The sequence below is a fragment of the Chrysemys picta genome, chromosome 8 (assembly GCF_011386835.1).
Source record: "Chrysemys picta bellii isolate R12L10 chromosome 8, ASM1138683v2, whole genome shotgun sequence".
Taxonomy (NCBI): domain Eukaryota; kingdom Metazoa; phylum Chordata; order Testudines; family Emydidae; genus Chrysemys; species Chrysemys picta.
The window spans coordinates 109877136-110144702 of NC_088798.1; the positions used below are offsets into that span (position 1 = coordinate 109877136).

At 56.2% G+C, this 267567-nt stretch overlaps 8 protein-coding genes across 44 annotated transcripts; 6 read left to right on the plus strand and 2 right to left on the minus strand.

Moving 5' to 3' along the window:
- Positions 1-11439: 11439 nt before the first annotated feature.
- Positions 11440-117666, plus strand: NSD1 (nuclear receptor binding SET domain protein 1). 12 transcript variants are annotated; one of them, XR_010589964.1, is made up of 25 exons: positions 12096-12202; positions 12390-13108; positions 43101-43236; positions 54756-54928; positions 57207-59787; positions 76886-77007; positions 77159-77477; positions 82893-83002; positions 85228-85303; positions 86721-86839; positions 92911-93054; positions 93571-93694; positions 93936-94136; positions 95333-95512; positions 96234-96390; positions 96749-96954; positions 97792-97904; positions 99094-99363; positions 100967-101083; positions 101445-101629; positions 104378-104536; positions 104950-105091; positions 106056-106162; positions 109770-109974; positions 113926-115756. XR_010589964.1 is itself a non-coding variant. In XM_065555223.1 (23 exons), the coding sequence occupies exons 2-23, from the start codon at positions 12410-12412 to the stop codon at positions 115509-115511; spliced, it is 7887 nt and encodes a 2628-aa protein (XP_065411295.1). In that variant the 5' UTR covers positions 11440-11554; positions 12390-12409; the 3' UTR covers positions 115512-117666. The 12 variants fall into 12 exon arrangements, 8 of the variants coding, with proteins under 8 accessions (XP_065411295.1, XP_065411299.1, XP_065411293.1 ...); XR_010589966.1 differs by lacking the exon at positions 104378-104536 and having other exon boundaries at positions 101388-101629; XR_010589963.1 differs by lacking the exon at positions 104378-104536.
- A 10945-nt stretch (positions 117667-128611) lies between these two features.
- Positions 128612-136111, minus strand: RAB24 (RAB24, member RAS oncogene family). Of its 4 annotated transcripts, none has more exons than XM_065555235.1 (9): positions 135977-136111; positions 134502-134766; positions 133889-133957; positions 133501-133579; positions 132947-133014; positions 131593-131692; positions 130873-130923; positions 130209-130271; positions 128612-129106 (listed from the first exon to the last, which is right to left on the minus strand). In XM_065555235.1, exons 2-9 carry the CDS (start codon positions 134616-134618, stop codon positions 129042-129044), a joined length of 612 nt encoding a protein of 203 aa, XP_065411307.1. In that variant the 5' UTR covers positions 134619-134766; positions 135977-136111; the 3' UTR covers positions 128612-129041. The 4 variants fall into 4 exon arrangements, with proteins under 4 accessions (XP_065411307.1, XP_065411308.1, XP_065411306.1 ...); XM_065555233.1 differs by lacking the exon at positions 128612-129106 and adding an exon at positions 129203-129987; XM_065555236.1 differs by lacking the exon at positions 133889-133957.
- A 3-nt stretch (positions 136112-136114) lies between these two features.
- On the plus strand, positions 136115-140748 carry PRELID1 (PRELI domain containing 1). Its single transcript, XM_065555237.1, is given in 6 exon segments — positions 136115-136324; positions 136327-136349; positions 138945-139170; positions 139305-139418; positions 139638-139716; positions 140438-140748. Coding segments are annotated over 6 exon segments (651 nt in total). The 5' UTR covers positions 136115-136255; the 3' UTR covers positions 140578-140748.
- A 14994-nt stretch (positions 140749-155742) lies between these two features.
- On the minus strand, positions 155743-171353 carry LOC101931050 (lateral signaling target protein 2 homolog). 3 transcript variants are annotated; one of them, XM_065555232.1, is made up of 13 exons: positions 171250-171353; positions 165928-166068; positions 165583-165720; positions 164956-165158; positions 164491-164580; positions 163868-163957; positions 163294-163395; positions 161980-162690; positions 161559-161695; positions 159981-160094; positions 159067-159156; positions 157783-157895; positions 155743-157449 (listed from the first exon to the last, which is right to left on the minus strand). In XM_065555232.1, exons 2-13 carry the CDS (start codon positions 166003-166005, stop codon positions 157318-157320), a joined length of 1998 nt encoding a protein of 665 aa, XP_065411304.1. In that variant the 5' UTR covers positions 166006-166068; positions 171250-171353; the 3' UTR covers positions 155743-157317. The 3 variants fall into 3 exon arrangements, with proteins under 3 accessions (XP_065411304.1, XP_005282348.3, XP_042700238.2); XM_005282291.4 differs by lacking the exon at positions 171250-171353 and adding an exon at positions 170283-170460; XM_042844304.2 differs by lacking the exons at positions 159067-159156; positions 171250-171353 and adding an exon at positions 170283-170460.
- Positions 171354-173270: 1917 nt separating this feature from the next.
- On the plus strand, positions 173271-207206 carry FAM193B (family with sequence similarity 193 member B). 3 transcript variants are annotated; one of them, XM_065555230.1, is made up of 10 exons: positions 173271-173327; positions 194145-194384; positions 195827-196052; positions 196397-196606; positions 198141-198510; positions 199334-199529; positions 199949-200185; positions 200839-201856; positions 202248-202323; positions 206695-207206. In XM_065555230.1, the coding sequence occupies exons 1-10, from the start codon at positions 173286-173288 to the stop codon at positions 206789-206791; spliced, it is 2712 nt and encodes a 903-aa protein (XP_065411302.1). In that variant the 5' UTR covers positions 173271-173285; the 3' UTR covers positions 206792-207206. The 3 variants fall into 3 exon arrangements, with proteins under 3 accessions (XP_065411302.1, XP_065411303.1, XP_065411301.1); XM_065555229.1 differs by lacking the exon at positions 173271-173327 and adding an exon at positions 183704-183986; XM_065555231.1 differs by lacking the exons at positions 173271-173327; positions 196397-196606 and adding an exon at positions 183703-183986.
- A 6021-nt stretch (positions 207207-213227) lies between these two features.
- On the plus strand, positions 213228-225326 carry DDX41 (DEAD-box helicase 41). Its single transcript, XM_065555209.1, has 17 exons — positions 213228-213392; positions 213478-213576; positions 214248-214407; positions 214506-214580; positions 214973-215033; positions 217215-217351; positions 217597-217669; positions 217883-218036; positions 218160-218296; positions 218646-218808; positions 219337-219468; positions 219656-219727; positions 220020-220116; positions 221769-221918; positions 223005-223076; positions 223524-223634; positions 224014-225326. Exons 1-17 carry the CDS (start codon positions 213369-213371, stop codon positions 224148-224150), a joined length of 1854 nt encoding a protein of 617 aa, XP_065411281.1. The 5' UTR covers positions 213228-213368; the 3' UTR covers positions 224151-225326.
- Positions 224877-232114, plus strand: DOK3 (docking protein 3). Its single transcript, XM_008174283.4, has 5 exons — positions 224877-225010; positions 228133-228426; positions 229023-229116; positions 229747-229919; positions 230103-232114. Exons 1-5 carry the CDS (start codon positions 224954-224956, stop codon positions 230955-230957), a joined length of 1473 nt encoding a protein of 490 aa, XP_008172505.3. The 5' UTR covers positions 224877-224953; the 3' UTR covers positions 230958-232114.
- A 6874-nt stretch (positions 232115-238988) lies between these two features.
- Positions 238989-261416, plus strand: PDLIM7 (PDZ and LIM domain 7). 19 transcript variants are annotated; one of them, XM_008174265.4, is made up of 15 exons: positions 238989-239137; positions 241678-241784; positions 249955-250106; positions 250387-250417; positions 251382-251548; positions 252730-252750; positions 253484-253561; positions 253876-254030; positions 254539-254575; positions 257182-257240; positions 257471-257711; positions 257881-258061; positions 258444-258564; positions 259770-259885; positions 260187-261416. In XM_008174265.4, the coding sequence occupies exons 2-15, from the start codon at positions 241680-241682 to the stop codon at positions 260271-260273; spliced, it is 1551 nt and encodes a 516-aa protein (XP_008172487.2). In that variant the 5' UTR covers positions 238989-239137; positions 241678-241679; the 3' UTR covers positions 260274-261416. The 19 variants fall into 19 exon arrangements, 16 of the variants coding, with proteins under 16 accessions (XP_008172487.2, XP_065411282.1, XP_065411283.1 ...); XR_010589961.1 differs by having other exon boundaries at positions 239013-239137; positions 254918-257240; XM_008174261.4 differs by lacking the exon at positions 238989-239137 and adding an exon at positions 240246-240488.
- The last annotated feature ends 6151 nt before the right edge of the window (positions 261417-267567 follow it).

Consider the following 267567-nt stretch of genomic DNA (forward strand, 5'->3'; position numbering starts at 1 on the left):
GGCATATTGTCAGCCTGCTCCGGCCCGGCCTTCGCCGCTTGTCCCACGAGGAGCCATCCTTTCTCCGGCTTCTCAATGGCCAGGCTGGGCTATTGTCTGCAATCTAGAGTCATGGCAAGGTGATGCCAGTGATCTGTCCCTCTGAAGTCATGTGAGGCCATAGGGACTGTTGTGGGGGGCTGGGTGCTTGAACATGGGCTGGGGCTGGCTGCACTGGGGTCCGGGTGAGCGAATGCCGGGGCCGGGGCCTGTTGCGCGCAGATCTCTCTGTGTGGGGTTGCCGTGTTTTTTTCAGCCTCGTTGCGCTGTTCTTGGTGAAGCTGTGAGCTTGCATTCTGCCAAGCGGTTTCGGCTGCCCCACCACCGCAGAAATGTCTTTCCTGACTCATTCTCCTGCCAGGGATGGGCAGGGTGACAGCCCATGATGGCTTCACCCTTGGTAACATCCCAACGGCACCAGAAATAAACCCAAGCTGTGAACTTGGTGCCTGGGATCAGGGCTGCAAACAATCACTTCCTGCTCCCAGCACACAGCCAGGGAAGGGTCCCGCCAGCACACAGACTGGGAACTGAGCCTTTGTGTCTGTCTCTGCACGGGCCCGGGCCCTGTTCCCCCCACCCCTTTGGAGCACAGCCCCTCCCCCCTTCATCTGACCGGGACACCACTGTTAGATCTGTCTCCAGCTGGCTACTGAGAATTCCTGCTGTGTCTCAGGTGCTGCCCCAAGCCAAGGACGCCTAGAGCTGCCCAGCCCCCAGTGTCTGCACAGATGATCCCAGCGTGGGCGATGGGCCCTGCTCTGGGCAGCCCAAACAATCACCCCGGGGGAGCTGCTCACGGGCTGACTTTGCCAGAGCTCCCCGGGATAAGGCGCAGCACGCACCAGACGCCGGCTGGGGCCCTCTCCCTCCCCACCCGCTCCTGTCACTCCAGACTGTGAACCAAGGCCCTGAACTTGTCTTGCCTCTATTTCCGTGCAGAGCCGCCCAAGCTGTCGGCTGGAGTCACCACACAAACCGCTCTGCTTTGCGGCATAGGGGGCAAAACTCTGGCTGAGCCAGCAAAAGCGCCTCCCAGCGAGGGTCACTGGTTAGCAAGACACTTCCCACACTGACAGAGCACACAGGGCCTGGCTGCACCAAGAGGGGAAGCCCTACAGGGGCTCACGGACATGGAGTAGCTGGTCCCTTCCCTTGCCCTTGTGGAGCTCCATAGAGTCCCATAGTAGTGGTGTGTGACGAAGTGGGGGGGGTTTCTTGTTTTCTGTGGAGTTTCAATGGTTTGCATACGGAGGGGGTGGGACTCAGTTTCCCTGGGTGTTACTGGTTTAACGAGGTGAGGGGAGGGGGAGTGTGTTTTGCAGAGGACCGGAGAGAGGACTTGGGGACCCAGCCGATGGCCGGGAGGATGGTACCCCAATGACCGGTGACCTGGCGACCTGGTGACCCGGAGGCCCAGCTGAGGAGATGCAGCCAGTTCTGGCCAGTGGGCGGACAATGGGCTGCAGAGTGAGGACCCAGTGACCTAACCAGCTGGTTCCAGCCAGAGGACAGAAGTGAGGAAAGGAAGCCCCGGTTTACGACCCTGTTTACCTGGAGAGAAGACAATGGACAGAGGCAGGGCCTGGGGCCGGGGATCTCAGAGGCCCAGCTGGGAGCAGGGGGGCTCTGGGCTGGAGAGGGGGAGCAGGCAGAGCCCACCTGGATGCAGGGAGACTGGGGTGTGCTGGGCTGAGGGAGGCCAGACCTGAGGCCCTGAGAGTTTCCTGTGCTGTGTTCAACTCTTCATAAACCCTCCTGTTTTATGCTGGCTGAGAGTCACTCCGGTCTAGAGAACAGGGTGGCATCAACCCTTTTGGGGGTGGAGGCCATGGGGGCCCAGAGTGAGGGGACTCCCTGAGGGGGCCCACGGCAGAGACAGACGTGCTAAGGCTCAGAGAGGTGCGGCTCCAGGAGGTGGAGAGGCCTGACCCCGAGAGAGAGTGGACCCCCGAGAAGGGTTGTCTCACTGAAAGGGGCACCCCCCACAGACCGCACGGGGCCAAGGGTGGGCACGATCTGTGAGTCCGTGACATGGTGTCTCTAAAAGAACCTTTGGGGTATGTCCTTGTATCACATCCCCAGTCCTCAGCAGGGTTTGGATCCAGAGCCTTCAGCACCCCAGCACTGGAGCCAGAGAAGTAACTCAGATAGCTGGTAGCAGTCGTAGGCTGTTATCCTCTAGTGCAGTGGATCTCAAACTTTTTTACTGGCGACCCCTTTCACATCGCAAGCTTCTGAGTGTGACCCACACAATAAATTGAACACACTTTTAATATATTTAACACCATTATAAATGCTGGAGGCAAAGCGGGCTTGGGGTGGAGGTTGACAGCTCGCGAACCCCCATGTAATGACCTTGCAACCCCCTGAGGGGTCCCGACCCCCAGTTTGAGAACCCCTGGACTAGTGGATGAGCTACCAGCACCATAACACTCAGCACTGGGCTTTCAGGTCCCTTCCACAGTAACTGCTTCACCCGCTCCTGCGGTGAAGGACTCTGAGTTCCCGGAATTCCCCAGACCCAGGGGTGTTTTCGCCAGGGGCCACCCCCAGCCCTTTGTGCAGGAGAATGGAAGTGTGGGAGGGTCCAGAGGCAGGTGGATTTGTGAGGAGACCGGATGGTGGGATTGATTTCACGAGAGAGAGACGTACTTGCACCCTGGGGAGCCCTTGCCCCAGGCGTCTGCAGCACAGCTGTGGAGTGCCTGGCCCTGATGGATTAGAAAACCAGGCCCGTTCTCCTCCCATTGCAGGATGGGAAAACCACTGCAGAGGAGCCCACCTGGTGTGGGCTGCAGGCGGGGCCAGGGTGGGCTGGGAGAGAGGCCATGGGAGGCGCCCACAGGAATCCTGGGAGTGCCCTACTCTGGGGCTGGGAATCCAGGTCGGGGCACTCTGTGGACTGATGGGTCTAGTCCATAGCCACTGTGCTCATTCGCTGCTCGGCCTGTGCAGAGCGCATGGGGCTGTACCTGCTGTGCTGTGATACCCTAACCCTAGGCCTGCTTCCCAGAGGCTGCAGGAGGCTCCCCCTGAGAGCGTCCCCCCCCGGCACACATCTCCCCAGGCCCTGCCATGGCTGAGGGGCCTGCGACTTGCTTTCTGGTCAGTTTAGGGGCCAGGACCCACCTAGGGAGAAGCCCCTGGAGCCAGCCCTGCCTCATCCCACTGCGAACGAAAGCCTCAGGCCAGGGCTTCCCAGGCGCCAGTGCAAGTCTCAGGCTCAGGAAACCAAGGGGAGGACAGGGCAACATCTCAGAGTCCACGGGCTGGAGGCAGAGGCTCCCCTAAGAAGCCAAGAATTGGTCAAATCAAATCTCAGAGAGACCCCCCCCAGGCAGGGCTGGCTGAGGGTAGCTGGGGCTCCAGCCCTGTTCCCCACCACAGCACAGGAGAGCTCTGCGGGAGTGGCGGGGTACCTGCCCCTCTTGCTGAGCTCCCCGTTTGACAAGGCAATAGCAGCACTGACAGGCTGGGGGCACTTTCTCCGTGGCCCAGAAGTGGCACGACACTAGGCTGCTGTGGTGAGGAAGCCCTGGGCCCAAAGAGGGGGAATCGCACAGCCCCTGCGGCAGCAGGATGCCCTGGAGGGGGCCAATCTGGCAGCGGCTGGAGCAGCTAGTTACATGCTGGGTGTTTACGCTGGTTGTAGGACCGGGCGGGGAAGAGACCTGGATTTGAGCTAAACCCTCCATGTCTTTGCAAGCTGCAGGGAGCAGGGCAGACCAGCTCAGCTAAGGGGGGGCAGTTCCTGGGAACACGCAGCAGCTGTTTCTGAAGCTATGCGGGAAGTTTCTCTCAAGGCCCAGGACAAGGCAGGTCCCATACGCTGACCATCAGCGAGCCGAGCCAATCGCAGCTTGGGGGAGGGGCAGATGGAGACTGGGCGATGGTGCGTGTGAGTGTGAGCGAGGCTGTGTGTGTCTGGCCCAGCACCCTCCGGGGCCGGCTGGCGGGAGCCCCCGTGGATCCCTGCCTCGGCGCTTGGTTGAGGACGCCATTCAGAAACGTTCCCCTGCTGCTCGCCAGCGTGGGTGGAGGAAACCTCTGGTCACCAGAAATTGTCTGGCTCCTGGAGGCCGACTGGCAGCTGCTGTTAGCACCTGCAGCTGGGTGCCAGCTGCCTGCTCTGGGGGTTAGTGTGAGGTGGTGGCAGTGCGTGACCAGACAGAGCTCTGGCCTGAGCTGGAGCAGGTGGGAGGCCAAGGAGCAGACGCACCAGGACTATGACTGCCCCACAGCTACGGTGACCAGATGTCCCGATATTTAACCCTTTGTCCTGCGTCCCGATCAACGTACGCTCGGGACACCATTTGTCCCGATATTCAGGTAAGGAGGCCAGCAGGAGGGAGGCGCTGACCCCATGGGTGCTCCAGGGTTGGAGCACCCATGGGGAAAAATTGCAGCCAAGCTCCCCCCGCCTTGCCTCCTTCTCCCCCCTGCGCGCCTCGTCCCCGCTCCACCCCCCTCCAGTGCTTCCCGCCACCAAACAGCTGTTTGGCAGCACTTAGCGCTTTCCAGGAGGGAGGAGCGGGGATGCAGCACACTCAGGGGAGGAGGCAGAGAAGAGGCAGGGCAGGGGTGGAGACTTGGGGGAAGGGGGTGGAATGGGGGCGGAGCGAGGGCGGTGCAGGGGTGGAAAGAGGTGAGGGGTGGGCGAGCACCCACCTGGAGGGGGAAGTCGGCACCGTAGGGGTGCGTGGCGGGCGGGGAGGTGAGTGGTGGGTGGGGGACTGAGGAGGGACGCATCAAGCCAGTGGCAGGCCAGGGGATGAGGAAGGGCGTGGTTGGGGGGCTGAGTGGGGAGGGGGCTGGACCTGGGGCAGAGTGGGGTCGGAGCCTGGGAGAAGCAGGGTGGTGGTGGACTATGGGCGGGGCCAATGTGTCCCGATATTTGAGCGTGGTGATCTGGTCACCGTACCCACAGCCCCTCACCTCAGCCCCGCAGCCTGTGCCACGGCATAGATCTGCAGCGGCCTGGAGGTTAGCCTGGCCCAGCCCACTCGTTTCCACAGAACTGCTTTGGCTTGTTCTGCCCAGGACTGTAGGGGTGGGGGGAACAGAATGACATGACAGTCTAGATGCGGGAAAACCCCCACAGGATGGAGCTAGGGCCCAGTGGGGCGAGGGGGCTGCAGGCTGGGACTGAGAAGTGGGGTGCAGCAGCCCATCTGAAGGTTACAATCACAGGCTGGAGTCTTTAGGATCCTCCGCTGCAGGTCAGGGAAGGCGGCCTGGGTCCCCTGCAGCTTGTTGTTCCTGATGGCAGGTGTGGGCAGGGTCTTGTGCTCTCTCCACACAGGTCACCCTGAGGAGGAGACTGGCTGCACCTGGCCACATGGCAAACTCGACCCCTGCCAGGGAGCAGCTGGGCATGAGACAGGCCTGCCTTGGCTGGGGGCAGGAGTGGCTGGTCGGAACCCCAGGGTGGCCAGTGCACTTCATGGAGAGTTGCCTGGAGCAGCCCAGTGTCACCTGCAATGTGGCCCACCATTGCTCCAAGGGCTTCCTGCTTTCCAAGCGGGTTCTGGCACATGGGTAGCTGCAGCTAGGATGATTTCCCCCAGAGGCCTCACTTGAGTTATTCCAGCCTGACCTGCGTTTGTCATTGATCTGGCTGGTCCTGCCGTGTGCATTAGAACACTGCTCACTGATCTTTGTGACACCCCCCCCCAGTTTGGCCATTAACAGCCTACTTACCCCTGCCCAGCTCGTTAATGAACAGGGTGAGCAAGGCCAGGCTTAACACCCAACTGGCTGCTGCCAGATGGATGATGGCCTTCGTTACCCTGGATTTGAGCAGCTGGCTCGAGTGTATCTGTCACATCAAGAGGACATTATTTTGTACTGGAAACACAATGCTGGCTTGAACCCAACACCCTTCTCTGCCAGCTTCCAGACAGCCCTGCATTCATGGCTTAACACAAGCCATTTCAGCAAGTGAAACCCACTGCCCCTCTCCCTGCGCCCTGCCCCTCGCTGCACACACAGGACAGGTCCTGCCTGCGCCAGAGGGAATGGCTGGGGAGGGTCTAGCCCAACACACAGATTAGCTGCATTGCAGGGGACAAGGCACCAGAGGGAGACATCCCCGGCTCAGCCTGCCCTTGGAATGGAGACACGCTATTAACCTCGTCCCTACCCGGCGTTCAGGGCCCGAGTCCATGTGGCGGCTGCACCTGCCAGCGCTCTTACGCATGGACACACAGCCAGGGGCAGGGGTCTTGGAGGAGGCCAAGAGAAGCCGTGTGGGTGCTAAAGAGACTCGTGGGGAGGAAAAGCTTTACAAATCGTTCAGAGACCCGTGCTCCCGGCAAGGACAAATCTCACAAGCCCCAGTGAGTGACACTCCCTGCCCGGAGAGCAGCCGCTCGAGAGACCAGACAGAGGCCCATAGTCCCCCTCGGCGCGGGGAGCCCAGTCCTGCTCCTCTGGGGTCTCCCCCAATGCAGCGTCGGTGCAGAGCAGGGAGCAGCACTGCTAATAACCCCCACGATCGGTGAGGAGGCAGCCGGGCCAGCAGGAGCGCTGACCACGCACTTGTGGGGGACGCTGGAGATGGTCCAAAGGCTACGCGCTGGGCACGGACTTTCTCAGGGCCATCTCGGCAACGGGGGGCAGACAAAATGCATCTGACACGTCCGACCAACCCCCCCATTAGGTTACGGCCTGAACGCTGTTTAACCTTTCGACGTCTGGGGCCCATAGAGGCCAAGCAGGTTGGCCCCATTAGCCTGGTGCGGCGTGTCCGTCCCTGCCCACAGAGCACCAGTCTAAGCAGGCTGTGGGGGGCTGTGACTGACACAGCGATGTAGGTGGTGACTAGGAAGGCGTCGCTATGGCAAGCAAGGAGCCGCTTGTTCACTTGTGGTTGTCAGGCAGCTGTCGGACAGGCCGCCAGAGGGCTCCAACATCAGGGATTGGGAGGGAGCGGTAGCCAGGGAGTAGCAAACTGTGATTAGCAATGAAAACACAGAGCAGGGGGGTCACAGGAGATGCGGCTGCGGCTGCCAAGAACTGGAGCATGAGTCACGGCTATGTGCAGTGGCAGCTTTTAAACCAGGTTTCAGCCCAGGCTGACTCCTGAATCCCAGGAAATAGAGGGGGATTTCAGGGGTCACCCGATGAAAATAACAGGCAGCAGGTTTAAAAGACACATAGGGAAGCACTGCTTCACATGTCGCAGTCAGCCTGTGGAACTCATGGCCAGGGGATGTTGTGAAGGCCAAAACTAGAATTGGGTTAAAAAAAGAATGAGGTAAGTTCATTGAGGATAGTGGCCAATGGCTATTAGCCAAGATGGTCAGAGACACAATCCCATATGGGAGTCCCTAAACCTCTGACTGCCAGCAACTGGGCCGGGCCGGCAGGGGATGGATCACTCGATAACTGCCCTGTTCTAGTCATCTCCTCTGAAGCACCTGGCACTGGCCACTGTCAGAAGACAGGATCCTGGGCTAGAAGGAGCATTGGTCTGACCCACTATGGCTGTTCTTAAGTTCTTCCAGCGAGAACTACAAAGGGAATGAAGGAAATGCAATTCTAAAGACCAGAGACTCTAGTCTGCCCTGCTAAACTTTACACCATAGGCCCTGTCCTGCAAACACATATGGACATGCTCCACTTTCAACAGGCGAGTAACCCCATTGACTGCAAGCAGCACTGGGGGTGAGTGTGTTTGCAGGACCGGGGCCTTGGGTGGTGAGCGAATTGTCGTGGTGACCAGGCCTGAAATGCTTCAATGTAGGCACCTAAATAAAAGCAGCCTCGCTGTCAGACAAGCTGAGCACATGCTGCCATCAGGAGCTGGGGGTGCCCTGCATCTCTCAGAATCACTTCCTTTAGCTGGCTAAAGCTGGACGTAGGGAGGTAACTTTGAAAATGTTGGGCCGCATCTCTGCTCTGTTCGAGCACACAGCTGAGCGATGTCCGTGCTTAATAAACAGGCAGCAGGTTAAAAACAAGCTGCGAATACCCCGATGCGAATATATTTAGTCGGGGGCTTTTCGTGGCTGTAGTGAATGAAGCTGGGAGTGCTTTGTTAGAAACTTACCGGTTTTTTGGTTTTTGTTGTCTTTATTTTGCTGTGTTATTTCTTCAACAAAAGTATTACAGAAGGAAAGAGGAAAACCACGATTCTCCACCAGTGCATTGGTTTTGTACAGAGCCCTGAGTGCCTTTTGGGGTGTTTACAAATACAATTTTTAGCTTTATCATGGGAATAAGTTTTCAGAAATGCATGTGACAGATCACCCAAAAAAGCCAAGAGAAAAGTCAGCTCCAAGCTCAAGCATAGCAGAAAACGAAGTGGTAGCAGGACTGGCGTATGTGTCCTTTGAGTCTGCGCCCCGGTCTACCCTCCCAACTTATGTCAGCATACGCCCCTCAGCAACGTAGTGAGACTGACCTAACCCCCAATGTAAACAGCGGGATGTCAGGAGGGCTTCTCCCATCGCCATAGCTACCGCCCCCCAGGGAGCTGGAGTACCTATGTGAGGAAAGCAGCTCTCTCATCAGCACAGGTAGCGTCTTCACTAAGCGCAACAGCGTGGTACATGTAGCATCAGTGCTGAGACCAGTAAAGCTGGAGCGGTCACAAGAGGAGGAGAAGATGGACTGTAAGCAGATCAGAGTGCTACATTCTGACAACCAGGGTCCATGCTGGAGCTAGAATCCTCAAAGAGAGTAAGAAGATGAGAGAAACTGTGGTGAGTAGTTGTGGGACTATGCAATCCATTGTCGTATACCTGTTGTTGTAGCCATGTCAGTCCCAGGATACTAGCGAGATAAGGTGGGTGAGGTAGTATGTTTTATTGGGCCAACTTCTGTTGGTGAGAGGGACAAGCTTTTGAGCCACACAGACCTCTTCTTCAGGTCTGGAAAAGGTGCTCCCAGGGTCACTAAATGCTGCTAAATGCAAGGTGGAACAGATTGTTTAATGGAAGTTGTTAGCACATATTGTAAGAAACCATTCAGGGTAGAGTGGCGTACCTCATCCAGTGCACTAAATGCTCCAATAACTATGTGGGTGCAGACAATCACTACACTAAGCTTTAATGAACTCATACAGGAAAATGATAAATGACAAACATCCCATCACCTGTGGGTGAACACATTTCACAAATCAGAGGGGTAGCTGTGTTAGTCTGAATCTGTAAAAAGCAACAGAGGGTCCTGTGGCTTAAAGGTGCCACAGGACCCTCTGTTGCTTTTTACATTTCACAAAGTGATCACTCCATGTCTGACCTCTCAGTCCTCGTCCTCTAAGGAAACCTGCACAATACCTTCAAAAGACAAGCCTGGGAGCTTAAATTGAGAATTTTGCTAGACACTAAAACTCATGGACCGAACAGACACTGGATTTATGGCTTCTTACAACAATCTATAACCAAATAACGCCCTCTTTTTGTCCTATGACTGCAGAGCTGTTAATGGGCCACTACCTTGAATGGTCCCTTACATATGTGCTAACTAACTCCTCATGCTAAATAACCTGTTCCACCTTGCGTTTTGCTGCGACACGGGGAGTATGGTCCCATGTGAAGAAGAGCTCTGATAAGCTCGAAAGCGTGTCTCTCTCACCAACAGAAGCTGGTCCAATGAAAGATACTACCTCCCTCACCTTGTTTCTCCATGCAAACCACGACAGAGATGTGGATGTTAGCAGAAGTAAGTAGTAATGTGTGTGTCAGAGGCACTACCTGGTGAACAAAGGGTTAACCTCTGCTTGTACAGGAGAGGGACAATACATGGTCTTCTCCCAGTGTCCATGGGAAGGTTGGGCCTCACCCCTAGAGTTGTGGGCCGTGGCTGACTCCCAAGTTGGGAACTCTTGAGGAAAAGCCCTCGCGGACTGCAGCACATGCCTTCTGCCAAGTCATCCGACCCCCTGCTTTAAGCAGTGCGAGGCAGAAGCCATGTGAATAGAACCAGTGAGGTGGTTTCCCCTGCTCCCGAGAGAGAAAAAGCCATCCACTTTGGTGGTGGGGCAGCAGGACACTTCTCCAGTCCTCCGCTGTTCAGCACGTTCCAGCTGATGCTCCTTTAAGAGAAGGGGTGCACCACAGGGGCCTATAGAGTCCATGGCCCAGTGTGTAGTGACAGCAGTCCCCCTCTCCCCCCAGCAGAGACAGGGACCTGGCAGTAAGGAACTGGCTGACATGCCAGAGCCAGGAGTGGGGAGAATAAAGGAGAGACCTGTGAGTTATGGAGCCTGTGAGGGGAGCATGAACAGAGATCCCCTGGCAGCAAAGGGGCTGAAGGCCTTGGTGCCATACGGAAACCACACAGAGCTGGCAATGAGGCCCAGGAATGGTGGGGCAAGCTCCCAATTCCCCAGCCCCTACACCGAACTCCAGCCTGCTCTACCCCTTGCAGAAGCCAAGGATCCAACTAGGCATAAGCTCTAGTAAGGACGGAGACACATGAACTTCCAGGGTTTAAATCAGGACCACCAAACATCTGGCCTGCTGGCCAGATCCTGCCCACATTATGTATTTCTCAGACTCATATGTGGCATGTTCAGATGCTCTAAAATCTCAACTTTAAATTTACAAAAGAGCAAGTCCCTAGCCTTCCTGGCTGCAGGGCCACAACCAGTGATGTCTGCCTGAGTGTGCACAGAGCCTGCAACCGTGACTCAGCGCAAAAGGCAAGTCTGCTGTCTAACTGGACTATCAGTTTTAAAGGCCAGTGATGACACTTCTGTGTCAACATTAAGTATTTAATCACTGATGGTTTGAGTGGCAGAGGGGGATGGGAATTTGGAGTAGCTGCAGGGAAGGACATGCAGAGAAAAGAACAGACACACACACACTGGGAAGAGGGAGAGAGAGAGAGAGAGAGAGAAACAGAGACGGGCAGCTGGGGAAGGAAGAGAAACAAAGGGCAGAGACAGCCTTGGGCAAAGATTTTTCACTGAGTGATGACTGTGACAATAGGCACTGAAGGTATAACCAGAGTCAGGTTTAATTCAAAGGTGATATTCGCCCCTTGATCTCTGTGCTGACCTGGTTCCAGCTGCCGCTCCCCTGTGCCCCGAAGGGACAATGCTCCTGAAATGGCTCCCGGCCCATAAATGATAATTACACCTCGAATTCAGCCCGTTCCTCCAAGGGAGTCGGACACCCCTGGTCTAAATGCTTAGAGGAGGGAGGCTGGACATACACCCCCAGTCCTGGAGAATATCCCATCTCTCCCTGCAGAGGTACCGGCAGCCCTTGGGAACACAATCACACCTCCGAAAAGGGGGCACCCTGCTGCCAGACTCATTGTAGCAAGAGGCGAGCGAGCACCACCTTGGCCATCCGCCGGGCGGGCTGAACCCCACCCTCCGCGCGTCCCTGGCTGTGACCCCCTCCCCAGGCCGGGACTCGTGCGGGGTGAGCGCCTGGCAGCCAGCGGAGCCGCCTGCACGGGAGCACCAGGGCCTGGGGCCCCGCGCACGGCTGGGGCGGGCGAGCGAGCCCGAGGCCGAGGCCGAGGCGGTCCCGGAGCAGCGGCCCCGCTCCAGGCAAGGATCGCGGGGAGCCGCCCGACCCCGGGGCGCGCTGGGGCCCGGCCGCGCTCATGGCCGCTCCGCTGGGCGGGCAGCACCAGGCCGGAGCGCCCCGCGCAGCCAAGTGCGGACACGGGCCGGGGACGGGCAGGGGCCGGGGCCGGGCAGGCCGCAGCGGCCCGGCCGGGACCCCGAGGCGGCGGGAGGGGCCGGGCGCTCCCCGCACCTGGGCCCGGCCGCAGCCTCCATTTTGTTGGCGCCGCTCGGCAGCCGCGTGCGGGCCGGGCCGGGCCGGGGGTGAGGCGGGCTGGGGCCCCGGGGCCTGTGCAGGGGGCGGCGAGGCCAGGCCAGGCCAGGCCGGGCCGGGCCGGGGGAGCGGCCGGGGGCAGGGCAGGGCCGGGCCGGGCTCGGCTCCGGAGCCGCCGCGGGGAGGCAGCAGCGGGCCCCGGCCTGGGGCCCCGGGCACGAGGCTCCGGAGGGGCCGCGCGGCGCTGATTGGCCGGCGCTGAACCCCAAGAGTCAGTGAGGGAGGGGCGGGCGCGCGCGTGCGGGATGGCGGCGGGCGGGCGCGCGCGCGAGGGCGGGGGAGGGAGGCAGGCGGCGGGGCCGGGCCGGGCCTGCAGGTTCTGTGCCCGCGCGGGGGCCGGGCGCGGGAGGGGGCAGGTAGGGGCCGGGCGCGCGGGCGCGCGCGCGGGGGCTGAGGGGCGCGCGGCTGGGCGGCGGGCGCCCGGCGCTGAGGGAGGCCGCGGAGCGCGGCGGTCCGGCCGCCCGGCGGGGCGGGGGGAGGGGCGCAGGCTGCCATTTTGGAGCGCAGGCCCGGCCTGACCATTGTGCTGTGCTCGCTCCGCAGGTCGATGCCCGCGGCGCGGGATGGAGCCGGCCTGCGACGTGAGCCGGAGGGGCTGCCTGGCCCCCTTCGCCGGCCCGCGGGCCCTGGCCGCGCCCGAGAGCCCTGAGCCGCCCAATGGCTGCACGGGGCCGCTCCCCGCCAAGGCGGCCTACGGCCAGGACCCGGCCTCCTGCTACATCCCGCTGCGCCGGCTGCAGGACCTCGCCTCCATGATCAGCGCCGAGTATCTCAACGGCGCCGCCGACGGGCCCGGCGACTCCCGGCCCGGCTCCCCGCGCCCGCCGGCCCCGGGCAGCCCGCCGCAGCCCGCCGCCGGGGGCCGGGACTCGCCGGGCGAAGGGGCGGCCGCCGGGAGCCCCGCGGCCCAGGCCGAGCTGGGCGGGAGCAGCCTCGCGAGAGCCACCTGCTGCGAGCCGCCGGGGGCCGAGCCGGGCAGGGCCGGGGCCGAGCGCGGACACAACGAGCCCATCGCGGCCGTCCTGTGCTCGCCCTCGCCGCCGGGCGCGATGCAGGGCCAGGCCTGCCGGGACGCCGGCGCGGGGGAAAGGACGGAGCGGGTAGAGCTGCGCCCGGTGCCCGGGCCTGTGGGGCAGACACGTGGGACAGCGGAGCAGCCCTTCAGCGCCACCGACGGGTCCGACAAGGACGATCCCGATCCGAGGCCCGGCGCCCTGCGGAGCGCCCTGGAAACACCTGAGCCACCAGCGGGAATACAGTTTGTAAGCAGCCCTTGGGACCGGCTCAGCGCTTTAGGGGAGAGCTGTGCACGCCTTGTCACTGGCGGGGCGGGGGGGTGGCGCTAACAGGATGTCAGGTGCATGTAAACATGCCGGTTCCTAGTGTTTACTGCTCTGCACAAAACCAAGTGGGGGGACCGAGGTCGGGGCCTGTACAGGTAACACAAACCTGCTGCCATCTTGCCTGGCACAGAGTGATGGAGGTTGGCAAAGGAGAACCCCTCGGCTCACCTTAGAAACTGGACGAGGTTTATACTTTTGATAGTAGCTGACATCTCCGAGCTGCCCGGTAGCATTGGCAGTCACTTTGCTTAAATTAAAAACATTGGCAAGTGTGGTTTTATTCTGGAAAGTTTTTATTTAAAGATGGCACCTTCTTACATGCAAAACCTGTCCCTGTATGTAGTCATTGTCCTTATGCTTACTTTACTAGCTGACCCAGTCTTTACTCCTGGGAGTGCTGCTGACCAGTACCGTTATGGTGGAGCTGTGTTTTCTACCTGTTTATGTATCATCAGCAGAGTTTTTAACTAAGGCCTCTGCAGAATATTTATTGTCTGTGACCTGTGAGGAAAGAAGAGCCCAGTTGGCTTCTTAGGGCTTAGGCTTAGTTTGCAGGTCCTGACGGTTAGAAAAAAGATTGTTTTACTTGTAAACTGAGTGGATTTGATCTGGCAGTCATGGAGATGATAGATACTGGAACCGGGTGGTGCCATTTTTAGTCTCTCTTCAGTGTGGAACATTTCTTAAAACATTCACGTTTTTTGAGATGTTAAACCAGTATAAAAGCAGGATTGATATAGTTGCTGGCCTCTGGGGTTGTTTCACCCTATATGATGATGTTTTAAAGATTGGAAATGCCATTTGCAATTATAAACTTTATTTTCAGATACAATTTTTTGACATTGCAGGTAGAGTTATCTCTTTAAAACTTTAGAAGCTGGAGATGGAAAAGAGCGATTGGACCCGCTAGTCCACCCCTTACAAGTGCAAAATTGTTCCCTACAGTACATTTTCTAGTGCTTTGTCCAGTCTAGTTTTAAATAACCCAAGCCATTGGATTTTCCTACTTCATGGCTTAATAGCGCTCACTGTCAGGAAGTCTCTAGCTAGTCAGGCTACATTTTTCCTTTCTAATTTCATAGACTCCAAGGCCAGAAGTGACCATTGTGATCGTTTAGTCTGATGTTCTGTATAACACAGGCCAGAGAACTTCTTCCAAAATAATTCCGAGAGCAGAAAAAAATCCCATTACTTTTGATTATATCTCCTTGATTTATCACCCTGTCAATTTTCAGAACTCCCTAGAAGCAACAGAGAGTCCTGTGGCACCTTTAAGACTAACAGATGTATTGGAGCATAAGCTTTCGTGGGTGAATGCCCACTTTGTCAGAGCAAAAGAAGCAAAATTGCTTTAAACCTTCCTTTTGAGTTACACACATCCAACTACTTATGGAACTGTTGCTGTGTTGTATTTTACATGTGCCACCTATCATTTGTAGGTCACTTTCCTTCATTTCTAAGTGCGTGTTTTATAAACAATTGCTGCAGCACTGAAATATATTATTCAAATTGCACCTGCCACTCGTTTTTTAAAGAGAATTTGGCTAAAACTTCCCCTTGCTTTAAGCATGTCTTGTGTCTGAGTTTTAAATATTTTCTGACGCTTGTGCTGGGGAAATTACTTAATACGACAACATCCACCCCCTGAAGACTTTTTTCATTTAATTATAGGTACTATAGTGTGACATGCTATGCATGTGTACAGTACTCTTGAAAATTGATTCATGTTTAGGTCTGTGTTCTTTGCTGTAGGAAGTGGAGCTATAAATTGAGAAACCTGCAGAGGGTTCTCCTAAGATGTGTTCAGAGGTGGGGGAGTAGGCTTTTGAAAGGTCTCTGTGCCCATAGAAAGGGATGATCTTGGAAAATTGGGAATGTCAGTTTAAACTATTTATGCTGCTGTTTTAGGCCCAAACCTTGCAATGAGCTTTGGGTGAACAAAGCTTTCAGGGAAGGTAGCGCATGGGACCACTATCCTTCTAGGTCTTTGGGGAAATCCTGTTGCTGCTCTGTCTCTTTTCTATTTCCTGCAACTTTCTTTGTTTTGAAAATCAAAGGAGTTACCTACAGCAGATGTGTTCAGTGATGCAGCAATGGGAGGGGTCTCACTTTGTAAACAGAAGCTGTGTAGAGGAGTTTTCACAGCAGCACTTGGCACTGGGGCACTCAAGTGGAGATCAGTAATTACATAGGCAGTGCAGAATTTGGAAAGGTGCAGAAATCAAATCAATTAATTTTTGTATTGGATTTGTAATGCTTTTTCATGTACAAACAGGAGGCTCAAAGGCTTGGCTTTCTACTAAAATACAATCCTCTTTGCTGTATTCTGGCTGAATCCTTAAAATAATTCAGTGCAGTTAAAGAGTAGTTTGTATTTGGAAAAAATATTTTTTTTTTTTAAAAAAGCACCTTTTAACCAACCGATCATCTTCCTCTGTGCATCGTGGAGGTCTTATCTGCTTTCTTTATTGGCAAAAGTAAATTCTTGTGCGTTTACATTTTCTAGTCCTGCAGTTCTGGGAGAGGAAGCTAGATTTTAGTCTGCATTGCATTCCCAACAGAATAGTTTACTGCAGCCCAACTGTAGAATCTTTTACTACAGATGATCGTAGATAGAAATAACCAAGCTTGATTCTCAGATTCCAAACTGAGTTGGTGGTGCTAGCATTTAACTCCTTACTCCACCTATTTACCTGTAAATTGAGCCAATTTTCTTTGGAGTTGCTGAAAGATTTAAAAATCAGGAGCTCACATTACTATTTTTAGAGCTGCTTTTCAGAGAGAGACTACTCTGTAAGCCCTTTCAACCCTGCCCCCAAGGACGGAGCTCCACCTTATACAGAACTTGCAGGGAGCTTTTGTTCATGATGGTAACTGCTTTGAGCATGCCCACAGCTTCTCAGACTTCCTGTTTTGTTAAGAATAAAGCCTGTTTGAAGATAGGACCTCTTGTTTGTGCCTGTGTTCAGCTGTTTTTTAAATGAAGCTTTGGGCACTCACTTTCAAAGGGATGACAGTTTCTAAGATGACAGTAGCTCCCCCAATGGCATTGATGGGAAAAGATGTGGATTTTTTGGTTGGCGACAAAAAGTCACATTTAAAAATAGGCACTTTGGTGCATGGTAAATTCCTTTATTATATAGGTGAGATTAGAAAGCATGTACCATTTTGCCTGATGATGTGTTAATAGTTCTCTGATCTCTTTGCACACTGTCCATGTCACATGGGCGAGAGGTTTCTTCCTTAGAGTTAAGGTATATGCAGAGATGTGCACCTTTCTTCATGTCTTTTACATGTTAAGTGAAGGTTAGTATAGGAGTTTATCCATCGGCGTTACTGCAGGTGCTGTAAGGGTACCAAGTGTAGTAACACCATCTCAAACCTGTTGGCACAGTAAAGTCAGCTCAACATAGTGGCTGCTGCTGTGGTCCCCCTGCCACATATGTTACTTATACTGGACTACAGCTTATTGTTTAACTTTCAGATGAGTAGCCGTGTCTGGTTCTTCTGCTGAGGTTTTGTCATTTTAATATGTGATAGTTACTCGTTTCAGAAATTCTAAACACAGTTGTTCTGGTCTTTGCAAGTTGAGTAAATCTGGTGAGAGCATGGTGGGAATTACATAGCCAGGACAGCCCTGATCCTGGAAGGCGTTGTGCATGGTGGACCCCTGCAAGCCTCGGAGCCTCATTGACTTCCACGGGGCTCTGTGTAGATGCTGGGCCAGGTCTGTGTGAAGAGCATTGCAGGGCCAGTACATTTGTTCTCATAAAAACCCTTCGTTTACATTTTGTTTTGATTTATATGCATTTTGTTAGATTATTTTCCCTTCACTTCAATGTTTTGTTAAAGTTAATTATAGTAAGTACACTAAACTCTTAAAAGAAAATTATTTGGATTGCCATATTAAGTGTTTAGGAAATGCTGAATTTAAGGTTGCCCGTGCAACCATAGTGTACGTTCATTGATACTGCCTTTCATTACATGATCACATGATATATTTTCCACATGACTCGGCTGGGGTCAGGGTACAGGATGCCCAGTGCTCAGGGAATGAGGCATCTGTTCAGTGTTCCTTATCATTTAATGTGTGGCCTTATGTCTTCTTTTCTGCACGTCATCCAAACCCTGCACTAAATACAGAATTATTGATTTCCTCATAGGCTCTTCTGTGGGTCTCGTTACTGTAATATCTGGTCCTCACAAACGTTAATGAATGTATTGTCACACTCCTCAGTGAAAGACGATAGTAGTATTCCCGTTTTACTGATGAGGAGCTAATGTATTGGGCCAAATGTTTAAGTCACCACTAACTGTGAGTTATTCAGTGATTATACTCCACTTGAGACATCTAGGGTGCATATGCAGTGCTAGTGGAACGAAGGGGGGAGGGGGGTTGTGTTGCCAGAAAATAGCTATGTTGTGTGAAACATGGACAAGCAATGGCAGTTTTCAGCTGCTTGTAACTTGGCCAAATTTGAAAGGATTTTCATGAGGCCAGCAAAAAGCACTTCTGACCTCCAGAACTAATCCCTGCTAAACTTCAAAATCCCACTGCAAACCGTGGAGGAGTGAGAACTCTTCTGAAAAAAATAACAATAGTTTTTATAATAAAAAGTGTTAGGCACCCTAAATATAGGAGTTGCTGCTGCTGCTATATAATGAATGGCTTCTGTGATTCCCCCCCCCCCCCCCTTCTTTTTAATGCCTTTATTCTATACTAGTATCTTGTTAAGTATACTGCTGTTGGAGAGATCTCTAGAAGAATCTTCTAGTATAAACCCCTCATTATAGGATGAACAATTAAGATTACATGTTGATTTAAATTTTAAATGATTATGATAGTACACTGTCCCTTAGGTGCAAGTGTTTGTTTGTATTCAGAGTATAAGTTCCTTCTGTCAGCCCTGATTTTCCCCTGGTGCAGTAATCAGATCGGTTTGTCTTTCCATATTGAAAACAGGCAACATGCTCCATGTGCATATACCCTCTGAAAAGAAGAGTCTATCCACCAGGCACTATCCTTCTTCTGTCTCTTTCAATGGCCTCTTTTTAACACTGAAACTTGTCTGGATTGGAAGATCTGGCTCTTTCTTGGGAAGTGCTGGATCTTATGCTTACTGTGAAGTAGAATGCCATGGAAGTTGCCAGGGTACCACACTTGTGAAGTGACTACACTGTACCTATTAATGTACACATGAATGTTTTAAACGCTGTTTACATTTTATGCAAAAATCTTCAAATGTGATGATTGTACAGAAGGAAGGGTGGTCTAGTCGTTAGAACGTTAGCCTGGGCCTTGGGAGAGCCAGGTTCAGTTCCTGCTCCACCACAAACATCCTGCGTGACCCTAGGCAAGTTACTTAGCATCTCTGTCTCTCAGTTCCCATCTGTACAATGGGGATAATAGCAGTGCTTTACCTTGTAAGGATAGACACCTTGTAAGGCTTTTGTGAGGATAAATACATTGAAGATTGTAAGGCACATAGGGCTGGTCTACACTGGGGGGGGGAGGGGGGGGTCGATCTAAGATACATCGACTTCAGCTATGCTATTCTTGTAGCTGAAGTTGTGTATCTTAGATTGATTTACCTCGCGTCCTCACGGCGTGGGATCGACGGCCACGGCTCCCCCGTCGACTCCGCTTCCGCCTCTCGCTCTGGTGGAGTTCCGGAGTCGACGGGGAGCGCGTTCGGGGATTGACTTATTGTGTCTAGACGAGACGCGATAAATAGATCCCTGATAGATCGATTACTACCTGCCGATCCGGTGGGTAGTGAAGGCGTACCCATAGATACTGTGTGTGGGGCAGATAAGTACAATAGGTAGAGGCTGCTGTAATGGTACAATTTTATTTTCAGTCTCTGCGGGCTTGTGAATAGTTATTCAGGAAGTAGAGATTTCCATTGCAGTGGATTGGATCTTGGCAATATTGCACTCTTTAGCAGTAATCTTCTTTATTCCAGTTTCACCTCTACTTGTTTCCACCTGATACTTGTGGTGATCAGGAAATTAGGTGTCAACTACTTTCCTTTGCCTTGTGGCTATAAACAATGTGTTATCACTTGGTATGTACATTTATATCACACATAATGCACCTCAAAATGTGTTTGATTTGTGATCTTCTGGTCATACAGGGTCATGCAACTGTTTGAAGCTGAACAGATGCTACAGCTGTGAATAGCAAAACCTCAGGTGTTGTCTTGCAAGTTGCTAGAAATGGGTCACAAAAGCCATTGGCATTAAGTTCTTCAGAGTTCTGAAAGTGATGTGTGTTTCTGTCTCAGAACTTTATTTTGAAGTCATATTTAATGTCAAAACCGTCACACACATTTCTGTTTACTGTATTTCCTCTTACTTTAATATTTGTTTGAGTAGCAGAAACTTTGTTTAAACAAAAAACTTTGTCTATTCTTCCCACTTGTAGCTCATTCTTAACCATGTGTTTGGACTCAGCTTCTTTTAGTACTATGTTTATTATTTAGCTATTTGATTTTTCTTCTAGAAAATCTCTTCCAAAACTGTGCCTTTTACAAATTTATATAACTGAACATGACTGTAGTTCTGTTCTTATTAACTCATATAAATTTAAGCCAAGGGTTGAGATTAATGTTTCAGTTTGATTATGGAACAGTAATCTCAAAGACATAGTGCAAAAAAACCCAAATATTTTGATCCAAAAAAGTCACACAGTAGCAAGAAATTAGCAAATTCATGTAAGAGCTGCCTTTGAAACCCTTTGTGGACTATTTCCAGAGGTAGGTTAGAACTTGTGGTTTTCTTTTAAGACAGTTGATTGTATGAGCAGGAGTTCTGTGATCTCTTGTTTTTCTTACTTCCGCTGTATAAACTGGACAGTCTTTAAAGTACGAATAAAGCAAATACAATCAGAAATACACACAGATCTGTAGGGTCAATGGAGAGATGTAGACTTTTGGTTTGTTTTATACCTAATGAGTTCTGAATTTTAACTAATGAATTGAGGCACAAGAAGAACCCAAGTGGAATTTTCTTGAAGTAACTGTAAGTAGTTCATAGTGTTTCTTAAAGGGACACCATCAACTTAGAAATCAGACTTCTGCATTGTTATAAATCAGTGGTTCTCCACCAGGGGTCTGTGGACCAGTTTCTGGTTTTGTGGGCTCTGCTGCTGAAGCCCCAAGTCCCTGCACCCCTTTGGGGTTGAAGCCCAGAGCTCCGAGCCTTGGAACCCCCACCCTTGAGCCCCAGTGCCCCCCAGGGGGCTGGAGCCCTGAGCCCCTACCCTCTGGGGCTAAAGTTGGGAGCCTTGAGCCACAAGCCCCGGCACCCTGCGGGGCAGAAGCCCTGAGCCCTGGGGGCTAAAGCCAAGAGCCCCCTCCCCCTGTGGCTGAACCCAGGAGCTCTGAGGGCTCATTCCCCCCCCGCCCCCCCCGCCCCGGAGTTTTTATATTGTGTTGAGGGAGCCTCAGAAAGAAAAAGGTTGAGAACCTCTGTTATAAATAACATTGAAGATTACTATTACTGAAAGATTAGAAGAAAAAATCTTGTTACTTGATGCATTTGATAGCACTTTGTATACAATAAGTTTCATTGTTTCTCTTGAATAGTCCTTCAGTAAATTCTTCCTGTTCTTTGTGTGGGTCATTAACAACACAGGAATGAGGCGCTGATTTAAAAAAAATATGATTGTAAAACCACAAAAAGGGCAGAAGGGTTCAGAGATGGTGTGGGACCTGGAACTATTTTAAACTCATTTAAAAAAAAATGGAATATTGATGATGTCACTTTAATACTGGAAAGGTGATTTGTGTTTGGTCCTGTCTATACAGTCTTGGCTAGGGAAGATGCAGGTTAAGTCGTTTGACAGTGGGGAAGTAGCACTACCATCATTAAGGTTATGTTAGGATTCCCATTTTAATAAAAAAGTCTGTCTTGAGTTAGCGGATCAGTTGCAAATACTTGTAGTTTCTGAACTGCTAGAATTTCCTGTAGTAGTTTGTAGTGAATAAAATGTTAATTGTAACTTTTAAAAAGTGCCACGTAACTAAAATGTTTCTAGTGTTGGACATTTTCTTTGGATCCCTTTTGAAGATATACTAGAGCAGCCAGTAATGCAATTAAATGTGTGATTCTTTGCTAAGTGACATGTTTTGATTAATTATTTAAGGTTTAAAAAGTTACTTCTTTGAACATTGACATTGATACAATATAAGGCTCATGTCTGACATTCTTACTGATGACTCCAGGTGGAGGACAGCATAGGAGTTACTCCGCGCAAGGACAGAGAGCTTAAGATGACACAATGTCTCAGACATATTGCTCCCTGCCAGGCAGCAGGATTTGAGGAGATGGCAGCTGTAATCCACCCTAGCCCAGCGGGACTGTTTGTCCTCCTGTGGAGGCTGGACCGCAGATAATGGTTTGAATTGGATACTGACTCTATTCTGATCCTTTATTAGCTCAAGCAGCAGAGCCCTTGTGCTTTTCAATCCAGCTGTCCTAGGTTCAGTCCCCACAGATGTGTCTGGGGGGTTACACTGCTATGTACTCCTGCCGCTCAGACAGTCTTCCCCCGTCAGGGGAGTGTGACCTATGCTAACAATGTGGCTCTGTCGCCCTCTAGAGGCTAGATGATGTGTAATGATGCCCCCGTTGGGTCACTTATTGGGGAATGAACCCTGTACTTCTGGTTTTGAACTGGTGCTGTTTTGAGCTAAAGGACCAGTGCTCCTGCCTTTGACGTAGAGCTGACTCCGAAACCTCAGTATGTGTGTGTAGCCACTACAGAGAGAGACAGCCCCATGCTGTGTTGGAATGGGACGCAGACTGCTTCCAGGAAAAGAGGAGGTTTGGGGCATTTTGAAATAACCATTGCCTCTTGCGGTCAGTATATTAAACATCCGAAGAAGTGGGCTGTAGCCCACGAAAGCTTATGCTCTAATAAATTTGTTAGGCTCTAAGGTGCCACAAGTCCTGCTGTTCTTTTTATATTAAACATTGATGATCATGTATTAGTGTCATCTCTGTGGTTGTCACTCCTGGCTCTGGCTGTCAGGTGACAGGGAGGTGAGGGGCTCAGTCACTCCTGTGGGAGCCCCTCCATGTGTCGTCGCCCCCCCCCCTCCCCGATGACTCTTCCACCAAACGCCAATTCTGACCCCTTTCAGCTGACTCCTGCTTCCTTTTGCAGACTGGCGAACCTCACTGAGCTGGCAAAATGTGCTGGTGACCTGGATGTTATCAGAAGTATTGTGTTTGGGGTGGGGAGGGTCGGGAGGTGTCAGTCAGAACTTCCACAAGGTACAATCATGTTATTTCCACACGCAGAGCTGGCAAGGCCAAAAGGAAAGTGTGTTGTAACATTTCAGGAGTTTGACACACTGAAAGTTGGTATCACAGTGGCAGGTTGGAAGGGGGAGAACTCTGCTTTATGCTGGCTGAGAGAGGGAGTCTGGGGTGTGTGTGGAGTAGATAGCGAGTTGTTGGATGAAGTTGGGGTACATATTGTTTTTTGGTATGCACTGGAGACAGAAGTGAATGCCTCTTGGAACATGTTATCCACAACGCTATAGGCACTAGAAAGGTGGCAAGGGATGTTTGAGCCTTTTTCCTTGTCGTTTTGCATCCTTTCAGGGTTTTGGGTGGGTGAAATGTGTCTTGACGTGATCTCTGCTGTTGCAAAAGAAAATTGTGGGGTTTTGTTTTTTGTTAATTCATAATAGTATAATAACCCTTTCTGGTGGCTTTAAAAGAGCATGATGCTGGACACTTACGGGCTCCATTTGAGATTGGGCATTGACATTATTTTGATGGGATTTCAGTAACATAACTTAAAAAACGTCAGGAACTTTCCTGCACTTGGTAGTGATGGCTGTAATTAACATATAAAAGTAGCTTCCATTGCATCTGAAGAAGTGAGGTTTTTACCCACGAAAGCTGATGCCCAAATCAATCTGTTAGTCTTTAAGGTGCCACCAGACTCCTTGTTGTTTTTGTAGATACAGACTAACACGGCCACCCCCCGATACTTAGCTTCCATTAGTAACTCTCCCCTAGTCTCATAGGCTCATAATTTTCCAAAATACTGATTTGGGGGCTTAAATTTTCCATTTTCTGATTTTTTTGCATGTGTAAGTTTTGAGTTGTGTGAGAAGGGGGAAGTAGCACTTTAAAATGTTACCACTTCGTAGCCAGAGTTTGATACAAAAGACTGGAATGGGGAACTCCTGCTCATTCTGGCCTTCAGCAGTGTTCTGATGAAAAATCTTGCAGCAGTTCGAGGCTAGCTAGATTCAGGTTGTAGGATATCTAGCAGGGTGCTGTCCTTGGGCCCTGCATGGAGCTTCCATCGTTTACATTCAGGGCTCTGCTCCACTCTGGCTGTTAGAAGGAAGAAGGAAACTTGTCTGCTCTCTGTAGCAGCAGGAGGTCAGGGAGGGCCTCTGCTAGTCTGCTTCTGCCCCAGAGCCTCCTAGCTGCTGCAGAAAGGGGCAGGGAAGGATTTTTATGATGTTACTGGTCTTCCTTCTCTGTCGATAATTAATGCCTGCCCTTGCCCCTGACCCTGTTTCTTGTTTTCCTAGGCAGCTGCTTGAACTTTACATTATTCTGGATGAGTGTCTCAGCTGTCCACAGATTTCTGAATAGCAGTAGTGAAAGAGACTAGAGTCTTGTTAATTTCACCCTGCTGTCCTTCTACTCTGCAGCAGCACCAGAGTTGTCTGTACATTCATGAAGTTACCTTCACAACCATAAGGCCTAGGAGATTCATCTTTTTTAAATTAAATCTTAAATTTGTAGAAACTGATGGCTGTGGCCCTGTTATTCTCCAGGGCACATTACTTACTGATCTGTTCTAGAAGTAAACCAACCGGGGTGAGTTTGTACGGGTCATATAAAGAATTCGGACTTCACTTCTTTGGGATACAACAGAAGTAGCTGAAGTTTTAAACTTAAAATTTGGCATGAACATAATCCTCATTAAGGACTAATGCCTTTGCTTGGATTGGAAAAAAGCTTGATTTCACAAATATAAGACTTTTTGACAATGTCATGCTACACATGCACATTGAAAACCTTTCTGAAATCTAGAGGTGCACACTTAACTTCCTAGGTTGCATTTTTCATGCCAAAAGCTGCAATAATGTAATTGCACACTCCAATCATTCAGTCATGGAATGCAGAAGTCAAGGTTTCAGCAGCAGTGCTTGCTTGACTACATTGTACATATGTTTTCTATTCCTGTTTTTCTGGTTAAATCTGTAGCTTAATAATGTTACTGTTTAGGTCATAAAATTTGTCCTGTACGTGTGTGATACTTGCAGGAAGTGCAACACAGCCAAGTTAATCTTGCTATCTGAATGTTTTCCATTTCCTGACTTTTCACACTTAACTGTGCAACCTTAATGTTGGATCTATGCAGATTTTTGCTTTAAAAAAATGTGCATTTTTCTTAACATCAGGGAAGATGGAAGAAAAACTTAGAGCTTAATGTGCTCAAATCAGGAGACTGGATAATTTCCACCCCAGAATATTGAAAGAACTGGCACATGAGATTGCTTGTCCAGTAGCAAGGATTTGTAATAAAACTATCTATTTGGGGGTAGTATCTTAAGACGGAACCATAGAATATCAGGGTTGGAAGGGACCTCAGGAGGTCATCTAGTCCAACCCCCTGCTCAAAGCAGGACCAATCCCCAGACAGATTTTTGCCCCAGATCCCTAAATGGCTCCCTCAAGGATTGAGCTCCCAACCCTGGGTTTAGCAGGCCAATGCTCAAACCACTGAGCTATCCCTCCCCTGACTAGAGAATAGCTAATGTCATGTTTATGTGTAGGAATGGGAAAGAAAGTGATCTGGGCAATTACTGACCTGCTAGTCTGACCTCAGCAGTATGCAAGGCTTTAGAACAGATTATGAAAGAGAGAATAATTAAATTCATGGGGGTAAATGGTAAAAGGGATGTAATGCAACATGGGTTTAACAAAGGTAGATCATGCCAGTCTAACCTGATTAGTTTCTTTGAGAAAGTAACTGATTTTTTTAGACTAAGGGAAGTACAGTAGACCTAATCTACTTTGATTTCAGTAACACGGTACCACATGGGAAATTAATCGCTGAATTGGGGAAGATGGGGATCAGTACAAGCAAAGTAAAGTGGATAAGGTGACTAAAGGGGAGAAGGCAACGGGTTGTGTTGAAGGGTGGATTATTGGACTGGAGGGAGGTTACTAGTGGAGTTCCTCAAGGATTGATTTAGGGACAAATCTTATTTGATATTTTTATTAAGACCTTGGCATGAAAATTAGGATGTGCCAATGAAACTGGCTGATGATACATATGTAGGAGGCATCGTCAATACAGAGAAGGATCGGAATGTAATACAGGAAGAGCTGGATGATCTTGAAGGCTGGAGTAATAGAAATGGGATGAAATTCTATAGCACAAAGTGCAAGATCATGCACTTAGGGTCAGATAATAAGAATTTCTGCTATAAGCTGGGGACTTATCAGTTGAAAGTGACAGAGAAGGAAAAAGAGATCGAGGTATGTGGGTTGATCACTGGACGACTATGAGCCACCAGTGTGATGGGGATGTGAAAAAGGCCAATGTGGTCCTAGGATTTATTAGGCAAGACGCTTCCAGTAGAGACAGAGAAGTATTAATGCCATTATATAAGACATAGGTGAGACCTCATCTGTAATACTGTGTACAGTTCTAGTCACCCATATTTAAGAAAGATGAATTTGAACAGGTGCAGAGAAGAGCTACTAGGGTGATCAGGGAAATTGAGCTTGTTTTGGTCTAGCAAAAAGAAGGCTGAGAGGGGATCTGATTGCTCTCTATAAATACATTGGGAGCGTAAACACCAGGGAGGGTGAAGGGCAGTGACCTAGGGGATTTTTCCCTTTCCCCTGCAGCATGAGTGCAGATCACTTGCCAGGATTATTTGGGTATAGCTCACTTAATAATTTCACTGGTTGATCTGGTGGTCCCTTCTGGGCTTCAACTCTGACTATAACTCTGTGAATAAAGGGAAGGGGGAAGTTGAGCAGGACTGTGACCTATTTTTTATGAGTTCTCTAATATTGGAACATGTGTTTAGTGAAAAGACTCTTCCGTAAGGCATTTATTCATAATGCAGGAAATGTTGTATGCTGTTTCTCTATTTTTGAAGTAATTTATTTGTAATAAAGGTGCTAGAGCAGGAAAGTGAAGTTTTCTTTACCCTGAAAACATACAGTTTCAGCAAAAAGCAAGTGTAAGCATCCCCACATTCATCCACTGCTACTCTCTTATCTCTAACCTGGAGGGACTACATCGGGGTGGGCAAACTACGGCCGGGGGCCGCATCCGTCCCTTCAGGCGTTTTAATTCGGCCCTTGAGCTCCTGCCGGGGAGTGGGGTCGGGGGCTTGCTCTGAGCGGCTCCCGGAAGCAGCGTCACATCCCCCCTTCAGCTCCTATATGTCAGGGCAGCCAGGGGGCTCCCCACGCTGCCCCTGCCCCAAGCGCCACCCCTGCAGCTCCCAATGGCCAGCAAATGGGGCCAATGGGAGTTGCAAGGGCAGCACCTGTGGATGGGGCAGTGCACAGAGCCGCCTGGCCATGCCTCCACGTAGGAGCCAGAGGGGGGGACATGCCGCTGCTTCCGGGAACTGCTTGAGGTAAGCACTGCCCGGAGCCTGCACTCCAACCCCCTCTGGGCCCCAACCCCTTGCTCCAGCTCTGGTCCCGTTCTCCGAAGCCCTCGGTCCCACCTACCTGCACCCTAGAGCCCACATCCCCAGCCAGAGCCCTCATACCCCCCACCTGCACCCCTACCCAGCCTGGAGCCCCCTAATGCACCCTGAACTCCTCATTTCTGGCCCCAGCCAGAGCCCTCACCCCCTCCTGCACCCCAACCCCCAATTTCATGAGCGTTCATGGGTCACCATACAATTTCCATACCCAGATGTGGCCCTCGGGCCAAAAAGTCTTCCTGTACATTCAGTTCTTGGCTTTGCCTCTGAGGCTGCTCATAAAAGTGCCACTTGAGGAGTCCTTTTTGTGGTGTGGACTTTCGTCCACTAGGAAACTGGACTGAGAACCTCCAACTCCTGCAGTTGTTGCATGGTGTCAGTTGGATTTCTGGTTACTATGGTGATGTTGAGGTGCAAACTTCAGTATCGCATTGGTAATACTTGATCCAGAATATGTAAGTACACTTAAAATCACCACTGGTAAAATAGTAATGCAATTAACCCAAACCCCTTTATGTCAGAGAACTCGTATCTGTTAGCATCTCCTTCATAACTAAATCAGAATCTTTTTACTCTAGAATTTTGAAGCTCCCTTGGAACATATCATTTCAAGTTATTATAAATAACCCAGTCAGCTGGTTTGTTTGTCATTTTCAATTTATACACACACACACACTCTCTCTTTGCCCCTTGGTGTCTGGGTGCTGCCCACTAATTAAAACATATATACCAAAAATACTAAAAATAGGCCTCAGATAAAAGAATAAATATAAGATTATAATATGAATAAAATCTAGGTATGTCATTTATTGTGCTCTTTGTTTTGTCTCAGAACTGTGTGAACTATGCAGGGTTTGATCCCACTTGTGCTATAGGTTTTCAGACATTAATGTAAAGCAGTTGCATGTTAACTTTTTACTGCTGCAGTTACCACCAAGCTGAACAGAGATTAATGCAGGATGCTTGGCTTTTATAGAAGAGTGAAAACCCTCAGCCATCCAATCTGCCATGATGGGTAGAACAGGCAAACTCCTGTCCAGTTGTTGGTGCACATTTGGGTTCTTTAGCTTAGAACTTCAGACCATCAGTCACTGAGGGCCTCATTCTGACATGCTGGGCAGCTCTGAACTCCCAGAGCCCAAGCTAATGGCAAAAATCCCATTGATTTTAGTTCTCCAGGATCAGGCCCTGAGGCTAGAGAAGTGAGTCTATTTAAGGTTCTGTGGGCTTCTGTAATGTCTGTGTTTTGTTCTAGGTATGCGCTACACACCGTTTTCATACCTGTATAACTATTTTGATTAGGGGGGTTGAGAGATTTTTTTTTTTTTTTTTAAATAGTAGAAATACTTATAGCGGTATAACTGGTGTAGTGTGGTTGCAGTTATACCTATACAAAAGTGCTTATACTGGTATAGCTTACTCCTCTTCTGCTGTGGTAATAAGCTGTAGTGTTATGAGCACTTTTATATTGGTGTAATTGTGAGCACACTAGGGCGGTTGTATCACTTTATCTGTACTGGTATATTAAAACAATACAAATTGTGCGTCTAGTCAAGGCCTTAGTATTAATGTGCTTTGTGTTACTTCATGTGCAGAAACTTCAATAGATGGGCTCTTTTTGCTTGGATTCAAACATTTCTTTACCTGTATTGTAATAATTTACTTTTCTTCCCTTTACATGTGTTTTGGCTAGTAGATTCAATTTGATTGAAAGAGATTTCAGAATGCTTATTTAAAACAGAAAATTCACTAAAGAAAAAGCAAGTCATACCAAACAAACATTTTCACAATCCTGCCTTTTTTTTCTTCTCTGTTCTATTGTTTCTCCATACTGAAAGAAATAATGATCCATGGAATCACATCATCTTTTGTACTCCAAGAGAGGTGATTAGCATCGTTCAGATAACCAAGTCCAGGTTAGTGAGCTACGGTAGAACCTCAGAGTTACGAACACCTTGGGAATGGAGGTGGTTCAGAACTCTGAAATGTTCATAATGCTGAACAAAATGGTAGGGTTGTTCTTTCCAAAGTTTACGACTGAACATTGACTTAATACAGCTTTGAAACTTTACTATGCAGAAGAAAAATGCTGCTTTCCCTTTATTTATTTTAAATAGTTCACATTTAACACTGTACTGTATTTGCTTTTTTTTTGGTCTCTGCTACTGCCTGATTGTATGCGTCCAGTTCCAAATGAGGCATGTGGTTGACTGGTCAGTTTGTAACTCTGGCGTTCCTAACTCTGAGGTTCTATTGTCGTGGGTAGCTTCAGGAGGAGCTTGGAGTAAGACTGAGATGCCACCAGCAAATGATCAATTCGAGCACTGATTTACGTTGTGGTCCATAGTTTGAGAGTGATGTCCATGGTCATGTTGTGGATTGTGTTTCATCTTCCAAGGTTGTAAGAGATGACAGCATCTGCCATGCAATGTTCTAACTGTTCACTGTGTGCCATTTTTTCTGGGGTTTGTTGAGGCATGGAAGTTCTTTAATGGAGCCAGCAATTTGTTTGTTTGGGACATTAGCATTGTCCCAGACTTCTTTCCAATGTGCCTCAGGATTGAATGAGGATCCCTTAAGAGCTTCAGCCTGCTCCCAAAGAAGCTTGAATGATTTCAGCCATGTCTTTGAAAGGTTCTGGGAGTCCTCGTGAATTGGTAACTTCAGGTTGGCCATGGTTCAATTGTACTCATGAGCTTTGTGTCTCTCTCTGGATTTTAGGTGGGGGTATGTGTGCCACCTACATGGGGCAGCCATTTTTCATGTAAATGAAAGCTGCTGGTTTTGCTGAGCCTAGCAGTCTGAGCTCCTGTGAGCCTTTACTACATTAGGGCTTTTTTTGCAGAAGTTACCTGCCGCAGCAAGTGCCTCTTTGTCTTTGCTAGCTCTAGCAACACTGGACCCCAAGTTGGATAGGCAGCTGACATTATATGACACATGTAGCTACTAAGTTTAGACATTTCAAAGTCAGCTAGTCCAGATAACCTGCATCCAAGAGACTTAAAAGAGTTAGGTAACAAATATTTAATAATGGACTCTTCAGTCTTGCAGAGAAAGGTGTAACATGAATACACAATCATATACATTTGAAATGAAGTAGTGGAAGCTTTCAGCCTAGTGCTAATAGTGGCTACCTTTCTGAACCCATGACACTTATTTATGTATTGGCCTTACAGGGCTACATTAAGTGGCATGTATTAGTCTGTTGACTAAGCTTACTAGCCAGATGGAGATACCTATTCCACTACGGCCTCCTGCAACCTCTTCTTGTGGTTTAAAGAAATAAACAGTTGTGTACTGTTTGTTGCCTATTCATTGGAAACATGCTTTCAATCACCTTTCTATTCAGTACACATTTCTGTGTAGCTTTTATAGCTTCTAAGGCCAGAAGGGACCATGGTAATCATCTCGTCCCCTGCAGAACATATGCCATAGGATTTCCCCCAAATAATTCCTGTCCTTTGCTTTTTACCTTTCCCCTCCTGTCTTTATTCCACTTTTTATTTTCATTCCTACAGTAGATCAGAGCTGTATCTTTTCCTGCATTAGTCTGTGTCTATGGTTTCCTTTTTCTCTGCCTTTAGACTCTGTTTTTGATCCCTGCATCATTTTATCTTCCTCCTCTGCCTGTTACCGTTTGTCTGTTCTACTTGCTCCTTCCTCCCCCAAATTTCTCAATACCCTGCTTCTCTTTTCAATTTAACCCACCAGTGCCACTGTCTCTTCCTCACATGCATCCACACACTAACACATTCCTTCATCCCATCAGCACCTTCACACAAAGGACTTGAAAAATTAATCAAACATCTAATAGCCAGAGGAGTAAATACCCAACATGAGGGGTAGCACCCAAATAAGAAGTCACAGCCCCTGTAAATTGATGCTTGGATGCCTATGTGGCTGTTCTCTCTGCGTCTCATTCAGGGTGTAACCTTACCACCACTGGGTAGGCGCTGGTTTTCAAGGCTCTCAACCACACTGTCTGATGGAAGGAAGGAGCATTCTTTGTTCTCCCCTCTGGCCCCAGAACATCCTGGCTGCAGCAAGGCAGTGGTGGAGCTGTTTGCTGATCTGTACCTTCCTGATCCTGAGTGCCTTGTGTTTATATAATTCCAGTTCCCCAGTGAATAACTCCTGGGTTTGTCACTGCCTGTAATTTTTCTGGACACCAGTAGCCTGCCTGATGCTTGACCGTTTCCCTGCTACCTGGCTGGTTCTAAATAGCCACTGTAAAGCCAACCCGTCTTGTTAGCTTCACTCCACTGCTGTGGAATAGACATTGGAAATAGTCTGACTGTTTGCAGACTTAGGAAGGTGCTGTTGCATCAGTTTACACTCAGGACTAGTCTTCACTAAGGAGAGATCCATGCTGCTGCAATTGATGCAGCAGGGATCAATTGAACGGGTCTAGTGAAGAGTGCGAAATCGATGGCAGAGCACTCTCCAGTCGACCCCCGTACTCTAGCTCTCCAAGAATTGTAAGGTAAGTCAACCAGGGAGCGTCTCCCATCGACCAGCACAGTGAACATACCAAGGTAAGTCGACCTAAGCTACGTTGACTTCAGCTACATTATTTACATAGCTGGAGTAGCGTAACTTAGGTCGACTTACCCCAGTAGTGAAGACAAGCCCTCAGTTCATGTTTGGATGGTTATCGGCACCAACGTGAGGGTGAGAATCTTACTTTTTTTAAACTGAAAGATTAAAATCTGCAGAAGTTGATGGTGCCTGTGTAGGAAACAGTCATGCTTGCCCTGCATGAGTAGAATTTTGTTTTCAGATCCTGTTTATATAGCACCTTTTACAAGCATCAAGATGCTCTTCAGAGTTGCAAACAATCCATACAGGGATCACTTGACTTTCCACTATATTGGAGTTAACTCTCATGTGGGAATCAGCAAAACTTGTCCAGGAAGTGAAGATGCCACTGGGAAATTTAGGTAGGCAGAATGGTACTGTTGATCCGGAGCACAACATAAGTGTGTTTCCCTCCTATATTTAATACAAGTTTACAATAGTCACAAATGTTAACGTATAGATAAACTATTTTAGAGCATTGTAGCCATCCCAGTTCTCTCAGTTTTTCCTCATAAGTCATGTGCTCCAGCCCCCTAATAATTTTTGTTGCCCTCTGCTGGTCTCTTTCCACATCCTTCTTGTAGTGTGGGGCCCAAAACTGGACACTACTCCAGATGAGGCCTCACCAATGTCGAATAGAGGGGAATGATCATGTCCCTCCATCTGCTGGCAGTGTTCCTACTTATACAGCCCAAAATGCCATTGTCCTTCTTGGCAACAAGGACACACTATTGACTCATATCCAGCTTTTTGTCCACTGTAATCCCTAAATCCTTTTCTGCAGAACTGCTGCCTAGCCACTCGGTCCCTAGTCTGTAGCAGTGCATGGGATTCTTCCGTCCTAAGTGCAGGACTCTGCACTTGTCCTTATTGAACTTCATTAGATTTCTTTTGGCCCAATCCTCTAAATTATCTAGGTCCCTCTGTATCCTATCCCTACCCTCCAGCGCAAGGGTAGGCAACCTATGGCACACGTGCCAAAGGTGGCACGTAACCTGATTTTCAGTGGCACTCACACTGCCCGGGTCCTGGCCACTGGTCTGGGGGTCTCTGCATTTTAATTTAATTTTAAATTAAGCTTCTTCAACATTTTAAAAACCTTATTTACTTTACATACAACAATAGTTTAGTTATATATTATAGACTTATAGAAAGAGACCTTCTATAAACGTTAATATCTATTACTAGCACACGAAACCTTAGAGTGAATAAATGAAGACTCGGCACACCACTTCTGAAAGGTTGCCGACCCCTGCTCCAGCATATCTACCACTCCTCCCAGTTTAGTGTCATCTGCAAACTTGTTGAGAGTGCAGTCCACGCCATCCTCCAGATCATTAATGAAGATATTGAACAAAACCGTCCCCGGGACCGACCCTTGGGGCACTCCGCTTGATACCGGCTGCCAGCTAGACATGGAGCCGGTATCAGGCGGAAGTGCCTGTCACTTTAACTGGAGCTGCTTGGTGCTCAGCACTTTGGAAAATCAGGTGACTTGTTCACGAACCTAAGTAAGGATTTAGGAGGCTAACTATAGTGCCCAGGTTTGGAAAATCTTGGCCTGTTGCCTTATGTTCAGCTGCCACTTGGCCTGCAGTCTTTCATTGTTGTGTCTTTAGTAAGAGGGTCATTGCCTGTAATAGGCTGAAAAAAGCCAATACAATGCTAGGGATATCTGATCTTGCCATGCTGTGTTAATGATCTGAGCACACTGCAGTTGTCAGACTGAGAGGGGAATGGCTGCAGAAATGACGCACCCGATAGCTATCAGCATGTGCATTAGTTTGTGTGGATTTGTGGTTTATCCTCCTTCTAGCAAGACTAATAGAGATGAACAGCAATTCACAGTGATGTTATGAAGGGTGGTTATGGGACATGCACAGTAGTTACCACTGCTTAATAAGTTGTCTCTTTTAAAAGGAAGATTAGCAAGACTCATGGAATTTTCCTGTGTTTGTGTCATTCTGATAAAATCCTTTAGATGTATGAAGTTTCTTTGCTCACTATTTATTTCACACCTGATTTATGGGAACTGCAGGTCTGGGGAGTTACCTAGTTCACACACATTTATATAACATTATTGCTATAGTGTCTGTAAGAGCCTCCTCAGAACGTTATAGTGATGTCCTACAGTGATACTCAATGAATTACAACAGCTCTTTCGTCTCCCAAAACACTAGTGCGAGGAGATTACATTTGTTCAGGGTGGAAGCATACACACGTCCTGCAAGGCTGTGCTTCTGGGACAGTGACCCTCTCTCCGCAGTTGAGGTTTGGGTCTGTGCTTTGACAGATGTAGACCACTTAAAGCCACCAAAAAGTCATTCTTGCTTCATCCAAAAATAGTCTGAAAAAATTACTTGTAATTTTACATATAATCCAGGATTTATGCCCAGCCTCAACACAAATCAATGTAATATGTTCCAAATGATTGAATATACAGCAGGCAGTGTTAATCCAACTTGAAAGAGAATGTCAGACTTAATAGACAATGTTCCTTCTGATGTTTTTCAAAGAGAGCTAGGTAATATAATTTCCCTCCCCATGTACTCTGTTTTCAATCACTGAGTGACTTCTGTCCATCACTGCCAGAGATAAAATGTATGATCTACCTTGTATGGGGCAAGTCATCAGCTTTATTATTTAAAATTCCATGTTCTCTCCCATGCTAATAGGTGGTAGAATGGGGTTCATTTCTAGATTACCAGGAATGGAAATTATGCCTAGAAGTTCAGTGTTTTGGGATCCCCTATGTCCCTTAAAAAAAATCAATTTAACTGGCATTTAAAAAAAATATTGGCCCTCTCTGAAGTCTTGCCGTTCCAGGCACAAGTATATTCTGTCAGTTTTAACCTAAAACTGTATGTTGTAATTATATTGCACTACGAATAAACTTAGGGCAGTCTGACCCAGAAAAATGTGTACTTTTGGGGACCATAAGTATGGCTTTATATGGCACAATTTAACAGAAGAGCCGCCTCTGTTTCTGTAAGTGCCTAATCACTGCTATTTAATTTCCAACATTAATTCTTTGTCATTAATATTCTGGACATTGTCTCACAGGAAATATGTTTTTTGAAAATGTAGAGGAGTCTTATTGCTGCTTCTTTGTCTTGGCTTTGTGGGAATTGGCGGGAAAGAGACAGTGCCTAGAGGCAGCCGGTGTCAGGACAGCTGGCTCTGTTGCTTGTCATGAAGGCACTGTCCCAGTTTGCACTAGCTCAATTTCCCTTCATGAGGGCATTGATGGAGCCTTGACGATGCTTAATTATAAGACCAACATCTGACTCCTGGTGCTGAAAAAATAAAGTAAATTGGTGAAGAATGACAATAATTGTGGAGTGGACTGAAGGTTGCTGAAAGGCTTCTAGAGTGTAATGAAACAGGGTTAACTATTTCATAGCTGCCTAAAACCTGGATAATTTCTTGCAGGGTGTTTTCACTAGAGAAGTTAGAACATGCCTTTGAGGAATTGTACTAAGCCCTGTCTCTAGGAGGGATTTTGGCCCTGGCGTAGGCACATTTTGATGTAGCTACACTGCTGCAGTTCACCCTGCCCAGCCCAAAGCTGTGAGCCTTGTGTGGATAGATTATACATGTACTCTGTGCATTGAAAGTAGTTTTGTAAATACTGCATCTATGGCTGCACTCTTGAGAGAGAAATCTCACTTGGCCATAACAAAAGTTTGCTCATCTGAGATTAATCGCTTATAGAATTTCATTTTTATTTAAACAACCTGAAGTACTTAAAATAAGGTGGTAACGTGTACAGTCAGATGAATGTGTTTTTGTATCTGTACAAACATTCATTTATATTGTGGGCCTCTAGAGGCTACCATAAGGGTGGGACCCCATCCTGGTGGGTGCTGCGCAAACGCACACAGACACACACAGATCCAGTGAGAGGCCGGCCCTGCTCCAAAGAATTCACAGTACAACAGACAAGACAAACACAGGAGAGGAAGTGACTGCCCTGCGAGGGGAAGGGATTTGCCCAAGATCACACAACAGGCCAGTGGCAGATCTCCTGTCTCCCAGTCCAGTGTTCTGTCCACTAGGCTGTGCTGCCTCTCTGGATGAGTAACTATGCTCGTTATTGTGGTATCTGGGTGGCTGAGTTATAAGGTTCTGAGCAATGTGGTCTGTACAGTAACTCCTCACTTAAAGTCGTCCCAGTTAATGTTTCGTTGCTGATAAATTAGGGAACATGCTCATTTAAAGTTGTGTAATGCTCCCTTCTAACGTCGTTTGGGAGCCGCCTGCTTTGTCTACTGCTTGCAGGAAGAGCAGCCCGTTGCAGCTAGCTGGTGGGGGCTTGGAACCAGGGTGGACCGGCAGCCCCCCTTCAGTGCCCCCCATCAGCTCCCCGCTCCCCTAAGTTCCCTGTGCAGCAGCTGTCCAGCAGGCTAGCAATTGCTGGCAGTTCAGCTGTCCCTCTCCCCACTGTCATGTGCTGCTCCTGCCCTCTGCCTTGGAGCTGCTCCCCAAGACTCCTGCTTGCTGTACGGGGGGGAGGGAGGAGAGGAAAAGGGGGGCTAATATCAGGGTGTCCCCCTGCTCCTGCACCCCGCTTACCCCATCTTCCGTAGAGCAGGGGGACACACCAGGGCTCAGGATGGAGGGAGCTTGCAGCAGCTGCAGTCTCAGCAAGCTGATCTAATTAACAAGGTAGTGTACTTAAAGGGGAATGCGCATCTCTCTCTCTAACACATACCCTCCATTCCTGCTGCCTTGTGGAGTGAGAGAGTTAACCCTTGAGGGCTCAGCCGAGTGCTAGTTCATCATTTAGCAGTAAGGGAAATATCCCACCCTCTGACTCCTCCACCTCAACCAAGCTTCACAATCATCATCACTGTGTACCAGTATTAAATTGTTATACACACACTTATACTGTGTGTGTGTGTGTATATATATTATGTTATATATAACATAATCTTTTGTCTGGTGAAAAAAAATTTCCCTGGAACCTAACCTCCTCATTTACATTAATTCTTATGGGGAAATTGGATTCGCTTACTGTCATTTTGCTTAAAGTCGCATGTTTCAGGAACAGAACTACAATGTTAAGTGAGGAGTTACTGTAATGTAATTACTGGTGGAACTTTCCCTACAGCTGTAACATGCAAAAAGCCTTTCTGCTTTGAATTCTGTTCTTTAACAATTGCAAATGAAACCTGGACAGTTCTTTCCAAAAGTATAATGCATTTTCTTCAATTCGAGACAGAGAACTAACGTTTTAGTCAGTAAAATCTTGACCTATAAATAGTTGGAACTGTCCATATTCAAGCCCAAACAGTTGTCATCTTACTGTTGAATGAACAATTTAGTTGCAGGACTTAAAAGTGCAAAGGGAGAGGCTTAGCATAGGACCCTCTGCATCTGTGTTCTGCCTGGAACCCCAGGGCAACTCCATTGGAAGCCACTCTCTGTGTGTTGCTGTTGCAGCCCTAGAGGTGCATGTGTAGTGTGTCACATCTGGAACGTTTCAGAGCAGTTGGACTGCTGAAGTGACATGAGGCAGGTCACTGGTGAGGCCTGTAGGCAGGGGCAAATAGCTAGCACATTGGGGCTAATGGTTACACCTGTATTATGTGAAAGCCTGTTGTACCCACCTTTGCCTAGGGCATGTCTACACTTAAACTGTTACAGCGGCACCGCTGCTGTACTGCAGCCGCACCATTGTAGCACTGGGAGGGAGTTTGGGTGCAGGGTGTGGGCTCTGGGCTGGGGCAGGGGGTTGAGGTATGGGGGGGGTGCGGGCTCCGGCCGTGTGGCGCTTACCTCGGGTGGCTCCCGAAAGTGACCGGCACATCTCTCTGGCAGTGGCTCCTAAGTGGGTGGGGCCAGGGGGTCTCCGTGTGCTGCCCCTGCCCACAGGCGCCTCCACAGCTCCCATTGGCCGCAGTTCCTGGCCAATGGGAGCTGTGGAGCCGGCGCTGGGGGCGGAGGCACTGCATGGAGACCCTTCTGCCCCTCCCACCCCCGGGGCCGCTGGGTTGTGCTGGTCACTTCCGGGATCAGCATGGGGCCAGTGCAGGCAGGGAGCCTGCGTTAACCCCACTGCGCTGATGGACTTTTAGCACCTAAAATCTCCTGGTTTGGCTTCAGTAGCCTCCGGGAGATAGAGAGAGGGGGAGGAGTTGATCAGTGGGGCCTGGGGACCCGTTTCAGAAACACTGGTGTAACCAGGGGTTCTCCCATCAGCATAGTAATTCACCTCCCCAAGTGGTGGGAGGTAGGTCAATCGACAGATGCATTTTAGCACTGTCTACCCTGGGGGTTAGGTCGTTTTAACTACATTGCTGTGAGGGGTGGATGTTTCACATCCCCTGAATGACATAGTTGGTCAACCTAATTTTTTAGTGTAGACCAGGCCTAACTCTAACACCATTTAATACCATTACTACTTCACGGTAAGAGAGCAGAGGGAAGATTAGATTTGCTAGAAACATACACTTCCTTCAGATGAATTCAATTAGCCACAGTGTCATTGGCACATGTTGGTCAGAATTCCAGATTCCAGAGAGTCTAGGGGCTGGTCTACACCGAAAACTTCCCTCTGCATAGCTCTGTCGCTCGGATGTAGTTAAGCAGACCTAGCCCTGATGTAGACAGTGCAGGGGGACAGAAGAATTCTGTCAATCTAGCTACCCCCTCTGAGGGAGGTGGGTTCCCTATGCTGACAGGAGGAACCTTCCCGTTGGATGTGTCACTGCAGTGTTCCGTGTGTAGACAAGCCCTCTGGGTACATCTGTGGTACAGCAGCACAGCTGCTGCAGCGCTGTGGTGTCCACGCTGTCTACGTTAACGTTGGGGGGTTTCCGTCCATGTAATCTCGGTGCAGCCGGTTATTCTGGGCTTGTCTACATTTACAGCACTGTAGTGGCGCAGACGCTACCTGTGCCGAGAGGAGAAGCTCTCCCATTGGCGTAGTGCTCCACCTCCCCGAGAGGCAGTAGCTGTGTCAACGGGAGAAGCCCTCCCATCAACACCAGGAGTTGGATGGTTCAATATAACTGTGTTGCTCAGGGTGGTGGATTTTTCCATACCCCAGGCGACAGTTATACCAACATACGTTTCTAGTATAGACCAGGGCTCAGAAGGTGCTGCAAGTGTTTTGAAAAGAAAATAAGCTACACATGCAATTGCTGATTGGGGGGGGGAGGGTGATTAGAGGTGGAAGAGTAGTTGGGAGTGGGGGACAGGTGTTGGGGGATCAGGTGATGGGGACTAGGTGCAGTGGCAGGAAGGGAAGAGGGACATAAAGTGAATGACAGGGAGGCTGAGGGAAAGTAAGAGCAGGGGTGCCTGTCAGTCCCATATACTCCTCCCACATGTGTGCTGTGCCCGGGGATGAGATTCCCCTCATGTGAGCCAGGTTCTTGGGAGGGGAGGGGCTTCCTTTCTCTCCCTATGTGAGTTAGGATTTGGGGGTCCCTACCCGCCCCCAATGGGGCCTGAGCCCTGGTCTCTGCCCCCTTGTATGCACCAGGCTCTGGGGGGCTCCTGCCCATCCATTGGGGTCTGACCCCTCCTTTCCCTCTCCCCTTCATGTGAGCCAGGTTCTGGAGGTGGCTTGCTTTTCCAGGAGTATCTGAGCCCTCTCCCTCAGCCCCTATGTGAGCTGGGGAAGCCCTGCCTCTCTGGGGAGCTGAGAACAGGCATACTCAGAGCGTGCACCAAGAACATACTGCTGAGACTGGGGTGAGGAGCTGAAAACAGGTATGCTTGACGCATGTCGGAATGGGCGGGGGAGGGGGAGAGGGAGAGGAAGAGATGGGCACACCCACTGACATGAGTGGAACAATCCACATGTCTCATAGCTATTGTTTCAGGCTGTAGTCATCTCCATCAGGTGCTCTCCTTCAGCTGAAAACATCTCATTGAGATGAATGGGCCACTTAACACTTCTCTGAGTCTGCAGCTCTGAACCCATCCTGGGAGGAAATCTGAGAATGAGCTCAAGTATCGGGGGTGGCCGTGTTAATCTGTATCTACAAAAACAACAAGGAGTCTGGTGGCACCTTAAAGACTTAAGCTTTCGTGGGTAAAAACCTCACTTCTTCATCAGAAAGCTTATGCCCAAATAAATCCGCTAGTCTTTAAGGTGCCACCAGACTCCTTGTTGTTTTTGAGAATGAACTGTACACATGTGGGAAAAATCTGCCTTTGTCAAATTCGATTTATTTATTTAGGAGAAATTTAATCTGAGCACAGACAAATATTCAGAAGGCGCTGAAACTATTTTTGAAAAGCAAATAATTTCCACATGTGAATTCTCACTGGGGAGGGGTGATTGGGGAGCAAGAGTGGGTGAGGATTTAGGTGTACAGTGCGGGGTGGGGGTAATATGAAGAGGGGTATAAATGGGAATGGGTGGTCGGGGAGCTTAGGTTATGGGGCAAGGGGGAGGGATTGGGGGAAAACAGGAGGCGTTGGAGAATCAGGGCTAGCCAAGGAAGTTGGGGGGCTATGAGTGGGGAATGTCGGTCCTGAATTCTCACCTTCATGTGCATGTGGGATGTCCGGTAGCTCAACCCCCCTGAAAGGGTCTGAGCTCCTCCTCCTGCCCCTCCATGTGAGCCTGGATCTCATGGGGGACAGGACCTTAGGTAACAGATTTAAACATTTGAAATCCAAAAAGTGAGTAGTTAAGAGATCCCCCTTTGTGTGGTGGGTGGCTTGGAGGAGGGGTGGACCGGGTGGGTCTGGGGCATGGCGGAAGCCTGGCTGACCACTTGGGATGGGGAGTGGGAATGAGGGGCTGGGCCCAGTGTGGAGCTCTGGCTAGCGGACGGAGCATGTGTGCAGCAGCACAGGGCAAGAGACAGCAAGGAGCACTGTCTTACATGTGATTGGCTTCTGCGGTGCAGCTAGTGGCTCAGGGGAGGGGGAGCTGGAGATGTTGGCAGGGTGGCGTGATCAATGTTCAGGAGAATGGTGGGTAGGGGTGGAGAGAGACATCAGTTTTCTCATGTGCTTAACGTTACTCTAACAGCCATGTGATAAAACTGGCAAGATTTTGGGACCGAGACCAGGGGTGAGGTTTCTCTCCCTGGCTCTGACCCACCATTGTCCCCATTGCACTCTAACAAAATGTACCGGGGTGGGGGCGAAGGAGACTATGGAATCACACAGCAGCTGTATGGCCAAGTGGAAAGACCACTGAACTGGGACTATTCCTAGCTCTGCCACAGCCTGGGTAAGTCATGTCACTTCTGTGACTCAGTTTCCCATTTGTAAAGTGGAAAGTTCTTTGAAATCTGCTTCTGAAAAGCACTGTGTGAAAGCCAGGTACTTAGGCTCCTGTGGTAGGTAATGTCCTGCAAATCTGGGTGAGAACTGAAACGGTCTCAAAGACTACTAACTCCTGCCAACAGACATTTATTTGTTTAACAAAACCTAAGAAATTAAATGGCCAAAACACTGACAGAGTTAAGGCTGCCCGGTATGAGCTCGTGCCCTTCTAGAATATCGAGTTCACCAGATCTCAGACTTCTAAAACCAGGACATACAGACTTCAGGTAAAAGTCCACACAACCTTAATTTTGCCCTCTTGGAGTGATGCCCCAACACGTCCATAACACCTGGACTCCCACTCTGCCATGTCTCTGTAATGAACGGGCGCTACCTTCACTTGCCCTGTGCTCAAACACTGTGCCTGCTCCCCCCACCGAATTACCACATGTGTCACTTTTAATAACTGTTTTTGCACCTTTTATGGTCCCTTCACACAGCAGACCAGCTAAACCTATACTTTCCCCTACCCATTGTTAAATCTGGCCTGCTCTCCTATCCCACTTCACTACTGACAGTACCCATGGCAAGAGTGCCCCGGTGCCCTGCTGCTGACACAACCCATGCAATTTGATTGACATGATGCAGACTGGAACCTCAAGGTACAGATCCACCTCCTTCTTTGATTCAGATCCAGATCTCCTCATATCACAGTCACAGCTCTTCCAAGCTACTCCAACATATTCCTCCACCATTCAGTACAGCTGTCCTTAACAGACTGAGTGTAGTTGGAGAGCATGCAAGTAATTCCCAGTGGCTGTTGTGAGCTCGGGGACGGGGGTGGGGGGGGAGGCGGGGGCAGAGTTAAGGTTGCACGGGCTTTTACTGTAACTCTATTTCCTGGTTTTCAGGCGTTTGAGTTTTGCTGAACTCAGTGTTCCAGAAGGGCACAGGATACCACAGGGCTACCTTAGCTCAGCATTAATGCAAGTGTTTTGCTATTTCATTTGATCAAAGACTGAACAGACAGGCAAGCAAGTCGTCATCCCCAGTGTTCTAATGGGCAGGGGGCGAATTAATATTAGTCTGTTTTCCCCACCTGAGTCCATCCGTCTCCTTCGTCCAGGCTGTTCACCAGTAAGGCCCCCTTGACCTGGGACCCTCTTCTGGAGTCAGGCTCCTGCCATCACCTAGGGAAGGGTTCTTTCTCTGGACTCAGGGCCCTGCAGAGGTCAAACTGCTGCAGCTCTTCTCTGGAGCGGTACATAGTTCCCCAGCGATTTGGACTTCTGCTGGGACCAGGCCTCCCTAGGGCTTTGCCCCTCGTAGCACTTTTGGATCCTGCTCCCTTCAGGAGCCTCTTTCCTAGGTCCCCTTTTCTGGTGCGCTCTCTAACACAGCTCCCCTGAGAAGCCCCTTTCCTCAGGACCTGCCTTTGTGTGTTCTGGGGTCCCCCTGCCTGAGCTCTTAGAACCTTTCTAAGGCCTGGGTGTTCCTTAATTACTTACCTGCTACCAAGCCACATTGGTAATTAACAACTGGCAGGTGGATCTGGGTTGGCTCATTTTCCTTAGTGGAGCTTGTCCCAAGTAGGCTGGTCTCTGACTCCCCTGAAATAGCCTGCCCGCCCATGTGTAGACTTCTGCTACCATGTGGATTTGGGCATTCCATTTCCTAACAAGTAACAGAAATTCAGGTGTGGCGCCTGTCTTACTGCCTCTCCCTGGGAGCCATGTCTCAGCCAGTTGCACTCGCGTTTTATAGTTTGGTTCCTTTCATAAAGGCGACAGACTGACAATGCAGACTTGCCTGCTCTCTCACTCTCTCTTGTGGGGTTTTTTGGGGAGCAGTAGTGGCTCTGCATGCATAAACCAAACTGCGGGAGAAATGGTAAAGCTATCATGGCCAGACGTGCATTCAGTGTCGTGTGAAGTGTCTTATCAGCAAACTCCATTTCCTGCATTTAGTATTAGCTTGTATGTGCCAAGCACTTTTCCTTTACTAATAGTGGCAGATACTGTGCATCCGTTGTTCTGATCACCACCTTCCAGACAGAAATATCTCAAGATATTCTGCTTCCTTGTCTGTGAACTAGGACATCTGACTGAGCTGGATAGTAATCAGTGTTGGCTGTGAGCTGAAACCTTTTACTGCTGAACGGTGTGATGTCTGGCTACAGTGGATTGGGAAGGAGTGGGTGGGAGGAAATGGTTGGTGTCCCGTGAAAGATGTCGGAGCAAGAAATATTAGCTTTTTAAAAATAGAATTGCCACCACTGGTGATTGTCCGATGATGTTCCAACGAGATGTGAGACTCTCCTCAAAGGTGTCTGTCGCTTACTTGATTCCTCGTGTTCTGATTTCTGTCCAAAGAATCGAGCCAAGAAGAAACCTGCTCCAGTGAAGTATGAAGTTGGAGATCTAGTCTGGGCTAAGTTCAACAGACGACCGTGGTGGCCCTGCACAATCTGTCATGATCCAGTGCTCGACTGTCACTCAAAAATGAAAGGTACTGTACCCACTTGTACGACACAGTTAAGGACACTGAGTGCCACAGTTGCTGCAGTGTTCTTTGTTACTAATAAGCATTTGGGCAACCCTTTAACCGCAGGGCAGGGCATAGAGGTTAAAAAAGATGGCCCCTGCCATGAGAACCCCACAGTGTAGATTAGACAAATACTGATCTGAAGATAGCAAAGAAAGTATAGGGATGGGGAGATGAAGGTTAACACACATGAGAATGGTGGGGGTCAGATAGCGGTTGGATCTTGTAGGTTGTGTCTTTTTAAAATGAACATTGATGTAGGACGAAGTGGGGAGTCGATTGTACCACTGACCTCCATTCTTGTGCTAAGCAAGAAATGCACGTTCTGAGGAGTAGAGCAGTGGTGCCTGGCGCAGACCAAGAGGGATGGCATTGCAGGCATAGGGAGCAGCATGAAAAGGGGCACAAAGGACAAGGTGGGAGGAGAGAGGGTGGAGTAAGATGAGAGGGTTGGGCAGAGTGCCAGGAAGAACTGCGGGAGTTAGGAGTGGGATGGGGCCAGGCACAGCTGTACAGAGCCTGACAAGTGAGGGTGAGGAATTTGAACTATACGTGGAAAGAAACAGGGAGGCAGTGAATGGACTCGAGGAAGTTGGTGGTGGGAAGAGGAACAGAGCAGTGGGACAGGGAGATTGTTTTAGCGGCTGGATGTGAGGGAGAGGCCTACGGAGCAGTAGATAAGTATTCCTGGTACAAAGGCTTGGGAGAAAGATGAGAAGCGTAGTTTTTGCCTCGTTTAGTATAAGGAAGTGAAGGGACATCTGTGGGGAATTATCCAAGAGGCCTCGTGAGAGCTGGAGATTGTGTGGTAGATCTGAGGGACGTTGGACCCCAGGGGTAATGGACCAGGGGAGCAGAGAAGGGGTGAGTGTGGAGGAGGAGAATGAAGGGGACCAAGGACAGATCCCTGGGGCACATGCACTGGGGGAAGGAAACGGGAAGAGGATTCTCCTTGGGTAATGGTCAGAAAGAGGAGACGGCCAGGAAAGGACAGAGTCCTGTGAGCCCAAGACAGAGGGAGTATCAAGGTGAGTGATCAGTGGTGACAGAGTTAGCAGAGAGGCCAGGTGAACAGAGAAGAGACCCTTTGATTTGGAAACCTTGCACTTCACTCAGATGTATTTAAGCTGCTGTCCATGTAAAGTTAGCTACAGCAGGGGACTATTTTATTCCAGCATATCATGAATGGGGGGACCTGTATATTTCTGAGTATTTCTTTCTCCTTGTTTTCCTTCCAGCCTCTCTCTCTCTCCACATTCCCTTGGTAACTGAACATCTTTGAAATGTCAGTCCGTCTGGGGTAGTGCTCTATACGCAGGACAGGCTGCTGTTTTTCATGTTGCTTTTGCAACTTTTGTGGTCCTCACCAGTCTGAAAGGCTAGACTCTGAGAGCATGCAGTGTTAGTGACTATCAGCTCAGACTGTTAAAATCTCCATCTGAAACTCAAAAAGGAGTCCTACAAAAAGTGGAAACTAGGTCAAATGACAAAGGATGCATATAAACAAATAACAGAAGTATGTAGGGACATATTACAAAAGCCAAGGCACAAAACAAGATCAAACTAGCTAGAGACATAAGGGGTAACAAGAAAACATTTTAGAAATACATTAGAAGCAAGAGGAAGACCAAGGACAGAGTAGACCCCTTACTCAATAAGGGGTGGGGGAGACGGACAATAACAGAAAATGTGGAAATGGCAGAAGTGCTAAATGGTCTTTTTTTTGTTTTGGTTTTCACCAAAAAGGTTAGTAGTGATTGGACGCCTAACATAGTGAATGATGTAGAACCAGAGGCTAAAATAGGGAAAGAACACGTTAAAGATTACTTAAACAAGTTAGATGTCTTCCAGTCCCCAGGGCCTGATGAAATGCATCCTAGAATACTCAAGGAGCTGACTGAGGAGATATCCGAGCCATTAGCAGTTATCTTTGAAAAGTCATGGAAGACAGGAGAGATTCCAGACAACTGGAAAAGGGCAAATATAGTGTCAATCTATAAAAAGGGAAATAAGGACAATCCGTGGAATTACAGACCAGTCAGTTTAACTTCATTACCTGGAAAGATAATGGAACAAATAATCAAACAATCAATTTGCAAATACCTAGAAGATACTAAGGTGCTAAGTAATAGTCAACATGGATTTGTCAAGAACAAATCATGCCAAACCAACCTAATAGCTTTCTTTGACAGGGTAACAAGTCTTGTGGATAGGGGGGAAGGGGTAGATGTGGTATATCTTGACTTTAGTAGGGCTTTTGATACTGTCTTGCATGACCTTCTCATAAGCAAACTAGGGAAATACAACCTAGATGATGAGTGCAAAACTGGATGGAAAAATGTTTCCAGAGAGTAGTTATCAGTTGTTCACAATCAAGCTGGAGGGCATAACGAGTGAGGTCCCCCAGGGATCAGTTCAGAGTCCGGTTCTGTTCAATATCTTCATCAGTGTGCCAGGTAATGGCATAGAGAGTACACTGATAAAGTTTGTGGACGATACCAAGCTGGGAGGGGTTGCAAGTGCTTTGGAGGACAGGATTAAAATTCAAATGATCTGGATAAACTGGAGAGATGGTCTGAAGTAAATAGGATGAAATTCAATAAGGACAAATGCAAAGTCCTCCACTTAGGAAGGAACAATCAGTTGCACACATACAAAATGGGCAACTACTGCGTAGGAAGGAGTACTGCAGAAAGGGATCTGGGGGTCATAGTGGATCACAACCTAAATATGTGTGAAAAGTATAACACTGTTGCAAAAAAAGCGAACATCATTCTGGGGTGCATTAGCAGGAGTGTTGTAAGCAAGACATGAGAAGTAATTCTTCTGCTCTACTCCACGCTGATTGGGCCTCAACTGGAGTATTGTGTCCAGTTCTGGGTGCCACATTTCAGGAAAGATGTGGACAAATTGGAGAGAGTCCAGAGAAGAGCAACAAAAATGATTAAAAGTCTAGAAAACATGATCTACAAGGAAAGATTGAAAAAATGCGATTTGTTTAGTCTTGAGAAGACTGAGAGGGGACATAACAGTTTTCAAGTACATAAAAGTTTGTTACAAGAGGAGGGAGGTAAATTGTTCTCCTTAAAAAACAACAAGGAGTCTGGTGGCACCTTGAAGACTAACAGATTTATTTGGGCATAAGCTTTCGTGAGTAAAAACCTCACTTCTTCGGATGCATCCGAAGAAGTGAGGTTTTTACTCACGAAAGCTTATGCCCAAATAAATCTGTTAGTCTTCAAGGTGCCACCAGACTCCTTGTTGTTTTTGTAGATACAGACTAACACGGCTACCCCCTGATACTGTTCTCCTTAACCTCTTGAGGATAGGACAAGAAGCAATGGGCTTAAATTGCAGCAAGGGAGGTTTAGGTTGGTGATTAGGAAAAACTTTCTAACTGTCAGGGTGGTTAAGCACTGGAATAAATTGCCCAGGGAGGTTGTGGAATCTCCATCACTGGAGATATTTAAGAGCAGGTTGGACAAACACCTGTCAGGGATGGTATAGATAATTCTTAGTCCTGCCAGGAGTGCAGGGGACTGGACTAGATGACCTCTCACGGTCCCTTCCAGTCCTATGATTCTGTGATACATAATTCCATAGACCGCATATTACATTCCCCCCAGGTTCAGCAGCTTCACCACATTCTCATTTTCTGTCTCTCGAACTCCCTTTCCCTCCCCTAAATCCCTTCACCCTAGTGTTGGATAATATCTGAACATACAGTTTAAATATGCAGCAATTTAAGCAGCTCAGGGCCCTGAGGGACTGAGTACAGGCTCTTGAGACTAGAGTGGCTGAAGGGGAGGAGACAGAGACGAGACTTTCTGGGACACTGTAGTGCAGTTGCATCCCCAGGTTGACAACCTCTGTGCTGTTGAGGAGGATGAAAGTTTCAGGGAAGAACATAAAACTGGATCAGAAGGAAACAATCCCATAGCTGGGACCTTTCTTCAGGTATTGTCTCACACTCAGGATACCCCTCCAGGGGAGGGAACCCCTGTTATTAGGAAGAGACAGGTAACAGTAATGGGGGATTCGATCATTAGAAATATAGCTAGTTGGGTTTGTGATGACCGGGAGAACCATCTGGTGAATTACCTGCCAGGTGTGAAGGTTGCAAATCTCTCGAATCATCTAGACGGACTTATGTGCAGTGCTGGGGAGGAGCCGGTGGTCGTGGTACAGGTAGGTACCAATGACCTAGGGAAAGCTAGAAGAGAGGCTGCTAAGTAAGAGGAGGGGTTTAGGGTTGTTAGGAACTGGGGAACCCTTTGGGAAAGGAGGAGCCTATCCAGGAGAAATGGGCTCAGCCTGAACCAAAATGGAACCAGATTGCTGCATGTGAAATTGAAAAGGTGGTAGAGGAGTTTTGAAACTAATGGCTGTGAGAAGCTGACAGGTACGGAGGAGCACATGGTTCGGACAGAGACATCCCTTAGGGGAGGATCTCTTCACAGGGATTCTCTTCCCTAGTAAAGGGGAGAGGATAGAAGTTGATAAATTGCAGGTAGGAACTGAAAAGAAACAGTCAAATGAAAGAGTTCCGTTCAGTTACCTCACATGAAGGCCGACAACTAAATAGTGACAAATTTTAGAAGTGCTTGTATACAACTGCTAAAAGTGCAAATAGTGAGCTGGGTGCACTCGAGTGCTTGGTATTGAATGAGGATATTGATATAGTCGGCATCACAGAAATTGGTGGAATGATGATAATCAGTGGGGCACGGGGACACCAGGGTAGGAACTAGATAGGAATGACAGAGCCGATCGCACTGGTGGGGGACATGACACTGTATGTGAAAGAAAGCATAGAGTCAAATATAGTACAAATCTTAAATGAATCAAACTGTACCATAGAATCTCTCTGGATAGAAATTCTATGCTTGAATAATAGGAGTATAGCAGTATGGATGTACTACCGATCGCCTGACCAGGGTGGTGCTGGTGATTGTGAAATGCCCTGGGAGAGTAGAGAGACTATAAAAATAGAAAACTCAATGATGATAATAATAGGGGATTTCAACTATCTCCATATTGGCTGGGTACATGTCACCTCTGCACAGGATGCAGAGATAGCATTTCTAGACACTATTAATGACTGTGTCTTGAAGCTGGTAGTCCTGGATCTCACAAGAAGGGAGGCAGTTTTTGATCGTGCATTGGCCTGCTAAACCCAGGGTTGGGAGTTCAATCCTTGAGGGGACCACTTAGGGATCTGGGGCAAAAATCTGTCTGGGGATTGGTCCTGTTTTGAGCAGGGGGTTGGACTAGATGACCTCCTGAAGTCCCTTCCACCCCTGATATTCTGTGATTCTGTGTGGAGCACAGGATATGGTAATAGTGACCATAATGTAATTAAATTTAACATCCTTGTAGGGGGGAAATACCAAAGAAGCCCATCGCAGTAGCATTTAACTTTAAGAAAGAGAGCTACACAAAAAGAAGGAAGCGAGTTAAATGGAAATTAAAAGGAACAGTCACAAGAGTGAAATGCCTGCTAGCTGCATGGGAACTTTTTATAAAACCATAACAGAGGCTCAAACTCAATATATATTCCAAATTAAAAAAAAAAATTGTTAGAGGACCAAAAAAATGCCACCATGGCTAAACAGAATAAAAGAGATGGTTAGAGGCAAAAAAGGCGTCATTTTAAAATTGGAAGTCAGGTCCTACTGAGGAAAATGGAAAGGAGCATAAACTCTGGCAAGTCAATGTACAAATACAATTAGCCAGGCTAAAAAAGAATTTGAAGAGCAACCAGCAAAAGACTCAAAAACTAACAGCAAAATTTATTTAAGTCCATCAGAAACAGAAACAGCCTGGTGAAAAATTAGTGGGGCCACTGGACAAACAAAGTGCTAAAGGGGCACTCCGGGAAGACCCAAGGCCATTGTGGAGAAGCTAAATGAATTCTTTGGCTCAGTCTTCGCGGCAAAGGATGTGAGGGAGATTCTCACAGCTGAGCCATTCTTTTTAGGCGACAAATCTAAGGAGCTGTCCCAGATTGAGGTATCAATAAAGGAGGTTTTGGAACAAATTGATAAATTAAATAGTAATAAGTCCTCAGGACCACATGGTATCACCCAAGTATTCTGAAGGAATTCAGATATGAAATTGCAGAACTACTAACTGTGGTATGTAACCTATCATTTAAATCAGCTTCTCTATTGGGTCACTAGAGGATAGCTAACATGACGCCAATATTTTAAAAAGGCTACAGAGGCAATCCTGGGAATTACAGGCTCGTAAGCCTAACTCTTCTACCAGGCAAATTAATTGAAACTATAGTAAAGAACAGAATTATCAGACACAGAGATGAACACAGTATGTTGGGGAAGAGTCAACAGGGCTTTTTGTAAAGGGAAATCATACCTCACCAATCTATTAGAATTCTTTGAGGGGGTCAACAAGGAGGATCCATTGGATATAGTGTACTTGGACTTTCAGAAAGCCTTTGACAAGGTCCCTCACCAAAGACTCTTAAGCAAAATAATCAGTCATGGGATAGGAGGGAAGGTCCTCTCATGGATCAGTAACTGGTTGAAAGATAAGAAACAAAGGGTAGAAATAAATGGTCAGTTTTCAGAATGGGGACACGTGGAACATGGGGTTGCATCCCTTATTATCCTGGCTCATAACCATTGAGGAACCTGTTATCCATGAATTTATGAATATGTTGAACAGTATAGGTCCCCCAGGGATCGCTACTGAAACCTGTACTGTTCAACATATTCATAAATCATCTGAAACATGGGGTAAACAGAGACATGACAAAGTTTGCAGACTATACAAAATTACTGAAGATAGTTAAGTCCAAAGCTGACTGGGAAGAGTTACAAAGGGATCTCACAAAACGTGATGACTGGGCAATGAAATGGCAGATGAAATTCAGTGTTGATAAATACAAAAATACTGCCATGAGGGCAGGGGACTGGACTTGATGACCTCTTGAGGTCCCTTCCAGTCCTATGATTTTATGAAAGTAATGCACATTGGAATGCATCCCATCTATACATGGGGTTGAAGAAAGAGATCTTGGAGTCGTGGATAGTTCTCTGAAAACATCCGCTCAGTGTGCAGCGGCAGTCAAAAAAACGAAGAGAATGTTAGGACCCATTAGGAAAGAGAGAGATAAGAAGACAATAAATAGAATAATGCCACTTTATAAATCCATGGTATACCCACACCTTGAATACTGTGTGAGTTCTCTTTGCCCCAACTCAAAAATATATTGTAAAATTGGAAATAATATAAAGAAGGGCAACAAAAATGATTAGGGGCATGGAACAGCTTCCACACGAGGAGAGATTAAAAAGACTGGGACTGTTCAACTTGGAAAACAGATGATTAATGGGGGAGATGATAGAGGTCTATAAATCATGAACCACTTGGAAAAAGTGACTAAGGAAGTGTCACTTGCCCCTTCCGATAACGCAAGACCCTGGGGTCACCCAATGAAGTGAGTAGGCAACAGGTTTGAGGGAAACAGAAGGAAGTACTTCTTCATACAATGCGCAGTCAGCCTGTGGAACTCATGGCCAGGAGATGTTGTGAAGGCCAAAAGCATAAATGGGCTCCAAAAAGAATTCGATAAGTTCATGGAGGATAGGTTTATCAATCGCTATTAGCCAGGGTGCTCAGGGTGTCCCTAAGCCTCTGACTTCCTGATGCTGGGAGTGGATGACGGGATGGATCGCTCGATGATTGCCAATTCTGTTCATTCCCTCTGGGTGTCTGGCACTGGCCACTGTTGGAAGACAGGATACTGGGCTGGATGGACCATTGGTCTGCCCAGTGTGGCCATTATGTTCTTTTTTAAATGTCCAAACTCCTGCTATTGTGACACCTCCTGAGAGCATGTAATGGGCGTTTTCCATTATTGGCTGGATCTAGTGTGAATGGTTGTCTGACAATCCTCTTACAGCTGTGTGCCATTATTTCTAAAATGGGAATTTGAAATTGAGGTAACATGCTGGTTAAGAGGGTCCAACTGATGTGCTTGTCCTAGATAATCTCAGACCACAGCCCTCCCCACACATGCTGCTCCTGCTCAGATCAGAACAGGTGTGGGAGCAATCTCTTTCCCTGATTTTTGTTTTGTTTTTGTTTTGTCCCCAATTGTGCTCTCCCGTCTCCTCCCCTAATTAACAGGTCATGACTTGAGGCACCAATTGAACCTTAGATCTTTGGTGCTATTGGGCAAATGGAATTTCCAGCATTCTCCACCTACTTCTGAAATGTACAAGTTCTCCCACCCGGCTGCTGCTCCCTGTGCTTGTTGTTATGGAAACAAACACTGGGTTGTTCAAACCCATCCCTTACCCAGAGAGCTTGTCTCCTGTCACGCTGTGATTTGTTTAAAGCCATTTCCCTCTGCTCAATAAGACTGGCTGGTTCAGGGATTGGGAATAGGATACGTGCAGTCTTTTGCCTCTGTCTTTGGCCTGACACTAGCTCAGGTCAGTATTTGCCAGAAGTCTTTATGCTGTACCATGCTCCGAGTGCTGTACTGTGTCCTATCAGGTAAGTGAGTGGGTGGTCTCAGTCTAATCCCTGATGCCCATATCTCTATAACACCGTTGGGGCTGGCACTACTGTTGGCAATCTCAGCAGAGAAGCCAAGCACTGCCCTGCCCTGTCACCGTTAGAGGTGGTCCCTGCAGAACAGGGTGGGGCAGCGTGGGGAAGAAGCCTGTAATGTTTGTTCTATTGTCCTCAGTCCAGGACCTTTCACAAGCACTCAGCATTTCCTTTCAGCATGCCATGTAGCCCAGTGTTACAATGCCTCTCATTCCTTCACCATGCTGAGCTCATTGAATGCCCTTATCAAGAAAACACCTTTTAAGTAGTCACATGCTTCCAGATCCGTGCTTGTAATAGAGTCCTGCCTTTGCCTTGCACTCCCAGTGCCCCCCAGAGCATGCAGGTGTCTAGTATTACTGCGCAGCGTCTCAGATATTGCCTGCGGGCTCCGAGTAAGGACTAGCTGGAACAGCTTTATATTCTGCTCCTTAGATTCCTACACCTGCTGCCACCAACATTCTGAGTCCAGGATAGATGTTCAGTGTCAGGCAATGATCTGCTGAACAAGCTGGAAATTAAGGGCTAGGACAGGGGTGGGCAAACTTTTTGGCCCAAGGGCCACATCTGGGTATGGATATTGTATGGTGGGCCATGAATGCTCATGAAATTGGGGGTTGGGGAGTGGGACGGGGTGAGGGCTCCAGCTGGGGGTGCGGGCTCTGAGATGGGGCCAGAAATGAGTTCAGGGTGCAGGAGGGGGCTCTGGGCTGGGGTTGGGGTGAAGGCTTCTGCTGGGGATGCAGGCTCTGGTGTGCAGGAGGGTGGGACCAAGGGGTTCGGAGAGCGGGAGGGGGATCAGGGCTGGGGCAGGGGGTCAGCAGTGCTGGCCAATGGGAGCTGCGGGGGCGGTGCTTGGGGAGGGGGACGTGCGGAGCCCCCAGGCTGCCCCTACACATAGGAGGCGGAGGGGGGACGTGCTGCTGCTTCCACGAGCCGTGCAGCGCCAGGGTACACGTGGAGCGGGGCTGGATGCGGCCCCTGGGCCGTAGTTTGCCCACCCCTGGCCTAGGATGATGTTTGAGGGCTTCCTCTCCCAAATTCCAGCACAGAGACAGAAGGGCTCATCTCTCGGGGGGGGGGGGGGGGGGAGGGGTTGGGAGATGGAGGTAATATATGAATGACTCCGAAGTATCTACTTTCTACATATCTCCATCCCACCTGCCTGCAGTTTTCACAACCATCTAGAGCAGGGTTTCTCAAACTGGGGCCCGCAAGGGTACACCAGGGGGTCTGCAGGCCCCACTGAACAAGTCCTGCCCCTCCCTCCCTCAACTCCTCCCCCCTCCCTCCCAGCGCATCCTGCACATCGGGGAACAGCGACCAATGGGAGCTGCGGGGGCGGTGCCTGTGGCCACAAGGGCAGCACGTGGAACCTCCCTGGCTGCCCATGTGCCATAGGGCTGGACATGGCCGCTTCTGAGAGTAGCGTGGAGCCAGGGCGCAGGTAGGGAGCCTGCCTTAGCTCCGCTGTGCCAGTGACTGGGAGCCGCCTACGATAAGCGCTGCCTGGTCGAAACCTGCACCCTGAACCCCCTGCCAGACCCTGCACCTAACCCCCTACCCCAGGTCGGAACCCCCTCCCCCAGGTCGAAACTCCCTCCCAGACCCCCAACCCCCTGCCCCAGGTCAGAATCCCTTCGCAGACCCCGCACTCAACCCCCTGCCCCAGGTTGGAACCCCCTCCCGCACCCAAACTCCCTCCCAGACCTCGCACCCCAACGCCCTACCCCAGGTCGGAACCCCCTTCCAGACCCCACACCCCAACCCCCTGCCCCAGGTCAGAATCCCTTCCCAGACCCTGCACTCAACCCCCTGCCCCAGGTTGGAACCCCCTCCTGCACCCAAACTCCCTCCCAGACCCCGCACCCCTACCCCAGGTCGGAACCCCCTTCCGCACTCCAACCCCTCCCACACCTCGCACTCAACCCCCTGCCCCAGGTCGGAACCCCCTCCCGCACCCAAACTCCCTCCCAGACCTAGGGTGACCAGATGTCCCGATTTTATAGGGACAGTCCCGATTTGTGGGTCTTTTTTCTTATATAGGCTCCTATTACCCCCCACCAGCTGCCCCGATTTTTCACACTTGTTGTCTGGTCACCCTACCCAGACCCCACACCCCAATCTCCTACCCCAGCCCTGAGCCCCCTCCCACATTCCAAACTCCTCGGCCCAAGCCCGGAGCCGCCTCCTGCACCCAAACCCTTCATCCCTGGCCTCACCCCAGAGCCTGTGCCCCAAGCTGTAGCTAGCACCCCCTCCCGCATCTCAAACCCCTGCACCAGCCCTGAGCCCACTTCTGCGCTCCAAACCCCTTGGTCCCAGCCTGGAGCCTTGAGGAAGGGGCGGGGCAAGGATGTTTGGTATTTGTGCAATTAGAAAGTTAGCAACCCTAGCGGGGCCTGGGGCTGAGCAGGGGGCTTGGGGGTCCGTGAACATTTTAAAATCAAAATGGGTGGTCCTTGGGTTGCTAAAGTTTGAGAACCGCTGATCTAGAGGACTAGACAGTTTGATCGTTAAGGGGATTAAAATGAAGTATGTTGCACTTTACATTCATTTCCTGTCACAGAGGGAGATGATTGACTAGTTTTCACCAAACTCCAAGTCTTTGCTCCCGTGAGGAAGAGTCCCCGAAGCCTGACTATCAACTATTTAACAGCAAACTCTGCTCCAAGATGCAAAATATCAACCAAAAGCAAGGAAAACTAAGACAAAAGCATGCCCACCAACCCTCTGACTAGGCGTTCTCCTAGCTGGCATTTGTTTAGGAGTTTAGGAAGATGTTAGGAGAATGTGTGGAGAATCTACTAATAAACCTCCTGTCACTTTCTGTGCTTTCTTTCCCACACTAGTATACTGTTTTAAGCAAGACAATAATCCTGTTTAATTTCTTTAAATAGTTTCCAATCGGAGACCATATCGAGAGTACTACGTAGATGCCTTAGGAGACCCTTCTGAGAAAGCCTGGGTTGCAGGAAAAGCTATTGTACTTTTTGAAGGCAGATATCAGTTTGAAGAGCTACCTGTCCTTCGGAGAAGAGGGAAGCAAAAAGAAAAAGGCTACAAGCACAAGGTAAAGCTTCTGTTCTTGATAGCTTGGTTTGCTCACTCTTTTCTGAGATTAAAAAGTAGCTTGCGTTTGCACAGTCGAATTGTTCTTGTATGTCTGGAAACGCACCCTAAAAATGTTTTTGTGGAGTGATAATTGTGAGGGCACAGCTGGTAAATGGATTTGCAAAATTCCTGTGATAATCAGAGGTTTTTAAGCCACAAGGAGTTTCCAGACTTGCTCTTATTTAAGGGCATGGTCTGTAGTTTGTAAGTTACCATAGAGAGTATTCGGAGTGGTGGAGAAGTTGTCACAGTTTGACATACTCACTATCTGTTTTATTCAATAGTACAGTTCTATTGATGTGAAATATCAGTTATGATCATTAAAAGTGTGCATTTGGAAGTAACTTGCTTTGCTCTCCAGTGACCTCTCCTGGCTGACTCTGGAACAGACCATGCTTCCATTCTGTATTAGACCACTACATAAAATACAATAACCGTGTTTTGAACCCTGCTTCTGTAATAGGTTGTATAAGCATTTAGAGTTCCTCCTGATTTGACTTAGAAAGTGCCTCACCGATCATACTTTGGGAGGGAGTTGCATAGTCAAGCACATCATCTGCTCGTGAAGCAGCCTCTATTTCAAAGGTACAACCCTGGAGCAGACATGCCTTTGTACAACATAATATAATACAAGCTTCCTGCCCTGCAACCTTATAAAGATGACTGAAGAAATTCACCAGTTCAGCATTATTAAAGTGAAGGAATACAGAAGGCCACTGGATGGTTGCAAGTGAGCAGCCAGAGAGAAGCAGTTGTATCTTATACTGATGGTTTAACTGCTGACAGTAGTGGCTGCTTTGTTAGTGGGACAGATGTAATTGTCTCAGTGTAAGTGATTGGGTGATTGTAGTAAAAAGCACCAGAGGATTCACTACTCTTACGCTTTCCCTTCTCCTCGTTCCTTTTGTGTGGGGGATATTCCTCACCTCTTCATTCAGCATTTGCAGTTCTCGCCCTTTGTTCCCAGCCTCGTGTCTGTTAGCTCTGTGCCCAAGACGCAGGAGGTCCATGGCTTGAGTCCAGTTCTGTGAATTGCTGGGGTGTAGTGCTGGCATGGCTGCACCTTTGTAAACCAAACACATTGCCTACTTGATATTCTGGGTTTGTATCAGCAAGGGGGTTGCCCGCCAGGGTCTCCCGCAAAGCTGCAAAGGATCTGGCTGCCTTGTGCCACTGGGTTACTTGCCATTCTTTAGTCCGCTGAGATTCTCTAGATCACCCTTTAAAAGAAAAGTGGTGGGAATTCAGACTGCTCCCGTGACCTGGGGTTCATTTTGGTTCAGGAGTAGTAATGAAAAACCTACAGTTTGTCGTTGCTCAGCTAAGAGCAACAAACCCTGATTGAAAGCCAGGCTTCTTTAAAACGACTGGTGTTCAGTCAGGCACCTACAGGATGCGCCTGTCCAATGCCCTGGGCACCTTTTTTTGTGTTAAGGGTATAAAACTCAATATGGATCCTGGGAGCCTTTTAAGCAGAAAGAACAGGATTAGGCACATCCCTGTGGAAGTGGCGGGTTTGTACGTGGGGTGGCAGAGAAGGGGGATGCTGTGGGGAGAACAAGTTGAGATGCAGTGTGAAATAAATGGAAGCAAGAAGGGTCAGGACAGAGCAAACCAGCGCGTTCTTTATGGCATGTTTTAGAGAGATGCATGCTGAGGCCCCTCTGATGGCCCAGTGGTTGGTGCTCTGCCCTGCCATGCAGGGGGCCCGTGTCGGATTCTCCTTCCTGTTGGCTGCTGTGCAGGTTGCTGCATTAGATGCATGCTGGGAGGCCAGTGCTGTCAGGCACCCCTTTTGTCAGTAGGGACAGGTTGGGGGGGAATTGCACCCCTCTCTCCTTTGCTGGAAGAAGGATGTTGGACATGATTCAGGCTTGAGAGTGTTGGTGCCACATTAGAGAACACTGTAGGGCTGCTATTGGAGAAGCTTCGATAGCACTAGGAAAGCACGCAGGACATTAATGTACTAGTATTGTGATCCAAACAGTTCTGCAGCTGGGAGTTCCTGGGGGATTTCAGTTGGGTTCAGTTGGAGTCCTGGGCATTTGTGCTCCATGGATGTGCTGTCCAGGAGCCATGTTAGCCAGGAGGTGCTGGACTCCTGTCCTGGAGACTGCTGCTGCATTTTGCATACACTAGAGCAGGGTAGTGTCATCTCTTACGTGTTGTTTCACTTTATGGTTCTGCTGAATGTTTATTGGATGGTAACCTCGCTCTGTTTCCTCTCAAACATTCAGGTTCCTCAGAGGTTTATGGCGAAATGGGAAGTCAGTGTTGGACATGCGGAAGAATTCCTTCTCAAGGGGACTGAGGATCAAAAGTGTAGTCAGAATCCCAGCAAGCTGAACAGTGAGGATGTGCTGTTGGAATCCTGCACTAATGGCCCTGTAATGGAACTGGACAGGCAGCTGAACGGCTGTTTTAAATCATTGGCGTTTGACTCCAAACACTTAGCCAGGGAGAAGGGAAGGTCATGCACTAAATCACAAGCGAAAAAGAGCTCAGACAGCAGGAAAAGGACTAGAGTAAAAAAGAGCAGCACCAGACTGGAAGCATCTAGGAGAGAAATTGGAGGAAAGGCACCAGAGAACATAATTAGAAACAGGGTTGCTGGGGACCTGCCGGATAAACATGCATCACATGAACTTTGCCGGATAGCAAACAGCCTAACAGCATCCAATGGTGCCGTGGAAAACTACTTGCTCTCTTCTTTTGGAGAAAGACGTTTTGAAAAGACAACCTTGAAACAGGAGTATCAGGCTCCTCATGGTGACTCCCTACGGGACACACTGAAAGTGGATTTGCTTTCTAGCAGCTCTACAGAGAAAGAGAAAAGCCCCGTAGGCATTCTTTGCAGTTCCAAATTACAGGTACACTATTCTACAGCTGACACTTCTATTGAGAAAAAGCAAACGGAGTCCGATTCGCTGACTTCCTTCTCAGATGATGGGACTAGTGATCTAGATACCGGGGACCAAAGTTCTGAGGCAGCCTGCAGTGCCCTGGAGATTAGTGACTCTGCAGATAAAGAAGAAAAGGAATTCTTTCCAGGGATGAGGGGAAGCAGTAAATGTTCCATGTATCTCTCACAGAACAGCAACAGAAGAGCTAGGAAAAGGTCATCTAGAGATCACAGAACTCCAGCAGGCCCTATAGGTGGCAGAAGTGATGCTGAATCTGTGGATGGGGAGCTCCAAGGAGCAGTCTCGGACACTGAGATGCCTGTTATTGCTCTGGAGTGTACTTCAGCTATGAGAAATGACCATCTTTCCCTTGCAGATAAGCACCCTACACCCCAGAATGTTTGCCGGGAGAGCTCCCACACTGGGATTACAAATCAACTGAATTTACACCTGAAAAACATCAAAGTGCCCCGGCTCATAAGTATAAGAAGCAAACACAAGGAGAGTGCTGCTGGGACAGAACCCCCTCTGCTAGAAGAGGAATGTGGTGTGAATTGCTGCTCTTCTGACACCAAAGGTTTCACTGGTCCACCTGCCAAGAGCGGGAAAGTTGATAGTCAGGAACCATTAAATAATGTGCATGAGAGAGCCAGGGATTCTGCTGAAATAGAGACCGCTGTGGTGAAGCATGTCCTCTCAGAGCTGAAGGAACTGTCCTTTAGGTCCCTTGGTGATGAAGCTAGTGACTATGGGGCACCTAAGACCACAGCACCCTTACTCTTCTCTTCTGCCTCTGGGCAGAGTCGTTTGCCCATTGAGCCAGACTACAAATTCAGCACCTTGCTAATGATGTTGAAAGATATGCATGATAGTAAGACAAAAGAGCAGCAGCTGATGTCAGCTCAGAATATGGTCCCGTATCGAAATGCTGGCATGAGCAGCTCCTCTGGAAGTAATTCTGCAAGTGGCTTGAAGGCTTTGGGTACAAAAGGACCCGCTTATAAATTAGAAAAAAATGGGGATTGCGTTCTGGAAGCAACATGTCAGAACCCCAGTGCGAGTGAATCCTCTTTTTCGTGCAGCACTACAGCCAAGATAACTGGGCGGAGTACTAACAAAAGGGAGCCCACAGATCCTGCTCTTTCTGGTACGAATGGCACAAACTGCATCTCAAGACACAACTGTTCACAATCTAAGCAGTCATCCAAGCTAGTAGATAATGCAACATCAGTCAGAAAGGATTTAAAGCTAGAAGGGCTGAGCAAGCCTCTAAATCAGGTCTCCAGTAATATAGCGGAGAAAGCATCCCTCCCACGCAGGGTTAGGCAGGGATTGGTTCCTAGTCTTGTTTATAATGAAATAGAAGAAACTGCAAGGAAAGAGTCTCTTGAGTTAATGGAGCACTCCACTGATGAAGACTCTGCATGTTCATCTGATGACAATTTAGATCATATCAGGAAGAGGACTGAACCTGATAAAAATACTGAGAGTTGCACTTCTGCTGAAAATGGTGAGGGCCTAGAGTTGGATTCAGAAGTGAATAGCGAAAGCTCCCTGGGGGATGAGTCTAATGATGTAAACCATGTAGCACCCAAGAAGCGATGGCAGCGTTTTAACCAAAGCAGTGCTAGAACCAGTCGGCACGTCCATAGATCTAGGGACGAAGAGAGCTCCAGGGGCGCCTTTGGGGGCCTGAATTCTAGTGACTTTTCACTAAAGGGAAAGGAGTGCCTGGAGCACAGGCCTCCCACCCTTTCCCCGGGGCTTGAGGGAGACCTGACAGACCAGGACTGGGAGAATCACTTAGACTTAGTTGTGAAAAGTTTGAATGTATGTGATAAGCCAAACAATGATGTGATGCATTCAGAATCAGAGCTTTGCCGTTTTGCTTCCCAGTCTGAGTTCTCTTCACAAGGTAAGGAGTTCGATTTACACCTAAGAGAGAGAGAGAGTGAGTGAGTGTGTGTGTGTGTGTGTGTGGGGGGGGCATGCATGTGTGCATTCTGTAATCCTGTACTTTACAAATGTAAAACATCATGTTATTGACTGGTCTAAACGGAACGTTGAGGGCAGCTAGCTGCACGCAGGGTCTGATGTCGTGTTCTTAGACATCTCCCAATAAAGTGTGGAGTAGAGAGGAGGTTGTTTGATTACATGATGATTTATTTGACCTATTGGTCTAAAAGCTGAAATATATTGTGGGGAGAGATTATCTTCTCCATAGTGAAGGGAGAAGTGAGTGTCTCTTATAAGCTGGTTTTCACCTCCACCCTCTCCCTGAAAGGTTACAACTTGCTCTTACACTGAGTAGGTCGGTTCCAGAAAGTCTGGAGGAAAACAGGTTCTGCTCTTTGAACAGTTTGTTTTTGGCTCATTTTCTCTCACACAGTTGAGCCTAGTGACCACATTTGCTTTGTTCTGTTGGTCTCAAGAAGGGCTGATGCCCCTACTGTGTTTTAGGGTGGGAGTTAATTAACTATTACAAGAGGTTAATTAAAAGCTTGTGGAGTTCCTAACCCATGGGCTATTTTGGAATGGATGTTGCTGTGTTGACATTCATATTGTCCGTGAGGCGAGGAGCAGGAAGGAGAGAACCACGTGGGAGGCAGGGGCTGAATTAGATCTGGAAGAGAGGGTAGATGGACGCTTCAGCTCAGGTGAGGTGGTCTGGGAAGCAGGAGGGAGGTATCTGCAGAGGGATGGAATGTAGAGGAGCTCATGAGGTCTGCAGGGGCTCCCATCATCCAATAGTTCTGAAAAGTTTGACAACGCTGAGAAAATTCAGTGGAGTTGCTCAGATGTAGCGGAGGTAGAGTTTTGTCTGCAGACTCAGATTTCCATTGGTGATGCATGAACCAGAAAGAACCCAGCTTGGCTTTCAGATCCCAGAGTGAGCTGTAAGGCATTGGATTTGGTACCATATGACATTTTGATTAAAGAACTAGAAAAATATAAAGTGAACGTATAGTGCATGTTAAATGACTTAAAAGCTGGCTAACTGATAGGTCTCAAAATGTAATTGTAAATGGGGAAATATCAGTGAATGGGTGTGTTTCTAGCGGCATCCAGTTCTTGTCCCTACGCTATTTAACATTTGTATTAATGACCTGGAAGGAAACAAAATCATCACCAATAAAGTTTGCAGATGACACACAAATTGGGGGAGTGGAAAATAATGAAGAGGACAGGTCACTAGATCTCTTGGTAAGCTGGGTGCAGGAAAACAATAGACATTTTAATATGGTTAGAAATGTGTATCTAGGAACAAAGAACCTAGATCATTCTTACATATGGGGGACTCTCTCCTGGGAAGCAGTGACTGACAAGGATCTAGGGGCCATGGTGGATAAATAGCTGAACATGAGCTCCCAGTGCGACACTGTGGCCAAAAGGGCTAATGTGATCCTGGGATGCATAAACGGGAATCTCGAATAGGAGTGGAGAGGTTATTTTATTTTCGTATTTGGAACTGGTGAGACCACTGTTTTACTACTGTGTCTAGTACTGATGTCAAGAAGGATGTTGATAAATTGGAGAGGGTTCAGAGGAGAGCCACAAGAATGAGTAATCAATTAGAAGACATACCTTATAGTGACAGACTCAAGGAGCTCAATTTATTGATCTTAACAAAGAGAAGGTTAAGGGATGAGTTGTTTACAGTCTAGAAGTATCGACATAGGGAACAGGAATTTAATAATGGGCTCTTCAGTCTAGCAGAGAGAGGGATAACATGATCCAGTGGCTGGAAGCTGAAGCTAGACAAATTCAGACTGGAAATAAGGGGCAAATGTTTGACTATGAGCGTAATCCCCCATTGGAACAATTTCCCAAGGGTTATGGTGGATTCTCCATCATTAGCACTTTTAAATCAAGTCTGGATGTTTTTTCTAGGAATTATTTTGGGAAAGTTCTCTGGTCTCTGTTCTACTGGAGGTCCACACAATTGTGCCTTCTGGCCTTGGAATCTATGGGTCTTGCAGTTTTGGCCATTAGGAAAGCAGCATTAATCTCAGCAAATTTAATAGAGAGTCCTTGAGACACAATGAGCATGGAACCTCCACGAGGCCAATTTTACATAGTCCCTTCTCAGAGCAAAAGAGAGCTTTACGGTAGCCTGGATGGGAAGCTCTGGTCTGGTTAGTGTGTGGAGTGGACGGCCGAATGCTTAGATCAAAGGGAATGGTAACTACAACTTTAACAAGGGATAGCATCTCCAGTGCTAATGCAGAGACAAGGGCAGAGGAACCCCTGTGGTTTTGTTGTGTTTATCACCTACAGTTCAGTACAATACTAGATTTTTAATTCCTGTATGTAAAGATTTTACAGTACCTTTTGTTTCAAGCCTGATTCAGTTTTCCTTTTCTATTTTTCTATATGTGTATTTAGCCCATTTCTAGCGTTAGCCTCTAAATAAAATGTCTGTTTTCTCCCCCACCTTGTGCAGACAGCTTTATTTGAAATCAGAGTAGTAATAAACCAGGGGACTGAGGGGGCAAATAGGGTCCAACACAACTGTCTTCATCGTCCAGAGAGCAACTGTAAATTAAAACACCTTCAAATAAAGGTTATTTGGTGGCAGTGAAAATAAAATCTTACTTATTTTGTCCTCCCTTGAAACGACCTGATCCACCAATCTGCGTTGTGGGGCAGAAGTCCGATCCAGCAGCCAGTGTTACAAAACCACCATCAATTATTATAACCGCAAGAATTCTAGAATTTGAGTTTACTTTCCACTAATTTTGCCGTGTGTTTATTGTTCATGTCAGTTTACTCTTCCACTTGCCCTTTTTATATTAGTCGTTATTTCCTGATTCCCATCTGTGCGTGCCACAGCACAAAACAGACAGGCAGCTGCTGCCCCATTGGGCATCTGTAGATAGGCACAACAGGTGTATAATACACTGGTGACCAGGTGACGGTCCTGTCTCAAAATGGTGACATCTTAAGTAATTCATTGAATCCTCTGTTTGTTGTTGCATAGTTTCTGAGCACCCAGCAGTGTGTTGGTGTTTCACAAAAACAAAGGTGTAATCTCCACCCCAAGGCGGTGCCATGTAAATTATCAATGACACAGAAAACAGTCACAAACCAGCAAAGGGAGAGACGTGAGTGCGAAGGTCTCGAGGTTGCTTGAGGGGCATCCATGTCCTGATGATTTGGTGATCCTTTCATAACGTGAACGTGAACCCCTCATATTGTTAAGGTGAAATGGTAGGAGGGACTGGAACAAAGTGAGGGAGGGGGCTCGGCAAAGAGGCTGGAGGGCCCTTGCAGATAACTAGGGCTTTGTGTCAGTCCTGGAGGGTGCGGAAGTCATGGATTCCGTGATTTTCCACGACCTCTGTGACTTCTGCAGAGGCCAGTGTGGCTGACTCCAGGGCCGCCCAAGTAGCTGTCCCCGGGACCTGCCATTGCTGGAGCAGCTCTGCAGCTAGCCACTTGGGCGGCCCCAGGGCCAGCCACACCAGCCTCTGCTCTGGGCAGCTGGCACCAGTACTGCCGAGCAGCGGCTCCGGGATGGATGGAGCAGCCACTGCTGGTGGTCCCCAAGGTGGCTGGAGCAGCTGATGTTCCAGTGGCCCCCGGCAGCTGGTGCCACTGACAGCCCCCCCACCCCCCGGTTTAGTCAGGGGTATTTATAGTATAAGTCATGGACAGGTCACGGGGCTGTGAATTTTTGTTTATTGCCCGTGACCGGCCCATGACTTTTACTAAAAATACCCTTGACTAAATCGTAGCCTAACATGGAGGTGTTCATGAGCAAGGGAGGCAGAAAGGAGGGCGGGCGGGGGAGGCCTCCATGGACATTGGCTGAGAGCTGCTTTGGGTAGGAGAACTCTAGCTGCAGGGACAGGTGTGTTGATGATAAGTTACAAATTAGAGCGATGTCCACAGTGAAGCCTAACCCCAGCCTAGCCTTTCCCCACCGCTCACCTACCTGCCTATAACCTCACCCCTGGGGAAATGCATAGGCTTTGCAGCATGCCCTGAAGGACATAGGTTCTGCCTCTCTCAGACCCAGGGGCTGAAGATTCGTTGTATATAGCGGAGCACAGAGAATGCTGTGAGATCACCCGTGTAGTGTTGGTGCTCAGTAAACGTGTCATGTTGTGAACAATACACACATGGAAGCTATGCTGCCTTCCATGGTATTGGACAAAGGTTGGCTGTTAGGAAGGCTGAGAGAATGGTACGTGCTATGACCTTTCCCCAGTCCATAACCACGCAGGGGGTTGGCAAAGAATGGTTGGTGGCTTATGAACGAGACTAGTTTTCCTCATAGTAGCTGCGCTTTGAGAGAGTACCGCTAAACCTTGTCTGCAGCAGCCAGTGTAAGGCCTTCTCTACGCATAGAATCATAGAATATCAGGGTGGAAGGGACCTCAGGAGGTCATCTAGTCCAACCCCCTGCTCAAAGCAGGACCAACACCAACTAAATCATCCCAGCCAGGGCTCTGTCAAGCCTGACCTTAAAAACCTCTAAGGAAGGAGATTCCACCACCTCCCTAGGTAACCCATTCCAGTGCTTCACCACCCTCCTAGTGAAATAGTTTTTCCTAATATCCAACCTAGACCTCCCCCATTGCAACTTGAGACCATTGCTCCTTGTTCTGTCATCTACCACCACTGAGAACAGTCGAGCTCCATCCTCTTTGGAACCCCCCTTCAGGTAGTTGAAAGCAGCTATCAAATCCCCCCCTCATTCTTCTCTTCTGGAGACTAAACAATCCCAGTTCCCTCAGCCTCTCCTCATAAGTCATGTGCTCCAGACCCCTAATCATTTTTGTTGCCCTCCGCTGGACTCTTAAATTTTTCCACATCCTTCTTGTAGTGTGGGGCCCAAAACTGGACACAGTACTCCAGATGAGGCCTCACCAATGTCGAATAGAGGCGAACGATCACGTCCCTCGATCTGCTGGCAGTGCCCCTACTTATACAGCCCAAAATGCCGTTAGCCTTCTTGGCAACAAGAGCACACTGTTGACTCATATCCAGCTTCTCGTCCACTGTGACCCCTAGGTCCTTTTCTGCAGAACTGCTACCTAGCCATTCGGTCCCTAGTCTGTAGCAGTGCATGGGATTCTTCCATCCTAAGTGCAGGACTCTGCACTTGTCCTTGTTGAACCTCATCAGGTTTCTTTTGGCCCAATCCTCTAATTTGTCTAGGTCCCTCTGTATCCGATCCCTACCCTCTAGTGTATCTACCACGCCTCCTAGTTTAGTGTCATCTGCAAACTTGCTGAGAGTGCAGTCCACACCATCCTCCAGAGCATTAATAAAGACATTAAACAAAACCGACCCCTGGGGCACTCCGCTCGAAACCGGCTGCCAACTAGACATGGAGCCATTGATCACTACCCGTTGAGCCTGATGATCTAGCCAGCTTTCTATCCACCTTACAGTCCATTCATCCAGCCCATACTTCTTTAACTTGCTGGCAAGAATACTGTGGGAGACCGTTTCAAAAGCTTTGCTAAAGTCAAGGAATAACACATCCACTACTTTCCCCTCATCCACAGAGCCACTTATCTCCTCATAGAAGGCAATTAGGTTAGTCAGGCATGACTTGCCCTTGGTGAATCCATGCTGACCGTTCCTGATCACTTTCCTCTCTTCTAAGTGTTTCATAATTGATTCCTTGAATGCTCCATGATTTTTCCAGGGACTGAGGTGAGGCCGACTGGCCTGTAGTTCTCCGGATCCTCCTCCTTCCCTTTTTTAAAGATGGGCACTACATTAGCCTTTTTCCAGTCATCCGGGACCTCCCCCGATCGCCATGAGTTTTCAAAGATAATGGCCAATGGCTCTGCAGTCTCATCCGCCAACTCCTTTAGCACCCTCGGATGCAGCGCATCCGGCCCCATGGATTTGTGCACGTCCAGTTTTTCTAAATAGTCCCGAACCACTTCTTTCTCCACAGAGGGCTGGTCACCTTCTCCCCATACTGTGCTGCCCAGTGCAGCAGTCTGGGAGCTGACCTTGTTCGTGAAGACAGAGGCAAAAAAAGCATTGAGTACGTTAGTTTTTTCCACATCCTCAGTAATTAGGTTGCCTCCCTCATTCAGTAAGGGGCCCACACTTTCCTTGACTTTCTTCTTGTTGCTAACATACCTGAAGAAACCCTTCTTGTTACTCTTAACATCTCTTGCTAGCTGCAACTCCAAGTGTGATTGGGCCTTCCTGATTTCACTCCTGCATGCCTGAGCAATATTTTTATACTCCTCCCTGGTCATTTGTCCAATCTTCCTCTTCTTGTAAGCTTATTTTTTGCGTTTAAGATCAGCAAGGATTTCACTGTTTAGCCAAGCTGGTCGCCTGCCATATTTACTATTCTTTCAACACATCGGGATGGTTTGTTCCTGCAACCGCAATAAGGATTCTTTAAAATACAGCCAGCTCTCCTGGACCCCTTTGCCCCTCATGTTATTGTCCCAGGGGATCCTGCCCATCTGTTCCCTGAGGGAGTCAGTCTGCTTTTGTGAAGTCCAGCTTCACAGGCTTTACTGATACAGCCGTGCCAGCAGAGCCCTAGTGTAGATGCAGCGTATGCCAACAGGTGTTTTTCTGTCAGCATAGTATAGTCAGCATAGTTTTTCTGTCACCACTTCCCCGAACAACCCAGGCAACCTTAGCTCTGCCCTTTTCCAGCAGTGCTGCAGTACGCCCTGTTCACACACCCCTTTTCGCTGACAACCACACAATTGCTGAAATGTACAAGCTTTTCATCTCCTTTTACAGCCCAGTCACACTCCCCCATGGGATTCCATCCCACACTATTAAAGGGAAAAAGGAAAGAAAAAGGGTGGCCTGCGCCCCCTTACCTCTATGCACTGGAGCTGACACTAGCACAGGTGTGCAAAGGTGGGACTAGAAACATCAGTGGTGGGCTGTGTTAGGGGGCTTATTCCTTTACCCTCTCACTTCCCTGGTCCTTCTCGCATGAACAGAGAACAAATAGATATTTAGGCCTGTTTGCAAAGGCCTGTACTTTAAGAATTTAGGTGTATTTTTATTACTTAGCTAGTTATAGAGGTATAAAAGAAAATTAAAATTACTGTTTGCTCGTGTAAGGGCTTTTTTTTACTGAGACGGATTGAGGCCCTGTTCTTAGGCTAAGTAAGGCCTTTGGCTAAGCAGCCGAGGCAGCCGTAAGCTGAGAAGTGAACGGTCACATGGAAATAAGGTGCTATTGGGCTGTTAGGAATACAATTTTGTTCTGATAATTTTTATTACCTTTAGAGAAAGGGAAGAGCCTAGAAGATGTAAAAGGAAACTTAGTTTGATTGGATCCTGTCTGGCAAGAACCCACTTACCAATAGCTGGGATGTGAAATTTTTATTTTTGTATTGTTTTATTACTGTAGCTTTTACTTTTTTATTGTTTGTATAATTTTTGTGTGGGTCTGTGATTGTTTTTGTTTGCTGTATAATTAATTTTGTTGGGTGTAAACCAATTAAGGTGGTGGGATATAATTGGTTAAATAACTCAAACAGCTTAATGGGACCAAATGGGAGGGCCTAGATAATCTCCATCCAAGAATATGAAAGGAACTGGCACATGGAAATTGCAAGCCCAATAGCAAGGATTTTTCATGAATCTGTAAACTTTGGGGTCGTACGCCATGACTGGAAACTTGCTAATATAGTTCCTATTTTTAAGAAAGGGAAGAAAAGTGATCTGGAAAACTACAGGCCTGTTAGTTTGACCTCAAGTGAAAGAGAAAATAGTTAAGGACATAGCGGTAAACAGTAACTGGGATAAAATACAACATGGTTTTACAAAAGGTAGATTATGCCAGACCAATCTGATCTTTCTTTGAGAAGACAACTGATTTTTTTTAGGTCAAGGAAATGCAGTAGATTCAATCTACCTGGATTTCAATAAGGCATTTGATCAGTTCCACATGGGAAATTATTAGTTAAATTGGAGAAAATGGGGATTAATGTGAGAATTGAAAGGTGGATAAGGAACTGGTTAAAGGGGAGACTATAACGAGCATACGGAGAGGTGAACTGTCAGGCTGGAGGGAGGTTACTAGAGGAGCTCCTCAGGGATCAGTCTTGGGACCAATCTTATTTAATATTTTCATTAATGATGTTGGCACAAAAAGTGGGAGTGTGCTAATAAAATGGAGGATGACAGCCAGTTGGGAGGTATTGCCAGTACGGAGGAGGACTGGAATACCATACAAGAAGATCTGGACGACCTTGAAAACTGGAGTAATAGAAATGGGGATGATATTTAATAGTGCAAAGTGAAAGGCCATGCACTTAGGGACTAACAACAAGAATTTTTGCTATAAGATGGGGGCGTATCAGCTGGAAGCGACAGAGGAGGAGAAAGATCTGGATAAAAGAAGAACAGGAGTACTCCTGTTCTTCTTTTTGCGGATACAGACTAACACGGCTGCTACTCTGAAAAAAGATCTGGATGTATTAGTTGATCACAGGAAGACTATGAGCTGCCAATGTGATACGGCCGTGAAAAAGGCAAATGAAGTCCTAGGATGCATCAGGCGAGGTATTTAAAGTAGAGACAGGGAAGTGCTAGTACCATTATACAAGGCACTGGTGAGACCTCATAAGAAAGATGAATTCAAACGGGAACAGGTGCAGAGAAGGGCTACTAGGATGATGTGAGGAATGGAAAACCTGCCTTCTGAGAGGAGACTCAGAGAGCTTGGCTTGTTTAGCCTAACAGAATGAAGGCTTGGGGGAGATATGATTGCTGAGGGGAGATATGATTGCTGTCTGTAAATACACCAGAGGGATAAATACCAGGGAGGGTGAGGAGTTATTTAAAGTAAGCACCAATGTGGACACAAGATCAAATGGATATAAACTGGTCAACAACAAGTTTAGGCTTGAAATTAGGTGAAGGTTTCTAACCATCAGAGGAGTGAAGTTCTGAAACAGCCTCCCAAGAGGAGCAGTGGAGAAAAAAACCTAACTGGCTTCCAGACTGACTTTGATACGTTTATGAAGGGGATGGTGTGATGAGACTGCCTACAGTGGCATGTGGCCTACCTGCGACTGCTAGCAGCAAATATCTCCAAAAGTTGGTGATGGGACACTAGATGGGGAGGGCTTTGAGTTATTACAGAGAATTCTTTCCCAGGTGTCTGGCTGGTAGGTCTTGCTCACATGCTCCGGGTCTAACTGATCACCATATTTGGAGTTGGGAAGGAATTTCCCCCCAGGTCAGATTGGCAGAGACCCTGGGGGGTTTTCACCTTCCTCTGCAGCATGGGGCACAGATCACTTGCAGCTTTGAAATAGTGTAAATGGTGGATTCTCTGTAACTTGAAGTCTTTAAATCATGACTTGAGGACTTCAGTAACTCAGCCGGAGGTTATGGGTCTATTACAGGACTGGGTGGCTGAGATTCTGTGGTGTGCAATGTGCAGGAAGTCAGACTAGATGATCATGATGTTCCCTTCTGTCTTTAATGTCTATGAGACTGCTTAATTTGCTTAATTGCCTTTGGTGAGGGACCTTGTCAAAGGCTTTCTGAAAATCTAAATACACTAGATCAACTGGATCACTCTTGTCCACATGTTTGTTGACCCCCCCCCTCAAAGAATTGGCAAGGCATGATTTCCCTTTATATAAAGCCCTGTTGACTCTTCACCAAGAGTCATGTTCATCCATGTATCTGATAATTCTGTTCTTTACTGTAATTTCAACCAATTTGCCTAGTACTGAAGTTAGGCTTACCGGCCTGTTATGGCCAGGATCACCTCTGGAGTCTTGTTAAAAAATCTGTTACATTAATTATCCTCCTGTCATCTAGTACAGAGGCTGATTTAAGCTATAGGTTACATACCACAGTTAGTAGTTCTGCAATTTCATATTTGAGTTTCTTCGGAACTCTTGGGTGAAGAACATCTGGTCCTGATGACTTACTACTATTAAATTTATCAATTTATTCCAAAACCACCTCTATTGACACCTCAATCTGGGACAGTTCCTCAGATTTGTCACCTAAAAGGAATGGCTCCGGTTTGGGAATCTCCCTCACATCCTCAGTCGTGAAGACTGATGTAAATAATTCATTTAGCTTCTCTACAATGGCCTTGTCTCCTCTAGTGCTCCTTGAGCTCCTCAATTGTCCTGTGGCCCCACTGATTGTTTGGCAGGCTTCCTACTTCTGATGGATGGACTTACATTTTTTTCTTCTGTTTATCTTTTGCTAGTTGCTCTTCAAATTCTTTTTTGGCCTGATTAATTATACTTTTACACTTGACTTGCCAGAATTTATGCTTCTTTCAAAAGAAATCTGATGAGGTTCAACAAGGACAAGTGTAGAGTCCTGCCCTTAGGATGGAAGAATCCCATGCACTACTACAGACTACGGACCGAATGGCTAGGCAGCAGTTCTGCAGAAAAGGACCTAGGGGTTACAGTGGACGAGAAGCTGGATATGAGTCAATAGTGTGCCCTTGTTGCCAATAGGCTAATGGCATTTTGGGCTGTATAAGTAGGAACACTGCCAGCAGATGGAGGGACATGATCATTCCGCTCTATTCGGCATTGGTGAGGCCTCATCTGGAGTACTGTGTCCAGTTTTAGGCCCCACACTACAAGAAGGATGTGGAAAAATTGGAAAGAGTCCAGCAGAGGGCAACAAAAATGATTAGGGGTCTGGAGCACATGATTTATGAGGCGAGGCTGAGGGAACTGGGATTGTTTAGTCTGCAGAAGAGAAGAATGAGGGAGGATTTGATAGCTGCTTTCAACAACCTGAAAGGGGTTTCCAAAGAGGATGGAGCTTGGCTGTTCTCAGTGGTGGCAGATGACCGAACAAGGAGCAATGGTCTCAAGTTGCAGTGGGGGAAGTTTAGGTTGAATATTAGGAAAAACTATTTCACTAGGAGGGTGGTGAAGCACTGGAATGGGTTACCTAGGGAGGTGGTGGAATCTCCTTCCTTAGACGTTTTTAAGGTCAGGCTTGACAGAGCCCTGGCTGGGATGATTTAGTTGGGATTGGTCCTGCTTTGAGCAGGGGGTTGGACTAGATGACCTCCTGAGGTACTTTCCAACCCTGATATTCTATGATTCTATGATTTTCTTCAGTAGGATTTGTCTTCCGAGCAGTCAAAAAGGCTAACAATGTTAAGAAAGGGATCAGACGATAAAACAGAAAATATCATAATGTCACTATATAAATCCCTGGTGCGCCCACACCTTGCATACTGTATGCAATTCTGGGCACCCCATCTCAAAAAATATATATTAGAATTGGGAAAGGTACAGAGAAGGGCAACAAAAATTATCGGGTGTGGAGCAGCTTCTATATGTTGAGAGATTAAAAAGACTGGGACTGTTCAGTTTGGAAAAGATGATGGGGGTAGAGGGGATGTGATAGAAGCCATAAAATCATGACTGGTGCGGAGAAAGTGACTAAGGAAGTGTTGTTTACTCCTTCACTGCCCCCAAAACAGCCCACATAATAATCGTCAAGCAAGCAAGCAAATGACAAACAAATAGACAAATAAATTAGCAGACAACCCCCCCTTCCCCAATCTGTAGCTGGTCCTCCTTCATCTGGAGAACTCCCTCACAAACCTCCCCTTTGCGCTCCTGCTCGCTAACTCCTGTCTGACCGAAAATCTGGTTTTCCCCTTTGCTGGGACCATTCCTTAGACACAGACTTTAGGGACGTATTTCCAGTATATTTATGTAACTCCTCACACAACCATCCATCCATCCATCCATTTCGCCATAATATTGACCCCGGCTTTCGTTTGAGATCTCGCCCGACGTTCTTTGAACTAGGGTGCACATGTCAGACTCAGGAGATTCCTGTAACCGCTTGGCAGCCTCTTAGTACCCCATGCCAGTTGGCACAGGGGTTCTTGGGTCACAGGCAGAGCTGGTGGTGCAGGGAGCCAGGGTGCATTGGCAGAGCTGTTGGGATGCCATGGCTCCCCCACCTGTGCCCCCAACCCCTTTTGCCTCCCCTACCCTCCATCCCCATTTATCCCCTGCCCCAGAATCTCCCTCCCCTCGCTGCAGGCCCAAATCCCTCTCCCCCGCTCCCCCACTTCTTCATCCCCTACTACTCCTCCCCATCCCAGGAAGCAAACACGTGTCTAATTTCCCCCCCAAATATTGTGATTACTTTTCCCCCAAAATGAAATTGCTACCCACGACTCTCAAATTGCAGCCACTCACTTCAAAATGTTTTTGTCTTTGGAGCCGGCTTCTGGTTGATTTACCCCTAGATATGTCTGTGGAAGGGTGAGTTCATAGCCATCAATCTCAAGGAGGCCTGTGATTCATGCAGTCATTTGTACTGCTCAGTTTAACACTATAAGGCAGCAGAAGGGAACTATTTTTGGGGGAGAGTCTGTAACTTGGGAATCTCTCAGTTAATGATCTCAAATTTGGATCACTAATGCTGTGCTAAACCCCTGTGAAGCACCCCAAATTTCAAAGCACTTCAATTAATCATTTGGATTTTAGAGCACTTACAAGAGTTGAGCTTTAAAGCATATAAAATGGCAGGAGTAGAAACCCTCTAGCTATGTGTCTGTTATGGACTGTGTCAAAATGTCCATTTTCTTAAATACACTTCACAAGTTAGGTCCCCAGAGATTCAGGGGGTGCCATGCACTACCTTGGGTAATACTCCGCTGAGACCGTTCTGACCTGCATCACATCAGTAGTTCGATTTCTAGGCAAAGACATGCCACTTAGACAGGTTGTTTTTTAATGGCTGTTTTATTGCTGGGGCTTAAATCTCTGGAACCCTTGGCTCATATGACTCCAAATTTGGGTCACTAATCCTACCCTGCGCTCTCCTGAGGCACACCTAATTTCAAATAAATCTAACTAAGCATGTTGATTTCAGAGGACTTAGAATGGTCCACTTTTAATCAGATGTCATGATGCAACCTTAACTATAGTAGTGCTCCCATATAACTATAATTACAGGCTGTATCCTGAGCTGCGGAAGTTCTCAGCTACAGTATTATTTGCCCTCTCAATTCAAATGGAATATTCGACATATTTCTGGTACCAGTGTAATTGCTACACCAAATGAGCAAAAAGGGAGGACGATTGGAAGTTGCTAACGGCTGGTATTTTTAAGAAAGTAATCTGGCTGGCGAATGAGGTGGTCTGACTGTTCAATTGAGTCTCTTCATACAGATCAATCCTGTGAGCTAAAATATTAAATAACCATTTGATAGTGCAGTGCTACATGCTGTGTGCAGGGTGGTGGTGGTGGCATAGAACGTGCTTGGCTTCCAGGCCAGCTATGCACCAGGGCCTGCACCTCACCCTGACAGCACCCTACATGGTGCATTGCTGCCTGCTGGAGAGAGCTGTTGTAAGCGAACAGGGTTTGTCGCTTCACTTGTGGCGCAGGTAGATTTTTTTTGTCCTTATGTAAGCATGAAGCCTCAATAAGGCATGGAGATTCTGCCCTGCCTCCCACTGTTCCCACTTTGTTATGAAGTGCCTCAGTTAAAAAATAAATAGAATAGCCCCTCCTACGCACACATGGAGGTGCACAAAAAGCGCATGAAGGAGGAAGATATTTTTGGCTCGTTCCTAAGATTCTGAGCTCTGGAGAGACTGAAGTGATCAGATTTTAAACGTTCCGTGACTAATGGGAATCTCCTGAGAAGGTTGTTTAATGATTCAACGAGGAAAGATGGAAAGTCAGTAGAACAGCATTGCTCAAAAACCAGTGGTGGCGTGTCTCAAAGAGCAAAGGGGGAAGTAAGTGTTGTGGCGTCCTGCTCCAATAGCCTATTACGTAGAAAGGGGGTCGAGCTGAAGCTATTCATTGCCGCTTACAAGGTTTAGGTGTGTTGCACGGCAACACAGCACAGGCTATTAGGAGTCTTGTCAGAGGTTTAGCTAAGAGTTTAAAAGAGCTGGCTGAGGAACTCGCTGGACGATCAGTGTCGATGGTCAGTAAGGCTTGGAGCACTGGAGAAGTTCCACAAAACTAATGTGCCAATATTTAAAACTACTAAATGGAATGACTGGGGTAGTTATAGGCCTGGAACCCTGACACACATACCTGCAAGACAATGGAGTAGCTGGTATGGGACTCATTAGTAAAGAATTTAACAGGGCAAGTGTAATTAATGCAGATCAACATGGGTTTATGGAAAATAGATCCTGTCGAACTAACTTGCTATCTTTTTTGATAAGATTACAGGTTTTGTTGATAAAGGTAGTAGTGTTGATGTAATAGACTTCTGTAAGGTGTTTGAGTTGGTATCACAGAACATTTTGATTAAAAATTAGAATGACATAAAATGTATATGACACACATTAAACTGATTAAAAACTGACTAATAGGTCTCAAAATGTAATAGTAAACGGGGAATTCTCCATCAAGTGGGTGTCTTCCTAGAGGAGTCCAGCAGGGAATGGTTCTTGGCCCTACGCTATTGATAATTTTTATCAATGACCAGGAAGAAACAAAAATCTTGACTGATAAAGGTTGCAGATGACACACTAATTGCAGAGTGGAAAATAATGAAGAGTATGGGTTGCTGATACAGAGCGACAGGGATCTCTTTGTGAACTGGGGCCAAGCAAACTATGCATTTTAATACGCTTAAATGTAAATGATAGATCTAGGAACCAAGACTGTAGGCCATACTTACACAATAAGGGACTCTATCTTGGGAGACAGCGACGGAAAAATGTTTGGGGGGTCGTGATGGATAATCAGCTGAGCATGAGCTCCCAGTGAGATGCTGCGGTCAAAAGGGCTAAGGTGATCCTTGGATGCATAAACGGGGTAATCTCAAGTAGAAATAGGGAGGTTATTTACTTCTGGGAAAAGTCTGCGCCCCTGCAGCGCAGCAGAAAAATGCCTGTCCTCCACCCCGCAGATTCCCTCTGCTTCCTTGCAGATCAAATGGTTTCTGTGGGGAAGCAAAGAGAAGCTGCACTAGTACTCGCTCACCCCTCCTTGGTAGCTCAGGGAGGGAGAGGTAAATCAATCGGGGCGAGGGGTCTGGGGATTCCCTGGCCACCCAGGAATGTTCGTCTCCATCCTCCTTCTCTCCCCCACCCCCCCCCCCGCCTGGGACGGAGTTCCCCCTCCCCCTTCCCTGCATGGAGCAGTCCGGGCTGGGTCAGATCAAGCCCCAGAAACTTCCCCTTGCTGCAGGAAGCTCTGCACCGTGGGATGTATGTGTGTGTGTCTGGCTGCGCCGGGGGGGGGGGGGGGTATCTGGATGCATAGGGGTTGGGTGGATGTGGAGCAGCTCCCTGTACACTGACCCCTTGTTGCACCCGGAACCCCTCCCCACTGAGCCCCCTCCGCATCAGGATCCCCCTGCACCCAGAACTCCACCACCGAGCCCCCCAAACCTCCACCCTGCCGAGCCTCACCCCCTGCATCAGGAGCCTCCCACACCCAGAACCCCATCCCAATGAGTCCCAACCAGCTGCACCCTGAACCCCAGTTCCCCTCCCCCCCCACTGAGCTCTAACCACCTTCACCTGGACTCCCCGGCAGAGTCCCATTCCCCCTGCACCCAGACCCCCCCACCGAGCTGTCTGCCTCCAGATTGCGCCACACACAACCGTGGTACTCTTCAGGGAATTCTGCACTGAAAAATTAAATTTTACTAAGTTCTGCATATTTTAATTGTCAAAATAACACAGAAACACAACAATATAATCACACCGTTTTCAATTCTTTTGGTAATTTATTTCAAAATACTTGTCAGCAAATAATTGAAAATGGTGTGATTATATTGTGTTAGTTTGACAAATAAAATACACAGATTTTAAAATATTGTGTGCAGAATATTTATTTTTTTGGCGCAGAATTCCCTCAGGATTCGTTTTTTTTACCTCCGTATTTGGCACTGGTGTGGCCACTGCTGGAATCCTGTGCCCAGTTCTGGTGTCCACAGTTCAGTAAGAATGTTGATAAATTGGGGAGGGTTCAGAGTAGATCCACAAGAATGATGAAAGGATTAGAAAACCTGCCTCAGAGTGACAGACTCAGAGAGTTCAATCTGTTCAGTTTAACAAAGAGAAGGTTAAGGGGTGACGTGATTACGGTCTAGAAGTATCTACATGAGGAACAAATATTTAATAATTTGCTCTTCAGTCTAGCAGAGAGAGCTCTAACATGATCCAGTGGCTGGAAATTGAAGCTAGACAAATTCAGATGGGAAATAAGGCATATGTTTTTTTTAACAAGAAGGGTGACTAACCACTGGAACAATTTACTGAGGGTTGTGGTGGATTCTCCATCACTGGCAATTTTTAAATCAAGGCTGGATGTTGTTCTAACAGTACTGCTCTAGCAGTTATTGTGGGGCAGGTCTCTGGCCTGGGCTATGCAGGAGGTCACAGTAGATGACCACAATGGTTCCTTCTTGCTTTGGAATCTATGAGTGGAAGCGTTTTTATCATTTATTTTTCTGTAATACTACAATGCTTTGCAAACTATGGAAGGCAGGTCTGTGCCCTGAGGAACATGCAGTGTGTAGGATCTGCTGGTGAGCTCTCTCTGATGCCAGTGAGAGTTCAGGGTGCCTGGCTCTCTTGGGCACTTTTGAAAATCTCATCCACTGTGCCAAGAAAGGGTTAATAAGTTAGGAACTAGAATCTACACTGCAGTGAAAGACCCACAGTTGGCCGGGATCAGCCGACTCGGGCTTGGGCTGTGGGATATAAAATTGCAGTGTAGACTCAGGGCTCTGAGGCCCTGGGAGGGGCAGGGTCCCAGAACCAGGCTCCAGCCCAAGCCTGAATGTCTACACTGCATTTTTATAGCCCAGCGAGACAGTCAGCTGTCACAAGGCTTCTGTCACAGTGCAGACAGGCCTTAAAGATAACTATTTGTCCAAGAGAATCAAGTGAAGGACTTTTCTCCTCTGGATTACACTGCCCTTTCTTCACGGCGCTTCCGGAAACCAGTGCTGGAGCAACCTCTACGGACAGGGTAGATGGGGAGTTCATGCCAGCCTTTTGCTCTTCTCAGACACTTCATCCTGAAGCTGTTTTCTTTTTTCATAGCACATTCAGAAAAGAAACGCCTTAGGAAGCCGAGCAAACGGCTTTTGGAATATGCAGAAGAATATGATCAGATATTTGCACCTAAGAAAAAGTCAAAGAAGGGCCAGGAGCAATTGCAAAGGGTAGGTGAGAGCGTTGTGCTGCTAACTCCCGTTCTGTGGTTTTGCTCTCGGGCTCTGGTTTGTATCCCCGCAGTATGTTGTTTGTGTTCTCGCTGTGCATAGCAAGGGGCAGGTTAAACCCACTTCCATATGTATCTCTTGCTGCTGCTAGGTGAGTTCCCGGGAGAGGTCTGAGCTCAAGGGAGAGGAAAGGCTTCCAGCACGATGCAGTCGTGGAAGTGATCTCCGGAATGTGCAGCTGGAGCAGAACCCTCTGGTGTCAACTCCATCTTCCTCTTCAACCAAAGATGCTCCTCCAGTCCTTGAAGCAGAACATTTGCTGTTAGAAGAGCCAGTATCCCATTCCTCTGAGCCCACTGACCTACTCATAGATGGACATTCAGACTTGCCGGAGCTGATGTTATCTTCCCCTGATGTGTCTGAAGTTTCTGCTTGTTCTCTGGAGGCAGAGGAACGTTTCCTGAAATCAGGTAAGCGATATGCAACATGCCTCCCTTCTGAAACGCTTGAGTCCGCTTTGCATCTAGCGGCAGGAATTCTGACTCAGAGCTGGGTTGGAAAGCTGAGGAACTGCTCTCTGATTTATTTTGTTGAACTCAGTAATGTGGCTGTAAGCGAGCAAGCACAAATTATAAACTTGGTAGCCAAATGAATCAGCTGCTCACTTCACGTTTCCTAGCATTGTCCATAACGTGATGTGCTCTCTGCATACTACGTGTTTATCCAAACCTGGGTATTCAGAACTCCCTCTTCTTCGTCAAGTGCTTGTTTCATGTCCATTCCAATCAAGTGTGTGCATGCCGCATGCACTACAGCCGGAAGATTTTCCCCCTAGCAGCATCTGTAGGGTCGGCCTGGGCGCTCCCTGGAGTCGCGCCTTCATGGTGCCCAATATAGGGCCCTGCCAACCGGCCAGCCCCTGAGTTCCTTCTTCTAGTCAGTGACGGCTAGCTGGAACTTTCCTCGCTCCTGCTTCTGCAAGCGCCTTTAGCAGTGTCCTTCCTCCGTGTGCAGTAACCAGTGCCGACAGCGCGCGAGTCGGCTCCTAGAAAGGAGACTAAGGGCTCCCGGCACCAACACAGCACTGAACATTAGACTTCTGGTAGGTGCTGATCTGTATCCCCGGTGCCCCAGAAGAAAAAGAGGCAGGAGAGAGGGCGCTCTCCCCCTCCTAAGCCTAAGGAGCCAACGGCACGGGGGCTTCAGCCCTTCCAGCCTACTTTGGGCCCGGCAGCTCCCAGGGGCTCATCAACTCCTGGCCCACAAGGAGTCCAGTCGAGTCCGGCCTATTACCGTTCTCCGGACTGTCAAGGATGGGACATTCAACTCTCCTCCACTCCGGAGACTTTTTTGAGGCAGCGCAGGACCTTGTTTGCCTGACGGCTCCGCCTTCCCCAAGGAAGAGCAAGGCACCAGTATCAGCCAGGCTGCCTATCCCTCTAGGGGCAAGCCGGTGATGATGTCATGCTGCTCCCCATTTCCAGCACGCTACTCCCCAGCGCCGACCACCCGCAGGGCGGAAAACGGCATCAGTTCCCAGAGGTTTGGCACCGCTCTTCGGCACCAGCCAGTACCACTCCTCTGTGGTCATCTTTTTCAGAGTCCTATCGTTCGGATAGGTCCAGCAGCAGGAGGTCTAGATCTTGGCGACACCATGCAGGCATTTCAGGCCGCAACGTCCGCGGTTTTACCAGCAAAATGGACAGGACAGTTCCTGGAGGAGGAATAGGAGAGGTGGGAAGAGGCCACACCCATCCTCAGGCCAGAGCCCTGGCCAGACCAAGTCTTCTGCAGGCCAGAATCAGGCCTTTTGAAGGCGCGCATGAGGACGACTTACCAGATCGAGAACTGGATCTACCCCACCTTACCTTCTTGTCCTGACTATCCTCTTTCTACCGTGCATGGTCCTCGGACCGCTGGGTGCTCCGCACGGTAGAGAGGGGATACTCCATCCAATTCTGTGCCCTCTTGCCTTTCCACCCCCCTTCCCTGTCCCTCTTTAGGGAGCCCTCTCACGAGCAACTCCTTACACAGGAGATGCACTCGCTCCTTTCGCTAGGGGCAATGGAAGAGGTTCCTCAGGAGCAGAAGGGCGAGGGCTTCTATTCCCGGTACTTCCTAATACCGAAAGCCAAAGGAGGGCTCAGGCCTGTCCTAGATCTGCGAGAACTCAACAAGTTTGTGAAGAAACTCAAATTCCACATGGTATCTTTGGCCTCCATCATCTGCTCACTGGATCAAGGAGACTGGTATGCCGCCCTTGACTTGAAGGACGCGTACTTTCACATAGCGATAACTCCGTCCCACAGAAAATACCTCAGGTTTGTGGTGAACAACACCCACTACCAGTTCACAGTCCTCCCGTTTGGCCTGTCAGCGGCACCCCGAGTATTCACCAAGTGCGCGCAGGCGACGGGTACAGGTGTTCCCGTACCTCGATGACTGGCTGATCAAGGGCCACTCCAGGACTCAGATAGAGAAGCAAGTCGCCTTCATAAGAATGACATTTGACGAACTGGGCCCCCTACTGAACAAGAGAAAATCAAAGCTGTCCCCGGTTCAGAGGATAGGGTTTGTAGGGGCGGTGCTGGACTCAACACAGGCAAGGGCGTTCCTTTCTGAAGTGAGATTTCGAGTCCTCAGCGACATCATTCGAGGTCTCAGGCAGTTCCCCATCACCACAGCAAATAATTGCCCGAAACTTCTAGGACACAGGGCTGCGTGTAGCTATGTAGTACAGCATGCCAGACTTGACTTCGACCTCTTCAGTCATGGCTAGCGTCAATGTATCGGCCAGCCCAGGACAGTTTGGACAGGATCGTAACCCTGCCTTGCCTGGTACTCGACTCCCTCCTGTGGTGGTTCGACCCGCAGGTAGTATGTGCAGGGGGGTCCCCTTCACCAGCCCCCAGCCATCCCTCTTGCTAGTGACAGACATATCAGACTTTGGGCTTGGGGGCACATCTGGGAGAGCTCAGGACACAAGGCCTCTGGTCTCAGGCGGCTCTCGCTCTACACATCAATGTCAGGGAGCTGAGAGCGGCGTGCCTGGCATGCCCGACTTTCAGAGCCCACCTAGCAGGGAGATGTATATCACTCAGAACAGACAACGCCATGGCAATGTTTTATATCCACAAACGGGGGTGCACACTCCTCTCTCCTGTGCCAGGAAGCCCTCATGCTGTGGGACTTCTGTGTAGAGCGCTCAATACACCTGCAATCATTGTACCTCCCTGGAATACAGAATGAGCTGGCGGACAGCCTCAGCAGGTTGTTCCACGGCCACGAGTGGTCCCTTCGCCCGGATGTTGTTAATTCAATCTTCCATCAGTGGGGCTTCCCCAAATAGATCTGTTCGCCACGCGACGCAGCAGGAGGTGTCAGCAATTCTGCTCCTTCCTGAGTCACTGCCCAGGCTCCATTGCAGATGTGTTTCTCTTCCCATTGGGAGACCGTCTCCTATACACTTTCCCGCCCGTCCCTCTCGTTCACGAGGTGCTCCTCAAGATTCGCAGGGACCGAGCTCTGGTGATATTGATAGCTCCAGCGTGGCCCCGCCAGCACTGGTACACATCACTCCTGGACATGTCCGTGGAAACCCCAGTCACCCTGCCACTCTTCCCGGACCTAATAATGCAGGATCACGGCCGCTCCAACATCCGAACCTCAAGTCGCTCCACCTCACCACGTGGAAGCTCCATGGCTGAACGCAGGGGAGCTCTCCTGCCCTGATCAAGTCAGACAAGTTCTCCTTGGCAGCAGGAAACCCTCCACGAGAGCCACCTACCTTGCCAAGTGGAAGAGATTTTCAGTCTGGTTGGAGCAGAACCTCCCGTCCCCGACGCTCACCTCAGTGCCACTTACACTGGACTATCTTCTCCCTCTCAAGCAGCAGGGGCTGTCAGTGTCGTCAGTAAGGGTTCACTTGGCCTCCATCTCCACCTTCCACCCAGGTGCAGAGGGCTGCTCGGTCTTTGCCAACCCATTGGTCAGCTGTTTCCGTAAAGGTCTCGACAGGCTATACCCACAGGTCCGACAGCCTATCCCGGCTTGGAACCTCAATCTGGTCCTTTCCAGGCTTACGGGATCGCCATTCGAGCCCTTGGTGGCGTGCTCCCTGCGCGCGCTCTCTCTCTCTCTCTCTCTCTCATACAAGGTGGCGTTTCTGGTAGCGATAACCTTAGCCAGGAGGTGTCTGAGCTCGGCCCTAACATCAGAGCCCCCTTACTCTATGTTCCATAAGGACAAGGTTCAGCTCAGTTCTCACCTGGCTTTTCTCCCAAAGGTTGTCTCCCAGTTTCACCTCAACCAGGACATCTTCCTCCTTGTATTCGACGCTAAGCCGCACTCCAGCGCCAGGGAGCAGAGGCTTCACTCGTATGTCCACAGATCACCAGCCTTTTACATCGAGAGAACGAAGCCGTTCTGAAGGTCCGTCCAGTTATTCGTGGCGGTGGCGGACAAAATGAAAAGTCTTCCTGTCTCCTCTCAGCGTATCTCGTCATGGATCACGTCCTGCATTTGGGAGTGCTACGACTTGGCAAAGGTGCCTGCTTCTTCAAGCACCGTGCACTCCACCAGGGCTCAGGCCTCCTTAGCGGCATTCTTGGCACAGGTTCCCACCCAGGAAATCTGCAGAGCAGCGACGTGGTCCTCCATACACTCTTTCGCCACGCACTATGCAATCACCCAGCAGGCCAGAGATGAGCCGTGCTCCACTCAGTTGAAGACTCCGACCCCACCTCCTGAACTTAGGCTTGTGAGTCACTTGATTGGAATTGACATGAACAAGCACTCAAAGAAAAAACTCACCTTCTCGTAACTGTTCTTCGAGATGTGGTGTTCATGTCCATTCCAATACCCACCCTCCTACCCCTCTGTCGGAGCAGCTGGCAAGAAGGAACTGAGGGGGCAGTGGGTTGGCAGAGCTCTATATTGGACACCATGAAGGTGCGACTCCAGGGGGTGCCCAGGCCAACCCGATGGATGCTGCTAGCGGAAAAATCTTCCGGCTGGCGTGCACGCAGCGCGCACACACCTGATTGGAATGGACATGAACAACACCTCTCGAAGAACAACAGTTATGAGAAGATAAACGTTTTTTCTGATCATGTTTATCTCTGCATGGATGCTGCTTGCAACAGTTATATTCCTGTTAGTCTGAAAGTTTTTTGATGTCCCCAAAACATTTTGGATAAACAGGATCATAGTGTAGTTGCTGCATCTGTACGAAGCAGGTGCTTGAGTTAGACTTGATCTGTCCCCGTGATTGCAAGACCAGAACCACTGTAGCTATGGTCTGAAGAAACTGCCCCAAACACTTATACCAGCAACTGGACCCTCACTCACCTAAATGCACCAATACAGAATCAAATATAGAAGTACATAAAATGTAATTTTTGAAGCCATACCAACCTGATGGTAATATGTGAACACATAACAGTACAGACAGCTGGTGTTCCGGATGGAGGTGGAGATACGTGGGTGGTGGAAGGGAACTCGCTGAGGTGGAGAAGGGGACTGGTGAGGGGTGGTCAGTGGGCTGTTGAATGATGTAGCTGTTGATTGCCTGGCTGTCTCTAAGTTGCGTTGCTGGCGTGTGCTGTCTGACCTGACAGCTCCAATTTTTCTGTGAGTTTGATGTTGTTTAAACATCAGTATTGTGGTAAAACCTAAAGAGCACAGCCAGGTTGAGGTGTGTAACGCTGGGTGCTCCACACATGTAAAATACCTAATAGTCACTGCCTCAGAGAGCCTACAGTCTGAGACACAAGGGGTAGCAGGCAGATGAGGTTTTAAATGTCAGTTGGTATCTGATAATGGATTTTGTTAGTCTGAATCCAGTTAAAGAAATTGTATTTTTCCTAACTAGAACTTTATTGCAGGGAACTTGAAGAGGAAGCGTCAGAGGAAGCCAACTAAGAAGCTCTTGGAATCCAATGATTTGGATGCTGTGTTTATGCCAAAGAAGGAGGGGTGGACTCCTCCAAAGAAGGTACATTCCTTCCAGTGGACCCTGAATGCTAGCTGGCAATTAAATACCAGACACCAGATTGTGTCTCTAGCTGGCTGCAGATATGAACTATGATGTAATAATGTGGATCTCAGGCTCTTGGGGTAGCAGTATGTCCTCGGCTACAGTGACAGCTCATGATTTTTAGGAAATGCTCAGTGCAAATCGATTCAGAACATGTTATACAAAATCTCCTTATAAATTCATCCCAACTAGCATCGCTTCCCGACAGTACTAACAAAAACCTGCCAGCACCAGGTCATATGAGCCCTGTGCTGAGTCGCCAGATTTTGGTCTGCGTATTACGGTGAATAAAACAATTGAAGTTAGATAAGGAGGGAAACAACTTTGCTTCTTATGGGGACTGGATAGTTTCTGCTGTGAAACATCCCTCTCCTTTAATTTGCATTGGCAAAGGAAATTCCAGGAGCTCAGCAGGACACCCAGGTGGAAGTGCTCTACAGTAGACTTCCGGTTGGAGAGCAGGGAGTCTCCATGCATTCTATTCTGTTGCTGCTTGATCTTGATCCTGAGGTCCTTGCCCCAAAATTTTCATATACCAAATTTTCTCTGAAGTGAGGATGACATTTCTCTCATTACCCTCCTCTGTGAGCTGGTGAACATCAGACTGTGTCTGAGCTGGGTCTCCTCAAACCTGTACTTTAAATTGATGGGGTTTCCCATGGTATGAAATATTCAAATTGCTCTCTCTGGCATTGGATTCTGATGTTTAAAGGAGAATCACCCATTGGTCTCTAATGTTCACCAGGCAACATGATTTCAAAAACTGAGATAAAAAGACTCCGACTTTAAGGGCAGAAGGGACCATCATGATCATCTAGTCTGACCTCCTGCACATGGCAGACCACCGAACCTCCCCACCCACTCCTGTAATAAACCCCTCAACTGTGGCTGAGTTACTGACGTCCTCAAATCATGATTTAAAGACTTCAAGTGACAGAGAATCCACCGAAACCGGCGAGTGACCCATGCCCCATGCTGCAGCGGAAGGCGAAAAACCTCCCATGGTCTCTGCCAATCTGACCTGGTGCAAAATTCCTTCTCAACCCAAAATATGGTGATCAGTGGGGTAGAACCACCAGCCTGACACTTGGGAAGGAATTGTGTGTAGTAACTCAGAGCCTTCCTCTTCTAGTGCCCCAACTCCGGCCTTTGGAGATGTTCACTAATAGCGGTCATGGATGAGCCATATGGCCTTACAGGCAACCCCAACATAGCACCCCTTCTATAGCAAGCTCAATCTGGAAGCCTGTTAGTTTTTTTTGTCCCCACTGCTCCCCTGGGAAGGCTGTTCCAGAACTTCTCTCCTCTGATGGTTAAAAACCTTTATCTAATTTCAAGCCTAAATTTGTTGATGGCCAGTTTATATCCATTTGTTCTTGTGCCAGCAGTGGCCCTTAACTTAAATAACTCCTCTTCCTCCCTGGTGTTTATCCCTCTGATATATGTATCGAGAGGCACCAGATCTCCCCTAGACCTTCATTTGGTTAGGCTAAACAAGCCAAGCTCTGTGAGTCTCCTCTCATAAGGATCATTCTAGTAGCCCCTCTCTGCACCTGTTCCAGTTTGAATTCATCTTTCTTACACACAGGAGACCAGAATTGTGCATGCATTTTAGGTTTTGTGCCTACCCAAGAGCCCTTGCCAATTTTGGTGGGTTTATAATTACATTTTCCTGTTTCGAAAGATGTTTCTCTCTCCCTTGTTGCTGCGTGAAGTCCCCCAGACAATGGGATTGTTAATGTTAGTGGTGCGGTAGCACCATGAGATCAGTGCCCCATTGTCCTAACCCCTGTACGAATGTATGGCAAAGAGACAGGCTCTGTCCCAGTGAGCTCGCTGACTAAGTGTACGATGAGAGACAACAGGTGGATTCAACAAACAGACGGGGAGCATAAGGAACCAGTGAGATGACACTGGTCAGCATGATCAGCAGCAGCGAGAGCACTCCAGCTGCCCAGCCAGTGTTGACTTGCTATATGCAACGATTTGTCCGACACAAAGCAAATGAATTGAAAGTTGACAGGGTCCTGTTTTCTCTGATCTCTTTCGGGTCGTTGGAATCTGAGATATTACTTGTAACAGCAGTTCATAAAAATGTTCAGCTTGAGTTGCTCAGGAAAACACATCTCCTTGCTCGTATCTGAATGCAATTGGTAAATTGTTTCAATCTTGTTTATTCCCAGTGTTTTGATGCTGGCCCTCTGGAGAGTGACCTTTCTGAATTTTATGCCACACCCCAGTTTTTGGATCTCGGAGAAGGTAGGAAACACTAGGCATCTGCAATGAAGCAAGGAGCTCCGGGTGCCATTCCTGGGGTGGTGTGTGCCAGGGCTCTTGGCAAACCACGTTCGTTAGTGCCTGTGGCAGAAGAGCATGTGTGTGTGTAGCGCCCAGTCAGGGTCTACAGAGGGCATTTACCTCTCAGGAGAACTGAATGATTTGTTCAGAGTTGTGCCCCCCTCCCTCCAACCCCCCGCCTCCGTAAGCTCTGTAAAGTGTGAAATTGGTGAAGAGAGCACGGTACAGCTGTGAGTGGCACTCCGTATGCAGAGTACTGGCCTGGGTGGGGCTGGGGTTAGGTGGGTGCTTTCGGCTTGTTCAGATAGTGGTTTCTCAGTGCAGTTTTTTTCCTGAGGTCCTGCCAAGTTGTTACTGATGATGAGTTTTTTTGGGTACTGAAATTTAGGGATTTCTGTCTCTCCTGAAAGCCAGTTTTGAAAGCCCTGTATTCGGGAAGGGAGGAGGCAGTGGGAATTTCCATGCCCCCCCTAAAGACGGTGGCCTGTGGCACCAGATTGGCTTATTCTCTAGCACCTGTCACCATGCAGGTGCCAAGCCAGCACGTTACACACTGCTGTGACTGAATACGGACTGTGGATATTGTGCGCTCAGTAATCGCTCTCACGCTGCCTGGGCAGCGACCGAAGGAGTAATGCCCTGGACTCCCAATTTGATTGCTTTCATTTATCAAAAGATGGCAGTGCATCTTCCCTTTCCTGTGGGCGGTGGAGACACAGAACACAAACACCTTTCATGGAAGGCAGCGTCTCTACTGCTCAGTGCCCTTGCAGGCCAAGGCCCAGTGTGGGATTCACACCCCTAGCCATTGGCCCAAAGTGAGGGTGTTACTGAGTGCGTCTCTTGTGGCTGTTGTGGGGGCCTTGTGCCACAGGGAGCCCTGCACCAGGCTCAGCGGGGGCCGGTCTGCCAGCAGAGAATTTTGCAGTTGTATTGCACTTTTTCCCTCCCTTGAGCCAAAGTCAAGGAAGTTTGAGTTGCAACACTTGGGGAAGAGGGACAATTGATCAGCATTTGGATTAATAACTTCAAAATCTCTAAACCTCTTGCAGTGCTTCCCTGCTGGGGTCTCAGCGAGAGCAGGAATGGCTTTGTTTGGTTTTGGCATGGCAGCAGAAAAACTCAATCTGAATCCCCATTTCCCAGGTCCGTGCCCCTGTGAGGGGCTGCAGGAACAAGTGGTGTCACCAGTACAGCCATTTGGGAATTGCATTCCAAGGCATTGCCTGCAGGCTTGTACTGGGCCTGGCCTCATTATCTGTTCGTGCAGTGGGACGAGTTCGGAGCTTCCCAGCCTGAGCTGCAGGATTCACTGCACTGCTCATGGCCAGGAGAACCGTTATTTCTCCATTGTCTTGACACGTGTCTCTCCCATCAGCTCCTGACAGACTCCCTGAGAAGCCGAGAAAGCGCAAGAGACAGCGATACTCCCCAGCCACAGCGCATTACAAGAAAGGAAGGAGTGACGATGCACTGGGGGAAGCTCCTGGTTCTGAGGTACTGCCAGTCCTCCTAGGTGTTGCAAACTTAATCAAGGAACCCTTTAACCTCCTCTCTCCTTCCTCAAAGTGTCGTCTGAAAAACAAACTCTGCAGCTTTGATTGGCTAGCTGGGAGAGAAGAGCGTTGCTCGGAGTTTAAACGGAATGTATCACTTCGAATTAGCAGTTGTTTTTTAAGGACCACTGAAGCTTGGGCTTAATTTGGGGGCTATTGCTCAGCTAATCTCACCGTGAGCGACAGTTCTAAGCAATGACAGCAGAATTTCATCGGTAGTTTTGCTTTGCCAGTTTGGAAGGATTTTCATTCAAATGAAAGGCCTTGGCTGCTGCCTCTGGGAATGCTGCCTTCTTGCTTATTGATAAGCCGTACGAACTTATCATACATTGCATTCGCCTTTCATCTGCGTTCTGCACTCCAGCATTAGCTGCAGAGTTGTGGAAGAGCGTCCTGAGAGCCATTTGCGAGGTCAGGGCTCTTGGTTGCTTTCTGGCAACCCCTTGTTATAATTCTGCCCCCAATCCAGAGGTCAGAGTTGGGGTGTTTCCCCTGCCCCCAGTGGGTCACTCCCTCTTTGAAAGCACCCTGCCAGAGACCGCTCATAACAGTATCTCTGACAGCCACATTTTGCCTTTTAGGAATGAGCCAGGTCTCACCAAGACGTGACCTGGGAGAGGAGGGACACCTCTGGGCCTCCCACTTCAAATGGCACAACGTGAACAGCACCCAGTGCTCTCGGGATGTATGTCAGGAGCCAGTTGTCGGCATTTCTTATCACTCTGTTGCTGTAATGGCTCCCAGTGGTTCATAGCTGTTCACCCGAGCCAGGCTAACCACGTGGCAGTCCCCCCTGTGCAGTGCTAGTGGAGCTGGCAAGCACAGGTGTGCAGGTAGCCTTCCCACCTCTTCCTCGCCGGGCCCCAGTCATGGTAGCGGTGGCCTTTCTGCAGTAGTTTCTGCTGGCCTGGGAACAAGTTTTCTGAGGCCCTGTACAGCTCATTGGGCGCCGTTTCCTGCCAGCTTCCACTTGGTTGTGATTGCTGTGTGTTCTAGCACGCCAGTTTCAGAGCAGGTCTCCTAGCAGCCATGGTGCCATCTGGCCTCAGAGAGATGTCTGGACACTTGCGAGTATCTAGGGTGACAAGGAGATCCCATCACAGCTGAACTCTGTAATTCAGAGTGCCCTGGACTGTGAGTGGGTGTCCAGATGGCTTGCCAGCAGGGTAGCCCTCACTTGGGTGCACAGTGTGGGGAGACGGATGCACCTGAAGGTCCAGTACAGCAAAGTGTGGAAGAATAACAGCTGCTCTGGGGCAGAGAAAACCTGCCCCTTTCGTGCAAGACTGTATTTTCTGCACTCGCCCGCCTGTGAAACCTGACGCACTGGTGGACAGCGCCAGGCAGGGCGGGGTGACAGCGCTGGCGTGGGCAAGTCCAGGATATGCTCAGGCTCCCCAGGACTCTTCAGTGAATCGTAGGCTGCAGAGACCGCGGCAGAAGGTTCAGGAAGAGAGGCCTGCCCTTTGCACGAGGTACGTGGGTGTTCTTTATTTTCACTGACCAGGGCTGGTTTGGTAGACTCGGGGCGGCAGCAATGTGTCTGGTTCTTATGAGAAATGTTCAGTTGCAAACTCATGAGAGCAGAAGTCTCCCTCCCACTGTGCACATGGCGACTTCCTACTCCACCCCCTGCCCAGCTGGGTCCGCTCCAGCAGGTTCAGCCACCCCTTCTACATTTGGCTGTGTGGAGCATTGTTCCAAGCCAGAGCAGAAGTCCCAGGCCCTCAGTGTACAGTGACTGGCTTAGCCATGCATGTGCCTGGACTCAAAAGGGCAGCCAAGCAGGATGGGTTTTTCGGTCAAACCCTGAAATACACAAGATGTCCTGGCAGGAGCATTCTACTGCAGTAAACCACACCGGGGGCAGCATGGCCCCACACACAGGCTACATTGTCTCTGTTGGCCCCACACCAAAGCAGTGCACTATTTATCTGTTCTTGTCTAGCTGCACACCTATTTCGTTCTGCTTTCCACTGAAAGCATGAAATGCAGGCATAAGCATTATAGATAGCAAACTGCTCGAGGTCAGCCATGAGCAGCAGGTTTGGAGTGATGGCCCTATCTAAAGCCCGCAGTGCTCTGCAAACATGGGGCAGCAGTCCAGCAGAGAGAATTTCCCCCCAGATTTCAGAGTAGTCTCTGGTAATCTTTGCCCAGCTAGATGACTAATCCGATCAGGAGTAATACTAATTTCCAGATCCCTCAGGGAAATGCCTGGTGCCTCTCCAGCTCCTTGAGCATGTCCTCATGTGTTATCCAGGAGAATAACCCAAGTCCTTGCCCTCGCTTGCTCAGATAGGTCCTGTGAGTGGCACTGGAATCCCAAAGTGAGCAGGAACCAGAACTACTGCATTCCTTGGTATTCCAAGGGTTTCCAGCGTCAGTAAACCTATTAACCCTCTTCTTCTTCTTCGTTACAGGGACCACTGCTGAGTCGCTGAGCAGGTGAGGGATCAGGTGTCTGAGCACATCAGGGGGCTAAACGCCTCACCAGTCCTTGGGGGAAATGGAGAACAAAAGGATCTGTCCCTGGAGCTGCAGGGGGATGTGCAAAGGGGACTCTGCTCGTATGTGCAGCTTCCAGGCAGAAGAAGCCAAGTGGGGAGAAGAGCACTCTGACGTAATACGCCCCTCATGGCAGAGAAAGGAGGAGGCAGGAGCAAGCATTCCAGAGGGAATGAATGCCTGAGAAAGCACATTCAAAGACACAGCCCATTAGTGCCATTATCCCATTAACAGGCCCTTGCATCTGCCCTGTACATACCACCTCCTCGTATAGTGCTGCAGTACAGGATGGTGGCAACTCATTTTGGTCTGTGCCATACTGGTCTGTTCCTTCCTGTGCATTCCCATGGCATTCTATCCCTGCCAACGAGCTGGACAGGGCGACTCAGGCTCCCTGGGACATGCGTTCGTACCCCTATCGTCCGCAGAAGTGCCTGGTGTGTAGTATTGTGGTTTTGATCTAGTTTGTTGTTGCTGCTGAGCTTCCACTTTTGTGTGCTTAATAAACATGGTTTGCTCCATTTATCTCTGTCCTGTACTTCAGTGTGCTGTCAGTGCATCCCTACTTCGCTCCTGAACTCCTCCCTGCAAACTCCTGTCAGGTTAAAAATGTCTGCAGTGACGGTGGCATCTACACAAGGAGAAACGCACTAGCAAAGGAGGCAGTGATTAGGGCTGCAGATCTCTCGTGGTGTTTTTTAAATAAAAAATCACAGAGCAGCCCTGGGAAATTTAGTAAGAACCAGAGAGTTCTGGGGAAATGGTGTGTGACATCACAGGCTGGAAAAGTCAACTCTCTGTAGCTCTTTATATTCAAGTATTCAAGTTCAATCCACTTTATGACAGTGGTTCCCAAACTTTTTAGCATGGTGACCCACCAACTTCATATTGTCTTTTATTGTGCCCCATCCAGGGTCCAGATTCCTGGGGGAGTCCCTAACAGGCCAGCATCCTTCCCCCTGCCGCTGTCTCCCCCCCCCCGCTCCTGAGGGGACACTGACCACCCGCAACAGCACCCTCTGCCCCTGCACCAGCATCCTTCCCCCTGCCGCTGTCTCAACCCCCCCCCCCCCCCCCCCCCCGCTCCTGAGGGGACACTGACCACCCGCAACAGCACCCTCTGCCCCTGCACCACACCCCTAATCCTGGCCTGGTGTGGAGGAGAGGGCCCCAGGGACGGGGTCTGGAAATTGAACCCACCCTGCATTCACCCTCCAGCAACAGCTCCTGTTCCCCAGGGCTGGGCTTGGCTTCCCCTTCTAGCCATTGCACTGGTGCAGGGGTTGCAGTCCCTCTCAGGTTTGGCCCAGCCATTCCTCGGTCATGATAACAGAGCAGCAGCCAGGCCAAATTTGAGTGAGTGGCACTGCAGCCCTGAATGTCAGTTTGCAGTGCCACTTACTCAGATTTGGCCCAGCTGCCTCGGTCATCATAGAGGGCGGCCAGACCAAACTTGAGCAGCGCTGCCAACCCATGCCCCAGGTTGCAGTTCCCATAGCAGGGAGCCAGGTTCAGCCTCATGGGACAGGAGCTACTGCTCGCTCCCTGGGGCTCACCCTCCGCTCCACACCAGGTCAGCGACCCAGCATTTGGGAAACCTGCTTCAGTAAAGTTACAGACACAAGGAAAAGCTCTCGTCAAACAGAGAAATCACAGTATCTGTGACATTGTTACCACCATGACAAACCTGCAGCCCTAGCAATGGTATTTAACAGCAGGGAACGCTGACATTTGCACACTTCAACATAATCCATCCCCGCTGCTTTCTCTGCCCAGACGAAAGATGTGGCCCCAGCGTCTCACGTTTTGTTGGCACACCAAGTGCAAGTCACTGCTTTGGGTGGCATTGCTTTTCAGTCTGGCTGCGAATGATGGCTGCAAGAATACTTCAGCCTTTGCAGAATACAGCAGACAGCTGTGAGGGGCCTCGTGTTCCTGACTGTCCTGGCATGTCAGCAGCACCTTCCTCTTGCTTTGAGCTTTCCAAATGCACACTGGATCACCACTCTGTGCCTTCTGAGTGTGCAGATGTACTCGGGGTATGGCTTGGTGAGCTGGGGGAGCAGTGGGTATGCAGTGATTCTGTGACACCTCCCTGTCTATGCTGTGGGAAGAGTGCGAGTCTGTCTGCTTCTGAAAAGAGCAGAGTTCTCAAAAATCCTTGCGTGATGCATGTGCCAGGCCATCTTATTGCCTGTCAGAACCAGGCACAGGGCTCCTCTAGGGCTTGCCCACCTTGGAGTGACAGCCTTTCTGGGCTAGATGGGAATGGGCACAGGATAGGCACATGCAATGCACCTGCGCTCCAACAAAGTTCAGTGAATCCAATTGCTCAGATCCCTCAAGGATCTCAGGCACATTTGCCATCTTGCTCCCATGCCCCTGCCACACTTGGTGTATTGCCATGCACACCTTCATCCCCATGGCACCCACGGGACATTCCCAACCCCAGGCAGTGCCCCGGGGACCTGGCTTCCATAGGAGAATTGGGACTCTCCTTTCCTTGTGGTCTGCTGCTGCAGTGTGGGGGCCAGCTCCCCACAGAGATGCAGACAGGCTCTCCTTCCCAGGCTTGAAGAGTAGCTCTGTGTGAGCGCGAAAGCTGGTCTCTCTCCCCAACACAGGTGGGGCCAATAAAAGATCTCACCTCCCCCACCTGCTTTGGAAGTTCTGCAGCTGCTGCTGCTCATCTCAGACCTTGCAAGGAACTATGGACTTAGCTCACCGAGGGATGTGCTGGATTCTCATCACTTGAAGTCTTTACAGCACGATTGGAATTTTTCTGAAAGATGCTTTAGTGCCACTGGCAGCTGTGGCCCGTGCTGTGCAGGAGACCAAGCGAAATGACCAGAAGGGTCCCTTCTGGCCGTAGAATCCAGCCTGGCACGTGGATGCAGAATAGAACTGCACCCTAAACCAGACGGCTCGGGTGGACTCGCTGCACTGGCGCAGTTCCACTGGATCAGTTACTAGCAAGCTGGTTCTCTAGCATCGCTACAGCCAACCTCCCTAGTTAAAATACTGTCCGTGTGTTCCTGGCGCTCCGACATGCAGAATGAAATAATGGTTGCTTTGACCATGCTCTGCTCATTTGCATCTCATCCAGTGGAATGTGTACGCAGTGCCTTGAGGAAGCTTTCTGGGCCAGATCGGCAGGTCCAGGACTGTTCTGGCACCAAACTGAGTGTTTCTATTGGGTCAGGTTGGAGCAGAATTAATCCAAAGAGAGCCCCATGAAGATGGGTCGTGGGCAGCAAGCTAGCCAAATTGAATACCTGTGGTTAAAGCACAAACCAAAGCTTCCTCCCTCATGAAACCTCAGAGTGGAACAGTGCGGAGGGCATTTTCCCCAGGGCATTAAGGGCCCTCGGCGGGCAGGATGAGCGTTAGAGGCACTGCTTGCAGCCCAGCTGAAAACCTGTATGTGCTTGATAGCCAAACTAACAGTCCAGAGGGTGGGCCAGGAAACACTGACAGTCCGAATTCTGGATTTCTTTTCTAAAGGGGGAGATACCTATCCATGGGAGTGCTGCAAGCCCCAAGGAGCTCAATGAGGATGGGTCTGAGAATGACCATGGAGTGCCTTCATCCAAAAGGATGCAGGGGGAGCGAGGAGGAGGAGCAGCCCTCAAGGAGAACGTTTGTCAGGTAGGGAGCTAAGATCTTTGGGTGAACCTTTGCAGCACTACCGGTGGTGTTGGGCAGCTGTGCAGCACACTAATACCCTGTCTAACAAGGCAACCTTGAAGCAGATCTGATTGAGTTAACTAATGTTCTCCGGATCCCTGGTGATGGCCCCTCTTGTCCGGAGCCTTGGCTGTCCAGTTATTCATGTGCCTTGCACTGCCTGGACACTTTGCACCTCCCTTGTGTGTAGATGCGGCATGACTGCTCTGCAGTGCCCGTCCCTCCTGCAGCGGGCTCTGGGTGCATTGTCCCTGCAGCGGTGGGGTGGGAGCGAGGTGGCTGGGAATGAAGTGGGATGTATTTAAGCCATTGCCTCACAGTGGGGACTCAGGAAGAAGTGGTCGCGGTGGCACTCTGAGCTGGCGTGAAGGGATTTCTGCAGGGTTTTCTCGTGGCAGTCTCAGCCAGCTGCATGCCTTGTGTGTATCTAGCCAGGGGTTTGTCCCAGAAGTAACGCTGTGTTCCCTCCCCACACAGATCTGTGAGAAGCCGGGGGAGTTGTTGCTGTGTGAAGCGCAGTGCTGTGGTGCTTTCCACCTGCGGTGCCTCGGGCTCTCAGAAATGCCGAAGGGCAAGTTCATCTGCAATGAGTGTTCGACAGGTACGGCGCCGGGTGGGAGGGCAGGCCGCTTGCTGGGGGTCGCGTGGGGCTGCTTTCGAGTGTGCCATTGGCGGAAGGCATGAGACAAATGGCCAGGGCCAGAGAGCATGGAGAGGGCTGGGTAGCTGTGCAGTCCAGGCCAGGGGCTCCTAAGGAGCCAGCCAGTCTGGCCGGAGGTGGTAACTTTTTCTTTGAGAGTTCTGCTTCCCTTTCGCCATGTGACCGGTGTTCTCTCCTCCAGGCGTCCACACCTGCTTTGTGTGCAAGAGCAGCGGGGAGGACGTGAGGCGGTGCTTGCTCCCCTTGTGTGGGAAGTACTACCATGAAGAGTGTGTGCAGAAGTACCCACCCACGGTCATGCAGAACAAGGGCTTTCGATGCTCACTGCACATCTGTATGACCTGTCATGCCGCTAACCCAGCGAACCTTTCTGCGTCTAAAGGTAAAGAAACCCTTCTGTGCCTGCAGTTACTGGGGCTAGTCAGGAAAAAAAGGCAGGCGCCCCTTTCCTGCGTCCAAAGCATCTTTAATTTGGGAGCAGTTTGAGGTGCTCGGTGTCTCCCGCCCAGTGCCTGTTCTTTAATCTTTCGTCGTGGGACATTTTCTGTGAGCTGTGTAAATCTGGTCAGCAGGGGAAGGTGCCAGCCGGTGAACTTGCTGCTCTCTAGGGGTATGTCTACCCTGCACACTGAGCCTGGGCTCTGACTCAGGCTGGAATCGAAGACCCTGCTCCATCCACACATACACATCCATCAGTCTGACTCAGGACCTGGGTCCTAGGACCCTGCTGGGGATGCGGGGGGGCAGAGCTCAAGTTCCTCTGAAACTCAGGTGCACTCGTTGTCAATTTGCAGTGTGGACACAGCCCTGAGTCAGAAGGTCTGTGTAGTTCAGTACGGACACACTAGCATGGCTGAGAGACCTGGGTCCAGCAATTGTAGCCACAGGTTTATATTGCAGTGTGGATGCTCAGGCTGGGGCCAGCTCCCCGCTCTGGATGTGGCAACCTGGCGCCCAGGATGGCAGTGCCATTCGGGTTTGTCTCAGCTGCTTCTCTGGCCAAGCTGGGCCAAAACTGAGGCTTGGTCTACCCTACAGAGTTAGGTCAACGTGAGGCAGCGTACATCAACGTATTTATGTCAGTGTCTGCACCACAGTGCTGCTTCTGCTGCAGCAAGTGGCCCACTACACCGATATCATAACGCCATCTCTGCGAGAATGTCCATTTCACTGCTGGGAGGCTCCCTGCTGTGAAACTCAGCCCATCTGGGCTTGGGCTGTCAGCGTGAAGGCAGGTGGGGGGGTGGGGCTCACAGCTGTGAGCCGATGCCCACCTGACAGCCGGGGGGGAGCCAGCTGTGAGCCGGTGCCATGCTGCAATGCTGCAGGCTGTGTGCAGGATGGACTTGCTCTCCAGCCCCTCTGTACGGGGTGCAACACCCACCATTTGGGGCAGGCCATTCTTAGTTTAAACACAGGGAAGGGGTAAGTAGAGGCAAGGTGTCTCTTCGCCAAGTGACTCATTTCACCCTTTGTTTGTTGTAAGCCTGAATATTGACAAAACTAAGTTCTAGGAGCAAATTATAATTGTCACTTTCCCTCAAGTGTTTACCTGTGTCCAACCTTTTCCACCGCAAGGTCGCTTGATGCGTTGTGTTCGGTGTCCAGTGGCATACCACGCCAACGATTTCTGTCTGGCTGCGGGGACAGTGATCCTCGCCTCCAACAGCATCATCTGCCCCAATCACTTCTCTCCACGGAGGGGCTGCCGAAACCATGAGCACGTCAATGTCAGCTGGTGCTTTGTCTGCTCAGAAGGTGAGACCCTCTGTTCTCTGCCTAGTGTACTGTGAGCACTGCGGGGCAGGGCCTGCGCTGGGGCGATGCGGGTAGAGACAGAATGCAGGAACCAGCTACTTAGCAGGATAAAACTACTGAGGACAGGCCAGTTTGAGGCCCCCATTCTTGTCCAATGCCAGGTCAGGGTACTTGTCTTGCTGCCACCAGGCCTCATTGGATTAGGGTTTGTTTGTGTTCGAGACCGCCGTTCCACTCACTGGACAGCTGTGCTCCCAGGTCTCTGTATCCAGGCTGGGGGAAGTTGCTCAGGGCAGGAAATGAGAGAATATTCTTGATGGAAGGACTTTGCCCCTGGAACAGCTCCGCAGAAGAGCCTGAGTCTGTTTTCAGATGTGGTTGCACCTAGTCTTCCTGCAAACACCTCCCTGCAGGAACCCCAGGAGCTGAGAGACGGCCTCAGCTGCATGTGGCCATCGCTGCCAGCCTGAGCGAGGTGACGGGTACAGAGTACAAAGCCTGTAGGCTACTGTAATCCTGTTTGGAGGGACTTCAGTGGTGCCTAAGCCTTGGCCTGGCCCTCTGCATGGGAGAGATGAAGAGAGATCGGGTGGCTGGGCAGATGGAACGAGCTTTGTGTAAGAGCCTGGTCCCTCTTCCCGGCGGTTTGATTCGGTCTGGGAGCATAGGGGCCCGTGTTTTTGTGATGTGGCTCTCACTGCTGTATCGCTCCTGGATGCAGGGGGCAGCCTTTTGTGCTGCGAGTCATGTCCAGCTGCTTTTCACCGCGAGTGTCTGAACATCGAGATGCCTGAGGGAAGCTGGTACTGTAACGACTGCAAAGCTGGCAAGAAACCACATTACAAGGAGGTGGTCTGGGTAAAAGTCGGGCGCTACAGGTGGGTAAAAATAAATGTAGCTGATGTCCATGTTAAAGCTCTTCCTTGTGCAGCACTGACTATGCTGGGGAGATCTGGAGAGTGCTGGTTTCTACTCATGTTAATGCAGCTGGGTCTGTTTTTAAATCCACGTAGGCACCTGATAGTAGAACGCACCATTCCTCCCTGTTCGTTTCCTCTTCCCCAAGCCAAGCTTCTGCCCAACACTGCTGCTTTGTGTGAAGTACTGGAAGCCCCAGGAAAGTTCCTTTTCTCCTTCTCAGTGCCCCTAGAGAATGGAAAATCGCTGTTGCCAGCTTTTAGGGGCAGTGGTGTCAAAGCTTTGACCTGCTTTTCCTGTCCCTATCCCCTGTGACAGGTGGTGGCCAGCTGAGATTTGCCATCCTAGAACTATTCCTGTAAATATCCAAAAGATGAAACATGACATTGGCGAGTTTCCTGTGCTGTTTTTTGGGTCCAACGATTACCTCTGGACGCACCAGGCTCGGGTGTTTCCCTACATGGAAGGCGATGTGAGCAGCAAGGACAAGATGGGCAAGGGAGTGGATGGCATTTATAAGAAAGGTAACACATTTCCTCTAGGGAGGCACTAGGTGTCTGCTCTCAGATTGTTTTGGGCCAGTTCCTCTATGGTCCCACGAAGGGCATCCATGGTGTGGAAAAACGATGGTCCTCCCATAGTCAAGGTTGAAGCAAGGCTTGCAGAGTATCTCTGATTTGTGCCTCATACCCATAAGTGATCCCACCCAGAATAGTCAGAGGTCTGAGCTTATGCCAGGGTAACAAGCGACACCCAGCTCCTGAATTCCAATTTATTCCCGTTCTGCCACAAACTCTGCACCTCAGGTTCACCATCTGTAATGTGAGAATAATTCATATACACACAATATTGTAAAGCAGAATACACCAAACACCTAACACAACTCCTCAAGGACAAGGGATGCCACTAACAATCCACAGACACCTACCTTACAGCTACTCTGTGCCCCTTCAGTCTGGCCTTTTCCAAACTACCTCTTCCTGATTCCTGCTTGTGGGTGTTGGATGCAGCGGTGTGTTGTGCTGGAGGGGATCGTCTGATACAAGTAGTGATGGAAGGCTAGCATCTCGGGGCAGCGCTAATACCGCCCTCGCCCCCCACCGCCCTCAGTGGGGCTGCTAATGCTTCCAACTCGGTTCCTGGTAGCTCTCTTCAGTGACCCCTCCGATGGGGTGCTGTTACTCCACCTGGGGAACATCTCTCTTTGGGGCAAGGTAGCAAGCCACTGGAGTGGGCCTGCCCATTCAGAAACATGCATACAAACACCTGAGCACAAACATAGCCATGGAGAATATTCAGGCTACCTGACTTCAACACTAGCGCAAGGGGCTTCTTGTAACACAGCGTCTATTTTCTTTCAGCTTTGCAGGAAGCGGCTGTGAGGTTTGAAGAGCTGAAGGCACAGAAAGAACTGAGGCAGCTGCAGGAAGACAGAAAGAATGATAAGAAGCCTCCTCCCTACAAACATATCAAGGTGAGGACCTCACATCATCACCAGTTGGTGGGGCTAGAGGGAGGCCTGGGTCATTGCACGGAGCTGTTGGTGCAGGATATTTACAGACACACAGACATGCCTTTGCTGCTTGCAGAGTCCTGCACTGTGGAGCATGCCTCTGAAGGCTGATTAGCTACCCCCAGGGAGGATTGACAGGAAGGTTTGCAGCTTCCAGCAGTATACTGAAGCACTTCATCTGTCCTCTCTGCTACCTGAATTCATGTAGCAGCTGTTGTCACTGCTGGACATCAGTGCCAGAGGTGCTCTGATTTACTGAGACATCTCGGGGCATCTTTACGTAGCTAAAGGCCAGTCATATACAGTCCCGGAAATGTCTCTCCCCCATGTGGGTTTAGCCAGTGGCGAAGGAAAACACAGTTTTGTGCAGTTGTGTTCCAACCCACTGTTTGAGAACCACTGCGATGGAGGTGGGTCTTGAGGGGTTCGGAGGACAGCTCTAGTTACCAGTGAGTAACCTACTGGTGTTCATTGCAGAGGAGTGGATTCAGAAGGGATTGCAAGTTGGTACAAAGAACCGCAAAGGGCTTTTCACAAGAGAGTGTCTCTTTATTGCCTGCCTTTCAGAGTTCCTTGTCTTTAACCAAGTCAAAGGCCCCGCTTGTGCTACAAACAAGCCAATCTCTTCTCCATCTGGTGCTGCCCTCCACCTCCTCACAGAGATGTTTTTAAAGAGCTTCCTGGCTTAACTCTGAGTTTCAGAATGGGCCTTCAGACCCCAGCCTTGTCTAGTCATACTTGGGTAGGGAGTTAACTGCTTGTTTGCCAGTGCCCAGGCAGAGTCCCTGCAACCTATCACAGGTGTGCAGTCTGGGGTGGTGGATGGCACAGAACTATTGGGAGGCAACTTCTTCAAAACCAAGAGGCCACAAAGAGAAGCTACATTAAGGCCTGTCTCTAGGGAGTGGAGAACATGTTATTTCACACGGATGATGCGTGGGGCGTGCCACAGACTGGCAGTGGTAAAGCTGCACCTCTTGAGTGTAGCCAGAGGCTAGGGGTGAATGGAATTAGAGGGATGCTTAGACCTGTGTGGCCTTCAGTCCTTTGCTAGAACTGATATGCACTGTGACCTGTATGCTCAGAGGGTGGGGTTAAATGCAGCGTCGATTGTTCCTAGCTAGCTAACCGTGTGTGTGCACATTCCAAGGTAAACAGACCAGTGGGCAAGGTGCAGATCTTCACAGCAGACCTGTCTGAGATACCACGGTGCAACTGCAAACACAGCGATGAAAACCCCTGTGGCCTGGACTCGGAATGCATCAATCGCATGCTGCTGTATGAGTGCCATCCCCTGGTCTGTCCGGCTGGGGAGCGCTGTCAGAACCAGTGCTTCTCCAAGAGGCAGTACCCAGAGGTAGAAATCTTCCGCACGCTGGCACGAGGCTGGGGCTTGCAAGCCAAAAGGGACATTAAAAAGGTACCCATTATGTGTCTTCATTTTACTCTGTCGTAACACTGAGCCGGTCTTAATAGACCTCTTCCTATGGTTTCCATGACTTTCAATTGTCTGACCAAAGGAGCCCATATAGAAGAGACATGAATGACTTTAGTTTCCTGACCTGCTTTCATCCAGGTGGCAGGGATGTTCTAGCTTAGCTGGGGAAGTGCCTTGGGATCTAATACTCCCCGTGATAGCCTAGAAGATGGTTTGGTCCATCTGCTTATATGGCCCTCAGACACTAAAGCAGTGGCTCTCAGACTTTTGTACTGGTGACCCCTTTCACACAGCAAGCCTCCTAGTGTGACCCCCCCCCCTTATAAATTAAAAACACTTTTAAATATATTTAACACCATTATAAATGCTGGAGGCAAAGCGGGGTTTGGGGTGGAGGCTGACAGCTCGTGAACCCCCCCCCCCATGTAATAACTTCGCGACCCCCAGTTTGAGAACCCCTGCACTAAAGTGATGGGCACTAAGATAGCAGGCCCTAGACTGGGTTGAGATTTCCCAGACAGGGAGCACTGAGCTTCCATTCTGGAATCTCCAGGCATTCTTCACATGGGGATCTTACTTAGAAACCCAGGTCATAATTAGTGTCTGTTAGGGAAGCCCTCAGAAAAAGGGCAATGTCTTTGGGAGAGCAGTAGTGATGGCTGAAGCTAGCATATCTGGATGTGGGGGAATCCCCCTACTTCCCAAACCCCTATCTTTCTAAAATCCAGAAGTCTAGATCTGCTGCTGGTCAGAGAGGTTTTCTCCATAGTAAAGAGGGTTGTGTTAAACAACAAAGGAAAGCAGAGAACTATTAAGTTGAATAGAGGACAGAGACGTATGTGTAAGGGCTGTTAGACAGCAGAACAGACTAGCAAAGGTGGGGTTGGCGTCTCCAGAGAAAGGAAGGCCAAACTCGGCCCCTGACCTGGCCTCTGTGGGCTGCCCGTGATGCAGTGTAGGTGGTTATCCCTGAAAACCTTCCATGTAACCTGTCTGTAACCACCACACAAGGAACCGGCGAAACTCAGATGCTGCAATGGGGGTGTCTTTTGGTAAAGGTGGCGCAGTATTGTACTCACTGTGTTTGGTGGCCTCTTGAACAGGTTTTACTGCATGGGATAAATGCCAGCAGTGTTCAGACCAGGTGCCCTGTGCTCTGCGATGTTGCAAAGCTTGTTGCTGATTGTGTTCCAGGACCCAGGCTGTGTATCCGTTCTACCGACAGCTGTAATTCAGTTCTGGAGCAGGTGTCAGTACGGAATTCTGTAACACACTAAACCCAAATTCACTTTTCTTTATGCTGTCCCTACATGTTTTATTTTCAAATAGAACGGGGTAATGGGTGACTATATTATTAATAGTCCTACGGAATAAATTTTTTGAAATGTATGAAGTTGCTGCAGAATCTAGGTGAAAAGTGCTGCAAAGTACCCGGGGTCTAGTCTTTAATGAAATGAAAGTATCCAGAGAGGAAATGGATAGCAAGCTTTGTTAGCACAGAAGTGCCTCCCCCCCCTCCCCCAAAGAGTTCTGCTTCCGTCAGCAGCAAGTCCAGAGCAGCCGCCTGCTACTTTTTCTTTTGCAGGGTGAGTTTGTTAACGAATACGTGGGAGAGCTGATTGATGAGGAGGAGTGTCGGGCACGAATCCGCTACGCACAGGAGCATGATATTACCAACTTCTATATGCTGACTTTGGACAAGGTACATGATGGGCCTCTCTCTTGCCAGTATCTTAGACCAGTGGCTCTTAATCTTTCCAGAGTACTGTACCCCCTTCTGAAGTCTGAAATAAATAGGATGAAATTCAATAAGGACAAATGCAAAGTACTCCACTTAGGAAGGAATAATTAATTGCATAAATACAAAGTGGGAAATGACTGCCTAGGAAGGAGTCTTGCAGAAAGGGATCTGGGGTTATAGTGGATCACAAGCTAAATATGAGTAAACCATATAATACTGTTGCATAAAAAATAAAAGCAAACATCATTCTGGGGTGTATTAGCAGGAGTGTTGAAAGCAAGACACAAGAATTAATTCTTCCACTCTACTCCGCACTGATAAGGACTCAGCTGGAATGTTGTGTCCAGTTCTGGGCACCGTACTTCAGCAAAGATGTGGAGAAAGTCCAAAGAAGAGCAACAAAAATGATGAAAGGTCTAGAAAACATGCCCTCTGAGGAAAGACCTGAAGAATTTTGGTTTGTTTAGTCAGGAGAAGAGAAGACTAAGAGGGGACATAAGTCTTCAAGTACGTAAAAAATTATTATAGGGAGGAGGGTGATAAATTGTTCTCCTTAACCTCTGAGGACAGGACAAGCAGCAATGGGCTTAAATTCCAGCAAGGGCGGTTTAGGTTGGACATTAGGAAAAGGTTCCTGTCAGGGTGGTTAAGCACTGGAACAGATTGCCCAGGGAGGTTGTGGAATCTCCATCACTGGAGATTTTTAAGAGCAGGTTGGACAAACACCTGTCAGGGATGGGCTAGATCAGTGGCTATCAAACTTTAGCAACCTGAGGACCCCCATTTTTAATTTAAATTTTTTTGATAACCCACAAGTCCCCTGCTCAGCCCCAGGCCCTTCCCCCAAGGCCCCAGCCCTGCCCCTCCTCTTCCCTCCCTTTCCCGCCCCCTCCCCCAAGTGCTCTGTCCCTGCTCCTCCCTCTCCCTTCCAGTGCCTGCTGCACCTGCTGAACAGCTGTTCCCCATGTGCAGGAGGCGCTGGGAGGGAGAAGGGGAGGGGAAGGAGTTGATCAGCGGGGTCCGCGGACCCCCGGGAGTACCCTCGCAGACCTCAGTTTGAGAAGTGCTGGTCGAGATAATACTTAGTTCTGCCTCAGTGCAGGGGATGGGATTAGCTGACCTCTCGAGGTCCCTTCCAATTCTACCATTCCATGATTCCCCAGTGCTCAGATGTGATGGTCACAGAGGCCATATAGGCAGACAGGCAATAGGGTTTCTCTAAATATGATTTCTGCTCTTAATGGCTCTCTGTTCCTGGGTCCATGGTGGATCCAGCCTAAAGTGTCTCAGGCCACCCCTGCTAAGATCCTGAGGCTGCCTTTTGTTCACCAGAGCACAGTTCCTTTCTGGCTATGGTCCGAGAAGGAGCCTGCTAGGATGGTAACTTGCTGATTGTCAACTCACAGACCTCACAGCACTGCTCCCCTCCCCCTTCACGCCCTTTGTCTACTCTCCAGCCTCAGGTCCTGGCCTTGTGCCCTGTTCGCTTGTGGCGATACCCACCCCAGCAGAGGCGAATTCTCCGGGTGTCTTTGGAGCAACTATAGAGGGGTCCAACTGCTTCTGGACAGTCAAGTTTTCCCACACTGCACCAAGAGCAAAGGGCTAGAGTGGCCACATTTTGGGAGGGTGCTAAGAAGCCTGGTGCTTGTACTCGGGCCCACATAGTGCAGTGTAGACGCTGGAGCCCCAGGTTGGGACTCGGGTTTCAACAATTCCTAACCTGGGGTTACAAATGAGTTCAAGCCCTAGGTTAACAAACCCAGAGTCTGCTAACTCAAGTTCTGCTAACCCTGGGCTTACATTGCAGTGTAGACAGACCCTTAGGGCACTGTTTGGGAGCAGGGGATTCCACTGGCTCCAGGCCTCCCTTGATCACAGGGGATCAATAGCGCGCTCTGCCCTTGCTCCACTATTAGGTGCATCATTGAGCTTCTGAGGCTCCTCATGACTTGAATTCAAAGCACCAAGCAGAGGCTTTGGTCATTCTCTGCACTCGTGCTGTCTTGGCTGCTTCTCTGTCCTTCTCGTTTGCCTTTCAGAGACAGCAGAAGTGTCTCAGGAGCTTTCAAGTGCTTATCCACTGCAGCCATGCAGTGTCTCTGTGCACAGGCATGCCTCGTGCGTGGCGTCTCGAGGCCCTGACTGAGACGCGCTCGCACCTGCCTCCATGAGCAATCAGGTCCCAGAGTGAGCGCCTCAAAAGCCCTCCTGGGCTTCGACTTTTCCAGTAGTTGCACAGAGCTGACCCAGAAGCCTGAAAGGCGTCAGAGTCTCAAGAAGCACAGGTCAAGCTCCCCAGTTAGGTGTTGATGGGTGACTTGGCCCATAGCAGCATGAGTCTGACAGGATGGAACCTGAAGCCTCCTTTCTTTCAGTGGCATCTCAGGTCTTTTCACCCACATTGTTGCACCAAAGCACAGTCCCAAACCTGAAGGTGGGCAGAGGTAATTGCACCACAGACACGCCGTGTTCATTAGCGTGATTGTTACAACCTGATCAGTGCTCCGCCAACAGGCATCGTGGAAGGCAAATGAAAACTATCACTGTGGACCACACTGTCCTATCCTGCCTGTCACTCCGGCCCATAACCTGGTGTCATCTTCGGCTTGGCGCTCTTGCTAGGGCCTCACATCGAGGCTGTGTCTAAATCTTGCTGTTTCTTTCTGCGTAGCGCCTAAGAGACGGCCTTTCCCAGCCATCCGTCCAGCTAAAATGCTCATCCCAAGCTCTCGTCTTCTCGATTACTGCAGCCTCCTTCTTTTTGGATTTGAAAAATGCGACCTTACCCTGCTCGTATCCATTCAGAACAGGCCTTGACCATGTCACATCTCCCTTTGCACCCTCCACTGGCTCCCCCTGCTCTAGGGCATCAAACACAAGCTGCCTGTCTTTGCTTTCAAGGCCCTTCATGGCCTGTCCTAACCTTCCAATCATCTCATATTCGCTATCAAGCCATCAGTGCTCACCTCTGATTGGCCCATGACCTGCGCTGCCCACGTGTTAAATGTTCCAGCAAGCTCCCTTGTGCTTTCCTCTGTGCTGCCCCACATGCCTGGGAGGAGCTACCTCATTATCCACCTGCAGATACAGTCTCGAAAATCTCCTTTGCTGTGACAGCTGTAAAAAGGTTGGCAAGAGTTAGACTAGCGGTGCGCAGAGACCGCCGCCTGTCATGTTGACCATTATTGTCTGATTGTTTACTTGTACGCCCCCAGCTGTCTATTCATTTGTTGTTTCTTGTCTTATACATAGATTGGGGCAGGACCGACCATCTTGTGACTCTTTCTTTGTACAGCGCCTCACACAATGGGGTTCAGGTCCACACCTAGGGCTCCTCGGTGCTTCAGTGATACAAATAATAAATAAGAAGATGATTATGGAGCACAAGAGAGCAGCATAGGAGTGGTGCTGGTATGCCCTGCCGCCGCATGCTGGCCCGATACGAGCTCTGGGTTTTACCCTTCTGAGGAAGGAAAAGCTGGATGTGCCAGACAGCAGTCTCTTTCATTAGGAGGCCTCCATCTCCATTGGAGGAAGAGATGCTCGGGGGGTCGGGGAAGGGCAGTTCTCTGCATTTTACACTTTGCCTGCAAGCCTCAGCAAAGGAAAACAGAGTGCAGAAGCTTGTTTGGCTTCTGCCAGGTGTCAGAAGTGCACACGGTAAAAGGTATTGCCTGTAGAGCGTTGTAAAACACATACCCAGGCACTTAAAGCCAGCACTGAGAGTATTTCGTAACACGCTTTGGGGGCAGGGCAGGGCCTTTGTGGGGTGGCTCGAGCAGGAGACGGTGCATTAGAAAAGTTGCTTTTCCTTGTGATTTTAGGATCGAATCATCGATGCCGGACCGAAGGGCAATTACGCTCGATTTATGAACCATTGCTGCCAGCCCAACTGTGAGACTCAGAAATGGTCCGTGAATGGCGATACGCGGGTTGGGCTCTTTGCTCTTGTCAATATCAAAGCTGGTAAGGGACCTTGTTCTGTTGCTGATCCAGAGTTATCGATGGGGTGGAGCCTCTGGCAGGAAAGGGAAGGGTCTCTAGCGAGGGTCTGGAGCAAAGCCTCAGTACGCAAAGGGTGGAACACACAAGTGTGGTGGGAGCAGCAGAACTGGGGGATTAGCGAAGGCCCCCCGCAATGGAAATATTGGGGGGGCTGATGTATGTTTCCACCACCTGCCCCGTGTTTTCCACCCCCCAATATCTTGTGGAGGCAAGAGCGGGGCCCGGGTGTGTTTCCATCTCCATGCGCATGCGTGGTGGGGGGCAGAGGTGCGAGGGACCTGGAGGAGGGGCCAGAGCAGCTCCAGTGGCACGCAGCATCGGGTTGGCCGCTGGAGAGCAGGTAGGAACCGCTCTCCTTTCCCGGCAGACTATTGCAGCTGGGCCTGCCAGCGCTGGTGTGCGGGGACACAGTGTAAGCCCCCCCGCTAGCTGGGATAGGCTGGGGGACGGTGCAGGGGCACCTGGGCAGGGGGAGGTCAGTGCAGAGGGAGCCAGATACTGAGGTACTGCCCTAGGAATGGCAAGAACTGTCGGGATGCCCTGTCACAGCCCGGCTCCAGCTCCCGCAGCGCCCCTTGCTCCCTGTCTTTCCACCTCCCCCCTTCTCAGTGAGCGTCTGTGCCCCTGAGCAGAGTGGCACAGTTATAATTGCCCAGGGCCCAGCAATATGATTCCTGGGTTGCCACTGGCAAGCAAACAAATGCAATGTCAAAACCTGGAATGTGGCAGGTGATGGGGTCCACATCTAGTCACCAATCTGTGCAGATCTACCCTATGGGAGGGGGGAAGAAGCTGGTGCCCCTCCATATTTCTGCCAGCCGTGAGTAGGTTCTGGTGTTTCTTCAGTTCAGCAGGAGAAGCAGAACTTTTTGCCGTGTGGTTTGTCACAGTCCAGATGTTGCCTACTGATTTATTTTATTACCAGGGACTGAGCTGACTTTCAACTACAACCTGGAATGTTTGGGGAATGGAAAGACAGTTTGCAAATGTGGTGCTCCGAATTGCAGCGGGTTCCTAGGAGTACGGCCAAAGGTAGGACAGCCCTTCTCTGGCTTCTTTTTATTCCAAGGGCGCTCTTTGAATTGGAGTGGTCTGCTTGCTGCAGGGATACAGAAATGCCATGATAAATGCCACTGTATTTTCAAAGTGGTTGTGAAAATCCTGCTGGGGTTGAGATGGGCAAACATGCAAGTACATCACTTTAAGTTACCGGCGCACAGAATCTTAGACTTTGTTAAATCAGTGTAGGAACCAAATTCCAGAGCAGAGGACCCACACAGAGGGCTTGTCTGCACTAAGAGAAGTCATAAGTATCTTTCTCCACGGGTTTAGCAATAATACATGAAAGTTTACTAGTAAAATAGGAACAGAAACACTCTGTACATGCATCAGGGATGAGCTAACATCGGAGGAGAAACGTTAGCTTTTGGAGCGTCCTGATTTTTGAGCACTTGATTTCGTAACCTTAATGTGGCACTAACAGGAATTAATTTTTTAACTTTGAATGTTACTGTTTGCTTGGGATGGGGACTTCTTAACGAAAACATGCAGAGCCAGTTGGCCTGGCTCGCAGTCTTCGCCGGCAGAGTCTGAGCCGCAGCTGTTGAGTAGTTCCACATGCTTCCCCAAAGCAGCTTGTGAGCTCAGTGCTGTGGAGTTAGTGGGTATGTGCTGCAACCAAGAAACTGCCCCGTTGAGAGTTGAGTTAGACGCTGCACCGCCAAAGCCTCACAAGTTTACAGGCCAGGCCCTGTGTTCGCCACAGCAAGCTGTAGCGAGATCCCAGGTGTTGTGGCCTTGTGGTGTAGCAGATTGGAAATTCTTCAGCAGCCTCATTTCAATGAAAACCACAGCTTGTCCGCTCACTCCAGGAGAGCTGAATCGCACAGTTGTCTCCGTGAGCCCCTCGGTTACTTGTTCTGATATTCAGTTCAGTTGATTGCATGCTGTTGCCACGTTTTCAGTGCCCGGCGTGCCTCCTGTTTTTGCTGCATCATAGAAATCGGGGGAAGCTGGAGGTTTGGGCAGTTGGATGGGAGCAGCTGATGCGTTGGGCCTGGGGGGCTGGTTTGGAGTTTTATGATAAGCACATTATGGATGTTTCTGATAAAACAATCAGCAGTGAAATAGCGAATGGTGTTGACACTTAACTTGCCATTGTTGGGATCCAGAATTAACATCTCAGTCTGATGACTGAGGTCGTTCACTCCCTCAGAGGGATTGTTTCAGGCTATCTGCAGACTCAGGAAGACAGCACAGAACATAAGAACGGCCATACTGGGTCAGACCAATGGTCCATCTAGCCCAGTATCCTGTCTTATGACAGTGGCCCATGCCAGGTGCTCCAGAGGGAATGAACAGAGCAGGGAATCATCAAGTGATTCATCCCGTCGCCCATTCCCAGTTGCTGGCAAACAGAGGCTAGGGACATCATCCCTGTCCATCCTGGCTAATAGCCACTGATGCACCTATCCTCCATGAACTTATCTAGTTCTTTTTTGAACCCTGTTATAGTCTTGGCAAAGAGTTCCACAGACTGACTACATTGTGTGAAGAAATACTTCCTTTTGGTGGTTTTAAACTTGCTGACTATTAATTTCATTTGGTGACCCCTAGTTCTTGTGTTATGAGAAGTAAAGAACACTTCCTTATTCACTTTCTCCACATCAGTCATGATTTTATAGACCTCTATCATATCCCCCCCTTAGTCGTCTCTTTTCCAAGCTGAAAAGTCCCAGTCTTATTAATCTCTCCTCACACGGCAGCTGTTCCATATCCTTCTGTTTGTTTTAAAGGCTATCTTTAAAACCATAAAGGCTGGAAACGTTAAAAAAAAAAAAAAAAAAAATCAGCACTCAGGCCACTTCTACCCTGCAGAGGCTACAGTGCCGCAGCTGTGCCTCTGTAGCGTAGATGCTTCCTACATCGATAGAAAGGGTTAATCCCCCTCTCCCCTTGGACGTAGTTAATCCACCTCTCCCCTTTCCACTGATGTAGGAAGTGTCTAAGCTACAGAGAATTCTGACATCAATCTAGCCACGTTGACAGTGGGGGCTAGGATGACCGAACTACATGTTGCACAGGGTGCAAAATTTTTCACAGCCATGAGAAATGTAGCTAGATCTAATTTTTAGGTGTAGACCAGGCCTCGGAATGTGCAGAATAATTCTTTAGCAAGGAGTATATTTCACAGCAAGAGAGTATTGCAGGGTCTTGCTTAGAGTGATCACCTGCTTTCACAACTGCCCTTGCTATTCAAATACCCTGTGTTCCGTGCAGTCACTCCCTGCATGGCATTCACCTCCTGCTTCCCCCCCCACCCCCACCCCCAGATGCCCAGGCTCAGGGGCAGGACAAAATCTGGCCGAGAGGGTTATTTACATTAAAGTTTGAAGTTTCAAATTCAGCTGGTCTTTTAGTTATTCCCTCGATGGTGGTCAGGTTTCTTGTAGTGGGGAACAATGTGTGTCAATAAATCCTCTCATTACTCACCAACTTCCCAGGGGTATGTCAAGCTGTCCAGAAACAATCACCTTTTGGCAAAATCCAAGTATGGAAAATGTTAGCTGAAAAAGGAAAGGCTTTGTAAGAGTGGGAACCGCTGCAACTGTACCTAGAGCAGTTACAACTGGTGTAATAGCCCAGCGGTCCCACCAGAAAAGGGGAGAAACTCAGCGTGTCAGAACATAGCCAAATAATGAAATACGTCAGTCTGAGTTCTGTTAAATTCTGATCAGCATCATTCATCAGAGAGAGCCATCTAGTCTGGCAATCCTCAGTCTTATTTCCATTGTGTGTTACTTTGCCATTGCGAAATACAATGTAGTGCACATTTACCAACCCGCTCAGTGCAAAGCTTCTAGACCGTTTCCAGATACAGTAACAGCAACAGACAGTTAACGTGGGGTTCATGAAACATTTAGAAACAGCTGTGTCAGATGCCAGTATGTCTCAGGTTTCAGTGGCAATGTTGTTTTTCTAAGTATGTATCCTCTGCAAAGCAGTTATTTCCCAGAATGGGATGCTTTTCACTGCCCTAGATGGGGTTGAAAGCACCAGTCACATCACGTTCACTTCAGCATAACGCATGGCATGTATCATGAGAGGTATTAAAATGCACTACATAATAGGAAGCTAACATCCAAGAATCGCTGTCCATGGCTTTGATACTTTTCAGGGTAAGATGAAAGCAAATCTACTTTTAATTCTTTAATGTGTAAAAACACTTACATCTCTCCATTTGTTTAATCTCACTGCCTGGAGTTTGTCATTCAATCACCAACGTATCCGTTTTTGATTCTTGTTTACAAAAAAAAAAAAAAAGACGAGATTGGGTCCACGCCTACGGAGGAAGGTTAGTCTGGCGTGAAACCCAGGAATTCACGTGGCTTGGCCCTGCTGTGTATAAATGGAATTGTTACTCTGCTTTGGGTTTCATTCCAGTTTTTCCTCTGTTTGAACATGCAGAGTATCCCCAGTTGCCTTGTTTTGGAGACGACAGTTGTGTGCTAGATGGGCAGATCTCCTGTAGCAGGATACTTCAGCATGGCCTGTGCCACTTGCTTAAATCAGCCAGGGGGGGCAGAGAGAAAGGAGAGGGGGCAGAGACCAGTGTTAATTTGTATGATCTTACTTGCAGAATCCCCCTAACCTTACAGAGGAGAAGTCCAAGAAGTTCAAAAGACGGCAGCAGGTGAAGCGCAGGTCACAGGCAGAGGTCATGAAAGAGCGAGAGGATGAGTGCTTCAGCTGTGGAGACGGAGGGCAGGTAGTTTCGTGTAAGAAGACAGGCTGCCCCAAAGTGTACCACGCAGACTGCCTCAACCTGACCAAACGGCCAGCAGGTCAGTAATGCCTGGGGCAACTCCTCTGGGCTCTGCTCATGGGAAGGGAGCTGTATAGACCTGCACTGCTAGGCCTGGCTTGGGGAAAGCACATTCTCTGCTCACCAGCAGGAACTCACAATTGGAGCTTCTAAAAATTATAGATAGTAATTTTCCAACACAAGAGGTATCACACCCACCATGAGGCAATTCTATATTGGACCTCAGTTGAATAAAGTTGAGTTGATCACTGGACTGGAAGTTGGTGGTTACCTAGGGACCAGTGATCATGAACTGTTGACATTCAATGTGAGCTAACAGAGAACAGTCCCAACCAGTAATATATACACTGGGTGCTTCAAAAGGGCTCATTTCCCAAAGCAGAGAAAAATTATGAGCAAAATTGGGAGCTGGGGAAGCAGAAACACATTTAGGCAATAAAATGTGAATGAAAAGTGGGAGTTATTAGATGGCCCAAAAGCCACAACTCCACAATCAAGAAAGAGGAGAAGTTTGGTTAAAAGCCCATCCTGGTTCAGTGGCAAATTAGAAATAAAAAATCAATATATAACAAATATGAAAAAAGGGGGAAATATAACTTCTAATTTATATATTATTATTCTGAAGTTTAGAAAATTGATAAGGGAAGCTAAAGACAGCAGGGAAAAATCCATTGCTGGCAGGGCTAAGGTCAGTGAGGAGATTTTTTTAAATATATCAGGAACAAAATAAATCCTAGCAGTGGTATTGGCCCATTACTTGATGCAGATGGTAAAATTCTTCATACTGATGCAGAAGAGGAAGAAGTATTTAATAAATATTTCTGTTCTGTATTTGGAAAGATGCAGGATGATGTACTCGTATCACATGAGGATGATGAAGTATTTTCCAATCCATTAGTGACTGAGGAGAGTGTTAGACAACAACTGCTAGGGATAAACATTTTTAATTCAGCACCCAAGAGTCCTAAAAGTATTGGCTGAGGATATCGCTGGTCTGCTGATGTTCATTTTTAATAAATCTTGGCATACTGGGGAAATTGCAGAAAACTGGAAGAGTACTATTGTTGTGCCCATATTCAAAAAGGGCAAACGGGATGATGTAGCTATTTATTGTCTAGCAAAATAAAACAAAAGCTGATATAGGTTTTAATTGATAAATAATTAAAGGACAGGAATATAATTAATGCAAGTCAATGTGGTTTTATGAAAATAGGTCTTATCAAACAAACCTGATTTCATTCTTTGATGAGATTACAAGTTTGGTTGATAAAGGTAACTGCGTAAATTTAAAATACTTACACTTTTGTGAGGTGTTTGACTTAGTACCTGTAAGCGAGTCCACTCACCCCAGGCGCCCCCTCAGGACTAGATACGGCATTGCAGCTCTCCCGTGGGGCTCGTGCGCCCTGCCAGTGGTCACCAGCTCTGGAGTAGTACCTCAGCCCTCCCACTGGGTCACCGTCTTAAGTCCACTCCTTCTGGTGTCACACTTGTCCAAACTAAGGAGTCCCAAAAATGTCTGAATGCAAAAAACGATTCTCCTGCCCTCTATGGCTCTGTTCTTCAACCTGTCTTCGAGGTTCGGCCTGCAGCCCCCTTTGCTGGGGCTTGTAAGGGAACCTAGTCCCAACCTTGACTCCGGGCTCTGGCCCAGGGCCCTGTACTGTCCTTTTCCCATGTTGCAGTTTTCCCTCGGCCATTTCCTACCTTGCCTCTTTACTTCCCCTCTGGGGCTCTCAGTCTCTTCCCAGTTTTGATCAGGTCAGTCCCAGGTCTCCTAGCCTGGGGAGCTTGTCTCCCCACTTTGAGCTTCCTTTCTAGCACTGACTGGCCTTCTGACTCAGGGCCCCACAGAGACCACCTTGCTCCTTGCAGGCTCTTCCCTCCAGCTCTTTCCCCAGCTGGGCCCTGTCAGCTTTTTGTATACAGGAAATCCCCTGGGCCCTCACAGGTGGGGTTTGTCCTGTTATCAGGTTGGCGTAGCCCCAGGCTCTCCATCCCAAGGGCAAGCCACCCTATTACAGGACCACATGACGTTCTGCTTTTGAAAATGGGCACTTTACAATAGCAACACAGCACAGATTAAATGCCTTAAGAACTGGCTAACTGACAGAGTTCAAAGTAACCATAAATGGAGACTCGTCACTGAATGCAGGTGTTTTAGTGGGCTGTAGGGGCTGGTACTAGGCCCAACGCTATTCAACATTTTTATCCGCGGTCTGGAAGTAAATATAAAATCACTTCTGATACAATTTGCAGGTGACACACAGCCTGGCAGAGTGGTAAATAGTGATGAGGGCAGGGAGTCAGACAGAAGGGTCTGGATTGCTTGGTAAGCAGGCCCATTCAATCAAAATGGGTTTTTATACAGCCAAATGCAACCTTCTACATCTAGGGACAAGGCAGGCCGGCCGGCCATCACTCCTGAGTGGGCACCTGTGATTCTGAGAAGGTTTGAGGCACTCCTAGTGAACAAGCATGAGCTCCCAGGGCAATGATCCTGGGATGCGTAAACGGCAGTAGTGCGTAGGAGTCAGCAGCGGATTTTACCTCGGTATATGGCCTCGCTGAGAAGATACTGGAATGCTGTGTCCGTGTTTTTAAAAGGATGTTAGAAAATCGAAAAGGGTCAGAAAAGAGCCACAAATATGATTTGAGAGCTGGAGAAGTTACCTTAACTCTCTCATCATAAAGAGCTCAATTGTTTAGACTATTAAAAAGAAGATTGAGAGATGACTTGATTATGGAGTATAAGTACCTTCACAGGTAAAATATTGGGTACTACATGGCTCTGTAATCTAATGGGAAAACGGCATAACAAGAACTAATGGTGGGTGGCTAAAACCAGCCAAATTCAAATGAGAAATTAGGCCCCATTTTTTGACTGAGAGGGTGATTAACCGGTGGGACAAACTCCCAGGCACGTGGTGGATATTCCATCTCTTGATGTCTTCAGAGCCAGGCTGGTGCCTTTCTGGAAGATGCTTTAGCCAAACACAAGTGACTGGATTCCATACAGGGGTAACAGTGTAAAATGTAATGGTGTGTGGTACACAGGAGGTCAGACCGGATGTTCTAATGGTCCCTTCTGGGCTCAGATTCTATGAATCTGTAAACTAGAGGCTTTCGGTAGCCAGTGACAACCAGTGCTGTGTGTGCCCGGCTGGGGAGCGCTACAGACTGAATCCACAGAGAGGCCTGCAATTGACTCTGCTGCACGTTGGGGGTGATTGTTTTTCTCCAGGATGGTTCTGATACTAGCAGTGAGTGAAACTCCAAACTGCTTCTGTAAAGAACTATTGTCCTGTGCCCACAGGGGGAGACCAGAGAAACTCAGGGCTTGTCTACATTACCCGCTGGATCAGTGGGCAGCGATCGATCCAGTGATCGATCTAGTCTAGACGCGATAAATCACGCCGAGCACTCTCCCGTCGACTCCGGTACTCCACCAGAACGAGGAGCGCAAGCGGAGTCAACGGGAGAGCATCAGCTGTCGACTTACCACAGTGAAGACACCGCAGTAAGTAGATCTAAGTACGTCGACTTCAGCTACGCTATTCACGTAGCTGAAGTTGCGTATCTTAGATTGACCCCACGCGGTAGTGTAGACAAGCCCTCAGTTCCTTGTCTTCCAGTGTCTTCTCTCACATCAGTGTGAAGGGAGGAAGTTGCCCTCAAATTCACTCAGCCCTAGTTGAAACCGGAAACATCTGGAACCTTTCAGTAGGGGGTTAGCTCGAAAGCAGGACTTTCCTTGCATTACCCTGTGCTGGGGGAGTCTGGGTTTCCTTCTGTGCTTGGTGTAATGGTTCCAAGGCAACTGGTGCAGGAGCAGAGAAGGGAAATTTCTGGCACTGTTTTAGTGAGAGCCGTTACAAGCAGGTCTCCCCCGCCCTGGGCCGTAGCTTTCCAACTGGGTAGCTTTGTTACATTTCCTCCTAAGGTGCCTTTTCTCCTGTTTGTGCTGCAGGGAAGTGGGAGTGCCCTTGGCATCAGTGTGATGTGTGTGGCAAAGAAGCAGCTTCCTTCTGTGAGATGTGTCCCAGCTCCTTCTGCAAGCAGCACCGGGAGGGCATGCTCTTTATCTCCAAACTGGATGGACGCTTATCGTGCACAGAGCATGATCCCTGCGGACCGAACCCTCTAGAGCCAGGGGAAATCCGTGAGTATGTGCCTCCCACAGTCCCGCCGGCTAGCCGTCAAAACACGCAGCCCTCTGACCATCAGCCTGCAGCCCTGGGCCTCAGGCGTCCGCCTTCTGACAGGCTTCCTCTGGCCGTGGCCCTGAGGCTGCAGCCGTCGGACAAGCCCTGCTCAGCCGTGGCCCTGAGGCTGCAGCCGTCGGACAAGCCTTGCTCTGCCGTGGCCCTGAGGCTGCAGCCATCGGACAAGCCTTGCTCCGCCGTGGCTCTGAGGCTGCAGCCGTCGGACAAGCCCTGCTCTGCCGTGGCCCTGAGGCTGCAGCCGACGGACAAGCCCTGCTCTGCCGTGGCCCTGAGGCTGCAGCCGACGGACAAGCCCTGCTCTGCCGTGGCCCTGAGGCTGCAGCCGTCGGACAAGCCCTGCTCTGCCGTGGCCCTGAGGCTGCAGCCGTCGGACAAGCCCTGCTCTGCCGTGGCCCTGAGGCTGCAGCCGTCGGACAAGCCATGCTCCACTGTGGCTCTGAGGCTGCAGTCAGATAAACAACCCACCATTGTATCCCTGAGGCTTCAGCAGTCAGAGAAGCCTCTTTCCACCACAGGCCAGCAGCCTCCGCCCTCAGATGAGTCTCCTTCCGCTGCTGGAGCTCCACCGCCTCCTCCCGCAGATGAGTCTCCAACCAAGGGGCTGCAGCCTCTTCCCTCGGACGAGTCTCCCACCGCTACCCAGGTTCAGTGGCCTCAGCTGTTGGGCGAGTCTCCCATCAAGGGCCCGCAGCCCCTGCTGTCAGATGAGGCTCCCGCTGCCGGGGCCCTGCGGTGTCAGGCGGTGGACAGGCCTCCCGCAGCTCCAAGGCTGCTGCTGTCTGAGAAAGCGCTGAGGCCCGGGGATCAGCCAAAAGAGAGAGTAGTGTCAGCGGTGGAGCCGCAGCAGAAAGAGCGAACTTGTTTAGCTGAGGAGCAGACCTCTCGGCCTGCAGGGAAGGCAGTGACACACGTGGGGCAGGCACCTCGGCCCATGGAGAAATTGCAGACCTATGAGCCAATCCACTGGCCCACTGTGGAAGCACTGACGCCCGCGGAGCAGTCCCCTCGCACCACAGAGAAATTACAGACACCTGAGCCGCCGACTCAGGCTGACCGGGAAGTGGCATCAGCACCCACAGAGCAGAGCCCTTGGACCGCAGAGAGGTTACGTACATTTGAACAGATCCCCCGGCCTGCCAGGGAAGCACCAGTGCCCCCAGAGCAGGCTTCATGGCTTGCCAGGAACATTCAGACATTTGAGCAAATCTCTTGGCTCTCTGGAAAAGCACAGACACCCCTGGGGCAGGCCCCTTTGCCTGAGCAAAACATAGTGCTAGTCCATAACCAGGATTCTCCCCGTCAGGAATTGGCTGAATCGAAACCGAAGTGAAGTCAGTGAATGAGGCAGGCAGGTTGCAGTCGGTTTGTTTGGGGAGAGGGATTTTCTTTGTTTTGTTTGTTGTTCACGTCCCTGAGCCCAGCCTCAAGCCCAGGCGCTCTCATGACATAAGCAAGGACGTTTACCTAAACCGGAGTGTGGCCCAGCCACGGAAAGTGAGCATCAGCGACCTTTTCCTCTTCCTTTTAGAAACGGTAACGTTGAAATAAAGAGTCCACTCCGGATAAAATCTCTAATTCCATTGAAATGGTCACGTTCCTGATCTAGCGCGTCTGCATCCACAAGGGCTTTCCCAAACAGCTAAGTGGCCCTGAGGAAGCAATTCCCTTTCTCTTAACTGTTCTGAGTGGAAGCAGAACAGCTAGTCTGAACTGGGATCTCAGACGTTTCCAACGATTAAATGGTGCACAGAGTAATTGGACACGTGTCTTTGCTAGACTCTGAAGAGGGGAAGGGATTTAGCACTTGTGCTGCCCAATTCTCCTTCCCCACAGGGTTTTCCTTTGCAAGTGTTTGCCTGAGTGTGCGCATTGGTATGTGTCACCAGTGCAAGGCTTACCAAAACACAGGTGCTGTTGTAAAATGGCGGAGTCCCGTGGAGTTAGTGGAGGAGCCTGCTCCTGCCAGACTGTACAGTTCATTCCAGCGTGGGCAAGAGAACTGCTCCTGCGCAGGCCCTGTGATTGGGGGTGGGGGGAGAAGGTCTCTGAAGATACCATGTGCCAGGATTCTCACTCTTGGAACTTAGCTCTGTCACGTGGGACAGGCGGAATTGCCACTGCACATACAAAGCTGTGAGCTCGGGAGGCAGCGGTAGCAGGGTGGAGCGTGAGTAAGGATGCCGAGCACTGCCTTTGTCAGGGGAGAGGCGCTGCCCTCGGAACGCTCCAGGCAGTTCCTTCTTCACCTTGCTTGTTACCATGAACTAGCAAACTAAATAGTCTCTTCCTCCCCCATCTCAACCACGTGCTTAGGAGTCCTGTTCGCAGAGTGGCTGGTAGCCCTAGCCCAGTGAATTCTGTGGAATTCACTCCGTAGTGCAGAGTCAAGAAGCTACTTCAGAAGGCATGGTGTATCCAGAACGGAAAACCATGTCAACCCCGTTCCCCTTGGTTAGCCTCTGTATTTCCAACCAAAAATCCCCACAGGAGACTTGAATTACCTGGACTATGTTGAAGTGTTTGTGTGTCAGAAAACCAGCCCCTCAAGGTAATAGTTCTCACACTGGAACACAATGGCTCTAGCGCCTGGCTGGCCTCTCTCTTTTCCACTAAAGGTAGCTATGCTGGTGACTTGCCAGGCTGATATTCCGAATAGACCTGATGGAGGTAGTGACATTACCTGCCTGCTAAGGCAGGAATGCGCTCTGCTATGGCACTGATAAGGTGTGTGGTAGAATTCCAGGCAGGGACTTAGGAAGTGACGCTTGTGACCTGCGAAGCAGTGGCCAGGCAGTCTGCATTCGTGCTGCCCACGGTTAGTGCAGTGTGCTGTGCCATCGGGAAGCACTGTCTGATCAGCACGGCCTCCCAACACATTACCTACGTTACACGCCTGAGCGCCACTGACCTGGGCAGCAGGAGTCCAGCTTCAGCCTATGTCCCCCATTGTTTCAGAGAGAGCAGTAGGTCTCTCCCCAGAGGGGGGAGCCCTAGTTCGATACTAGCCCCTTTCCTCTGACTCGGGAACAGGTCAAGGCTGGCGTTCAGCTCGCATGTTCGCACTGCTCCAAGAGAGGGCGATAATTAGCTTTGTGGGTTTCTGTGATAGGGAGAGAGATCTCTGTAACAAGGCAAATCCTGCTCCAGTCTCCTTTCCAAAGTCAGCTCCCCAAGAGAGTCCCCCTCTGGGCAGTGCTGTCGTGTGTCTCCTCTCCAGTCTGAATCGCTTCAGACCCCTCTGTGTAGCTCGTGACTTGGAAAAGCTGTATGGCTTATGGAATCTTAGTGTTTAGTGTTTTTCCATGAAGACCTGCAGGTCAGTCCCTGATCTCTGCTGAGCTGGGGGAGATGCAAGCAGCTATTGTTTTGCGTGACTCCTGCACAGAGGGAATCAGGATGTCTCCTCAGAGCCATTGAGAGAGGATAAACTAAGGGCATTTTATTAAGTTTTTAAAATAAAAACAAAATTACAAAAAAAAAAAAAAGGTAATGAGGTTCCGTATGTTAAGTATTTATCATGTGTGAGAAGGAAAATAAATCTCTAATTTACATTGATAGCCCTTCCCATGAGCTGGACTTTGCCATGTAGATTGTGTGAGTAGGGTGTCCTCTGCGCCAGCCGCCCAGCCAGCGGAGCTAGAATAAGAAAAGACATCTGCACTGCTTTGTCCAACTCTGTTTTTGCAATGTCATGTGTTACCTAGTTATTTGTTTCATGAAAAATAAACTGTGAATATTTTTGGTGCAGGCTATTTTAAATCTTTACAATGGAGAAGTTCTCAGTGAGCGCAGGTTTGAAGAATCATTCTTATAAATCATGTGTTTAAATCTAGGGCGAGGTTCACAGCAGCAGAATCCCTCCAGCACTCTCGGCAATTATTTAGGAGCTCCCGTTTGAATAGTGAAAGTAGATTGCATGATATTTTAAGCCCCCAGCCTTATGCCACTCACTTGACTACACCACTGTTTCTCTTCCCTTCTCCCTCCAGACCTTTTCTGTACAGATCCAGTTTTCCAGTCCACCCATCTTCCAACTGACACGTTTCACAGAGCTGACTTTAGAATAGCTGTGCACCTGCTTGGTTAAATACAAATCTGCACTGGGAAATATCACTTAAAGGCAGTGTTTGTGTCAGTTTAGAAGTTAGTACAAATGCCTCTCTAGGTGTAAGAGTGTTTAGGAGAAGTGAGGAAACCAGGAAGCAGTTGTTCTGTATCAGGTGGAAGGGGCTGTGCAGTTAGTGGAGTTTTCCTCTCTGCACAGGGCTGAACACCCCACTCCCTGGGAGTGGGATGTGCCCCAGCCCCTTGGTAGCAAGCTGTAGAGCACTGAAGAACCGTGGCTGGTTGGCCATTTCTGTGTTATCCCAGGCTAGAGGAGGGAGCTTTTGATACTGATGGGAACATCTCTGTAAGTTAATATGATGGAGAAGAAATTAACAGCTTTATGTCCGAACCCTGTTGGCAACTTCGGCAAACAGGCCAAGGCCTGAAGGGATCTCTGAGACAGAATGCTCTCTTGCCTCTAGGTGTGATCCCTGAGACATGCTCTGCTGGAACCAAGGCTGCTTTTATCTGGGGAGGACTAAAGTGACTGCAGCCTCGGGGTCAGACTGGCACACTTTGTCTGCCAGGTAAATCCACATGAAAGGAAACAAAATTGAATTCCACCGTTTGAGATTGTGGCAACCAGCTGCATCTGCTGACTTGGATGCCGGAGGAGACATTTGTACTGGGGCTGTTTAAATGCCATTTATTTCCTTTGCTACCTTTTAGAATTTGCATCAATAATTCAAGTCACTGGATTCTTTATATAGAAAATAACGTTGCAAACATGTTAGTGCTCATGTAGGATAGTAGCTAGAGAGAGAAACGGTCAGTGTTAAAGTAAATTAAATGAAGTGTGCAGGCCGTTCAGTCTGGCCTTTGCCATAGACACTGATTTAATGAGATCAAATGATTTAATGGAGAGAGAGAGAGACTCAGGGTGCGTCTACACTAGAGACATCAGTACCAGATAGAGGGGCTGCCCCACAGGTAAGGTGGAGTTAAGATTTGGACTTAAAGCAGGAATCCACCCTCGTTGTTGAGGACAAACACATTCTACCTACATAGCAAAGAGGTGTCGGACGTTTTTCCCCCCAAAATCATCTCAGCTGAGGTGTTGCTGCAAGAGGTGGCTCCTGAGTAGATCTAGTGCAAGAGGCGGTTTTTTAAAACAAAAGTTTCGGGTTAAGAGCCGTGTTTTCTGTCTGCTCGTAACTGAAAGTTTCTCCTTTGAAAGACGCTGAAGAAGGTTCATAGACACTCTCCAATAAAAGCCCTCTTGCACAATGGCTGCAGGCTCCCATTGTTCTCCAGGGGACTGAGGCCATTAGCTGCCTTTAGCAAAGATGGTCATCACCTCTGCTCCTCCCAGCGCTGCTGCCTGTCCCCTGACTGCATAGAGCCATTGTCTCCCCTGAGGACTTCGCTCCACCTGTGGCCTCAGTGCCATTCAGAGCAATGGGAGCGGTGAGGAGGAGGTCAGTGGGCGAGCATGCCTGTTTGGAAGGGCAGCCTTTGGTGAGCTTCTCTATAGGATAAGATGCTATGCACCAGCCTCTGCTGCTGGAGAAAACACTCAGTACGTCTTCGTGGTCTGGCCCTGGGGGTGCACATGTTCCAAGCACTCAGGACCAGAAATTCTTCAATAGCCGTGTCTGTGCTCTGCTATGAACTGAGGGCGTATAAGTGACAGTGTGGGTCAGCTGCCTTTCCAGTTCCTTGCTACCGCTCACATTCTGGGACGGGCCTCTTGTGTTCGCTAGTCTCTTAGCCTCAGTTCAGTGTTGCCTGTAAACATTAAACTGGTTTTAATGGTTTATCGGTTATGTGGCTCTCTTCATTAGTTAGCTAGGGCTTTTCAAGTAGCTGTTAGTGGGGGTCAGGAGGTTCCCTCCACTTTATTCCCCCTACGTCCAAGGCATTTACATCCAAGGCCCCAGGTTTCAAGCACTGTGTTGCATGCCAAGTCTTCCTGTTAACCAGTGCTCACAAGACCTGTCTCTGCTTCCTCCAGGAATCTCACATCCCATCGAAATGTGAGATCTGCTTCTCCTTCCTCTCCCCCTTGTGCTGGGCAGTCCCGGAGCTCCGACTCCGCAGGCACCTGATGGAGCTCTCCAGCAGACCTGAGGACGCATGAAGAGGGTAGGGAAAGACATACTCCTCAGAAGACTGACAAGTCCTCTCATAAGTCGTCAAAGAAGAGGATGGCTTCCCACCCCTCGGGGTGAGTGAGAATCCATGCCCCAGACCAGGTGCACCCAGAGTTCACAGGGAGCCAGAGCCGGCACCAGCAGTACCAGGAGATTCCAGCGCTCTGAAACCCACTTCAAAGCACTCTCTATAAATGAGGCCACCGAAAACCTTTGGCACAATCCTGCCACCTTCCAGGCTGTCCCAGATAAAGGAAAGCTTGTAACGGGGTCATCTCTGCAGGCATCCCTGAATGCAGTGAACATGGCTTCCTGTTCTGTGGCTACCTCGGTCATGAGATGGGCATCATGGCTGCAGGCGTCGGGTCTCCCCGAGGAGGTCCAAACCACTCTAGAAGATCTATCAATTGGGGGCAACAACTTATTGAGTGAAAGAACTGATGAGTCACTCAAGGACTCCTGGGCCACCCTCCGTTCCTCACGAATATACACCCTGGCTCCTCTCCCAAAATATTGTAAACTGCCCCAAGCGAGAGACTGCCCAGCCCCACAGCATCGGCATCTTTTACAAAAGTCCTGACAGGAGTGCAGCACGACAGGAGTGCAGCACGCCAGTACATCCCTGTCTAGGTGACTGGCTTCTCAAGGGATGATCGTATCAGGCGGTGCATAAAGTATTTGCTGCCCTGCTTGACCTGTGCCGCTCCTTGGGACTTCAGGTAAACCCAGGAAAGTCCATTTAACACCCACGACTGCAGAATTTATTGGAGCAGTTCTTGACCTGCTTGCACCCAGAGTTTATTTACCACAGGACAGATTTCTAACAATGAGAGACCTCCATATCCAACTTTTCTCAGTCATCAGACGGCAGTCTGGTCCTCCTAGGCCATGTGGTGACACGCATCTACACCCATCTCCAGGCTTGGCTGAGGAAAGTCAACGCAAGGACTCCTCAGACAAGAGAGTTGCCCTTCCTTCCAGCATTCGGGCATCTCTCACCTGTTACAGAAAGGGAGTCGGTATTTGCGGGGATTCCCTTTGCTCCCACCCCACTCCCAAAGACACTTGTGACAGATGCAGCCTGGCTGGGGGCCCACCTGCTTGATTACACAGATCAGAGTTCCTGGACTTTGCAAGAGTTCACATGCCACCTCAACCTGCTCAAGCTTTGGGCCGTCCACAAAGCATGCACACAAGTGCTCCCCTGGATCCTGTCCAGGTCCGATCAGACGACATGACCACTCTTTGCTTTATTAGCAAGGTCTGCATCATTCTGCCGGGAGGCTGTCATGCTTGGAGCTGGTGCCTCCAGCATCAGCTCATCCTCTCTGCAGTGCACCTACGGGGGAGAATGAAAACTCCCTAGCAGACAGCCTCAGCAGGCATTCTCACACAGACCATGAAGGGGAGCTCCGCTTGTCCATCATCCAACAAATCTTTTGCCAGTTGGGATCCCCATTTTGTAACTTCTTTGTAACCCAGGACAACAGGAAGTACCTGATTTATTACTTTTGCCATACATTTGCCTGCAGCCATTTCTGGACCTGCTATCACAGAATGGGGACAGGACCACCCATCCCAACCCATATTTCTTCATCTGACATTCTGTTTTTTGGATGGGCAACAGACTTAGAGAGATCCTACTCAAAGATCCATGCTTCTCAGTAGCAGGAAACCCTCTATAAGGAAGTGTTACGCTGCTGAGTGGAAGCAGCTCTCCAAGAGGTGTCAGGGGCACAGTTTGCCTCCAGAGGAGTCTGGCGTTCCTCTTATCCTGGACTGTCTCCTCTCCTGGAAGTCAGCAGGCCTAGTCATCATTTCATTAAGGGTTAATTTAGAGCTGTCGATGCCTTTCATCCTCAGTAGAGGACTGGTCAGTTCTCACCCATCCCACAAGAATCAGGTTCTTAAAAGGCATTGTCAGAATGTTCCCACAGTATCAAGACCATCTCTGTCCTGGGACCTGAACTTGGTCCATTCCCAACTCATGAAACCACTGTTTGAACCCTGAGCCTCCACCTCAGTCCTACTCTTTGAAGGTAACCGTCCTTAAAGCTGTTACCTTGGCCAGGAGAGTTTGGGCCCAGTGGCAGACCTGCCTGATCCTGTCGTTCACAGAGACAGTGTCCTTGAAATTGTATCCCAATTTCCAACTGATTTCCACTGTAACCAGCCGTTCACCTGCTATGTATTACCTAGATTTCCACAGGAATAGTGAGGGCAGGAGGCTGCTCTCTGGATGCTGCATAGCTCAGTTGTTTTGTCGGGATAGGACAAGGCCCTGCAGGAGATCTCCACGGCTGTGTGTCCATAACTGTGCTGATGAAAGGAGAAGCAATATCTTCTTCAAGACACTCAGAATGGATTTCCAGCTGTGTCTTTCTCTGCTCTGAGAGGGCGGGAGCCCCTCCTCTCCAGGCTGTCCGGGCTCATTCGACCAGAGCGCAAGGTGCCGCAGTGGCATCCTGCCAAGGGATCCCTCTGAAGTTTGTAGAGTGGTGACTTGGCGCTCCGGTCACGTGTTCACAGGGCACTAGTCACTGAATCAGGCCTCGGCTGAGGACACTTCCTTCGGGTCAGCCATTCTGTGAGCTGTGTACAGAACTCTTCTTGCCCTGGCCACCTGCCTGGGACTCACCCACAGTGAGTAGCCATTGGGACCAAAAGGGAAGGGTCTTCCTTCTGTGTGGTCTCTGCAGACCCAGCCTCCCCTTCCGGCTTTGGATTCTCATGGGATTCATGGTAGAATAGGAACTGGAGAGGCCGTCGGTCCATGCCACCCCTTATCCCCTTGGTTCACAGCACAAGGAGACGCAGGGCACGTGAGTGGCCCAACAGGCACCACTATTGAAGAATTTCCAGTCCTGGACACACACAGCACATGTGCATCCATGGTGAATACCCGCTGGGCCATCTCGAAGCTCTCCCGTTATGATAAGTAACCTTCCTTTATGAAGAATAACTGCAAAATACTGGTGCTTAATACTAATGAGGTCTCTTCAAAACCTGACTGTTGCACCAAATCTATCCAGCAAGGAGAACTGGGGGCCTGTGTACGCAGCGGGGAGTATGGAGGGAAGGGGTAGGGGGCATTGCACTACTCTGGTCATGAAAAACAACTGAAAATGCAGCTCCCAAGTGCATAAAGCAGCCAGCGCACTGGTGAACCTGGACATAAAAATTACAGTTTTAAAAGGTGGTTAAGGCTAATGCTACATATCTTCAGATCATTAAAAATATCCCTTGGTAGCTGTTGCTTTGTGAGTTTTGTTTACTGATCACATATGAAAACTTTAGTAATTAAAAAGAAAACAAATCCCCAGAAAAAAATGTATGATGGAGTTAAGGTAGAGAATACATATTAGTAAACTAGGGTAAAAAAATACAGGAATGTTGTGATTAATTTTAGACAAGCATTGTTAGACCCAGGGAATTTGGAATTAATGTTGAACATAAAAGAAATACAGCATGTTACGATGAGACTATGCACAGTTCACTTGTGTAAACAACCTTAACTCATCCCTGTAAAGGCAGAAATGAAAAATGAGGAAAAGACTCTGTCTGGAAAAGTCAGTTCCGTTTAATCTGAGATCACAGGCCCTGATGAGCATCAATGGTACCTGAATGGTTCTTGGCTGACATCCCTACGGGGCGGATGGGAGTCTGAACTGTGCATTTCAACACCTTAACGTGTTTGGATTTCTGTTAAATTCAGACTTCACTCTCAATTGACATCTCTCGACTGTATGTTACCCTAAATTACCGTATGCACACTGAGCCTTACCCCGTCGGAACCTGGCTGAGAGCCGGGAACGTTACCGCAGAACTTGCCGTGATACTAGTGTAGACATCGGTTCTGAACAGCTGCTCAGCACGTGCTGTCAGAGTTGCCTGAGGCTTGTCTACAGTAGTACATCTCCTTGCTAGTACTGCACCATTAGAAGCAGCTGTTGGGATCCGGTTACTAACTTGTCTAGTGTAACAGGCCTCCCTGCGCCCTTGGAGAAGGGACAGATCTCGGGGAGATTATTGACAGTTGTTCCTTCACTTGCCTGTTGGCTTCAGCGGGAGCTTTGCACGTAGCGAGCTAGCCGGGCTCCTGGCGACTGGGTAATAAAGTGAAAGCAGATTCCTTCCTTTAGCAACGTCCTGATGTGATGTTCTCAGTGAAGCCAGCCAGACCCCTCTGCCATCTTGGCAGCAGGGGGATATGCTGCACCAGGGGCTAGAGGAGTGGCTGTGGGGGGCAGGCCCGGGAGTACTCCATCTACCTCTTGGGGAAATCTCGACCAATGAATAGTGCTATGTCCTGTTGCTAGGGAACGTCATAATTGTACATTTGCCCTTGGCTAAGTACTTGGGCTCTCGTGGTGCTATTGTACGGAGTTTGGCTGCTCAGCCCAGCCGGGCTGAATTCACGTCCCCAGCCCTACGGCTGCAGTTCCTTTGCAAGCTGAATCCTTTCCTTCTCTGGGAGCTGGGCTGGGCCTTTGTTAGTCGCTGAAACAGACAGGACAGGACTCACAGGAACACCCAGATTGTTTTGATGTTACCCAGATTTGAGATGCCTTCAAACCAGACCAAGGTGCCAGCGAGTTGGTGTTCCCTTTATGCTGGGAACCTGTAAAGCAAACTGACCAGTCAGCATGCTCGGTTGGCGTCTGCAGGGAGGATAAAGGGTTGGAATGAAGTCAGTTAAGCTGCTTGCAGACCCCTATGATACAGGAGTTTGAGAACCACTCAGTCAGACACAGGAGAAGGGAATGAGAGCGTTAGCGAGATCACTGCCTTGAGCTGGGCAGGGGCTAATGGTGCTGGAAGTGCTGTTAGTGTGTTAGCAAGTGAGAGCTGCTCGCGGAGCTCTGGGCAGCAGAGGTGTGGCCTTGCGTACACTTGGCACTCTGCCCCCTGCCCCAGATCTGCCACTGTTAGGACAGGGGAGCCTGCTGTAAAGGGCACACCGCTTTGACAAGATCCTAACCCTGCCCCCTTGGCCAGCCCCCCCGCCATGGCAGAACTGGCAGAAGTTGTGCTTTCCCGTTGCACTGGTTCTCCCAAACACTGCACTAGGCTTGTATCAGTCCAGTAGCTCCTTCCCCCCCCCCGCCTGCAGTGCGACCCCCAGGACTGAACAGGTGTCAGAGCCTGCAGGGCAATGCTCTTCTGACCCCTCCCCACGTTCAGCAACTGGAGCAAGATGTGCCCCTGCAGGCCCTTGTCTGCTGTGACCCAGGGAGGGGTTCCCCTCCTTGCCCGGAGGAATAAATGATGAAACATGAGGGATTGATCAGGTTTGTATGCACAGGGGAGTAATGTTTGTAAAAAGCGAAGCGCCCCTCCCCCGTGTGGGGCACTGCCAGCGCTGTGTGCTTGAACGACACTCCTCTTCCTTAGCTGCAGCTGGGAGCGTGATATTCCGCCCGTAGGCCAGGAACTAAGAGGTTAGGACTAACACCCCAAGGTCACGCAGCAGGGAGGGGGGCGGTAGAGGCAAATTGCTCCAGTGTGATTAGTGCTAACGAGCTGAATGAAGAATATGCATGATAGCATTCCTACCCCGAACGTCATGTCAGACCTCACACACGCACACTGGTTGCCCTGGGGCTGGTGAGATGGACATTGTGCAGGGCCCATGCTGTAGCAAAACTTCCACTGAAGTAACTGGGAATAGTGCCTGAGTAACAACTGCAGGAAGGGGTTGCCAAGTATCACTGTGGTCTGCCATGACTGTGCTCGCGCAGGGAGCAGTGGATGGTGGATGAGCACAGCACATGGGAGTTTGTGAAAGATTGTCTAATGTAATGGTGTTACACAGAACTCGCCTGGTCTCACCTGCCCCACGTCCTGTACAAAGAACATGCGATGGAGCGAGAGAGGCGTCTATATTTACAGTATATATCTATTATTTTTAGAAGAGGGAGAAGGGGAGTGTCTCGGACCATTGATTAATTTCACTTTGCTCCCCTTAGACTGTTGGCTGTGTATGTGAAACTTATGATAATGAAAAGAGGGTTGGCCTTCTCCAGGTGCTCCCAGAACATGTACTGTAATTCTTTGTATATAGAAGAAAACAATTACTGTAAAGTAAAGTTTAACTTTACTCTTGACTTTGTCGTGTGTGTTTTGTCTCACTGAGGTTGGGCAGATGCTGCTTAACAAGCAGCATGAGATTCTCCCTGTATCTCTGTGCAGTGACGGCTTGCAAGGAGCGCTGCCGGGGAGTGGACGGACATCTCCCCCTCCAGTCTCACCCAGAGAGGTCGGCTCAGCTACCAGACTCTCCTGGCTGGGGACACATCGCTGTGAAGAAATTGGTAGACCCCCCCGGTTAGAGCACTGCTCTTTGAGATGGTCAGTGCTCCCCCAGTAGGGCAAGCTGCCATTCGGGGGAAGGTAATGGTAGGCTCATTCCAACATGGTTATTTCTGTAGTGCCTAATGGCAGAGTTTACGTGGCAAATGAGCTAAACCGAAAAGCAGAATTGAGTGAGTCTGAGTCATGTTACTGCCACCATTGAAGTTTTCATTTTTTTAATCTAATGCTTTGGAGTCCAGAAAATTGGAGGCTCTGACCGTCTCTGGGATTCCCAGCTGGAGTTGACACCCAGGAAGTGCTGGTCTTGGGGATTGAGCCTGTAAGGGCAAGAGTGGGGTTAGATGTCCATGTTGTGCATCCTGTTGGCTCCTCTGCAGGACTTACTGGGGTGAGTGGAAGTTACCTTGCGATGGCCTGGGAGCAGTTCAGGCACCCCCCTGTGATGGGCTAGCCTCTAGCTCAGACACCGCGAGCCAGTCGTCACTAAGCTCCGGGGTCTAGGCTAGTCTCAGGGACAGAGGCACGCTACACTAGTGCAGGCAAGAACAAGGGTCGAGAGCTCGGGCTGGGTGCTAGGTTTCTATTCCAAGAGATGCCAAAGGCTCCGACTCCAGCAGCAACTGCCCACTGAAATGTTTGAGTGGGAGAGAGCAGATCACATCTGCAGAATGAGATGCTGAGAAATCTCTTCTGCCTCTCCGAAAGAAGGCACAGCAGCCTGGGGAGAAACAGCACAACATCCAGGTCTTTGGGGCCACCAGCACGAGGCTGCCAGTGCACAAAAGAATCCACTGCACCAGCACTGCCCGGTACTCACAGGGTGTCAGGCCCAGCCTCCCTCTCAGGAAGAAATGTTCATAGTGGTGGCTGCAGCCATTCACGTGTCTGAGAAGACAGCTCAGGTTGGTACTGACAACACCGTTACCCATGTGGCAGGGCGGCCGTGCTCCAGTGTTTACAAAGCAGCATGGTGGGAGGGTAGATTGGCTGATCAAGAACAGTGCTGGGTATGTGGAAAGGAATTGAGATCCTGGTGTGTGCGCTGAAGGCAGCATGGACCACTGTAAGCTTCCCACTTGCTCCCCAGAGCCAAGCAGCGGGCAAAGGGCCCTGGGGCCAGGGGGAGCCATCAAAGGTGTTGAATTGCTAAGGCCTGTCCTGAGGGTTTGCTGCAGCCTGGCCTGGAAATCAGTCAAGAACGTCTCTTATCTGTGGTACTGGAGAAGAAACAGGCAGAGCTTGGGATAAAGGAGGGGACCTGATCCTATCTCTACTTTTGCTTCAGCCACAGAGCTTTGAGCCTGAGCTTTATTTTATTCTCCAGTACACTTACCCAGTGAGAAACTGAGGCACCAGCCAGGCTCACCTACACTGGGAGGGAACTGTTTAAGCTGGGCTCCTGCATTTCACCAGCACCGCATCAGATCCAGCTGGTGGATAAGGCTAAGATTAGTGCTGAGTATTGTGGCAAGAGAGCACTGGGCCAGTCCTGGGCTTCTGTAAGCCAGCCAGGGGCAGGAGAGCTGTGAATCAGCCCCGCTGCCATCCCTGTCAGTTCAGGCACAACTTCTGCCAGGGGAGGGACAGATTTCGAGAAGCTCTTCAGAGCCTTTGCCTAAGCATCTCTCCTACCCGGACTCAGCCTGGCTGTGGTGCAAGTGCAGCAGCGCCAGGGTGATGGGACTAGAAGAGGTTAGAGAGGCACGACAGGAATGCAAACAGGGAGCTGGAGGAGGTGAAAACCTTGGGCCTGGGGGCCACGTCCTCATGCCACGGGGGGCGGTGCAGGTTCCTGGTCAGCTGCTGCTGAAAGGACACATTCCTCCCTCCTGTGGCAGGCAGAACATCCCCACAGGTCCCACAGCCCCAGCTCTGTCTGTCCTGGCTTCCCCAAGAACACCCAGCTGGCCTCATGGATCACAATGCACTTTATTTACATGTATATAACTTAATAGAAGCCATTTAAATAACCTACAAAGAATCAGGCAACATATCCCAGGGAACACATTGGCCACAGCTACACGTGACCTGAGCTGCAAGGAGCCAGCCAGGGAAAGCAGCTATTCCAAACACTCTTCACTAATGTGCAGGCACCTGGTGTCCATCACAAGGCAGCCGAGTCCTGCCGAAAGTGGAACAGGGTCTGAGTCTCTTTTAGGAGCCCAGCAGCTTTGCTTGTCAAGTCCAGTGGAGGGGAGAGCCAGGCACAGGGGATCCCCTACTCCATGCTGCCAGGGGCCAGGCATTCCCTACAGCTTACGTACAGCAGGCAGAAAACACACAGTCCGAAGAGCAGGACCTGCGAACCCAGCGGGCTGGTTTTATGTTGGCAGCAGGAGGCGCGCTCAGTGGTGGCAGCAGCTGTAGAAGTAGGTGCTGTTCTTCTGGCTCAGGTCTACGCCTTCATCCTCTGGAAAGAGAAGACGAGTGAAAGGGGGCTGCTGCCTCTTCTGTGCCCAGCTCAGCAGGGTGCTCAGTTTCCGCCCACAGAGCCAGCCTCTGCTAAACTAAGGACGTGAAGGTGGGTACCAGACTGCAGCAGACAGAGCTTAGGGAAGAGACACGAGTGGAACAGTTCTTAGAATCCACTTCTCTGATCACAGCCCCTTGAATCCGGGAGCCCTCAACCTAAAGAACAATTCCCGCAGGGTTTCCTGCTGATCTTCTGGGTTAGGCCCCTGTGGGCCCACGCCTGCCTGCTGCCTCTTCCCCAGCAGCCCCCCTCCCAGGGCTGAGGAGTGCAAGGCCGAGCGCTCCCCCTGCTAGCAGAGCATGGGATAGGAAATGCAACTGACGCAACGACAACTCGAGAGAGTGTTTCTCTCCAGCCTGCAGCTCTAGTCACCCTGGAACAGCAGCAGGTGCAGTGTGTGCAGATGGAAATGGGATTTTCAGGTTGACAGCAGCCCCTTAAAATTCCAGCTAACTCGCAGCTCGTCCGGCCAGCGCCGTCCGCCATAGCATATGCCCCCTTCACCGGCACCAGACACCAACCTGTTCTCCCTGGCGCTGGCCCTTGGGGGATCCCTCCTTCCCGCACCCCAGCACACAGGAGTCTTGCATCTCTCCAGCAGCGGGTGGGGACATAGTCCCTGCTGACAGATGGAGGGGAAGGGGGAAGCCAGCACCACGGCTGCAAGCTGTGCTGAGTCCCAGCATTTCCTCTCAGGTTTGGCTGGGTGCATCTCGCCTCGGAGCCTGAGAACAGACCCTGCAGGGACGCCGTGGGACTCAGCGGCCAGCTGCTGCTCCCTGCACACCGGGAGCTCAGGAACCACCCAACCTCGGAACCTTGCGAGGAAGCAAATGCCCTGAACATAGGCCTGGCCTGGGCTGAACTGGGAGCATTAATGAAGGGGAAGTGCCACCCGCTTGCTCCACTACATGAGTATGTTCCCCTCAGGCAGCATGACAAACCTACACCAGCTGAGAGCGAGTGGAAAAGGTTTGCACTGCCCCTGACTCAGCCGGTGGGTGGGACATAAGGCAGCGGGTCCTCTCCTGCCACTCACCTGTCATCACCTGGAAGGCCATGAGCTGGACATAATCCTCAGCCACCTTCTGGAACAGCTCATCTGGGACAGGAAGAGGAGAATGAGCATCTCCTCTGCACTCCTAGCACAAGTGTAGTGGGGCCAGGCCCTCGAGCTCCCAGGAACAGACAATTCCCCAGTGTGGGCACTGATGCGAAGCCCTGGGCAGACAACCCACTGCAGGGAACTTCACTTGGTAAACTGCACTCACCCTCCAGCACTAGAGGAGTGGGGCAGAATCTGCTTCACCATGGAGGCAGCCAAAGGGGCAAGGCCCAAGGGCCAGCTGTGACCCACACGGGCCTTCTCCTATAATGCCTTTGTGCAGCCTGCAGCCCGGGGTCCCAGCATGGAGCCAAGCCAGAGCGTGGCATTATGGGACCTGGGGTCTCCACAGACTGCTCCCTGCATTAGCCCTGACAGGAGACAAGTAATTCTGCTGAACTGCCCTCCCTCCCTCCCCTCCCGCACTGGCCCTGCTGTCCCACACAGCCCCACAGCAGCCAGCTCCCAAGCACGCCTGGGGTGGATGCGCAGGGATAGTTTGGTAGGAAGATGGCCAAGACAGCGACCCTCCCCTTTCCCCTCCCCCCACTATGGCTGCTGTTCTCCAAGCACCTGCCGGGGCCAAGGGGTAACTCACCCACGCTCTGGCCTGTCTTACTGGAGGTTTCAAAGAGCTCAGCCTTAATCTCTGAAACACAAACAGGTTAGTGCCAGAGGGTGCCTGTGCTGTCTGCATGGGGGAGAGGGCAGGTTCCCCACCACCCCGGATTCCTCCTGGTAACCACCCTGAAGCCAGGGCTGCTGCCAGGGTCACCAAGGGAGCCAGCAGTCAGAACAAGCTGGCTCCAGCCCCCCAAGGACAGGAAGTGCTGCTTCTGCCCGGCTCCTCGCCACTCCCCAGCTGGCTTGGTGCGACTGGTCAGCACCCTCTCCCACCAGCCAGGGCCCTGACCCGCCCAAGACACTTCTGTGGGTGGGGACACGCTCTGAACTTGGCAGCAGGGCACAGGCTCAGTGCACTGAGTTGCTCCTACTGTGACATTCCCAGCTCCTGCTTAACTCCCCCCAAGTGTGCAGGAAAACTAATGGCGAATCAAGCCAAGCCCTTCCCTTCCCTTCCCTCTCCTGCTCTGCAGGTGAATGCTGGCTCCCCTCTCTGCCTGCTGAGTTGGCACTAACATGACAGGCGCCACCTGACTGGCATAAAATGAAGCTAAGAGCAGAGCACGGGGGGTGGTCCCTGGGACTCCAGAGCTCTACCTCCCCTGGAGCGCGAGGGTGACCATGAGCGACAGGGCAGCACTCCAGGGCCAGCCTGGGGCAGAGCTGTGTGCTCAGAGGAAAGGCAGAGACGTACCGTCTGCGTAATCCTGCACATCATGGAAGTCAATGCCCCGCTTCTTCCTGTCCTCTTCCAACAGGTCGCTCTTGGTGCCACACAGATAGATCTGGCAGTTCTGGAGCAAGGAGAGAACAGCTTGCAGGCCCCCCTGGGGACCCCCCATGCATACACGCTTCCCACACCAGCCACTCTCACCTCTCCGCACCACACGGCCCTGCCCCCACTTAGTCACCTACTGACCCGATGTGCCCCTACAGCCACACACCCACTGCCTGGAGCACAGCACCCGTGTGTCTCCGAGCCTGGCCTGGGGCAGACATGCCCGCCAGCAGGACGACAGGGGGGGAAGCCCCAAGTCTTATACTGGGTGGGAATTGGGTTGGCTGTGTAGTAAGTGAAGGCAATGTAGTAAGTAAAGGCCTAATGAAGGCCCTGAGGCCTGAACTAAAGTAATGGTCAAGACTTTGCTAATATGAAGCAAAGTTAAGCTGTGAGCAAGAGGCAGGCCCTGCTCACAGAAGCTGGCAAGGAAAGGGCTGATGTTGCAGAAATACATATTCATTTAGCATAGTTACAGTATAAACATGGTACCAAAACATACCATACCGGAACATTCCACAGATAACATGGAACAGGCCGACCCATCCCAATGACAGGGGCAAAAGGGTAAAATGATGGATAGAGTTGTTTTGATCGAACCAACAGGTACAAGGTGCGAGGCGGCACCTTACTGCATAGAGGGGTTGTACCTTGCTACGTAGAGGGGTTGCACCTCAATACGTCAGGAGTGATGTGTAACTTGTTTGTACCTGTGTATAAGAATGTGTCCCTGGGGTGGTGTCTTTGTCCGGCCACGGGGGCAGTGGAAAGTCCTGCCACTGAGCCGGGTCCTTGCCAAGAGGCACTTTTCTCGTAGTATGCCCTGAATGAGGCTCAGAAACCTACAGGGAACTGCAATTGTGTCCGAGATCGCAATAAACCTGGCCGAGGTGCCTTTGTATCTTAGTAGACTCTGTGGTTATTGGGGGTTCTCGTCGGTCTGCTGTGTCAGCTATCTGCGCAGAGCTGGGGCAGCACACAGAGGGAACACACGCACGCAGCCGAGTGATATCAACAGGAGAAAGCAGAAGCACCACACCGGTAGCCTCTGACAACAGGCTGCTGCATGCTGGGCTGAGTGCATCAGGGCTCACTGCCCTCGCAGCTCCTGGAAACGGCTCCTCAAAGGAAGGAAAATCCCTCCAACTGTTCGCCCCGCTCAGCGTCTCCAAAAGGAAACCGTGAACTAACCCCACTCCCCAGAGCAGCTTCAGAACCTCCCACTTCTCCCCTGCCCATGGCCCCAGGCTGGGAGCAGACAGCAACTCACCTCCTCGAAGTTCTGCAGCTCGGTCACCCAGAACTTAGCTCGCTGAAAGCTGCTGCTATCCGTGAGATCTAGGAGATGGGAGCAGTCAGGCGCTGGCCCCTCCCCAAGCCACGGCCTGCCCCATGCCTGCACGGAGCGCAGCAAGACCCCCAGCCAGCACAAACAGATGCTTAGTGGAGGAGTTCGGCTAAGGGTTGAACGCTTCGGCAGCACTGGGGACCCTCTCAAGCAGCCAGAAAGCTGCCTCGGTGCTGGGGTGTGGGCAGGTGCCACCCTCCAGCTGGTAGCTGAGCCCAGTCGTGGGCTGGGTAGAACATTGAAAATTCTCCCCTCCAGGGAATAAAGAAATAGACGGGAGCTAGCAGCATACGGCCAGGGGCTCTGCCTCCCCCGCTCAGAGGGCTGGGGGTGGATTGCCTCATTTCCTTCAGAGGGAGCTCCCTCTCTCCCCACTGCAGACCAGTGACCAGCACAGGCTCCAGGGTGAGGATCACAGAGGTGCTGGGAACAGCGTGGCTGCAGTGACAGCCAGGCGCCCTGGGCAAAGCCCTTACCATAACACACAATGGCAGCTCTGGCCCCTCGGTAGTATATCCGACTCATGGCCTCGTAGCGCTCCGACCCGGCCGTGTCCTAGGAAGAACAATAGAAAAGCCATCACTTTCCGTGCCCCATGGGAGAGATCCCACAGCCTTGCTCTGCGCCTCCCGCCCAGCCAAGCGGAGGCACCAGCAACAAGAGAACAGGGAAGTTTACCCTAGCTAGGACTTAGAGATGGCCCAGTGAGAAGCCAGCTGCTCAACGCGCTCCATGCAGAGCCCCCAGCTTCCAGGGGACCCTTTTCCACAGCAGTTCCCAATCAGAAACCTGTGGGGCTTTCCCCGCTTTCAAAGCCCCTAGAGCTGCTGGCAAGGTCATGAAGCCATTTCAGATCAGACTTACCCAGATCCCCAAGGTTACTGTCCGGCCCCTGACTGACATCACTTTGGCCACAAACGCAGCCCCGATCGTCTAAACAGAAATAGAAGAGATGGAAGCAGCAGTTGGCTCAGTATTGCCCCAGGCTTCGCCTCTCAGCTTGCCAATCCCCTTAGAGGGACAGTAGGTTTCCTGTCTGGTCTCCCTACTAGCCAATTCCCTCGCCCACGCTCATTTGCACTAGCCGTCGTGTGGCTCTCTTTGGACAGCTCCACTTTGTTTCTAGTTGTGGTCACTGATTCTCAAGCACCGACCCAAGGGACTTGGCTGGAAAGAAAACCTTCAGCTGGAATTTCAAAGGAGTCTTTGCAAAGCTTTCTACGGGTAGGCGAGACAAGCCGGGCTGTGGGGGGACAGGCCAGATGCAGCCCGGGAGCCAGACCCGCCTCCAGGGGCCTGGCCAATGTTCTGCTCCCAGTTGCTGGCATCCCAGCTGTGAGGAATCTCATGCAACTCAGCTGCCTTGTGAACATGATCAAGGTCCCCTTTAGCCATTCGAGTCCCCCAGGAGTGGGGCGGGCAGCCGGCCTCCTCCCAGGGGCTCCCCGAGGCAGCTGGGGCGGAGGGACACGCTTACGTTTTGATAGGGTCCAACGAGGAAGCGGTTATGGACATATCTCTCCACCAGGCTGGTCTTGCCCACATACTCCTTTCCCAGCATCACTACTTTGACATCCACACGCTGCCCACTCATTCTCCTGCCCCTGCCAGCCTGGGCCCGGCCGAGGGCTTCCTCTGGGGCTGCAGCTCGATCCCGGGCCAGCCCTGAGCTCGCGCCACCTGCCTGGGCAGGACCGCGGCCAGCACGGGCGCCGCACGCAGCCAGGGAAGGAGAATTTCACCTGCAGCAAAGGGACAGCACGGAAGGGATGAGCGGACCCCACAGACCGCGGGCAGGAAACCGCCGCCTTTGCCAAACCACAGCCGCGGGCACCGGCCACAGGACACCCGCGGGCCCCGGCACTCGCCGACGGGGGAGGGGCTGGGCAAAGCCGGGCACGGGCCGGGCACCGCGGGGGCTGCCGCCAGCTCCTGGGAGCCGGGATCCCGGGGCGGGGGGACAAGAGCCGGGGGGGGGTCCCGGGGGGAGCCAGGGGGGACCGGGGAGGGAGGAGGGATCACGGGGGGGACGCGGGCGGGGCCGGGGAGGGGGACAGGAGCCGGGGGGGGGTCCCGGGGGGAACGCGGGCGGGGCCGGGGGGGGACAGGAGCCGGGGGGGTCCCGGGGGGGAGCCAGGGGGGACCGGGGAGGGAGGAGGGATCACAGGGGGGCTGCGGGGCGGGTTCCGGGAAGCCCGGGGGGGACGCAGGAACCGGGAGGATTACCGGGGTGGGGGGTCCCGGGGAGGGGGACAGGAGCCGGGGGGATCCCGGGGGGAGCCAAGGGGGACCGGGGAGGGAGGAGGGATCACAGGGGGGCTGCGGGGCGGGTTCCGGGGAGCCCGGGGGGGGACGCAGGAACCGGGAGGATTACCGGGGTGGGGGGTCCCGGGGAGGGGGACAGGAGCCGGGGGGGTCCCGGGAGGAGCCAAGGGGGACCGGGGAGGGAGGAGGGATCACAGGGGGCTGCGGGGCGGGTTCCGGGGAGCCCGGGGGGGACGCAGGAACCGGGAGGATTACCGGGGCGGGGACAGGAGCCGGGGGGAACCGGGGGGGGCCATGGAGCGAGGAGGGGTCATGGGGGGAACGCAGGAGCCGGCGGGGTCCCGGGGGGGAGCCAGGGGGGACCGGGGAGGGATCACAGGGAGGTGCGGGGCGGGTTCCGGGGAGCCCGGGGGGGGGACGCAGGAACCGGGAGGATTACCGGGGCGGGGGGTCCCGGGGGCGGGGGACAGGAGACGGGGAGTCCGGGGGGGGACCATGGAGCGAGGAGGGGTCATGGGGGGAACGCAGGAGCCGGCGGGGGTCCCGGGGGGGAGCCAGGGGGGACCGGGGAGGGAGGAGGGATCACAGGGGACTGCGGGGCGGGTTCCGGGGAGCCCGGGGGGGGGGACGCAGGAGCCGGGAGGAGCCCGGGGGGGGGGACCAGGCTCCGGCCCGGGCCCGGCTCACCTCGGCCGCATGGTGCCCGCGCTCCCGGCCCGTCTCTCGGCGCGCGCCCGGCCCCGCGGGCTTGTCCCCGGCGGCACTGGGAGGGGGCGGGGCGCCAGTGACCGGAAGCTCGTGGGGCCGCGGGGGCGGGGCCGGAAGTGCGCGCGGGCAGAAGGCGGAAGCGGAGGGCGCGCGGCCTGGCCCGGAAGTCGCTGCCGTGTCCCGTCTCGCGCATGGCGGCGGCCCAGCCCCGGGGGGCGGCGGGGCCCTGGCGCGGGTGAGCGGGGCCCGGCGCGAGCCATGGGGAAGCACTGCGCGAGCCTGGGCCTCCTGCGCGGGCCCTGGGACCAAGTGTTCGCCGCCTTCTGGCACAGCGCTACCCGAACCCCTACAGGTGAGCGGGGGGGGGGGACCCCTCCGCACCCCCCCGTCCTCCCCCGGTCCTCTGCACCCCCCGTTCTCCCCCTGCACCCCCCACCCCTCTGCACCTCCCACCCCCCCGAACCCCTACAGGTGAGCGGGGGGGGGACCCCCTGCACCCCCCGAACCCCCCCGTCCTCCCCCCACCCCTCTGCACCCTCCCGTCCTTCCCCTGCACCCCCCACCCCTCTGCACCCCACAAAACCCACCCCCCCGAACCCCTACAGGTGAGCGGGGGGGGGACCCCCCCAAACCCCCCACCCCTCTGCACCCCCCCTCTGCACCCCCCCGTCCTCCCCCCACCCCTCTGCACCCCCCCGTCCTCCCCCCATCCCTCTGCACCCCCCACCGCACCCCCCCGTCCTCCCCCCACCCCTCTGCACCCTCCCGTCCTTCCCCTGCACCCCCCACCCCTCTGCACCCCACAAAACCCACCCCCCCGAACCCCTACAGGTGAGCGGGGGGGGGACCCCCCCAAACCCCCCACCCCTCTGCACCCCCCCTCTGCACCCCCCCGTCCTCCCCCCACCCCTCTGCACCCCCCCGTCCTCCCCCCATCCCTCTGCACCCCCCACCGCACCCCCCCGTCCTCCCCCCACCCCCCTGCACCCCCCGTCCTCCCCCCGCACCCCCCACCCCTCTGCACCCCCCCTGCACCCCCCGTCCTCCCCCCGCACCCCCCACCCCTCTGCACCCCCCCTGCACCCCCCGGTCCTCCCCTCGCACCCCCCACCCCTCTGCACCCCCCCTGCACCCCCCGGTCCTCCCCCTGCACCCCCCACCCCTCTGCACCCCCCGTCCTCCCCCCGCACCCCCCCGTCCTCCCCCCACCCCTCTGCACCCCCCAGTACTCCCCCCACCTCTCCCACCCCCGAACCCCTACAGGTGGGTGGGGGACCCCCCTCTACACCCCCACCTCTCCCACCACCCGAACCCCTACAGGTGAGTGGGGGGGACCCCCTCTGCACCCCCCCCACCTCTCCCACACACGCCCCCGAACCCCTACAGGTGAATGGGGTCTGCCCGGTGGGGGGAGGGGGAGGGAAACACCTCCACGCACCCAGCCCCCACCTCCCCGGCTTCCATCCCCCTGCCCCCCCCCCACCTCCTCACCCCCCCCTCCCCGCCTCCCATTCCACCCCCCACCGGGACAGCCCGCCCCCACCCACTCACCGCCCCCACCCACTCACCACCCTCCACCTCTTCATCCCCCAAGGCGCTTGAGGTACTTGGTGCAACCTCTCCAGTCACAGAAGTATCTGCTCCCTGGTTTTGTTGGCAGGCTCCTGGCAGGGAAGGGAGATCTGTGCCGTGTGCCAGCCCTCCACTGAAGAGGGGTGCTGGGTCTGGCAAAGACATTTGTCCCCAGCCCCTTGTCCTGCTTGTGACTCAAGGGGACACGGACACACACGTACGCAGAGGTGTTGGCTCCCAGGGCCATCCGCCCTAGAGCTGGCTTGGCGTGTCTAACAGCAAAAGCCGGTTCCAAGTGGCCGTCTTTGCTGCTCCTGTGGGATCCCCTGCCTGTTTCCAAGGTGTGGGCACAGCTCTCTCGCAGTGCATCACATTCCAGGCAGCCGCTCCCACCGAACATGGAGAGTGAAGCTTCTGTCACTGAGCTCGACGCTAAGTTCAAGTCTGTGCTTCCTTCGGTCCTGCAGTGACCCCCCTGCTGCTCACATGCTTAGACCAAGATGTCTCCTATCATAAATTCCTTCCATTGCTCACATGAGCTTCACTGGCCACCTCTCTGGCTTCTCCTGCAGGTTCCCTGGTGGGTCCTCCTGCCCTCCATGGGGGAGGCCATCAGCTTGCATCCCAAAGGCTCCTAATGTGCATTAGCCTTTAAACCCAGCTGTTGCTCTGCCCACGCTGACATGCAGCCATCTCTGGGGTGGTGTGCAGCCGCTGCTGAATAGCTGCACACCAAGGTTACAAAGCTCCTGAGGCCGGGAAGTGAACTGAAACAACGTGGCCAGCTTCGTTTTACAAAGTGTCTGTGGCCCCGCACCTGGGGTGTGTTTTGGCAGGAGCTGCAGGAACTCTGAGTACATGCTGGGCGGTAGCATCCAGGGGTGTCATTGTCACGGAGTCGTTGCCCCCACAGGCGTTGGTTTGCATGCACCCCGTCTTTTCACAGTTCCTCCCCTGGGCCTGGGCCAGGCCAAGCCAAGCCTTCTAGTCCTGCGTTGTCAGCACTGTCCCCCTCACACACAGCTTGGACTGGAACTGAGCACAGAGTGAGCCGGGCCCCATCCCTGCCCTGGGCCAGCCATTGCTGAGACACCCTCCAGGATGGGACCATCTGGTAACCCCTCTCCTGGGACATGGGGTCGGTACTGTGTAGGAGGAGAGAGTGCCTCTGATTCACCGACACTGCGTTGGGGCCAGTACTGACTCCTAGGGGAGACTCTGCTACACACTCCCTGCTTGGGTGTCTCCCATTCAGTGACCCAGCTCTAGCTATGCTCAGAAACCAGGGTCCCAGCACAGACCGCTGGGGCTGCCTGTTAGGATGTTGGATCCAAGAGGCACAGCCTTAAGGCTGACATCCACCTTTCTCCCCCAGCAAGCATGTCCTGACAGAAGACATTGTGCACCGGGAGGTGACAGCGGACCAGAAGCTGCTCTCCAGGCGGCTCCTGACCAAGACCAACAGGATGCCACGGTGGGCAGAGCGCTTCTTTCCTGCTAATGTCGCCCACTCTGTGTACATCCTGGAAGATTCCATCGTGGACCCGAAGAACCGAACCATGACCACCTACACCTGGAACATTAACCATGCTCGTCTTATGGTGAGTGGCAAGGGCAGCAAGCAGAGAATTGGACCAGACACGCTGCTGCCTGAGGTAACCCAGCTCCGTTGCCCCAAGACCAGGGGGTGTGGGCAGTGGGAGCTCTGGGCTGATGCTGCTGTCGCCTCCTGCAGGTGGTGGAAGAGCGCTGTGTTTACTGTGTGAATCCAGAGAACAGCAACTGGACTGAAGTCAGACGGGATGCGTGGGTCTCCTCCAGTCTGTTTGGCGTCTCCCGAGCCATCCAGGTGAGTGGCTGCTGTGTTCAGCGCAGCCCCGGAAGCCTGATACACCCTGATGCTGCAGGCACCAGCCCTGTGGCCAATAGAGGCCCATTCCAGTGGGTGCTTAGCTTGCAGCCCAAAGGGACCCCCATGGTACAGGGGCACTGACAGACCATTGGGTTCAGAAGGCAGCTGCCTGGACTCCGTGGTTGAGGCTTGCAACTCCGGTCTCTCTTGTTACAGGAGTTCGGCCTGGCCAGGTTCAAAAGCAACGTGACCAAGAGCACCAAGGGGTTTGAATACGTGCTAGCTAAAATGCAAGGTGAGTGCCTTGGCCTCTGGGGGCAGGCGGGGCCTGCACTGACAGCAGATGGGACTGGGGATGGCAACATGATTTTCCAGCCAGGGGTGGTGGTTGATGTCACAGCCCTGCATCCACCTCTGGATTGCAGCTGCCCTCACCTTTAACATGGGCACCCAACTGCCTTTGGCCTCACTGGAAGCCCCAGTGGAACCGGCAGTCAGCAGCACGCCCCGATGTGTTAGGCTGAGTGGCCTGGAGGAATCACAAACTTGGCCCTGCTCTCTGCATTCCTCTAGTGCAGTGCTCCCTCCCTCCCTCCCCCCGCCGGACGTGGACAGGTAAGAGGGCTGAGGCTGGGGGTGGGGCCAGGAGCAGAGCTAGGTGGTGCTCCCTCCCTGCCCCTGTGGGAGCTGACCTGGGCCCCAGCCACACACCCCTGAACGTTTCTCTGCCCCCCTCGGGAGGCACGTCCCACAGTTTGGGGACCTCTGCTCTCATGGGTTTAACAGCTGGCCCGCAGCAAGGTGTGGGGAGGGTGGTTATTGAAGCCAATAAAGGAAGTGGTGCGTGCACACACCCTGCTGTGCAGGGACACTGGCTCCAGCCCCAGGGAGGCTGCGACTGCTTGTATCAGCAAGAGGAACCTTTCCATCTGGGCAGCGCCGCAGCCCTCTGAGATCCTGGGAGTGCAGGGGAGACCTGCTGGGTTACACAGCTGGGTTACACTTGCTCATTGTAGGAGAAGCTCCCTCCAAGACCTTGGTGGAGACAGCGAAGGAGGCCACGGAGAAGGCCAAGGAGACAGCCTTAGCAGCCACAGAGAAAGCCAAGGACCTGGCCAGCAAGGCGGCCCCCAAGAAGAAGCAGCAGTATGTGTGAGACGCTGCTGGCAGGAGTCCAGAGTAGCACTGGACAGCTCCGGCCCGCACCTCACAGCGGACAGGAGCCTCTCTAGAGTTTATATTTTTTAATTGAAACTGTACAAGTCTGACAATCAGCTGCAGCTAGATCCTTTCTAAGGTGTAACTATCATTAAAGAATCTACTTCCACCAGGGGCTGGGCTGGCGGTGCTCAGCACAGGTTCCAGTAGTGGCCTGGCCCCAGGCCCACTGACCCGGCCAGAGAGGGGCCACGTGTCAGCAGAGCGCTGAGGGACGCCCGACTGGAGCTCTGGCCGGCCAGCTGCTGCTGGGCCCCACAACAGCTTGCTGCGTGCAGGCTCTCTAGGGCTGCAGACACTCCAGAGGCAGACGCTCCCTTGAAGCACCTGTGATGGGCAGGCCCCTACCAGGGCTCTGCAAAGCAGGGGCAGCCCCATTCCCCACTGGAAGGCAAGCAGCGCACTTGCTTCCCTATTTACAATGAAGGCTTCTCTCTGTCCAGAGGGAGAGCTGGGTTGTCTCCTCCCACCCTAAGTGCAGTATTTATTGCCCCAGCAGCAGAGCAAGGCGCACGGGCACAAGTCTGCGTGCCCCCTGCAGCCGCAGGCTGCTCCCAATCACAGAGGGTGACTGTCCCCTCTCCCACAGGCCCTCGCCTGGCAGCTCCAGCCACGTTAGCTATTGGAAGCCAGGCCCCATGTCAGCTAGGGAGGTTTAGGCTCCCTCCCAGGGGGCCTCAGCCTGGGGTTCGTCTGGGAAGATTCATGCCAGGCTCTGCACACCCCTTGCCTATGGCCCAAGGGGGTGGGAGGGTAGGGCGCTTTCCTGCAGCAGGCTCTGTAGCTGTAGTGAGGGGGGCATATCCTGCTACGGCAGGCACTGCAGCAGAAACAATCCTGGGACGAGAGCCCTTGGGATCTGGTGTGGAGCTCCTGCAGGACCTGCCCAGAGAGGCCTGTGGGGGAAGCACTCGCTCAGGGCACCACCTGGAGCAGCTGTGTTCCCTGCCAGTGCTGAAACTGAGCAGTACTTCCCCATCACTGCCTCCTACCGCCAGTCCTTCCACATCTGTCTCGGCCTCGGGGAGGCAGCCCCAACTGGAGCTGACCGCGGTGCCTGGGCCCAGCCAGCCAAGCCATGAGAGGGGCTTTGCCCATTCACAGCCCCCTGCCTGGCCCAGCCCCCAAGGCATGGAAGCGGCTGTGGGATTGTGGGGGGAGGAGCAGGCCATGGGCCTGTGCCCCAGCTCGGGCTGTGGGGCAGAGGATTCGCCAGCAGCCAGATCTGTGGGTGTTACCGGCACCAGCTGCAGCCAGGGGAGGGGCTGGCCCAGCCCTGGGGTTCTGTGGCATTGGCCTTGGTCAGTGCTTGGGAGAGCCTGGGGGCCCTGACTCCCTGGCTGCTGGGAGCGGAGAGCAACTGCTCACGCCTCAGCCTATCCAACCTCCGTGCCCTCTGGACCGGGTCCTCCAGCTTCAAGGCACCAGCCTGGGCTGGGGGGAGCACGCGTCGCCTCCCAGCTGTGCCCACCTGCACGTTTGGCCTTTGTGCTAGGCCATGTCTAGGAGCCTTCTGAATCCCAGCCCTCCTGGGCTTCCCGGCTCATCAGCACTGCCCAGCGCCGCGCCACCGGGCTGGGAGAAGCCCAGCTCCCTGCAGCTCGCCCCCATGTGCAGCTGGGCCAGCACAGGCGGCCGAGGGGGGTGTGATTGGAACCCTCTGCTCACCGCTGCTGTGATGGGTCCTAGGGGAGGCCTCTGCCAGCCCGAGCGGCTGTCTCAGCGGAGCTTGGGACAATGAGCAGAGCCCTCTGGTGAGCCACGGCTGGGTCTCCTGCCCTCCTCCTCTGTCCCCAGCCGTTCCTGCCACAAGCCCCCACATCCCTCTTCAGCCATCCCAGCTGTGGGAGCCAAGCCAGGCTTGGCGGTGAGCCGGGCATCTACCTCCTGTGAGCTGGCTCCCTGGGGCTGGCCCCAGCTCCCTCCAACAGCCAACGGGAGGTGCCCCTGCACCCTGGAAATGGTGCCCGGGTTTCTCCAGCAGAGGGTCAGCGGCCCACTGAGGCAGGCAATTTCCAGCCCACCTCTGCGCTCTCCTCCCCAGTGCGGGAGTGGAGGTGATTTGGGCTAGCCCCCAGCCGGGCAGGGCAGGGTGGCACAGGGCAGCCACGTGCCCTTCCCCACTTACACCTGCCCCGGGCCTGGCCGCCGCCCGGCTTGTGGGAGGACCCAGAGCCAAGCCTGAGCGAGCCCAGCCCAGCCGGCTCTCCCGGCACTGCTGTGCCAGCCACCGCACAAACCCCACAGGCTGGGCTCAGTGTAGCCTTGGCGAGGCCCTGCCCCCATCCCTCCCTCCTCTCCCTTGCTGGATCCCCCAAGGAGCCCACCTGGCACCTGCAGGTAGGAGACACCCAGGCTGAGGAGGGGCTGGCACAGGTTAATGACCAGAAACTGGACCCCGGGTAACTCCCGCTGCCCATCCCCATTCCTCTCCCCACTGTCCCCTGGCCTGCCCCTCCCAGGCACTCACTGCTGGACAGCCGCAGGACAGCGCAGGTAGACGGGCATGCCTGCGGGCACCAGGAGACAGCACCCCAGAGCTGCCTGCCTCAGCTGAGGGGGGCTGTGGCAGCCAGCGCAGCATGGGAAGGACAGAGCCTCCCACACGCAGGCTGAGCAGAGCAAGTCCTGCTCAGTGTTTGCAGAAATCAGGGGGGGTTGTCAAACCCCTCCTGTGACGGAGCAGGGAGCAGGGCAGATTTGACCTGGGAATGTTGCAGGGGGGTTGCAGTGGGGATGTGGGACTTCCCTTGAAGGAAGCTACCTGAGCTGTAACCTGAGCCAGGAACGGGGGTGGGGAGAATTAACACCTTCTGCCCGGGAGACTGAACAAAGGAGAGGAGCAGCGGGAGGAGTTTGGAGTTTAGTTTTCGGTTGGGGCTGGGTGGTGCAACGCAGGGAACCCCAAGCTGGGGTCTAAGCTCCCTGAACCTCCCAGAGGGACCTAATTGAGGGGGTCTGGTCGTACCTACACGCTCTGCTTGAGACTGTGTTCCTGTCCTTAAATAAACCTTCTGCTTTACTGGTTGGCTGAGAGTCGCAGTGAATCTCGGGAAGAGGGGTGCAGGGCCCTAACTCCCCCACAATCCGCAACAACTGGTGGCAGCGGCGGGATCTACTGCACCCCGTGGACGGCGCTTCCTGCAGTAAGTGACTGGGGAGCAGTAAAACGAAGGGGGATTGACGGGGACCAGGCGTGCTGAAGAGTGAGAGAGAGACGGTTATTACCCCTGGGAGTGTGTGACCAGCGAGAAGGACTTTTGCAGTAACAGGGTCCCCCGGGGGGATCGCAGCGAGTGGTCCCAGGGGCGGAGGAGTCTGCAGCTCGACCCTGGCAGAGAGGTGGTGACCTCGTGTCACGGAGTATTGGGGAACTCAGGGCCCTGCACCCCCGGCTTCCTGCGATTCACCATGACTCTCAGCCAGCCAGTAAAGCAGAAGGTTTATTTGGATGACAGGAACACAGTCCAAGACAGGTCTTGCAGGCACAGACAACAGGGCCCCCCTCAGTTAGGTCCAGCTTGGGGTCCCAGGGCATCCCAGCCCCCCCCTTTGGGGGGTCAGAGCCATCTCTGCCTCCCAGCCATCTCTCCAGCCTCCTTCCAGCCTGCTTCCAGCACTCTGCCTTCAGCGACCCCTCCCACAGCCTTTGTTCAGTTTCCCGGGCCCCGGAGTCATCTGACCTCCAACCCCCTCCTGGGTTCTCATGTTACAAGCTCAGGTATGTTCCCTTGGGCCGGCTCCCATCCCCCGATGCAGACCATCCTAGTCACACTCCCCTGTCAGCATTCACACACCCCAGCAAGAACAGTCCCAGTTCGTCACATCTCTCCCCCCTTCGAGACCGAACTGAGCAGGGTCACTTTAGCCAGTGACCCGGGGAAGTTCGAACCTACCCCCGTTCCCATGGATGCCCCCGCATCCCTCCAGTTCCTTGGTGAGAATTACACCAGGCCCCTTCCGTTCCACGCCCCCCCTTAGGTCGGGGGTGCTTGATGGCACTCGCAGTTCGCATGTGGGAAGGTTTATGCGGCCTGTGCCCTTTTCCCACCCCCATACCTCTGGGGTTCCAACTGGGCTGTGGTCTTCTCCCAGCGCTCCAGTCTGGAGGTCTGTGCTTTGGGCTCTCTTGGTTTAGAGCCGCCCTTTTAACCTTGGCCACCCTCTGGAAAGGATCCTTTATGCTGGGCAAGGGTCCTAAAGCTCTTTTCCCCTTGTCCCAGGCCTTCCTCCCCCTCTGACAGGGGTCACAGGATCCGCAGTACTGTCGGACAGTAACAAAGACCCCAGGCCAGTAAAAGCTCCGTAGCAGCCTCTGCTGGGTACGCCAGGTTCCCTGGTGCCCTGAGAGGGGAATGTCATGGGCCCGGCACAGCAGCTGGCGGCGATACTTCTGGGGTACCACCAGCTGCCTCCTGATCCCCCCTGACTCCATTTTCCCTGGGGGAGCCCATTCTCGGTACAGGAACCCCTTCTCCCACAGGAACCTTTTCCGGCCACCTCGTTCCATGGTCTGTACCGCATTGAGGTCGGCCAGGTCCCTTATCTTCCGCAAGGAGGGGTCTCTCTGTAACTCGGCCTGGAACTCAGCAGCTGGGACAGGGATGGCCACCTGCTCTTTCTCGCCCGCTGGGTCCGAAGCTGCAGCCTCCCTGAGCCGCGTCCCTGGGCGTTCCCTCCCCACCAGGTTAGGGTCCTGCGCCTCAGGCAAGGCACCCCCCCCAAGGCCAGGGCGCAGGGCCCCTCGCCGGCTCTGACTGCGGGTCACAACCAGTGCCTTTTGGGGGTTGCTTGGCCAGTTCTCCAGGTCCCCCCCCATCAATACCTCAGTGGGCAGATACGGGTGTACCCCCACATCCTTGGGGCCCTCCTTGGCCCCCCACTTCAGGTGTACCCTTGCCACGGGCACTTTGACTGGTGTTCCGCCCACCCCCGTCAGGATCAGGTAGGAGTTGGGCACCACCTGATCTGGGGCCACCACCTCGGGCCGGGCCAGCGTCACCTCTGCGCCCGTATCCCAGTATCCATTGACCTTCCTCCCATCCACCTCCAGGGGAACAAGGTACTCTCTCCGGAGGGACAGCCCCGCGCCCACCGTATAAACCAAAAACCCTGAGTCTGGGGCATCCAGCCCCCTAGAGGAGCTGGCCTGGGGCCCTTCTCTCTCTTGAGCAGTTGATAAGCTGCCAGCCCCTCTTGCGTGAGAAGCCTGCCCCTCGTCCGTCTGGGCCTCTACCAAGTTAACCCTATGCGGGTTCGGTCTGCTCAGTCTGTCCGTGAGCTTGGGGCACTGGGCCCGAACGTGGCCTCTTCGGCCGCAGTAATAGCAGCTCATGTCCTGTGGGTCCCCTCGAGCCGGTCGGTTGTCCCTGACGCTGGGCATTCCCCGTGGGAGGGGATTCCCCATATTCCCTCTTTGGGAGGTCCCAGGGTGACTCTCTCTCTGCATCACGGCGGGCCTGTTCCTTTGGGGCTCCTCCCTGCCACCCCCTGACCGGCTCTTTACAAACTCATCAGCCAGCTGCCCGGCGTGTCGCGGGTTCTCTGGCTTTCTGTCCACCAACCACAGCCTCAGGTCGGATGGGCACCGCTCATACAGTTGCTCCAGTACCAGCAGTTTAATCAGGTCCTCCTTCGTCTGGGCCCCACCAGCCCACTTGCTGGCGTATCTTTCCATGCGGACGGCTAGTTGCAGATATGAGATCTCAGGGGTTTTATCTTGACTCCGGAACCTTCCCCGGTACATCTCAGGAGTCAGCCCAAACTCACGTAGCAGGGCCTTTTTGAATAGTTCGTAGTCCCCTTTCTCTGCCTCTCCCAGTTGGCGGTACAATGCCACGGATTTGGGGTCCAGTAAGGGGGTAAGGACCCGGAGTCTGTCCGCGGGATCAACCCGGTGCAGCTCGCAGGCCGTCTCAAAGGCCTCCAGGAAGTCATCCATGTCCTCCCCCTCCTTGTATGGGGCCATGATGCACTTATCAAAGCTCCGTGCAGTCCTGGGTCCCCCCTCACTCACCGCAGCCGGGGGTTCGCTGCCCCTCAGTCTCGCCAGTTCCAGTTCATGCTGACGCTGTCTCTCATTCTCCTGTCTCTGTCTCTCTTCATGCTGACGCTGTCTCTCATTCTCCTCCCGTTCACGCTGATGCTGTCTCTCATTCTCCTCCCGTTCACGCTGATGCTGTCTCTCTTTCTCCTCCCGATCATGCTGACGCTGTCTCTCTTCATGCTGTCTCTGTTGTTCACGATCCTCCAGCTCCCTCAGTTTTAGCTCTTTCTCCCATTCCAGCCAATTCCGCTCCCCGGATGCCGAACGTCGCCGGGAGGCTCCTCTGCTGGCCGGCGGGCTTCGCCGGGGGGACCCCCTGCTGGCCGGGGGGATCACGGCGCCTTCGGTATTTGCTTGGCTCCTCCCCACCCTTCCCCTAGGCATAGGAAGGAGGGGTCTCGGGAAGCCCTCAGCAGCCGGCTGACCACTCCCAGCTGGGACAGACACTGGTGCCTGCGCTGCATTTGCCAGGCTGCTTCCCTGAGACACAGGGATCAGTTCATTCGCGCGATCTTCCGCCTCCAGCTGGGCGATGAGCTGTTCTTTGGTGAGCCTCCCAATGCGCAGCCGCCTCTGCTTGCACAGCTCCACCAGGTCGCTCTTAAGCCGCTTGGCATACATCTTCCTGCTGGCCACTCACCGGCCTGTGCGCTCCCAGCTCCCCACAGTTCCCAGGGGGCCCCCTAGTGTGCCAGCCCTTCTCGAGGTCACCACCTCTCTGCCAGGGTCGAGCTGCAGACTCCTCCGCCCCTGGGACCACTCGCTGCGATCCCACGGGGGACCCTGTTACTGCAAAAGTCCTTCTCGCTGGTCACACACTCCCAGGGGTAATAACCGTCTCTCTCCCACTCTTCAGCAGGCCTGGTCCCCGTCAATCCCCCTTCGTTTTACTGCTCCCCAGTCACTTACTGCAGGAAGCGCCGTCCACGGGGTGCAGTAGATCCCACCGCTGCCACCAGTTGTCACGGAGTATTGGGGAACTCAGGGCCCTGCACCCCCGGCTTCCTGCGATTCACCATGACTCTCAGCCAGCCAGTAAAGCAGAAGGTTTATTTGGATGACAGGAACACAGTCCAAGACAGGTCTTGCAGGCACAGACAACAGGGCCCCCCTCAGTTAGGTCCAGCTTGGGGTCCCAGGGCATCCCAGCCCCCCCCCTTTGGGGGGTCAGAGCCATCTCTGCCTCCCAGCCATCTCTCCAGCCTCCTTCCAGCCTGCTTCCAGCACTCTGCCTTCAGCGACCCCTCCCACAGCCTTTGTTCAGTTTCCCGGGCCCCGGAGTCATCTGACCTCCAACCCCCTCCTGGGTTCTCATGTTACAAGCTCAGGTATGTTCCCTTGGGCCGGCTCCCATCCCCCGATGCAGACCATCCTAGTCACACTCCCCTGTCAGCATTCACACACCCCAGCAAGAACAGTCCCAGTTCGTCACACCTCGAGAAGGGCTGGCACGCTAGGGGGCCCCCTGGGAACTGTGGGGAGCTGTGAGCACACAGGCCGGTGAGTGGCCAGCAGGAAGATGTATGCCAAGCGGCTTAAGAGCGACCTGGTGGAGCTGTGCAAGCAGAGGCGGCTGCGCATTGGGAGGCTCACCAAAGAACAGCTCATTGCCCAGCTGGAGGCGGAAGATCGCGCGAATGAACTGATCCCTGTGTCTCAGGGAAGCAGCCTGGCAAATGCAGCGCAGGCACCAGTGTCTGTCCCAGCTGGGAGTGGTCAGCCGGCTGCTGAGGGCTTCCCGAGACCCCTCCTTCCTATGCCTAGGGGAAGGGTGGGGAGGAGCCCAGCAAATACCGAAGGCGCCGTGACCCCCCCGGCCAGCAGGGGGTCCCCCCGGCGAAGCCCGCCGGCCAGCAGAGGATCCTCCCGGCAACGTTCGGCATCCGGGGAGCGGAATTGGCTGGAATGGGAGAAAGAGCTAAAACTGAGAGAGCTGGAGGATCGTGAACAACAGAGACAGCATGAAGAGAGACAGCGTCAGCATGAACGGGAGGAGAAAGAGAGACAGCATCAGCATGAAGAGAGACAGAGACAGCATGAACGGGAGGAGAATGAGAGACAGCATCAGCGTGAACGGGAGGAGAAAGAGAGACAGCATCAGCGTGAACGGGAGGAGAAAGAGAGACAGAGACAGGAGAATGAGAGACAGCGTCAGCATGACCTGGAACTGGCGAGATTGAAGGGCAGCGAACCCCCGGCTGCGGTGAGTGAGGGGGGACCCAGGACTGCACGGAGCTTTGATAAGTGCATCATGGCCCCATACAAGGAGGGGGAGGACATGGATGACTTCCTGGAGGCCTTTGAGACGGCCTGCGAGCTGCACCGGGTGGATCCCGCGGACAGACTCCGGGTCCTTACCCCCTTACTGGACCCCAAATCCGTGGCATTGTACCGCCAACTGGGAGAGGCAGGGAAAGGGGACTACGAACTATTCAAAAAGGCCCTGCTACGAGAGTTTGGGCTGACTCCTGAGATGTACCGGGAAAGGTTCCGGAGTCAAGATAAAACCCCTGAGATCTCCTATTTGCAACTAGCCGTCCGCATGGAAAGATACGCCAGCAAGTGGGCTGGTGGGGCCCAGACGAAGGAGGACCTGATTAAACTGCTGGTACTGGAGCAACTGTATGGGCGGTGCCCATCCGACCTGAGGCTGTGGTTGGTGGACAGAAAGCCAGAGAACCCGCGACACGCCGGGCAGCTGGCTGATGAGTTTGTAAAGAGCCGGACAGGGGGTGGCAGGGAGGAGCCCCAAAGGAACAGGCCCGCCGCGATGCAGAGAGAGAGTCACCCTGGGACCTCCCAAAGGGGGCCAGGCGTGCTGAAGAGTGAGAGAGAGACGGTTATTACCCCTGGGAGTGTGTGACCAGCGAGAAGGACTTTTGCAGTAACAGGGTCCCCCGGGGGGATCGCAGCGAGTGGTCCCAGGGGCGGAGGAGTCTGCAGCTCGACCCTGGCAGAGAGGTGGTGACCTCGAGAAGGGCTGGCACACTAGGGGGCCCCCTGGGAACTGTGGGGAGCTGTGAGCACACAGGCCGGTGAGTGGCCAGCAGGAAGATGTATGCCAAGCGGCTTAAGAGCGACCTGGTGGAGCTGTGCAAGCAGAGGCGGCTGCGCATTGGGAGGCTCACCAAAGAACAGCTCATTGCCCAGCTGGAGGCGGAAGATCGCGCGAATGAACTGATCCCTGTGTCTCAGGGAAGCAGCCTGGCAAATGCAGCGCAGGCACCAGTGTCTGTCCCAGCTGGGAGTGGTCAGCCGGCTGCTGAGGGCTTCCCGAGACCCCTCCTTCCTATGCCTAGGGGAAGGGTGGGGAGGAGCCCAGCAAATACCGAAGGCGCCGTGACCCCCCCGGCCAGCAGGGGGTCCCCCCGGCGAAGCCCGCCGGCCAGCAGAGGATCCTCCCGGCAACGTTCGGCATCCGGGGAGCGGAATTGGCTGGAATGGGAGAAAGAGCTAAAACTGAGAGAGCTGGAGGATCGTGAACAACAGAGACAGCATGAAGAGAGACAGCGTCAGCATGAACGGGAGGAGAAAGAGAGACAGCATCAGCATGAAGAGAGACAGAGACAGCATGAACGGGAGGAGAATGAGAGACAGCATCAGCGTGAACGGGAGGAGAAAGAGAGACAGCATCAGCGTGAACGGGAGGAGAAAGAGAGACAGAGACAGGAGAATGAGAGACAGCGTCAGCATGACCTGGAACTGGCGAGATTGAAGGGCAGCGAACCCCCGGCTGCGGTGAGTGAGGGGGGACCCAGGACTGCACGGAGCTTTGATAAGTGCATCATGGCCCCATACAAGGAGGGGGAGGACATGGATGACTTCCTGGAGGCCTTTGAGACGGCCTGCGAGCTGCACCGGGTGGATCCCGCGGACAGACTCCGGGTCCTTACCCCCTTACTGGACCCCAAATCCGTGGCATTGTACCGCCAACTGGGAGAGGCAGGGAAAGGGGACTACGAACTATTCAAAAAGGCCCTGCTACGAGAGTTTGGGCTGACTCCTGAGATGTACCGGGAAAGGTTCCGGAGTCAAGATAAAACCCCTGAGATCTCCTATTTGCAACTAGCCGTCCGCATGGAAAGATACGCCAGCAAGTGGGCTGGTGGGGCCCAGACGAAGGAGGACCTGATTAAACTGCTGGTACTGGAGCAACTGTATGGGCGGTGCCCATCCGACCTGAGGCTGTGGTTGGTGGACAGAAAGCCAGAGAACCCGCGACACGCCGGGCAGCTGGCTGATGAGTTTGTAAAGAGCCGGACAGGGGGTGGCAGGGAGGAGCCCCAAAGGAACAGGCCCGCCGCGATGCAGAGAGAGAGTCACCCTGGGACCTCCCAAAGGGGGAATATGGGGAATCCCCTCCCACGGGGAAGGCCCAGCATCAGGGACAACCGACCGGCTCGAGGGGACCCACGGGACCTGAGCTGCTATTACTGCGGCCGAAGAGGCCACGTTCGGGCCCAGTGCCCCAAGCTCAAGGACAGACTGAGCAGACCGAACCCGCACCGGGTTAACTTGGTAGAGGCCCAGACGGACGAGGGGCAGGCTTCCCACGCAAGAGGGGCTGGCAGCTTATCAACTGCTCAAGAGAGAGAAGGGCCCCCGGCCAGCTTCTCTGGAGGGCCAGATGCTCCGGATTCAAAGTTCTCCGTTTACAGGGTTGGCGCGGGGCTGTCCCTGCGGAGCGAGTGCCTTGTTCCCCTGGAGGTGGATGGGAAGAAAGTTTATGGATACTGGGACACGGGCGCAGAGGTGACACTGGCCCGGCCCGAGGTGGTGGCCCCAGATCGGGTGGTGCCCAACACCTTCCTGACCCTGACCGGGGTGGGCGGGACCCCATTTAAGGTTCCCGTAGCGAGGGTACACCTGAAATGGGGGGCCAAGGAGGGCCCCAAGGACGTGGGAGTGCACCACCATTTGCCCACTGAGGTGTTGATGGGGGGGGACCTAGAGGACTGGCCAAGCAGCCCCCAGACCGCCTTAGTCGTGACCCGTAGCCAGAGCCGGCGAGGGGCACTACGCCCTGACCTTGGGAAGGAAGTCCCACCGGAGGCACCGAACCCTTCCCGGGTGGGGAGGGAACACCCAAGGACAGGCCGCGGGGTGGCTGGGGCTTCCGACCCAGCCGACGAGAGGGAGCAGGTCCCCATCCCTTCCTCAGCCGCCGAGTTCCAGGCCGAGTTGCAGAAGGACCCCTCCCTGCGGAAGCTAAGGGGCCTGGCTGACCTCAGTGTGGGACAGACCATGAGGAGAGGATGCAAGGAGAGGTTCCTGTGGGAGAAGGGGTTCCTGTACCGAGAGTGGGCTCCCCCGGGGGAAGTGGAGTCGTGGGGGATCAGGAGGCAGCTGGTGGTTCCCCAGAAGTTTCGCCACAAGCTACTGTACCTGGCCCATGACATCCCTCTCGCAGGGCACCAGGGGATCCGGCGCACCAGGCAGAGGCTGCTACAGAACTTTTACTGGCCCGGGGTCTTCACCAACGTCCGGCAGTACTGCCGATCCTGTGACCCCTGCCAGAGGGTGGGGAAGGCCCGGGACAAGGGGAAGGCAGCATTGAGACCTTTGCCCATCATAGAGGAGCCTTTCCAGAAGGTGGCCATGGACATAGTGGGACCTCTCAGCAAGACGACCCGGTCTGGGAAGAAATACATCCTGGTGGTGGTAGATTTCGCCACCCGCTACCCCGAGGCAGTGCCCTTATCGTCCATTGAAGCAGACACTGTGGCGGATGCGCTGCTGACCATTTTCAGCCGAGTGGGGTTCCCCAAGGAAGTCTTGACGGACCAAGGGTCCAACTTCATGTCGGCCCTACTCCGGTGCTTGTGGGAGAGATGTGGGGTCCGGCACAACTGGGCCTCAGCATATCACCCCCAATCCAACGGGCTGGTGGAGAGGTTCAATGGGACGCTAAAAATGATGCTGAAAACATTTATGAATCAGCACCCGCAGGACTGGGACAAGTACTTACCTCACCTGCTGTTTGCGTACAGGGAGGTACCCCAGGAGTCTACCGGGTTTTCGCCTTTCGAACTGCTATATGGAAGGCGGGTAAGGGGGCCCCTGGACCTGATGAGAGACGAATGGGAGGGGAAGGCCACTCCTGACGGAGAGTCGGTGGTGGAGTATGTCCTGACCTTCCGGGAACGACTTGCCGAGCTCATGGGCCTGGCCAGGGAGAATCTGGCCAGAGCCCAGAGGAAGCAGAAGGTCTGGTATGACCGCACAGCACGGGCCCGCGCCTTCGCCACTGGGGATCAGGTGATGGTCCTCATACCCGTGAGGAAAAACAAACTCCAGGCCGCCTGGGAAGGGCCCTTCAAGGTTGTCAAGCAACTAAACGAGGTAAACTATGTGGTGGAGCTGTCGAACCGGGCACACCACCACCGGGTGTACCATGTGAATATGATGAAGCCATATTATGACAGGGGGAATATGGTATTGGCCGTGTGTGGACAGTGGGAGGGGCAGGGAGATGACCCTTTAGTAGATCTATTCCCTGGGACAAGAGTTGGCTTCCCCCTGGAAGCAATTCCCCTCTCTGATCGGCTAACCCCTGCCCAGCGAGCTGAGATCGGAGGGGTGCTGCATCTGTACCAGCAGCTGTTTTCCAACCAGCCTGGACGCACTAATCTGACTGTCCACCGGGTGCAGACAGGATCGCACCCGCCTATAAAATGCTCCCCCTTCCGAGCCACAGGGAAAACTGCTCAGGACCTGGAAAGAGAGGTCAATGACATGCTGGCTTTGGGGGTGATCCAGCCGTCTTCCAGCCCTTGGGCCTCGCCGGTGGTGCTGGTCCCCAAAAAGGACGGGTCGATCCGGTTCTGTGTGGACTATCGGAAGCTCAACGCCATCACTGTAGCCGATGCCTACCCCATGCCCAGGCCGGACGAGCTCCTAGACAAGCTGGGAGGTGCTCGGTACCTTACCACCATGGATCTTACAAAGGGCTATTGGCAAGTGCCGCTGGATGCAGATGCCAGGCTGAAATCGGCCTTTGTCACCCCTCTGGGGCTCTATGAGTTCCTGACCCTGCCCTTCGGCCTCAAGGGAGCGCCGGCCACCTTCCAGCGCCTGGTGGATCAGCTACTGAGGGGGATGGAGAGTTTTGCCGTGGCGTATATCGATGACATCTGTGTCTTTAGCCAGACCTGGGAGGACCACATATCCCAGGTTAGACAAGTGCTGGACCGACTCCAGAAGGCTGGGCTGACCGTAAAACCGGAGAAGTGCAAGGTGGGGATGGCTGAGGTATCCTACCTAGGCCACCGGGTGGGAAGCGGCTGCCTAAAGCCGGAACCAGCCAAAGTGGAGGTGATCAGAGACTGGCCCGCTCCTCAAACCAAAAAGCAGGTCCAAGCCTTTATTGGGATGGCAGGGTACTATCGGAGGTTCGTGCCCCACTTTAGCGCCATAGCTGCCCCCATCACTGAGCTGTGCAAGAAGGGGAAGCCAGACAAAGTGGTCTGGACCGAGGAGTGCCAGGAGGCTCTCCGGGCGCTGAAGGAGGCTCTGGTCAGTGGCCCAGTTCTGGCAAACCCAGACTTTGACAAGCCCTTTATGGTGTTCACCGACGCCTCAGACACAGGACTGGGGGCGGTGTTAATGCAGGAGGATGAAAAGGGGGAGAGACACCCCATCGTGTACCTGAGCAAGAAGTTGCTACCCCGGGAGCAGAACTACGCGGCCATCGAGAAGGAATGCCTGGCCATGGTGTGGGCCCTCAAGAAACTAGAGCCATATCTCTTTGGGCGTCACTTCACCGTGCACACCGACCACTCTCCCCTGACCTGGCTGCACCAGATGAAAGGAGCCAACGCCAAGCTCCTGAGATGGAGCCTGCTCCTGCAGGATTATGACATGGATGTGGTCCATGTGAAGGGACGTGACAACCTGATAGCGGACGCATTGTCCCGGAGAGGGAGCCCTGAACTTCCCCAGGTCACTGGTCAGAGTGACCCCGCTCAGTTCAGTCTCGAAGGGGGGAGAGATGTGACGGAGCAGGGAGCAGGGCAGATTTGACCTGGGAATGTTGCAGGGGGGTTGGAGTGGGGATGTGGGACTTCCCTTGAAGGAAGCTACCTGAGCTGTAACCTGAGCCAGGAACGGGGGTGGGGAGAATTAACACCTTCTGCCCGGGAGACTGAACAAAGGAGAGGAGCAGCGGGAGGAGTTTGGAGTTTAGTTTTCGGTTGGGGCTGGGTGGTGCAACGCAGGGAACCCCAAGCTGGGGTCTAAGCTCCCTGAACCTCCCAGAGGGACCTAATTGAGGGGGTCTGGTCGTACCTACACGCTCTGCTTGAGACTGTGTTCCTGTCCTTAAATAAACCTTCTGCTTTACTGGTTGGCTGAGAGTCGCAGTGAATCTCGGGAAGAGGGGTGCAGGGCCCTAACTCCCCCACAATCCGCAACACCTCCCCCCCAGACCAGGCCCACGGCTGGCAAGGGTTACTGACCCGGTGCCTCCCCCCGCCTGTGGTAACGACTTTCTGGTCAAAATCCAGACAACTGGTGACCTCCTGCATTTAGAGCCAGGGCCAAGCAGGACCATACAGCTCAAGGGTCCTGCGTTCCTCGGACAACCCCACACCCAGCCCCCATTGTAAAGTCATCCCGCAGGGCCAAGTCCCACTCCCACAAACATGCGGCACAAGGGATGTTTTCTGGGCTTGCCTGTGCCTGGCTTCCTCCCAGAGCCAGCCAGGGCCCCCCCCCGTGGGAACTGAGGAGTGCTATATTCAGTCACCACCACCCCCCTTTCTCTGGGTGGCAAACTTGGATCCTGAAAACAGGTGTGTAATAATGCCCCCCCTTCCCTCCCCCCAGTCACCTGGCTCCACAGTTCAGGGCTTAATCCTGAAGAGCCAGCTGCAGCTAATGTTCCTAGTTTCCTGCATTACTTCACCGCCTGCTTTGTGTTGCTTGTGCACAACCTCTGCCAGTCATGGGAGCAGGTACCCAGCTCCTGCCCCCTGCCAGGCGGGACAGGGACAAGAGCCACTGAAACAAAACATAACTTTTGCCTTTGTGGCTTAAGAATGCGCGTTAGAGCCAGGATCGTTGTACTACGTTCCAGCCCAGCTGGGTGCTTGGACGCACTTTTTAATAAACGCTTGGGTGCCCCTCGTGGTCCGCGGGGTGGGGCTGAGCACCGGGGCGGGGGAGTCCGCAGAGCGCAGGCAGGGCCCAAGGGGGACGTTGGGTTGAGGTTCGTTTACTAGACTCTACGCTGGCAGGCGTGGGACTGACTGGGCGCTGGCTCTAGAGCCTGCTACACCGCGCCAGTCACGGGTGGGTGCCCGGCCCTGGCTGTGGCCACTCTTCCAGGGGCACTAGCCTTCATCCGTCTGGGGCTTGTTCCTGCTGGGAGAGCTCGCTACAGCCTCTACCCAGGGGCAGGCTCCAGCCTGGGCCCAGAACAGCGGCAGCGTCCAAGCCCAGCCCGCAGCTCAGAGCCAGGCTCCTGCACTGCAGAACCATGCGAGGCCAGAGGCTTGGGAGGGGCAAGTGTGAACGCTTTGAGAGCCTGCTTGGAAAGAGGAAGAGAAACACTCCCCACGCACACTGACAGGGGACAAGGTACAGCCAGGAACCACCTGCAGCCACCCAGGCCCCTGTGCTCGCTGGGCCTGGCGCCTCCAGAGGCAGCCCCTCCCTCTGCACTCCACAGGGGCAGCTGCCTGTTAGCTGCTGCCCTCGGCTGGGCAGAGTCCAGGGGCTCGTGCCAGACCCTGCAGCACCCAGAGCCCCTCTTGCCCCCAAGGAAGGCTGGGCAGCACTCGAGATACAACACGGAGGTTTCCCAGGCCCTGCTTTAAACAGCGTGTGCGAGGACAGGCCAGCTCCTGGCACCCGTCCCAGGGGCTGCAGAGCTGTTCAGCGAGTAGGACAATGCTCCCCTCCCACAGCACAGGGCCAGGGGGATGGAGAGAAGAGAGGAGGAGGCCTCCCCCTGTTCCTAAGCCCCCGCCCTGCCTTGCTGCTGCAGGGGAGGCTGGCCTCTGTCACCAGAGCCAGCGCTTCGCACCCTGCGGGGCAGGCCCAGAGCCACGTCCCCAGAGCATCAGCTCTGCTGGGCCCAGAGCTTCCTTGGGACACTAACCAAGCTGCTGAACCACGAGAGGCAGGGGCTGCTGGGCGAAGCTAGTGGCCAGCACCAGGCTGCGTTCTCTGCAGTCACTCCAGGAAGCAGACCCTGCCTGTCCCAACGCCTCTGACTAGGAACAGGGAGGAGCAGTTCAGGCCAGGCCAGCTGGGTCCCCGTGGAGCCGGGTCTGTTGCCAGTGGGGTCAGCTCAGCGCAAGCGGCTGGGGTGCAGCGCACGCCGGCCCAGGCACCATCCCTCTGGGCTCCTTTCCTACCGAGAGGCAGCTGGAGTGCGGCTGCCGGGCTCACATCCAGCGAGGGTGCACACGGGGATCTGCTGTCTCCACAGCCCACCCTCCAGCTCGGCCAGCGATTCCTTGACTTAAAGCTCAAAACAAGAAGTAGCGAGAGCCGTTTCGGGAGCGCCCCACAAGGTCTGTGCAGTGCCCCAGTGCTCTCTGCAGGCTGCCGGGATCCCGGAGCAGGCTTTGGTCGCTTTCTGAGGCAGAGGGGGTGTGTTGGTCCACGCAGGCAGCCAAGAGCAGTTCAGGGGCATCTGGGGGGCTGGGGGCTGGCAGGGAGGTGCGTGGTGTAGCAGTGAGCGCAGACACGCACTGGCTTCAGGAGGCCGTAGTGAGGGAGCGGCGCCGTGTGCTGGGAGCAGCGAGAGCAGAAGATCTGCCAGGGAAAGAAACCGAGTCATGAGTGAGGGACACCGGCTGGGAATCCAGCTCTGTCCCACTGCAGGGGCACCCGGTGCGCCCAAGGGCAGCAGCTGTGAGCACTTGGCTGTTCCTGCATCAGCGAATCCACGGAGCCCATCCCACCGTGGGCCCCACCACCCGCTCAAAGGCTGGGGAGGAGCCTCTCTGAGCTGCCCAGGAGCAGCCCCCATTGTCAAAGGGGGCTTCATTTACCCCTCCTCGCTGCACCACAGGGCTCACCCGGGCAGGAGCCCCCAGCGCAGGCCTGCAGGGCGGAGAGCTTCCTGCCCAGAACCCGGCTTCCTACCTTCCCACAGTTGCGGCAGTGGTGCCGTCGGCGGATCACCGTGAAGGGTGCCCGACATGCTGTGCACTGGCTGCATGTGCCGTCCGGCACCCACTCGGGCAGCCTGGAGGGACCTGCGGAGGGACAGGAGAAGGGCGGCTGGTGAGACGAGCCGGGCCCCAGGAGATGCAGGAAGAAATCAAATCCCGCTGCATGCCAGCAACAAGTGCCGCCCGCAGAGCAGGGGGCGGGCAGAGCGGCTCACACGGCGAGGGCCAGCCAGGTACTGACGGCCCCCATCACGGGAACCCCCGAGCGCCTCCCAGGCTGGCTTGCTCCTCAGGGCAGCGCTGTGGCTCCATGTCGCTGACGGGACTGGGCCACTTGCCACCCTCACAGGGAACTGAGGCCAGGTCTCCAGAGTCCCAGGCTAGCGCCCTAACCCTGGGCCAGCTCTCGGGAGAGCCCAGGGGACGGAGCCTCACGGCACCAATCCTCAGGTGAGGGGCCAGGCCTGCCCAGAGCTGGGAGGGGAGCATGCTGGAGAGCCAGGTCCTGCTCCAATGGTTCGATACCTTGCACAGTGAGGGCATCCCAGGGGGCCGGCCCCGGGCCAGAACAGGTGCTCTCGGTTTGGCCAATTAGGAGGGCAGGGCAGCACCTGGGGGCGATACAAGCTCAAGGAGAAGTAGCCCAAGGCAGGTCCCTGGGGGCAGGAGAAGGGGTGGCCCTGCCGGCCTGTCTGAGGCGAGGCTAACAGAACCTGGGGTCTGGCTGGGGAGAGCAGGGCTGGGGTGGCTGTGCTGGCAGCGGTGCGGGGGGGAGCCTGGGGGGTGCTACATCGAGGGGGCATTAAGGGCCCTGTCCCCTGAAAGGAACGGGGCTTGGGCCGGTTCGGCAGGGTGCAAGTGAGGTCAGAGTCTGTGCTGGGGGCGTGCTCGGGTAACTAGCCACTGGCACAGCTAGTCCCTAGGGCTGTGGCGAATCTCCCCTCACTGGACTATGTAAACCCAGCCCACTGCTCTCCTACGCGCCGCTCTAGGCAGCCAGGAATTGCTGCGGGGCCTGTGTGCACAGGAGGGCCGACTCAGGGATCACAGTGGGCCCCGGTGCCCTTATGCAGCAATCCAAGAGCTGCTCATGGAAACTGGACCTGTCTGGAGCAGGAGGCCGGGGTGGGATCAGGCCTTGGGGTGGTGCCGGGAGCAGGACCCTGCTAGCTGACAGCAGGGACCGAGCAAGAGAGTTTGTTTAGCCAACAATTCGGGGCCAGCAGGGACCCCGGTCACATCCTACCCCTCTTACCGTCTCCTTGCCTGGTCCCGTTCCCCTCCCCGCGGCTGGAGCACAGAGCACACTCTGCCAAGGGCGAAGCTTTTCCCGTCTCTTCCTCCTCTGCAGCGCAAGGGGAAGCGTTAGCACCATGCCCGCAGGAGCGGCTCACAGCGCACCTGGCTGCAGGGCAGGGCTCAGCTCCCTGCTTCGCAACCCCGCAGTGTGCCAGCAGGCGCCCGCCCCACGGGCAGAGGGGGCTGGGGCCCCACGGCACAAGGCTGCTCTTAGTCCCACATTGTGTATCTGGTGCTGCACATCGGCTCCCAGAAACAGCCTGGGGTGTCATCACAGACCCAGAGACTAAGGTCAGAAGGGACCATTATGATCGTCTGGTCTGACCTCCTGCACAACGCAGGCCACAGAATCTCACCACCCACTCCTGTGACAAACCCCTGACCTATGTGAAGCCCTCAAATCATGGGTTAAAGACCTCAAGGGGCAGAGAATCCTCCAGCAAGTGACCCGTGCCCCACGCTGCAGAGGAAGGCGAAAACCCCCCAGGGTCTCTGCCAATCTGCCCTGGAAGGAAATTCTTTCCCAACCCCAAATACGGCGATCAGCTAAACCCTGAGCATGTGGGCAAGACTCACCAGACAGACACCCAGGAAAGAATTCTCTGTAGTAACACAGATCCCACCCCATCCTTTGGGTGGGTGCTGCTTAAGCCGTGTGCCTGGCCATTGCGCCTCCCCAGCCCTGTACCCTCCCCAGGTGTAGATTTGGCTGCCAGCATCATGCAAGGGGCTCCCTGCTTGGCACGGACACTAAGTTTAGTAACCAGCGAGTGACAGACAAGACCGATAGGAGGAGCGTGTTCTGTGCCAGCCCCTCACAACCACCCGCTCCGGAGAGGCTGCAGCTGACGGAGGAGGAGGATCACTCACGGCCGGTATCTGTCACCACCGGGGCCTCGGGCTGGGATGTCATGATGTGGAACACCATCTTCAGGATGCTCCGCAGGTCGCTGGCGAAGTTGGTCTGCAGCTGGTCTGCCACCCCTGCCCGAGAGAGCAGCGGAGTCAGGGCCCAGGGGCCTGCAGTTGCCCCCCGAGAGGCGCTCTGCCAGAGCGCTGATGGCCTGGCCCCACAGGCAGCAGGGTGGGATGCAGACAGCGCCAAAGGGCACTGCACTAACTGGCCAGCACTGTGTCTGCAGGCAGCTCCGTGGGGTTTAGCCCCACGCTCATCATGGGGGGTGACCTACAGAGACGCCAGCGTCCCCTAGACGACAATGGACTTTATAGGGACGTCAGCGATGTGCCTGCAGGGCCGGCTCCAGGTACCAGCGCAGGAAGCAGGGGCTTGGGGTGGCCAAGGGGAAGCTCTTTGGCGGCAGTTCGGCGGCGGGTCCCTCAGTCCCTCTCGGAGGGAAGGACCTGCCGCCGAATTGCCGCCGAAGAATGAAGCAGCGGCGGTGGAGCTGAAGTGCCGCCGATCACGGCTTTTTTTTTTTTGTTAGCTTCGCCACTTGGGGCGGCACAAACACTGGAGCTGGCCCGGTGGCCGAGGATTCAGCCTGCAGACACCGCAGATCCAGCAGCAACGCTCAGGCTTAATCCAAGCATTGGGAGCAGTGCATGATGGGACATGCAGTCTCCACTGCACTCTTGTGCACGTAGGCGGAGCCGCTGTTTTGGGCGGCGTGACCCTCTGGCTCTGTCCTGGGCACGCCGCAGCCTGGGCACAGACACCACGCCAGCGCTGGCACTCGGCCTGCAGTGTCCCCTCGCGGGGCCCAGCGGGTGGGGGCATGGGGGCATGCCGCGGCCTCCCCTGCCCTGGTCCAGAACCGTTCCAGTTCCTGTGGGCCCAGCGCCGCTGCTGCTCCCTCCGTCCCCCCGCGGGGCCCAGCGGGTGGGGGCATGGGGGCATGCCGCGGCCTCCCCTGCCCTGGTCCAGAACCGTTCCAGTTCCTGTGGGCCCAGCGCCGCTGCTGCTCCCTCCGTCCCCCCGCGGGGCCCAGCGGGTGGGGGCATGGGGGCATGCCGCGGCCTCCCCTGCCCTGGTCCAGAACTGTTCCAGTTCCTGTGGGCCCAGCGCCGCTGCTGCTCCCTCCGTCCCCCCGCGGGGCCCAGCGGGTGGGGGCATGGGGGCATGCCGCGGCCTCCCCTGCCCTGGTCCAGAACTGTTCCAGTTCCTGTGGGCCCAGCGCCGCTGCTGCTCCCTCTGTCCCCTCGCAGGGCCCAGCGGGTGGGGGCAGACGGTGCCCGCTGATGAGCCGCTCCCAGCTGCCTGCTGTGGGGCACCACCTGGCGGACGCACCTCCTCCACGCACACCTGCCGGCAAGACCCACTGCTGCCACGTGGCAGGAGCTGACTGTGCGCCTGGCACACGCTCCCCTCACATGGCACGCCACTGCCCGCAGCGCCCCCAGGACAGCCCCAGGCCTTGGTCCCATGGCTCCCCCGTGGCAGCGCGGGAGGCCGGAGTTCTCACCCGGCCCGTGGGGCACAGCACCTACCAGAGATGCAGACGAAGAGCGTGTGGATCATGTCCTGGGCGCTGCTGTAGTGGGAGCGGAGCTCTGCCCGGCGCACGCTCAGCACAGCCCCGCGGAGCGCTCTGCCCCGGGCACTGCCTGGCTGCTGCCCCAGGGGCCTGCTCGGAAGAGAGGAGCCAGTTACACAAGAAGGAAGAGGCTGGTCCCCCTTCCCTGCCCCCCAGACGAGCCCCCATCGGGTCCGACAGCAGGACTGCTCCTGCAGGGCCTTCCCGCCTTCTTCACCCCCCGGCCCGTGGGGCCCTGGCTCAGACACCGAACTGGGTGTGGTCGCCTCGGGTGACTCGTCCCCATGTGGGCCCAGGGAACTGCTCGCTGGGGCACCTAGCATGGCCCCTGGCACGGGCATCTGCTCTAGACCCTGTCGTTCATCACCGCTTACCTGCTGCTGTCGCCAGGCAGGAGCGGGGGGGGAGCCTGGGCCTGGCTTGGCCTCGCCCGCCCGTTCCGCACACAGGCACAGGCCTCCACGCATCCTCCTGGCAGAGTCAGCTCCCGTGGCCCAGAAGCCACTCGTGCCAGCTGGCCACGGCCCATGGAGCATGCCCAGGACTGCTGGCCTCTGTCCCAGGGAGGCCCCATGCTGCCAGCGTGCCCTGCTCCCTCTGGCATGGCCGAGGGCACCTGCAGCCGCATGTCCCTGCTGGGCTTGCCGGCTGGGCCAGGTTCCCCCGGGTGCAGAGCCTTAGCAGGTGGCCTCAGGTCCGACGAGGCTGACCCAGTGCAGGCCACATCCACGCCACTAGTCCTCACGTTCAGGGGCCTTTCGGGGAGAGGGTCTGAGCCAGGGGTCACTGGCTCCTTTGCCTCCTCCATGCTCCTGTGCGTGGCTCCACTGGCAGTCCCTGGGGCTCCGGCGTCTGCGTTAGCAGCCGTTCCGGCGCTGCAGTGGGCTCCTGCAGCAGCTGGGGGGTGCAGAGAGCAGTTGTGGGGGGGCTCCGGGGAGCACCAGGGGGCAGGGAGACGAGTGTCCGGAGCCGCTTCGCCCCTGGGCTCAGGAGAGGCTGCGCTGCAAGGACCCTCCGATTCGGCCGCGCACAAGCTCTTCTCCAGCAGGTCGAGCTCCTCCTCTGACAGCACGCGGAGCAGGTCCCTGCCGGAGACGGGCATGAGGAGAACTTCCCAGGCTGGGGGGCTGGGCCAGGCGCGAGGGGAGCCAGAGGGCGGCTACAGGCCACTTGGGGCCCCAGAGCAGCTTGAGCTGGGACCCTCCCCAGGCACCAGTACCAGGAGCGCACCGGCGAGGCAGTCTGCGCCGGGCCAGGGTCGTGCCGCCAGAGGACACCGCACACAAGCTTTGTAACCCCCTGGAGCTCTGCACTGCCCAGCCCTCCCCTGCCCCACGGCGCTCCCCCGCCCCACTGCCGAGCCCTCCCCTGCCCTACGGCACTCCCCCTCCCCACCCTGCTCCCCACTGCCCAGCCCTCGCCTGCCCCACGGCGCTCCCCCTCCCCACTGCTCGGCCCTCCCCTGCCCCACGGCACTCCCCCTCGCCACACTGCTCCCCACTGCCCAACCCTCCCCCTCCCCAACCCTCCCCTGCCCCACGGCCCTCCCCCTCCCCACCCTGCTCCCCACAGCCCGGCCCTCCCATACCCCACGGCACTCCCCCCACCCCACTTCCCACAGCTCAGGCCTCCTCTGCCCCACAGCGTTCCCCCACCCCATCCTGCTCCCCACTGCCCAGTGCACCCACCTGATTTTTTTCAGCACGCTGTGAAAGGGGCTGAAGACTCTAGACATCTCCTCGGGCGTCCGTTCCGGGCTGAGGGGCCCCTCGGGATAGATGAGGAGCCCACTGTATGCAGGGAGAGGGCACAGCCTGATCAGCTCCGCCCTGGGCTGCCCCCTCCCAGCCCCGTCTCAAAGCAAAGTCTCTGTCTGGGGCTCCAAGCCAGAGGGTACCAGCCCTGCGCACTAAGGCACCAGCCCCTGCCCAGCCACGCTGCCCCCCTCCCACCAGCAGCTGGTCAGTGCCCAGGCCGGAGGTGCAGCTGAAGGGTCAGTGAGCGGCTGGAGGGGGCAAGGGGCAGTGCAGGCCCTGTGTTTGGGAAGCAGGTTCCAGGTCCCCGAGGAACACGCCTGGGGCAGCCGAGCTAACGGGGAGGGGCTCAGCTCCAGGTGCCACAGGCCAGCGACCTTCTGCAGCAGCAGGGAAGGAAGCGCCCAGCGTGGGGAGGGAGCAGGAACAAGCCCAGACCTGGGGCAGCTTGTGCACGTTGCCCTGGCTTGTGTAGCCGCAGCGCCCCAGCACGGAGCTGCCCACTCACCTGATGATGGCCAGGCGGGGGATGGTGAACATCAGCAGCGGCTCGCACCCGTCAATCATGTCCTGGCTCAGGTAGCCGAGTTTCAGGGCTCTGCTCAGGGAGGGCAGAGACAGCGGGCTTGAGGCAGGCTGGGACCACGGGCTTCGGGGCAGGGCTGCAGCTGTTGCTTTAAGCAGGCCCGGCAGGCGGGCTGGGGGTCCCAGTGTACCTGACGCCCTCTCATGCCCCAGCAGGCTTGCTGGCAGTGCCCAGGAACGCCCTGTGAGCGTGACCCCAAGGCAGCAGCTGGGGGGCCGGGGCCGGTCTCTGCCCCACATCGTGGGAGTCCAAGCACCCTGCTTCCAGGAGCGGCCAGGGGGATGCTGCAGCAGTTCAGAACCCAGCCGGCTCCTGGAGCGGTGGAGGTCAGAGCTCCCGGCCCCCAAAGGAGTGGGGAGCTGGGGCTGGGGCGTCCCCACTCCCGTAGCGATTGGCATTCAGCTCCCATTCACCATGGGCTCCAGCAGCCCCTGGGTAAGCTGCAGGGGAACTACACCCCGAAGTAGGAGGATGAGGGGGGAATTAGCAATTCTTGCCCGGGGCCTCTCCCCTCAGGGTGCCCTGCCAGCCACACCGCCCCTCACCTCTCCACTGTCTCACAGAAGAGCACCACGATCTCCTGCTGCTTGTAGAGCTCCTCCGGGGACTTCACCGAGACCAGCAAGGACACGTAGCTAGAAGAGACAGGCCGGCCATGAATCCCAACTCAGCCGCAGGCAGCCCCAGCCCTGTCCTGCTCCCCAGGGCACCCAGCGGGGCGCCACGGAACGCCCTGGCCTGGAGCGAGGGGCCCAGATTGTGCCCGGGGGGCTCCTGACAGCAGCTCTAGCCCTGCATGGCTCTCTCCAGAGCAGCTTGTCCCGGCAGGATGCCCTTCGTTACAGCCCCCCCACTACGAAGGACGAGCAGCTACCGGCGTCCTGGACCCGCCACGCCCAGCCTGGCTCTCTCTGGGCTGCTGGGGAATGGCGGGGGAGGTGGCAGAGGCTGCTGGCCTGCCCTGCCCAAATGCTTGCACCTGGCCAGCCGAGTTCTGGCCTCGCAGGTACCTGAGTTCGAATTCCGCGAAGAGCGTGTCGAAGCGGATCAGTGCCATGCGCACGGGCTCCGAGCAGGGGCTGGCCTGGCTCAGGCTCTGCTCCCGCAGCACTTTCCGCACCAGCTGCAAGCTGCACAGCAGGTTCTTGGCCAGGGGACGCAGCTGCAGCCCATCCGCCTCTTCCAGCTCCAGAACGGTGCCTGCCACCAGACACTGTGGAGAGCACACGAGCAGCTCAGAGCCGGCCCAGCGCAGCCCCTCCCCGAATCCCACCACCCCTGAGAACATGTGACAGGAGGTGTGGGCTCAGCACAGGCCCAGGGGACACACGGCCTCCGCAGTCACGTGGTCTGCTTGGGCGGAGCCCAGGGCTGGACAACTGGGCGTGGTGGGGGAGCACTTGCATGGCACCTCCCCTCAAGGTATCTGGGGAGAGCAAGTGTTTTTAGCCCCTGGCTCTCCTGGGTGCAATCCAGTCTAGCATGAGGGAGACAGTACAAAGGATCCTGGCACCCTTCCTGCGCCCCCCAAAAGGGGGTTCTGAGGGTCCAGCCAGCACCAGGAAGTGCATTTCCTATGAGGACTCGGGTAGGGGAGCTCCCGGATTGCTCCCCCCCGGGGCTCACCGCAGGCTGACCTCAGCTGCAAACAGCACGTGGTTCCCCAGATTGTCCACCAGGAGCTCCTCCGGGAACTTGGCCAGGTAGTCACGGCAGTGCCTCTCCTGGGGGATGCACTCGTCCATGAGCCGCTCGATGAGGGTCAGCAGGTGAGCCTGGGCAGGGGAGCAGGAAGCGTTCTGTTGAGATGCTGGTCGCTGGTGGGTCCCTGCCGAGCCACGCACCACGTCTCCCAGCTCCTCCGCCAGGGCCCCAGCCCTCCCTCCGCCCTCGCTGAGCACGGGCTCTCGGTGCTCCCCACTGAGGGCAGGACACGCTCCTGGGGCCCCGTGCAGGAGGCAGGGCTCTGGCTCACAGGGTACCTGGCTGAGATGCAGCTGGTTTAGCAGCACCAAGTATTGCTGAGGGTCCGTCTCCACGTCCAGCCCGTTTATCTCCATCACCACGCGGGTCACCCGCTCGTCGGCGTAGAAGAACTGGGACAGCAGCCTGGAGTCGGAGCGCTGGTGAGAGGCACAGGGAGAAGAGGTTGTTAGTCCGTTAGTCACTGCGGCACCCTGAGGAGCAGAGCGCTGTGGCTCCAGCCTGCCCCAGCAGGAGGCACTGTGGGGAGCCCTGGGGAGGGGGAGGGGACAGGCCCAGCTCCAGCGCCCCGTCCTGCTGGGCTGACGCGCTGCAGCGTTCGGCCCTGGGAGCTGGTGCACCAGCAGGACATGCGCGGCCAGAGGGGGTGTCCGGCGCCAGGAGGGGCACAGGAAGAACTGACAGCACCTGCCTCCTCCCAGCCCATTGCGCGAGGGGCCAGGACTGTGCAGAGCGCCCTGGGCTGCTTCAGGGACAGGCCGTGGGGTAATCTGGGCACTGCTGCCAAGCGTGTGAGCACAGGGAGGCGATGGGACGAGCTGGGCTCTCCTCAGGCCAGACAGCAGCACCAGCGGCACCATGTTCTGGTGAACCAACCATGGGCCTTGAGCCAGAAATCCCCAAGGGGCACCGTGTCCTTTGGCCCCTTGTTTTGCTCCCCGTTCCTGGGGGGGCTAGTTCATGGTGCGGGGCCGGGGGCAGCAAGAGCGACACCGTGCCACAGAACCCGCTTGTCACAAGGTGCTCCCAGCCCTTCGCTCAGTGCGCCAGCGACTCACCCATGCATCCCCAGAGCCAGGCACAGAACCCAGGAGTCCTGCCTCCCAAGGCCCTGTCCTAACAGCTAGATACAGTCTTGTGCAGCATGGACTGCCAAGTGGCCCCATTCTTGCCGACTGCCTGGCCAGGAGCACCCAGCTGCTGCCCTCGGTGGGGGTCTCAGCCCCCCAGGCTGCTCCCAAGGAGAGCTGTCCTGCCAACACCGTCTCTAGGCAGCCTCGGGCCAGCAGAGCTGCGTGCAAAGCTGCAGGCCGCGGCTCGTCCGTCAGCAGGAGGCTGAGTTCAGAGCAGCCCCTAGCCCCCACCTGGGCCTGGGGTGAATATGTCCCAGGCCGTGACAAACAGCCCTCTAGGGCTCTTGGGGCTGTCGGCCTCCCTCCAAGGTCTCTGAGCCCAGGAGAGCCGAATACACCAGTGCTCCAAGCCACTCCTGGCCACAGCAGGCCCCAAGCAGACAGGACAGCTAGGTTCCCAGCACGGGCGCTCCAGAGGGGGAAGGGGTTGGGTGGCGAACGCCGCCAGGCATGCCCGGAGCTTTCCTGCAGCTTTTCCGCTGCCGGAGGAGCCAGGAGCCCCTGCCCTGAGGGCAGCACAACAGATCCCAACTGTCGCTGACAGGAACATTCATCCGTCCATCCGTCCCCCCGAGCCCAGCAGGAGTACGGCTCAGGAATGGAATTTTCTCAGGGCCACCCTTGACCAGCCGGGGGTGCTGCAGCGGGGTTTGGGGCAGCGGGAGGACTGCAGGGTCTGTCGCTCAAGTCCTGGCACGCGCCCCGCCGGTGACATGTGCGGAGCTATTCGGGGAGGAAGTCACGGCCCCCGCCTAGGCCATGAGGCCACACAAACCCCGGGCAGGCATGGCGGAGCTCACTAGGTAAGAGGCCAAGCAGTCCCAGCCTGGAGCAGGTTAGCAGCACACACCCATGCAGCACGCCCGGCCTCTCGCACACGTCCTCAATCCAAGCCATTCCACAGTTAGCTAACCACCCAGCAGAGTTTATACAGCAGCTGAACTGGATTGTGCAGAGGCAGCTAGAGCGAGTGGACCAGGCACAGGACTGGGATCGGGAATCCTGGAGCTCTCGTTTTGGCTCCACCCAAACCCCACACTGTGGCCTGGGCAAGTCCCACGTCCCCTGTCTGTGCCTCAGTTTCCCCAGGTGTAGATCAGGGTTAACGAGCTCAAGCTGGATCCCAGTAGGGGTGGGGCTGGATGTGTGTGCACATCACACTCAGGTGCAAGAGCCTGAGACAGCAACCTTTGTGACAGGGTGACTGTGCCCTCAGGGTAGGGAGGGCTGGTGGTCAGTCAGCCCCTTAAAGCCTGGGCCTTGTACAGAGGATGAAGAGCGAGAGAGGGTAGAGCTGGGTTTGGGGAGAGCAGGAGATGGGCCCAGGACAATCAGGCAGACTTGGGGAAAGCCCACCTGCTGTCCCGTTAAGGTCCTGGGACCAGAAGCCTTGTAGAGTGGCTGGGAGCAGAGCTCCACACACACGTGTTGCCGCTGGGGTGACACGTCACCTCCCCCCCTCCCCAGGTATCCAGGGACCACGGCGTGGAGAGGAGACCAGAGCCCTGGAGCTGCTCTGTCCCCATCACACACCCACGGTCCCGGGGCCGTGCACACAGGGGGTCACCTGGCGCCAAGACCCTCACTCCTGCACCTCGGGCACTGGACCACCTCGCCTCTCCAAAGCCCCCAAACCTACTGTGACGCTGCCAGCGGGGCGAGGGGCGGCGTCCCGTGTGGGAGAGTCACAGCCCACAAGGGCCACATGCGGAGGGGAGAGGAGGCTCTGGGAGGTGCGGGTTACACTGCTCAGGGACAGCAAGAGAGCCCCTGTGGGCCTCAAAGCATCACTCTGCAGGAGGCAAACCCACCCAGCCCCGAGCCTACTAGCAACGCAGCCCCAGCCCCGCGGGGAAAAGCCTGGACAGTGGCCATTAGCCACCTGCAGCTGCCCCTGGACAGCCCTGCCTCCAGCCCCTCTGCTGCAGGCAACAGACGCTTCCCAGGCACCCAGGACTCACGCTGGGGCTGCCATGGGGAATCCCAGCCTGGAGCTTCCCTGGAGCTTCACTCCTGGCTCTCGGCCAGCTCGGCTGTGCCCTCCTGTTCCTTCCCCCAGCTCCCCCCCAGAGACAGACGCAGCTCCTGGTGGTGGGTCACCCAGGGCCAAGGCAGGGATCGTCCCTCCTGGGCCTTGCATGGTACTGTTCCAGTCTAGGTGTCGTGACCAGGGCCGGCTCCAGGCACCAGCTTAACAAGCAGGTGCTTGGGGCGGCCAAGGGAGAGGGGCGGCACCTGCGGCAATTCGGGGGCGGCAGGTCCCTCACTCCCTCTAGGAGCGAAGGACCTGCCGCCGAACGCGGCTTTTTTTTTTTTTTGCTTGGGGCGGCAGAAATACTGGAGCCGGCCCTGGTCGTGACCCCGAGCGCCAGGCCCCGTCCTGTCCCCCATCCTGGCTAGGGGAAGAGAACCTCCCGCCCCCCATGTTGCCTTTTTTAAGCCCGAGTGGAAGGCCTGGGACTCCTGTAAACAGCTCCGGCCTGTTTACACCCTTCAGGCATGTGGAGGCCGTGGCCGTGACCCTCCCCCACCCGCCTTAGTCACCTCTTAGACATGCTCTTGTACCATCTTCCCACAGCTCCGGCCCAGCCCAGCCCCGGGTCCCAGCCCTGCCGGCAGAGCAGCAACTGGGGGCCGGTTTCCACTCCGCCCAGACAAGCCTGTCCAGCCCCTGGAGCGTGCGCTGTGCTGAGCAAACCCCCCAGCCTAAGCCCCTCTTCCCCAAGGGCAGTGCAGAGCCCCCTGCACCCCAGAGCTAGGCAGGCCAGGGGTGTCCCTGGGAACCCACAGGGGCCAGGCCCCAGGAGTCAGTGGGACACTTCCACCCTCTCTGCCCTGCACAGAGGGCTGGGGCTGCCTGGCGCTCCAAGCATGGGGGCAGGGGGTGGCTGGACAGCAGCACCTGGAGCAAGCAGACAGGCTCCTTGGCAGTGCCAGGTGAAGGGACAGCCTAGGTGCCTGGTTCAGACCGGGGCACTTACGCCAGGGAGCCGTGGGGGGCTGCAGCACCCCCTGGCCAGGGCAGGGAAAAGGGCCCGAGAGCCAAGCCCCACCCCAACATTGCCAGTCCAGGCTGCCCCCCTCCACCTCAGAGAATCACTGCCAGCCACAGGGCACCCCACCCCTCATCGGATCCTTGGCTTGGCTGCCCCACAGGACCCAGGGATGAGTTCCCGGCCATCCCTGGGGAGAGCGGGGGGGGGGGGAGGTGTGTGCTGGGGCAGGGGGGTCCCTGCCAGTCTCCCCTGGGGCAGAGGGGAGTCCCGGGGGTGGGGCGGGGGCTCTGGCAGCCTCCCCCCCGGGGGCAGAAGGGAGTCCCAGGGGTGGGGGCTCTGGCAGCCCCCCCCCCGGGGGCAGAAGGGAATCCCAAGGGCGGGGGCAGAAGGGAGTCCCGGGGGTGGGGGGCTCTGGCAGAGGGAAGTCCCGGGGGTGGGGCGCTCTCGCAGAGGGAAGTCCCGGGGCTCTGCCAGCCCCCCCCGGGGTGGGACTCCCGGTCTCACCTTGGGCCGGTGCAGCCACTTCCTGACGGCCGCGGGCAGCATGGCGAGAGGCGGTGGGACGCAGCGCCCGGTCCCGGACTCCCGGCTCCCCGCCGCCGCCCGCTCTCACGGGGCGGGCCCGCAGCTGGCACCGCCCGGCAGGGGAACAGGGGCGGTCCCTGCCGGGACCAGCCCGAGCCCAGCGGCCCCCCCGCCCCCATATCTCTCTCCTTTGAAAGTGCCCCTGTCCCCGTGGCCGGTTACATTCGTCTTCAGCCCCTCCGGGACGGGGGTCTGGCCCCGCGTCCCCCGCGCGGAAGGGACGTACCCCACACTCACACTGGGGCAGATCTGGAATAGAACCCAGGAGTCCTGGCTCCCAGACCCCCCCCCCCCACCAAAACCACTAGACCTGCTCCCCTCCCAGGGCCAGGGCTAGAACTCAGGAGCCCTGGCTCCCAGCCCCCCTTGTCCCAGAGGCAGGAGGAGACCCAACCCCCTTTGTGCATTACACCACCAGACCAGGGCGTCCTAGGCAGGTCCCTGCATGTCCCTGCATGCCAAGGCACTGACACCAGAGCCAGGCGGTTCCCCTGGTGGGGTGGGCCACGGGGCCGGGATTGGGTGCTGGGGGTAGGAGCTCCCTACAGGGACGCATGGTCCAAGGGACAGAGCCTGCCTCAGACTGACCCACGGAGGAGTGTTTGGAAGGGTCCCTAAGGAGGCCCTGGGAGGAGATCGAGGCAGGCAGGGCCCCAGACACCCCCTCACCCCTCCGTCACTGGCTGCTTGCCTTTGGGTGACAGGGAGCAGTGGGGGTGCTGGGTTTCCTGGGTTTTGTGTAACCGCAGTGTAGCTGGGAGTGGGGATTTCACTCGTGAGCCACAGTCTAGTCATGTCTGTTATTCATGGAGTCGTCTGGCACCAGCCCCGCACCCAGCCTGTGGAACAGCCGTAACCACCGTCCCTTCCGTGGCAATAGTCTCACCCCTGCTTGGATCTGTGGGGGCTGAGCCAAAGGACTTGGAGTGTCTCCTCCGCCCAGGAGCGAGCATACGCTGGTAGCAGGCCCAGCTGGGGTGGCTGCGCTGTACCTTTCCCTAGACGGGAGACAGCCCCTGGGCAGGGCTGAGTGTTGCAATGGGCTGGACTGTAGCCCAGAGCAGTTGTTTGGTTTTCTGAAGTTTGTCAGGACTTGCTGAGCCAGGGCTGCCTCTGACACCAGCTGGTGGCTCCAAGAGCAAGAATGTGATTAATCTGCAGTAAGCCATGTGCTGGTCCTGCATGCCAGTGCCACTCCTGGGAGGCAAGGATAGCTCCTGGCCCCGCTTGGCTCTTTGCACCACAGCATACAAGGAAGGCCTCCCTTCCCACCAGCCTCTGGCACCCGCGGTGAGAGGGAGGGCCCCTTGCAGTACGTATAAGTGCTGTTAAGGACATTCATGCCCTGCTAGTAGGAGACTGCCTCCTTCTGAGGCCATGCAGCCTAGAGTCTCTGTGCAAGAGCGTAAGGACATACATTGGGTCAGTGGCAGGAGTAGGCAACCTATGGCATGCGGGCCGAAAGTGGCACACGAGCTGATTTTCAGTGGCACTCACACTACCCAGGTCCTGGCCACCAGTCCAGAAGGCTCTGCATTTTAATTTAATTTTAAATTAAGCTTCTTAAACATTTTAAAAACCTTATTTACTTGACATACAACAATTGTTTAGTTATATATTATAGACTTATAGAAAGAGACCTTCTAAAAACGTTAAAATGTATGACTGGCACGCGAGACCTTACATTGGAGTGAATAAATGAAGACTCGGCACACCACTCCTGAAAGGTTGCCGACCCCTGGGTCAGCCCAATGGTCCAAGCAGCCCAGTGTCCTGTCTGCTGACAGGGGTCAGTGGCAGGTGCTTCAGAGGGAGTGAACAGAACAGGGCGATTATTGAGTGATGCAGGAGCTGTCTGGAGCTGAGCTCTGGTAAATATTTTCAGCCCCCCTGGAGTTTTTATAGCATGTTTGGGGTGGGAGTATGTGGGGGCTCCAGGAAATAGTCTATAAGAATTTAAGCCCTGGCGTGATCCATCCCTGACAGTCACTTCCAGCTTCTGGCAAACAGAGGTTAGTATCACTCAGAGCATGGGGTTGTGTCCCTGCCCATCCTGGCTAATAGCCATTGATGGACCTGTCCTCCATTAATTGATCTAGTTATTTTTTGAACCCTGTTATACTTCTGACCTTCACAACATCCCCTGGCAATGAGTTCCACAGGTTGACTGTGCGTTGTGTGAAGAACTTCCTTCTGTTTGTTTGAAACCTGCTGCCTATTAATTTCCTTGGGTGACCCCTAGAATCATAGAATATCAGGGTTGGAAGGGACCTCAGGAGGTCATCTAGTCCAACCCCCTGCTCAAAGCAGGAACAACTCCCAACTAAATCATCCCAGCCAGGGCTTTGTCAAGCCGGGCCTTAAAAACCTCTAAGGAAGGAGATTCCACCACCTCCCTAGGTAACCCATTCCAGTGCTTCACCACCCTCCTAGTGAAATAGTGTTTCCTAATATCCAACCTAGACCTCCCCCACTGCAACTTGAGACCATTGCTCCTTGTTCTGTCATCTGCCACCACTGAGAACAGCCAAGACTAGTTCTTGTGTTATGGGAAGGGGTAAATAACACATCCCTAGTCACTTTCTCCACATCAGTCATGATATTATAGACCTCTATCATCATATCCCCCCTTAGTCGTCTCTTGTCCAAGCTGAACAGTCCCAGTCTTTTTAATCTCTCCTTGTACAGAAGTTGTTCCAGCCCGCTAATAATTTTTGTTGCCCTTCTCTGCACCTTCTCCCCCTCACACACAAGGCAAGAGAAAGAACCCCAGTCAGTCATGGGCTGCACCTGGGGGCGATTAACTGCCTCCTGGTGGGAAAGGGCGGAGCTAGGCCTTTAAGTGGGCCACAGGCAGCGTAGGTGCAGGCAGCCTGCCGTGAAGCCCTGGTGTAGGGCTTGACAGGTTGTGCCAGAGGCAGAATGCCACTGGAGCAGGTTAGGCTCCTGCAGGGGAAGCCTGAGGTAGGGCCACAAGGGAGCTCCTGTGAAACCTGAGGTGGGGGAAGAGCGGTCTGTCTGATGATTTTTCTTTGGCCTTTCATTTGGACTTGGGGTGCTCCCTGGGAAGGGGTCTATGCCCAGGACACCCAGAGGGGAGATGCAGGTCTGAGGGGGAGCCCAATGCTGACAAGAGGGCCCGGGAGAAGGCCTGGGCTGGGGGAGTTGTTTCACTCTCAGGAATGCTGAGTGGGGATGGTGTTGGGGGCACTGGGGGGGAAAATAGAAAATATCTGTCTCACGCAGGGATTGATAGGGTTGGGCATGTCGACATCTAGGACATACCATACCAGAGCAGATGGGGGTCCCGCTGCTCCTTTATCCTCTGATACTGACCACCATCCACTCCTTCAGAGGAAGGTGCAAGAAACCCAGCAGCTGGCAGGACTAGGGCAGCCTGCCCCTGGGAAGCTTTGTGCAAATCCCCATTAGCTAGTGGGGATTCCTGAACTGAAGCTGGGGGGGGTTGATCCCCTTCCCACCTCATGTTGGTTTGTTTTTAACCCTTACTATTCCATGTTGGAGGTTCCCGTTATCCATGTAAAGGTCAAGCCTGTTTTCTTGGAATCGTGTGCCTTGGTGATACCTTGTGGCAGTGAGTGCCACAGGATGCTTGTGCACTGCGTAGCAAAGGTCAGTAAACATGCTGCCTTCCAATGGTTGAACCCCCCACCCCCCTTCTTGTTTAATGAAATGGGATTTTCTAGTTGCCCTGCTCTATTCACGGACCCTTGTCATGTAATCCATGCCCAGGCAGTGGAGGAAGCACTGTAGAGCCCTGCAACCTAACATGATGGGACTGGACTACAAGCATCGCGTCTGGGTCAGAAAAAAGCCAGCCCCTCTCAGAGGTGAGTTGGGTCGTACCCTGCTGCCTGCATGGTCAGTGCAGCGGGAGCTACGGGCCCTGCCCCTGCCCCCTCGCTCCTCTGCGAAGTGAGTGTGCCCAGCAGAGCGCTGCTCACCCCGCAGCGGGAGGAGGAGGGGGTGGCTGCCAGGAGTAGGGCATGCAGCTGCTAGTGCACACAGCCACCACAGCAACGCCCAGGCAGGAGCTGGGGGTGGCACTGACTCAGGTTGGGGGGGCTAGAAAATGACTTGACCCTCTTTGGCTTGGGTCAGGGGAGCTTGGTCTGGTTCCTGAATAAAACTGAGGCCTGAGCAGACCTCTCCTGTAGCGAGCCATGTGCCCAGCATGGCACCTCGCTCCACAGCACCCCCAGCCGGCTGCTTTGGGGCCGTGCTGACGGACTCGCAGGCAGGCCTGATGCCTGCTAGAGGAGGCTGGGTTCTCGCTGTGCAAGGGGGCTGCTTTCAACCCACACGCACAACATAAGAACGGCCCTCCCGGGTCAGACCAAAGGTCCATCTAGCCCAGTATCCTGTCTACCGACAGTGGCCAATGCCAGGTGCCCCAGAGGGAGTGAACCCAACAGGCAATGATGAAGTGATCTCTCTCCTGCTGTCCATCTGCACCCTCTGACAGAGGCTAGGGACACCATTCCTTACCCATCCTGGCTAATAGCCATTAAAGGACTTAACCTCCATGAATGTATCCAGTTCTCTTTTAAACCCTGTTATATTCCTAGCCTTTACAACCTCCTCAGGTTGACTGTGCGTTGTGTGAAGAAGAACTTCCTTTTATTTGTTTTAAACCTGCTGCCTATTAATTTAATTTGGTGACCCCCAGTTCTTGTATTATGGGAATAAGTAAACAACTTTTTCTTATCTACTTTCTCCACATCACTCATGATTTTATATACCTCTATCATATCCCCCCTTAGTCTCCTCTTTTCCAAGCTGAAGAGTCCTTGCCTCTTTAATCTCTCCTCATATGGGGCCCTCTCCAAACCCCTAATAATTTTAGTTGCCCTTTTCTGAACCTTTTCTAGTGCCAGTATATCTTTTTTGAGATGAGGAGACCACATCTGTACGCAGTATTCAAGATGTGGGTGTACCATTGATTTCTATAAGGGCAATAATATATTCTCAGTCTTATTCTCTATCCCCTTTTTAATGATTCCTAACATCCTGTTTGCTTTTTTGACTGCCTCTGCACACTGAGTGGACATCTTCAGAGAACTATCCACAATGACTCCAAGATCTTTTTCCTGATTTGTTGTAGCTAAATTAGCTCCTGTCATATTGTATGTATAGTTGGGGTTATTTTTTCCAATGTGCATTACTTTACATTTATCCACATTACATTTCATTTGCCATTTTGTTACCCAATCACTTAGTTTTGTGAGATCTTTTTGAAGTTCTTCAGTCTGCTTTGGTCTTGACTATCTTGAGTAGTTTAGTATCATCTGCAAACTTTGCCACCTCACTATTTACCCCTTTCTCCAGATCACTTATGAATAAGTTGAATAGGATCAGTCCGAGGACTGACCCTTGGGGAACACCACTAGTTACCCCTCTCCATTTTGAGAATTTACCATTTATTCCTACCCTTTGTTCCCTGTCTTTTAACCAGTACTGTCCATGAAAGGACCTTCCCTTTTATCCCATGACAGCTTAATTTACGTAAGAGCCTTTGGTGAGGGACCTTGTCAAAGGCTTTCTTGAAATCTAAGTACGCTATGTCCACTGGATTTCCCCCTTGTCCACGTTTTTTTTTTTTTTTTACCCCCTTCAAAGAACTGTAATAGATTAGTAAGACACGATTTCCCTTTACAGAAACTATGTTGACTTTTGCCCAACAATTTATGTTCTATGTGTTTGACAATTTTATTCTTTACTATTGTTTTGACTAATTTGCCCAGTACCAACGTTAGACTTACCGGTCTGTAATTGCCGGGATCACCTCTAGAGCCCTTTTTAAATATTGGCGTTACATTAGCTATCTTCCAGTCATTGGGTACAGAAGCTGATTTAAAGGACAGGTTACAAACCTTAGTTAATAGTTCCGCAACTTCACATTTGAGTTCTTTCAGAACTCTTGGGTGAATGCCATCTGGTCCCGGTGACTTGTTAAGTTTATCAATTAATTCCAAAATCTCCTCTAGTGACACTTCAGTCTGTGACAATTCCTCAGATTTGTCACCTACAAAAGCCAGCTCAGGTTTGGGAATCTCCCTAACATCCTCAGCCGTGAAGACTGAAGCAAAGAATCCATTTAGTTTCTCCACAATGATTTTATCATCTTTAAGCGCTCCTTTTGTTTCTCGATCGTCCAGGGGCCCCACTGGTTGTTTAGCAGGCTTCCTGCTTCTGATATACTTAAAAATTTTATTACCTTTTGATTTTTGTGGCTAGCCGTTCTTCAAACTCCTCTTTGGTTTTTCTTATATTTTTACACTTAATCTGGCAGCGTTTATGCTCCTTTCTATTTGTCTCACTAGGATGTGACTTCCACTTTTTAAAGGAAGTCTTTTTATCTCTCACTGCTTCTTTTACATGGTGGTTAAGCCACGGTGGCTCTTTTTTAGTTCTTTGACTGTTTCTTAATTTGGGGTATACATTGAAGTTGGGCCTCTATTATAGTGTCTTTCAAAAGCATCCATGCAGCTCGCAGGGATTTCACTTTAGTCACTGTACCTTTTAATTTCTGTTTAACTAACCCCCTCATTTTTGCATAGTTCCCCTTATTGAAATTAAATGCCACAGTGTTGGGCTGCTGAGGTGTTCTTCCCACCACAGGGACGTTAAATGTTATTATATTATGGTCACTATTTCCAAGCAGTCCTGTTGTTGTTACCTCTTGGACCAGCTCCTGCGCTCCACTCAGGACTAAATCTAGAGTTGCCTCTCCCCTTGTGGGTTCCCGTACCAGCTGCTCCATGAAGCAGTCATTTAAAGTATCAAGAAATGTTGTGTCTGCATTTCGTCCTGAGGTGGTATGTTCCCAGTCAATATGGGGATAATTGAAACCCCCCCCCCCCGCCATTGAGTTCTTAATTTTTGATAGTCTCTCTAATTTCCCTTAGCATTTCATCATCACGATCACCATCCTGGTCAGGTGGTCGATAGTAGATCCCTAATGTTATATTCTTATTAGAGCATGAAATTACTAACCACAGAGATTCTATGGGACATGTGGATTCACTTAAGATTTTTACTTCATTTGATTCTATATTTTCTTTCACATATAGTGCCACTCTTCTCCCCCCCCCCCCCCATGACCTGTTCTGTCCTTATGATATATTTTGTACCCCGGAATGATTGTGTCCCATTGATTGTTCTCAGTCACCAGGTTTCTGGGATGCCTATTATATCAATATCCTCCTTTATCATGAGGCACTCTAGTTCACACATCTTATTATTTAGAAGCAGGGCACAATCCTCCGTTTCTCCTGGTGCCCCTGTCTTACAGACACTGAGCTCTGTAGTGAGGGATGCCACAGAGCCGTTGCCTACAGAGACCATTGCTTCTCCACCATAGTGCAGACAGGGAAGTGTGACTTACTGCTGTGACAGGGCTCGGCCTGGCAGCAGGTGTGCTACCCGCACACCGCTGCACACCAGGAACAGAGGCACTCTTGAAGTATTGCTCTGGGACTGCTCTCACAGCTGTGGGAGCCCCAATGCAATTAAAGTACTCTCTCTCCTTCCTGGCCCCTTTCTCTCTCGGTTCCCAGGGGGTTTGGTTGATGTGACGAACTGGGACTGTTCTTACTGTGGTGTGTGAATGCTGACAGGGGAGTGTGGCTAGGATGGTCTGCATCGGGGGATGGGAGCCGGCCCAAGGGAACATACCTGAGCTTGTAACATGAGAACCCAGGAGGGGGTTGGAGGTCAGATGACTCCGGGGCCCGGAAACTGAACAAAGGCTGTGGGAGGGGTCGCTGAGGGGAGAGTGCGGGAAGCAGGCTGGAAGGAGGCTGGAGAGATGGCTGGGAGGCGGAGATGGCTCTGACCCCCCAAGGGGGGGGTGGGCCGGCATGCCCTGGGACCCCAAGCTGGACCTAACTGAGGGGGGCCCTGTTGTCTGTGCCTGCAAGACCTGTCTTGGACTGTATTCCTGTCATCCAAATAAACCTTCTGCTTTACTGGCTGGCTGAGAGTCATGGTGAATCGCAGGAAGCCGGGGGTGCAGGGCCCTAACTCCCCCACAATCCGCTACAACTGGTGGCAGCGGCGGGATCTACTGCACCCCGTGGACGGCGCTTCCTGCAGTAAGTGACTGGGGAGCAGTAAAACGAAGGGGGATTGACGGGGACCAGGCGTGCTGAAGAGTGGGAGAGAGACGGTTATTACCCCTGGGAGTGTGTGACCAGCGAGAAGGACTTTTGCAGTAACAGGGTCCCCCGGGGGGATCGCAGCGAGTGGTCCCAGGGGCGGAGGAGTCTGCAGCTCGACCCTGGCAGAGAGGTGGTGACCTCGAGAAGGGCTGGCACACTAGGGGTCCCCCTGGGAACTGTGGGGAGCTGTGAGCACACAGGCCGGTGAGTGGCCAGCAGGAAGATGTATGCCAAGCGGCTTAAGAGCGACCTGGTGGAGCTGTGCAAGCAGAGGCAGCTGCGCATTGGGAGGCTCACCAAAGAACAGCTCATTGCCCAGCTGGAGGCGGAAGATCGCGCGAATGAACTGATCCCTGTGTCTCAGGGAAGCAGCCTGGCAAATGCAGCGCAGGCACCAGTGTCTGTCCCAGCTGGGAGTGGTCAGCCGGCTGCTGAGGGCTTCCCGAGACCCCTCCTTCCTATGCCTAGGGGAAGGGTGGGGAGGAGCCCAGCAAATACCGAAGGCGCCGTGACCCCCCCGGCCAGCAGGGGGTCCCCCCGGCGAAGCTCGCCGGCCAGCAGAGGATCCTCCCGGCGACGTTCGGCATCCGGGGAGCGGAATTGGCTGGAATGGGAGAAAGAGCTAAAACTGAGAGAGCTGGGGGATCGTGAACGACAGAGACAGCATGAACGGGAGGAGAAAGAGAGACAGCATCAGCGTGAAGAGAGACAGAGACAGCATGAACGGGAGGAGAATGAGAGACAGAGACAGCATGAAGAGAGACAGCGTCAGCATGACCTGGAACTGGCGAGATTGAAGGGCAGCGAACCCCCGGCTGCGGTGAGTGAGGGGGGACCCAGGACTGCACGGAGCTTTGATAAGTGCATCATGGCCCCATACAAGGAGGGGGAGGACATGGATGACTTCCTGGAGGCCTTTGAGACGGCCTGCGAGCTGCACCGGGTGGATCCCGCGGACAGACTCCGGGTCCTTACCCCCTTACTGGACCCCAAATCCGTGGCATTGTACCGCCAACTGGGAGAGGCAGAGAAAGGGGACTACGAACTATTCAAAAGGGCCCTGCTACGAGAGTTTGGGCTGACTCCTGAGATGTACCGGGGAAGGTTCCGGGGTCAAGATAAAACCCCTGAGATCTCATATCTGCAACTAGCCGTCCGCATGGAAAGATACGCCAGCAAGTGGGCTGGTGGGGCCCAGACGAAGGAGGACCTGATTAAACTGCTGGTACTGGAGCAACTGTATGAGCGGTGCCCATCCGACCTGAGGCTGTGGTTGGTGGACAGAAAGCCAGAGAACCCGCGACACGCCGGGCAGCTGGCTGATGAGTTTGTAAAGAGCCGGTCAGGGGGTGGCAGGGAGGAGCCCCAAAGGAACAGGCCCGCCGCGATGCGGAGAGAGAGTCACCCTGGGACCTCCCAAAGAGGGAATATGGGGAATCCCCCCCCACGGGGAATGCCCAGCGTCAGGGACAACCGACCGGCTCGAGGGGACCCACAGGACGTGAGCTGCTATTACTGCGGCCGAAGAGGCCACGTTCGGGCCCAGTGCCCCAAGCTCAAGGACAGACTGAGCAGACCGAACCCGCATAGGGTTAACTTGGTAGAGGCCCAGACGGACGAGGGGCAGGCTTCTCACGCAAGAGGGGCTGGCAGCTTATCAACTGCTCAAGAGAGAGAAGGGCCCCAGGCCAGCTCCTCTAGGGGGCTGGATGCCCCAGACTCAGGGTTTTTGGTTTATACGGTGGGCGCGGGGCTGTCCCTCCGGAGAGAGTACCTTGTTCCCCTGGAGGTGGATGGGAGGAAGGTCAATGGATACTGGGATACGGGCGCAGAGGTGACGCTGGCCCGGCCCGAGGTGGTGGCCCCAGATCAGGTGGTGCCCAACTCCTACCTGACCCTGACGGGGGTGGGCGGAACACCAGTCAAAGTGCCCGTGGCAAGGGTACACCTGAAGTGGGGGGCCAAGGAGGGCCCCAAGGATGTGGGGGTACACCCGTATTTGCCCACTGAGGTATTGATGGGGGGGGGACCTGGAGAACTGACCAAGCAACCCCCAAAAGGCACTGGTTGTGACCCGCAGTCAGAGCCGGCGAGGGGCCCTGTGCCCTGGCCTTGGGGGGGGTGCCTTGCCTGAGGCGCAGGACCCTAACCTGGTGGGGAGGGAACGCCCAGGGACGCGGCTCAGGGAGGCTGCAGCTTCGGACCCAGCGGGCGAGAAAGAGCAGGTGGCCATCCCTGTCCCAGCTGCTGAGTTCCAGGCCGAGCTACAGAGAGACCCCTCCTTGCGGAAAATAAGGGACCTGGCCGACCTCAATGCGGTACAGACCATGGAACGAGGTGGCCGGAAAAGGTTCCTGTGGGAGAAGGGGTTCCTGTACCGAGAATGGGCTCCCCCAGGGAAAATGGAGTCAGGGGGGATCAGGAGGCAGCTGGTGGTACCCCAGAAGTATCGCCGCCAGCTGCTGTGCCGGGCCCATGACATTCCCCTCTCAGGGCACCAGGGAACCTGGCGTACCCAGCAGAGGCTGCTACGGAGCTTTTACTGGCCTGGGGTCTTTGTTACTGTCCGACAGTACTGCGGATCCTGTAACCCCTGTCAGAGGGGGAGGAAGGCCTGGGACAAGGGGAAAACAGCTTTAGGACCCTTGCCCAGCATAAAGGATCCTTTCCGGAGGGTGGCCAAGGTTAAAAGGGCGGCTCTAAACCAAGAGAGCCCAAAGCACAGACCTCCAGACTGGAGCGCTGGGAGAAGACCACAGCCCAGTTGGAACCCCAGAGGTATGGGGGTGGGAAAAGGGCGCAGGCCGCATAAACCTTCCCACATGCGAACTGCGAGTGCCATCAAGCACCCCCGACCTAAGGGGGGGCGTGGAACGGAAGGGGCCTGGTGTAACTCCCACCAAGGAACTGGAGGGATGCGGGGGCATCCATGGGAACGGGGGTAGGTTCGAACTTCCCCGGGTCACTGGCTAAAGTGACCCCGCTCAGTTCGGTCTCGAAGGGGGGAGAGATGTGACGAACTGGGACTGTTCTTGCTGGGGTGTGTGAATGCTGACAGGGGAGTGTGGCTAGGATGGTCTGCATCGGGGGATGGGAGCCGGCCCAAGGGAACATACCTGAGCTTGTAACATGAGAACCCAGGAGGGGGTTGGAGGTCAGATGACTCCAGGGCCCGGAAACTGAACAAAGGCTGTGGGAGGGGTCGCTGAGGGGAGAGTGCGGGAAGCAGGCTGGAAGGAGGCTGGAGAGATGGCTGGGAGGCGGAGATGGCTCTGACCCCCCAAGGGGGGGGTGGGCCGGCATGCCCTGGGACCCCAAGCTGGACCTAACTGAGGGGGGCCCTGTTGTCTGTGCCTGCAAGACCTGTCTTGGACTGTATTCCTGTCATCCAAATAAACCTTCTGCTTTACTGGCTGGCTGAGAGTCATGGTGAATCGCAGGAAGCCGGGGGTGCAGGGCCCTAACTCCCCCACAATCCGCTACAGTTACTACAGAAACACTTGATTTTCCCCATCCTCTGATTGGCGTTTTCTGCTTGGGTTCCTAGATGGCCAAGTCCAGTGCCTGCACAGCTGTGCAGCTCCCTGTAGTCTCTGTACATGCCCATGGCCAGGTCCCCATGCAGTTCTAGCCTGTATCAGCTCCCCACAAGCTTGGAGGAAAGGCTGGGTGGCCTTGGCAGAGGGTTGACCTTGTTTGTTTCACCCATGACCTGACAGGACCTAGGGCTGAAGCTACTGGGTGGGAGTGGCAGCCCCTTTCCTGCTCACAGCTGATCAGCACGCAGCAGCCAGAGGCGCTCCCGAGCAGGGCACCGTGTGAGAAAGCTCGTTCATTCCCGCCAGTGCCCTGGCTGCCTAGCCAATCAGCCCCAGCCCGGGGAGCTAAGCAGCTGGCTTGGGGCAGGTGAGAGCCCGGTGAGCTAAGCAGCTGGCTTGGCGCAGGTGAGAAATGCTGGCCCTGTGAACACTGTGGCTGTGTCTTCTCCACCCAGCACAGGAGGCTGGTGCTGTGGTGATGGAGACAAGGGTGGGGGCAGGGGGGGGGTACAGCAAGGTGGCAAAGGCCCACCCCAGAGCTCCCCTCTGCAGTGCCAGCCATGTGGCCTCTCTGGCTTAATACACCTGCCCCTGCCTTGCTGGCTGCTGCGGGATGTGACAGGGCTGCTGGCGCTGAGAATGCCCTGGGAGGCTTCTGCTTCATGGACAGGATGAACGCAGGAGCAGCCTGTGTAACCCTGAGCAGGTCATGCCAGCGGGGCCAGGCCCAGGCCCCACGGGAAATTAATCCTGCAGCACATGCAGGTTCTCTGTCTCCGGGAGAGGACGGACCGCTGCCAGGGCAGACCACGGCGCACGGCCTCTGGTCGGCCGAGTGGGGGCCAGTGTGTGGCTGAACGCGGCCTAGCTGCAGTCGTTCGAAAGGGGAATGGGTCTGGGCCAGGCAAGGCAAAGCAAGAGTGGCCCCCGGGCCTCCATGGGGCTAAGCATTGTACACACATACAGGGAAAAGACAGTACCCTGCCTGAGCGCCCCTCATACCCCTCCCGGCCCTGCCTGAGGATCCTTCACCCCCCACCCCCCGCCAGGCTCTCCTGTTCCCTGGACCCCCCCCTTGCCAACTTCCCTCCCAGCCCCCCTTCCTGCCCTAGCCTCTCCCCCCTCCTGCCAACTTCCCTCTTCCCCCCCACCCCCCCGCCAGGCTCTCCTGTTCCCTGGACCCCCCCTTGTCAACTTCCCTCCCAGCCCCCCTTCCTGCCCTAGCCTCTTCCCCCCCCCCTCCTGCCAACTTCCCTCCCCCCCCGACCCCCCTGCCAGGCTCCCCTGTTCCCTGCCCCCCCTTGCCAACTTCCTTCCCAGCCCCCCTTCCTGCCCTAGCCTCTCCCCCATCCTGCCAACTTCCCTTCCTTCCTCCCTGCCCCCCCCTTGCCAACTTCCTTCCTTCCCTCCCTCTCCCCGCCAGGCTCCCCTCCCAGCCCCCCTAGCCCCTCCCCCCCCCTTGCCAACTTTCCTCCCTCCCCCTGCCCCCCCGCCAGGCTCCCCTGTTCCCTGCCCCCCTTTCCTGCCCTAGCCTCTCCCCCTGCCCGGCCAAGTCCCCCCCCCCCCGGCGCGCTTCCCCCTCCGCCCGCTGGGGGCGCGCTGGCCGGGCGCTGCCCGCTCCCCGCGATGGCGGCGGCGGCTTCCCCGCGCCGGGCCGCCCCCGGGCAGGGGCCGGACGGGCCGCGCCGCCATATTGGCTGTTGTCCTGTCGGGAGCGGCGGCGGCGCGGGCCGGGCATGACTCGCAGGCGGAACAAGGCGGCGGCCGCGGCCGGGGCGCGCAGGGAGCGGGCGGGGGGAGCCGCCCCCCCCGGGCCGCCCGCGCCCCCCCCGGGGCCCGGCCCCGCCGAGCCCCCCGAGGCGGCGGCGGGCAGCAGCGCGGAGCCGGGCAGAGCCCCGCAGGTACCGGGCACCCCCGAGAGCCCCCTGCCCCCTGCACCCGCCCCCCACCCCTGATCCTGCACCCGCCCCCCAAATCCTGCCCCCCCGATCCCCGCCCCCCAGCTCCTGCCCCCCCGATCCCGGCACCCGCCCCCCAAATCCTGCACCCGCCGATCCTGCACCCGATCCCCGCCCCCCAGCTCCTGCACCCCCGATCCCCGCCCCCCAGCTCCTGCACCCCCGATCCCTGCACCCGCCCCCCAGCTCCCGATCCTGCATGCACCCGCCCCCCAAATCCTGCACCCGCCGATCCTGCACCCGCCCCCCGATCCCCGCCCCCCAGCTCCTGCACCCCCGATCCTGCACCCGCCCCCCAGCTCCTGCACCCCCGATCCCTGCACCCACCCCCGATCCTGCACCCGCCCCCCAGCTCCTGCACCCCCGATCCTGCACCCGCCCCCCAGCTCCTGCACCCTCGATCCTGCACCCGCCCCCCACCCCCCAGCTCCTGCACCCTCGATCCCTGCACCCCCATCCTGCACCATGATCCTGCACCCATTCCCTGTCTGCCCCCTGCACCCCGATCCCCGCCTGCCCCCTGCACTCCAGTCCCTGGCCTCCCATCCTCCGGCAGCCCCCTAGTTCCTGCATCCCCGATCCCCGCCCCCTGATCCCTGCCCCCTGAACCCCCATCCCCCAGCAGCCCCCTGCACCCCAATCCTGCACCCGCCCCCCATCCCCCAGCAGCCCCCTGTCCCCCAGCTCCTGCATTCCGATCTTGCACCTGCACCCCGATCCTGCACCCATCCCTCATCCCCTGGCAGCCCCCTGCACCCCGATCCTGCACCTGCCCTCCATCCCCCGGCAGCCCCCTGCACCCTGATCCCCACCCCCTGAACCCAAATCCCCGCCTGCCCCCCTGCACTCCCATCCCCCGGCAGCCCCCTGCACCCCAATCCCCGCCCCTGTACCCCGATTCCTGCACCCGCACTCTGATCCTGCACTTGCCCCTGATTCCTGCCCCCTGCACCCAGATCCCCTGCACCCCGATCCTGCCCCCGCCCCCCATCCCTTGTCTCCCCCCTGCACCCTGATCCTGCACCTGCTCTCAATCCCTGCCCCCCCCAGCTCCTGCCCCCCAATCCCTGTCCCCTGCACCCCAATCTTGCCTCCGCCCCCCCATCCCGCGGCTGCCCCCTGCACCCTGATCCCCCGGCCTGTCCCCCACCCCAGCTCCTACCCCCCAATCCCCACCTGCTCTCGATCACTGCACCCACCCCCTGCTCCCAGCTCTTGCACCCCAAACCCTGTCCTCCAACTCCTGCACCCCGCATCGTCCACTCCCCCTCCTCTGTACCTCCTGCTCCCCTGCTCCCTGCATCCCTCTCCCTGCACTCTGATTTCCACTGCCTGCAACCAACCCCCAGCCCGCCAACTCGTGCCACCTGGTCCCCTATTACTGTCCCCGCACCCTGATCCCCCGCACCCCGGTCCCCCACTGCTGCGTCCCCTGCCCCCATCACATGAATGCCCCAGCTCCTGCACTCCCCACCTGTCCCTGCACCCCAATCCCCTGCCACTATACTCCCCAGCTCCTGCACAGCTGCCCCCACCACCTCCCAATCCCTCGCCTGCAACCCCAACCTCTGTACCTGCCATCCTCTGCAGCCAACCCCCAGCTCCAGTCCCTGATCCCCCGTCCGCACTCCCAATCCCCTGCTTGTAACCCCAGCCCCTGTACCCCCCTGCCTGCCTCCGCAGCTGTCCCCCGATCTCCCAGCCCCCCCACTCCTGCTCCCACCTCAATCCGCCCCATCCCCATGCATCTATCCTCCACCTACTGTGTCCACCTCAATCCTCCCTGCACCCTCCCACCCCCGCCTGTAGTGCTCATGTCAATCCCACCCAGCCCTCTGCACACTCCCCACGCTCAGCCGGCACCCATCCCATTCCTGTCCTGGGCCCTCATGCTCCCCCTGCACCCACCCCTTGCCTCTAGCGTCCCATTCTGCATGTAGTAGCCATGCCAACCTGACTCTGCACCCATCCCAGGCCTGCTGCACCCACCCGGGTCCCGCCCACCTTCCACCTGAAGCACCTACCCTGATCTCACCCTGCACACGCCCCCCCAGCGCCGCATGCACCACCCCCTGCATCCGTTCCCATGACCAGACCAGTGTCCCACCCCCTGCAGGCAGCACCCTCCTTTTTCCCTCCTCCAACCGTCCCTCAAAATCTTTGTACATAGAGCTTGGTACCCCCTTCCTTCACCTTGCATCACCCTTTCTGTTTCCTCCCTGCCTAGGTGCAGAACCATGCGCGCCTAGCCCTGTCTCCGGGGCCTTACCACCTAGCCCGCTCCTCTGTCAGCCATCTGCTCTGCATGCGGCACCCACCTCACGCCTTCCCTACCTAGCATGATCCCCCCCCCCCCCGCCCCCGAATCCAGCAGCCACCGCCTATCCTGCAGACACTCACCCCCAGCCGCTTTCCCCGGCTGCTCCCTTTGGGAGTGGGACGGGGGCTGGAGCCATGCAGCATATACCCTCCAGGAGGGCTCAGGTCCTGTCCCAGATGATTGCAGCATCCGCTTCCTGCTGTCCTGTAGGCAGCTTGGGGGGGCTGGGCGTCAGACCCCCTTGCAGTGGCTGGCTCTTCCTGCAGGCTGCCGTGCAGCCAAGGCTCCGGCGGGACAAGGTTTCTCTGCGCAGAACTCCACTTCCCCGCAAAGCAGAGGGGGCTTTGGGAATTGTAGACCATTGTGCCTGTTGCTGGAGAGGAAGGGAAGCCTCTGCAGGGAGTGTGCTGCCGGGCTGGGGGGCGCAGAGAGCCACTGTGTCCACATGCCTGGGTCCTGCAGTGTGTGCAGGCTAGCGTGCATGAACGCCGGGACTGTTGCCCTGGCCTCTCCAGGAGGAATTCAGGGCCCCCAGCTGGAGCAGCTGAGGTGAACTGTGGCATTGGGATGAATTTGCAGAAATCTCCCGAGTGAATTATGGGGTAATGAGACAGCAGCTTTGCTGCGAGCAGAGTGCGGCCTGAGCTGGAAGCTGTCACAGACAGGCAGGCTCCTGGGGAGCTGGCAGGGAGCTGTGCCCTGCTCCTCCTTTCCAGGTGGGATGTTGGACCAGGCTGGACACATCTCTGGGTAGGCAGCACCTCCCCCTGTGCATGGAGATGGTGGAGCTCCGGGATCTCTGCTTTGTGCTAGCTCACGGTTGTGGTAAGCCAGGCTGTGCACAGCGGCTGCGGCTCGTCTGCCCTCCACAGCCGTCAGCCGAGCGTTTCCAGCCCAGCGAGGGTCAGGCAGGAGCAGAGTCGGGGCTTCACGTGGCTGCGCAAGGTGGGGACGCTGGAGCCTGTCCGTGGCTGGAGGCGCTGGAACGCCAAGCTCGTCTCTGTGTAGGACATGATTTGCCTGCTGCCTTTGGAGGGGATTCCTGGGCCGGCTGGCTGCAGGGAGCTTTTCCTGGGTGACAGCAGTCCCAGGCCCGCTGGATCAAGCTATGGCAAGTAGTTGCCGTTCCGAAGATGTCGGGCAAAGTGGGGAAGGAGTTGGTGGGTAGTAGAACATACCAGCCTCACGTCTGGCACTACCTGGCCAGCTCAGCAGAGATGTCCTGGGAACCGGCCCCTTTCTCCCCAGCTGGGCTCCGGCAGGCCAGGGGGCTCAGTTTGTTCAGGAAGCTCATGTTGCCCTCTGGGCTGGGCCTGTTCCGAGTCCGGCTCTCGGGCGCCTTTCTCCAGCTCTGAGTTCACTGCCAGGAGAACTGGAAGCGGGCGGGGTCGGGCGAGGCGCAGCGCTGGGGGAGGGGAAGGCTGCTCTCTCCGGGGGGGGCACCTGGCACTTTGTCTTTTCATGAGGTGCTGTAGATGTCTCCCAAGCGGCTAACCCCGGATCCCTGCCCAGAGCAGCGTCCAGACTAGGTTCCCATGTGCCCCGGCGTTGGGAGCGGAGCACGTCAGTAAGCCGAGCACACCGCAGTGGGGCAGAAGGCCATTGTAAGGGAGCTGCACGGGTAGGATGACCCAGTAGGAGACCAGTCTCCAGCCAGCTGGGGTTCAAACAGAGGAGGGCCTGGCTTTGCCGGCCAGCCCAGGGATGGTGTTCTGTGGAGAACAGCCAGCCAGGGATCAAATCTGGCCTCAGGTGGGCAGAGCAGTGGAGCCCAGAGCCCAGCAGGGGAACGGCCATTACACACGGACTGCGAGCTCTGTGTTCTGGGTCAGACAGCGCTAGCACAGTGGGGCCCTGCGGCGTGACTGGGGCTCCCGGCGGGCACACCCCGATACAAGTGCGTCGTGTGGCTGGCTCTCTGCTCCTCGCGCTGAGCCATGGCTGCTTGTGGGCAGGCAGCGACGCTAGCCGGCTGCGCCTGGACTTGCTGATCCTCTGGGCTGCTTAGCCTTGTGACCATGTATTAGGGTCCTTCTCCTGCCCCTCTCTTGGTCACCGTTGTGAGCCCCGCTCGGCGCCGGGATGCCCAGGGCTGTACACAGGTGTAGTCTCTCCAGAGCCGAGAGACGTTCCCCTCCCTGCCTGTGTCTAGCTTCTCTAGGTCCTATTGCAGCTGACAGCATGGCCCAGTTTGGGTCCCTGGCCCTTTGCCACTCTCCCAGGACACTGGGCGGGAGGGCTGGCAGCTGGGCCAGGCAAGTTCCCAGGTGTCAGGGCCAGCAGCTCTTTGAAGCTGGAGACGCTCTGGTTCCTTCCTGTCTACCTGCATTCTGCATCCCTGAGGATCAGTGGGGCAGGGCTTGGCGTTCCAGCTGCCCTAGCGCCTCCAGCCACAGACAGACTCCAGCGTCCCCACCTTGCGCGGCCATGTGAAGCCCGGACAGCGCACCTGCCTGACCCTCGCTGGGCTGGAAACGCTTGGCTGACGGGTGTGGAGGGCAGACGAGGTAGCGACGCTGGGCTGGGCTGGAGGGATGCTGTGAAAGCCAGGTTTTATCCATGCTGGGAGGGAGAGGCAGTGTCTGAGGGGAGCTGGCAGCTCCCTCAGCCATAGGCTGGGGAATTCTCCCCACTTGATATTGGTGCAGGGCCAGCAGTGCGTGTTCACCAAGAGTCAGCCCCCTGCACGGTGGGATGACAAGGAAATCAGCCCCCTGGGCTCACACCACTTGCTGATTCTCAGCGTGTGGGGGAGCCACTCGCTCCCCAGTGCCTGGAGGATCATCCAAGTCAAAATTCAGTCTTAAATACATGTGTGAAGATGCGGTCTGCCTGTTTGCCACTCCTAGCCCCTGGGTGTGGGGAGCCAGCCTTCTGCCCCTTCCCTGCCCGGGTGGGAGAGGCACAGCCCCACGGTCTCATGCCACTGCTCGGGTTTTTGGTTGAGGGCAGCCCTGCGTGACTTAGGCAGATATCACGAGACCCTGGGTAGGCCGAGCATTGAGATGCTCCCAGCTGCCAGTTGGCCAACGCAGCAATGACATGACTTGCCTGCAGACAGGCTGGTGGCAGAGTCCAGGCGTCCTGACCCTAGTCCCAGCTTAGCCAACGCCCCCTGCCCCGTGTCGGGCCGCATCCCGCCCCCTGCCCATGTTGGGCCTTGTCCCGTCCCCGTCCCTGCCCCGGGCGCGTGTCGGGCCGCATCCCGCCCCCTGCCCATGTTGGGCCTTGTCCCGTCCCCGTCCCTGCCCCGGGCACGTGTCGGGCTGCATCCCGCCCCCTGCCCATGTTGGGCCTTGTCCCGTCCCCGTCCCTGCCCCGGGCGCGTGTCGGGCCGCATCCCGCCCCCTGCCCATGTTGGGCCTTGTCCCGTCCCTGCCCCGGGCGCGTGTCGGGCCGCATCCCGCCCCCTGCCCATGTTGGGCCTTGTCCCGTCCCTGCCCCGGGCGCGTGTCGGGCCGCATCCCGCCCCCTGCCCATGTTGGGCCTTGTCCCGTCCCCGTCCCTGCCCTGGGCACGTGTCGGGCTGCATCCCGCCCCCTGCCCATGTTGGGCCTTGTCCCGTCCCTGCCCCGGGTGCGTGTCGGGCCGCATCCCGCCCCCTGCCCATGTTGGGCCGCTTCCCGTCCCCGTCCCTGCCCCGGGCGCGTGTCGGGCCGCTTCCCGCCCCCTGCCCATGTTGGGCCTTGTCCCGTCCCCGTCCCTGCCCTGGGCACGTGTCGGGCCGCATCCCGCCCCCTGCCCATGTTGGGCCTTGTCCCGTCCCCGTCCCTGCCCCGGGCGCGTGTCGGGCCGCTTCCCGCCCCCTGCCCATGTTGGGCCTTGTCCCGTCCCCGTCCCTGCCCTGGGCACGTGTCAGGCTGCATCCCGCCCCCTGCCCATGTTGGGCCTTGTCCCGTCCCCATCCCTGCCCCGGGCGCGTGTCGGGCCGCTTCCCGCCCCCTGCCCATGTTGGGCCTTGTCCCGTCCCCATCCCTGCCCCGGGCGCGTGTCGGGCCGCGTCCTAGCTGTTGGTGGAAGGAAAGCCCTGGCGGGGATGGAGTGCCCAGGAGCCTGCCATGGGAAGGGGTGTTTGTCCGCGCTCCGAAGGGGTCAGCCGTTCCAGGAAGGGTGGCCCAGCAGAGAGGACAGGTTCCTGGGGGATTGCACCACGGTGCACTCTGTCCTCACTGAGAACTTCAGTTCAGCCTAGCTCTCGTTGTTCTGAATTAGAATACTGGTGGTTTTGTTAGGTGGCTTTTTTGTAATTAGGCCCCTCTCGAAGGCCAAGTCTGCTGGAGACCATAACGCCTCACTCGTCTGTTACCGTTCTGATACGTTAGTGCTTTTAAATGACCATTTTTTATATCAGGTGGTCAATATTTGAGCAGTTATTTGGGGAGCCTACGAAAGCCCAGCCCTCGGCAGGGCCCCTCCGGTTCCGCAGGGCCCGTCTGGCCGAAGGCTCCATTTGACCCCGTTACCGTTGTTGGACACCTCCCAGTAACGTCCGCCCTCGTAGGGAGGCCATGGGTGCTAGCCCCATTGTGTAGATGGGGATCTGACACACAGAGAGCCCATGGCCCTGACCCATGAAGGTGCCCAGACCCCATCCTTAGGCACCGAAGTCCCAGTTTGGGCTCCAGCGAGAGCCCCAGAATCCCCGCTGAGCCCTGTGGGCGCCTGAGTTCTCAGCCTGAATGTTCCCTTGGGGCAGGTGTTTGTTCCGAGCATGCGCCTGCCTTCTCCCGCTAGGTGTCCAGAGGCCCGTCTCCCGCCTCGGCGAGAATCACAGAGCAGGGAAAGCAGGCGTTGGGCCACCTACGGCACAGGCAGGGCCGATCCAGGAAGCAGCCTGAGCCGGCCGTCTGGGTCGGGTCCCATGCAGAGTCCAGCTGGGGGACGTGATTAGAACATTTCTTGGGATGTGGGAGAGGCCGGTTCAATCCCCCCTCCCCCCCGGCAGGATTTGAACAGGGGTCTCCACTCCCTGGGCGAGTGCTCTGCCTGGGGGGCTTTGGGAGAGTCCAGGCGGGGCTCCCGCAGGCTGTCCTGTATAAACTGAGAGCATTGCTTGGGGGCCTGGACCCAGGGTCTCCCACCCCCAGGGTGTGCCTGACCATTATCGAAAGAGTTACTCTCACTCTGCCGGGCTCCGGGCCTGGGATAAACACTTCAGCAGTGCTCCCAGGTCTCCTCAGCTCCCCCCAGCACCGAACCGCAGACCCACCTGTCCCTGCTCCCCCAGGCCCCCGTCATACAGCACCACACGAACGACTAGGTTCATGGAGAAGCCATCCTGCAGCACAGTGGTCAAGGACTTCACCGGGCGGCTGCAAAGCAGAGCCTGCCAGCCTGCCCACAGCACAGCCTTCCTCTGGCCCTGGAGGGCTGGGACAGGCTCCCTCTTGAAGCTGCTGGGGTCCTAGTGAGCATGTGCAGTAGGCCTCTGGGCTTGCTGTTGGGTGTGGGGCCTGCCCGGGAGGTGGAGCTGGGGCTGGATGAAGGGGCTGACCAGGGCCGGGGGCTGCCCCTTGTTTGTTGTGTTTGGCCTGTGTCCTGCCTGGGTTTGCCCAATTATTGCCGGGGGACTCTTGTCAATAACTCCCTCCCTTGGGGGGTGTATGGCACCTGCCGGGTTTGTGACTGGACTCTGGGGTGGCGGAGGGGGCCGGCTGCGTGGGCCTGGTGCAAAGCAGGGGAGCACTGGGTATCAGCACACGGGAGAGATTCAGCTGAGGATAAATTGTGAGGAGTTGCGCACACCAATGGAGGCAGCAGATTGCTACCGAGCTGGGGAAATGCAAGCTCGTGTCTGTAGGAAACCTGGGGTGCTGTGAGGGGGGGAAGCCATCAGCCAGCCCGGCTCTGCAGTGCCTGGCTATGCGTGTGGCCGAGTCGCTTCTCCTCTCCGAGCCGGCAGGGTGGTGAACGGCTGATGGTGCGTCAGGAGGTGCGAGGGCTGTACAGTGTCCATGGAGGGCGGGTGCTAGATGGGCCCAGGGCGCTGAGTGGGTCGTGCACGATGGCTGCTGGACACATGGAGATTCTGGGCTGTATCCCCAGAAGTGTTGCAGAGCAGGGAGGGATGGTCCCTTTCTGTGCTGCTCTGGGGGGAGAGGACTTGGACCCCAGATCAGCTGATGGGCTCTCTGACACTCCAAACATTGACAGACTGGAATGAATTCAGGGGGGCGAGAGGGACGGAGTGTGAAGGGCCGTCGGTAGCGCCAGGGGCACACGAGTGGGGGGTGATCCGAGGGAACTAGGGGTGATGAGGCTGCTTAGCGGGGGAAGTGTCTTTGGAGTTCTGGGATAGTCTCCTGAGAAAGCGGGGAGCTTGGATGTTTGGGGTGCTTCCTAGGCTGAACAGAGCACCCGGGGATGGGTTAGAACCTGGCAGGCCTTGTCCGCACCACACACGGAGACTCAGCAGCTGGCGGAGGTCGGGTGAGGTTTCAGTCCCTCTCCAGCAGATGCCCATGGGGGTGACGTGCGGCTGTCATTAGCGAGCGCGGAGAGGGAAAGCCCAGCTCAGCCCCTCCCCCGGCCTCTTTAGAAACCCCCCCATGCTGGGTCTGTCGCAGCCCCCAGCAGCCTGCCCGGAGCTGACAGTCTCCTCGAGGCGCCCCGCCCCCACCAGAGCAGGGGCTCCAGCGCTTTTGTTCTGTGTCTGCGTCTGGCTGGTTTCCGCGCTTGCGGGCAGAGCAGGTGGCCGGGAGCCCTGTCCTTGGCTGGCATCTGCACCCAGGAACAAGGGGGCTTGGGAACATCCTTGACCCCGATACGCTAGCTCCCTCCCTGGGGGTTCCCGCCAAGGGACACAATGGCAGGGCACACCGGAGCCTGCGTCGACTTGCATTTCTGCTGGCAGCCAACCCTCCCGCCGGCCCATGTCCTCTGCTGCTCACCTTCCTGTCAGGTGCCCCCTGCCTGCCTGCTCCCCCGGGGCCGTGACGTTGGCGGAGCCTGGCACTGCCCTGGGGGCTCCTTTTTCCCCACTTGCTGCCCCCCGCGAGGCACAGGGTGAGCCAGGAGCCTGCCTGCCTCTCTCCCTCCCTGCAGGATCTGCCTCAGCCCTAGCAAGAAGAGAAGCCCGGCCCCTCCCAGTGCCCCCTTTGGTTCACCTTGAGTGTGAGGCGCCATCTGCTTCGCAGCGGCAGTTAACCACGTGGCTCATTGTCCTGGCCCCGCTGCAGCGGCAGACAATGGGGGACCCCTCCCCAGCTCTGCGCTCTGCTCTCCACGGCTGGTGGGGGGTCTCTAAAGTAGCCGTGGGCGCAGGCAGGAGGCCCAGGCCCTGGGTGGACTGCGGGGCAGAATGCAAAGAGCAGTGAGGGCCTGGCTCCTGCCACACCTGCTCCTCCGTCCGCACCAAACAAAGAGCTGGGGAGGGAACAGGGGTGTGGGTAGGGGGACAGGGTGTCTATAAAGCAGGGTATTGGCTGCCTACCCCAGTTGGTCTCCTCTCCGTGCCCATGGGTATTCCCAGGGCCACCCCTTCTGCTCAGCTCTTCTCGCTCAGCGCTGCCGGCGCGTCTGGGCACGAGCCAAAGGGGGGAGCTATTGGGAAGGGGCTGGCCCTGGCCATGACAGACTCCTGGGAGCCCCTAAATGCTGAAGGCTGCTGCCCCACTCCATCTGTGAGGGTGCCATAGTGGGAGAGCAGCGTCCCGTGGGCACGGCTCGCAGAGGTGCTGCATGGTCCAGCCTGCTGGCCCTCGGGGCCTGTCCTCCTCCTGCACAAACGCCTGCTTTGTGCCCAGCTGTGAGTGACTCGCCGCCCGTGTCCCCTGCTGCAGGTGCTGCCCACTACCAACCAGTCCGTGCAGACGTGTTGCTTGCTATGCCACCGAGAGCGCAAGGACTGGGGAGGCCCATCTCACAACGGGCTGGTCTCCCCGGGCGAGAGGCTGCCTCCAGACTTCGTGCCAACGCTCGTGCAGAACCTGCTGGGAGAAATGCCCCTGTGGATCTGCCAGAGCTGCAGGAAGAGCGTGGAGGAGGAGGAGCGGCGAGCTGTCCAGGAGCAGGCCTTGGCGGTAGGCAGCAGCTGTCCTCTGGTTAGGGCCATGGCTCCCCTCAAGGCGGGGGGTCCTGCTGAGCAGTGGGTGCTAATTGCCATGTGGCAGCAATGACAGCTGTAGGTCCCCCAGAGCCTGGCACCCCCCGGCCCTTGCTGAGTGCCCGTACACGTACCTGACTCCTGGGCTGTGATGCCCTCGGAGGGTTTCTCCTAGCGGGGGAGCTCCGGTAGAGCCAGTGGGGAGGGCAGGCATTTGGTTGTTCAGGATTGCGTGAGAGCTGCACATGAGGGGCCCCGGCACGGTACGGCCAGAGCTGGAAGAGTGAGTGTGCCACTGACTTATGCCTCTGCCCCTCCACGCGCCCCCCCCCCCCCCCCCCCCCCCCCCCCACACACACCATGCCTCTCCTGGCTGGGAAGACTGGCTCGCTGCTCCCGCAGACCCTCGGATGTGCCTTGGCTTGGCAGGCCCAGCTCCTCACCATGGTTCTGGGTCCATCAGTCAGGGATTGGCAGCATCAGGCCAACGGAAACCGTTATGGTCAGCTGGTCTGACCCCGGTACAGCGCAGGCCAGAAAGCTGCCCCCAGACCCCCCCTACAGCAGATCTGCTAGGCAGACCTCCCGGCTGGATTTAGAATGGCCAGAGACTCTGCCGCAGCCTTTGGTAAGTTGTTCCAATGGTCAGTTACTCTCATCATTAAAAACGGGCCCTTATTTCCAGTCTGAATGGGTCTAGTGTCAACATCCAGCCCTTGGATTGGGTTAGACCTGCCCCTGCCTGAGCGAGGGCCCCACTAGCAAATGTCTGGTCGCCAGGTAGGCACTTACAGGCTGAGACCTAGTCACCCCTAACGCTTCCCTTGGTAAACGAGGCCGGTGGAACTTGAGGTCTGGGCAGCCCTGGCCTCCATCACCGGGATTCACACCTGTGCACGGCTTGCCAGGGACACTCTTGTGCTGGGTGAAGAGTGACAGAAGCACTTGGTTAAAGGCGTCCAGTCGGTCGCCTGGTGCAGCTGGCTGGTCTAGGCCAGACCTTGCTCTGCTCTACACCAGAGAGTTACGTCAGTATAACTGCGTCGTCCAGGGGGGTGGATAATCCAGTCCCAAAGCGACGGAGTCACGCTGCACAGCGCTACATCGGCAGGAGAGCGTCGCCTCCAGCATGGCTCCCGCAACCAACGGGAGAGCTCTCAGAGCGACATGCCAGCCGCGCTGCCACTGCAAACGTGTAGCGTAGATCTGCTCTCGCTGAATGCTGACGTGGAGACCAAGGTGGCAGAGTGGAGGAGACACAGGATGGGTCCCCCTTGCCCAGGGAGCCCTGCATGAGCGAGGACAGGTGGGGGCGTGTTGGGACTTGGCCTGGCCCGGGGGAGCCCAGACTAGAACCAGAGCGTATGGGGATTCGTCTCCTCAGTCTCCTGCTGCTTCACACTGTGAGTTTCTTCCCAGGTCTCGTTATCGCATACGTCCTGCAAGTCCCAGTCTTGTGGGGGCGGCTCCCACTCCTCATCTTCCTCATCATCATCCTCTTCCTCCTCCTCGTGCCACGGGAACTCCGGGGACTGGGATCCCAGCTCCTTCCTGTCTGCTCACAAACTGTCGGGCCTCTGGAATTCCCAACATGCCAACGGAGCCACGCAGGGCAGCCCTTTAGGGGGGCCCCCTGCTGCACTAGGTGAGTCCAGGCCAGCCCCGGGCCACATGGGCCCCAGCCTGGCTAGTGGCCATCTCTGGATCCAGGCCTGAGTGAAGTGCCAGGCTGGCTGGCCTCCAGGGGCCCTGCCTTAGAGAGCAGACCCCCTGGGGTCCCCTGGGGAAAAGGGAGCGCATGGCCTTGGTGCCCAGGGTACACGGGGGGCTGTATCCTCCCTTGCTGCACCCCAAGGCCGCAGCCACTGCCAGTCGGGTATTGGGGGGAGCGATGTGCGCTCTGCTTCGGAGCCGTCCCGGAGTCTCCAGTGCTGGCCCAGGCCGGGCTCTGCACAGGAGAAGCCGTCTCCAGCGCTGACTCCGTTTCAGGTGACAAGCACCCCAGCCTCCCGCTGGCTCCGGAGTGCATCGGCCAGGCTCCTGCTGCGGCGCCCGGGCTCAAGGCCTGTCCCTACAGCCACGCCGTCCCTACAGCTTCCAGCGGGGCTGCCCCCGGTTTGCCTCTGCCTACCTCACTCGACTTCTGTAAGACGCTTCCCAAGCAGTTCAAGAGCATGTGCCGCAGGCCCACCCCGCCAGGTGTGTACACGTGGCAGGGGCGGGGCAGCTGCGCCGTGGCTTGGGGCTCCTTGGCACTGCCCCTCCCACCCCCCACCTGCTCTCCCCAGCCAGCTGGCGGTAAAACCCTTCTCCCAGGGGCTCTCAGGTTGCCCGTGGAGGGGGAGAAGAGCATGGCAGGCCCAAGGCCCTGCCCGAGCAGGGCCCTTTCTCACTGCTGGAGGATGAAGAGTCCTGCAGAGTGTGGAAGCTGCTGGGGCCAGGCCCCTCCCCAGCCAGCTGCGTGTGCAGATGCAGCTGTGTCCTCTCCTGTGGCTGGGAGGAGCTCGCTGGGCTGAGACAGTCCCCTTGGCATCCCCTTGCCAGCAGGGAGCCGTCATAAGCGCGGCCAGACTGGGTCAGAGCAAAGCTCCATCTAGCCCAGTGTCCTGTCTTCCGACAGTGGCCAATGCCAGGTGCCCCAGAGGGAGTGAACAGAACAGGGAATCATCCAGTGATCCATCCCCTGTCGCCCATTCCCAGCTTCTGGCAAACAGAGGCTAGAGACACCATCCCTGTCCATCCCGGCTAACAGCCACTGATGGACTGATCCTCCATGAACTTATCTAGTTCTTTTTTGAACCCTATTATAGTCTTGGTCTTCACAACCTCCTCTGGCAAGGAGTTCCACAGGTTGACTGTGTTGTGTGAAGAAATACTTCTTTTTGTTTGTTTTAAACCTGCTGCCTATTAATTTCATTTGGTGGCCTCTAGTTCTTGTGTTATGAGAAGAAGTAAAAAACACTTCCTTATTTACTTTCTCCATACCAATCATGATTTTATAGACCTCTACCGTATCTCCCCTTAGTCGTCTCTTTTCCAAGCTGAAAAGTCCCAGTCTTCTTAATCTCTCCTCATACGGCAGCCGTTCCATACCCCTAATCATTTTTGTTGCCCTTTTCGGAACCTTTTCCATTTCCAATATATATTCTTTGAGATGGGGCGATCACATCTGCATGCAGTATTCGAGATGTGGGCGTACCATGGATTTATATAGAGGCAACATGATATTTTCTGTCTTACCATCTATCCCTTTCCTAATGATTCCCAACATTCTGTTTGTTTTTTTGACTGTCACTGCACATTGAGTGGATGTTTTCAGAGAACTCTCCACAATGATGCCAAGGTCTCTGTCTTGAGTGGTAACAGCCAATTTAGACCCCAGCATTTTATATGTATCGTTGGGATGATGGTTTCCAACGTGCATTACTTTGCATTTATCAACATTGAATTTCATCTGCCAATTTGTTGCCCGTCCTGGCAGCAGTGAGGACGCAGGAGGGCCTTGTGCAGCCCAGCCCTGTGCAGGCCATGTGCTCGAGGGCCGGGGATGGTGGAAGCCCTCGGGGAGGAAGCCCCTGTTCTTTCTGCACCTGTGCTGGGGGCGAGCAGAACGTGGGGTCCTGCTGGGCTCTGCGTGCGCATGGGGGGCGCTCCCCTGCCTGCATGCTGGGCTGGGACAGGCTGGTGCCGCTGAGCACGTGCTTGACCCATCTCTCGTCCTGCCTGTCTGCAGGTGAGGCCTTCCACTCCTTGGACCATCACCGGCACCCGGACCTCGCCGCTCCTCCCAACAGCCCCACAGGGCTCCCCTCCCAGCCACCGGCGCTGATCTCTACCAAGCAGTCACCCGCCCACCCGAACACCTCACCGCAGGCAGCGCCGGTCCCTGCACCCAGCCCCCACACAGCCGCTGCCGAGTCCCCTCCTGCTGGCACCCTCTCGCACGGCCAGGCCTCCTGCAAGAGCCCTCACCTGCCCCCCGCCAACGTGCCGCTTCTGAAGATGCCACCTCCGCTTTCAGGCTGTGCCCACCCCTGCAATGGGCACTGCAGCGGCTCCCTGGTGCCACCAGCTGCCCCGCACCAGATGCCCAGCACTAACAGGTGAGAGGGTCTCTGCCTGCCTGTGGCTGGTGCAATGCCCCTGGTGTTCTGGGGGCGCTAGCAGGAGCCAGGGGCCCTGCCAGGCTCCAGTTGCCACGTCCCCATCCCAAGGGACCAGCCCTCGGGGGGGGCAGAAGGGCTCCTCACAGAGATGGTCTGACTCCAGCACCGCACAGCCCTGAGGCTCCAGGGTCTCTCCGGCCCTGACAGTTCTGTCTGCGAGGCAGACGCAGCCTTCGCTGCCCATTTCTCCTGCAGTTCGGGAACTCACCCCCCTCGGCTCAGGGACCTGGGCCTGTCACGGGCAGGGCCAGGAGCCCAAGGTCTAGCTGTTCGCAGCCGCCTGCCCTGGCCCCTTGCCGTGGGCTGGAGCGTTGGGTTCTTCCCTGGGGATGGCTGTCGGCAGGGAGCCCCAGCCCACCTGGGGAGGGGCAGCAGAGAGCGTGGGAGTGGGGCCCATGGTGGGTGGGGCGTGTAGTGCAGAGAGCTGGGCTCTAGTTGCACCCCCCCGACTCCGGGTCTGGTTTCCTGGCATGCTCGGTGAGCCTTTGCCTGCCAAAGGGCTTGGGGTCCCAGGGAGCAGTGCAGGGGTCTCTTCCCAGCTGATTAAACGAGCCAGTCAGTGTCCGTAGCACGCCTGGGGGGTGCGGGCCGCCTGCCCTGGGGCCTTCCCTCCCCTGCAAGGCGCCCCCATGCTGTTCTGGGACGTGGGAGGGGCCTGCGCCTTTTGACAGCACTGTGTGAGCCTGGCTCGGCTGCAGCCCCCAGTGCCTCACTGCCCTGGGTCTGCCTTCCCGCTACCTTCCTTCCTCCCTTCCCCCAGGGACCCCGTGTGCAAAGGACACAAGTTCCCCAATGGTACCAGCTGCCACCCGCCACAGTCGTGCGAGGCAGACGAGGGGCTCGGGGAGGATGAGGACAGCAGCTCCGAGCGCAGCTCCTGCACCTCCTCCTCCACCAACCAGAAAGACGGGAAATTCTGTGACTGCTGCTACTGTGAGTTCTTCGGCCACAACGCGGTAAGTGAGCCATTGCGCTGGGCTTGCTGGCCATGGGCCGAGCTCCCACTGAGACGGGTGCTCGGGAGACTGCTGTGCCGAGAGCACAGGCACCCGGCGGCTGGGCTGTGGGCACGTGTCCCCCACAGGCCTGACAGACGCCCTCTGCTAGTCCAACCCTGGAGAGCCACCCGGCAGCAGCCATTTCATCTCCATCTGACACTGTCCCTGCCCCTGCAGCTCGGCCAGCGCGTCTCAGTCCCAGCCCCCAGGGCCCCTCTGTCTCAGCCTGGCAGCCCTCCTTGGCAGACTAGGAACCGTGCTGCCTTCAGCAATGAGCTGTGGGTGGGGCAGCCCCATAAGCAGAGGGTGGGAAGGGGCTGGGGAACAGCGTCCATCTGTGCCGGGCAGGACAGTAGCAGCCCAGGCTCTCTCTGCAGCCCCCTGCGGCCCCCACGAGCCGGAACTATGCCGAGATCCGGGAGAAGCTGCGCTCCCGTCTCACCAAGAGGAAGGAGGAGCTGCCACAGAAGGTGGGCCACAGCAGCAGCTCGGGGGAGCCGGCCGTGGATCACCGGGACGTGGACGAGCTCCTGGACTACATCAACAGCTCGGAGCCCAAGCCCCTGAACAGCGCCAAGGCCGCCAAGCGGGCCCGGCACAAGCAGAAGAAGAAGGTGAGGATGTGGGGAGGGGAATGTGCTGTTCCAGACTTGGCCCAGCGGGGGTCAGAGCCACCTCGGGTCCCGTCTTCCCTTGGTAAGGGCCTGGCCCCAAGCCCCTGGAATAGCACCAGAGGGTTCGACAGACGCCAGAGCTGGGAAAGGCCTTGAGGCCCAGCCCCACCCACCCTAACTGGGAGGCCGGAACTGGGTAGCACCCACATGGGGCTCTGCCCTCCCCCCCTCAGAAGCTTTCCCTGTGCTCAGCGCCCTCCCCGGGGGCCTGTCGGGAACTGCTCTGGCTCTTCGTAGGGCCCTGGGCACCTCTCCCACATGGGGTCTCCCCAGCATGTGCCGGGTCCCACTGCGGGCCAGGGCCCCCCTTGTTCTGGGAGCTGGGAATCAGCCACTGGCCTGTGGCTGGGTGCTGCGGTGCAGACGTGGTGCAGCCTGTGCCAGCCGGTAACAGTCTCCCCCAGGCCTGAGCTGGTGGGCGGCCGTGCCGGAGCAGGGCATACGGGGCCCTGGCTGTGCTTGCTACAGGCTGAGCTGGGCTGCACAGCAGTGTTTGGGTTGGCCGCCCCAGGCCCGTGGCATGCCAGCCCGCTGGGCATCTCTCCCGCCCCCTGAGAACATCTGACCTGGGCCCACCACCTTGCCTGTTCCAGGAGAAGGAGAAAGCCCAGCTGGAGGCGGAGGCCCAGAAGCGGGTGGCGCGCGGCCCCCTGGCTGGCCAGGACAGGGAGCTGGCGGAGGAGAAGCTCCTGGAGTGGCCCCAGCTGGAGCTGGAGCGGGTGAACAGCTTCCTCAGCAGCCGGCTGCAGGAGATCAAGAACACCATTAAGGACTCCATCCGTGCCAGCTTCAGCGTCTATGACCTCAACCTGGACGTCGCCGACTTCCCCAAGAAGGCAGCCGTGCTGGAGCAGAAGACTCTGCTGTCCCACCTCAACGGCTCCTCGGGCCTGCAGGAGATCGACCTGGATCTCTCCCCTCTGAGCCTGGGCTCCCCCAAGAACCACATGCTTCTGCGGAGTGAGCTGGGCCCCCGCTGGGGAGAGGGCCCCGGGGAGGGGCCGCCGCAGGCCGAGAACGGGGTGGTGAAGCGCCTGAGCGCGGTTCCCAACCTCTCCCGGATGATCTGGGTCCAGTCCCCCCAGCCGACAGACTGTGCCCAGGAGAGCGGCGGGCCCGGCTTGGAGTGCAAGGAGGTGGCACCGGCCAAGGGCCCAGAGCAGCAGGAGCAGGCCCCAGTGGGGGGCAGGCCGAGGAAGAACAAGCGACAGAGCTGCCAGGCGAAGAAGGGGGAATGCCCCGCGGTGCCCAGCGCCCAGGCCGGGCTGGAGAGTCCCAGCTCGACGGGGCTGGTGCTGGGAGCCAAGCACCCTTCGAAGCCTGGAGGAGTGCCCACGCTGCGGAGGGGGAGTGGCTGTGCGGAGCCAGCGGAGAGCGCCAAGGGGCAGGGCTGGGGCTGCAGCAGTTCCAGGCCCGAGAAGGAGAGGAGCAGCGAGTGGAAAGGCCGGAGGGGCGAGGGCAAAGCAGAGCACCCGGAGCTGATGCAGTCACCTCCCCCTGCTGCTGGGGACCGGCAGCCCCCCCACCCCGCCACCCTGGGCAGCTCCCCCCAGCCCAAGGGCAAGAGCAGGAAGAGCAGGAGCAGGATGGAGAAATCCAACACGTCCATCGGTGAGTCCCCTGCGCGGCCCCTCTGCTCAGCAGTGACCTCGTCCCAGCTCTGGCCTGTCGTCCCGCGTCGCTGCGCTGCTGAGCGCCGTGGTGAGGGCGAAGCTCTCTTGTTGACTCAGCACACGGGGGGGGTGGGGTGTCAGGTCGGTGTGGCTGCGCCACACCCCCCGAGCCATGGAGCTGGGTCGCCATAGGGCTGTAGTGGAGACGGGTCAGTGGTGATGTACCCTGATTCTGCCCCCCCTCGCTCCCTGCCCTGCCCCCCATGGTGTCTGTCCATTGCTCTTTGCTCCAAGTAGGCTGTGCCAGGCGGCAGCGCGGGCCCCTGGTGCTGAGGGGGGCGTCCTTGGCGCCTGGAGCCTTTGCTGACCATGTGCCACTGCTTTGCTAGATGACGTGTTCCTGCCCAAAGATGTGGACGGGGTCGAGATGGACGAGACGGACCGAGAAGTAGAGTACTTCAAGAGGTGAGACCAGCCTGCAGCTCTCTGGGAGAGTGGGGCTGGGAGTGTCACCCCCTTGGGGGAGGGGCATTCCTGCCCCCTGGGACTCCATGTGGGAGGAGGGTCCCAGAGGCCAGGCTCCAGCCCAAGCCCGGCCGCCTACACTAGCCTGGGAGACTGAGTCAGCTGTGCCGTGCTGCAGGCCTTTTCTCCCAGTGTCGGCGTACTCAGGAGTCTCCCAAGAGCTAACCCCAGTCTCCCTTCCTCCCGCCAGTGGACATGGAGACCGACTGAGCCCCATCCGCTTGTAATAGCCCCTCTTGGTGTCGTCTCTTCTCCAGTGTTGTAACCGTTCCTCACAGGGCAGGGTTCTAAACCTTTGATCATTTTTGTTGCTCTCAGCTGGACTCCCTCCTATTGATCCACATCTTCCCGAATGTGCGGCACCCAGAACTGGACACCGCACTCCAGCTGGGGCCTCCCCAGTGCTCAGTAGAGCGGGACAGTTACCTCCCTTGGCTTACCTACGACACTCCTGTTCGTACACCCCAGAGTGATATTCGCCTTTTTCGTAGCTGCAGCCACTATAGCCTGCAGATCCTTGTCAGCAGCACTCGTCTGTAGCCAGTTATTCCCCGTTTTGTAGCTGGGCGTTTGGTTTTTCCTTCCTAAGTGAAGTACTTTGCACTTGTCTTTAGTGAATTTCACCTTGTGATTTCAGACCAATTCCTAATTTGTAAGGGCGTTGAGAATTCTAATCCTGTCCTCCAAAGTGCTTGCAATCCCTCCCAGCTTGGTGTCAACCACACATTTTATGTGCGTACTCTCCACTCTGTTATCCAAGTCATGAATGAAAATAATGAACAGTGCCAGACCCAGGGCTGACCCACACGGGACCCCACTAGAGACTCCTTCCCAGTTTCACAGCAAATCGTTGATAACTCCTCTTTGAGTCCAGTCTTTCAGCCAGTTGTGCACCCACCTTCTAGCCCGCATTGCCCTAGTTTGCTCATGAGAATGTCATGTGGGACTGTGTCACAAGCCTTGCTAAAATCAAGGTATCACGTCTACGGCTCCCCCCCATCCGCTAGGCTAGTGACCCTGTCAAAGAAGAAGATGAGGTTGGATTGACATGATTTGTTCTCGACAAATCCACACTGGCTGTTCCTTATAACCTATAAGTGCTCCCAAATGGATTGTTTAGTAATTTGTTCTAATACCTTCCAGGAATTGAAGTTGGTCTGTACTTTCCCAGGGCCTCTGTGTTCCCTTTTTGGAAGAGAGGTGCTGTGTTTGCTCATCTCCAGTTCTCTGGGCCCTCACCTGGCCTCCACGTATTCCTGAAGATACAGTAATTGCTTGGTTCCAAGATGGCTCAGGCTAGTGTTACCCGCACAAAAGTCTCTGTCATTTGAACACTCTAGGACATCGCACCTCTGCCCAGTTCCTAGGGCTCCAGGCGCAAGGCACTGAACTTTACTCCTCCGTGGGCTCCGGGCAAACACCCTTTCCCTGCGGACTCAGGGCTTAATCTTTTTCGGGTTTACAAGGTCTTTTTACCTGTGAAGGAACTTCACACAGTAATATCCTACTTAACCTCTATTTATTAACAATCACCAAAGCAGACGGCACACGCTGCACACACAGTGCTCACCACGCCCAATAAGAGACAGGAACTTTTCCCTGCTGGCCAGTCAGGATCAGGATCAGGCCCATCTGGGGGACTCCAGTTTCTGCACAGTGTCATTGGCAGAGTGTTGAGGTCTGGCAGCTCCGATCGTGGGGCTGGGTCCTGGAGTTGGTTCCCAAAAACTTCCTTTTGGACCCCAGTTTACATAGTGAAACTTGAGTCCTGCTTAGCTGTACCTTAACCAATCATTTTACTAAAATGTTACTAACCAATCCTAACATTGTAACAAAATTCTCTAACCAATCCTCCCTTCATGAATTTACACCTAGCAAAATTAATTACGTAACAGCCAGAAACAATCAAAGAACCAGACAGATCATACAGACAAACCATAGGGAAGTGGGGACCATAAAAAAATGAGGATTTCACAACCACAACTATTGATAAGGAGGATCCGGGGAACTACAGGCCAGTCAGCCTCACCTCAGTCCCTGGAAAAATCACGGAGCAGGTCCTCAAGGAATCAATTCTGAAGCACTTAGAGGAGAGGAAGGTGATCAGGAACAGTCAGCATGGATTCACCAAGGGGAAGTCGTGCCTGACTACCCTAATTGCCTTCTATGAGGAGATAACTGGCTCTGTGGATGAGGGGAAAGCAGTGGATGTGTTATTCCTTGACTTTAGCAAAGCTTTTGATACCGTCTCCCACAGTATTCTTGCCAGCAAGTTAAAGAAGCATGGGCTGGATGAATGGACTGTAAGGTGGATAGAAAGCTGGCTAGATCGTCGGGCTCAACGGGTAGTGATCAATGGCTCCATGTCTAGTTGGCAGCCGGTATCAAGCGGAGTGCCCCAACGGTCGGTTCTGGGGCCAGTTTTGTTCAATATCTTCATTAATGATCTGGAGGATGGCGTGGGCTGCACTCTCAGCAAGTTTGCAGATGACACTAAACTGGGAGGAGTGGTAGATATGTTGGAGGGTAGAGATAGGATACAGAGGGACCTAGACAAATTAGAGGATTGGGCCAAAAGAAATCTGATGAGGTTCAACAAGGGCAAGTGCAGAGCCTTGCACTTAGGACAGAAGAATCCCATGCACTGCTACAGACTAGGGACCGAGTGGCTAGGCAGCAGTTCTGCAGAAAAGGACCTAGGGGTTACAGTGGACTAGAAGCTGGATATGAGTCAATAGTGTGTCCTTGTTGCCAAGAAGGCTAATGGCATTTTGGGCTGTATAAGTAGGGGCATTGCCAGCAGATCGAGGGATGTGATCGTTCCGCTCTATTCGACATTGGTGAGGCCTCATCTGGAGTAGTGTCCAGTTTTGGGCCCCACACTACAAGAGGGATGTGGAAAAATTGGAAAGAGTCCAACGGAGGGCAACAAAAATGATTAGGGGGCTGGAGCACATGACTTATGAGGAGAGACTGAGGGAATTGGGACTGTTTAGTCTGCAGAAGAGAAGAATGAAGGGGGATTTGATAGCTGCTTTCAACTACCTGAGGGGGGGTTCCAAAGAGGATGGATCTAGACTGTTCTCAGTGGTGGCAGATGACAGAACAAGGAGTAATGGTCTCAAGTTGCAGTTGGGGAGGTTTAGGTTGGATATTAGGAAAAACTATTTCACTAGGAGGGTGGTGAAGCACTGGAACGGGTTACCTAGAGAGATGGTGGAATCTCCTTCCTGAGAGGTTTTTAAGGTCAGGCTTGACAAAGCCCTGGCTGGGATGATTTAGTTGGGGATTGGTCCTGCTTTGAGCAGGGGGTTGGACTAGATGACCTCCTGAGGTCCCTTCCAACCCTGATATTCTATGGTTCTATAATAAGTGGTTTCTTGCCAGGCAGATGCGATCAAACTAAGTTTTCTTTAACTGTCTTAAGATCTGTTGTTTATCTGGGGACGGTGGGGCCATTAGACAGGGTCTCCTCCTGGACAGCCGGATATGACCTGGTTTTAACGCAATGTGGGGAGGTGACTTCCTGCTTCTTAGCTCATGCCTGCTGCTCTCTTCATCTGGCTGCAGACAAAGGCCTCAGGCCTGACCATGCGGCTACAAGAAAAGGCCTGATCCGTACACTTGTTCCTAGAGAAACCTGGGGTGAATTTCCCCAGGCCCTGCTGACTCAAATACGTTCAGCTTGTCTAAGTATTCTCTAACCTGTTCTTTCCCTATCTGGGCTTGTGTTCTGCCCCCTTGCTGTGTTCATTGTGTCGAGTGTCTGGTCATCATTAACCTTTTTAATGAAGACGGAAGCAAAGCAGGCAGTAAATGCCTCCACCCCTCGAAGTCATCAGTTCTGAGCTCATCCCCCCTCCTTCCGCAGGAGAGGATCTACGCTTTCCTTCATCTTTCTCTTGCCACAATGTATTTATAGAGCCTCTTATGCCTTGTCTGTCCCTTGCCAGGTGGAACTGATTTTGTCGCTGCGTGCTCGTGCTGTTCTTTTGTACGTTTCCTTTTTGATTTTCAGGTCATTAAAGGGCTTCTTGTGGCCTCTGACCGTTCTTCCTGACTCTCCTTCGCTCGGGACAGTTGGCAGTTGTACTTTTAATATTGTCTCTTTGAGAAACTGCCTCTTCTCCTGGGCTCCTTTATCCCTTGACTTTTCTTCCATGGGGCCTTGCCTGCTCTGGCTAAGGTGGGGAGGGTAGAAGCCCTGGCTTGGGGGGGGGTTGTGTGGATGCGTTGGGCACTGGCCGTGTGGGGGGCAGGGAGCGGTCACTGTCTCTGCTCCTTCCCTGATTCTCTCTTCCCCCTCCCCAGGTTCTGTCTGGATTCTGCTAAGCAAACTCGGCAGAAAGTGGCCGTGAACTGGACCAACTTCACCCTGAAGAAAACCACTTCGAGTGCAGCTCAGTGAGGTGTGGGGGGAGCCCCAGTGCGTGCGAGGGGCCCTGTGCCGCCCCCCAGCACCCACAGACACTCGCCTCACTGTGCCCCTCCCCCTGCTGGGGGGCCCCTTTTGTTTTCTCTGTGGGTTCCTCTTCCTGTGAATGTGGAACCCCTTCCCCCAAGGGCCTGTCACACCTGCACCTCCCCAGCCAGTCACAGCTCTCGGGCGGGGGGGCAGGGGACTCCCCGGCTTAGGCAGCCCCCTCCCCCCCCACCTGGTCCCTCTAGGGGATTTTCTCTTCTCCCAGCACTCCGTTGGTGATGTGCAGGGAGCCTGCCACCGCCAGTGGGCAGCCCCCCGTGCCAGCCTGGCGCGCAGCCGGGGGAAAGGACCATGCTGGACCTAATAAAGAACTTTTTAATTTTTTATTTTATTTAAAAAACCCAACTTTTTTTGTTGTTTGTTCCTGGCTTCATGGGACACCCTAAGCCCTCCCCTCCACCCAGCTCAGTTGCCCTGCCAGCCTGTCACAGGAGATACCCGCCTTCCTGCAGCTCCCTGGGGGGTCCAGCTGACCCCCTGTGTCTCAGCCCAGCTGAGGGGTTGAGCCTCAGGCAGGAGCTGCAACTTCCACTCTGCCTAGGGGCTGAGTTCACTCCTCTCCTGGCCCCTCCACCTCCAGTCACAACGCAGCGGCAGGCCCTGAGCACCTCCCCTGGCTGGAGGGGCACGCTGCACCATAACAAGCACATTGCAGTGTTCCGTTAGCCCAGCAGCACCTGCAGACGGGCCGGGGCCCCCAGCCTCCGGGCGCTGCCCCCCTTGCACCAGCCCATGTGCTCACTGCTCTCGGGTTCCCAAAGGGGCATGCCTGGCCAGGGGCAGCGTGCGCCCACAACAGTACTTCCGGGAGCGGGGGGAGGGACATGGTTGGTACCAGCTGGGCTGTGCCTAGCTCTTCCTCTGGTCAACCCTATGGCCGAGCGGGCCTGTGCACGTCAGGCTGCCGGGCCGGCTCAGGGGGCAATACCTGTTCCCACCCCCCTCCCCCCCAAGTACAGGGTGAGGTCCTGATGGGCAGCATGTTGCCCAGCCCAGCCCTTCTAAAGCAGGGCTTGGGTACCTCAGCTCATGGAGCTGGGGGTAAGGGATGCCCAGGACAGGGGCTGGGGGCTTTCTCTGCCCCAGGGAGCAGCATGTGCACTCCACCTCCCCGCCCAGCTTGGGCCAAGCGGCACTGGGGCTGGGGGAAAAGAGGGTGCCAGGCAGCCCAGCGCGGGTAGAACACCCCCTACAACGCAGCCTGAGCTCTGCTGCCCGCTCCATGACGGCTCTTCCTGCCCTGTGCAGATAACACCAGGGCTCCACCCTCGGCAGCTCGCTGGGTTCTGGTGAATCCCTGGCCCACCGGGGCCCCTGCTTGTACCATAATCCCAGCCTGACTCCTATGTGACAGGAGTGGGAGCCAGGGTGGGCTGGGGGCTCTTGCTGACTAAGCTGCGCCCCCCTAGTCTGTTCTTAGCATGTGTGTGCTGAAGGGCAGAGGGACAGACAGGCAGTGGGTCCCCCGCCCCGCGCACATGCCCTGCGTTCCCCACACCAACCTACCCCCTTAGTGAGCTACAACGGAAACAAACTGCCGATCTCTTGACCACGATTTCTGGTGCTACCCCGGTCCGCCAGCCTGCAGGCGGCTGGAAAGGTGCCGCTGGCCTCGCCCCGCCTGCGGAGGGATCGTGCTGCGCAACCAGCCACGGCCAGATTGGCTTCTCTGGTTTTTTTAATTATTTACTTTTGATACTGTGAAAATCTTTCATGCTGAAAGATAAAATGCCATTTGGACACAGAGCGGGTGTGTGTGCTGTGTGATTAGTGGGGGGCTGGAGGGGGCAGGCCCCGAGCTAGCAGTAGGGCCTTGGCACTGATTCTGATTAGCAGCAGCCTGAGGGTGCTCCAGCCGTGACATCACAGCCCCCTCGTGGCGCTGGGGGGGGGTAGATTGTGCCAAACGCTCCCCTGCCCCCAGCCCTTCTGAGAGCCTGGCTGCTGTCAAACCCAGCGGTCCCATGCTGACCTCTGCCCGCAGCGACTGCATGCCGAGGCGGCGGGCTGGGGGCGTGTAGGGGGAATGGGCCAGTGCAGAGAGGCAAACACTTCGCCCTGCCTTGAGGGCAGGGGACTGGACTAATGGCCTCTGGAGGTCCCGTTGTGTCCCGTGGCTCGATGAGAGGGCCCCACGCTAGGGCCAAGCAGCGGGGGCGGGCTCATCGCAGCTTCCCGCTTGGCCACGGGAGCCAGCAAGCAGGCCCCACCTGGCTCGCCCCCTTCGGCAGCCGTGGCAGTACGGACGGCCTTTCCAGTGCCGCCATTGATGGCTCTGGCACTGACCCAGCCAGGCTGGCACAGACAGGAGGCTCCTTCGCCTGGTATCAGGGGCTGGGCCATGTGCTCCTGCCAGACCCCCTGGCTGCTGCAGGCAAGGGTGCCTGATCACGCACCTCTCAGCCAGCATGCCCCAGAGTACAGGCGGCCAGGCTGGGACATGGAGTTCCACCAGCCCCCCCGTTCAGCAGCCTCTGCTGGGATGCAGGTCACTACGTGGGTGGGAGATGGGCTACAGGAAGTGCTGCTGCTTCGGCAGGAGGCTTCCCCCTGCCAGGGCCCGAGCTGTGCTGACCAGCGTGGTCAGGAGGTGGGGCCCAGCCCCACTGCAGCTTCAGGGGCACAAGTCACACCCCAAAGGCCTGTGTTAAAACAGCCTCCGGGCCGCCCCCTGGAGGCCAGGCTTTAGTACTGGCCAGGGGAGGGGGACCCCACCTCTCCTCAATATATGTTCCACTCTATGTGCATCCGAAGAAGTGGTCAGTAGCCCACGAAAGCTTATGCTCTAATAAATGTGTTAGTCTCTAAGGTGCCACAAGTCCTCCTGTTCTTTCTGTGGAGAAACTGAATCCTTGGGCCAGGAGATGTGATAAAATACCCAATGAGGGGCAGGGCCGCTGCTCTCAGGCAGGCTGTCAGTGCATGGAGAAGCAGCGAGTTCCCAGACGGTAAAAGGACATGTCTGTTCTTTCAATGGAGGATTAGCCATGGGAACTCTCTGCCACATGATGGCAGTGAGGCCAAGAATTCAGCAGGATCCAAAAGGGGCTCGGATGTTTCCATGGAAAACGAGATCCAGAGATATGAGTAAATATGAAAAGCAAATGAGTGGCTTGGAAGGGAGAAGAACCCTCCTGCTTTAGGGCATGAGCCAACCGTAACTCGGAGCATTGGAGGAAGTGCCCCGTACAGTTGCCCCATTACTGCCATCTATGGGGCTCTATCTTCTGAAGCAGCTGGGGTGGGCCATCATTGGCGGCAGGAGACAGCCAGGTGGAGCCCTGCTCTGAGCCAGCCTGGCAGTTCCGGTGGCTGGGAGGGCTGTGTACGGATGCCCAGCACCAGAGTCTCTCAGCTTCTCCCCCAGCAGGGAGCGGGCTATGCCAACCTCGCTGGAGATGGGCAGCGCTACAAGCGATGCTGGGTGGCCTTTCGACTGCAGGCAGCCAGCAAGCTGGACAAGGATGAGTGCCTGGCCGAGAGGACAGCGGGCAGATATGGCAGAGCCGTGGGATTGGCAGGTAAGAACAGAGAGAAGGTGGGTGGGGAGGAGCAGCCTAGGCACCCACCCCAAGAGACAACCCACAAGTTATAGGGGAGGGGCAGCAAACTGGCCCCCTCCCTGTTTGCCAGAGCAGGGGTCAAACCCTGTCCAAAGAGCTAGAGATGCTGTATGTGCCCAGGACGCCGCGGTAACTGCCCGGTGTGCTGCAGCTTCGCAGGCGTGGGCCGGCCCAGTGCTGCCTGGGCCACGCCCAGGGTTTGAGGTCCAGGCCTGCAAGGTGGGTCTGTTTGTCATAGTCATACGCACCCTGCGGCCTGGAGGTGCCAGTCTGCTGTCGCAGCGACCAGCCGCGCACCGGAAAGGCCTGCAAGGCGCAAGGTGAAAAGAGACGGTAACTTGCATTTTGGATCAGCAAATGGAGTGCAGCCAGCCAGGCGCTCAGGCAGGTAAATCCTGCCGCTTTGGTACTCATGCCCAGCAAACACCAGGCGGGCTCAGCGAGGGGAAGGAGCGGTGCGCTGACGTGTGGCAATTCTCACTACCAGCTCCACGGCGCGAGGGGCACCAGCAACACTTGCTATTGAAAGATTTTCGGGAAGGGCCATGCAGAGCAGGCAGGGATTGGGGGGCTCGGGCCCAGCCAGCGGAGGGCTGTTTTTAACCTGCCTGGGCAGGCACAGGGATCCCTTTGTTCAATGGTTCTCGACCAGGGGGTCGGGTACCGTATCATTATAAAACAAATCAATGGGAATAGTGTCGGTGCACAGTACATAGAAACAAGTCATGGTCTGTAGGAAATGTTAGTTTGTACTGACTTCGCTAGTGCTTTTTATGTTGCCTGTTGTAAAACCAGGCAAATCTCTAGATGAGCTGAGCGGCACCGATGGCCCAAAGTTCCCGGTAAGCTGCGTGGCTGTGCAGCAGCCAATCTAGTGCCATACGGGTGCTCGAGAAACCCCCACTTAGCCTGGCCCCCAACCTGTCTACCCCCTACAAAATGGCGGGACCTCCTACCACCTGTTGAGGGTGAGAAGCCCCGAGGCCCGCCGGGGATATCAGCTGGCGGCTCCTTCATGAGGCTGTGAGCACGGGCGTGTACTTGGCGCGGTTTACCCCTGTCCCTGACACCTGTCCTTTCTGCGGCGTGAGGGAGACCCTGGCTCACATTTACTTGGAGTGCGCCAGGTTGCAGCCCCTACACCGGCTCCTCACCAATATTATGTTGCGTTTTTAGTTGTACTTTTCCCCTCACCTTCTAATTTATGCACTCCCTATCTGTAGCCCCACTAAGTCACGGGACCTCCTGGTCAACTTCCTTTTGGCCCTGGCTAAACAGGCCATCTATCAAACCAGGGAGAGGAGGTTGGCCGATGGAGGCTCCTGTGACTGTGGGGCCTGTTTCCGGTCCTCTGTCCGTTCACGTATCCAGGCAGAGTTCCTCTGGGCGGTGTCCACTGGCTCCCTTGACACCTTTGAGGAGCAGTGGGCGCTGTCCGGGGTTCTCTGCTCGGTGTCCCCGTCAGGTTCCCTTCTTTTGACCCTTTGACCGCACTCCTGTCCCTGTTTTTATATTAGTTGTCCCCCATAATCATTTGCGTTTCAGGCCCTGTGGATCCTCCCCTTAGGCTGGGGGGGACCCTTTCCGCCCATTTCCTGAACCCCAATATGTACCCTGCAGCCCCAACCCCAGAGCTGCCGTGCCGGGGAGAGGCATCTCTCCCCCTAGCCCAGGTGCTGCTGCTGTGGGGGAGAGAGTGCAGGGGGGAGTCCTCTCTCCCTGCTGTAGCCCCTGAGCACCCCCCTGCACCCCAAACCCCTGAGCCCTGGCCCCACCCCGAGCCCCCTCCCACACTCTGAACCCCTCAGCCCCCCCCACCCCATGAAGTTTGTTGTGTGCACTGATGTGAAGGTGATGGGTCACACGTGGGGTGGTGGGGGGAGGGAACGCTGGCGGAGACCCAGGCTCGTTTCGAGCTGCCCCAGGCGTGAGCGGTTTGGGAACCACAGAGCCAGGCCTTGGCGCAGAACCAGCCTCGACCCCAGCGGGATCAGAGTCCCGACGTTCCCAGCTCCGCTTCCAGGGCCTCTGCCCAGGCCCACCCCCACATCTTCCCAGGGGTTAAACCCAGTCAGGGCAGAGACCTGGGCACAGGGACGGGGCAGAGATTGCAGACTGGGGGTAGGGAGGAAGCTGGGAGGGCAGGGATCAGGGTAGGGGGAGGTTGGGGTAGGGCCTGGGGGGTGAAGATCAAAGTCTGGGGACGGGGGGGCGGGGTCTGGAGGAAGCTGGGGGCGGAGATCATGGTGGGGGGGTCGGAGGGGAAGCTGGGGGGCCGGAGATTGGGGTCTGGGGGCAGGTTGGGGCATCGGACCCTTGGGGGGAGGAGATCGGGGTGGGAGGGCAGGGTTGGGGGGTGGGGTCTGGGGGTGGAGATTGTGGGGGGCGGGGGATATCAGGGTGGGGGGTGGAGATCGGGGTGGGGGAGCATGGTGGCGGGGTGGAGATCGGGGGCGGGGTCTGGGGGCGGAGATCGGGGTCTGGGGGAAGCTGGGGTGGAGGACAGAGATCGGGGTCTGGGGGCAGGGTGGGGGTCGGAAACTGGGGGGGCGGAGATCAGGGGGAGGGGTCTGGGGGAAGCTGGGGGCGGGGGGGGGCGGAGATCGGGGTCTGGGGGCAGGGTGGGGGTCGGAAACTGGGGGGGCGGAGATCAGGGGGCGGGGTCTGGGGGCAGGGTGGGGGTCGGAGGGGTAGCTGGTGGGGGGGCGGAGATCGGGGGCGGGGAAGCTGGGGGCGGGGGAGTGGGACACGTGGTGCAGACCCTCCGTAAGCGCGTCGCTAAGTTTGTCCTTCGGCGCAGCCCGTCGTGCGCGTTGCCCCTCACGTGGTACGGCTGCGGGGTGTGGCTTAACGACAGGTCCCGCCCAGGCCCGGCTCCTGCGCTCGTTGGCTGCGCGCGTTTCGCCCGGCGCGGGGCGGAGACTCCGCGGGGACCGAACATGGAGGGCGGAAGCGAGCGGAAGGTGCGAGCCCGACCCCCCCCCAGCCCCGCTCCCAGCCGGGGGGGCCGCGGCCCGGCCCGTGACGTCACCTTGTGTCTCCCCGCAGAGGCCGCGCGAGGAGGCGGCGGAGGCGTCGGGCCCGTCCGGGGAGGAGGATGAGGGTTACGCGCCCTACGTGCCGGTCAAGCAGCGCAAGCAGGAGATGGTGACGGGGGGGCCCGGCCGGGGGGCGGGAACCCTGGGGGGGGGCTGGTGTGGGGGGGGGCCGGGAGCTCTGGCTGGGGGAGGGGGGTGAGGTCAGGGCTGGCGTGCGGGCAGAGGCCCGGGCGGGGGTCGGGAACCCTGGGGGAGGGGCGTACCGGGGGGCTGGTGCGGGGGGGGGGGGGGCGGGAGCTTTGGCTGGGGGGGGGGTGAGGTCAGGGCTGGCGTGCGGGGAGAGGCCCGGGCGGGGGTCGGGAACCATGGGGGAGGCCGTACCGGGGGGCTGGGGGAGGGGGGGGAGGTCAGGGCTGGTGCCGGATGGGGGGCCGGGAGCCCTGGCTGGAGCTGGGAGGGGCTGGTTCACCCCCCCAGTTGCTGGGGTGCCCCTGGCCCCAGCCTCGCTCTGCCCCCGGGCCTGGGCCCTGTGGTGCTGCCCATGAGAGGTGGGGCTGGTGGGTTCAGTTCCACGCCCCGCAGCAGAGCCCCTGTGGCCCTGGGCAAGTCACGGGGGCTGCAGTGGGGATGGCATCGTGGTCCCCCAGGGCAGATTGCAGGGGGCCATGTGGGTGGATAAAGGGGGGTCCGACGTTCCTCTCCTCAGTGGCAAGGGCACGACGGGGCAGGTGAAATCGGTCTCCTGTAACGGGGCCCTTGCGGCTGCTGTGTGCCCCGTAGCTGCAGAAGCTGCTACAGATGCGCAGGAAGGGGGTGCTGGAGGAGGAGCAGAGGGACAGCAGCAGTGAGCACAGGGGGGATGAAGATGATATTCCTCTGGGCCCCCAGTCCAACATCAGCCTCCTGGACCAGCACCAGCACCTTAAAGAGAAGGCGGAAGGTAGGGCTGGCATGAGGAGGAGGGGTCCCTGAGGGGTGGCTTGTGGCTGGGGAGTAATCTGTGGGCAGCACGTAACTCCCCTTCTCGACTCTCCACAGCGCGCAAGGAGTCGGCCAAGGAGAAGCAGTTGAAGGAGGAGGAAAAGATCCTGGAGAGCGTGGCAGAGGGTCGAGGTGGGTCGTGCTGGGATTGAGGGCTGGGGGGGGGGAAGTGACGGTGGCTGTGAGGCGACATTCGCTCTCCTTCCCTGCCTGTCGCTGACGAAGTGACAGAGGGAAAAGGTGACGGTGCTCGTGCTGACTGGTGCAGGGCTTCACAGTCCCCGTCTCTCCCTAGCTCCTGCTGCTCTCCCCGGAGAGAGCAAGTCATGCTGTTCGCTGTTACTGAGCCCCACATGCACGGAGAGGGACACTTCCCTGCCACTTCACTCCTGTTCTGGCTCCCCCAAACATCCTTTGTGCTGACTGCCTCACTGCTAAACCTCTTGGCAAAGCCACGGGCCCAGCTGACCTGGGCCTAGCTCCCAAGAGCTGGCACTGATCCTCCCGTCTCTGTTTTTGTGCAGCTTTGATGTCTGTGAAGGAGATGGCAAAGGGCATCACCTACGACGATCCGATTAAAACCAGGTGCGCTCCATGGGGATACATTGGCTGTCGGATGGCATCAGCTCTGTGCGAGCTGAAGGAAACTCGAGGCAGTGTGAACTAGTGGCTTGAGTACTAGACGGGGGATTGGGAGCCTTGGTTTTATTTTTGGCACTGGCAGCTGGGTGCTTGGACAAGCTATTTCCTCTGTCCCTCACTTTCCCCATCTGTAACATTTGGGTGGTGACCCTGATTTCTTCTGTAGCAGGCTGTGAGGTCCATGCTGTAGCAGAGCTAGGTATTCTTGTCACTTACTGCACTGCAGGCCACACTGGGGGTCCTTCCGCTCGACTCTGCGCTGGTTAGGCCTCAGCTGCAGGATTGTGTCCAGTTCTGGGCACCACATTTCAAGACAGATGTGGAGAAATTGGAGAGGGTCCAGAGAAGAGCAACAAGAATGATTAAAGGTCTTGAGAACATGACCTATGAAGGAAGGCTGAAAGAATTGGGTTTGTTTAGTTTGGAAAAGAGAAGACTGAGAGGGGACATGATAGCAGTTTTCAGGTATCTAAAAGGGTGTCATAAGGAGGAGGGAGAGAACTTGTTCATCTTAGCCTCTAAGGATAGAACCAGAAGCAATGGGTTTAAACTGCAGCAAGGGAGCTCTAGGTTGGACAGTAGGAAAAAGTTCCTAACTGTCAGGGTGGTTAAACATTGGAATAAATTGCCTAGGGAAGTTGTGGAATCTCCATCTCTGGAGATATTTAAGAGTAGGTTAGATAAATGTCTATCAGGGATGGTCTAGACAGTATTTAGTCCTGCCATGCGGGCAGGGGACTGGACTTGATGACCTCTCGAGGTCCCTTCCAGTCCTAGAATCTATGAATCTATGAATAGTGGTAGCAAATGCTCCTGCAAACTGCTAGCCTTGGGCTAAGTGCTGAGCCTTGGGGGGAGCCCCAGTGCAGGGAGCAGGAGCTGAATCTCCCCACATACCCGCGCCATGGAACCTGCCTTCTGCGCTGGAGCCAGCTTTAGCGGTTCTCCCTGGGCCTTAGCTGCGGCCGTGCAGATGCGTGGCCATGGAATTGCCTCCGAATTCACTTTTGCTGCATACTTGTGCTCCACGCTGACCGATCATTTCAAAATGGCTAGAGCGTGCGATTCCAGAGCAAATCTCAAAAGTGTGACTGATGCGGTGCTGCCTGCTTGAATCTGCAGAGAGCCTGGAAGAGTAGCTCAGGGAGTTCTGACCTGCCCCAGTCAGTTCATTCAGGGTCCCATGGACTCCACAGTTCTTTGGCTGTGGAGCCTGGCATTTTCCCAAGATGCCCTGGGATTCACCCTTCTGCTGTAGCCAGGTGCCCAGCACGGTGTGGTACTGTTTACTGTGTGTATTGTGGTAACACACAGGGGGCCTCGGTTGTGGCTCAGGGCCCCATTGTGCTAGGCTCTGCCCACACACACGTGTTGTGTTTGTCGGGCCTTGCTTGCAGCTGATCCTTGCTCCGCAGCCACCCTCAGCTGTGCGCACTGTCCCACGGTCGGAGCAGCAGGCCTGGGGACTCCGGGAGTGAGAGCTGGAGCCTGCTCTCCAGCTGGGGAATTGGGAAGGCAGACACATGTGCTGGTGAGATAAGCCGCTGAGGGCTACAGCTCCTTCCCTGGCCTGTGGGGGGGACCAGGCCCCGCCGGGGGTATAACAGAAGCACGGCCCTGGGAAATACTCCTCAATAACTCGTATCCCAGTGGGTGCGTTAACCTGAGCACCTCGCTGGGAGCGAAGGATATTCCAGCCTTGGCCATGGAATTAGGGTTGATGTGCAGAGTGGAGCAGTTGCTCCCATTGTGCCCCAGTGCACACAGGAGCCGAGCCACAGCACACCGGAGCGCCAGGCAGTGCCTGGCCATTCTGCTCGGGGGCTGACAGTTCAGTTGCTCTGCTCTGGAAGTGGGCCGTGTGGGTGGATGCTGAGGGATGTAGGCTTGGGGTTGTGTCCTCCCTTCGTGGGTGGCCCCAGCTTTTGCATTAGTGCCATTGGAGCCTGGAATTCTGAGGGGCTCGGGCCTCTGTCTGGGGATCAGCGGGTACGCAGCTGGGCCGGTCCACCTGCTGCCTGCCCAAGCAAAGCGGCGTTCAGCTCTGGGTGCGCCCACGAGTGCAGCTCAGTCAGTTTGGTTTTCCCGTTCCTTGCTGACCCTTCTCCCCCGCCCTCTCCTCAGCTGGAAGGCGCCGCATTACATCCTGGGCATGTCGGAGGCACGGCACGACCGCGTGCGCAGAAAGTACCACGTCCTGGTGGAGGGCGAGGGCATCCCCCCACCCATCAAGAGCTTCAAGGAAATGAAGTTCCCGGCAGGTGACTTGGGGCAGGGAGAAGTTGTCAGGGGGAGGCACCTTGGTGTGTAGTGCCTGGTGGTCACAGATCCAATTGAGGGGACCCAGCCAGGCCCCCCAAGCTGCTGGTCTGGAGGCAAGGCCTGGGGGGTGCCACTGACTAAACAAATGCTATTGGCAACTGGGTGGAGGGGAGGTGGGTCACAGCCCCACATCCGGCCACTTTTGTGCTGCTAACGCCCCCCTCCCCCCACGTTCTGTTCACAGCTATCCTGAGGGGCCTGAAGAAAAAGGGAATCCAGCAGCCGACCCCCATCCAGATCCAGGGCATCCCCACCATGTGAGTGCTGCCTTTCCCAGCTCTGGGAGCGCTGCCTGCTCCATGGCCAGCGGGGTGAGCTGGACGCCCTGCCCCAGTGAGGCACCATCTGCCGCCTCCCTGGGCAGGGCAGGGCTGGGCACGGCCCTGCCTGGGAACGCGCAGGGGCCGGCACAGGGCTCCTCGCTGCGTTGGAGTCTCTTCCCGCTGACCCGCTCCCCGTGTCTCCTGCAGCCTGTCCGGCAGGGACATGATCGGCATCGCATTCACTGGCTCAGGGAAAACCCTGGTGTTCACGCTCCCCGTCATCATGTTCTGCCTGGAGCAGGAGAAACGGCTGCCATTCTCCAAGAGAGAGGGACCCTATGGACTCATCATCTGCCCCTCTGTAAGTGTGCTTGGCTTACGCGGGCGGGTCTGAGCCGGGGGCTTGCTGGGGTGGTGTCAGATCTGGGCACCAGCCAAGAGAGGCGAGCGCAGTGAGGGATAATGGACTCTTTTCTCTCTGCAGAGGGAGCTGGCCAGGCAGACCCACGGCATCCTTGAGTACTACTGCCGCCTGCTGCATGAGGACAGCCTGCCCCTGCTGCGCTGTGCCCTCTGCATCGGGGGCATGTCCGTCAAGGAGCAGATGGAGACTATCAAACAGTAAGTCCTGCTCCGGGCGGACCTGCGGGCAATACCCTTCCCTCCCTGTGTGGGCGCCCCCGGGAGGAGTGCACGCAGCAGCCTGTCTCACTGGGCGCTGCATCTCTCAGGCCTGCTTGGGAGCCGGGTTCTGAGCCTGCAGCCTCGGGACCCTGCAGGAGGGGATCAGTCTGAGGCGAAGGTGAGAAGGCTGGGGTGGGGGCTGGGCACGGTGGCCACCAGCAGCATGCGGCTGGGGCATGCGGTGTGGTGTGCTGGGTCCCTGGCGAGATGGGCTGCTCGCGGGGCCCTTCCTCCCCTGCAGCCAGATTGTGCAGAAGCCCTGACGCCTGCCCGCCCTGCCCTGCAGCGGTGTGCACATGATGGTGGCTACCCCGGGCCGCCTCATGGACCTGCTGCAGAAGAAGATGGTGAGCCTGGACATCTGTCGCTACCTGGCCCTGGATGAGGCCGACAGGATGATCGACATGGGCTTTGAAGGAGACATCCGCACCATCTTCTCTTACTTCAAGGTAGCTGGCGGGTAGCGGAGGTGTGGGTGCAGGGCAGCCTTTGCCCTGAAGGGTTTAATACCCTTGTTCCCAGTCCCTGGCCTGGCCCACTCAGGAGCCCGGAGGTGTGTGTTGCCAGCACAGCTCTCCACCTGCCCGGGGAACGCTGCGCCCAGCTCCTGGCCGGGGCCTCGCTGGTTGGTGTGGAGTGCCAGGGTCCTGGCTGGCAGGACTAATGGTTTCCTTGTCAGGTCCCGGCTGCCTCCTGCAGCTTCTCACTGTGGGTAACGGCTTTGGCCTCCCAGCCCTTGACACTGTATTTCTGCCCTGTCTCACGCCGGCTGTCCCATGTCACGCCGGCTGTCAGGGCTCTGGTCGCACCATGTACTGCCCCAGCCCTGCTGGCACAAAGCTGTTCTCCAAGGGCCCCTGTGTAGGGAGTCCGGGGTGTCTGCCAGCACCCACTGGCTGTTGCCGAGCTCAACTTTCCCCATTCATGTATTGGCTGAATGGCCGTGCTAACCTCCCTACCCTTGGCTCTCGGTCTAGGGCCAGAGGCAGACCCTTCTCTTCAGTGCCACCATGCCCAAGAAGATCCAGAACTTTGCCAAGAGTGCCCTGGTGAAGCCCATCACCATCAATGTGGGGCGAGCTGGAGCTGCCAGCCTGGATGTCATACAGGTGAGTTCCCAAATGCCCTGTGCTGGACCCCAGCATGGCTGGGTCCCGCTGGCCCTGCCAGAATCCACGGTCTGCCAAAGGGGTTTGCTCTGAGCCCTGCGACCTGTGCCTCCCAGACAGTCCCGGCTCTGTGCGTATTCTCCCAGCTCCCTCCCCTCTCTGACCGGAGCCCTCTGCTTGTGTTCAGGAAGTGGAGTATGTGAAGGAGGAAGCCAAGATGGTGTACCTGCTAGAGTGCCTGCAGAAGACCCCGCCGCCCGTGAGTACCGCACACCGGCTGCCCCAGGGGCTGTAGCTGCTCCTGCTGGTGGAAGGCAGCCCTGATGCAGGCCAGCTCTTCCTGGCCCTGTGGCTCGCCACGGAGCGGGGAGGGGAGCAAACGAGATCGTGCCCAGGCGCTTCAGGATCCACAGCACTCCTTGCTGTGCCCAGGCTCTCAGCTGCAAACCTTGTGGCCAGCGGCTCCGCTGTCAGGGCGCTGGTCGGTTCTGTGCAGCGCGGGGGGCGAGGGTCCGATGGGGGTCTCCGTGCTGACGCTGGCCCTGTGGCAGGTGCTGATCTTTGCGGAGAAGAAGGCTGACGTGGACGCGATCCACGAGTACCTGCTGCTCAAGGGCGTGGAAGCGGTGGCCATTCACGGAGGGAAAGGTCAGTGAGAGCTGCTGGAGAGCAGTGCTGCCCCCATGTCCCCCGGGCGGCCAGCCCCTGCGTGCACTGCTTCAGGGATCCCAGCCTGAGCATAGGGTGAAACATCCAATCTGACTGAGGCTATTTGATGCCAGTCAGGTGCATTCCCCAGGGGATTGGTAGCCAGGGCCGTGAAGCGCCCCTGCAGGGGCTGGAAAAGCCGTGGCTGGTGTCACCGAGAAGGATGCCTGGGGACTGGATCCCCGCGGAAATGCTCCCCCAGAGCGGGCTGCTCCACAGCCTGGCTGACAAAGGCATCCCCAGAGAAAGTTAGATCAGGCCTTGCCAGGAGAGGTCATTTCCCAGCTGGGAGGGTCATAGAGCTTTTACCAGGGGAGCTGATGGACTCACCATTTCTTGGAGTCTGGAAGGTGAGATTAGATGGCTTAAAAAGTTAGGCTTGAATCCAGCTTCTGGGGGAAATCCCCCAGCCTGCATGCCTGGGGTGTTGGGCTGGATGGTCACCGCGGTCCCTTCTGGCCATGGACTCTGAGTTGCCCTGTCGTCCCGTTCTCTCCCCCTCCCCCCCCCCGGCTCCCCCAATGGCCCATGGAGGAGGTGAGTTGCACGCATGGCCCTCAGCGTGCTCAGAACCCTGCCCCTCTGCATTAAGATAATGACTATTCCAGTCTCAGGCTTCAGGGCATCAGTTGGTCACCTGTGGGGGTCAGGCAGGAGATTTTTCTGTTGGTGCACGATTGCCTAGATGTATTCTGGGGTTTTCTCACCTTCCTCTGGGGTGCCAGGGATCAGCCACAGCTGGAGACAGGGCACCTCCCAGGTGGACCAGTGCTCCGAGGTGGTGTCTGTATGCCAGACTGGTGGGTCTTGCTGCCATGCTCTGGGTTTGGGCTCGAAGGAATTTCTCTCTAGGTCAGATTGGCTGGGTACTAAGGGCTTCTTGGCTGGGAGCATGCCATGGAATCCGGCTGACTGCCCCGAGGGAGCGGGAGGCAGCTGCAGGCGGGTCCTGGCAAGGCAGGGGTAGGAAGGCAAAGCATCAGGCACCTGGCAGCAGAAATGGTGCAGCGCAGAGTGTGAAAGGGCAGGGGTGGGATCCCTTTCAAAGCTAGCAGTTCTGGCTCTCAGCAGACTCAAGCAGGTAGCGCTGCACCAGCTCGGCCTCTGTTCACATTCCCCAGCCGGGTTCCACAGCCCTGCGGGTAGAAACGTAATGGCTTTGAACGAAAGCAGGGGCTGTGGGGCCCTGAGATGGCGTCTGAGGAATGTCTGTAGGGCAGTGCTGGGAAGGGACTAGACAGCCCAGTTCCCAGGCCTCTGCTGTGAATCTGGCCCTAGCTCCCTAATGTGACGAGCTGTTCTGGGCTCAGCTCCATCTGCCCTGGGCCATGGCCAGGCAGGTTGCCACACCGGGTGTAGGGCCGAGGAGATGAGTGAGCCTTCCCTGGACTGGCTACTCCCTCGGGCCCCCATGGGACCCTGCCGCGGTGGCTGACCCACGTGGCCCTCTGCGTCCGGTGTGTGGGGGGAGGGGTCTGACTAGTACTTGGTGCATCGCTCTGTCCACGCCCCGGTGTGAGGTGGGTTTGGGGGCGGGGCCCTTAGCTGGCAGAGCTGGGCCTGTGCTAACCCTCTGGGCTGGGCCCTTGCAGACCAGGAGGAGCGGACGAAGGCCATCGAGGCCTTCCGGGACGGGAAGAAGGACGTCCTGGTTGCCACCGACGTAGCCTCCAAGGGCTTGGATTTCCCAGCCATCCAGCACGTCATCAACTACGACATGCCGGAGGAGATCGAGAACTACGGTAGGGCAGAGGGCTCAAGGGCGGGGGAGGGGGGTGAGCCAGGCAGAGGTGTTACCTGCACAAAATTCTGTTATTTGCATGTTCTAGGGCACACACTTTTACTCAGTTCCTAGGGCTCTGGGCTCTGCCCCGCCGTGGGCTCCGGGCAAACACCCTTTCCCTGCAGGCTCAGGGCTTAATCTTTTTCTGGTTTACAGGGTCTTTTACCAGTGAAAGAGCCTCACACAGTAATATCCTACTTAACCTCTATTTATTAACAATCACCAAAGCAGACGGCACACGCTACACACACAGTGCTCACCACGCCTAATAAGAGAGAGGAACTTTTCTTGGAGGCCGATCAGGATCAGGCCCATCTGGGGGATTCCAGTTTCTGCACGGTGTCATTGGCAGAGTGTTGAGGTCTGGCAGCTCCGATCGTGGGGCTGGGTCCTGGGGTTGGTTCCCAAAACCTTCCTTTTGGACCCCAGTTTACATAGTGAAACTTGAGTCCTGCTTAGCTGTACTTTAACCAATCCTAACATTGTAACAAAATTCTCTAACCAACCCTACCCCACCACCTTCATGAATTTACACCTAGCAAAATTAATTACGCAACAGCCAGAAACAATCGAAGAACCAGACAGCTCATACAGACAAACCATAGGGAAGTGGGACCATAATGATAAACAATCAAGAAACGAGGATTTCCCAACCACAAGTGTTGAAGAGGTTCCTGGGCAGGCGGGACGCATCAGGCGGAGTTGTCTGTATCTGGGGGTGGTGGCTGGGCACTAGGAGGCCAGGATCTCCTCCTGGACAGCCGGATATGACCTGGTTTTAACGCAATGTGGGGAGGGGACTTCCTCTTCTTAGCTCATGCCTGCTGCTTTTTTGAGCCTGGCTACGGACGAAGGCCTGATCCTTACGGAGGGGGAGCCAGGCAGATTGCTTTGCCCACACTGACGGCTCGGTTCAGGGGTGGGGGGACGGGTCCTTGGGCTGGCCTCCTTGTGGTGGGGAGTTCCCCAGTCTGGGTGCCCAGCTGGATTCCTGCCTGGCTCTCTGCGCTCAGTGGCCTGGGCCTGACTCTGTTTCTCCCCATAGTTCACCGAATTGGACGTACGGGCCGCTCGGGGAACACTGGCATCGCCACCACCTTCATCAACAAGGCCTGTGGTGAGGGGCGCACGGGAGCGGGGCTGTCGCTGCCCTTTGGGTTTGCAGCAGTTGGGCTGAGCTGGGCCAGGAGTGTCTCTGCCATGAGCGCTTGCCCCCGGGCTGGGCTCAGCGCTTAGAGGGGAGACCTCAAGGAACACTCACGTGCTGCAGGGAGTGGGCCGGGGCTCACTAGGGGGCGCTCCCTAGCGCAGGCAGGGCTGGCCCCATGTGGCCCAAGGAGCAGGCCGGGTGACTCAGGGCTGCCCCGATGCCTGCGTGCTAGGGGGTGCTGTGCTGCCCTGCGGGGTTGCAGCTCGGCTGGTTCTGTTTTTCCCCCCCCCCCCCCGCCCGCCTCAGCTGGAGTGAACCAAAATTGCCCTCTGTCCTGCTGTGATACCCAGATCCCATGGGCCCTTGTGGGGTGGGCAAAGCCGGGCTCCGTTCTCACGTTCCTCTCTGCCCCAGATGAGTCCGTGCTCATGGACTTGAAGGCGCTGCTGTTGGAGGCCAAGCAGAAGGTGCCTCCGGTCCTGCAGGTGCTGCACTGCGGGGACGAGACCATGCTGGATATTGGAGGTGAGGGGGTCGGCAGCTCCCAGAAGCCCGAGGGGGCGGGGGGCCCCGGAGCACTGCTGCCTGTGTGGTGGTGCAGACACAGCGGGGGCAGGGCACTCTGGAGCCCTGCACTGCCCGGCTGGCAGGCCGCTCCTTGGGCAAAGCCCCCAGAGCTGGCACCTCCAGCCCCTGGCGCTCGCCTTGGTTGGAGCGCTAGCCTGGAACTCAAGAGGTCAGTTCCCTGCTCTGCCGCGTGCGGTCTGGGGCTCAGCTCCCCACGTGATGGGCTGGCCCTGCTTCTGGGGGGCTGGGCTGGGGCTGCTTCCCCCTGTGCCGAGGGATGTGCACACTGTCCCCCCTCCCCGGCAAGCTGCCTCTGACCCCACTCCCTCCATTGCAGACGAGAGGGGCTGTGCCTTCTGTGGGGGCCTGGGCCACCGTATCACCGACTGCCCCAAGCTGGAAGCCATGCAGACCAAGCAAGTCAGCAACATCGGCCGCAAGGACTACCTGGCACACAGCTCCATGGACTTCTAGCGCAGGCTCCTGGGCTGCCCTACTGCCTGTGGTGTGCGCTCGCTGGGCCAGGCAGGAGAGTTCCCTGGAGCCCAGCAGCCTTGGCAGCTGGCCCCACTTCTTCCCAAGAGCATGTGGGGCCGGGGCTGTCTGCAGGCAGTGCCATGCCCCTTCCCTCTGGGCTCAGACGTGTCGTAAGGTGCCCTGTGTTGTGTGGGCCAGGGGCCGGTGCTGCTTGGCCAGGCCCCGCGGTTCCTGCTCGGAGAGGAAGTACCGGAGCTATGTTGCAATGGCCCATTACATCAGCCAGTGTCACCATGCAGACATGGGGCGAGCTGGGGCCCCAGCCTCTCGCAGGCCCTGGAAAGCCCCATGGCACAGGAAAGCCATGGCCAGAGGCAAACCCCGGCCCTTGTCACGCGGGGCTGGGCCCAGTGACACCTGCCGAAGGCCTGGGGCTCTGAGGGGCGGTTGTGCTGGCCTCACTCGAGTTGCTCGGGGCTGGAAGGGCAGCCTGGCGCTCTGGCCGACCCTCTGCTGCGGGCCGTGTCCCGTGCCGTCGCTGGCTGCGGAGGAGCTGGGCAGCCAGAACCCAGCAGTCCCCTGCAGGCTGCTGCTGCCTCTGCCATGCTCGTTCGGCCCCGCTGGTCTCCCTGGGGGCCGTTGCTCCCCTGCGCTGCCTGCCCCTCACCCCACGCACCACAAAGGGGAAGTTAGCGAGAAAGGAAGTCTCCCCGTGCACTCACTCCACTGCAGCAGCCACCGCTCCCCATTACCGGCACTGCTGCCCTCCGCATATACCCCTGCCAGGCCGGGCTGGGCCCATGGAGACCCCCGTGAAGGCCGGGATCCTCTATGTCCAGTACTTCAAATTTGGAAAGGTAAAGGGGGGAGGGGCTGAGAGTGCTGGGCACAGGAGTGCCTGGGGGGGGGGGGGGGGGGCAGACCAAGCCCAGCAAAGTGGAGCGGAGCGGCCCCTGGTCACTGCCCCAGGACTGGCCGTGTTGTGTCTGATCTCAACCCCTGCTGACCCCAGGGCACAAACTCCAGGCTGCGGGGGGCTCGCCCGGGCATCGTCCTCTCCCCTCCCCTCCCCCCCCCCCCCCCCCCCCCGTTACTGAGCCATGCCTGCCCCAGCTCTAAACTGCGTCATGTGCTTAACTCTCACTGAAATGTTAATAAACACTTAAACCAAAACCCAGAGCTTTGGGGGGAGGGTGTTTGAAGAGGGAGTTCGCCTTGCTGTGTGCTGGGGGAGTGGGGCACTATCGGGGGAGCGGGGTCGTGGCCCCTGCCTCTGCCAACAGACCTGGGTGTTGTGATTGCTGCAGGGAACTATGGGAGAGAACAAAGGGGTCACCTAGCCCTCTGCCCCTTTGCGCTGTCTCTCAGGAGGGGCTGGCTGGGGCAGGTGCGTTCTGCCTCGGGCCGGTTTCAGGCTGGATCCCCGCAAGTCTCATTCTCCACTGAGCAGCTGCAGGGTCCCACCTGGGCAGCTTCACTGATGTGCCTTGGCCCTGCTGGGGAGTAAGAGCAGGCCTTGGGGGGGGCCCAGTGGCTACCAAGGGGGCCTGTGGGCACAGCTTCCTCCAGGCCACGTTCCAGGCTTTGGGAGCCGGGAGTCCTCTACTATCTCGGCTGTGTGGCAGGATGGCCATGTGCTCGGCTGCCTGGGCCCATGCGGTGTTGGCCTCGGCCTCTCCGGGCTGGGGCTGTGGAATGCGCAGGGTGCTCCCTGGTTGCCAGGGAAGGCAGGTCCAAGGAATGCGCCTGCCCCATGGAGCAGCGTGGGGAGGTTTGGGACGGTCCATTCCTGGGTCGTCATCCCAGCCCGTAGGGAACCTGCCTCTGGCTTTACCCTGGCCGGGGCGCAGGAAGGCTGCACTGCGTGCCCCAGCCTGGCCCTTCAGCTCTGAGCTCCCTGGGCCCAGCCATAACACCAGGCAGGGCCCTGACCGCAGCTTTGGTTGTGCCCCGGTCTGTGCTGCTGATGGGCCCCTCAGTGTGCCCAGTGGGGTGCCCCATATGCACGAGCTGAACAAAGAGGGAAACGCCCCCCCTTTGGGAAGGGGGGGTGGACCCTGTGTGCACATGGAGACCGCTTCCATGAGCATAGGCACCCATGGGTGGGGGGGCTTAGCCCCTCCTCCCCAAGTGTAGGGTTTGAATGATTAACTAAAAGCCACACTGCTTTGGGAACAGCTCATTTTATTACAATGAGCAACACAGCTTGGCCGGGGACAGATTTCTTCCTTGGGGGGCTGTAGTGCATTTCCCCCCCCCCTTGAAAGCACTCTGCTCCCCTGCTGGGGCAGGTATTTGGGGCTGGTGGGTGCTGCGAGCCAGGCTCACCTGCCTTCCATCCGTTAGTCTCTGCTGGGCCAGGCCCGCTGATCCCGCTGCCGCCACACTGTTCTGCCCTGCGCCCCTGGGGGCCCCCCCCCCCCCCGCGGTGCTCTGGCAGGCCAGGTGCTGGCTGGTGCAGACCCTCCCCTGGGAGGATGTGGGTGCTGCTGGCTCAGGGCCTGGGCTCATGCAGCAGATGTGGGGCTGCTATCGAGAAAACAAATGGCTCAAAATGGCTTAATTTGCATCTAGCTCTGGGCTAAAACCAGCCCCAGCGGCCCAGGCCAGGCCAGGGCCAAGGCCTAGCTGTGGAGAGGGCAGCCAGTGGGTACAGCAGGGAGCCAGCAGCAGGACTCGGGGCCTAGCCCGCCCCGGCGGTGGCTCGCTGCATGGCCCCCCGGAAGCCAAGTGAAGGTGCTGAGGGCGGCTGCGCTGGCCAGCCATAGTGGGAGGCTTGGAAGCCCCGTGGAATTGCCTCGCCCGTATCCAGCCCCTTGGGGCTCCTGACACTGAGGCTCCAGGTACCTGCCCCAGGAGCTGATGCTCCAAACGCAGGGTAAGATCAGGGTCTGTGGAGTGGGCCGTCCTGTGCCTAGGGCCCAGCAGGCCCTCCCCCAAGCCTTGTCTCCTGCTGGGAAAATCCGTCTGAAACCCACTAGAGACAAGTGCAGAGTGCTTCCCTTCGGAAGGTCAATCAAATGCCCAGCTCCCAACTGGGGAGTGTGACTAGTGGTAATACACGGGAAAGGGGCTGGCCCAGCGTGGGCCATAAATGGACAGTGATGCAGCTGTGAGAAAGGCGACCCAGTCCGGGTGTATTAACAGACAGGAGCTGACTCCCACGCAGCTGGAGTGCTGGGTCCGGGGGGGGGCCACAGCTGGAGTGCTGGGTCCGGGGGGCGCAGCTGGAGTGCTGGGTCCGGGGGGGGGCCGCAGCTGGAGTGCTGGGTCCGGCTGGGGGGGGGGGCGCAGCTGGAGTGCTGGGTCCGGCTGGGGGGGGGGGGGGCGCAGCTGGAGTGCTGGGTCCGGCTGGGGGGGCCGCAGCTGGAGTGCTGGGTCCGGCTGGGGGTCGGGGGGGCCGCAGCTGGAGTGCTGGGTCCGGCTGGCGGGGGGGCCGCACTTCAGGGAAGATCGGGACAAATGACCAGAGGCAGCAGAGCAACAAACATGATCAGAGGTTTAGAAAATCTGCCCTGTGAGGAAGGGTTAAAAACGGGTGTGTTTTGTCTGGAGAAAAGCCACCGAGGGGGCACCTGATACCGGCCTCCCCGTCTGGGGAGGGCTTTTCTAAAGGGTGCTGTCCCCAGCAATGGGCTTCAGCCTGGGGTTAGATAGCAGGAGAAACCCCCTGACTCTCCGGGCGGTTCGGCGCTGGGCCAGGGGGCCGGGCAAGGCTGCGGAGTTCCCATCGTGGGAGGGTTTTAAGACCATTTTGGACAAACCCGTCGGGGGGCAGGTTGACTTGGTCCTGCCCCTGTGCCCGGGGCTGGACTTGCGGCCCTCTGGCAGTCCCCGCCAGCCCCTCCTCCCCGCTCTGCTCTCTGCTGCCTCCCGCTGGCTGCCCCGTGGGCACAGGAGCCATGGGCATTGTTTGGGGTTGAATAGGGCTGCGCTGAGCCCCTGGGGTGAGTCCTGCCCTATCTGCCCCCCACCCCAGAAGCTCTGGAGGAAGGTGCGGGCCCAGCTCTTTGCCACCGGCCCCTGGGGCGTTGCCCGGCTGGAGACATGCGATGCGCGGGACAACGGCTCTGGGCCAGAGAAGACGTCCCTGCGGAAGTGTGAGCGCCGGGTCATCCGGCTCGCAGACTGCGTCTCTGTGGGGCCGGCTGACGCCCCCAGCTGCCCCAAGGACACGGCTGCCTTCTACCTGAACACCATCGACAAGAGCCACGTGCTGGCAGCCGAGCAGCGGGACGAGTGGATAGCACAGCTCTGCCAGCTGGCCTTCCAGGTACTGCCCCCGCCAGCACTGGGGACCCCTCTGAGCACATGGGCCCCAGCCACGGGCTGACCCACCTGGGCTCCCTGGGCAGCGCCAGGAGACGCGGGGCAGGGGGGGTCTGATGCAGTGAGGCTGCCATAAACCAAAACAACACTCCTGTGCTGGCATGACTCCATCTGCCATGGCACCCCCCAGCTGCCACATGGCCTCGCCCACCCGGCCCCCTCCCCCCGGGTGCTGGCACGGCCCCACCCCTTCCTCCTAGGTGCTGGGACACCCCGCCCACTCCCCCTGGGTGCTGGCACAGCTCTGCCCACCCCGCTTCCCCCCCCCAGGTGCTGGCACGGCCCCGCCCACTCCCCCAGGTGCTGGCATGGCTCCACCTGTCCTACCCCGGGTGCTGGCACGGCCCCGCTCCCTCCAGGTGCTGGGACACCCCGCCCACCCCACCCCCTCCCCTCGGGCACTGACATGGCCTCTGCCCCAAGGGCTCTGAGTTGGCTGCACCCTATTGCTCACATGTGGGTCCCAGGAGGGTGCAGCCCCTGCGGCTGGGGAGGGGCAGGTGCCCGGGGGGCTGCAGCTGCTCCACTCTCTGCTTTCAGTGCACTAATGAGCCAGCGCCGGGCAGCACCAGGGACCCCCCCGGGCCCGATCTCCATGTGGAGGAAAACACCCTCTACGCATCCTGGCAGGACCGTATGTACAGCCGGGCATCGCGTGGGGCAGGCACAGGGACCCCAGCAGAGGGGAGGGGACCAGAGACTCTCCCCCCCCCCCCCCCCGTCGACTGGAGGGAGGCTGTGATTGGGGGCCTCGGAATGGAGCGAGGGTGGGGCTTCCTGCAGGGGGTGCTCAGGGAGAGCGGAGTGGCTGGAGATGGGGCTTGGGGCCAGGCAGTGACTCGGGCGGGCGGGATGGGGGACGTAGTGGGGCCGGGCAGTGACTCTGGCGCGGGGATGCAGTGGGCCTTGGCAGTGACTCTGGGGGGCGAGGGGAATGCAGTGGGGCCAGACAGTGACAGGTGGGCACAGGGGACACAGTGGGGCCGGGCAGTGACTTGGGTGGGCCGAAGGGGGGACGCAGTGGGGCCGGGTAGCGACTCAGGAGGGAGGATGCAGTGGGGCCGGGCAGCGACTCGGGCGAGCGTGGGGAGGAACGCAGTGGGAACCGGGTAGCGACTCAGGCGGGCAGGAGGGGGGATGCAGTGGGGCCGGGCAGCGACTCGGGCGGGAGGGGGGATGCAGTGGGGCCGGGCAGCGACTCGGGCGGGAGGGGGGATGCAGAGGGGCCGGGCAGCGACTCTCGTGTGGGTTCGTTTCCCTGCAGTGAATGAGTTCCTGGTGCTGGTGAACAGGACGGACGCCTCAGACAGGTGTGGCCTGAGTGGGCACTACCTGCTGGCCGCCTTGCCCAAGGGGCTCGTGCTGAAAACCCGCCAGTCCCGCCAGACCCTCCTCACCTGGCCCTACCCCTTCCTGCGCAAATTCGGCTACGATAAGGTACTGGTCTGCCTCCCGCAGGGGCCGCAGGAGCACTGGGGTACGCCCAGCCCTGCCCTCTGCCTGCCCTTGCCCGGGCGGCTCCTGCTCCAAGCCTGCTGGGCCCCTTGGGAAGACCTGAGCTCTCCGGGCTGGCGTCCGTGGCCCAGCGCCCCAGGTAACGCTGCTGTCTGCTCCCTGCAGGCCCTGTTCTCCTTCGAGGCCGGCCGCCGCTGCGACTCCGGCGAGGGCATCTTCACCTGGGCCACCAGCCGGGCGGCTGAGCTGTGCAACCTCGTCTCCGCAGCCATCGCCCACCAGAGCAGCAACTTCCTGAACAGGAACAGCACCCAAGCACCGGAGCCTCTGAGCTCCAGGCAGGGAACGGAGCCCAGGCTCTGGAGCTCCCAGAGCCTGGAGGAAGCGCTGCCCACCTGGGCCCTAGAGGGTGCAGGGAGGCCGCTCCTCCCTGCGGGGCTCTGTCCAGACAGCGGACAGGCCCTGCCCTGCACCCTGGAGCTGGGAGGCCGTGCGGGGACAGGAGCTGAGCCCCCCATCGTCTATGCTTCCATCCACAGAGGCCTGCAGCCCCCGCTCAAGCCCTGGGGCGAGGCCAAGGTGGAGCAGGGAGTGGCCAGGGCGTCCCGGGGTCAAGGGCTCCCAGTTTCGGAGCATCTCTACGAGAACCTCTGCGCCCTGGGGCGCTCCTGCTCCATGGAGGAGGGGCCCTCATGCCTGGGCTCCAGGGGCTCCCCGGAAGGGAGCAGCACTGACCTGGCCCCCATCTACGACAACAGCTGCATGGTGTCCAAGCGCTGGAGCAGCCCCCTGGCTCCCAGCACGGGGTCCAGCCCCTCCCTGGAGGCCCAGTACAAGCGGCTGCTGGACCAGGACGGGCCGGAGCGAGGCGAAGAGGAGGAGGGGGAGGAGGATGCCCTCGTCAGCTCCCTCCCCAGGGCCAGAGCTAACAGTGGCTTCAGGAAGTTAGTCACTCTCCTCAGCCGAGAGGTAGCCCCCAAGGTGCCTGGCAAAAGCTCCAGTGTCCTGGACAGGGCCTAGCCCCCCATGCTGGGCAGCTCCAGGCACAGGCTGGCGGTGAGGGGGGCATGCAGCTCCCCCCACACTGAGATTCACCCTAGCACACGGCCGTGTCAGCCAAGGGCAGCCCCTAGCTCTCCCCTGACCCAGGAGCGAAAGCCGGCCCAGGACTCCTGGGTTCCTCAGGCAGGTGCCGGGGTGAGGCCGTCATTCCAGCAGGATGGTGGCTGCTCCCAAGCCTGGCACAGGCTGGCTCTGCCCTTGGCACCTGGGCCCCTCCACAGGGGCAGGGACAGATTCTGTACAGACCTGAACTTCCCCTACGAGTGGGGGTGGGAGGGACTGAGCCAGCGTGGCCTCATGCCAGGGCTGGGGTGCCTGGCACTGTTGGATGAACGGGCTGTGCCTGTGATGGGAAGGGTAACCCCTGCACATGGCACAGACACCCCAGACATGCTCAAAGGGCAGGGGAAGGGCTGAGCGTGGCTGGGAGCAACGCTGACTGCTGTGGGTCGGGGAGGCGGCCTGGGCTCCCTCTTCTAATCGCTGTCCCTGCGGCAGGGCCCAGCGCAGGATGTTCTGAGCGCCTCGCCCCCCACCCCCCTGGCATATGGTCTCTGGGCACACACCCCTCCCCCGCTCTGTGTGCAGGGCACAAGCTGGGCAATGGATGGAGTGGTCGGACTCCACCCCGCTGCCCTCCAGGCGAGCTGTGAGCGGCCAGGCGGTGCTGCCGCTATCGCGGCAGGGGAGAGCAGCCAGACTGGGTCAGCCCGAGGCCCGTCCAGCCCAGTGTCCTGTCTGCTGCCAGCGGCCAGTGCCAGGTGCCCCAGAGGGAGGGAACAGAACAGGGCAAGTGCGAGTGATCCGTCCCCTGGCATCCAGCCCCGGCTGCTGGTCGGCAGAGGCTTAGGGACACCTGGAGCGTGGGTTTGCATCCCTGCCCAGCCTGGCTAATAGCCACTGATGGACCTGTCCTCCAGGAACTGATCTAGTTCTTTTTTGAACCCTGTTATAGTCTTGGCCTTCACAACCTCCTCTGGCAAAGAATCCCACAGACTGACTGTGCGTTGGGTGAAGAAATACTTCCTTTTGTTTGTCTTAAACCTGCTGCCTGTTAATTTCCTTGGGTGACCCCTGGTTCTTGTGTTTCGAGAAGTAAATAACACTTCCTTATTCACTTTCTCCACACCAGTCATGATTTTATAGACCTCTATCATATCCCCCCTTAGTCGTCTCTTTTCCAAGCTGAAAAGGCCCAGTCTTCTTAACCTCTCCTATGGAAGCTGTTCCAGATCCCAGGGGCGGTGTCCCCGAGGCCCGGGCTCCGGGCTCTGGGGCTGCTCACAATGAAGTTCAGACAGGACCTGCTAGTAGAGCGCCACCCCCAGGGCACACGTTCACTAAGGCAAGACGCCTCCTGGGTTTCAGCACCTCCTGGTCTGACTCAAAGCGTTCAGCCCCCTGTTCCCACGGAGAGCTCCCCGCAGCAAGTCCCTCTGGATGGGCCACCTGGGGAAGCCTCACGCAGTGGTGGATTAGCCAATGGGGCAGGAGCCCTGTCTTATTGGGGGCCTCTGGAAAAATGGGAGCCCCTGCACCCTGACCCCCTCTGCCCACCCGGGGCAAGCCCCTGTGCCCCGACCCCACTCCCCGGCAGGAGCACGGAGGAGAGGTGGGGGGATTGTAGGGAGGGGCCCCCACTTGTTCTGACCCAGGGTCCCACAAACCCCTAATCTGCCTCTGCTTATGTCCCCCCCCCCCAAAGGGCCCTGCTCCCACCCCTGCAGCCAGCCGTGACTCCCAGCCAGCGTGTGGCACAGCGTCGGACAGACCATGTGAGCGCAGGAAGATTCAGCAAAGTCCAAACCGCCCCCCACCCCCACCCCCCGCCGTGTCCCACCCAGGAGACGGAGCAGCCTCCAGCGGCTCAGCCTCAGTCACCCGCTGCCCTGCCTCTGTCCCGGCCCAGCCGGGCCCCTGGCCTCCACCTCTCGCTTGGGTCTCCAGCTCCTCTGGCTGGCTCCCTGCAGAGGATGGGCCCGGCCTTCAGTTGCCAGGATACAGTGTCGGCCATTGTCTGGGCCCTGGCGGCATCACACCTGCCCTCTGGGGTCTCTGCAACGATCACACACCCTTGTCCCACCACCGAGATACTTGTGCGACACAGAGGGGAAACTGAGGCACGTGCTGTGTTCATACAAAACATGAAGAAAACTTCCCCTTTGTCACAGGAGGGCACTGCTGGGGGCCAGGGTAGGGTGGGACGGAGCCTGCCTTGTGCTGCACAGGACCCCACCACGTGGGTCCCACCTGCTGGTGGCTTCCCGCCCCAGCCACTGTGGAGCCAGCAGGGCTCATGCTGGGGTGCGGCAGCTCCCCGCCTGGTGGGTTTCCCTCAGCCCAGGAGGCAGCAGTGCAGTGCTGGGCATCTCCGCAGCTGGGCATCGTGAGCGCGAGCCATCTCCAGCTAACTCCGAGCGGGCGGGGGCTGCTCCCTGAAGCCTGCCAGCAGCCCCTGCCCACATGAACCCAGGGCCGGCTCCCGTCCCTCCCCTCCGGGCTCCGAGCCGGGCCCACCCCTTGCGGCACCTGGAGCCCAGCTGCTTGGGGCCCTTGTGCTCAGCAGAAGGAGTTCGGAGGTGGGAGGGGGTTGCTGGGGGCCGGCTGGAGTCCCTGCAGGAGGGTGGGCCGCTGCTTGTCAGGGACTCGGCAGGCCTGGCAGGGAGGCGAAGGGGCAGAGATGCAGCGACGCTTTGCCTGAAGTACAGGGATGGTGGGAGCAGCCACCCTGCAGACAGCTCCCGCTCAGGGGACCTGCGCCCTGTGCCGTGAGCACGCAGGAGCCATGGGGGCGCGCAGGGCTCGGGCCCAGCTCTGGGCTACAGAGCCGCCAGCCGCTGGCAGGACTCACAGTCAGGCTGAGCCCAGCCGGGTGGGTGCCCTGCCCCCGGGAGCTGCGCTGGGCCACGCCGCTGTGGGGGGCAGGCAGCACCTAGCGCTCTGCCAGGGCACTGCTGGCAGTGTCAGGCTCGCTGGGGGCTCCCCTGTCTGCTGCGTGCAGGGGGCTCGCTGGGGGCTCCCCTGTCTGCTGCGTGCAGGGGGCTCGCTGGGGGCTCCCCTGTCTGCTGCGTGCAGGGGGCTCGCTGGGGCTCCCCTGTCTGCTGCGTGCAGGGGGCTCGCTGGGGGCTCCCCTGTCTGCTGCGTGCAGGGGGCTCGCTGGGGGCTCCCCTGTCTGCTGCGTGCAGGGGGCTCGCTGGGGGCTCCCCTGTCTGCTGCGTGCAGGGGGCTCGCTGGGGGCTCCCCTGTCTGCTGCGTGCAGGGGGCTCGCTGGGGGCTCCCCTGTCTGCTGCGTGGAGGGGGCTCGCTGGGGGTCCCCCTGTCTGCTGCGTGCAGGGGGCTCGCTGGGGGCTCCCCTGTCTGCTGCGTGCAGGGGGCTTGCTGGGGGCTCCCCTGTCTGCTGCGTGGAGGGGGCTTGCTGGGGGCTCCCCTGTCTGCTGCGTGCAGGGGGCTTGCTGGGGGCTCCCCTGTCTGCTGCGTGCAGGGGGCTTGCTGGGGGCTCCCCTGTCTGCTGCGTGCAGGGGGCTTGCTGGGGGCTCCCCTGTCTGCTGCGTGCAGGGGGCTTGCTGGGGGTTCCCCCGTGGCCTGGCTTCTAGAAGAGGTTGCTGGCCGCAGCTGGGCTGGCACTGACACGGGCTAGTGCAACTGGCGCTCTGTGGCTCACAAGGGCCTCTTGCTGGCACTCCAGATCCCATCAGGGCAGGGTCACGGCCAGGGGCAGCCAGGCGGGTCCAGTGTCTGGGGCAGGGCCTGGTGCTGTGCCCTGGGGGTGGGCATTTACTCTCTGCCTAGGGGATTAGCTAGCGAGGGGAGCAAAAGGGGGTTTCCTGGTGAATGGCTGATCCGTTGAACACCAAATACTTAGCGGCAGTGTATCGGGTTTGTCAAACTCCCTGCGCCCCACAGACCAGACTCCCACAGGGGATCGTCCTGCCCCCGCTCCTGGAGGGCTGCAGGGCCAGGGAGCCTGGTCTCCCAGGGTCTGCAGCTCCAGGGCCAACCCCGGGGGCTGGCACAATGAGGCTTCCTGCTCCCCCCAGAATGGAAATTCTGACTCCTGACCAGCTGAGCCCCGAAGGGCTGGGCAGGGCCGGACACGTGCCTTCCTGCGGCCTGCCCTAGGGGTGCCAACTTTCTACTCAAACAAATCCGAACACCCCTGCCCCTCCCCTCCTCCGAGGCCCCGCCCCTGCTCCCTCCATCCCCCTCCCTCTGTCGTTCGCTCCCCCCCCAGTCGTTTTCACTGGGCTGGGGCAGGGGGCTGGGGTGCGGGAAGGCAGTGAGGGCTCCACATGGGGGTGCGGGAATGAGCAGTTCAGGATGCAGGAGGGGGCTCTGGGCTGGGGCAGGGGGTTGGGGTGCAGGGGGGGTTGAGGGCTCAGGCTGGGGGTGCGGGCTCTGATGGGCTGGGGATGAGGGATTTGGGGTGCAGGAGGGTGCTCTGGGCTGGGACTGAGGGTTCGGAGCGCAGGAGGGGCTCTGTGCTGGGGCAGGTGGTTGGGGTGTGGGGGGGGTGAGGGCTCTGGCTGGGGGTGTAGACTCTGGGGTGGGGCTGGGAATGAGGGGTTTGGGGTGCAGAAGGTTGCTCCGGCCTGGGACTGAGGGTTCGGAGTGTGGGAGGGGGCTCCGGGCTGGGGAAGGGGGTTAGGGCATGGGTGGAGGGGAGCTCAGGAGTGCAGGCTCTGGGCAGCGCCTACCTCAAGCAGCTCCCGGAAGCAGCAGCATGTCCCCCCTCCAACTCCTATGCGGAGGTGCGGCCAGGTGGCTCTGCTGTGTGCTTCACTGTCCGCAGGCGCCGCCCCCGCAGTTCCCACTGGCTGCAGTTCCCGGCCAATGGGAGCTGCAGGGGCGGCGCTTGGGGCGGGAGCAGCATGTGGAGCCCCCTGGCTGCCCCTACATGTAGGAGCCGGAGCAGAGACATGCCGGCTGCTTTCCAGGAGCCACGCGGATCCCTGCCGCACAGGCTAGGCCTCGCTGCCCCCCACACCTGGTGCAGGGGCGTCAGCTGCTGGGAGGCAGGAGCTCTGCAGTTGCCCTGCTGCATGGGAAGCTGCTAAAGGCAGCAGGTTCTGGCAGCTCAGCACAGGACTTCATGGGCCGTGCCACCGCCAGCAGCAAATGCTCCTTCCCCAGCGGCCCCCAGCAAAGCCCCAGCTCCCCACGGCTTGTGGGGTTCTTAGCCTGGGGGCAGCCAGGCTGGGCTCTGGCTCCAGGGCTTCTCTCGCCAGCCGCAGGGGCTCCTGGCAGGCAGGTGTTGGGCACATGGTACAAGCCCCCTCTCCTCAGCAGGGGCGCAGGTGTGGGGGACTCTGTCCGTTCAGAGCAGCCAGCGTCGGGGTCTGAAACCTCAGTGGTTCCACCTGGCTCCCCACGGAGCTGCCCCAGGACACCAGGTGGTGAACAGGGGGAGAGGCCTGGGACTGGAGCACAGAAACAAGACCACACAGTCACTCAGAACAGGCATGTGCATAGCTGGGGCCTTCCCACGGCTGCTGCTGTGATTGCGGCTTATCAGGTGGGCCCCACGATGAGCTGAGGGTGCTGGCGTGGCTGGCCAGGGCTGCAGGGGAGCACGGGCTTGTGTAAGGATGTTGGGTTTAAAAAGGTGAGAGCAGCTTTTCAGATTAGGCTGTGGAGTTCCTGGGTGCGTGTGCAATGACTGTGATCCTGCGTGTGCAACGGGCAGCGCGTGCAGGCAACCTTCAGCCATGCAGCTGGCACAACTGCACTGCAAGTCCTCCACGTGCCTCTCGACACCTCGGCCCCATGTGGCCGGCCTTAGTTTCCCTCCTCTGCCATGGAGCTAATGCACAGCACTACTTGTGAGGTCTTGCTCCTGGCCCCGGGTTACGAGAGCAGGCATCACCTTTCCCAGCGTGGGAACAGAGGCCCCTGTTAGGTCGGGGTGACCCCTGGCTTTAAATGGAGTCCGGAGAGTAGCATGAACAATAGGGCCAGAGCATGGAACCAAAGAGAGTGAAACCAGGAGACAGCCGAGTTCTGGTGCTAAGCTTGGCGTGACCCTTCAGAATGACGTGCTCCTAGGTGAGCACTGGGCTAAAGTAACTGGCCACAGGGCAGCAAACCTTTGGCTGTCAAGGAAACTCCTTCAGCAGGGCTGGCAAATGGTACCAACATCACTGGCTTCTTACAGGGTATCAAAGAGTACATTTGGAAGGAAGGTCACTCCTGAGACCAGCCCAACCAACTGCCCGGCATTAGCCCTTTTGTAAGGAGCTTCATCAAACGCTTGGCAATGTTTTGTTACTGACGGGCTGTCGTCAATTGCTTGGCATAGAGGCTTGGAGGCATGTGTATAAATACCAGTTGGTCTTTGGATTTACTCCACGAATGTATGTCGTGCCTAAGTGATCATCACGCCGACACCCAGCCCTTTGGGCACTGACGTGCTAGTGGAGAGCCCTTGTTCAGGACCAGATTTCCAGATGCACATTTTTGGTTGATCACCTTTAGGCTTAAGAAATGCAAAAGGTTTGAGCCTATCTGTGGGCGCCCGGGGCGCATGCCAATCACCGGCTCGGCTGTATAGAGAAGAGAGAACAGCACTTTGCCTGCATGAAGAGAGCATCCGCTGCATGGTGCCCCGGGGCTGCATGCCAAGCGGGCTCGGAGGCGCGACCAGGCCTACAGAGGTGTGGCGCTGCATGGCACTTGCTAGGCGAAGAAGGTATCTGCCGGTGCCAGGCCATGGAGATAGATGCAGCTTGTGGGGAAGGGGAAGGGCGATGCCTCGGGGGGTGGGGGGGGGTTAATGACAAGAATTAGATGAGTTATTAGCAGTGCGTAATGGGGTCTGCACTGCAAAGTGGTGGGTGGGTCTCGCCGCATCTGCCGCAGCAGCTTTGGTCAAACACTCAGTGCTCACCATGTGCCCCCAGAGACCCGGCTCCAGGGGGGATTTCGTCCTTCCTTTGTTTTTGCTGGACCTGCTACTTCTTGTAACCCCCTCCCCCTTTGAGGCACCGGTTAGTTTGGGGCAAGATGGTGTGAGGGGGAGCCTGGGGCCAGTGCTGGGACGTGGCTGAGCAGCGTTAACTGGAAAATAAAAACTTAGTTTCGCAAGAAACTTTGAAATTTCCAAGTTGCTCCATTTTGAAAGATTCGAAAGGAAGCGACTCTTTGAAATGATGGGTGAATTATTTATATTACATGTAGTGAAATATTTTGCCTTCAGACAGTGTTTTCCAGTAAATGGAAAATATGTCATGGTTCGATACATTTGTCTTTTTTTCTCTTTGCAAAAATTAAAAATATCAACATTTTTTGGCAAAAACACGTGCTTTTGAGAAATGGCCATTTCCCCAAGAGAATGTCTTATTGGCAAACTCTGCCCAGCCCTTGCTCAAGCAGGGAGTGAAAGGAAGGGGCGGGGCATAGGAAGAGAGAGGCTGTTCTAGGAGGGGACAGAATGTGGGGCTCAAGAGGGGCATAGGGAGAGGACCTGAGATTGGGGGCAGAACTGTTTAGGGCTTGAAGCTGCATCTTGCCCTGGATGTGGGAAAGGGGTGATAAAGTGGCAAGGAAGGTACAGCGGTCAGGGGAGAGCTGTCCCTGCTGCCAGAATGCAGGGGGAGGGGCTGGTGTGAGCCAGGAGGGTGCCCTTGGTCCTTGCGCTGCCCTGCCAGGCCCCGTCAGCTTATGCAACATTCCCCCCCCCCCGCATTCACTTTCTAGCCCTTAACTTTGTGAGGTGAGGAAGTGCTTGAGTTTGTTGGCAGCCTGGTTCTGCTGCCTCCTCGGCGTTAACTCTGAAGCCCAATGAGGGCAAGGCTGGGGGCAGGAGAGAGGGGCTGGGAGATAGGGGCCGGACTAGGGCGGGGCCTGTTGGCCGTGCAGACCCCTCCCCCGGGGGAACCTGCCCCGCCCCGCGGCGCTGCCCGCAGGAGACGCGTTGTCCCTGCAGAGCCCAGGTCTGGGCAGCAGGGGGTGCCCAGCCGGGTGAGGCTGAGCCGCCCTGCGCAGGCGCACAAGGCGGCGCGTGAGCGTGCACGGCGGCTGCGCTGATTGGCTGAGGGGGCGGGATCGCTCCGCCCCCTCGGGGTATAGAAGAAACTGGGCGGGGGGGGTCGCGGCCAGAGCGCGAGCGAGTGTGCCCCGCCCGGAGCCGGCGGCGCGAGCAGGTGAGGGGGAGGCTCGGCTCGCGGGGGGGCCGGGTCCGAACCCCGCGCACGTAGCTCGTGTCCCGCGGGGGCGGCGAGGGGTTCCCGGCCGGGCGGGGCTCGGGCTCGGTCTCCCCCGAGTCGGGGGTAAAAATAATCCCGTTTCCCTGCCGCGCGCGCCCGGCCTGGCCCCGCCGGGGGGGTGCGGGATCCGGGGGGGGGGCTGGAGCCGCGCGGGGCGGGGGGGCGGGATCCGCCCCGCCCCGCCCCCCCCCCCCCCCCTTTGGGGCCGCTCTCCGCCCGCCCGGCCGCGCTCCCCGGGAACAGGCTTTTCTCCTCCGAAAACGCCGCCTCTGGCCCGGCTCCAGCGCGTCTGGCAGCGCGGTGACTAACCGCCCGGGCTGGGCTGGGACGGGGCTGCGCAAACCGCCCGCGGGACCTGGGCGGCCCCTGCCCGAGGCTGGGAATAGTGCGCGTCGGCCCCGTCCTGCGGCGACCCCCTGGCGGGGCTGGCAGCGGCCCCTGGCCCCCTACGGCCTCCCCCCCCCCCCCGGCCATCCCCTGGCCCCCTACGGGCCCCCCCCTCCCCCCCCCCCCGGCCATCCCCTGCCCGCCCCTACGGCGCCCCCCCCCCCCCCGGCCATCCCCTGCCCGCCCCTACGCCCCCCCCCGGCCATCCCCTGGCCCCCTACGGCCTCCCCCCCTCCCCCCCCCCCGGCCATCCCCTGGCCCCCTACGGGCCCCCCCTCCCCTCCCCCCCCCGGCCATCCCCTGCCCGCCCCTACGGCGCCCCCCCCCCCCCCCCCGGCCATCCCCTGCCCGCCCCTACGCCCCCCCCCGCGCTGGCCGTGCCCGGAGCAGCCGGTCACTCCGCGCAGACCCTAGTCCCCAGGGGCGGTTCCGAGGCGCCAGGCGCGCTGTGCCCTTGTCTCTACCTGCCTCCATCCCTGGCCCTGCGGCCGACACTAGTTACAGCGAAGGACCCTGTATCCTTTCCCGTGTGCTGTATGTCTCGGGGTTTTTGGCTGCTGCCTGTCACGGGGGCATCTGAACAGGCCTGTGCACTTTTCCCAGCCTGCCGGACCCAGTGAACCAGATGCCATTGGAGGCCTGCAGGAAGCCCTCGCTCAGATCTGCACGTCAAGGGCCCGCCTGGTGGTAGTGGGCAGTGGGTAGCTCTGGTTGTGTGGGGGCGCTGCCCTCGCTGGCAGTGCGAGGTGTTAGCTTCAGTACAGGGCTGGGGGGCTGGGAATGGCTGCGCAGCTCTTCCAGTGCGGCAGGGACATCCCGCACCCCATCACATCCTCCACACAGATCCCGGAGCACAGAGCCAAGACTCCTGCTGCAGCCTGTGGCAAAGGGCCCCGCTCAGGCATGTTGTCCTGTCTGCTCAGCCCAGGAAGGGGGGAGGGTTCAGTCTCCCCACCTCTTCCTAGCCCTGCACATTCCTCTCCCAGTCCCGTGGAGATGGGTTTTAAGCTGCATCTGGACTCCTTGGAGGGGAAGGAAGTGGGGCCTGCTGGTGAGGGGTCTCTGGAGTGGGGGGAGCAGAACGGGTCTGAGCACAGGTGGCTGCTGTACTGTCCCAAGGCAGCTCCTGTGGGGGATGGGGGATCCCAGCCCAGAGTGCTGGTTTTGTGCCCGTGTTTTATGGGCCAGCGCAGGGAATGTCTGATATGCAGCCCTCAGCAGTCGCTCTGGAGTATCCCTCCCAGCCCGGATGAGCAGCCAGAGGAATATGCCGGTGTCATCTTACATGCCTTATATAGCCTGCAAGCTGCTGGGGAGAGCTTGGGGGAGGGGGGCAGGCTCCTGCCCACCTACCCGCGGGGGCGTGGAGCTAGATTTGGGGGCTGAGTCCCCATCCCTCGGTGCTGGCCTCTCCCTGGGTTTGGAGGGAGAGGAGAGGCCAGAGGCCTTGCTCCAGCTCCTGTCGGATGAGGTTGGTGGTGACTTCTGGGATTGAGCAGGGTTGGGGCTGGCAGCTGTGCCGGGAAAGGCTGTCCCTGTGCACACTGGCATACAGGATTGCTCTTCTCCGCTGGCTGTTGGGGTGAAGTCTGTCTCCCCCTGTCTGCCTGGCCTCTCAGCATTGGGGCTAGTGGGTGTCAAGCAGGCCCCCTGGCAGTGCTGACTTGCCCAACCAAAAGGTTTCCAAATGCTCCTGTCACTGCCCGAGTTGTGAGTAGCCTATGGCTTGGTGAGTACCATGGGCACCTGGCTGCAGGGGCAGTGGCTTTGCAGCTGTGTGCTCGCTGCAGGGGTGTGTGGCTGGATGCACAACCTGCTCAGTGCCTGCCTGTGACGGGGGAGGGGGTGCCCTCTGACTCTGGGCCGAGTGCTGGGGGAGGGTTGGATCCTCTCCCTGCGATGGGTTGAGCGAGCTTGGGATCTTCTCTAGCAGTGTCACTGGGGAATCTTGCCCGTGCTCCCCAGGAGTAGCCATGGGGGCAGAATGTCAGTAGGTAGTTGGGGCTGGCCCCCAGGAGAGAGTGTCCTGCCCCTTCTCTGCTCTCCTCCTTGCTCCTCCTAAATGCCTGAATCTTCTCTTCTCTCTCCAGAAATGAGCAGCATGGACTCCTATAAAGTGATGCTGGATGGGCCGGCGCCCTGGGGGTTCAGGCTGCAGGGGGGCAAGGACTTCAACATGCCCCTCTCCATCTCCAGGGTAAGAACTGTGGCAGAAAACCTCTGCACCAGCCATGCTGTGGCTTCCCTCTCCCCCTACCTGGAGCTGCTGGGGGGCGCTGCTGCTGCAGTTGGGTATTTGGCTGCATTGCCCAAGATAAGCTGAGGTCCCTGCATCGAGGTGCCTCCACCTAACAAATGCCCCCTGAGCAATGGGGGGCAGAGGGATGCCCTTCGCCTGTGTCACACTGGGGGCCGGGGATGTGCTGCCAGTGAAGGGCCCTGGGCACAAGGGAGCTGTGGAAGTAGGAGGTGCCATCTGAGCTGTGTGGAGGGGCTGGTTGGCCATTGTCAGGACAAGGCTCTTCTCCCAGACCTGCTCCCATCTGTCTGGTGGGGGAAGGGGCAGCTCCCCTCCTGGAGCCCTTTGCCTGGTCTCTTCCCGTCGTGTCTAGGTTCTGCTGTCCTCAACGAGAGCAGGGATGCTGGGCATCCTGCCAGAGGGTCAGGGTCTTGGTGTGGTGGTTTCCATGCCAGGCTGATGGTGAGGTCTCTCTTGCTGGTGCCTGTAGAGTGGGGCTGCCTTCCTGCTCGGAAATGAATCAGTGGCTCCCAGCTGGGCCAGCCTGGAGCTCAAGGGCAGGGTGCTGCTGTGGGATGAACTGTCATCTGCCGCTCTCCTCAGTCTGCCCAGGGGCTGTGCTGTGTGCCAGCCCTGTGGGGTTGGGCTCTGCTCCTGGGGCAGGGCTCCCCACAGCCTGGGGCTGGCCCAGGCCTTGAGATAAGCTGCTGTAGGGTGCTGTGCCTGTTCTTGGCTACTTCTTCTTGGGGACCATCCTGCAGAGCCACCTCCTCTCCTGGCTCTTGGCAGTCTCATTCTGCGCTCTGCCCTGGGTCCCCTCTGCCAGCCCCTAGCTCTGGAGCTGTGCCCTGCAGCGTTGGGTGCTGGGCAGGAGGGCTGTCTCAGTAACATAGGGCTGGACTGGGGGTAGGTGTGCTGCTGGTGAACTCGGAGGTGGGTGAGACCACCCCTCTCGAGCCATGTGCTCTGAGCATTAGAGCTGTTGGGGGGAGCATCTGTGGTGACATCAGGGTGGCAGTATCTGGAGGAAACCCTTTTGGGTATTGGTGCTGTTCCTAGTGGCCCAGGGCCCCCATCCCACCCTGTTTTGTTGGCAGCCATGAGGAAGCCAAGGACTGCGCTCCCCTGTGGCCCAGGCTGGCACGAAGCAGTACAGGGAACTGGTGCTGTGAATCGCTGCCTAGCACTAACTGCACCCTGGCCTTGCCATTCAAGGCTCTTTGGGCCAGCTCCTTGTGCCCAGGCCCTGCCTCTGGGTGGGGAGGGGTTCTGTGACCTTGCAAGCTGCCCCCCACAGGGTCCCAGTCCTGCCTGGGCACAGGGCGCTCGTGAACTTGCCACTGGATTGTTGGCAGACAGCCCTCGGTGTGGAATTGCCTTATAAGCCTTGGAATGTGGAGTGTCCGTGCTGCGATGCTGGCGGATGGAGACTTTCCCAACAAGCTGGAGGCAGGATCAGGCTCTGTGAGGGCTCCCTCCTGCGTGCTGTGGCCGTACGCCGGACAGCCCATGTGCACAGCAGTCAGCCTGCGGTGAGGGAGAGGAGGGGGGTCTGACTGTCTCTGTGCTGCCCCAGCCCTGTGGGGTGCTTGCCTGCAGCCCACTGGCCCCTGCGGGCACTCGGTAGGCTCCTTGCAGAGACAGCCTCAACTCGTGTTCTAGACAATGTCTCTTGGGTAGCTGCCTGCGCGCACCAGGGCCTGTCTAGGCAGAGGGGTCTGCAGAGAGCCTAGCTGCGGCTTCCTGGAGCCAGAGCTTCTCCCCACCCAGCCCCTGTCTGCTCCAAGGGGCCCTGCATGGGAAGTGCTGGGGAGGGCGGCGCAGGGCTGTGCTAGCCAGCACCACGCTGGGCCCTACGCCTGGGGGGGGGGGGTTTCCTGAGCAGCGCTGCCTGACATGAGTCCCTGCAGCTTTGCCTTCGCAGCCCTCTGGCCCCTTGGATCTCTTCCGGCTAGCTTGGAGGCCAGTTCCTGGCTTGCGGTCAGCCAGCCCTAGGGTTTGGGGTTTATGAGCCCTGGAGAGTGCAGCTTCCTTCAGGGACATGTTAATCCCAGGCCAGGTGCTGGGGCCCAGACACTGTCTTTGGCAAACTTCCCTCCGGGCTGGGGGTGCACTGCTTTGCACCGTGCGCTCTGGGCAGCATGTCCAACTGAGACGGGCCCTGGGGAGACTTGCCTGCTCGTCTGGATTAGTGCACCTCACCCGGCATTGGCAGTGGCACACAGCACTCTCACAACTGGCGGGTTTAACTGGACACAGCCTAGGAAGTCCTTAGAGCCCAGAGTCCAGTCTGGCCAGCCCAGAGTCCAGTCTGGCCAGCCCAGAGTCCAGTCTGGCCAGCCCAGAGTCCAGTCTCACACCCCTCCAGTCCTCTGATCTCAAGCTGGGCGTGTGTGGGGGAGGAGGAGGAGGGAGTCCATCTCCCTCTGGGTTGTTGGTTGCTAGGTGTCAGTGTCCTGGTGAGTGGATTTGCTGTTGTCTTCTCCAGAAACATCCCTGCTCCTCATCCTCGAGGCTGTAGTGTCTGTACCACCCCCATGCCCTGCCCCTGCTCACTGGCCGCCAGCTGGCCCAAGAGATGGCCTCCACTTGTGCTGACAGGCCCTGTCCAGACCAGCCCCTCGCTTGGCTTGGCAGTGAGGCTGAAGCTGAGCCTAGAGCAGTTTGCCTAATGGCGCCCCCAGGTGCTGCCTTGGCCCCTCAGTGCTGCCTGCCCGTGTGCCCCGCCCTTCAGAGCTCCCCTTGCCGGTAGCCAGGCCTGGTGCTCCGGGGCCAGGGGGAATTTTTCCACCTCTTGTGGAGAAGCATAACCCTCTTCTCCCACCCTCTGCTGAGGGGTTGGTGTGCCTTGTGTGTGTGTGTGGGGGGGGGGGGGGGGGGGCGCCTTGGAGCCATCCGTGGCCCATACAGCAAGAAGCTCTGCTTTCTCCCTGGGGCTCACTGGGTGCTGCTCTCTTGCTGATGCCCTGTCCCTCTGTTCCCCTGGGTTCTGTGACCAGTGAGCAGCATTCCCGCTCTCCCACCTGGCAGCTTGTTGCTGCCTGCCAAGGGCAACCAGTCCAGCCTGTAACAGCCAGTGCCCTGCCCGCGCAGCGACTCCCCAGGCATGGCGCAGTCCCTGCGGGTATCTGGGCTGCAGAGCACCCATTCACCATCCCTGCACAGTGTGTGGTGGTGGTGGGGTGCAGCCCTGGGGCAGGGACTGGAGAAGTTGCACTGGGGGAGCTGACGGCCCAGCCGCTAGGGACCAGAGAACACTCATCCCCGTTGGCCATGAGGCCTCCAGTGGCCTGGGGTTCGAGGCTTGTCTGGGCTCACTGACTCACCTGTAGACAGGCTCCTTGAGGGCCTAGCCTGGGCGGTCTTCTCTCCTTGCAGTGGGTGGGCTCTGGCGCGTGGCCGCTGCACTGGGGCAGCTGGAGGCACGTAGCTCTGGCACAAAGGGAGGTGGGTGCTGCCTCTCCTGCCCCCCACCCCTGGGACTGCCAGGTCAGTGCTGAAGGGGAGAGGCTGGGGGGGGGGAATAGGGAGCTGAGCACTTGTTTGGTGGGCTTAGTGCTGCAGGGAGGGGGTGGATGGCTTGTTACGCTTCCCAGTTATCGCGCAGGGGCTCTGGCTTCCCCTCAGGCTGGCTGTGGGCAACTTTGCTGACGTGGGGGGGCAGCGATAACTGGGTCACAGCCAGGGCTCTGCCTGGCAGCCCCATGCTTACAGGGTGCTCACACTGCATGCCTACCTCCTCCCTCGAGGCAGGCCTGTGGGTGCCTGAGGTGAGGGGCTGGAGGAGCTGCCTGCAGCTCAACAGGCAGAGCGTGTGTGAGCGTGTGTGAGCGTGTGTGAGCGTGTGTGAGCGTGTGTGAGCGTGTGTGAGCGTGTGTGAGCGTGTGTGAGCGTGAGTGAAGGGAGCAGGTGGGGGACTCAGGCCTGGCGGTCTCAGCTGTTCCCAGGCAGTGAAGGAGAGATGCTGAGGTCAGGTATAGAAAGGATAAAAATACGCCCTTGCTGTCAGCAGGGTGGGTGTGCCAGGGCCTCAGGACGCTCCTGGCACCGCAGTCCCATGACCCAAGTGAGTCCCCTGGGATGGAGAGCCAAGTGGGGGGGATCCCTGGACTCCTCCACCCCCCAGTGGCTCACTCAAAACACAGGTGCACGTGACCAGCTCGGGTGTCTGCCCCCTGTGGGCAGAGCTGGCCGTGGCTGCAGGCGCAAAGCACCCTGGGTGCTCAGCATGTGCTGAACGGGCCCCCCCTGCCTGGGGAAGGGAGGGGCTGGCGGCATGGTGAGTGCAGCCATGTTGGGGAGCTCACCCCACTCGGCAGGAAATGGAAGACTCAGCCTTCCCCCAGCTTCGTAGTCTGGACAGAGGGCCAGGCCCGGCTACCAGGGCCTCCCCTAGCCATGGCCCCTCCAGCACAGCTTGCTGTGAACTTCCTGCCTGGCCTGGGGAGGTGGGAGCTCTGTGTGTAATGGGGGAGGGTTCTGGCTAGTTTGCACGCCACTCAGCAGGAGCAGGGACCTTCCACCTCCCCAGCACAGCCTGGGCGATGCTCTCCCAGAGCCAGCCCAGCCCTGGAACCCGCTGCGCTCCTGGGCACTGTGGGAGACCCTTCTCCTGTGCCTAGCAGCGGCTTGGCTCTCAGCCAGTGCAGGCTTGTGCCCATGTTGCCCAGCAGGGTCCTTGGTGGTCCTGGCCCGTGAGGGCGTCTGTTTTCTGAAGCCCTGCAAGGGTCTCTCCCAAGCTCCCCCATGGGCTGAGGCAGCGGCTGCAGAGCTGAGTGGGGGTTGGGAAGGGAGAATGGCTGGTGCTGCCAGTGGGGACCCCAGCGTGCTGGTGGGCGGCCCTGTAACCAGCTCGTCCAGGGTTGGGCTGATGCTTTCTAGCCACTTCACCAGACCTGCCTGAGGAGAGGGCCCAGCCCAGGCAGCTCCTGCTGGGCTGGGACACGCCTTCCCTCAGGGTGCCCTCCTGCTGCTGCAGCCAGGCAGCACGGTGTGGGGCTCATCTGCACTGACATCCCACTGCTGCCACCAGTGACCCCCAAGGCTGACTCATGGCAGCAAGGGAATGGGGCTGGGGGCTGGACCCCCTGCTCAGGCCAGGCCTGGTGTCCAGTACAGCACATGGCTGTGTCAGCATGTGGGGCTGTGCAGTGACTGGCCCCCAAGGCCCTGTGAAGGGAGGGCAAGGGGGTGTCTGTCTGATCGGCAGCTGGGATTTTCCAGCCCTCGACTCCGCGGGGCTTCCGGTGCCATGCCCTCTTATGCTCATGTTGCGCTGGACGTGAGGAAATATTTGGTCCTAAGGCAGGGCCCATGAGCATCCCGGCCCAGAGGAGCAGGAGTGGCTCCAGGCTGTGTCTCACCACTTGTCTCCATGCCAGCATCCTGGAGCTGTGATGGGGTCGCACGGGGGTGGAAGGGCATGGCAAGTGCTGGGCACCTGCAGCCGGCAGGTGGAGTCTTCCCTGCCCATCCAGGCAGCTGATGCGACAGGGTGTGGTTTTGGCCGCCTGCTCGTGCAGTGACGCCTCATCTCATTGCCGCAGTGCCTGCACCTGACTGCCCCACGGTCTCTGGGGCAGGGAGGGAGTGGGGCCTGCTTTAGCGGTGTCCCGTCTGCTGAGCGGCGTGCCCCAGCTCTGGACGCTGAGGGGGGCTGCCCCACGGCCCTGCTTTTGGGGGTTTGTGTGCCTGGGTGCCCCTGTGCATGAGGCCTGGCCGCTCGCCAGGCCCTGTGCAGCGCTGGGAGCAGAAGAAATGTTGCCGGCACTGAAGCAGGGTTAATGTCTCCCTGCCCCGGGCTGGGGATGAGGTAATGTCTCCGCCTGCTGCCGGAGGAAGAGGAATGGGCTCCGCGTAGCAGGAGAGGAGCACTTCCTGGGGTCTGCTCAGGCGCCTCCCGCCCAGACGCAGCCTAGGAAATGCCTGTGGTTTGCAGGTCTAAGGCGGAGCGAGTGACACATGGGCTGCGTTAGGGAAGGCTCTGACTCACTTCCTGGCTCTCCCCAGGGACCCTGGTGCGCTAGCGCAATTCCTGCCCACGCTGGGGCCAGTTCCTTGGCCGGGGGCTTGGGCCCTTGCTGTGGGGCTGCACAGCGCCAGTGGGCTGGGGGAGGGGAGTGTAAACACCAGGCACCTGGCTTCTGCAGCAAGCCCTGCCCCCAACTTCTGCCCTGGGAGCTTGGGACCCTGCAGCTGGCACCAGCTGGAGAAGGTGCATGTCCCCTCCTGCCCTGGCCCTGCCTACAAGCCATGGGTGGGTGGTAGAGGAGGGGAGAACAGCCTGGCGAGGCTGGAAGCGACTGAGCCCCTAGAATTGGTTCTGCGGCCTGCCTGTGCCTTGTGTGGGGTGGGCGGTGAGTGCTGCCCTGGCCTGCCTAGCAAACTCCCCTCCTCGTGTCAGCGGGTGGCGCTGGGAGCTAGCGGTGGAGCCAGGAGCAGCTCCCGCAGGGGAAGGGGCAGCCTGCCCTGGGGTAACTGGTGCAGGCGATGCCCCAGCCCCTCTGCAGCCCCCCTCCCCTGCTGTGTGCCAGAGCTAATGCAGACCTGGAACTGTGCTGCCTTGCTGTCCCTGCAAGCGGAGCCGGCACAAGGGCTACTAGTGCTAGGATCAGAGCCAAACTCCAGTTTCTCTCCCTGTCCCTCCACTTGTTCCTGAACCTCAAAGGCACAGACATTGGGACCCAGGGCCTGGCTTTTCCTGTGGGTAGCCGGGGTCTCACCCATGGGGTACAGCTCACATCTGCACTGGGTTGTGTACACCCCCCCAAACTGACCAGCTGAACCCAGGCATTGCAGATGTGGCTCGTTCTGTCTGTTTGAGGTCTCTGGGTCAGACCACATCCTGCAGCCTTAAACCCCTCACACTGGGGCGGGGGGGTGGGGGGTGGGGAGGTGTCGTTGTACTCGTGTTCCAGAGGATGGATGCTTTCATGAATGGTGACTTGCAAAAGGGTCTTAAAGCCCCCAGGGCTTGTGCTGCAAACACATCGTCAGTGCAGTGAGTGCCTGGATCTGTGTTTTGCTGTGAGGCCCCACACGGCTGCCGGAGCTGGAACTTGCAGCTTTTTCCAGGGGAGGATCAAGGCCTGCTAGCAGAGATGCTCAGAGCAGTGGGAGCGCAGACTTCAGAGCTGCCTTGGTGCTCCATTTCCAACCCGGGTCCCCGGGAGCGAGGCTGCCTTCTCAGGACTGCGGAGCGCAGTGCAGAAAGCTCATCTCCCTGTGCTGGGCGAAACCCCTGTCCGTTACAGCAGAGGTGACGCGCAGGGGCTGGAATTAAGGCTTGGAGCTGTTGGCTGAGTCCAGTGGGCGCTTGTCCTGGTGATCCCTGACAGGCTGGAGGAGGGGGAGCAGCAAGTCCTCAATTCTAGAGCCCAAGCAGAAGGTGGATCCAGGGCTCCCAGTGCCCTGCCTTGCCCAATCCCAGCGTTGCAGCTTCTCCAGCTCTAGGCATTGCCCTGCTCAGTGTGGAGGTTACATTGGGGGCAGGGGAAGGAGCCCACTCGAGAGTTATGCATTGGCAGTGAGGGCGGGGCCAGGAGACCAAGTGGCACTGCACCTAATTGGGGGGCGTTGGCAGATGGGCATCTCCTGACATGGTGCAGGGGGCCTGGGGCTGGCTGCAAAAGCAGAGGTCTCCCCCGCCCAGATGCATACCTGTTACCCAGCCCCAAAACCTCCCCAGCTCTCGGGTGGAAGACAGCAGCTGTTAGTGCACAGCCGGGGCCCCCGTAGACCTGGAGATTGCGTGTTGCGTCCAGCTGGAGGAGTTCAGGGAGGCTGGCCCTGGCTGGCTCTGGAGTTGACCGCCCTCCTCTGGTGCAGTAGGGCCTCTGGCTCAGGCATGCTCAGGGTTGGCTGTAGCTGAAAGACAGGACTCCTGAAGCACAGCGCCCCTAGCACCCGCGAGGGCTGCATGTGGCTCCGCTCTCCTCTCCCTGCAGCACAGCATCCCTGAGCGCCTGTGTCCTTAGCAGCCTCCTTCCTGCACTGTCCCGCTCCAGGGAGCGGCTGTGGCTAGTCAGCCCAGGGCAGGGTGTGCAGGGGCTCTTGCCACCCCTCCCAGCAGCTCCCATCATTCCTGGGGAGCTTGTGCCATGTGATTGACTCTGTCTCTGCCCTGCAGCTGACCCCTGGTGGCAAGGCAGCCCAGGCCGGCGTGGGAGTGGGCGACTGGGTGCTGAGTATCGATGGGGAGAACACCAGTAGCATGACTCACATCGAAGCGCAGAACAAGATCCGCGCCTGCGGAGACCAGCTTTCCCTCAGCCTGAGCAGGTAACGCCCGCGCTGCTCTCACCTGGGACAGGGACCCCCTCTGCCCACGCATGGTCCCCTCCTTAGCCCCTGCACCCAGTTCTGATGCCTATGCGCCACTCTGCAGGGGTGGGCTGCCTCTCTCGGAGCCTACAGGTTTGTGTCCCGCCCCACAGAGCCCATAAAGACCCAGTGCTTGGTTTGGCAGAGGGGTCAGCCTGGGCCTGGGTCGGGGAGGGGGAAGAGCCCAGCCTGAGATGGGTCTGGTCTATTCATCTCAGCTCAATCTGTTCTCCTGCAGAGTCCAGTGCCTCCTGGGGAAGCCACACAAGGTATGTGCTGCTCTTATCCCCGAGGCTGTGGGCACCAGCTCTGTCTCGTGGCGCGTAGGGCTGAGGGTCCCTGTTGCTTTGATGGCAGAACTTGTCTCTGGGCCCTTTCTGGAGGCTCTGGAATTAGCCCCGGGCTGCTCTTGGAGGGCACCAGGTGCTGGGGTTCCTGGTGGCAAAAAGGCGTGGTTGGCTGTAGGTTGGGGCAGATGCCAGTCACTCCACCCCAGAATGTAGGAGGGGTGTAATGGGGCACTGACCTCTGACCCCCTCCCTCCAAAGGGCCCTCTGCAGCAGGCCAATGGGCATCCCACAGGGAGCTAGGTGCCTGGCCATGCACCTCCCAGTGCAGATCCTGCTAGGAACCAGGGCTTTGGTCTCCTCTTGCAGGGGCCGGCTCAACGCGCTGTCCCAATGAGGGGCAGGGCTGGACCCAGCCATGAAGCTGCCTCCCGCCTTCAGTATTTGTTCACTGCCTTGGAGTTTCCCTGGCACTGGGCTGTGGGGCAGGCCACCGGTGCATGGTGTGGGCAGGTGGTATAGTGCAGCACATCAGCAGTCTGCCTGTCCCACGGGGCCCGCATCTGAGTGCGTTCGGCCAGGTGTCTCCTCCTTGTCACTAATTCGCTATTGTGCCCCCCGGACCTAGTTCCTGGGCTCATGGCTTCCCTTCATCCCCAGTGCATGGTGCTGTTCTGTGCCTCTTGCTGGGCGCCAGGCGGGCACACAGCAGCACTGGCTAGAGCCTGGAAGCAGCTGGTGGCTGAGTGCCACCCCAGAGTGCTCTCCAAGGTGCCAGAGGCTGTCCCCTTTGGACACCCCTGTGAGGCCAGGCATGGGCCTGGCTTTCTAGCATGGCTGCCCCACGGGATGCCCCTGCTCTTGGGCACTGGCCTGGGGCTGCCAGGTGCTCCTCGCATGCTGCCTGATGTGCAAGCCTCTGTGCTGTGTTTTGTCTCCCGCTCAGGAGTCATTCCCCTGCTCTCAGCCCCCGAAATATAACTTCGTTCCTAGCACCACCCTCAACAAAACGGCCCGGCCCTTCGGGGCCAGCCCCACGCCCAACTCGCTGCCTGGGCTGGTGACGAAACCTGTGACGTACACGGCCCCCGCCTGCACCCCCCAGCACAATGGGTATGTTGCTGTCCGTCACTGCACTGCACTGCAGACTGGCCGGCTGGGCTCGGACCCTGCTCTGCAGGCCGGGCCTGGTCGCTCCCACCCTGAGGCCCTGCCTGCGTCTGGCCGTGCTGCACCCTGCATGTTGGATGTCTCGTGTGCATGCCATGGGCTGGGGCCGCTCGCTGGCAGGACCTGGGCTGGCGCCCCCTCTGGGGAGCAGCGCCCACGGCTGTGGGCAGCATCTACATGGCTGGTGTTTCAGTGACCCCTGGTGGCTGGTTCTGGTATTGCAGTGCAAAAAAGCAGCAGCCCCCTTCATACACCTTGTTCACACAGACTGGCTGACCTGCCTCGCTGGCCCTGCGCTCCTCCCTCTCCCCTTCCTGATGTGGGCAGGATTCTCTTCTGGGGGGGGGGCATGGGGCTCTGGCTGCCAGACCTCTCTGAGGAGCCAGGGCATGTTCAGCAGCGCCCAGCCTGGAGCCTTCCTGCCAGCTGACTGACTATTGCTGGTGCCCCCTGCACCTGGCCAGCTGCTGGCAGGGTACCTGGGACTCCCCGGGCGTGGGCTCTCCTGCCCATCTGGGGAGGGCAGTGGCTGTGCAGTGAAGCCACAGGCTGTTCTGTTGAGCTGGGGGCTCCTTTTGTGCCGCCTCCCCCAGCATGTGCCTGGCCTGGCTCTCCTGGGCATGCTGAGGGTGGGGTTGCAGCAGGGTCCCTCCAGGGTTGAGCTGAGCTGCCAGAGTTGGTGTGGGGAGCTCTGGGGTTCCTGCGTGTGGCCTGTGAACTGGTGCCCTCATCTTTGCACTGTGCAGTTACTTCGCCAAGCTGGGATCCTTTCCCATGGTCCACCGGGAGCCTGGCGCTTGGCTGCAGAGAGCTGGGTGGCCAGCCACTCCTGAGCCCTGACCCAGCCCTTGAACTTGGTGCCCCAGAGAACCCCTGGCCAGGTCCAGTCTGTAGTGGGCGATGTGCTGTGATCTGTTGCTGACTCTGTGCTCTGGGGCACCCTCTCCTCCGGCCCGGCAGATGGCAGCCAGAGCCGCCCGGGTGGGGTCTGAGTGAGGGCTGGATGTAGGGAGGGTTGGGCCTTTCTCAGTCTCACTCTGCAAGTGTCTCTTGTGGGTGCAGTGGGGCTAATCTCTCTCTTCCCTCCTTTCCTCTTCTCCTTCTCTCCTCCCCCAACTCTGCAGGTGCAGAACCTTGACAAGTCAGTAAGCCTTTTTCCTCTTCTCTGCATCCCCTCCCCTCCCCTGGGTCCTTGGGCTGGTGCCCACCCCCCTCTGGTTTCTAGTACCATCCTGCTGCCTTGCTGCATCCCTCCTCTCCGCTCAGGGGGGAGCGGGACCTATAGCCTCTGTGTCCCCTAGAGCCGACCCCTGTATCTGTCTGGTCCCCTCCTCAAGTGCCATGCTGGGGTGTGGCTGGGGTGTGGCCCTGTGCAGAGGGAGGGTTCCTGGCCAAGGGGGTCGCTCCTTGCCCAAGGGAGGAGATTTCAGGACTAGTCTGATCGCTGGCGGCAGCAAATTAAAGCTAAGGAGAACATCCCGACCCAGCACCCACAGGCTGCCTGGGCTTGGCCGGCTGCCCCTCCCTGGCTTTGAGCTTGAGTGGGGAGCAGCTGCCTCCTCTGGGAGCATGGTGCTGACTCCGGGCAGGGCCGTCACAGGGGAGGGGGCTTTGGGACCCTGATGCTGCTCCACCCCTCCGCAGCCAGGGCGGGTGCCTGCAGAGAGCAGCTGGGTGTCACTGGCCAGTGACTGTGGGAGGGTGTCCCTTGCCCAGGCACATGCGCTGTAACCTGCGGGCGGTGGAGCAGCCTGTGCTTGGAGAGGTCCTGGCCCAGCACAGGGCTCCACTGTCAGCAGAGGCCTTTCCCTGGTCGCTCCGGGGCTGGGATTTTCACCTGACTCACCTGTGCTCTTGTTGCCTCTCTCCTGGCCCCAGGGTCGGTGCGAGCCCCAGCCTGCCAGAGGGGAAAACTCAGGCCCGTGGAGACCTGGGCCGCTCCTACATGGAGGATGAGTAAGGGGGGGGGAGATTCGGTGTCTGTTGCTTGTTGGCATGTTGTGCTGTTGTGTTCCTGGGCCCTGAGCTGCTTGCCCGAGGGAAGGTGTCAGCGGGCTGCTCAGCCAGCGAGGGGACACCTGTGGGAAAGGGGGGGTGTTTGGCTCGTGTCCGAGTGATGTGCCCCTTGGGGGTGGGCTGCCCAGACCCTGTTGTGGGTTGCAGCGGGGGAGGGGGACACAGGGTTCTGCTGGCAGTCCCTCCGTGTCCTGCGTGACGAGGGGTGTGCCGTGCGTGCTGGCTGAGCGCCCTGCCCTTCTGTCTGCGCACAGGCATGCTCTGCGGCTAATGAGCCCCCCCACTGGCCTGCCCAATGACTCCAGCAAAAAGCGTCTGATTGAGGATACGGAGGACTGGCAGCCTCGCACTGGCACAACCCAGTCCCGCTCCTTCCGCATCCTGGCCCACCTCACGGGCACAGAGTTCAGTAAGTGCCTCTCTCTGGGTCCTGGCACATGCGGGCTGATGGACGGGACGCCAGGCCTGGGTTGGCTGGCAGCCCTGCTCTGATGGGACTGGACAGGCCTGGCACCCTTCTTTGCTGGGGGCCAGCTGGGGGCCGGTGGCCTGCAGGGTACAGAGTAGCCAGTCTCCCTGCAGAGCTGAGTGCAGACAGCTCTTGGACAGCTGTGTGGGATGGCCTGCCCTTGGCAGGCAGGCTCCCAGCAGCGTGCCAGGTGCCTTCCCCCTGTGTGCTCTGTGGGCCTGCCCAAGACCAGTCCCTTCTGCTCAGAGTCTGGCTGACTCTGGACGCCTTGTATTGCCTCAGTCTAGCCCTCGCTGCGCAGCTGGCTGGGGCAGGAGTGGCCAGTGGGCTCAGCGGGAGCCGGTTGTTGGGGCCAAGGGATGGTGCTTGTGGGCTTCCTCCTTTCCCCCTCGGGGGGGTGTCCAACTGTGACTTTTTCTCTCTGTCTCTTCTCTCCTGCTGATCTCAGTGCAAGATCCAGATGATGAGCATGTTAGAAAAGCCAGGTAAGGGCTGTGGGCACTCGGGTTACCGCATGGGTGCCTGTCTGGGGGTTGTCCCTGCTGCCCTGGACTCTGCCACTCCTGGCCTTGAGGCTAAACCGGCCTTCCTGCTGGCAGGCCCCTCGCCTGGCCTTGCCATCTCATAGGCCCTCGTGCTGCCTTTAGCCTCTGCTGGAGGGGCTGGTCGGGGGTCCTGACGCTCGCCCTCCCCGGTTGGTTGCATGATGTCATGTGGCTGCTCTTTCTTGTCCTGATTTCTGCCAATGGAGCCTCTTCCTCCCTCTGGCGCTAACCTCTCCTCCTCCCTCCCCATCTCTGTCCGTCTCCTTCCTTCCTTCCTTTCAGAGAAAAGTTTGTCACTGAGCTTCAGAGCCCTCGCTACACTGGCCTGCGCGACTGGCACCACCAGCGCTCCGCTGTCTCTCTGAACGTGAAATCCTGAGCAGGGCCTGGCCTTGTGCTGGGAGCCTGCACCTCTCCGCCCCGGGCTGGTGCGGCCACATCACATGCCTTCGCCTGGGGAGGGGCATCCGCCTGGCTCCTAAACGTACCCAGCTGGGAGCGCCTTGCGCCGTGCGGTCTACTCTGCCTGGGCTGGGGAGGGGCCGGCCCTGGGCAGGACGCATTGTGTGGCACTGAACAGGCTGGGATGGAGGCTATCAGCACTGGGGCCCTGGCCTCAGACCCCAGGGGAGCAGAGGGACTCCATTGCTGCATGTCCTTGCCCTGTCACGCTAGGCTTCCCCAAGCGCCCCAGCCCCCTGGGGTGGCTACACTACCCTCGCTCTGCCCAGGGTAAACCTTGAGCAAGTGGAAGCTGGGACGGCTGCCTGGAGTGTCCTCTGGGCCTGTGTTCCCACGGGGGGCCTGTGGCACTGGGGCCAGCTGCGTCCTGTTCCCATGAGCTGCCCAGGCTGAGTGGCTGCTGTTCCCAGATGCCCTCTGGCTGTGCTCATAGTGTGAGGGCCTGGCTCGCACCCAGCGCCTCCTTGGGGCTGTCTCCACACTTACCCAGACTAGACGGGGACCTTAGGCTGGAGGGTGGGTCTAGACTGAACGTCCACCTGCCTAGCCCAGCAGAGGTGACTGGTGGGTGGCAAAGGGCTCTGGGAGCAAGCACAGGCTGCTGGGTTCTGTGCCATGGGGCAGGCCCCTCTGAGCCCATTGCCTTGCTGTGATGGGCTCGCAGTGCGCCCCAAGGGCTGATGTGATGTGACCCGTGCTCTCGGTGGGCTGAGTGTTGGGGAGTGGGCTGGGGCTGGGCCCTGGGTCTGCCCAGCACAGCTGCTCGCTGGACCCTTCTGTAGCACAATAAAGATTCCTGTTCTCGTAACTGGCTCCTAGTCATTATTGCTGGCAGGAGGGGCTGGCTAGGGCACTAGCTGCCAGCTCTGCAGGGGTGCCTGGTGCGCCCGGGGCCCCTCGGGGGCCTGCAGCCCAGCAGAATGCGGCACCCCTCGGCCTGAGCTGCAGCAGCTGGGGGGAACCTCTCTGCTCTGCTGTCTGCAGAGCCTGGCAGCCTTTCCCCCTTGGGCTGGCCCCCGCCCTGCAGCAAACCTAGCTCCATGGACTCCTCTGGGCTGCTGGCACAGGTCCCCCACGGGTGGGCATTGCTGCAGGCTCCTGGCCTTTCCACTCCTGGTCTGTCAGGCACAGCTCCAGCAGCCAGTGCTGCCTTGGGGAGGGGCTGTACCCAGCTGTCCCTGGGCCTGGGGATTGGCCCCTGTGAGCTGCTGGAGAGGCTCTGGGGTGAGAGGGGAGAAAGGGGTGGCTGTGTTCCCTCCAACCCTGTCCTGTCACCTTTCTCAGGCCTAGGCTGAGAGCTGCAAGGCCCAACTGTCATGAGCTGGGGGCAAGCTCTCTGCCCCCCTGCAGCCTGGAAGGGCCTGTGCGTTCTGCTCATCCCTTGCTGGAGGCGGCCTGCTGCCTCCCCTCACCCTGTAGCATCTCCCAGCAGGGCTGCAGTCACCTGCTCTGTCCTGTCAGGCATCCTACCAGGGACATGTCTGTGGGCATCCTGCCAGCTGAGTGCCTGGGGTCAGGGGCTGTCCAGCCCCTCATGGGACCCCTTCCCTGTGGACAGGGGATGCTGGGTTTGCCAACAGGGAGGAAGAAACTATAGAGTCCAAGAAAAACCCCTTGTGCGGGGCTGGGCCTAATGGATAGAGCAGTGAGTGGGCAGCTTCTCCAGACCCATTGGAGCAGCAGGGCCCGTGAGGAGGTGGGACTGGGTCATGTTACCCCAGGGTGAGTGAGTGTAATGGGGGGGGGGGGTGTTGATCCCCACAGTGAACTGGCAGCTGGTCCTCTCACAACCGTGGGGACGCTGCGTGGCTGCTCAGGGCACCAGCGTTCCAGGGTCGGTTCTGCAGGCTCCTCGCCTTGGGCCCGAGAGCAGGAAGTGCCCCCAGCTCTGCGATATTGGGTCACTGACGAACCAAACCAGCCACCAGGGGGTGCTGCCGCACAGCAGGAGGGGGGTGGCTGCCTGGCCTGAGCCCCTGCTGGGGTAGGAGAGCGCCAGGCCCTGGGCTCCTGCCCCATCCAGGCCTGTGGGCGGGGGGTGGGGGGTGGCCAGCTGGCAACTGCATTAATTGGCTGTTCTGTAGCCAGGTGTCTGGGCTGGACCCGTCTGCGGTGGCAGTGCTGAAGGTGGAGCCTGATCACGGTAAGCAGGGGGTGCTGGGCATGGGCACTGCATGGCGCCGTCTCTCGCGGCTGTGGGGCAGAGTGAGGCCTTGGTGCCCGCAGCAGGGTGCATGCTGGGGGCCTGGGCCAGGCTGATCCTTCTCTGCCAGCCCCTTGAGGGGTGGGGCTGGGGTGCCTGTTTCTACGCTCTGCCCCAGGCTAGCCCAGCGCAGCTGTATCACCTGGGAATCCTTCTGGGGACTGTTACAGGTTCTGCAGCTCCCAGGCCCCCAGCTGCTCCGGGCCCTGCCAGCCGCCCCCCCTGGGCTGTGGACCCCTCCTTTGCTGAGCGCTATGCGCCCGACAAGACCAGCACCGTGCTGAGCAAACACAGCCAGCCGGCCATGCCCACGCCCATGCAGAACCGCAGCTCCATCGTCCAGGCCGCGCAGCAGCCCCCTGAGGGCACCAGCAAAACCCCCATCTGCTACCAGTGCAACAAGGTCATCAGGTGAGTGGCGCGGGGCCCCTCCGCCATGTGCAGGGGCTGCTGGTCACCTGGGAGTGGCCTGGCAGCTCCCGCTTCCTGAGGGAGGAATGAACCCGCTGGGCTGGGCTGTGGGGGCAGCTGGCTCACGTAGCGCTCAGCCATGCTAACTCCTCCCCTGCCCCGCCTCTAGGGGACGCTACCTGGTGGCCCTGGGGCATTACTACCACCCGGAGGAGTTCACATGCTGCCAGTGCAGGAAGGTGCTGGATGAGGGGGGCTTCTTTGAGGAGAAGGGCTCGGTCTTCTGCCCCAAGTGCTACGACATGCGCTACGCCCCCAGCTGTGCCAAGTGCAAGAAGAAGATTGGTGGGGTGAGTCTGTCTGCATGGAGCCCTCCCCCCTTGGGGCCCCGGTCCGGTCCCCAGCAGCTAGGGGGTGTCCAGCAGCCTGGGCGGGTGTGGGCCCTGGGGCAGGGCGGGGGTCTGGGGCGGGGGCCAGGCAGTGCAGGGCTGCCCCAGCGGGGGGCCGGGTGGTGCAGTGTGGGGCTCTGGGGCAGCCCAGCGGGGGCTGGGCAGTGGGGGAGGGCGCTCTGGGGCAGCCCAGCAGGGGGCCGGGTGGTGCGGTGTGGGGCCCTGGGGTGGGGGCCAGGCAGCCCGGGGCTCTAGGGCAGCCCAGCGGGGGCTGGGCGGTGGGGGAGGGCGCTCTGGGGCAGCCCAGCGGGGGCCGGGCTGACGGTGCCGTTCCCTTTCCCAGGAGATCATGCATGCGCTGAAGATGACGTGGCACGTGCAGTGCTTCACCTGCGCTGCCTGCAGAACTCCCATCCGCAACCGCGCCTTCTACATGGAGGAGGGGCAGCCCTACTGCGAGAGAGGTAGGGGGTGTCCTGGCCCCTTCCCCACCCCAGGGATGCTGGGATTGCTGCTGCCCCACGTCACCCCGTGGCCTCGCAGTGGGGCTGAGAGCTGCGTGGGGCAGGGAGAGGAAGCTGTGGTCACTAGTTACTGCTCCAGCCCCTGGGCCGCCCCCAGCATTGCCTGGGACTCTCCGAGCAGCTGCTGCCAGGGCCGAGAGCAGGAGCCAAGCAGGCAGCACTGGGTTCCCGCCCTGGCAAAGGGAGGGGCATCCTCCCCTCCACAGGGAGCCCCCCCCCCCCCCCTCCGCCAGCCTGGCCTCAATGATGGCTGCTGGGCAGTGCCAGAGCTCCCAGGTTGCCATGGTGATGACAGTGAAGTACCTCATCAAAGCAAAGTGCTGCATGGCATCCTGGGAAATGGGGTCCCCCATTCTACAGACACTGGTTTTCCTGCACTATTCTCCTGGGGGGGCTTTTGGGGATGGGATCGGCGGTGGCAGCGAAATCCCCTCCACAAAGCGAGTGGGGCCGGCGGCAGCAGCAGCACACGCAGACCGAGGGGAAACACGCATGGGGACGTGCCGCTGGCTCCTGGGGCCCCTTCCCCAAACCTGGTCTCAAGGCTGGGCTGGCAGGGGCTGCGGGTCGGGATTGAGGGGTCTGGGGGAGCACTGGGCTGGGCTGGCAGGGGCTGTGGGTCGGGACTGAGGGGTCTGGGGGAGCACTGGGCTGGGCTGGCAGGGGGCTGCGGGTCGGGATTGAGGGGTCTGGGGGAGCACTGGGCTGGGCTGGCAGGGGCTGTGGGTCGGGACTGAGGGGCCTGGGGGAGCCCTGGGCTGGGCTGGCAGGGGGCTGCGGGTCGGGACTGAGGGGCGCTGGGGAGCCCTGGGCTGGGCTGGCAGGGGCTGTGGGTCGGGACTGAGGGGCCTGGGGGAGCCCTGGGCTGGGCTGGCAGGGGCTGCGGTCGGGATTGAGGGGTCTGGGGGAGCCCTGGGCTGGGCTGGCAGGGGCTGCGGGTCGGGACTGAGGGGCGCTGGCAGAGCTGTTACAATGGGGCAGGGGATGGCCACCCACTACCTGAGCGTTAGCCCCAGTTAGAGCCAGGCACAAATAAAAACCCACCCACAAAGCAATCTCCGGACTCCCCCAGCCCCGTCATTCCCAGTCCAGCTCTCCCAAGGGGGTTCTCTGGGGAGGCCTATCTCAGCCCACTCTCTCCCCAGACTACGAGAAGATGTTTGGCACAAAATGCCGTGGCTGTGACTTCAAGATTGATGCTGGTGACCGGTTCCTGGAGGCGCTGGGATTCAGCTGGCATGACACCTGCTTCGTCTGTGCGGTAAGAGCAGCCCGGCAGCCCCTCCCTATTGCTCACCCTGAGATAATAGGGCTGTCCCCTGCCTGGGGGGGCTCCTCACCCTGCACCAACCTCTTTGCTGGCGGTGGCATGAGCAGGATTGGCTGCACCTGCTTCATGTGCTGAGCTGGCCTGTGTTGGGGGCAGCTCCAGCTGCCCTGTGGCCCCCCCCCCCCAGAGGGCTGTGGCAGGTCTCTGCCAGGTGTGGGGAGGGAAGGGTGTGGATGGGGTGTTGGGGAGGGAGAGTTGGTCTTTCTCTGTTGACCTCCTGCTCTCTCCTTAGATCTGCCAGGTCAGCCTGGAAGGGAAGACGTTCTACTCCAAGAAGGACAAACCCCTCTGCAAGAGCCATGCCTTCTCCCATGTTTAAGGGGAGGCTCCCGCTGCCACACTGCACACGTTGGCCCTGCACACACCTGTCTCTGCCCCTTCTCTTGCTCCATGGAGCCCCAGGGAGCAGGGGCTGGAGCTGCCACTCCCTCTGCTGCTTCTGGCCTGGGCAGCGCCCTACTCTGGCCTGCCTGGGCGCCAAAGCAGAGCCTGCTGTTCTCTTGCCCCTCAATGGCCGGTCTTCTGTCTGGACTATCTTCTCTACCCCTCTGGTGTCTCACCTGGGCCCGCAGGGGGACCAGGCAGTGCTGGGGCCACCTGTCCCCTCCCTTCTGTACCCACAGCCAATGGAGCCAGGCACCTCCCCTGGGGGCTGGACCTGTCCCATGCTGAGCCCAAGAGTGGGAGAGGCTTGCTGGAGCAGGGCTGCTCTGACCTTACAGATCCACCCTCTTCCCTCCCCCCTCCCCACCTGGGACTGGTGCCTCTCACCTGGCCAGGCTGCTAGCTGGCTGGAAGCTAGGGGGTGGGTGGGGGGGATCCTGTAGGGCTGCTCTGTTCCCCTTTATCAGGGGCCCTGGTCTTGCTTCATGGGCAGGGCACACTTACAGTCCCGGAGCCCAGGCCTGCCTGGTGCCTGCTCTTGGCTGTCCTGCAAGGAGCTAGTCCACCCCAGCCACATAGCTGCACTGAATACTACTGGCCTTGTTCCCTGCCACCACGCAGCTGCTATCCTACCTGGCCTACACACCAGGCCTGGCCCCGCAGCCCCCCGAGGGCTGCTGAGAGGTGGGGTGGGTCTGGCCCTGTGCTGTCTGGTGCCCCTGCACAAAGGCTTTTCCTGGCTCCCGGCCCTGCAGTGTCCCCAGGCGAGGCAGTAGCAGACTTGCTGCCCCTGTGGGACTGACCTGGACTTTGCAAACACGGAGGTGAGGGGGAAGCTGAACCCCGTGGGGAAGAGGAAGCCCCTCACCCTGCCTACAGAAGCTGCTACTTCACGGGTGGGGCTGTGGGGCAAGGAGCTGAGCCCTCTGTGAAGCCGGCAGCGACGGGCCAGGACCTAGGAAATGCCTTTGCTGGCAGCTTGGCTGCCTCACCCAGAGCTGCCCTGCCTGCAGGGGGCAGTACATGGTGTAGCCACAGTGCTTTTAGTGCCTTAATAAACACTATCTAGTAAGCATCAGCTGCCCTGGAGCCTGTGGTTCTTGCAGAGCATGGGGCAGGGCCCCTGTGCCTTGGAGTCCTTCCCCAAGCCATCGGCTTTCCTGGGGGAAATTGCCCCCCATCTTCCCGGCTGCCTTGTCCCGAGCTGGGCAGGACCTACGCCCTCTTCTGGGCATGAGATGCTGCAGGGGAGGACAATCCCCCACTGCTGCGCCTGAGTCCCAGGAGGTGTCTGCCACCAGGGCCTCGGGAAAGCACCTGGCCGTGGCTCTGGGCCAAACAAATCCAGGCTGTCGGCGGCCCTTCACCCAGCAGCTCCCCCAGGGCGCAGAGGAGGGGACAGGCCCCAGCGGAGTGTGACGAGCAGTTCACTAAAGGGGTTAATCCAAGATGTCTGCCTGGGCAGCAGCGAGGGAAGGGGGCTGCTGGTTCCCCAAGGAGCAATTCAGGCTGTAGCTGAGACGCTGAATGATTCCTTTGCGTGAGTCGGCCCCCCTGAGGATGGTGGAGACACCTCCCTCCCACCTGCTCTTTCCTGGCAGCAAAGGGGAGGCACCAGCAGCGAGCGAGGGGTCGGACAAAGAGAGGCCGGAACAAACCGATCATTTAAAATGTACTAAGTCATCAGGCCCCCGTGGCTGGGTCAAACCAAGGGTTCAGCGCGCGTAAGCGTGAATTAGCAGAGCTGGTGCTCCCGGACCCAGGGAACTGCTGTAAGAACAGCTCTGGACTGGAGGGTAGTAAATGTATCCAGACGTCAGCCAGGTTCAGAGGGGAATGGGGCTGGCTGACCAGTAAGCCGTAGCTCTGGGCCTAGCGAAGGGCTTGGACTGAGGATTAATAATCGAATACCTGGTAGGTCGTGCTATGACCGGGTCTAGCCAGCAGGGGTTCTGTAAAGGAAAACTTGCTAATCTATGAGGATTTTTTGGCTGTGGTGACACTAGTAGATGATGGGGAATCAGCTGATGTAATTATTTAGATTTCAAAGACCTTTGGCAAAGTCCCAGGCGAGGAGCAAAGTGTTCAGGGAGTGAGAGCAAAGTATTGTTATGGAGCAAAGACTGGCCCGGAGACAGACAGCCAAGAACAAGGGGAGACAGTTCACATTCTAGCAAAAGGTCATTAGTGGGGCCTGGAGCTTCCTGACTAGCTCACTAAATTTGCTAATGAGCTGTGTTAAGGTTCCCCACTCTGACACTTGGAGGGCAGAAGGTGAGGGCCCGCGAGGACTCTACAAATTAATACTGGCCACTCCAGGCTTGTATTAAACTCCCAAGGATACAGCTTCTCTCTGACCTTGGACTGGTAGATGCTGCCACCACCCAAATGCAAAACCCCTTTGAGAGCCCAGGAAGGTGCACTTGGGAATTCCTTCCTGTGGGGTACCCTCAAGCCCTTCCATCCCCCCCCGCCCCCCCCGGGGAAGAGCTGAGAAAGCTAATTCCCCCTGGGAACTTAGGCACTTGCTAGATTTGGGGGTTGGGGGAACCCTCCAAGGATTAAGCATCCAGAATAGATTTCTTAAGGTGCAGTTTAAAGATTACAGGCAAAATAAAAGCACCTGGGTTTAGCACAGAGGAGTCCACAAGCCATAAAGAAATAAAAGGGGTAAATCTAATCACGTCTTCCTAACATTTCCTGATCTACTTACATATCTGGGGTTTCAAATGTGTAGTTTCTAGGTATGATACTGATGATTTTTCATATGTGGCCCAAGCTTCTCACAGCATAGCTCTGTCCTGTCCGTCTCTCCCCGGAGAACCACCACAGACAGACAAAAGGGGAGTCTTCTTTCAATTTTCAAAAGTTCTAGCCTTCCCATTGGCTCTTTTGGCCAGGTGCCCACTCACTTCCTTTTACCTAGGCACAACAGTGAGACTTTTTAACCCTTTACAGGTAAGGCAATTAGAGAACAGCTCCTAAGAGGGATTTTATAGCTACTGGCTGGCTGGGTGTCCATAAAAGGGAGCTCCGCCCCCTTCATTTATCACAAGCTGGAAAGGGGGTGAGCAGACAGCTAGCAACATTTGCATTAACACAATTATTCAGAGAAGATTAAGGAACTTCAGCAAGCCCTGACCAGGCCTGGGGAATGGGTCACATGATGGAAAATTAAGCTCAATGCTGAAAAAGGGAAATAATGCACCTTGGAAGGAAAAATGTGAACTGCTCAGCTGGCTTACAGGGGTCTGAGCTCTCCGCTCGGAGAGGGACCCTGGGCATCACTGCTGATAGCTCAGTGGAGACCCCTGCTCAACGTGATGCTGTGAGTAAAAGCACTAATTGGGCTGGGTAAAGAATGGGATGGAGACTAATCTGGAAAGTACAATGCTGCTCTGTAAATCGCTGCCCCACTGCAGCTGGCTGGTGTGGTCAGTACTGGTCGGCCCAGCTCCAGCAGGACCTGCAGTCCCAGAGGAGGGGCAGAGAACAGTGACACGACTGAGCTGGGCTCTGGAGAACTCTTTTCTGAAGTGAGAGTGACAAGATTGGGACTGTCTGCCGGCAGTGGCCAGTGCCAGGTGCTTCGGGGGACTGAACAGGACAATCTTCAAGTGATCTCCACTCCCAGCTGCTGGCAATCAGAGCATGGGGCTGCATCCCTGCCCATCTGGCCTAATAGCCCTTGATGGACCCGTCCTCCATGAACGTGTCTCGTTACAGCTCCACCTTCACATGCCCTGGCAGTGAGTTCCACAGGTCGTGTGCGCGTTGCGTGCTGCTCCCTAGCAGGAGCACAACTCCAAGCAGGACGCAGCAGCCCGGCAAGGTGGGCCTGGCCCCTGTTGATTTGCTTACTGCTGGCTGGGCAAATGTCAGCATTCCCCATTTCACTGCTCCCCATGTGAGCGGAGCCACAAGTGGTACAGGGGGCAGAGCTCTCTGGCAAGGCCAGGGGCTACCGCTCAAAGTGCTGCAGAGCGAAAGACGCCAGCAAGCTTTGGCATGAGGGGGGAGCTTGGGGGTGGGCGGAGCCGGGACTGGGACCCTGCCCAGTCCAGCTGCCTTGAGAGAACAAAGCTCCCAAAGGCTGAACTCTCCAGCGGCATCCGCACGACGGGCCCAGAGCAGCCTGCAAGCGGCACCGGGCGAGGTGGCAGCTGCCCAGACCCTACCCAGCAGCTGAGAGCAGGAGCCTGTGTCAGCTCAGGAAAGGCTGGTGTGCAGGGACATTTGGAGAGGCGCTGGAGCTGGAGTCCAGGCAGGACCCAGGGCCCTTCCTGCCTCTGGCAGAGAGCATCAGGGGGCTTTAACAGGCGGGAGCCCCTCACCATTGCATTTGATCTGAGGCATGGTGCTGGGCCAGTGGGGTCAGCAGCACTGACCACAGGGACGAGTGCCCCCTGCAGGGCTGCACCCTGGTACCACGCTGGGGCATTGGAGTCGGTGCTGGCTGCAGGAAGCGTCCCCCCCGGAGCCCCCTGCAGCACCATTGTAAGCGTTCCTTGGGTGGTGACTTCCTTAGGTCCCGTCTGATTCCCAGCTCGTGCCATCAGCTCTCGGGTGAGCTCAGGGCTGGGTGAGGGGGCGGCACGGCCAGGAGACGAGCGTGAGTGACAGAGGAGGGGCCTGGACAGCAGATTCCCTGCCGAGGAAGATGCTAAGACCAGTTCCTGGCTCTAACGGTGCCAGTGGCTGGGGCAGGCTCCTGGGGGAAGGTCCCAGGCAGTGGGACGCGGCAGGAGTCTGTGGAATTGCAGGAGCAGGGCCCAATGGGTCGTGCGCCCAGTTAGCAGAGCCTGAGGATGGCTAATGCTTGGGAGGAGGCCCCAAGCTGCAGCTAAGAGCGGGCCCTTGGTGGGGGATGTTGCCTGCCTACGTGCTCATGTGCAGGTCACCGGGGGGCTGCTGTTTTCCAGGGGGCTGAGATCTGGGGCACGGCCATTGGCTGCCTTCTAGCAGCTTCCCGCACCTGTAGGCTCCAGCCTTTCCTTTGGGAACGCTGGTCAGGAGCCAATGGAGCTGGGAGCAGCGCTTCATTTGCGGCAGGGCTGAGCCCTGGCGCCCCCGGGCCTGGCAGGGCTGATACAGTGACCAGGTGTCCTGATTGGATAGGGACAGCCCCGATGGTTGGGCCTTTTTCTTATATAGGCTCCTATTCCCCCCACCCCCGTCCCGATTTCTCACAGTTGCTGTCTGGTCCCCCGAAGGGCTGAGCCCCGGCGCCCCTGGGCCTGGCCCGTGAGTTGGGAATGTAAAAAAACAGCTTGAGCTCTGCCCACACTGTCATTACAAATTAAGCCCTGGCTGGGGGTATGAAACCAACTGTGCGGTGGAACAGGTCTGGACCAGCAGGGACCCTGGTGCCCGTCTGAGGCCAGCCAGGGAGCCCTGCCAGGCAGCTGAAGTCCAGAGTTAATTTTCGCGGCCAGAGCATGGTGCTGGAGACTGCGTGGGCTCCCCGGGGGGCATAGCACCCGCCTGCCAAGCCAGGAGGTGGCACAGGAGAAGTGGCGTGTTGGCACCTACCACGTACGGTGCCATGGCCGCCCAGCAGCCGCACTCGCTGTAGGGGGCAGGGAGCGGGGCACCGGGATGCTCTGAAACGAAGTGGTAGCCACGGCCCACGCACCGCACGGCAGGGCCTGCCCGCGCTCCTGCTGCAGGGAGAGGGCAGCGAGGAAAGGAGTCACGTGGTCCCTGCCCTCTGCTTGCCTCATGCCCAGGTGCCAGCCGGAGGAATGTGGGCTGGGATGAGGGTGGCCAGTCTCAGCTGACGCAGTGGGGAGGGGACTGGGCCTAGGGCACCGTTCCTGCCAGAGGTGTCGTGCCGTCCAATGGGGCAGCAGAACCACAGATTAGAAAGTCAGTGCATGGGACAGAGTGTGGGGGCGGGGGAGGGGCCCGGGGGGGAGGCAGGACGGTGGGTGGGAGCGCTGTGGGGTCCGGCCGGTGGGTGAGGGGCGCTGGGGGGGTTCGGGCGGTTCAGGGGGTCCGGGCAGTGAGTAGGGGCGCTGGGGGGGGGCTTTGGATGGGGTGGGTGGTTTGGGGGGTCCGGGCGCTGGGGGGGTGGATGGTGGGTGAGGGGCACTGTGGGGGCACTGGGGCGTGCAGGCGGTTCGGGGAGTCCGGGCGGTGAGTGGGGGCGCTGGGGGGGCACTGAGGGGTGCGGGTAGTTGCGGGGCGCTGGGGGCACTGAGGGGTGTGGGCAGTTGCGGGGCGCTGGGGGGTCCGGGTGGTGGGCGGGGGCGCTGGGGCGTGCGGGCAGTTCGGGGGGTCCGGGCAGTGGGTGAGGGGCGCTGAGGGGGGGGACGGTGGGTGAGGGGCGCTGGGGGGCACTGAGGGGGCGGGCGGTAGAGGGGCGCTGGGGGGGCGGACGGTGGGTGAGGGGCGCTGGGGGGCACTGAGGGGGGCGGGCGGTTGAGGGGCGCTGGGGGGGCGGATGGTGGGTGAGGGGCGCTGGGGGGCACTGAGGGGGGCTGGGGGGGCGGACGGTGGGTGAGGGGCGCTGGGGGGCACTGAGGGGCGCGGGCGGTTGAGGGGCGCTGGGGGGGCGGACGGTGGGTGAGGGGCGCTGGGGGGCACTGAGGGGTGCGGGCGGTTGCGGGGCGCTGGGGGGGCGGACGGTGGGTGAGGGGCGCTGGGGGGCACTGAGGGGTGCGGGCGGTTGAGGGGTGCTGGGGGGGGCGGACGGTGGGTGAGGGGCGCTGGGGGGCACTGAGGGGGGCGGGCGGTTGCGGGGCAATGGGGGGGCGGACGGTGGGTGAGGGGCGCTGGGGGGCACTGAGGGGGCGGGCAGGGCCGGGATGCGGCGCTGAGGCCGGGCGGGCGGTTGCGGGGTGCTGGGGGGTCCGGACGGTGGGTGGGGGGCGCTGGGGGGCACTGAGGGGGCGGGCAGGGCCGGGATGCGGCGCTGAGGCCGGGCGGGCGGTTGCGGGGCGCTGGGGGGCACTGAGGGGTGCGGGCGGTTGCGGGGCGCTGGGGGGTCCGGACGGTGGGTGGGGGGCGCTGGGGGGCACTGAGGGGGCGGGCAGGGCCGGGATGCGGCGCTGAGGCCGGTTGGGCGGTTGCGGGGCGCTGGGGGGTCCGGACGGTGGGTGAGGGGCGCTGGGGGACACTGAGGGGTGCGGGCGGTTGCGGGGCGCTGGGGGGTCCGGACGGGGGGTGGGGGGCGCTGGGGGGCGGGCAGGGCCGGGATGCGGCGCTGAGGCCGGGCGGGCGGTTGC

Bases quoted from the DNA above. Each gene is read 5' to 3' on its own strand.
- NSD1 (XM_065555223.1), top strand. From the start codon at position 12,410: ATGGAGCCGGCCTGCGACGTGAGCCGGAGGGGCTGCCTGGCCCCCTTC. The intron at 83,003-85,227 runs GTACATTCCTTC...GTTTATTCCCAG, and splicing joins GGTGGACTCCTCCAAAGAAG to TGTTTTGATGCTGGCCCTCT. The intron at 106,163-109,769 runs GTAGGACAGCCC...TCTTACTTGCAG, and splicing joins TCCTAGGAGTACGGCCAAAG to AATCCCCCTAACCTTACAGA.
- RAB24 (XM_065555233.1), bottom strand. From the start codon at position 134,618: ATGAGTGGGCAGCGTGTGGATGTCAAAGTAGTGATGCTGGGAAAGGAG. The intron at 133,958-134,501 runs GTAAGCGTGTCC...ATTTCTGTTTAG, and splicing joins TCGTTGGACCCTATCAAAAC to ACGATCGGGGCTGCGTTTGT. The intron at 130,924-131,592 runs GTACGTCTCTGC...TTTGTGTTTCAG, and splicing joins TGTGCAGGATTACGCAGACG to AGATTAAGGCTGAGCTCTTT.
- LOC101931050 (XM_005282291.4), bottom strand. From the start codon at position 170,324: ATGCTGCCCGCGGCCGTCAGGAAGTGGCTGCACCGGCCCAAG. The intron at 165,159-165,582 runs GTCAGCCTGCGG...TGCTCTCCACAG, and splicing joins ACGTGCTGTTTGCAGCTGAG to TGTCTGGTGGCAGGCACCGT. The intron at 157,896-159,066 runs GTAAGAGGGGTA...GTCCCTCCGCAG, and splicing joins CGGGACCAGGCAAGGAGACG to GTCCCTCCAGGCTGCCCGAG.
- FAM193B (XM_065555229.1), top strand. From the start codon at position 183,822: ATGACTCGCAGGCGGAACAAGGCGGCGGCCGCGGCCGGGGCGCGCAGG. The intron at 198,511-199,333 runs GTGAGAGGGTCT...CCCTTCCCCCAG, and splicing joins CAGATGCCCAGCACTAACAG to GGACCCCGTGTGCAAAGGAC. The intron at 202,324-206,694 runs GTGAGACCAGCC...CCCCCTCCCCAG, and splicing joins GAAGTAGAGTACTTCAAGAG to GTTCTGTCTGGATTCTGCTA.
- DDX41 (XM_065555209.1), top strand. From the start codon at position 213,369: ATGGAGGGCGGAAGCGAGCGGAAG. The intron at 219,728-220,019 runs GTGAGTACCGCA...GCCCTGTGGCAG, and splicing joins TGCAGAAGACCCCGCCGCCC to GTGCTGATCTTTGCGGAGAA. The intron at 221,919-223,004 runs GTAGGGCAGAGG...TTCTCCCCATAG, and splicing joins GGAGGAGATCGAGAACTACG to TTCACCGAATTGGACGTACG.
- DOK3 (XM_008174283.4), top strand. From the start codon at position 224,954: ATGGAGACCCCCGTGAAGGCCGGGATCCTCTATGTCCAGTACTTCAAA. The intron at 225,011-228,132 runs GTAAAGGGGGGA...CCCCCACCCCAG, and splicing joins AGTACTTCAAATTTGGAAAG to AAGCTCTGGAGGAAGGTGCG. The intron at 228,427-229,022 runs GTACTGCCCCCG...CTCTGCTTTCAG, and splicing joins TCTGCCAGCTGGCCTTCCAG to TGCACTAATGAGCCAGCGCC.
- PDLIM7 (XM_008174261.4), top strand. From the start codon at position 240,368: ATGGCTGCGCAGCTCTTCCAGTGCGGCAGGGACATCCCGCACCCCATC. The intron at 250,418-251,381 runs GTATGTGCTGCT...TCTCCCGCTCAG, and splicing joins TCCTGGGGAAGCCACACAAG to GAGTCATTCCCCTGCTCTCA. The intron at 257,712-257,880 runs GTGAGTGGCGCG...CCCCGCCTCTAG, and splicing joins CAGTGCAACAAGGTCATCAG to GGGACGCTACCTGGTGGCCC.